At 41.5% G+C, this 234623-nt stretch overlaps 2 protein-coding genes and 1 long non-coding RNA gene across 14 annotated transcripts; all 3 read right to left on the bottom strand.

The window, feature by feature from the left end:
• Positions 1-2914: 2914 nt before the first annotated feature.
• UBE2H (ubiquitin conjugating enzyme E2 H) lies at positions 2915-126901 on the bottom strand. 10 transcript variants are annotated; one of them, XM_036246610.1, is made up of 7 exons: positions 126753-126891; positions 49204-49280; positions 48049-48123; positions 28634-28673; positions 27142-27194; positions 11148-11276; positions 2915-4267 (listed from the first exon to the last, which is right to left on the bottom strand). In XM_036246610.1, exons 1-7 carry the CDS (start codon positions 126803-126805, stop codon positions 4143-4145), a joined length of 552 nt encoding a protein of 183 aa, XP_036102503.1. In that variant the 5' UTR covers positions 126806-126891; the 3' UTR covers positions 2915-4142. The 10 variants fall into 10 exon arrangements, with proteins under 10 accessions (XP_036102503.1, XP_036102500.1, XP_036102496.1 ...); XM_036246607.1 differs by having other exon boundaries at positions 49188-49280; positions 126753-126874; XM_036246603.1 differs by lacking the exon at positions 126753-126891 and adding an exon at positions 103544-103575.
• LOC118619831 lies at positions 104762-115247 on the bottom strand. Of its 2 annotated transcripts, none has more exons than XR_004957329.1 (3): positions 115083-115247; positions 107573-107705; positions 104762-104791 (listed from the first exon to the last, which is right to left on the bottom strand). It is a non-coding gene; the product is annotated as an uncharacterized LOC118619831 (long non-coding RNA). The 2 variants fall into 2 exon arrangements; XR_004957330.1 differs by lacking the exon at positions 104762-104791 and adding an exon at positions 106049-106078.
• Positions 126902-182115: 55214 nt separating the features above from the next.
• Positions 182116-206084, bottom strand: ZC3HC1 (zinc finger C3HC-type containing 1). 2 transcript variants are annotated; one of them, XR_004957333.1, is made up of 11 exons: positions 205937-206082; positions 204070-204181; positions 200369-200519; positions 199750-199833; positions 192958-193085; positions 188913-189070; positions 187896-188139; positions 185986-186198; positions 185447-185653; positions 182711-182979; positions 182116-182279 (listed from the first exon to the last, which is right to left on the bottom strand). XR_004957333.1 is itself a non-coding variant. In XM_036246640.1 (10 exons), exons 1-10 carry the CDS (start codon positions 206080-206082, stop codon positions 182911-182913), a joined length of 1512 nt encoding a protein of 503 aa, XP_036102533.1. In that variant the 5' UTR covers positions 206083-206084; the 3' UTR covers positions 182546-182910. The 2 variants fall into 2 exon arrangements, 1 of the variants encoding a protein (XP_036102533.1); XM_036246640.1 differs by lacking the exon at positions 182116-182279 and having other exon boundaries at positions 182546-182979; positions 205937-206084.
• Between the last annotated feature and the right edge of the window lie 28539 nt (positions 206085-234623).

Consider the following 234623-nt stretch of genomic DNA (forward strand, 5'->3'; position numbering starts at 1 on the left):
AAGAGGTTATAGTCAGAGGAGGCATTTGTCCTGTTGACAGAAGTGCCCACTAGATCATCACAAGGCAAGGAAAAATGTGGGAGGGAGGAGATAGGGCGAGAAAAAATAAGTGATAAAAAGCTCAGATTTCAATTAAGGGCTGGTAAGTCCCTTTTATCTCTTCAAGTATCACACAATATGTACCAAATACAATCAGTAAATAATGGCCATTTCTTCCCAAGGCCACAGCCAAGACGAGTATTTGCTGAATTAAGAGTCCTGGCCCTTCCTCAGGTGAGTGGAGAACCTTCACACCTGAGGAGTTAGCTCCCCCTTCCCCAAGGGGCCTCCACTCCAACCAGTTCCTAATGGAACTGCCAAGGTGTTCAGTGGCCAGAGAAAATATGAACATGGATTCAGAAGTCCAAAGAAACACAGGTCTTTGTGCCCACTCAGAAATTATTTGATTTCAGTCAACAAGGCTGTGAACCCAGTTAGGAAGCTGATGAAATAAAACTTACTAACTTTAGTTAACCGCTTTCACTTTTCTAATCGAGTTCCTAGAACACAGAAGGGTCACATGCTATTTAAAATCAAACACTAGTTCCCAGGAACTAGCCCCATGGAAGCCAGTGGAGGATGTTTCTCATGATTCCCAGCCATCCCAACAGGAGGCTTAATAAAAAGCAAGTGGCAGGCCAAGGCCAAGTCGGGCTTTGGGGACCTTTTGAGGGGAAAAATTCCTTCAAGGGGAGACACTCTCCAGGAGCTTAGATCAGCCAGTTGGCAATTAGAACAGCTTTTGAAGTGGAAGAAAAATGTTGGGTTCAGGGAGGGATATGTAGCAACTTCTGGTAATTATCTCACTAGTATAAAATGCTGGTTAAAACTGCACAGTAAACTCAAGGAGGGCAATGAGATTGAGGACTAAAAGAGCAAAAATGCCACTGTCTAGGTTGGCTACCAACTGCAACCCACAATGCCTCGGGGCTGGGGCTGCGGGGAGCAGTGGATTAAATGCTGCAGCCATCTTTGCTTGTTGGTGTTTGGCAAGAGCTTGTGCTCAGTCATTTGAACAGGTGCAAAGAATGGCCTGTGCTGGTAAACCACAAGGTAGTAGTTCAACAACTACGAGTACTAAGAAAGGAAGGGAAACTGCCAGAAGCAACTCTGACTTACCACCACCACCTTTAAAAGCAATAATGTTCAGCCCTTCTGAGGGCTCCAGACGCTTTCCTGAGTGTTTGACAGGACAATCTGGAAAAGCAGTTGATGTTGAAACACCCCTCACTCAGCCTTACTCTACCATCTATTATTAGGGGCCCAGAGTCCTCAGATTCACAGCCAGGCCTCTTCTAGCTCCCTCTGCACCTGTAAGTATCATCTTCTACTCCCATCTCTTCCAGGTACAGGGGAGAAAAAAACACTTAGCATTAAGAAGGGATTCTGTTCAACTTATCAAAAGTCAATTTTGCAGTGGAAAAGACCCACACAGAGCCAAAAACATGCATGGGACCAAGGTTAGTGCTCCAATGAGACAGACTTTCACAGAATGAGAGTATAGAGTGATTTTAGTAGCAATTCCAGAAGCTTCCAGTACTAACAGAGAAGCCCTAATTACACCTTCATCACACAGACTTGGATGGACACACAGGGACAGACATGGAGGCAACACTCTCTCTCTCTCTCTCTCTCTCACACACACACACACACACACACACACACACACACGCCGCCACACTCAGATCTGCTTCTTAACCCCTGCAACCTCCCTGACAAGTCTTCATTTGGGAATTCTCACCACCAGATTTCTAGTGCCGGAACCCTCGATTGCAGGCAAGCTGGTGTCTTTTGGTTAGAAAAACATGGATTCAGTCAAGGAGCAGAGCTGTGGCACTGCTCACCACACCTTCCCTAAGCTTGGTTCTGCTAGTTTTTTTGGACAAGATTTAAAGCAATTATTACCTGGACATTATTTTTTTTGAAAGGTAATTAGAACACTATTGTTTATACAATATTGAAAAAATACAATTTTTTATTGTTTGAACTCAAATCACCACCCAGCACTTTAAGCCTACCCTAAGTCGCACCTACAATAACGGTTATAGCACAAGCAAACTGCTAATTCAGCAGGTAAGCAAGTTAGACAGTGCCAGCAGAGACCCTCCCTCCCCCAAAGTAATGAGAAGACAACGTGCTAGATACGAGTTAAAGTACACCATTACATGTTAAATAGTTAATACTACCCTTCCAACAAGCCACAAATGCTAGATAGATAACTCAGTACGGTTAACTAACCACAGCCCTACGTAACAGCACTTTTAATTTAAAAAAAAAGAGAGAGAAAACCTTTTGCTTCATGCCCGTAATTAACATAAAATAAGTAAATTCTTTGTCTTTTTTTATTTAGGAAAATAATCATGCTAAAAGCAAGTTGTACTTTATATAGATTTTCAAAGAAAAAATTGATTGTGCTTTTTGAATAAAAAAAGATAGGATATCTTCCAACCTCATTGACTCAAATCTTGTGGAATATAGCACTTCTAAACTAAAAACACACATCAGAAAGAAAAATTAAAGTTTCCCAGTAGGACATTCAAAAATTGTCTTCAGAGGGTTTTAGGATTGGCTGGTTCTGCTCTTGTCCTATTGGTTGCAACACAAAAAGAATACAGAGGTGCTGTCTGGTGTCTCCAAATTCAGCAGGCAACACTCAGATTTGAAAGAAACTGTCGGCAACCTGGACATATGGTTAGCTGAGTAAACATTTCATTAGCAGGCATTTTAAACTATCTGACTTCCTCTTAACATTTACAGGAGAGAAGACCTTCTTCCTTCAAAACCTGTTTTACTACTACATCATATTTCTGAATCCTTTCCTCTATTCAGTCACACTCTGAAAAAAACTGTATTTGTTTTCCCCATGAAGAGTCACTTTGGGTACAAGAACCTTTATTTGTTCCAATTTTTACTCATTTGAAATTTAGAATGTGTGTTGGGTCTAAAATACCCATTTTCCACACCCACAAGCAGATGATGACCAGGCCGCTGCCAAGAGCAGCAGCAGAAGGAAAACCAAAACCAAAACCAAACCAAGAATGAGAGTACCCAGGAGTCACAGCCATCGGAAGGGTCTTCTTCCCAAGTCTAATGGTCCACTGAGCGGCTGTCCAAGGAGGAGGCCATCTCTTGGCAGGTGAAGATTAAATTTGTAACCTAAGCACAATTCACACACACACCAAAAAACCCAAACCCCCAAAACAAAAATAACCCACAGCCACCCTCAATTTAAAGCTTAGTCCAGGATAGTGGTCTCCAAGTGGCCAACAACAGGATGAGGATGTGACTCTGCACGTGTTGGATGAGAGGAAACATCTTCCCAGTCACTTCTCTCTTCCTGTCCTGTCCCCTCAAAAAAGGTCTGGATTACAATAAGCTCTACCCCATGAGAAAGAATCAGGTTCAGAAAACTTCCAAAGGTTCTCCAAAGCAATACACTCGTGGCTGCAGGGCTGAGTAGCCAGAAGGGCAGGAATCTACATATAAAAATGTACTTAAAATCCGAGTCAAAAATTGGTTTAAGTTTCAATACTCCAATTAGCTCCCTGTTTACACTGTTACTCCACAGAAACGAGGCCACCTGGAATCACAGGAGGGAGCGCTCTGATTCTGACGTGGCTGGCTCTAAATGCTCCCACAGCAGGCCTTTTCCTCCCCAATTTTTTCCTTTCCATTTTGAAAAAGCACTATTCTATCTTCACGTCCAAGAGCTGGTTGGTTTGGTTTGTTTCTTTGGAACCATCAATAAAAGAAGCAACTTTTTCCTGTTATTTTTACTCATGTCTATCTATCAGAGCGGCTATTTCTTTTGACAGTTCAGTAGCACACAGGCTGACTTGGCCAAATGGACTTATGAATGCATGCATTCAGATCGCATATTGCTACCAAAATGGAATGTGGGAATATGCTATGCACCTCAGGTTGAGAAATGACCAAGAAATCAAGATCTAAAGGGTGATATATAATATATATATATCAATGCTATTATTCATAAAAACCTTGTTTAGTAATAAAAAAAATTGCTTTGTTTAAATATGAATATTATAGTCTGCTTCTCATGGTTAAGAAATAATAGTCTTTCTGAAAAGCAGGTGCTTTTTCTACTACAACTCCATATCCTGGGCCTCATCTTCCGAAAAGTCAGACATAGAACTCTCCGACGAGCTGTCACCGGTGCCCTCTTCCTGCTCTTTCAGTGCTTCCTCCGTTGCATATTTCTGGATGTACTCTGCACAGGGGATGGGATAAAGAAAACACAAGGGCAGTGAGCAGGCAGGCATGTGCTTCAGCGACCCCAAAGTTGGCAAGTCCCAGGAAAGTTCAAGCTCTCCTTACATGCCAGAGGGTAACAAAGATGACAGTGTGGTCACGAAAGCTAAGGGGAAACCTTAGAGTTTATGCATTTTGCCCCATTAATAAGAGAGGCAAAGCAGGACATGTGACTTGTAGGAGAATAAATACATCGTGTCACCATTCCAGAACTCCCATGGCTCATCACTTCCCAGATGCATATCTAAAGGCAGCCAACCATCCTGGGCCCCGGCTGCAAGGCACAGGAAGGTCAGCAGACGTCCAGGACGATGGCTTGTGGTAAACGGCCCCCAGTCCTCCAGTTCTCTAACTTTCCTTATTGGCTGACCAGGAAGGATGCCCTCCTCCAAACTTGATGGTTTGGGAAAATGTGATCCTGCACTTTCTTTTAATTTTCTCTATTAATAAAAAATTAAATTCCCAGATAGCTGGACTAGTTGTGATTCCACAGTAATTTATAAGGAAATCCTCCATCATTTTTAGATCTGCAGTTATATAATTATAGTCAGCCAAATCTATTATTTTAGGAATAGATTTTAGCTTAAACAGATCCTGCCTGTCAGGTTTCTGAAGCAGCTGGTAAAAACAGTCTCTCAATCTGCTCAGGAATGAGCTGCTACCTAGCGACAGAGCTAGCTTGAGTGACTTTACCATGTATTATTTACCAGAAGATTTATGCTGCTATAACCTAGGCTGAAAAAAGTTTTAAGAACTGCTGAATAAACAATTAAACTTGTTCTTAAAGTCTCTAAGTGCATACTGTTCTCAAGTAAATAGCCTATACACAATATGAAGAGACAAAGCAGTTAGAATCCTATTCAGAATGCCAGCAGGAAAAAAACATATCCTCATATCCTTAAGCTGTTTTTCCTCCCAAGGAATTAAAAGGACTAAATAAAAGAGTAAGATGAAGTAAATGGCCAAACAGGCCTGCCAAATTTGAATAATTTAGTGCAGGAACCTAGATAAGAATATTTTTGTATATTTTTAAGAGGTTGTTTAAAAAAAAGAGAGAAGAATATGTGACAGAGACCATATGTGGCCAAATCTGGCCCTTTACAAAAAAGTTTGCAGATTTCTGACTTAGAGTCCTACAAATTCATAGTGACAAAATTTTATACTGACATGAATTGGGAAAAATAAAAGCCCCCAAGTAGGTAAAAACTGACCTCAGTTTACCCTTTAGAAGAAGAGAAATATCTATTAAAGCCCTAGTAATTTTACTTTTAGTCTCTAATAGGTGGCTACCTTGTTTCTTCCTTTGTAGAAATAACTCCTTTTTGGCTGACCATTATGGCTGCCCTCCTCCAAACTTGATGGTTTGGGAAAATGTGATGATACACCTTCTTTTTACTTTCTATGTTAATAAAAATATTCACTTCCTACTGCACTCTGACACTGTAATTTGATAGTATCAGCCTTCTCAATTAAGTATATTCAAGGAAACACAGACATATTAAGTGCTTACTAGGACAAGGGCTTTCAGGAGAGAGAAAAATGAAGAGCAAGGTCACTACTGAGCAGGAGACAGAAATGAAGAGAAAGGGCAGTAGGTTAGCTGCTAAGTGCCATCAGAGGGAACGGAGGAAGGGACTCCAGCCCGAGAGCCAGGAAGGAGTCACATCTGCACTGACCCCTGAAGGGCCTGTCACTGCGGTGTAGGAGACACCACCCAGGGGAAAGCCAGAGCCTCACCAAAAGCACAGAGGGAGGAGGGAGAAGGAAGTGGCTGTAATGTTAAAACACAACCTTGAGAAAGAACTACATTTGTTTTCTTTCTTTAAAAAAAATTTGAAGCAAATAAGGCCAAGTGTACAGGTTCATCTAGAGTTGAATGGTGGGCACACGGTTAAGTTCTCTGTTTTTCTATAGTGCTGAACCTTTCCTTAACTAAGAAAGATAATATAGTTGGGTATCCGAAACTCACCTAATTTTCCTGTCATATACTGATGCACTTAGACGAATAAAGGCAAGGTGTAGACCACACACAGCGGCAGAGAGCCTGGAATGGCAAGCTAAGGTGCCACTCAGTGAAGGTTGAGCAGGGAAATGACATATCTTCAGATAGTGCCAATGGTGTCCTGTTCTACAGGCAGTCCAATATTTACATGATAAAACAGCATCAACTCGTATGTATGAATGCTGATAATGTTCATGGTAAGAAAGGGCACATACACTGACCTGTGTGTGATGTTAGGTGTGGAAATGTCCACTGAGTAATTTAAGGAGAGAGGTCACACCTAAACACATTTTTTGAAAATCATCTACCTGGCCCAGCCAGTGTGGCTCAGTGTTTGAGTATCGACTCATATACCAAGAGATCACTGGTCTGATTCCTAGTCAGGGCACATGCCCAGGTTGTGGGCCCAATCCCCAGGGGGGCATGCTGGAGATGCCCAATCGATGTTCTCATCTCTCTCTCCCTCTCCCTTCCTCTCTCTCTAAAATCAATAAAGAAAAATATTTAAAAAATAGTAATGGCCGGTATGGCTCAGCAATCAAGAGCGCCGCCCGCGGACCAAAGAGTCTTGAGTTTGATTCCGGCCAAGGGCACATACCTCGGTTGTGGTTTATCCCCAGTCCTGGTTGGGGTTGTGCGGGAGGCAACCAATCAACGTGTCTCCCTCACATCGATGTTTCTCTCTCTCTCCCCCTCCAGTTCTATCTGAAGATTAATGTAAAAATGTCCTCAGGTGAAGATTAAAAAAAAAAAGTAAAAGCCCTGGTCGGTTTTGCTCAGCAGTTAGAATGTCAGCCCGCAAACCAAAGAGTCTTAGGTTCAATTCGGTCAAAGACATATACCTCAGTTGCGGCTTGTGCCTGGCTCTGGTCAGGGCATGTGAAAGGCAACCAATTGTTTTTTTTTTTTGTTCAGGTAGAGTGGGAGGGAGAGAGAGGAACAGAGAGAGAGAGAAACATCGATGTGAAGGGACACATCGAGTGGCCGCCACACGCACGACCAACCAGGGCCGGGGACAAACTGCAACCGAGGTACGCGCCCTTAGCGGTAACCGAACCCGGGTCTCTCAGGACCGCAGGTTGACGCTCTAACCGCTGAGAAAAACCGGCCAGGGCGAAAGGCAACCAATTGATCTGTCCCTCTCACATCGATGTTTCCCTCTCCCTCCCTCCTACCCTGTCTGAAGATAAATAGAAGAAAAAAATCCACAGGTGAGGATTAAAAAATACTACTACTACTACTAAATTAAAAAAAAAAAAAGAAATAAAAAAAATCATCTACCTGGAGAAGATTATTTAAACTTCTGAGGTTTGAATAGGCTTCCCTAAGGGTAGGGGAGGAAGAGGAAGCTAAAGGACAAAATCTTAAAAGAGAATGACCATATTTGGGAATGGAATGAGAAATGTTTTCAGAAAGGTGAGAGGGCCCTGGTCGGTTTGGCTCAGCGGTTGGAGCGTCGGCCTGTGGTACAGAGAGACCCGGGTTCGGTTCCCACTAAGGGCACGTACCTCGGTTGCAGTTTGTCCCCGGCCCTGGTTGGTCGTGCGGGTGGCAGCCACTCGATGTGTCCCTTCACGTCGATGTTTCTCTCTCTCTCTCTTCCTTCTTCCTCTCTCTCCCTCCCGCTCTATCTGAACAAAAAATGGAAAAATGTCCTCGGGTGAGGATAAGAAGAAAAAAAAAAAGAAAGGTGAGAGGTAAAATATCAAAGCTGCAGCCCTGGCCGGTTTTGCACAGTGGTTAGAGTGTCAGCCTGTGGTCCAGAGAGACCCAGGTTCGGTGTCCGCTAAGGGCATGTACCTTGGTTGCAATTTGTCCCTGGCCCTGGTTGGTCGTGCGGGTGGCAGCCACTTGATGTGTCCCTTTCATGTCCATGTTTCTCTCTCTCTCTCTCCCCCCCTCCCACTCTATCTAAACAAAAAATGGGGGGAAAAATATATCAAAGCTGAAGAGAAGACCATGAAAACATGTCTTGAGAAAGGTCCAAAACATTAGGAAGAAATGAGATCAGATTCAGTATAGGAGGGAAAACAAACTAGACCTCAGGAATTTAAGGCAAGGAAGCAAGAAGTTGAAAAATAAAGGAAATAAATAGCAAGACTTCTAGAGGAATCCATAGGAGCAGATTAAAGCTTCTGAAATGGGAAATGTCTGATAGTCTAGGGGGAAGAGGAGCTAGGAGGAAGGGGAAGCATGGGAGAACGAGATCACAGGTTGGTGGGGGGAATCTGAGAAATAAGACAGGATATTTCTTATTTCCTATTAGATGGAACGAAGAAATGATAGGGATGGATATATGTAAAGGTACAGTAGGAAGTCGGAGTGAGCTCAGGTCTGACAGCCATGATTTTCTTAGATTACTAAGGAAGACAAAATGATAGTCAACATCAACATTTCAGAAACCTAGAGCTCCCTAAACTAGAGCTACTATTCTAAGATAAAATGTAGGCTAAGTTTCTCTTGCAATGGGTACTATAGCAGACATGTACCAAAATAGGACTAGTGTTCAACTGCTGCGGCATAAGGAACTTAAGAACTGCAGAAACAGGTTCGGCACCGAGGTATCTGTGGGATGCAGACACTGTTAAGTGATTCCTTTGTCAAAATTTTAATACAGTGTTGTCCTGGCCTGTTTGGCTCAGCCGTTAGAGTGTCGGCCCATGGACCAGAGAATCCTGGATTCATTTCCCACTAAGGGCACATACCTCAGTTGCAGTTTGTTCCCGGCCCCAGTTGGGGTTGTGTGGGTGGCAACCAGTCAGTGTCTCTCTCCCCATTGATCTCTCTCTCTCTCTCTCTCTCTACCCCCTCCACCTCCCTCCCTCCCGCTGTATCTGAAGATGAATGCAAAAATGTCCTCAGGTGAGAATTAAAAAAAAAAAATGAAAGAAAGAAAAGAAAATTTTAATACAGTGTCATTATAGATTTTATCTGGTTGAAACTTTTTCTTGAAATACGTGTTGTTTGGCTATGTAGATATTCTGTTGCATAAATTAATTTGCAAAGCATCTGAGACCTAAGTAAATTAATTAAGAGTAGATTTATCTCGCCCTGGCCGGTTTTGCTCAGCAGTTAGAGCGTCGGCCTGCAGTCCAGAGAGACCCGGGTTCAGTTCCCGTGAAGGGCGCGTACCTCGGTTGTGGTTTGTCCCCGGCCCTGGTTGGTCATGCGGGTGGCAGCCACTAGATGTGTCCCTTTCACCTTGATGTTTCTCTCTCTCTCTCTCTCTCTCTTCCTCTCTCTCCCTCTCACTCTATCTGAACAAAAAATGGAAAAATGTCCTCAGGTGAGGATTAAAAAATAATAATAATAAAAAATAAATAAATAAGAGTAGATTTATTTCTATTTATCTCGATAAAGTATTGAGGGACCAGAGAAGACGAGAAAACAAAGAGAAGGAAACCAACCATGTTCCACCAGTGCCCCAAATGCTCCTGTTGGTCTTACACCTGTACAGTTAAAGTGAAGATCTATGTATTCAAGCTCTCGTTAATTAGGTCTACTGCCATCTCTCACAATGAGCCTCAAAAGGGCATATGCTTTGCAGAAGATAATTTTCTAAACTGCTAGGCAGATGGGGCAGGTGTGCTAAAAATTGGATATTTACCAACACCTTCCATTTGTTTAGAAGAACAGGCCTACAAATTATTTTCCTTTTTGGGAGAGCTTTATGTATCCAGACTTTTCCTTATGAACACTCTCAAGCATATACAGATAAAGAGAACAACACGATGAACACTGGTAAACCCATGTGAAGCTATAATCGTTCTTTTGCCAATTTTATTTCCTTTTTATGAAATTCATGTCCCATTAGCATGTAAACTGTTTAAGAATGGGAAAACAGGATTCTAAATCCTAATGGACGTGGAAACTAGTGCCACCATCGCTAACACATTTATAACTTCAATAGAACATTTCAAGTTTTATTAGAAAAATCCCATAGCACCAGGGCACAGTAGGAGAGAAATATGCGTAGATGAAAACTTCCAAAAGTAAAAGCAAATCAGTATGGGAGCTAGAAAAGAAGCCAGCTGGGTATTTTTAATTCAACAGGTAAAATGATATAATTTTTTAAAAGTCTAATGATGGATTTGGCAATTATTTTTCCAACTCCCAGAGGTAATTGTCCTCCTGAAGGGCCAGGATGATTACCGTCTATAAACAAATGTGAGATTATACCTTTCAATTAATACTTTATTCTCAAGTCCAATTTTCTAATTTTATAAGGAGAAGCAAATCAAGGTAAAGGTTCTTTTTTTGTTTTGTTTTTTATCCTCACCCAAGGACATTCTCCTTCCATTTTTTGTTCAGATAGAGTGGGAGGGAGAAAGAGGAAGAGAGAGAGAGAGAGAAAAACATCAACGTGAAAGGGGCACATCAAGTGGCTGCCACCCACACGACCAACCAGGGCTGGGGACAAACTGCAATCGAGGAATGCACCCTTAGTGGGAACCGAACCCGGGTGTCTCTGGACCACAGGCCGACACTCTACTGCTGAGCCAAACCAGCCAGGGCAAGGTAAAGGTTCTTTTGAACAGGTGCCCACAGGTATTTCTGGCAGGGTTACATCTACTACCACCCAGCAGGTAAGCCTCCCACATTCTCATCTTTCCTTTTGCCCTTTTTCTCTCCTTCCCTCCTTCCATGCTAGTACAGTACTTCCAGCCTTCCAAAGGTTGTCTTTGACCCTCAGAAGTACAGAGGCTAGTGAGCTCTGCTCCAGCCAGCAGCTATGTCTTTTTAGGCCTGAGAAAAATTATTAGTAACTAAGAAGGGTGATCAAAGCCCAATAGACTTAAGTTCTTCTGTCTCCAGGTTAAACTGTTTGCCATCTTACCTTTAATTTTCTGCTTGTATTCTTCTGGTCGGTGAAGATACATGGCTGCAGCATCACCATTGAGAGGATCTATGGGGTTGGGATAGGCCAACAACTGGGGCAGGAAGGACTCAAATATATTGGTAAGATCTGGAAAAAACAAAGAGAAATACATCATGCACGGAACAAACAAGTTCACCTAAAATTCATTTTAAAATTCAGTTTAAAAGTCAAACTGCTTACCTTCCTGGATATTTAACCAGGAAGTGTGCTCCACTATATGTGATCTACGTTACATATTCTTCTCAATACCAATTAAACATTTTTTTAATTTATTTTTAATTTGAAGAACCAGATAAAAGGTATACCCGATATTCACTTTGAAAGGCAATTTTCCCAATTCTAATTCACCCCATTTTCTAAATCGAGAATGTAGAAATACTATATATATTGTTTATTAATTAAAACTTGTGCCCCAATACTCTACTTTCTTACAAAATGAGTACTTTTGGCCAGTGTGGCTCAGGGGCTTGAGCATTGTCCCATGGACTGACAGGTCCTGGTTTGATTCCCCGTCAGGGCACATGCCCGGAGTGTGGGTGGGCTCAATCCCCAGTAGGGGGCGTGCAGAGGGCAGCTGATCAATATTTTTCTCTTACATCAATGTTTCCATCTCTCTCTCTCTCTCTCTCTCTCTCTCAACAAACAAAAAAACAAAAACAAAATCAGTACTTAATCTCTTAACATGGCCCTTTTCTACAGCTTGGAAAATCCCCATTCTGAAAAGTATTCAAGCACCTGATCTTAAAAAAAAATACACAATTTTACAGGTCTTGACATTTAATTCAATTGTCATTAACTTTTAATAAAGTTATTCAATTATTCTGAGTAATGAGAGTAAGTGCTTATATGGACAACTTAAAATAATAAATGAGAGATAAGAACTAATTTGTTGCATTTATCAATACTCATTTAATAAACATTTATTAAGTCCCCTCTTGCGAGATTCAGCACAAGGTGCTGCGTACACATATATTTAACAAAAAACCTGCAGTCACATAGTGTTTCATCAAGCAGACTCTGAAAACCTGTAAAATAAACCACATGTCCCCATTAACTTCATAGATGATGTAACTTTGTTCCCCAGTTACCAGACAGTGAGAACTTCAGTGCTTCCATTTCTCTGCCCTACTCTGGTTATTCTATCATGTTAAAGGAAACATTTCTCTTTAGGAGGGAGTGCTAATACAGCATAAAAACTACTTTTAAAAAATATTTTTTCTTTTTCTTTATTGATTTTTTTAGAGAGAGAGAAAGGGAGAGGGAGAGAGAGATAGAAACACCAATGAGAGAGAGCATGCCCCTTACTGGGGATCAGGCCCACAACCTGGGCATGTGCCCTGACCAGGAATTGGTCTGGTGACCTCCTAGTACATGGGTCAACACTCAACCACTAAGCCACACCAGCCAGGCATAAAAACTACTTTTAATTTATTCTGCTCTTTATATGTATTTTTAAAGAAGTATTATAAATGGATGTTTTATCAAGTTGCATCACTTTAGATTAGTGGTTCTCACAGCCAGGGGTGATGGTGCTTCCCAGAGGATGTCTGGCAATGTCTGAAGAAATTTTTGGTTGTCACATCTGGGTGTGAGAGGGGGCAGTGGTGCTATTACTATCTAGTGGACAGAGGCCAGAGATGCTGCTAAACATCCTACAACACACAGGACATTCCTCACAACAAATAACTATATGGAACAAAATGTCAATAGTGCTGAGGTTGAGAAACTGTGGTCTAGATAAAGGATTAGCAATCTTTTTATAAAGGGAGAGTGAATACTGTAGGCTCATGGGCCACATATGGTTTGTCATAACTACTCCATACTCAGTTCTGCTGTTGTAGCACAAAAGCAGCAATATATAATAGGTAAACAAACAGGTGCAGTTGTGTTCCAAACTTTATGTAAAAACCAGGTAGCCAAAAAAAACAAAAAACAGGTAGCCAAAGTTTGCCGACCTCTGCTCTAGAAAACCTTACAAACAGGAGGTAGCTCTTCCTTGTCACCATAAAGTTAAGGAAGTGAGCAGTTAGAGAATAAGCTAGCACTGCACTATTCAATAGAACTTGCTGCAATGATAACAGTGTAGCTGTACTGTCCAATATGGTAGCCACTAGCCACATGTGGCTATTGAACACATGAAATATGACTAGTTTGACTGTGGGGAACTGGACATTTCATTTTATGTAATTCTCATTAATTGAAATAACTACAAGTGGCTAGTAGATACCGTATTGAACAGCTCAGGTCTAGAAAGCAATGTATGGAGAGTCCCATGACAGCCAGCACAGTCCTGTTCTCATGTAGACATTGACACACAGCAGGTTTACCTTTTACTGCAAGTTACAAACTTGGTATTATTACACAGACTGGGGCTACTTCACCTTCATAAAGCTAACTTTCCAAGGAACCGAAGTATAGTAAGATTCCTATATATCAGGGAAAAAAATGCAAATTCCTAATTAAAAAAAAGAAAAGAAAAAAAAACTTCCTTGCCTTGGCTGGTTTGGCTCAGCAGCTGGAGTGACGGCCCACGGACCAAAGAGTCACAGGTTCGATTCTAGTCAAGGGCACGTACCTTGATTGCGGATTGACCCCTGGCCCTGGTCGGGGTTGTGCAGGAGGCAACCGACTGATGTGTGTCTCTCTCCCCCTCCCTCCCTCCTACTCTATCTGAAGATAAATGGAAAAGCATCCTCTAATAAGGATTAAAAAAAAAAATCTACCAAGATAAGCCCCAACCATCTGCAGATTTTCACTGCCATTTTACTTATAATTTTCTTAAAAAGGAAGCAACATATACAACAAAACAATAATTACCCATTGTATAAACCATTGATAATTGTTCGTCAAGGCTAAGGGACAGAGAAAAATGCTTATGCTCTAATGCTGGGTGGTGAAAAATCCATAAAATGGTATGTTCTCTAGAATTACAACTATGTACAGTATGTATCCACAGAATATTTAAAAAGTTATGTCAAGGCAATAAGCTTGTAATTTCTATTTTCCATGCTTCAAATGACATTTTACTTTTTTAATCTTTAAAAATAGCACTTTCCTATAAATATGTCCTTTCTACTTTTGCATATGTTTGACATATTTAATAAAACATGACAAGTCTGAAACCTTTTTCTTTTCTTCTCTTTATCCTTGGGTGGGTGGGTTATTAAAACAGTAGTAGAAAATGCTGAAAAGTAAGCAAAGTAAGAAGGAAAAACAAGGAGAGTGGAAGTTTTACAAATTAAACATGCTCCCAGAGCAGGGAAGAGTTAATAAGATTAGTTACACTAAAAATATTAACAGTAATGGCAGCAGAAACAGTTTATACTGAGCACTTACTATAAGCCAGGCACTCATCAACAGTTTACAGAGACACTTAATTTCACTGCAACCAATGAAGTAGGTACCATTACTATCTCCATTTTGCATATGGGAAAGAGAGGCAGAAAGAGGTTAAGTAACTTGCCCAAGTTGCTGGATTTCAAACCTGGGCCTATCCAAAATGCTACCTCTGTTAACAGATAAAATGAATACCGACTGTCTTAACTTCATGATGGCACAAGCTCCCCATGCCTCTGCATCAAAACATATACCCTCAGAGATGCCACCTTCTCCTCAAAGCTTTCTTTTTTCACAAGTTTAAGGCCAGCAAGATGGTCTCTAAGTGTTTCTGACGTTTCTGTGGCTGAGCTGCCTGATACTTCACAGAGGCAATATGCTTGTTTTCAAGTAGCTCAACCACAGGAAGTAGCCCCAGGCTGTTCAGATACCCACACATAGTGAACTGGGGGCTTCTCCTACCATGTCCTCACTACACTGTACTCTCAGAAAAATTAGCGGCTAAGTGTTCCTATCACACAACAAAACCTTAAAAAAAAAGAGTACAAGTTTTACTTGCTTTAAGTAATGTTCAGAAGTGCTTCAGGACTTAAATATTGCAGACATGTTTCATAACCAGGTGTTTCATATGTTCCAGGAAGAGATTTTATACCTTTTCTCACTACTTGCAGTTTTTCAAGCTCTCAATAAGTGGCTCTGCCTAGATATTTGTTCCAAACAAATAAAAGAATCCTCAATTATTGGTTCTTCCTTCCTGTGTCTACTGTCTTCTTGCATTAACATACTTTTGATCCATTTTACAGATGTGCTGAGTCACATCTGTAACACAGAAGTGCAGAAAAGGGAAAGTATGCAGCCCAGTTTCGGGTAAAGATAGCAACCTTTGACGGTCAGGATGTTAAAGCATTGACACATTCCTCCTGAAAGGGGCTAACAGAGCGATTACTACCAACAGGGTCCTCCCCAAAGAAATATCTCTCAAACATACAGATGTGCACAAAATCTTATTTCAAGATAAATATGTTGGCAGAAAAGGCCTAAACAAAAAATGAAGATGCTCATCTTTGGAAAAATCTATCATAATAAACATTTCCCCCAGAATTGTTAATAAAAACATCTATCATTTTACAAGCCTTTAAAAAAAAAAAAAATCCTCACCCGAGGATATTTTTTCCATTTATCTCAGATAGAGTGGGAGGGAGGGAGAGGGAGAGAAGGGGAGACGGGGAGAGAGAGAAACGTGGTTGCCTCCCGTAGGACCCTGACCAGGGCCAGTACATGCCCTTGACCAGAATCAAATCCAAGACTATGGTCCACAGACTGATGCTCTAACTGCTGAGCCAAACTGGCCAGGGCTCACAAGTCTTTTTAAGAAAACACACTAACTTTCTACTTTTTGAAAGATAGAGAGCCAGACATGGGTCACCCAAGCTACAGATTACAATCAGCTGGCTCTATTCCGGCTGCCTTCATTTTTAAAGGAAGTCCCAGGATTCCTGAGAAGTATGGTTTATGATAACCAGCTTTTACTTCTGCCTTGGACTAAATAAGCACTTATCAAAATGCAGTCCATTAGGACTGACTCTTCAGCCTGATCTTATCAGTATTCATATTAAAAATATTATAATATTCATTCCTCCATTCAGACACATAAACTAATAATTTCTATTCATATTTAATTTTTAGAAACATTCATATCATAACTGATCTCTCATCTAAAGCAGCAGTAATTTATCCCATTTAGTCAAGGGTAATGGTTTATGGGCAAATCTAGGTCCTGGCTGTTTGTCCATCAGATTTACCTATGGAATCCTTCTCAAAATATGCATGCTGAGGTCTCATACCCACCAACCCAGGGATTCTGATTTTGGATTGGCTGGTGCATGCGTGTGCGCTGCATGTGAGGGTGTGTAGAAATGCACAGCCAGAAAACACTACCTACCCTATGCAACCTTTATTCCCAGAGACCAAATGAGAAGAGGGCTATTTGCTTGTGGGTTCTTTAAGAAAATGCTGTCGTGGCATCTAAGCTGGGGAAGAGGCTCTAGCTGAGTAGCCCTCCCTGACCCTTTCATCATCCTTTTCTGCACACCCTTTAAGCAACCATCACTTCCTCCATGAGGAGGTATTCCAAACCAGGGGCAGGAAAAAGTAGATCCATTTTAGGTACTAAAGGGCTGCTTTAGAGCAGAATAGGTGATGGGTATCACCTAACACACTGTGGATATTGGGCAGAGCAAATTCCATTAAGCGGAACTGTTTCCAGCAAAAGGGGAGCTGGCTCCTTAGAGGTGAACAACAGATGAAAAACCTAGAAGACCACAGGTCTAATCTCAGGTCATCGACTGACTGGTTCTTTGACTTTGGGCAGGTCTCTTCCTCTCTGCATCTCAATTTTTTCATCTGTAAAAAGAATATAATACTATAGTTCCTTACAAGGAAGAATTACATATTACTAAAAATGACTATAAAATAGACTTCAAACTGCATCAAAGAGGACTAGACTAAAATAGTAATACAAATATGCCATCTTCTGGGTAGAAATTTCAGCTACCTGCATCCCTTAAGGAATACATGTTCATTAAAATGAGTCACCCTTGGGGGAAAAAAGGCACCAATTCTTAAAGTAAAGCCACCCTACTCCAGGTGACTCACAATAAGGTGGTGCATTGCTTAAAGAAGAAAACATGGGAGGGGATGAATCACACATCTCATGTTTTATTCTTGGCTGTTTATGAACCAGTGACCATAAGTTATTTATTCTTCCTTTATTTCCTTTGAAAATTAAAATGGAAACTCTTGTAAAGCGTGCTGCTATCTTCAGCTTAAAGCACTGTGGATGCCCAGTTTCACGTGGTCTGCCCCACCAGAAACCACAATTACCAAGCAGGCAGTCATCTTGAACTTACATAATCTTCATTTGTTTTTAAGATTTAACACCTAAAATGCTGTAACTCAGAAAACACCACCATCATACAGTATAGTCATGGTCAGGTGCCTAGAACCATCAAAGCCTTCTCAAATGCCACCTCTCACCCCCTTTTCCAACTCTACTCCTTGTCTCCCAGATGCCCAATGCCCTGGGTTCCTTCTTTTTAAAGCCAAACAAACAACATAGAGAAAAACTTGTTTGGGAAGACATCAGTAGTGTGAATTCTGTAGTATTTGTATTTTAAGAATTAGCTTCATACACTCTCACTCTGGGAAGCTCATCATCTTACAATAAGCCTATGCTAATAACTACCAATTCTTTCTAATCAGCCCATTATATTTCTGGTCTTATCAAACTCAACATGTCTAAAATTATTTCCCTGAAAAGCAATTCTTTTCTCTTAATAGCTAGGTTGACTCCAACACCCCATTCCTTGGCACCAAACCTCTGGAAGGACCATGGTTAGGCTTTCCTCCTGTTTTCCCTGTATGTCAGTTTCCCAGACTTGCTACTTGTCTTAATAAAATGCATCTAGTTCCTATTCTGCTTCCCCTGCCATGGATCAAGTCAACCATCTGTTGGTTGGCCTTCCAGGCTGTCAACTCTTGCCTATGTAATCAGCTTCCTTAAAATAATCACTCGTGTCATTTCTCATTAAGAGCAATTCCCCTTGTTTTCCTTCACAAGTCTTCATATTCCAGAAGCATGCATGCTACCCAAACAAAGTTGTACTTTACTGTCCCCCTCCCCTCCGGAGGAGGGCCTCTGGCTTCTCAAATTGAGAATCAACAAGCTAGCCACCACTCCCGAAGGCATTTAACTGTTCTGTAATTCATCGGGGAGCAGGTCTGAAAGGAAAGGAAGAGAATGCTCAAAATTAGAAAGGAAGAAAGATGGGCAAACATCACAAGGAGGTGATTTGATGATTTGCTCTGTGACTTACACAGATCTCTTTCCCTGGGCTTTTGGCCATTACAGTTTAACCTAATGACTAAGTAGTAAGTTGGGATCACCTGGAATTTCATGTTATGCATATCCTTGATTTACTACAAATTTTCAGCAGCTGACCTTTCAAAATCCCACTGATTGACTTTTGTTTGCTCATCTTTCAAGGAATTGTAATTAATTCATCATGAACTGCTAAGCAAGTCATGAATTGATAATGTATTCAAAATAAAATCATTGCCCTGACCAGTTTGGCTCAGTGGTTGGAGTGTCTGCCCGCAGACCAGAGAGGCCCAGGTTCGGTTCCTGCTAAGGGCACATACCTCGGGTTGCAGTTTGTCCCCAACCCCCAAGTGTGGGTGGCAACCACTTGATATGTCTCTCTCATATCGATGTTTCTCTCTTTCTCTCTCTCTCTCTCCCCCTCCCTCCCTCCCTCCCACTCTCCCTTCCACTCTATCTCAAGATAAATGCAAAAATGCCCTCAGGTAAGAATTTAAAAAAACAAATCAACCATAAAATTCTATTTCATTCATTCAACAAGGTGTTGTTTTTTTTTTTGGTTTGGGGTATTTACTATATGTATAATAAACTTACATCCAAACATAGGACAGCCAATTTTTTTTGGTAAAACTGAAACAGGGCAAATAAATAAAACTTCCATCAGTTATTTAATAATTTGGGTTTAATTAATAGATCTTTACTTTTCTACTCTTTTATCAGCTCCTACGAAGTTATAATCTTAACAATGGATTTGAATGTTTTTTTACTTTAATGTTCTCCTGCTCACAATCTGTGAACACTAAGCAACAGTGAAATTCTACACACACACACACACACACACACACACACACACACCCCAAAAAGAAGAGTAGTCAGAAACCTATATATCTCATCAACTGGAGGATCTGCATTGCATCTGATCAAGCAAGCAGCTGGTATGTATGAAAAAGACATGGTAAGCAGCAGTCTAGAAGCAGATTCCCTTGAGAACTACAATAAAGCCAATCAGGAGGGATGCCCTCAGACAGGAAAGAAATGAAGTAAGAAATGGCTTTGAGATTAAAAATAACATTCTCTAAAATAAATAATTTGAACCCAACTTCAACTAGGAAGAGCTTATTTCCACAGCTATTCTAAGGGCAAACATGGGGAGCTGAAGCAGACCACCACAAAAACCTGTGGAACCATGGCAGAACCAGCTGGCCACAAGGGTAGCCATGCTGTATTTGGTTTACCAAGTACTAATAGAATAATATATGCAGCCACCAATCTGCTAGATGATAAATTCAAGAATGCATCTAGTTACTTAACTGAGAGAGTCTTCTGTGTTGGGTAAAATTTACAAAAAGTCTGAACTCACCAGATTTACATATGTTTTCATGTTAGACATGAGGATTTTTAAAAGATAGAATAAGGTCTCATGAAGAGGGTCATGTAGGCAAAAAACAAAGCACCTCCCCACTCACAACTTTACAAAGAAATAAGAGCAATTAGTAGGAATTAGTAAGAATTAGTAATTAGACATTCAAAGATTTTTGCAATAAATGATATACCTAATTTCATTAGTGGAAGCATTACAGTTTTCAAGTATTGCAAGCTAAAAATAGGTATTTCTGTTCTATTGAGGAAAGGGCAATGTCGCCCTGACCGGTTAGGCTCAGCGGTTGGAGCGTCGGCCTGCGGTACAGAGAGACCCGGGTTCGGTTTCCGCCAGGGGCACGTACCTCGGTTGCAGTTTGTCCCCGGCCCTGGTTGGTCGTGCGGGTGGCAGCCACTCGATGTGTCCCTTCACATCGATGTTTCTCTCTCTCTCTCCCTCCCGCTCTATCTGAACAAAAAAAAAAGAAAGAAAGAAAGAAAGAAAGAAAGAAAGAAAGAAAGAAAGAAAGAAAGAAAGAAAGAAAGAAAGAAAGGGCAATGTCAAAGATGTAGGGCACTAAACCCTGGAGGAATAGTAGATACATTCTGCTAAGTGCCAGATCACCCACCAGAGTTATTGTAGTTACGTAACATGAAGAGTTTAAAGCATTCCACCAATTTAGAAAATCATCTCCCACAATGTATTTTAACTGTAGAGATCCATAAAAGAAAATAAAAACTGTAAATACTCAGATCAAAATGAAGAAAACAGGCTCTTATTCATCAAAACAATTCCCTTGTTGCCTTGTCAATCTCAAAATACTTGCCACATTATTTAGGTGTTCTTTAGAGGTCATCCTTCCTAGTTTAAACCTGGCATGACCCTGCTTACCTTAAGCGATTGCAAGCTAAAACATGGTAATAGAATTTGTTATTAACCTTTCAAAAATGAGGGCAGTTAATGTATAACTAACTACTTGAATATTCTTACAGTCATACTAAAACACATTATTAAAGTTTTTAATTACTAGACAATAACTTGGTTTGTACTTAACGTCAATAAAGAACAAGATAACTTTGTGCAATTACAAGATAAGTGACCATGCAAGGGGAAAGACTTTACCTATCCACAGTGATCACATGCAAGTAAAGGGAAAACAAATCCATATAATCTCAATTGAGCCCTGCAACTCTAACTCCAAAGAAAGTAGAACAAAGTTGTGGCTGTCTTTCATAGCCTGGCTCATGTCCCACAATCCACAAAGCCTGAATCACTCCATGGTTTTAATGTTGATTGACCACCAGTGAATGTGAAGTTTTAATGAATTTCTGCTAAGTTATTCAACCCAAAAGACCCCATTTTCTGTGTATAGCTAATTAAACTCTTGGGCCTCATACCAGTATCACATCTGAATATCTCCAAGCAGACAGATAAAGGAAATGGATGATAGAGCTAAGTACTATTGAAGCCCTCAAATCCCAAACTCAGCATATTTCTTCTTTATCTACTACAGTTGACATTTCTCCCACAGCACTTGAAAAAAACTGCTCTACCTGGTCTGCCTCAGAGACTCACAATGACATCCAGCTGTTCAAAGGCAGGATCATGTTTATGATTCCAACACTGATGGATCAATACTGCATTTCCAAGCCTATTCAAACAGTAGTTGTTAGCCAATTATCCATGTAGACAGAAAGATGTATCTCTTGTCTGTGTAACTACACTAAAAAGTCTATAAACATAGTTAGCAAACACTAATTCAACAGAAAACATTATTTTAAGATACATTCACACCATCAGCCAAAATTTGAATTGTTTGGAAAGATTTACAGGTTATCTAACTGAAAAGAGGGACAAAATTAGTATTTTCAATATGGGAAAGCTTACATTCATTTAGCAGCTTAAATTCATTAGGCCACAGTTTGGTACTATTAAATAAATTCATGGTTTAAAATTTTTCTAAATGCCTAGTAAAAGAAACTTTGTTTCTTTTTGTCTAACTAATCTCAAAGTCCCTGAAACATTCCTTTTGTTGTGGTCAACTTCGTTTGTTATTGACTCATCAGATGACCTAGGGGAAGTTATTTTCCAAAAGTTGATTTTTCTCCGCCACAAAATAAGAAAAGTATCCAGTTCACTGATTAGCAACCGTAAGGGTGAAGATAAAATTATAAACTGCCCGATTTTATAAGAAAATTTTCTTCCACCTTTTATGTCCACAAATTAATCTACAAAATAAGTAATTTACCAAGTTAGTCAAGAAATGAGTAAAAGGAAAGTTGGAAAGATAAACACAATCTGCAGGGGTCAAGTATGCATGGCCCAGAAGGGTGGGAGGGAAATTAGTGCTGTATTCCAGTGAAGGTACATGAGCTTCCAGGAATTTGGGTTGAAAAGACACTATGGATAAACTGTATCTTGAAGTAAAAAAAAAAAACAAAAATAGAAGGGGGGAGCTTAAAAAGCTACCTATGGCTTAATGAGCTTTCCTTCTATCAATCTTTAAAATTACAGTTGTTTTTTAAACTGAAATCCAGAGATTCCATTGGCTGCATTTTAAGTTTTCCAGAGCTTTTATCATTGTTGTCTGGAAGAGCAAGCAGGAAGGAATGTAAAAAAAGATGCTATCATACAGGAAGCCAAAATGAATCAATTTTGTGATGGCATCTGCTACTTTCCTTTTAATGTCACAAGAGCAACAATAGAAGCTTCATACTCAACAGATAACTTCATACTGATGACAAGCATCTTTAGAAAATTAGCCAAATTACCCACTGTAATTAGCTCTCTTGCAAAGTTAAATAATATAAAATTAAAAATTACTGAGCGATTAAACTACAATTATACCAATTCTGAGCTTCTGAATGAACAAACTGCATGTATACTTGGCAAAGAAAACCAGGATGAGAACAGGAGCAACAAGTCAAATGGGCTGCCAAAAATCTATGTTCTTTTTGAGGGGTTGGGGAACAGAGTAGAGGACTAAACTTGCTACAAATATAAACACTGTTTATTACCAAGCTATGATAAGTTGAAATCTGAAATTTCAACTGGGAATTGCTATTATACTATACATACATACACCCACTGCATAGTACATTGCCCCCGGGCAAAGTGAACTGCAGGAAATTTCACAAGTAACTCCCTGCTCCTTACCATATTATATAGCAGAGGTGTTGGGTTGCCCCCAGGTTAAGCCTTTTGCTTTTCAGTTGAGTATTTGTTGCTAATATGCCAACTTTCTCATATTAGCGGTTTCATATTAGATTAGATTTTTGTCCTTTGAATGAAGATTCTCTCAAGAATCACAGCAAAAAATTGAGTGATTCAGAATTCACCAATTAACCTTCAATGCCAGAAGCTTTAGCAGTTTGTAATAAAAATTCGGTTTGGATATCAAGATCAGGTAAGACTAAAAAAAAAAAAACAAGGTAGAAGCATTGAAGATCTTGCTGCCCAGCATGTGCTGTTAGTCTGGCTCAAATAAATCTTATAAAAATTCTCTAATAAAATTTAAAAAAAGAAACTAAGTAGCCCTGGCCAGGTAACTCAGTTAGAGCACCATCCCAATACACTAAGGTTGTGGGTTCTCCAGTCAGGGCACATACAAGAATGAATCAATGAATGCATGAATGGGTACAACAACAAACTGATGCCCCCCCCGCCCCCCATCCTCTCTCTAAAATCAATTTAAATTTTTTTTTTAAGAAACAAGGTAATTTGAACCAACCCTCTCTACCAGTACTTTGATATAAACTACATTTACCTGCTCTTAAAACTTTCCATAAAAGAAAATTTAAGTTTAAACAAAATTCTAAAATTTTCTTGAGGAATAGTTTGGATTTGAGTAAAATATCAAAACAATTCTCCCATGCACAATGTACTTTGGACTATATTCCAAATACTTTTATTCTGTTTTTCTGCACTTACCTGTAATGTTAGTATGTCCATGCTCTAGTACTATGGAACATTTAACAGTAACTCATACACATGTAATACAAAAATAAAAGTTCACTTTGACCAATGAGGTTTAATTCATGTTACTTATTAAATACGTTGCAAGGTAATACAAGAACATGTTCTAACATTTTATAGATGTGATGAAATCTTAGTTATACTGGCTGCCTGCTTTAGTCTGTTCTGAACCTCTCACACCTGACACCTGCTGATGGGAATGTAAAATGGTACAACCATCTTGGAAAAGTCTGCCAGTTCCTTAAATGGTTAAACAGTTACCACAATTTCACCCAGTAATTCTGCGCCTACGTAAAATACCCAAGAGAAATGAAAACATATGTCCACAATGAAACCTGAGCACAGATATTCATAATAGCCCAAAAGTAAAAACAACCTAATGTCCATCATCTGACAAATGGATAAAAATGTGATATCTGTACATGGAATATAACTTGGCCATGAAAAGGAATGAAGTAGTGATACATAGTACAACATGGATAAATCTTAAAAAGATTACATGAAATGGGAAAAAAAAAAAAAAAGCCAGTCACAAAATACCACATAGTGTATAATTCTATTTATAAGGAATGTCCTGGATAGGCAAATCTAAAGACAAAAAGTAGATTAGTTGTTGCCTAGGACTGGGGGTGGAGGGATAGGAAAATAAAGGGGTGATAGCTAAAGGGTACGGTGTTTCTTTTTGAGGTGATAAAAATGTTTTATAATGAAAATGTAGTAATGATTGTACATAACTGTGAATATACTAAAACCTATCAAATTACACACTTTAAATGGGTGAATGTTATGTATGTAAATTATAACTCAATAAAGCTGTTATTTAAAAAAATAATCTGTTCTGAGATGTGAGGTAATTGCGAATCAGCAAACCTCTTCCATAAAGGTTTTCTGGTCAATAGTAAAATAATTAGTTAAACTAACGTCCAATTTACTTTATTGTAATTGGAACCAGCTTGCAGTATTTTGTTATGTACATTTCTAAAATGTGAATGCAGTATAAGACATCATTACATCAGATATTCCAGGCAGCCTGCCATGAAACATTTTTACCAGCCCCCCCCCCCCCAAAAAAAACACCCATCTTAAAGGCATCCATTTAATCAACCTCAGAGTATATGTTCTTGTAACCTCTTCTCCTTATAAGCTGTAATTTCCCTAAAACTCTCATGTTAAACAGTACTGGGCATGATTAATTCACTCATTAATTCAACAAACATGTGAACCCAAACAGAACACCAGGCACTGTTTTAGACGTGTATGTACGCATGTGCACACACAACAAAGTTTCTGCTCTTGTGGAGCTTACAATCTCATAGGACAAGATAAAAAATAAACAAATACTGGTTTTAAGACAGATTTTTTAAACAGGGTGCTGTGCTATGGAGGAGCATTACTTAATTTTATTTTTCAATTTTTTTTCTTTATTGATTTTTAGAGAGAGAGAGATAGAAACATCGATAAGAGAGAACATCAATAGGCCGCCTCCTGCATGACCCCCTGCTTGGGGGTGGGGCCCACAACTCGGGCATGTGCCCAGACTGGGAATCGAACCGGTGACTTCCTGGTGTGTGGGTCAATGCTCAACCACTGAGCCACACCAGCCAGGCTGGAGAGGTATTATTTTAGATGGAGTAATTAGGAAAAAAGGCTTCTCTAGAAGTAATGTTTGAGGTGAGAAACAAAGGTACCAGCCACACAAAAATTAGGGGGAAAAAACTATGCAGAGGAAATAATTCTTAAATGGCACAATCAGGATGAGAAAAAAGGAGGATTAAACTGTATGCTGGTGGTGACCAACTTTCCTCTGTAATTCTCACAGAGAATTCCATTGGCTTACAAGAGTGTCTGATAAGGTGACTCACAGACAGTGGCTGGAATAAGATGTCTTATGTACCTTAAACTTTTTTTTCCTCTTTTTATTGATTTTTAGAGAGAGAGGAAGGGAGAGGGAAAGAGGGACAGAAACATCAACTGGCCGCCCCCTGCATGCCCCCCACCGGGGATCAGGCCTACAACCTGGGCATGGCCCTGACTGGGAATCGAACCGCCAACCTCTTGGTACAGGGGTCAACACTCAACCACTGAGCCACACCAGCCGGGCTGTACCTTAAACTTTTATTTATTTATTTATTTTTTATTTTTTTATCCTCACCCGAGGATAATTTTCCATTTTTTGTTCAGATAGAGTGGGGAGGAAGAGAGAGAGAAAGAAACATCTATGTGAAAGGGACACATCGAGTGGCTGCCACCCGCACGACCCAACCAGGGCCAAGGACAAACTGCAACCAAGGTACATGCCCTTAGCGGGAACCAAACCCGGGTCTCTCTGGACCGCAGGCCGACGCTCTAACCGCTGAGCCAAACCGGTCAGGGCTGTACCTTAAACTTTTAAAGGGTCTCACAACTCTTCAACAACAGGAGGCCCGTGGTTAACCCAACCTAAAGTGATCTTTCCTCCCTCTTCTTGTACCTCTTGGCAACTGTTTGGACCACTCATTCTTCCAAATGCATTTGGTGCAAGGCACAGTGTTAGGAGTGCCAGGACTTAAAGACAAACCAGACATGCACACCTCAGCCAGCAATTCAGGCAAGAAATAGACTAGTAGCACAAAAAACACAGGCATAACGACAAACACAATAAAGTAAATACAGGCTCCACACAAAAAATAGCTATAAAATGTTAGAGTGGCCATAGATTACTTCCAGCTTCAGCATCAGGGGAAGCTTCATGGGGTGGGGGCATGAGAGCAGGGAGAGTCTGTGATGTATGAAGAAGACTCAAGACGTGGGGGTATAATCATATTAATTTGTTGTATCCCTAATTAACTTTAAATATATTTTTTAATGTTTTTAACTCCCCAACCCAGTTACAAGCTTAGGGAGAGAAGGCTTGATACTCCTTATATTTCTCTGTGATAATTAGCATAGTATTTTGCAGAACTAAGCAATTCATTCAGCACTAAATGTAAAGCTAAATTATTTTTTGCTTCATAGCATGGTTTAGACCTTTTAAACAGAGGATCCCAAAAACCTCTTAATACATATTATTTCATAGGGACATTCCTAAAAGTTTTTCTTAAAAAAAAAAAAAAAAAGGTAATGCAATGTGCTTCTGAATACACACAGATATGCAAACATTTTTGTAAACACCTCTGTCTGCATATGTATATATCACTATAACTTAATTTCAGAATCTCCCAAGATTATTTTAAACTTTTGCTAAACCAAAGTTTGAACTTATGATAAAAAATTTTTTTCACTGATCAAACTTTCCCATCCAGGCCTTGAAAATCCCTTCCCATTCCCAATAAAACATCTTAAATCAGAGAAGAAAAGCCAAACAACATTTTTTTAAGGCAGTGTCTCAACATCTCTAAAAAATATTCCATGGCCAAACTCACCATAGAGAGCTGTCCAAGTTTGATTAATTACATCTAGACACACAGTTCCTGACCTGAAACAGATGGAAAGAATGGCATTTTTTAAAAAATTAGAAAGTTAGTTGCATGTAACTGGCAACTAATTTTTATTTATTAAGAAAAATACTTTTAATAAATCATTTTTAAAAATTGTAATTTGGGAAAGAATGAGAAGGTGAGGCAAAAGTGGGTTTATTTACAGTTGTGAGTAAGCGAAACAGTTTACTCTTACATTATTATTTATTGATTATTGTATCATTTTCCATATGAACAACTATAAACCTACTTTGCCCCACCCTGTATATAAAGTCTTAAGTTTCTCCTTATAGACTAAAAGGGAAAAAAGCTATACAATGGAGAAACTTTGCCAGGTGATGAGAATTAACACTGGTAACCAGGGACAGACAAACCTGTGTGCCTCCAAATAAGATACCCTGAGAAGGACACAATCTTACTTTGTGGTTTTCTGGCCTTAGGTGCATACTCTGAATGTAATAGTAAGGAAACATCAAACAAATCCAAATTGAGGGACAGTTGTCTCATAAGATAAATCGTCTATATTCTTTAATAATGTCAATTTTATAAAAAGCAGAGGAACTGTTCCCGGTTAAAATAATTTTTAAAAAACATAACAACTAAATGCAATACATGAGCCTGGACTGGATCCTTGACTGAATGAAAAAAAAAGTGCTAGAAAGTACATTGGGAGAATATGACAGTAGAATAAAAAGTACTACTACATTAATATTCAATTCCTGAGTCTGACAACTATATTGCAGTTACATAAGCGAACATCCTTGTTGTCAGGATGACTGCTACATAGATGTATTAAAAGACAATGGTACATGATGCATGTATACAACCTACTCCGAGTTCAGAATACTCCACATGTATGTATACGTGTGTGTATATGCACAAAATATCAAAATTTAGTGCCATGACAAGGAAAAAAATGCAGAACAAATAATCATGTATTCTAAACAACACTGGAAGTAACAAAACAGGAGGCACTGGTATCACATTTTAAAATATCACTAATTTTAGAAGAAAATAAAGGGATAATTAAGATTCAATAACTGAAATGAAACTCTAGTCATTCATGTTTGCTCTCTCACAAACTGAGAAATAATACTTTAAGGGCTGAAAATAATAAAATCTGTATACTGAATAGATCTCTGAATCATGTCCATACAAAGAGAATGGAGATGTGGAGTATTACAAATGCTAGCAGGCTATCAAGGGAAATGAAGTACCCATTCTGAAAATGGAAAAACTAAATAGTCCAATAGAATTTGAATTAAGTGGTTTAGAATATCATATCCCTGGGACTCTATAATTTAAGTGACCATTCATACAGTGTTATCTGCTGATAAAATCCAAAAAGATAATTGAAGCTTCTGTATAATGAAGAAAGAGATGAACTCTAATCAAGGGCAGTTGCTGCTAAGATTTAAACATTTTTAAAGTTACTTACGCTTCATCAATGTTGGGATGGAAAATTTTATTCATGAATCCTGTAAAAAGAGATGTTAATTAGCAGCAAAAAGTATCCAGAGAACAATTAAAGTATTTCTGTACTGGAAACAATTTCAGTATTGGAAAAAGGTGTTGATACCCATAATTCATGACTTTCAATCTTAGATCTTTGATTACTGATAAAACTATATAGTCTCCTTACAGTAGCATTTATTTAAAATACATTAGAGTTCTATTTAAAAAATGACCAAACCTTGAGAGCAATGCAACTTTTTATACAAAATAATCATTAAAAGAAATTGTTTTCTGAGCTATGAAGGTACTTGCCAAGAAAACTGATAGTATAAATGGTTTATAACTAGTGTCATGATAAAAGTTAAGAAAGCTACTCTCTGACTCCCTTCCCCAAAGTTTTACTGTTCAATCTCTAAATTTGGAGGTTCTGCATTTGAACTTCTCTTTCTGAAGCTCAGTTACCGGTATCATTCTGCTACACTGTGTGTGTAACATGAATGAAACTGTTGAAATGCTAAAGGAGTATGGCTTCCAAACCACAAAGGATTTCATAAGAACGGTGACCAAAATATTTCCTTTAACTTTAGTTTACTCATTCCAGGAAACCCAGTTTTGATTAAAATTGGGGCAACCAAGGAATGAGGCAAGGAGTTAAAGAAAAAAATTCTATAAGATGGCTAGATCTTTCAGGGATCCAAGTTTTTAAATTTATTCCTAGAAAAACAAATATAGACTTTAACAAATATAGTGATATTTCAATTCCAAGAAGAAATTACTTTATTTCTAACTTAAAACTGGTGATTTAATCAGTTTGTGTGCATGCAGATGGCAGTATTCTAAAGCAGGGATCCACTGTCAAAGCTGTCATTTTATCATCCTTATCAACTCATTTCCTTTTAAAACTTCCTATTCCATTCCACACTTTCAATAAATTGAAACTCCTTATTAAAGTGACCATCACTATTTCCCACTCACACTCTCTCTCACCCCCACTTCACACAGTCTCACTTTCCTTTATTCAAAATATATTTGGTCAACGTCTATGTGTCAGATACTGTGCTTGTTTAGGGTACAAAACAAACAATACACTCTTCTTGAGGAGGTCACTGTAGCAGTGGGCAAGAGACATGAAGAATTAACTGCCATGTGTGTCAGAGTTGATACAGTCAGGGAGAGAAAGCTGTCAGGCAAGATGCAGAGAAGTGGCATCAGAGGAGGACCCTCAAAGATGTTGTGACAGAGAGGACATCTCAAAAAACCTAAGAAACTTCTCTAGACTTAGAAAAAGAGGGATAAGAACATCAAACCCCAGGTATGTCAGTCCTTGCTTGCTCTAGCCACTCCAAGTACTAATTATGTTTCTAATTTTTTTAATCCTTTGTGTTGAAATAGCTTAATGTTTTATCTACAACTATCAGAGAAAGCCCATACAATGTTTGAATTACTCTGATGTAAAAAGAAAAGCCTAGTGTTCAATTACAATTTCATATTAATTTTTCATTAAGAAAATGAAAGATATTTCAAAGTCTAGATTTAAGAGGTATGTTTTATGAAGAAATTATACTAAGCCAATGGAAATGCTCATTATCTTAAGGTTCAGAGGAGAAAAAGTAGGATATAAAGCTACATGACCCTAGAAATACACTAATAACAGGGGTTCGAGAAGACCTGTGAGGATTATTTGTTGCAACATTATTTATAAAAGTCAAAAGGGACTGGAGAAACTGTAGTACATCCATATACTGGGAGTCCCATCAGCCAAGGTAATGAACTAGATCAGTAGGTATCAACTTGGAGAGATCCAAACCTGAGGGGGGAATAAAGGTTCCAGAATGATATATTTACAGCTTAACACTGTTTAGAGAAACTAAAACAGAGCAACACAATATATTCTCTATGATAACAAGTATGGAAACTGTACTGTGAGGGTGCAGGGTCAATGATGGAGTGGGGAACAGAATGGAGAATGGTAATTAAAGATGAGTTTATTTATAATACTATACGCCTTTTTAAAAGAATGTGCTTGTATATTATTTGCTCCATTTTTTTAAAAGTGTGCACATAGATGGGAAACTGGAAGCAAATATGTACAACTGTAAACATGCTTAATTCTTTGTGTTGGAAATATTTTCTCCATTACACTTTTCAAAGCACATAACCCCTACTCCAACTCCCATTTCAGAAGTAGGATCACAGCAACATAAAAAGGCTAGAGGGAAATAAACAAGTGTCAACGGTAGTCAACTTGAGAGGTGCCCCCATTATTTCTACTATCACTTTTCTGTCTCGCCAAAATTTCTACAATATGTAATTTTAACAGTTGAAAAAATTTTCAAGTAAAAAATTATGAATAGTGGCAAACATTCTAAAGTAAACCTAATTATTCAAAGGATATCAAGTGCTGAACCCTTTTAAGGAAAAGGGTCACTGAAATCAACTATTAAACACTCTTGTTTAAATAATATGAATTCATTAAATAAACTTAGAAGATCCTCAGGTTGTTAGGCATTTGGTTGGTCCTCAAGATAAATTACATATAGGAATATACTGCTACCACAAATGCCAAGATACTTTCTGATGCATGGGAAACGCTAACATTTAGCCACTATAAGGTTTAATTCAAGTGATTTGTTCTATTATGTGAAAAATATTTTGCTTGAAGCTACAATTAAGAACTTAAAATTCATCTTGATACTTAAAATACTACTTCTGCTAAAATTCTCATAAGTCACACTTAGTGAAGCAACATCTATGATAGAAGTTTCCTGTGCTGCCTACAGGTAAGAATCACTTGGAGAGCTCTTTAAAAACAGAAGTGCTGTTAGAAGGTGGCAAGTGTTATGGTGAACACACAACAAAGAAGGGGACTCGGAATAGAAATGTTGGGTGTGGGCTGCAATTTTAAATAGGATGGTCAGGAAGAGCCTAATGGAGAAGATGACTTGATCTGAAGAAGATGAGGAAGGAATCATTTAGTATCTGGGGGAAGAGTGTTTATACAGCATGAACAGTCAAGTACAAAGTGCACCAGGAGCTTGCCTGATGTGTTTGAAGACAAGCAAAAAAATAAGTAGTGAAAATGAAGTGGAGTGAGTAAAGGACAGAAGTCTAGCAGTGAGGTCAAAGAAGTGATGAACATTTGTGGGCCGTTTTAAGGACGGTGGGTTTCATTGAGTTAGGTGGGAAGCCTGCTGGGGAAAGAATGACGGGGAATGGCAGATCCCAAGCAAAATGGAATGAGCTGTCTCTCCTACAGTAAGAATGAAGCTTCAAAAACTTATGTCACAGGGAACTTCAAACATGTAAGTCAAGAAAACAGATATGGCAAAAGACCTTTACATGTTTATCAAAATTGTCTCTGAAAGGTTAAGGTGCCTCCCTCCTTGTACAAGGCCTGGAGATTACATTTGGAATCAATACAGTTTCCACACTGTTTTCAATTAAATCTAGATTTTTGGCTTAGTTGAGTCTAAGAGTACATAATATAGAGGGCCAAAAAGGACTTAGTAAACATATTCTTAAGTAATATATGGGTTGGAGCCCAGTCCCCAGTGCCCCCGCTAAAGTATAAAACACTATCACAGCTGTGAGACAGAAGGCAAAACCAGTCTGTAAAGAAAAAAAAAGTATTAACAGAGACTTGGGGCTAGTCCCAACTCTGCTTATTAACTGTAGGCCTTAGGCAGGTCACTTCGATTCTGTGGAGCCATTTCTCTACCTGCAAAGAGAAATAGCTAGACTATATAATCTGTAAAATCCTCAGTTTTATTCTGCTTGTAAATGGACTATCAGCTCTAAAAATACAGGATTAATAACAATGGTCAGAGCTCTGAATACAGAAGACTTAAGGGGAAATTTCCAGAGATCAAGTCCTCAATGGAAATTTATTCTGTAAAACACATTTTTAGGAACAGAAGTGTTCTGGAGAATACAAAGCTACCAACATGCTAAAATGCCACCAAGAGACACAAAATCTGTTGACTATTCCAAAGTAGGCAGAAAACAAGGGTTTATAACTTTGCTTCTGAAGAATAAGCACAGCCAGACCAACTCTAACAATTTCCAGACTACAATGCTCTCTTCCTACACTGGGCTTTTACAATTGTTAGAAAAATACCCAAAACAAATGGAATGTTTCTCCTGTACATTTGTTCTTGGACAGGCTGTGGGCAGCATTTTGGCAAAGCCATTTACATTCTGGATAATGATGACAACTATGGAACTTCTAGACGAGGAGGGGAGCAAATGAGAAAGAACAGGCTAGGAATTCAGAAAAGAAATGTTCTCAGGGCTGAGCATGTTTGCCCTGGCATGTTCTCCTTCCTTTTGGCAATGCTAATACCACACTAATGAATACTTCTACAACAAGAGAATTTTCCCAACACTTGTTTCTATTTGACCAGGAACTATTTTAAGAGAACATATTTTGAAAACTGCTTTTATGGAAACATGATAAGTGGAAGCAGCAAGTCATTTTTAATCTACATGATTTAAGATTTTAGTCACTACTAGACATTTTCTAATGATATATTTCAGTGATTTGACCAGATAAAATTCAGAACTCCCTTTGTTTAAATATTTCAGACAATTATTCTCTGGCATGGCTCAAGCACTTGTAAAAAGTGGGGGAGGGAAGCAACAAAACAAATGTTTAGCTAAAAAGCTTACTACCTCTTTTATCTTTTAGCAAAAGAGAATCAGATGATTATTCTGGAGGAAATCACACTGAGTTTATGAAAAACTACATATTTAAAAATATAAAAGCACAGATTAAAAAATAGAAACATAACATGCTTTTGGTTTGTTCCACCCTAACACTCAACTGCTCTAGAATAACAAATCTCTTGACCCATAGGCTAATAGGTAGAGAAAGTAAATAATATAGTGCCGAGTCATGCTGAAAACTGTTTTTTTATTTCAGTCTGTTGCTGTGTCCAGTCCCAAGAGGGGATCTGTACAAAGTTGCACACACTTTCAAGTAACTTCTGATATTGGGGTCAATATGTAAATAAAAGAGGAGAAAACTCACTGTATATTTTACCTTTGATTCCTTTTACTTGAGGATATTTTTAATAATCAAATTTGTGGACAGAATGAAATACCTAGGGCCAGTCATTTATACAGAAATTTCATTTAGAATAATCTTCAAAAAAATAAAAGGTCAAACAAGTGACTCATGAAACAAGGTAAACCAACTCTAAGGTAAATAGGTGAAAGAGAGCCAAAGGCAAAAAATGATAGCTCTCTCCCAGGGATGAAATGAAGATGGATGCAGATGGTTGAGGCAGCTGTGGCTGATGCAATTTAATTATAAGCTTATGCAGTCCCTGTGAGAAAACAGTAAGTGAATACATTAAATTACTCTGATAGTCCATCTTCAGGACAAATGCCCACATAAAAGAGACCATTCAGAATCAAACTGGTTAATTCTATTTTTAAAGTAAGTATAATTATTTAAAATACACTTATTAAAGATTGAATCATATCTCCCCTATCAGTATCTCAGACTATACTGTTTAAGGGCAGTAACTTGGATCTCCATTTTTAGCATGCAGATGGTGATTCGAGTTGGGGACACTGCCAGCTCTGTGCATTAATGCACATTTGATAGATTTTCATCTTACCTCAGACAGCCAGGCCCAGCCATGGCAGCCTCCACCCAGGCAGAAGTCCTTTCAGAGAGCTGAGCTGTCCCTACTCAGGAGAGATGGACTTGGGTGAGGAACCAAGCAAGGAGCTCACTCTCAATGCCCTGTGTCATGGGAACTTCTGAACTGATCCTGTGTGTGTTCAGGAGATCTAAACTCAACAAGGGATCCTCTTTTCTGTTTCTTCCTTTCTCTGATAATATGGAATCTGAGGAATGGGCGGGATGGATAAGAAAAATTCATTTATAACTAAGTGTTATCTTTCAATAGCATAACCCTTCTACCAACCTAGCAGATTACTAAAACATGCAACCTCAAACCTACTCTGCTGTAGTTGCATTGTTGGAAGATTGTAATCACATTCCTATTTCCATAGTTTATCTTTTACTTTCCTGGTCATTAATATAACCATACTATCTGACTCATGCAATATTTTATTTTCATGGTCAGAGGCAGTAAAATAGAGATTTCACTGGACTTCAAATTGCGAGACCCAAATTCAAGTCTCTGCCACTCATATTACACAAAGTCATGGTGGAAAAAAACATAAAGTCATGGTGGTTAAAAAATCAGGCTCCAGTCAGATCGCCTAAGTTCCCCTCTATGAGCTTTGGGCAAGTTATAGTTACTCAATCTCTACCTTTCTGTTTCCTTAATCATAAAGCTAGGTTAAGTAATGGTATCTACACATAACAGGACTGTCATGAAGGTTAAATGAATTAATATATGTATAGCATTTAACCAGTAACTGGTACACAATAAGCACTCAATAATGTTATAATTAGCTTAATGAGCTCAAGCAAGTACAGTCGGCCCTCATTTATCACGGTTAATCAGTTCCAGACTCTACAGCGATAAATGAATTTCTGCGAAGTAGGATTCTTTAGATAGCTGTACCTCGCTACTTCTCGCTTGGACTTTCGCGGCTTCACTCTATCGCCCAGTGAAACCTCAAAAGTCGAAGCATGAAGTGACGAGGAACGACTGTAATTTCATCTCACTTTCCTCATTGTAAAAATGAGAATATCTAGCCCTACATATCAATTTCTTTCTTTCTTTATTTTTTTTAATCCTCACCCGAGGACATTTTTCCATTTTTTGTTCAGATAGAGTGGGAGGGAGAGGGAGAGAGAGAGAAACATTGACATGAAAGGGACACATCGAGTGGCTGCCTCCTGCACGACCCAACCAGGGCCGGGGACAAACTGCAACCAAGGTATGTGCTCTTAGCGGGAACCGAACCCGGGTCTCTCTGGACCACAGGCCGACGCTCCGAGCCAAACCGGCCAGGGCTATGTATCCATTTCTTAATCCTGTAGCAATTGTCAAGAGTATTAAAAGAGCCCTGGGCAGTTTGGCTCGGTGGTTGGAGTGTTAGCCTGCGGACCAGAGAGTCCCACTAGGGGCACGTACCAAAAAAAAAAAAGAGTATTAAAAGATATTTTGATTATGGAACATTGGGTTTCCTGTAACCCCGTCAAACTGAAAATGGAAAATATAGTTGCTTGCCCGGCCAGTGTGGCTCAGTAGAATAAGCATCTTCCCATGGACTGAGAGGTCCCAGTTAGATTCCCAGTCAGGGCACATGCAAGATTGCAGGCTTAATTCCCAGTAGGGGGTGTGCGGGAGGCAGCCGATTCATGTTTGTCTCTAACATCAATGTCTCTATCTCTTTCTCCTTCCCCCTCTTTCTAAAAAATCAATAAAAACATGTTTTTTAAAAAAAGAAAACACGGTTGTTCTAATATTTTTAATTAAGAAGACCATTCTGATTCCATTTGGTTTTGGGGGAGCTTGGAAACCAGAAGGCAAGCTCTGCAACTAGTTAGTAGTGATATATCTCCGCCTTCCTGAGTCTCATTTTTATCATCCTTAAAATTAGGTAACTGGATGATACAGTCTCTGAAGTTCTTTAAAGCAATATGGTTTTCACCAACATCAGGAATATAAATAAATCTTAAACTGTGTGAACAACTTCTCAAAGAGAACTAAGTCATTACTTACTTGTTTTTAAAAGAATTTCACTTTAAAGAAAAAGGAAGCCAAGCATACATGTTTTCATTAAGATACCAATCCTGAAGTGGAAGGAATGGATTTAATGCCAAAAAGCTGTCAGAATTAATAACCAGCTCAAAAGCTAAAGGTCATCATCTACCATAGTTAAAGTAGATGCTAACCTAAACAGCAAGTTAGATAGCAAATGGAGAGTATATAATAATGAATTACAGAATTAAAACTGACATAAGCCAGTTTCAACAAGTGGACACATCTGATAGAAGCAAACATGTGCAAAGGCAAGGCTATCCACCCTTAGAGGTGACCTGAAAGAGGGGGAGGGAAAGCTTACTACTATTTTTACTCTGGCTAATAAGAAGATGAAGCTGAATGAACTGAGATGTTATAGACCCCTAACAGCAGATTTTTCATTAATTGGGCCAATCTGACCACTGTTTTTTTCTGTCACTGAGAACTTTCAGCATCAGGCCCACAAGTCTCTCTTCCCCGCAACTCCTGTCATTTTAAGTGACATTATGACCTATACAGACCACGTCCTGACACCCTGGCCTCTCAGTCAGTTCCTTAAGCTTTTCCTCAATGATCTTTCCTCTATTCTATCTCATTCATACTCCCAGGACACATCTTGAACCTTGTCATCTCTACAAACAGCTTTACCTCCAAAATCACAAATTCAGACATTCTCTTTCCCACCAGTCTCCAATCCTTGTCAAAGAGCTCCCCACTCCATGAACAATTCTTTCATCTGTGAACTCTAATCCATTGACCCTCCCTTTTTCTTCCTACCCACCAGCCTTCCTATCTTCACTCCTTCCTTACTCAACTTAAGATATAAGAGCCATCACCATCATCATTCTCTAGCAATCCTTTGCAAATAATCCCTACCCTCTCCCCTTCAAAATGGAGGGAATCAATCATTCACATCCTCTATAGACTTGAGGGTGCCACTAAGTAAGCATTCATTCATTTACACAACAAATGTAGTTTTCAAACAACGTGGGTTTGAACTGCACAGGTCCACTTACACAGGGAGTTTTTCAATTAACGCATGCAGTTCAAACCTGCTTGTTCAAAGGGCAACTCCTTGGTTGGGGACACACAGATTCAAAGGGCCAACTTTAGTTATACAAGATTTTCACCTGCGTAGGAGGTCAGCATTCCTAACCTCACATTGTTCAAGGGTAAACTGTGTTCTTCTACGGAACAGGCACTGTATCTATCAGGTTCTGAGGCAGGGAGAAGGGTTTGTTAGTAAAAACAGACCCAGAGACTATCTTCATGGAGTTTTTATCTACTGGGCTGGCAAGGAGGAGAGACATAAGTAAACAAATGGACCAACTTTTAAAAAGCATGCTCAGTCCTGAATGGTATAGCTCAGTTGGTTGGAATATTGTCCCCTACACTGAAAGGTCTTGGGTTTGATTCCCAGTAAGGGCACATACCCAGACTGTGGGTTCAATTCCCCAGCTGGGGCACATTATCCCTGGTTAGGGCATTGAAAGAGGCAACCGATTGATGTTTCATTCTCAAATCAATGTGGGTTTTTTTTCCTTTCTCTCCTTCCCTACCCCTTCCTCTTTCTCTAAAATCAATAAACGCAAGTCCTCTGGTGATGATTTAAAAAAAAAAAAGTATGTTCAGTAAGCTTTTGTGGATTTCACACCACCTATAATTTCCCCCTCTCCTTTATTTGGTAGCTTGCTTCCCCACTCTCCAATGGCTTGTATACTTTATCATTATTCTACAAATCTCCCATTTCCTTTGCTCCTCTCCATTTCTCACTGTGACTTAATAGCCCTGCCAAAGAAAATGGGAGCCAATTGGCAGGATCCCTCATTTTCCTCAACAAATACCCTCTGCACACATGCTCATTTCTTCTGCCTCAATAGCTCAGATGTTCATGGTCTTCTCAAACACCATCTCAAAGGCACTGCTACTTCAAACCTCCTACACCATCACCAAGCTTTTCCTTTTTCTTAGACAACTCCCTACAAGGAACATAAAAACATCCTTCATCCTTCAAAATCTCCCATTTAAGAATAAAAACCAAAATCTTCCTTAAAACTTCCTCTAGGTACCATGGATATTTGTATGATTTCCTTAATATAGCCAAATTTCTTCAAAGCAATGTATATCCATACTGCAATTTCTCAGCTTTGGCCTCTGATCTAAACCACTAGTATCACTACTCTTTTCTCACAACAGTAGAGTGATCATTAAAACCTGCTTAAAACCTTTCAATGGCTTTTCCATTTCATTAAAAATAAAACCCAACCCTTTAACCTGGCCTTAAAAGCCCTACAAGCCTCACCCTCTCTCATATCTCACTCTTCATCCAGCCTCCCTGCCTTATTTCTCTTCCATGAGAATACTAAGCACCTGTCTGGCTCCGGGCCTTTGTCTTCACAAATTCTTCTGCCAGGAATGCTCTCATCCCTGACCTTGAAGGATCTGCACTGACTTTTTCCCCTTTCCATTAAACCTCAGCTTGAATTTACTTTGTCAAAGAGGCTTTTTCTGAAAACCTAATCTAAGGTAGCTATTATGTCAATTCTATTATATCCATTCTCTGCATAAAGCAATCAGACATTTAAAATTTTATTTTATCTTCTCCCCTACCCCCAAAGAATAATTTGTAAGGGTCGAGAGAGCAATTTGTTCACTTCTATATCCCTACTACCTAGAATAATGCCCTGCACACAGCTGGTATCCCATAAATTTGTGGAGCTGATTAGAACAAATGATGTAAGACATATCAATTTTTTGAGAAAGCAGGTTCTGCCTCAGCTGCCAGACATAATCTTTTAAAAAAATCCATCCTGAAAAACTTTATTTTCAAAACATCAGTAAAAAGATAACTTTTACCAATTGTTTCTATTCTCATAGTATTATCTAAAAAGTTTTTTACAAAACTTTCCTACTAGAAACCTGTTTCTCTCTACTGAAATTCAAAAACTATAGTTCACTACATGGTAACAATTATTTAACTGTTTGAGACAGGAACTAAATTCAAACCCAAACTCATGTAAGTAAAGAACTATATAGATGACCTTAATGGAATTTTGTTTCCTCAGTCTAAGAATTCATTCTATTTGTGGAAATACAGTGGGTTCAGGTAGGACTTTGTTAAATGACTAACCCAAAACTCTCATGAATGACACACTCCTCTACTCTAAATTCTGGTCCACCCCTGACTAAACACTACTCACTTAGGTTACTCACACTAGTTCCTGAAGGAATACAATGTTTCCATCTAGAAAAACACAAAGAAAAATTAAATATTCTAGTTTAGTTATACTATATTATAAAATTCCATTCTAAAGATATTGTGAGTAGCCCTGGCCAGTTTGGTTTAGTAGTTAGAGAGTCGGCCCGCAGACCAGTGAGTTACAGGTTTGATTCTGGTCAAGGGCACGTACCTCAGTTGCGGTTTGTCCCCAGCTCTGGTTGGGTCATGCAGGAAACACCAGTCAGTGTGTCCCTCTCACATCAATGTTTCTCTCTCTCTCTTCCTCCCTCCCACTCTGTCTGATGATAAATAGAAAAATGTCCTCAGGTAGGATTAAAAAAAAGAACCTATAGCAGATTTAGAAAGGACTCTGACAGGCTATACCTAGTCTAGTTTCCCTTGGAACAGGATGACCTAAGCCATCCTATTTAGATGATTTAGCTGACCTAAATGTGAAGGCCATTAGTACAGCACAATACAGTATTCTAACTATTATTATTGCCCATGCCTTTTTCGCTTTGTCTCCAATTTACTCAGTGGGTTTGGCTAGCTCTTGCTATATGCTATTGACATCAAATTCCACTGCAGAATGAGCCAGAGGTTTTTCCTGACCATTCAATCAACATTCAGCAAACCATTAAGTGGTCCCTCCAGAAAACTGTTCTCAACCAACCATTCCTCTTATACTCTCAGCTTTGGTATCATCCAACTGCAATCCAGACACATAGTACATACAGCTTGCTCCTGGGAAAGGCTGCTCTTCACTGTTAATATAGAGACACACACACAGGCAGTATTTCAAAAGTTAGTTTCTATACCTGTTAGCTGGCTGGATCTTAAAACATAGTTTTCTTTTCTTTTTCTAAGTATAACCCGGCCGGTGTGGCTCAGTGGTTGAGCGTCGACCCATGCACCAAGAGGTCGCTAGTTCAATTCCTGGTCAGGGCACATGCCCAGGTTATGGGCCTGATCCCCAGTGGGGGGCATGTAGGAGGCAGTCAGTTGATGTTCTCTCTCACTGATGTTTCTATGTCCCTCCCTCTCCCTTCCTCTCTCTCTAAAATCAATAAAGAAAAAATATCAAAATAAAATAATTTTTAAAAAGTATAAAGAGTGACAGAGTATGCCCAGGCTGGTCTTAAGGTTATTTACAAGATTCTAAAATACTTTACAGTTCTATCTGAAATAAATAGAATGTAGTTCTAGTACTATATTAGCCAGTAATCATTTAAAAATAAGGTTAGCCCTCGCCAGTTTGGCTCAGCGGTTAGAGCATCAGCCCACGAACCAAAAGGTCGCAGGTTTGATTCCCAGTCAACAGCATGTACCCGGGTTGCATATTCAATCCCCAGCCTCGGTTGGGGTTTTATCGTTCTCTCTCTCTTTCTCTCTTCCCTCCCTTCCTCCCTCCCTCTCACTCTATCTAAAATTCAATGGAAAAATATCTGCAGGTAAGGATTAATAACAACAACAACGAAAAGATTAAATAACAACTTCTTAACTTTCTCTTAAATGCTAGTGTTTAAGACAAGTAGGAGTGATCTCATGAAGACTATTATAGATCTTGGATGGGGCTTCAAGGTACTTTCAAGACCTTTAGATGCTAAAAATCTTAAATCTAATATTTTATTAAAAGACATAATTATTTTCCCTTAGCTTAGCTTTAACAAAAGTAGTACTGTTGTTATTATTAGCTATGAACAGGGGACCTTTTTGGTTCAAATAAAAAGAAAAATTGAGCCCGGCCAGTGCAGCTCAGTGGTTGAGCATCAGTTGACCCATGCACCAAGAGGTCGCCAGTTTTATTCCTGGTCAGGGCACACGCTCAGGTTGTGGGCCCAATCCCGAGTGGGGGGCATGCAGGAGGCCGCCAATCAATGTTCTCTCTCATCGATGTGTGTGTCTCTCTCTCCTTCTTCCTTCTTCTCTCTCTAAAAGAAAATCAATAAAGAAAAAAAAATTTTTTTTAAGAGAAAAATTGAGCAAGGGGGGAACATAAGAGATACAGTCAGACTGAAGACAGAAGTAGATAAGAACTGCTAGAGGGAACAGCCCAAGAGAAGGGAAAAGAGGAGAAGCAAGGAAAGGAGTCAAGAACAGTTGTGTGTGAAGGTGTAAAGACAGTATCCAAGACAGAGTAAGCTAAACTGTCATCAGAAAAACAAAGGAAAACAAACAGTATGTACACTTATGCACACACATAATTAAAACTGAAAAAAGAAAGGAGGCTTGAGAGAAATGGGGGTCAACAGGTCCTTAGCAAGCTACCAGGTAGGAATTTTGGCCAAGGGTAGCTTGATGGCTTTCCAGAAAAGAACACAAGAAAAGTGTAAGGTGCATACAATGATGCAGATAGGATAGTCAAAAGACATACATTTTCCATATGTTTAAAATTATTTACTTTTAAAATAAAATAAAAAATATTTACTTTTAGCCCTGGCCAGTGTGGCTCAATGGCTAGAGTATTAACCCAAGCCCTGAAGAGTCTCAGGTCTGATTCCTGGTCAAGGGCACGTACTTGGGTTGTAGGTTTGATCCCTGGCCATGGTCAGCATGTATGGGAGACAACCAATAAATGTATCTCTCTCACATCAATGTTTTTCTCTCTTTCTCTTCCTCTCTCTCTGTCTCCCCCTCCTCCCTTCCATTTTCTCTAAAAAGCAATGAAAAACATATCCCCAGGTGAGGATTAACAAAAAATAATACTTATTTTTAGAACCAAAGGGAACTTGTGCACTATTTGGAAATTACAGAAAAATACATTTAATTCCCTTAAGCCAATATATACTCAATATTTTGGCATTCATACTTGGAATTTGCATTGGAAAAAAGTTACACTACATAAAAGTACACATTTTCCTGTGTGTACCTTCAAAGATGTGTTAAAACACGAATAAAGGCTGCAAAATGTTTTGTTCATTAGGCTGCATCATAATTTAACTGTTATCAACTGGATCATTTAGGTTGGTTCCAACTCTTTAGGTTTTTAGATTTTTTTTTTCAGAAAGAGAAGAAGAGGGGAGAGGGAGAGAAGGAGGGAGAGAGGGAGGGAGAAAGAGAAACATCAATCAGCTGCCTCCTGAACTCCCCCAACTAGGGATTGAGCCTGCAACCCAGTCATGTGCCCTGACAGGAAATTGAACCAGGACCTCTCAGTCCATGGGATGATGCTCAATCCACTGAGCTACACCAGCCAGGCAAGTTGGTTCCAACTTTTAAGTTTTAAAAACAACACTGCAATTTATATACTCTTGTATATTAATCTTAGAGCACATCTCTGACTACTTCCTTTAGAGAATCTAATTTTTAAGTAAAATCACCCAAAACACACAAAATCTTTAACAATCAATATATCCTGCTAGATTGACTAAATCATAACACCTTTACCAACAATATCTAACCTGTCAATTTGATAAATCATATATGCTTTCATTTTTAAATCTGCATTCCATGAATTAGATAGACATAAAATCCTGTGCTTATTGGTTTTTTTATTTTTATAAATAATTGCTCTATATTACCCTCTTTATGAGATCACTCATCTTCATCCCCACAGCAACTGCAAGTCTGTGTTTTCTTAGGTAAAAACTTTCTCTTAATACATGAGCACATGTTTACACAATGGCTTAAAACTGTGAATCTGAAATATGGAATATGGTAGTCTCTGCAGTAACTTCTTTGCATAGAACAAAATCTTCATGAAATGAAAATTCATGAACTTGGGGTTTTGAAAGAGTATTTCTAAAGACCTTATGTGCACTTTCACATCTCTGAAGCTTTGTAAAGATTATATTTTCAACACATGAAACAATATTTTTCGTAAAAGCCTATCTCCTCCATACACTCTCTCCCCCCCTCAATTGAAGTGCTGACTCACACCTCTCCTACAAAGCAATGACATACTGTAACTAAAGCATATGCAATATTTTATTTATACTGATCTCCTAACTAGTGAAAACCTTATACAAACTTCCTAATTATCCAGTAGAATGCCAAATAACTTGAGTATTTTACACACTGGTCAATATCAAACATGCAGAGTTCACTTAATTACAACATCTCATTTTCTAGAAGAGGAAACAACAGTTCAGATGAGTATCATTCTCATGCTCAAGGAAAACCAGGGCCAGAACCACTCTTTCCTGATTACCAGTCCACTGACCAATCACACCCTCTTAGCAGTGCTGTAGGACATTAAGCATTCTAGGAATGTTTCTGAATGAGAAAGATAAAAGTAAATCTTAACTTTCAAATAAATCAGAACTGAAAGAATCATATATGATTTATTTCAAAGCAGTCACTCAAAAAAACTAAGCAAATATTTCAATGATGTTAAGTTGATTAAAGGAGTTTTATAATTTCTCTTTGAAAACTCCCATAGGACCAGTTTATGAGAAAATCATAATCCTTACACTTAAGTCAATTTCATAATCATAAATCATTTTATACTCCAAGTGACGTTACTCAGTTTTCCCATTCACCTTATTCCCTGGGATTAAATGACCATTAGCCATTTCAAAAATTTATATCCGGCTTCAAAGCATCAAGATTTGCCATCACTTATGATATTCAAAGAGAAAATAATATTCCAAAAGATGAGCTTAAAACAATGATGGCATTGTAAGAGTAAATTTATAACCTCCCAAGGTGTCTATTTATATTCCTTCTCTTTCCAAAGAGGATTTGAGCTTTATTACTATTTTGAAAAAACACTTATTTGAAGATGCAGATTGTTTTTTAAATGACATTTTTAGTTACACCTCATGCAACTGTGTAAATATAAAAACTCTCTCAAACTACTTTTGGGTGACATCCCAAAGACAAGCATGTCACATTATATTGAATATATACTTAAATATGCAGGAAAATGTTTTAAAGTACATACACCAAAAAGTAAATAATGATATCTATTGAGGGCAGGATTATGAGACATTTTAATTTTTGCTCACCTGCACTTTCTTACATTCCTACTATAGATACAGAGCATTTATACAATTAAAAAGTATGTGTGTATATATAGATATGTAAACATAAAACAAAAAAGTATATACATATGTTTTTAAATTCCAAGATCTAAGCATTAAAGATACTCAATCTAAATTTATACACCTTAATATTTAAGAGCTCTAACTTTGGCTCAGGAAAAAGGTATATGCCTATCTAGATTCTATAAAAGGCAGGGTTTACAAAGAACACTGAAGTTGGGTTTTTCTTTTCTCCTTGCCATTCAGTATAATTCTATAACTACCTATACAACTCAAAAAGGAAGCCTTGCTTATTCTAAATGAGCCACTATCCCCTTGAAGTGTTTAAAGCGCATTCCAACAGTAATTACATTGTTGACAACTTGAAAATGGGTCACCCCACACAACTTATTAAATCTCTCTTATGCAATCTTCCTTTGGAGGAAACAAGAACAGCTTGTACAAATATTTCAACTAGATATACTTTTTTAAGAGAAGATGGTATACATTTGTAGGTATTACAAATTCTAAAAGCACACAGAAAGGCAAAGGAAAAATTAAGAAGTTAAATTAGCCTTGTCATTTGTCCCAACCAATTTCATATTACATCATTAATACAAGAAAGTACATAGGCTTCTGTTGTGTCATTAGTTAATAAATAATGTCTAAAGTGTAGATATTTTCACTTTGGAAGTTATGATGAAACAATTGCATTATCTGGAAAAATATGTTAGGACAAGGTCTGAGAAATAACTACATTTCTACAGGATATGTAATTGCATTTCTTTTTTAATTTTTTTTTCCTTTATTGATTTTTAGAGAGAGAGGAAGAGGAGAGAGAGAAAGAGAGAGAGAGAGAGAGAGAGAGAGAGAGAGAGAAAGAGAAACATCGATGAGAGTGAACATCTACTGCCATCTCCTGCATGCCCCCAACCGAGAACTGGGCCCACAACCTGGGTATGTGTCCTGATCTGGAATTGAACCGGTGACCTCTTGGTGCATGGTTGATGCTCAACCAGTGAGCCACACCAGCCAGGCTGTAATTGCATTTCTATAGGGTCACTACTAGTTTCCACAAGCTATACTGTTTCTTCTCTGACAAGGAATCTAGAGTAACGAAACTAGATTTAGCATGCCAATTTTTAGTCTAAGTAAATAGGTATTTATGAAACATCTTAGAATAAACTTTTATGGTTTGGACATTCTTTTGGTAAAAGTTAAAGATCACGCCACTCAACTGCAACACCCTAAAGTCCAGACAGCAAATGGGAAACAGGGAACCACAACATGATGAAAAGCCCTCCCAAACTGAGTGGAACCTACTACCCTAGAATGGCACTGGGACAGGGCTGTTGCCAACTACACAGATAGTAAAGTATATATCCTTGGGGATTGTCCCAAAGACTCAACACCTCACAGCTCCCCTCCTAGTTCACCAGTTGGTAATTCGAAAGCTCAGAGACCCTTGTAGCAATGGGGACAATTCCAATTCAATTATCCACAAAGTTCTTCTCAATTACTGAGTTTAGAAAACTTGCCTAAGAGACCATAAGAGGAATTCAGCAGTTTATTTTATTTTTATCCTCACCCGAGGATATTTTTCCTTTTTTTTTTTTTTTTTGCTCAGATAGAGTGGGAGGGAGAGAGAGGGAGAGAGAAAGAGAAACATCGACGTGAAAGGGACACATCGAGTGGCTGTCATCCACACAACCCAACCAGGGCCAGGGACAAACTGCAACCGAGGTATATGCCCTTAGCGGGAACCGAACCTGGGTCTCTCCGGACCGCAGGTCAACACTCTAACCGCTGAGCCAAACCGACCATGGCAGCAGTTTATTCTTAAAATGAGCACTAACTGTTCCTAGCTTCAGAAGGAATTAAGAGACGCTCTGTAGTATTTTTATAGCATAAAGCTCTAAAGCATATAAAGTAGCTAGATGCTGGCAGACAGGCTGCTGCATTCGACTGGGAATTATTAGTCTGTGACTATCCTAACTTTTCTGTATTACTTATCTTAGGCATAATTGTGGGGCCTTACAATCAAAGCATAAAGCTCACAATGTCTTTGATCTACCTCTTTAAAAAGACCTTTTGGCCCTGGCCGGTTTGGCTCAGCGGTTAGAGCGTTGGCTTGTGGTCCGGAGAGACCCAGGTTTGGTTCCCGCTAAGGGCATGTACCTCGGTTGCAGTTTGCCCTGGCCCTGGTAGGGTCATGTGGGTGGCAAACACTCGATGTGTCCCTTTCACGTTGATGTTTCTCTCTCTCTCTCTCCCTCCCTCCCTCCCACTCTATCTGAACAAAAAAAATGGAAAAAAAATGTCCTCGGGTGAGGATTAAAAAATCAAACAAACACCCTTTTGTTGGGGCAGGGGTGTGCGTCTAATCTTCCAGAGATCGGGCACTAGTTCCAAAGATAAGCCCACAGCAGCAGCAAGATGTTTGAACTCTGGCAATTCTGAACATGAGGCTTTGTGTGACTGCCAGGCAATTTTCAATATATTCCAATTTTCTTTTCTTAAACTTGGTCAGTATTTTATAATATTTTGAAGTCACCTACAAAATGAAAATTTTAAAAGCTGGCTTAAGTTACTACCTGAGCTAAGTTACTATCATTCTATAATCTCAAAATAGTTAAGGTGTTAACCTCCAATCAGACATACCTACCTCTACTGCATCTGACATGAAAATACCTAAACTGTCACAAGGGCCTTAATGGGGGTGACACCTTCAAAATATCACCAGTTAGAGCAGAAGGAAAATGAAGGTGAGGAAAACTTCTTTACACAAGCTCACTGAGGTTTTTACTCTACTTTCTTCAGCTGTTTCAAGGACTAAAGATTGGGAGTGAAGAGAATGAAAAATGTCATTTCATTGCTAGGTACCCAGAGCTGGAATGAATAAAATGAAATGGACACAGAGAGGATTTTTAAATGATAGAATTAGAAAAGATACTATGTAATATTAATTCCAACAATCTGGCAATTAAAGTAAAATTTTATATTTTTTTTATTCAAAAATTTTTTTATTCTTTATTGATTTTAGAGAGAAAGGAAGGGAGAGGGAGAGAGAAATAGAAACATCGATGAGAGAGAACATGGATTGGCGGCCTCCTGCATGCCCCACACTGAAGATTTGGCCCACAACCTGGGCATGTGCCCTGACCAGGAATCGAACCGGCGACCTCTTGGTTCACAGGTCGAAACTCAACCACTGAGCCACACCAGCCGGGCAAGATTTATTTATTATATTATTGCTTACAGACAATGGACAATGTGAGCCTTATAAGTGTTAAATCTGACCCTGAAAGAAAAACCTAGAATTGTAGTCATTACAGTCAGGCAAAGGGTATATTTAAACATTTTCTATCACACCCTAAAAGTCCCCTAAAAAGTCACTGATTAATTTACCCAAAGCCAAAGAAGGAAAAATTCAGTTAACGAACCATATTTGGATTATCTCTTACAAAATGTAGGATTTTTTTTCTTTTCCTCTTTGATTTCCAAACTCTCTAAGGAGAGAAACTGGGTAGTAGTTACCTACCTATAGATGGAGATTTGAAAGGGTATTTATCAGGAAGATCCACTCTAACTTTCCATACTCCGCCTTCATATGGTGCTGAAAGAGAAGTAAAATTGTTACACATTAAAAATATGTATCCAAATTAGAAAACAAACCTGAGTAAATGAAATATTAAATCCTGATCTCTTTTGAAAACTTTGCAAATTAATTCCCTTGAGAGTCAGGAACCTCTTATAACTAACTGTATGTTCAGATTAAAATACTTTTCTTTAAGAATCCAGTTAGGCCCTGGCTGGTTTGGCTCAGTAGTTAGAGCATCAGCCCACACACCAAAGGGTCACGGGTTCAATTCCTGATCAAGGGCACAATCCCCTGTCCCCAGTTGTGGTGCATATGGGAGGCAACCAATTGATGTGTCTCTTGCAAATCAATGTTTCTCTCTCTCTCTCTAAAAATAAATAAATGAATAAATAAATTAATAATCAATGGATAAAAAAAAAATCTACTTGTCTTGACTGGTTTGGCTTAGTGTTTAGAGCATCAGCCTGAGGACCAAAGAGTCACGGGGGTTGATTCCAGTCAAGGGCACATATACCTTGGTTGCAGTTCGGTCCCCAGCCCTAATCAGGGTCGGACAGGAGACAACCAGTTGATGTATCTCTCTCACGTCAATGTTTCTCTCTGCTTCTCCCTCCCCCCTTCCCATACTCTATCTCAAAATAAATGGAAAAATATCCTCCAGTGAGGATTTTTTAAAAATCCAGTTAGAAAATGAGAAAAGGTTCACTTTTTCCTTCATATTACCTGATTCTTTAAAGTATTAAATACCGTCCAAGTTATTTTGGTAATAGCCTCTAATTTCAATCTACCCCATGCCCCACTCCACAAAAACACCAGAAAAATAAATAAAACAAAATTCATTTCCCTAAACTATCAATGTATCCATTCATACAAAACCTAGAATTCACAATTTATATTTAATAATGTCACACAGAGATAAAAGAGAAAAGCATATGAAGTAACTGTGATTAACAGCAAGATTTCCTCACTGATTCTAGAGTTCAAGTAAATTTACTTTTCAAAAACCACACATACACCATGTCTTTGATATTTTCATTGTCTATTAAGAATAAAAAAGACTATAATAGAAGAACACATACCAACACATGTACTTACTTCCTTGTGGTCCATAAAATTTCACTACAAATTCATTGAGTCCTCCCAGGATTGTAACCTCATGCTTACTCTCAATGCTAAGGTGGAAGGTAAAGGAAATTACACAGGCTTTATATTACCTAGAAGAACCAAAGATGACATCTCCAACATATGCCATTTTAAATGTTACCAACATTTATATAAAACCGATAAAGTATTTTAAAACATAATAAATTTGGTATTTTAGAAGTCAATATATACTTGTGTGAAAAGAATATGAATTGGCTTTAGATTCAGAGACTGGTGTTCAAATCCCAGACATCTACTGGGTTTGTGAGCCTAGACAAAATAATGTGAATTCACTCCCTGAGCCTTTGTTTTCTCCTTGCAAATCAGGAAAACACCATTTCACAGGATTTCTGTGAGGATTAAAAGGATTAAATGTGTAAAATGGCTTTTTGTACATACTATATATAAATGAAAACAGGCACTTACATTTTCTCCCCTCTGTACTCTCTCTTTTGTAGTTGATCCCCAATAAGCCTTTAACATAAATCTTGTATTCCCTTTAGTCAAATTCACATACTTGGGAAAACACTGATTCTCCTAAACTGGAAATGCTATGCTATTAAAATTATGGATTTACTAAGGAAAATCCCCGCAATTTTCTCTCTGGCTTTGAAAATAATCAAAATAGAAACACAATGTTGCTACAACTGCTGTGCTACCAAATGCAAAAGACCAGCAAAAAAAAACCAAAAAACAATTTAAATCCTGTCTGAAGTATTTCTTTTCACCTACTCTCCTGAACTTCCTGAGCCTCCATCCCCTTTAGACTGCGGGGCTCTGGGGCTATAAAAACAAAGGAGTAACACTTCTATATTCTCTTTCTCAACAACCTACCTGTCCTTGACACCCTCACACCTTTTAAGGTACTAGGATTCAATTACACAAACCAAACCAATCCATCTCAGCAGAGGACAGGACTACTGGTCGCGGTCTATGACAGCCCTGGCCAGTTAGGCTCAGCGGTTAGAGCATCAGCCCACAGTCCAGAGAGACCCGGGTTCGGTTCCCACTAAAAGCGCGTACCTCGGTTACAGTTTGTCCCCAGCCCTGGTTGGGTCTTATGGGAGGCAGCCACTTGATGTGTCCCTTTCACTTCAGTGTTTCTCTCTCTCTCCCATTCTTTCTGAACAAAAAATGGAAAAATGTTCTCGGGTGAGGATAAAAAATATATATGATAGATTGGTCTTATCTTAATCAGCAGTACAAACTACATGTACTATTATGCAAAAGAGAAAGAATCCAAAGAAATTTTAAATGATCTCTTAAACAGGAAAAAATGGTATTTTTAAAGGTTTGAAATTAAGTATTGAATTCTCCAATCCTTTGTGCTATAAGCCACAGAAAAGAAAGGCCAGGTGTATTTTTGGCAAAGTCCTTTGCTGAAAAGACTTGAACAATATCCACTAGAGATATTAAATAAAATAATTTAGTCTATGCTAATCTGATATAACATTTTAGTAACATACACCCAGAAAGGATTCAGATACTATCGACACTGGAAAACAGACTTCCTTCTCATGGTGAAATGACATATACATGCATACTTTGGTATACTATATTCTTCCTAACCAGTCACCCTCTGACATCCTGCAAAATATTCCAAAACTAATGCTAATGAAATATATAGAAGAGAACAACATGTTTAAATTGTTTTAAAACTTTAAGCTCGGCCAGTGTGGCTCAGTGGATTGAGCATAGTCCCATGGACTGAGAGGTCCCAGTTCGCTTCCTGATTGGGGCACATGCCCGGGTTACGGGCTCGATCCCCGGTGGGAGGCGAGCAGGAGGCAGGCAGCCAATCGATGTTTCTCTCTCACACTGATGTTTCTTTCTTTTTTTTTTTTTTTATCCTCACCCAAGGACATTTTTCCATTTTTTGCTCAGGCAGAGCGGGAGGGAGAGAGAGGAACAGAGAGGGAGAGAGAGGAACAGAGAGAGAGAGAGAAACATCGATGTGAAAGGGACACATCGAGTGGCTGCCACCCGCACGACCAACCACGGCCGGGGACAAACTGCAACCGAGGTACGCGCCCCTAGCGGGAACCGAACCCGGGTCTCTCAGGACTGCAGGCCGATGCTCTAACCGCTGAGCCAAACCGGCCAGGGCTGATGTTTCTTTCTCTCTCTCTCGCTTCCCCTCTCTCTAAAAATATCAATAAAAACATTTTCTTAAAAACTTTATGCCCTGGCCAGTATGGGTCAGCGGTTAGAGCATCGGCCCGTGGACCAATGAGTCACAGGTTAGATTCCGGCCAAGGGCACATTATCTCGGTTGCAGTTCGTCCCTAGCCCTGGTTGGGGTCATGTGGGAAGTAGCCACTCGAGGTGTCCCTTTCACATCAATGTTTCTCCCTCTCTTCCTCTCTCTCCCTCCCACTCCATCTGAACTAAAAATAAAAAAATGTCCTCGGGTGAGGATTAAAAAAAAAAACTTTAAAAAGCACCCTTGATCACACTTCCAGTCAAGATGGCGGGTAGGTAAACGCGGTACCGCATCCTCCCACAACCACATCACAGTTACAACTAAACTACAGAACAACCATCATTCAAAACCGCCTGAAATCAAGCTGAATGGAAGTCCTACAACTACGGAATTAAAGCAGCAGCCGCATCGAGACTAGTAGGAGGGGCGGAGGCAGACGGGCTGGTCCCACACCGCCGTGTGGCGGATAAAAATCAGGAGGCTCCCGCAGCTGGGAAGGTCCTTCCTGAGGACTGAGGGGTCCCCGTCCCACACCAGGTGCCCCGCTCAGGGTTCAAGTGCCAGGAAGAGAATCCCCATAACTTCTGGCTGGAAAAACCAGCAGGGCCCTGGCCGGTTTGGCTCAGCAGTTGGAGCGTCGGCCTGCGGTCCTGAGAGACCCGGGTTCGGGTCCCGCTGAGGGCATGTACCTCGGTTGCAGTTTGTCCCCGGCCCTGGTCGGTTGTGCGGGTGGCAGCCACTCGATGTGTTCCTTTCGCATCGATGTTTCTCTCTCTCTCTCTCTGTTCCTCTCTCTCCCTCCCACTCTACCTGAACAAAAAATGGAAAAATGTCCTCCGGTGAGGATAAAAAATAAAAAAAAAAAAAAAAAAGAAAGAAAAACCAGCAGGAACTGAGGCTCAGGGAAGCTGATGCGGCTGGAGCCCCAGGCAGCACCTTAAAGGGCCCGTGCACGGACTTATCGGACTCCCTCCCTCTAAGCTTGGAGGGGAGGCAGCTCGAGGGGCGCCAGAGACATACAGGGAAGAACTGAGCTGTTTGGCACTGGAGTGAGGGCTGGAGAGGGGGCTTTCTCAGGGACAAACATGCTGTCAGAGGCCTTTGTTCCTTTGGTGAGCCCTCCCCTGGGGCGGCAGAAAGTTGCCATATCTGGGCTTCCAGCAACCTGGCTCACACTGGTAGCCCCGCCCTGGTGACTCCCTGAGGCCCCGCCTCACCCAACTTTCAAGCCCACCCAACTTTCAAGCCCACCCAAGCTGTTGCCACTTGCTTAACCATAGGGTTGGCCTGTCTTGGATCCTGCTTCAGGTTTTTCCTAAATTCTTTCAAACAAGCAGCATTTGGTCCCAGATAGCCCCATACCTCTGGTTAAGTAATACACTGAAACAAACACAGGGAGGCAGCCAAAATGAGGAGACAAAGAACCAGGTCCCAAATGAAAGAACAGAACAAAACCCCAATAAAAGAACCAAGTGAAATGGAGATAAGCAACCTAACAGATGCTGAGTTCAAAATACTGCTTATAAAGATGCTCAATGAACTTAGTGCGAACCTCAGTGAACTTAGTGAGGGCCTCAAGAGCATAAAAAAGGGCCAGTCAGAAATGAAGGATGCACAGTCAGAAATAAAGGAGGCATTAATTGAAATAAAGAATAATTTACACAGATCCAATAGTAGAGTACGTAAATCCAAGAAGCAAACCATCGATTTGGAATATAAGGAAGCAAAAAATGCCCATCAGAACAGCAAAAAGAAAAAAGAATCCAAAAAAATGAGGATAGTGTAAGGAGCCTCTGGGACAACTTCAAGCGGGCCAACTTTCGCATCTTGGGGGTGCCAGAAGGAGAAGAGCAAGAACAAGAAATTGAAAACCTGTTTGAAACAATAATGGCAGAAAACTTTCCTAACTTGGTGAAGGAAACAGACATACAAGTCCAGGAAGCACAGAGAGTCCCAAACAAGATGAACCCCAAGAGGCCCACACCAAGACACATCATCATCAAAATGCAAAAGGTTCAAGACAAAGAGACAATCTTAAAAGCAGCAAGAGAAAGGCAGCTAGTTACCTACAAGGGAGTTCCCATTAGGCTGTCAGCTGATTTCTCAAAAGACACTTTGCAGGCAGAAGGGAGTGGCAAGAAATATTCAGAGTGATGAAAAGCAAGAACCTACAACCAAGATTACTCCATCCTGCAAAGCTGTCATTTAGACTCGATGTCCATAGAAAGAGTTTCCCAGACAAGAAAAAGTTAAAGGAGTTCATCACCACCAAACCGTTATTATATGAAATGATGAAGGGTCTTTTTGAAGAAAAAGATAAAATGTATGAACAAACAAAATGGCAATGAATACATATCTATCAACAATGGAATCTACAAACAAAATGAACAGGTAGAACAGAAACATCCTCATAGATAGAGAACATTTTGTTGGTTGCCAGATGGGAGAGGGTTGGGGGAATGGGTGAAAAAGGTGAAGGGATTAAGAAGTACAAATTCACTGCTAGACTGACAAACCTCAAAGGGAAAGGGGTTGGGGGGGGTGGGAAGAAATAAACCAAAGAACTTATATGCATAACCAATGGACACAGACAATAGTGTGGGAAAAGGCGGGAGGGGGGTTGGGAGGAGGGGGTCAATGGGGGAAAAATGAGGAACATCTGTAATACATTCTACATTCAACAATAAAAATTTAAAAATAAATAAATAAATAAAAAGCACCCTTGTATTAATGAAAGAAAAAGAAGTCAAATCTAGTTACAATAAACAAAATTAAATACAAGCAATAAAGTCATCAAAGAAAACACTTAAAAAAAAAAATCTTGAGGGTAAGAAAGCTTTCCTAACAATGACACCAAAGCCAGAAACCACACTGGGAAAAAACAGCAGATGCAAACACGCACACACATTTAAAACTTCTATATTGTAAAAGACAGGTAAGACAAAGGACGACCTAAGAAGAAAAAAAGTATAGCACATGACCAAAAATTTTATTTAAAAAAGGTAAGGAAGGAGTTATTACAAAGCAATAAGCAAAATTAGAAACACCTCAACAAAGAAAAGGCCAGTACAGCCAAGTTAATAAAAGAAAATTCAAATGGGCAAAATTAAGCTATAAAAAGTTCAACTCAGTTTAGAAAGGAGACATTTTTCACTGTAAGTTGATAAAGATGAAAGCTGGATAAAAAAACCTTGTGTTCAGTAGAGTATGAATTAGTATTCCAGAGGACAAATTTAGCACTATATTCCAAAACTGAAAATGAATTTACTCTTTTATTCAAATTTCACTCCTATGAAGTTATGTTTTAAAAATAACCAGGCACTGCTGGTGGGAGTGTGAAATGGTTTCAATCACTGAAAAACTTGGCGTTGTAAAGCTGCACATATGCACACCCTATGCCCATCAGTGCTACTCCCGACAGATATCTATAGCTCAGTTCACCACAACACATGTCTAAGAATGTTCATAGCACTATCTGTAATATCCAAAAATTAGGTTACAACCCAAAGGTTCATCAACAATATAAAGAATAAATTATGGTACAGTCACCCAACAGAATATTACACACCAATAAAAAATGAATTGCTACACATAAATGTATGAGTCTCACATATATAATAGTGAAAGAAACCAGACACCAATGAGCATATATGGTAAGATTAAGATTCCATTTACTCACATATAAAACAGGCTCAACGAATCAATGATGTTAGAATAGGATTAGCCTAGTAGGGACTATGATAATTGGAAAGGAGCTTTGAGCACACTCAGGGATTTTTTTTTTTTATCCTCACCCGAGAACATTTTTGCATTTATCTTCAGATAGAGTGGGAGGGAGAGAGGGAGGAAGAGAGAGAAACACTGATGTGAGAGAGACACATCGAGTGGTTGCCACCCATAAAACCCCAACCGGGGCCAGGGACAAACCGCAACTGAGGTACATGCAACGCTCTAACCGCTGAGCCAAACCGGCCAGGACCACTCAGGGATTTTTAAAATCCTCACTGGAAGATATTTTTCCATTGATTTTTCTAGATGGGGGTGGGTGGCTGGGATGAGGCATTGATGTGAGAGAAACACATCAGTTGGTTGCTTCCCAACTAAGACCAGGAATCGAACCTGCAACCGAGGTACCAGAGACACCTTGGTCTTTGGGCAAACACTCTAACCACTGAGCCAAAGTGGCCAGAAACCTTAGGGATTTCTGAGGGTGCTAATTACACCTTTATTGTTCCATTTATCATTGAGCTATAAAAACTATTTATGCACTTTTTGTATATATTTTATTATTTAATAAAAGTTCTAAAGTCAGTGTGTCTGATACCATGTTTACTAAAATATTTGAAATTTTAAAATGGCAATAATCTAAATATTTATCAGTAGGAAATTGGTTAAATGAATTATAAACCATTTATATAATAGGCTGCTACTAGTGTGTGCCTCTACCACCCAGAGCAACTAATGTATGTTTCTACCCAATGTGAGATATTCAGAAGTAGTCAACTGGATAGTAGTACAGATAAAGATATCCCAGCCATTAAACAAAACTAAAATTTATAAGGATAATGAAAGAATAGAGTTAAAACAGAAGATTAAATGAGTTTAACAAAAGAAGTTGTAACCTAATTGTATAATATAAAAATCTCTAGAAATAGAATCTATCAACCAGAACGGTACTGATCTCTGGCAATTACTCTTCATTAATCATTTAAAATTAAGAGTTATCCACATGGATGTCTCTTCTAAAAAATTAAAGATACCTTTTCTATTCTTTATATGATGCAATAAATCCAGGTTTCTTCCATTTTGTGGTCTGTTTGGGATCTAGTCCACACTTTTATCCACTTTCCAAAGAAGATTCTCCTTCTCAAACAGTCACCCCAAACCTCCCCTTTCCCATGATTAGAAATCAGTGCTCTAAACCTCCTTTCCCATAATCCTTGGTTTAGTCCTCATGCAAGATACACTGGGTCTGTCTTTACACACTATTCTGTAAATTAAAATAAAGAGTTCTTATAGTCCATTTCTATGAAAAGCTAAAAGAAAACTGAATAAAACTTTTAAAACTTCTACTAAGTTGGTAAAATGAGAAGCTGTGCTAAATTTATGTTGCCTTGGAATGGGGTACAGACACTTCAGATGTAAAAAAGGATTTAAGTTTAGTTGAAGAAAAACATTACATTTAAAAAGAAGCCATTCCATCATCACAAATAAATGACTTGTCCACAAAAAAATTTAAAATTACTTGACTGCTATTACCATGTGTATTTATGATGGAGGCCATGATTTTCTCTTCTCTGCTGCCAAGTCAAGGGCAAGGAAGGCAATGAGAAGGCAGATTACAATGACAAAAATAATGAGCTATTTCTGAGATGTGCTGGTCAGGCTAGCAGACTGGTGGGAAGTCACTAGAAGCTTCCTTCATTACTTTCTCAGTTTCAAAGCTTGAAAATATCCTTCAGATATTATTCTGGTAAATGTATTAAACCCATAAAATCACATTTTACTCACCTCTGATCGAAGTTATTTATGAAACACTGCTTTTTACTTATCTTTTCACTATTAAAAAATAGTACAAGCACTTTCAGTAGACGAATGATTAACATTCCTAGGAAGCCAAGTTCGTTTTACTTTTAAAATGCCAGCCACCCACCACCCTATTTTCCTTGAATGACATTGTGATTACACAATCTAATATTTAAAGGCTAATGCCAATCTGTCAAGCAATAACTGACATTCTTGGCAAAACATGTCTATCAGGATTTTAGAAATGATTTTTGAAATGATTTTTATTTAGTTCTGGAATTTTCCAGGAAGAGAGCCAAGGCGTAAGCCTGTGTCACAGGACTGATGTTAATAGGTCAAGGACCTAGGATTCAGACAGCGTTGTTTCCTAAGTTTACTAATAATGAGTTTATAAAATAAGAGGGTGGCCTCCCTGAGCTGTAGCCATATGAGTGAGAAACTGGGGTGAAGAAATGTGATTCTCTGCAGAAGGTAGAAGCAATTTGTACAGCACTCTATCAGTTCAGACCAGTCTGTTTACAATTTTCCTTGAGATTAATCACACTACAAAAGTTGAAGAAACTCAGAGGCTTGTACTATCTAGTTGTCTTGAAAATAGCATGGCATATTCATCAGTCCATTAATGTGCAAAATATCACAAAAACAACACTTTGGGGTTATATTTAAGGATTCTTTATAGAATCCTTCTCCTGTGGAGATATAAACTGAAATGCTTATTAATATATAGTGTCTATGATTTGCTTCAAAATAAGCCAGTGTGGGTAAAGAGAAAAAGGTATAGAAAAAATGGTATTGGCCCTGAGTTGATCATTACTGAATATGAGTAACGGGTACATAGGGGTTCATTCTATTTTTCTGACTACTTTTGTTTATGTTTAAATTTTTCATAATGCAAGTTCTGAACAAGTTAATGTAGTCAGTATCACTGGAACTTTAATATTTAACCAACACAAACAATTTAGAAGAATTTAGCCACTATAGCTCTCTTAAAAGCTTATGTAACGATCCAACATTTTCCTAAGGTCTAATACTTAGTCTGAGGAAGGAAAAAAAATAGTAAGTATGTAAGAAAACAAAGACTTCATATTCAAAGATAAGACTACTCTGGGGGATAGGCAAAATGGATGAAGAGAGTCAAAAGCACAAACTTCTAGTTCTAAAATAAGTCATGGGATGTAATGTACAGCATGGCTACTATAGTAAATACTGTATTGCATATTTGAAAGTTGCTAAGAGTAGATCTTAAAAGTTCTCATCATGAAAAAATTCTATGTTAAGGTGATATTAAAACTAGACTTATCGTGGTGATCATTTCACAATACAGATAAATATTGAATCATTATGTTGTATACCTGAAACTAATATAATGTTGTACATCAATTATACCTCAATTAAAAAAAAAAAAAAACAATTAATACTCTGCATAGATAGTATATCAATAGCTGACATTCTTTAAAAAAATCAGATTTCATCGGCTTCAAAAGGAAAGATGAAGATGAACATGCTTTTGAACATCCATGACAACCAGCCTCTGGGCAAAATAATAATTATAGGTGTATGTGCCTTTGTTTAAATTATAAGGAAAAACTGTCATGTACAATAAGCAAAGGCTCCTGGTTGAGAGAAATTAAAAAAAAAAAAAAAAAAGGGTTCTTAGCCTTGGCCAGTTTGGCTCAGTAGTTAAAGCATCGTCCATGGACCAAAGGTCTTGGGTTCGATTCCCGGTCAAGGGCATGTACCTGAGTTACAGGTTCAAGCCCCAGCCCTCGGGCCATGTGGGAGGCAACCATTTAATGTTTCTCTCTCACTCACATCGATGTTTCCCTCTCTCGGTCTCTCTCCTCCTCCCTCCCTTCTGCTCTATCTAAAAATCAATGGAACCCTGGCCATTTTGGCTCAGCGGCTGGAGCATTGGTCTGCAGACCATAGAGTCCCAGGTTCAGTACCAAAAAAATAAGTAAATAAAATAAAAATCAATGGAAAATCCTCAGGTGAGGATTAAGAAGGGAAAAAAAAGGTTCTTAAAGGTTAGTGTTTGTCATGTTAGGAGAACAGGTAATTCCATTCAAAGGAGAAATAAAAATAGTAGAAATAAAAATTATTGAGAAAATAAGCATGTGGAAAAGAATAAAAGGCAAAATGAGGGAGGAAAAAGGCTTCTACCAGTGATGAAATACATACATATAAAGAATAAGGGCATATTTTTATTCATTTATCTCAATGGAAAGAGCAATTAACAAAATACACATATCATATTTTCCTAAGCTCAAGCAGTTTTATTACCTACATCCCCCCACAATAATATTTTAAGCTTGCTACATAAATAGAAGTGTGTTACACTCACTGAGTTTGCATCTCTTAAATCCACAAAAGACTTTATTGCCATTAAAAGTTGGTTTATGAAATATTCTCCACACCTCCCACATTAAGTGCCTTAAGGAAAACAAAAACTCCTCTTCAACATAACCTGCCTTCAAGCTTAAAGTTTAGCAAGGGAAGATGAGATCTGTCTATTAAGGAGTAAATGCAAAAGAGTTTGCATCAAGTGCTACTAGAGTTTAGAGTAGGAAGAGATTTCTTCCAGCTTGCAGGCAGACAGACATGGTTTGGCAAAAGCAACGATTTACATAGGACTCAAGAACGGTGTGTGATTTCGACACATAGAGGTGGGGAAAGGCATTTAAAGCAAAGACAGAAAAGCACAGGATAGGTCCAGAGAACAGGAACCACTGCATTTTTATTTTGATGAGTGGATCATGGTAAGTATTAGAAAGTAGGCCACGACCAGATTACAAAGAGCCCTTAAACATAGATTTTATCAGATGAACAGGGAGATAGTTGGTATTTCCATGAGCAGTGCACATAACTGTGCTTCACAGAGATAACCGAGCTGTGGTGTGTAGGTTTTGGCTGAAGGTGTGATAAACAGAATTAAAACAAAAGAGCAGAAGAGAAATGTTCAAGGCCTCAACTAAAGTAACAGCTGTGGGAATGATGGGAGGGATTAAAAGGAGACTTCATAGGCTCTGCAACTGACTAGACATGGGATAGTCTGCGAAAGTTTCAGTGTTGCTAGAATGTCTCATTTTCAGGAGGAACCAAGAAACCAGAGTTCTATGTCAATCTCCTAATTTCTAAATGTAAATAAAGCACATGAGCTCCAATGTCAGTCTCTTGGTGAGGCCTTCTGGGTCCACCCTATTTATAACAGCGTACTGCTACATTCCCACAATCTACTATATAGTCTACTTTTTTTTGGTTAAATGTTTTCATTGATTTTTTTTTGAGAGAGAGGAAGGGAAAGAGAGATAGAAACATCCATGTGAGAAACACTGATCAGCTGCCTCCCGCATACCACCTGCTGGGGATTGAGCCCACGACCTGGGCATATGCCCTGATGAGGAATTGAACAGGGACCTCTCAGTCCATGGGATGATGCTCAATCCTCTGAGCCACACTAGCTGGGCCTATATAGTCTCTACTTTTATTTAGTTGATCACTAGTCTCCAACTACTATATTGCAAGCTCCATAAAGGCAGGATTGCCTAATTTGTGTACTGTTGCATTCCTAGAGCCTAAAAGAATTCTGGCACATTGTAGACACACAAATTAATATTTATAAAATGAACACATGAATGAAGATGCAAGACAGCCATAGCCTGAAGCTGCCACTCTGAGATCTAAGTACAGTTTTAGCCTTGTCAGACAGGTGAAGTGATGCTATTAATAACAACAAAGTGAAACACAAGACAGAAGAATGAGTTTTTTATGCAAGATGCTAAGTTTGGTTTTCAACACATTAAAATTTAAGGTATAAATGTATAAACCAAGCGGCAATAAGCAGCTGGAAAACTCACGATTTAATAATTTAAAAGGTGTCACCTGGTAAAAATCACTAACTCTGAGCCTGTTTCCTAACCTCTAAAAAAAGGGGGATTAGTGTTGAAGATGAAATAAAATATCTACAAAGGTACTGACCTAGCATCTGATACAATAGGAATTCAATTTTTTGTTAAATCCTCACTCAAGGATGTTTTTCCATTTATCTTCAGATAGAGTGGGAGGGGTAGAGAGGGATTGTGAGGGAGAGAAAGGTAAAATGAGAGAAACATCGCCCTGGCCAATTTGGCTCAGCGGTTAGAGCGTCGGCCTGCGGTCCAGAGAGACCCGGGTTCGGTTCCCGCTAAGGGCACGTACCTTGGTTGCAGTTTGTCCCCGGCCCTGGTTGGTCGTGCGGGTGGCAGCCACTCGATGTGTCCCTTCACGTCGACGTTTCTCTCTCTCTATCCCTCCCACTCTATCTGTACAAAAAATGAAAAAATATCCTCGGATGAGGATAAAAAAAAAAAAAAAAAAAAAAAATGCAGAGAGAAACACCGACGTGAGAGGAACACAAAATTTAGTTACACAAAAGAGCTGCCCAGACAAGAAAAAGTTAAAGGAGTTCATCCCCACCAAACCGTTATTATATGAAATGATGAAGGGTCTTTTTGAAGAAAAAGATAAAATGCATGAACAAACAAAATGGCAATGAATACATATCTATCAACAATGGAATCTACAAACAAAATGAACAGGTAGAACAGAAACATTCTCATAGATACAGAGAACATTTTGTTGGTTGCCAGATGGGAGAGGGTTGGGGGAATGGGTGAAAAAGGTGAAGGGATTAAGTACAAATTCACTGCTAGACTGACAAACCTCAAAGGGAAAGGGGGTTGGGGGGGTGGGAAGAAATAAACCAAAGAACTTATATGCATAACCAATGGACACAGACAATAGTGTGGGAAAAGGCGGGAGGGGGGCGGGGGTGGGGAGGAGGGAGTCAATGGGGGAAAAATGAGGAACATCTGTAATACATTTTACATCCAACAATAAAGATTTAAATAAATAAATAAATAAAATAAATTACTTGTTTTTATTTGATTTCCAATACCTATCATTTCTCCCTTTCTTAAAATCAGAAAACTATATGTATCCATCTGACTATACTCTATTTCTATGGAAAAGTGACACTTATTGTCAAAGAAGTATCAGCTAGTCAAATATCTAGTTTAAAATCTACAAACTTGGAATACAAGTTTGAAAAAAGATTCTCAGGACACAAGACACCCCAGAGACATCAAGTCCTCAATGAAAATCCAAACAAATGATCTCGAAAAACTCTTCAATTTTTTTTTTTAATTTTAGAAGGCATTAAGTACCACATTAAAAAATACTGGTACTTAATCACAACTTCCAGTGTTCCTGTTCTTAGTATGGGGGTAGAGGAAACTACTGTCCACATGTCAGAGAAGTGAACAGAAGGAACCCTGTCATTCCAAAGGCAGACGACCTAATCATAGTAGGCTGGAGAAGAAAAACAAACAAATCACAACCTTAAGGATTACAACAGCATCTGAACTTCAAAATTTTGAAGTCATAGGCAATATATAATTTCCCCATAAATGATAGAGAAACATGCAAATAGCCACCTCTACAAAATCCTAATGGAAACATCTGTTTAAAATACATCTGCCCTGGACGGTTTGGTTCAGCAGTTAGAGCATCGGCCCGTGGACCAGAGAGACCCGGATTTGGTTCCCGCTAAGAGTACGTACCTCTGTTGCAGTTTGGCCCTGGTTGGGGTTGTGTGGGTGGCCATCAGTCGATGTGTCTCTCTCACATAGATATTTCTCTCTCCCTCCCACTCTGTCTGAAGATAAATGCAAAAATGTCCTCAGGTGAGGATTTAAAAAAATTAATTAAATTAAATTTAAAAAATAATAAAATACATCTGACCTCCCCTTCTGGGCTGTAGGTCATCCACAAAGGACAAAGCACATCGTGAAGTGGCTTCTCAGTAAATATCACTAAGTGAAATTTAATAGGGTTTTATGGAATACCTATGCAGTGTATTTGGTATTCATGTTTCCAATGTTCTTCTCGCCTCTGAAAATCTTTGAAAACTTGACTTCTTTATTTATTTTAAATACACTAGACAAGTTTATACCTTAACACCTGACATGTCACTCAATGAAAACAGAATTAAGCCAAGTATTTAATAATTCCCACCCACAGATGTTCTAATCAAGGCACATGTGAATCATTCACAGTAATCAGTGACATTTTAAAGGAAATATTTCTTTGATCTTTAAGTGACATATATATTACAACTGCAAAGTGATACATAAAAAAATCAATAAACACCAAGTAGTGGTACCCATTTAGCAGATGAAGATTATGGAAGAATGAAAAACAATGGATCACAGAAACAAGCAGAAGGAGATCTTAGATATGTGGTCATCCTCTTCTTAGTCAACTTATCCCAACATCACAGAAATACTTAGACTCAGGTCCATGACCCAGGCCATGGCTCTTCTTCCTTTCCTTCTCTGTACTAACTATGGGCTTGTATTTCTGGAGATCAGTGATTCCCCATCATAATTTTATGACTTCAATTATCTCAAGAAGAACTTCTTAAAGCAAGCTCTTTAAAAAATATGTTTTTCTTGATTTTGTTAGAGAGAGAGGAAAGGAGAGAGATAGAAACATCAATGTGAGAGAGAAACATCAATTGGCTGCCTCCTGCCTGCCCCACACTGGGGACCGAGCCCGCAACCCAGGCATGTGCCCTGACCAGGGATTGAACCGGGACCTCTCAGTCCATGAGACAATGCTCAACCCACTGAGCCACACTGGCCGGGCTTAAAGCAAGCCCTTTAAAATTCAAATATATTGCCTGTAAACTCAAAGAAAAGGAGAAAAGACAACACACATGCACATACAATTCCTTTACCCTTACAAATCGTTATTCTCAAGCTCTGGTCACAGTGCCTCCTCCCTTCCCTAGTTATTTTCCAGAACATGAATAACGGACACCTGCTGTTCCCTTTACTACTGCACATTCATTAAACATAGAAGGTGTCAAGTATTAATAACTTGATTTCATAAAAATTATAAGGGGAAAGAAGCACAGACTCAGACTTTAAAAGCAATGCATCTGAAAATAAATAAATAATGGTTCAAGATCACTGTCAAGCTTTTATACCAAAAAAAGGAGAACAATGGATGAATACACTGGATAGAATGCTAAATTAAAGTGCTGTCTACCATACAGAAAACTCTGCACTCCAAAACAAATGAATATGACTTCATTCTATTGAGCCTAGCTTCTATTATCCATTTGGAAGACTTATGAGAAGCAGGAGCAATTATCTGTTGGAAGATTAATAAAGGCCTGGATAAACAGTATTAAAAAAAGGATGAGCCCTGGCCGGTTTGGCTCAGCAGTTAGAGCATAGGCCTGTGGTTCAGAGAGACCCGGGTTCGGTTCCCACTAAAGGGCACATACCTCGGTTGCAGTTTGCCCCTGACCCTGGTTGGATTGTGCAGGAGGCAGCCACTCGATGTGTCCCTTTCACATCGATGCTTCTCTCTCTCTTCCTCTCTCTCCCTCCCACTCAATCTGAATAAAAAATGGAAAAATGTCCTTGGATGAGGATTAAAAAAAAAAAGAAAGGACCAAAAAGTAATCTAAAGTGATATGGAAAAGAGCAGTGTCTTCTTGATTGAAATTCTGCTGAAAAGTTATCTAAGCCAACAATACTCTAATAAAAAATAAATAAAATTACGTATTTAAAAACTTATACAAAAAAGATACTTAGCAAGCAAATATCCTATTTGATATGTTCGAGTAGTTATTATAAACTACCTTTATTATCTTTATGAATCATTAGTAAAAGGCAAAAGATTTATGCAATCTGAAGAGAAACCAGAGTCTTTATGAATAATTAGAATGAAAGAACTGGGATGAACACTTTCAACAAAAACCTGAATGTTGCTTTTTTTTTAAATCCTCACTTGAGGATATTTTTCTATTTATCTTCAGATGGAGTGGGAGGGAGAGAGGGAGGGAGAGAAAGGGAGAAAGAGAGAAACATCGACATGAGAGGGATACATCCAACTGGTTGCCTTCCACATGACCCTGACCAGTGCTGAGATAAACCACAACCGAGGTACATGCCCTTGGCCGGAATCGAACCCGTGACTCATTGGTTTGCAGGTGATGCTTTTCCCCTGAGCCAAACAGAGGCCAGGGCTGAAATGTTGCTTTTATTTTTTTATTATTTTTTTTCTTTGATTTTTTAGAGAGAGGAAGGGAGAGGGAGAGAGAGATAGAAACATCAATGAGAGAGAACATCGACTGGCCACCTCCTGCATGCATGTCCCCCACTGGGTATTGGGCCGACAACCTGGGCATGTGCCCTGACCGGGAATCAAACCGGCTACCTCTTGGTGCATGGGTCGACGCTCAACCACTGAGCCACATTGGCCAGGCAAGAATGTTGCTTGTTAAAAGAAAGTCCATAGTGCCCTGGCCAATTTGGCTCAGCAGTTAGAGTGTTGGCCTGCAGACCAAAGAGTCACGGGTTTGATTCTGGTCAAGGGCACGTGTCTCAGTTGTGGTTCGGTTCCCAGACCAGGGCCGTTAAGGGAGGCAAGCAATCACCCCACTCTATCTGAAGATGAAATGGCAAAATATCCTCGGGTGAGGATTTTAAAAAAAAGTCCATAGTGCCCAGCCTGTGTTGCTCAGTGGACTGATCACTGTTTCATGGACTGAGAGGTCCTGGTTCAATTCCTGGTCAGGGCACATGCCCAGGTTGTGGACTCGATCCCCAGTAGGGGGCAGGCAGGAAGCAGGAGGCATGCAGGTGGATGTTTCTCTCTCTCTCCCTTTTCTTCTCTCTCTAAAAAAACCATTAAAAAACATTTTTTAAAAATAGCAATAAAATAAGAAAGTCCATAGTGAAAACAGACCAAAGAAATAAAAATTTTTAATGGAAAAAAAAGCTGCTTTAAAAAAAATATATTCTACTATGAGAAAATATCCCAATATGATTAAATAAGCAAAAAACCCTGGAAAGTCCAGAGATGTGAGGTGAGGGGACTATAAACTAGGTGTGCAATGTGACACAGGATGAAGAGTGGTTGAAGATATTTTAAGCATCATGCAAGTGACAGATGATAGAGCTGAGAGAGGAAGCTTTTCAGCCATGCTAGTAAGACTGCTAGCTCAAGACCAAAAGAAATGATTACCACATAGTAAGAACTGGGTTGTCAGGTACAATTAAGAGATATGAAAGTGATAAATAATATGGAAGCTAGCCTAATAATTTAAACAGAAGTCTGAGATTTAAATATGCATAAACAGCAAGAGAATAAAGATTATATTGTTATGTGGTACAGGAAGGAAATTAAAACTCTAGTTTCTCACAAGGAGCGCTTCCTGAATAATTAAACAATGTGAAAAAAAAATCAAAGTTATTTAGCAAAACAAGAGAAAACAAACCTAGACACATACAACAGTGGGTGTATATATAGTAAGAAAATTTGGCATTGAAAAGGTGACAAAACTATTAGGTTTCCCCCTCTCATGTTTGTACCATGGGGACAAGTAGGACTGAAAGGCTCAGGTGCCACTGAGACAAACAGTTCTCTGGTGCCAAAATCTGAGGGCAGAGTGCAGTTCTGAGAATGTCTTTCAATGCAACTAAATAATCTCATTTATTGAGTTTTAGGCTTTAAAAAAATAAACTGTCGCCCTGGCCAGTTTGGCTCAGCGGTTAGAGCGTCGGCCTGCGGTCCTGAGAGACCCGGGTTCAGTTCCCGCTAAGGGCACGTACCTCGGTTGCAGTTTGTCCCCGGCCCTGGTCGGTTGTGTGGGTGGCAGCCACTCGATGTGTCCCTTTCACATCGATGTTTCTCTCTCTCTCTCTCTCTGTTCCTCTCTCTCCCCACCCCACTCTACCTGAACAAAAAATGGAAAAATGTCCTTGGGTGAGGATAAAAAAAATAAATAAATAAAAATAAAAATAAATTGTCTTTAAACTGTGAATGGGGACAAAGCAGCTTTCCCACCCCCTAACCCTCTAGACTCACTGCCCAGATACTACAATGTTGCCTAAATACTGCCATTGTTTGTATTTTATATAGAAATGTTTATACATAGACACATTCACATCATCTCAGAAACACAGGTGTAAACTGTTCTGTAAACCTTTCTCCATGTAGTATTTGGAGGACATCTTCCTGTATTAATACTTACAGATCTAAGTTATGCACCCCTTTTTAATGCCTGCGTAATATCGATGTATCATAATTTAAGCATCCATTAGTAAAAAAGTAGGTTGTCAGTTTTGTGCCATCACAATGTTATAATGAACAACCCAGTACATGTCTCTTGCTATACTTTTTCAAGTTTTTGTTTGCAATTTCTAAAAGTAGAATTTCAGAGTCAAAGGGATATATACTAAATTTTGATAGGGCCTAAATGTCCTTCCAAAGGTTGTACCCAGTTACTTTCTTTTTTTTTTTTATCCTCACCCGAGGACACTTTTTCATTCCTTGTTCAGATCGAGCAGGAGGGAGAGAGAGAGAGAGAAACATCGATGTGAAAGGGACACATCGAGTGGCTGCCACCCGCACGACCAACCAGGGCCGGGGACAAACTGCAACCGAGGTACATGCCCTTAGCAGGAACCGAACCCGGGTCTCTCCGGACCGCAGGCCGACGCTCTAACCGCTGAGCCAAACCGGCCAGGGCCGTACCCAGTTACTTTCTAACTAGTAACTGGATGAGCCAACTGGTTTTCCTCTCACCAATACTAGCATTATATTAAAGCTTTTAAAATGAAATGAAGTTCATGTTTAAACACTACCCCAATTGTCATCTGCACCTCAAATTGCCCAGGGCTCTTGTTCCCTTATGCTGTTCACCAATTCAACAGCAGCTCTAGCTGGACCATCTAAGCTTGGAAAAGGATCCACTCTGCTAATCCTCTTCCTACATATGCAGCACCTTCCATTAACTATCTCAAAGACAAGACTAGCCAATCAAATTTCAACCCATTAGCTAGGGTAATTCCAAAACCTGAGCAGAAAAAGGCATAAGAGTTTAGTCTGACAATGCATCATTTAATTAAATGACAAGAATAGTAGCTTACCTACTTCTCTAAATACTTAAAGTATTTGTACTCCTATAATCTAAGCCCCAAACAGAATATGAGGTCAATTTCTTATTTCTTGGGTAGATCTGAAATTTTAAATACTCCTTATACCAAATTACTTTTGTTATTACAAAATAATAAATTCCCATAAAAAATTACACAGATTTGAAGAAACATACCATGTTAGTCTCCAATGTACTAAAAGCTAAAAACCACAGTCTGCCCTTGACTACTTAAAACAAGAAGGAAACCTTGCAGAAAATAATTCAAACATATGAAATGGTATTTACCTTTCATAGATCTAAACAACATTTTTATTATTTGATTTTCCAGTTACAAATATTATCAAATAACTTTTCCATTAGGGAATGTTAGGATTTTCACCTTACCCCCACAGTCCCTCTCCCTAACCACCACTGCTAGTCAAATTGATATTCCGAGATTACGTTAATAATGACAATGTAAATATTATTCACTGCTGAGCCATATATTACTGTATGATTAAGTTTTTTCTTTTCAGTATTTTTTCCCAAGGAAATAATCACTAGCTTAAAAAACTAAGCAAAGAAAACAATGTATTTATCATTAATCTGTCCCTAAACTCTGATAGAACTGTCTCAACATGTTTAAACACATCAAGATGAATCTTTGTATTTCTCTCACAAATGTTATCTTTCTCACTGTTGGGCTCGATCAGGTAGCATGCATTCCCTAAGCACATGTTAGCTAGATGGCAAAGGAGTGATTCATGAATATGCTAACTGACAGAAGGAAGCCAAACAGGGATCAATAACTGACTGCAATCTGTACATGAGTAACCCACCATTGTTCTGTTAAAAGGAACCACTAAACATCACTTTGAAATAAACAGAAGATAGTCAAGACATCAGCATTATTTAGATGGTATATCCAAACTGAAAAGTCACATTTTGGAGATGGAGAGAAGACAGCAAGAAGTTTGAATACCCAATTAACCACTCTGCCACTCGTTTTCACAAAATCACCCGGTTTCAGAGCTCCCCTATGCCGAAGAAAAAGGGCTCTTTTTCAAGAATAAAATTTTTTTCACAATAAAAAAATTCAGAATTCTAGTGGTTAGAGAGTGGGCTCCTTCATTAGACTGAATCTCAGCTTCATTTACTTGCCATAAAGGTCTTGGGCAGGTCACTTAACCTCTGTGTGCCTTGGTTTTCCTCAGTGTAAAAAGGGAGTAATAGCAAATATATCACAGGATTAAGGAAAGGCTCAGTATTTGCTATTATTAATACACCAAAAAATAGCATCCTCAGATTTAACAGGGCACACCTGTTAGTTTAATCTACCTTTATTAATTACTAACCCACGAAGTTGAAATTATATCTCTTCAATCTTGAGAAGAGCTAAGTACATGTGACTTTTTTACCTTTAATATGCTTAGTCTTAATTATATCGATGCTATCAATCGCTAATGAGGAGATTATTAACCTATAACTTGTTCCAAAAATAGCATTCAGCCCAACTTCTATACTAATGCAGCCCCTTCCTAATTCTTCAAATTTACTACTTCCCCTTTTTAGTCACAAATATTAGCAACAGCTACTCCTTTTAGAGTTTACAGTGTACTGGGAACTATTCTAAACTTCTTTACTAACTCATAACCCTCACAAGAGCCCAAGGACACAAGTTATTATTACAAAGATAGGTTAAGTAACCCACACAGCCAGTAAGTTGTAGAGCTAGAGTTGGAACACAGGCAGTATAGTTCAAACATGTGCTCTGATTAGCCATGCTACACTTTCTACAGATCACAGAGCTGTTGGAGAGGGGTATAGCATACTCAAACTTATCCAGAGACTAACTCCAGAGAGAATGCAGAAGATGGCAGGGTGACAATGATGGGGAAAAGGCCAGCTGGGATCTGAAGAACAAGGACAGGTGAGCTTAAAGGTAGCAGAGGGCTGGAGAAGAAGCTACATTTCAATGAGATTTCTAAGAACTGAAAGAACTTCATGACTAATTATACATGAGGGAGAGAAAACTCAAGAATATCTGATGTTTCTGACCTGATAGATGACACTATTCCCACAAAAATAAAAGGAAAGGCAGGAAGAGCAGCAAGTTGGGGTGGGGTAGATAAAAAGAATATGGGACATTGAAGTGTAAGGTGATGAAACAACATTAAGTAATATTCTCTCATTTTAATCTAGCCTTTAAAAGGTTCTAGGTAATGCTGAATGAATGAATGAAGTACAACTTCTGATTCTTACTAGTCTAAAGAATTATTAAATAACCAACTTACATGTCCCCCTTGTTCCACTGATGAGAGTTAAGGAGGGTCTACTTCTCCAGGGTGAAAGGCCCTAGAGTACAGCAAACCTGGGTTTGAGGCCCAGTTCCATCACTTCCTAGGTAAGTGGCCTAGGACCTAGCTACTCAAGGTGGTGAACAGAAACTGGGCCCCATTCCAGACTAATAAGATCCCCCGATGACTAACATGCACATTAAAGTTTGAGAAGCACCAAACTACAGCAAGTGAAATGTTCTCTAAATCTTGCTTCTTTCCCCACATTTACAAAAGTAAAGATAATCATTTTTACCCCACAGGGTAGCTGAAGATTAACAAATGCCAAGTATTTACCAAGCCTCTACTAAGAGATGTTAGTGTCTTACGCATGATATGTTATTTCATTTAATCCTGTCAACAACCCTACTATGCAGGTGTTTTCCACGATAAAGGTGATTGGGCCCTGGCCAGTTTGGCTCAGCGGTTAGAGTGTCAGCCCGCAGAACAAAGAGTCGTGGATTCAATTCCAGTCAAGGACAAGTACCTCGGTTGCGGTATGTCCTGGAATCGTGTGGGAGGCAACCAGTTGATGTGTCCCTCTCACATCAATGTCTCTCTCTCTCTCCCCCTCCCTCCCTCCCTCCCTCCCACTCTGTCTGAAGGTAAATGGAAAAATATTTTTGGGTGAGGATTTAAAAAAAGATGGGCTGTGACACTTTCCAAGGTAAGATTGTTGGTGAGTAGCAGAGCTACCACTCATTATCTCTTAATATTCTGCTTCCCATTAAGCCCAAGAATGCATATACACCCTTGCAGTGAAAGACACAAAATGAGTTTGTGAAAAGGGAAGGAGAGAAGCCTTGCACTCACAGAAAACCCAGTTTAAAATAAGTTAACACATCAATCAATATAATTAAAAAACAGTACTAACACAGTTTAAATGACTTTGCTGTGTTTAATGTGAACTGGTTTTCAGAGGATGAGATCACATTAATGCAGAAAATAACTATGGTCAATATGACTAACTGAAAATTCTCAATATGATACAGTTGGCTTATCTATCTATATTATAGGTTCCCCAGGGATAGGAATTCAGGCACAGAAAGAAACTTCCTAAGAGTATCTGGCCAATTGTAAGATATGCTGCACATAAGACTAAAATTTGAGGATTTGTTTTTCCCAGTCATTATCTGTGAAAATTAACTTTCCAGAAAGAAATACGCAAAATAAACATTTAGAACCACAAATTCTAACAGATAACCAAGTACTAGTTTCAAACAAATCTAACCTACATGAATTACTGTTATCGATAGTTGTCTAATCTCATACACACAAGCCCACACAATATGACTGACACAGTATATTCAAGCCACATTCTTTCTCTCCGCCTTCCCAGCCACACTGGTCTTTCATTTCCTGGAACACAACAAGTACTTGCCCTGCTTAGAACCACCTTTGCAATGCTACTTCAGGCTACACCTCACTTCCCTCTTCCTACAGAAAGCTTGCTTCTTATTCTTTATGGTGTGTCTTAAGAGTCACTTCCTCAGAGATCTTTCTAGTCACCCGAAGTACACACCCCTACAGACTCCCCAAATATTCTCTACTTCAGCCCATTGTCCCAGTCCCTTGCTGGTCTAGCCATACGTACTATATTGTTTATTTAGATCCTCTTCACCTCCAACAAAATTCAAGTTCCAAGAGGGCAGGGAACCTTATCTAACTTGTTCTTTGCCCGGCACATAGTGGGTGTTCAACAAACACTGGTTACATGAATAAAGTGACCGGGTGCCAGGCAATATGCTAGACACTGGGATCTGGAAATAAGAATGCCTGCTCTCAGATAGTTCTAGTTCTATTGAAGTAGACAAGCAAGCAATTAGCAAACAGTGAAATAAATGAATGTTATGAAAAGGGTTACTTGGAGAATGTTAAAGAAGCATACTGAGGATGCTCCAAACCCAGGGGGGTGGGGAAGGGAAAGGGTGTTTCCAGGAGATAGTGATGTCAGCTGAACCCAAGGGGACATTAGCCTTTTGTTTTTACATAGCAGCTACAATAAAGTTTTCTCCAAACACATATAATAAGATGGTCCTCAAAGTTCAACTTGAGATCAATGCTTAATGACTGAAAAAGAAAAGGGTGTAAGCCATCTAAAAGAGAAAGCTTGGCTCCCCTTGCAAGCAGAGCCAGAATGAATGTACTCACACTTGAAGAAAAAAAAAAAAAAGAAGGTATATGACAGCAAAGGTCTGACTTGTAAGCAACTAAAGAATTTTTTTAAAGGCTGGCAAGGGCCATGGAAGCAACTGGGCAGGAGGAGCATTTGCTCGTAGACATGAGTTTTCTGGTCAGAAGGAATCTCCCTATTATGAGATGGTGGCATCAACCAATTAAGTCAGGCCATTAAACACTTGATTCAACTCATTGCTTTTGTTCTGATCCCTTATCAGATAACCTAGTTATGGTATAGGCTCCTAGCTACAACCAGGAGATAACACACTGGTACACACTGAAAATTACATGCTGACTTTCCAATTTTACCTTTCAGACTCATGAGCTTGGTTAATCTGAGGCCAGGGAAGTAGACCTGTTGACAGCTAACCAATCAAGTATTTGGGGAGGGGGTGGAGTACCCCTCCTAACAAAGGATGAGGACAGCCTGATTTCAGAGGCAAAGAAAAGGACTTAAAAATATCTGAGGTGGCCATGGTCGGTTTGGCTCAGCAGTTAGAGCATTGGCCTGAAAACTGAAGGGTTGAAGGCTCAATTCCAGTCAAGGGCACATACCTGGGTTGCAGATTCAATCCCCAGCACCGGTCAGAGTTGTTTAGGAGACAACCTACTGATAGCTTTTCTCACATCAATGTTTTTTCTTTCTGTCTTCCCCGCTCCCTCCCTCTTTCCCACTCTCTCTATAAATCAATGGAAAAATATCCTCGAGTGAAGATTAACAAATGTGTGTGTGTGTGTGTGTGTGTGTGTGTGTGTGTGTGTATGAATGAGGTGGAGCCCCAGCTAGGTAGCTCAGTTAGTTAGAGCATCATCCTGATACACCAAGGTTGTGGGTTTGATCCCTGGTCAGGGCACATACAAGGAGCAACCAATGAAGGCATAAAAATAAATAAAACAACAAATCGATATCTTTCAAAAAAATTAATTAAAAAAGAAAATTTGAGGTGGATCTGACAGAAAAGGTGAGGGAACAGGGAGAAGCCAAAGATGATTCCAAGGTTTCAGGTTTAAGTTATTTGGGTATGGCAATATCATTCAGCAAGAGAAAAGTACAATAAGAGAGGTATAGGACTTGTGCAGATGTCCAATTTAGGTCATGTTGAATCTGCAGTCTCTGACGAGCAGCTAGGTGGAGATGTCCAGTATGCATTTGGCCATCCAAGGCCAAAACTCAAGAGATGTGGAATTTTAATTTTTGAGACAACTGCGTCAGGCCATAGATGAAATCAGACGAGAAAAGTATGTGTCAATTAACAAGAAATGAGGACCAACTGTGGAAACTGAGAAGGAGAACCTTGCAAGGTAGGCTATGAAATAGAGATAGGCATCTAGAACTATTCTAACTATTTGTTAGGTTATTGTTTCAAAGATTTCAACAAGTACATGTGCACATTTTTTTTATACAGAGAATTACAAGTTTTAAACGAAAAAGAAAAGCAATTTGATAATAGTAAAGTTACTGAAAAAGACACAAAAATTCTTTCAGAATACCATAATATGGCTTCCTGGGACAGGAAGGAAATCAATGAGGTACACCCTGACTTCTTACCAGTACTTCAAAAAGTGAAATAAAGCTGGTTGAAAGTAACAAAGAATTTTCTTTTGGGACTTACTTTAGATGTTAAATCTTGCCAAGAGTTCAGAGTCCATGATATTAACCATCTTTGGTTGAATTTTCAAGACAGAGATAAAAGCTCCAGTGGATATTTTAATGACTAACACGGGTTTTGAAAGACATTACTAGACTCTGAGACAAACCAAACCTTTGTCCTCTAAGAGGTCTATGCTATAGCACAATACTACTCTCCCCCACACTATCATGAGTTTGTGACTCACTGAGATGGAAGAGCCACTGAAAAGTTTATTGTCATCAAGAACCATTTATTAAGGTTTATTCTGTTGCTTTTAGCAAAGCCAAGCTAAAAACTGAGTTGTACAACATTTCTTACCCTACCATACCATATTTTACAACTTTGCTATGGAAGACCCAACTACTCAATAAAAAACAAATAACCAAAAAAAACCCTGGGATTTTTAATACAAGTTGCAAAATTAAGTGCCAAAATTAAGTGACAATAGGTCATATGAGAAAGACTGGATTGTGTAAGAAGAAAATGAGGTTCGAACCAGACTCTTAAGGAAAAGCCAGACAGACAAAAGAAGAAATATGAGGTAACAGGAGTACTGCAGGCAGGGTACATACATGAGCAAAGATACAACTGGGAGCTGTGCTAGGAACCAGCTGATCAGTTTTTTTTGAAATAAGAGATTTATGGAGGCAGGCGGTAGCTGATAAGGCCAGAGAAGCAGACGAGGCGAAACAGCAGAGGACCAGGCTGCAGAATTCTGTATTTGATCCGATAAAGAGTATTTAGCCGGTGATTTAGCCGGTGGATGGTGGATACAAAGCCAGAGTTTAGAAAAATTAATCTGGTAACTGTGTGTAAAGGAGTAACAGGGTATATCATCATGATTGTGGGGGGCATATATCTGTTAAAATTCATCAAATTATATGCTTAAAATTGTTAAATTTTATTGTATGTAAATTATATACCAGTATGGCCAATTAAAAAAAAAAAGACAGGAATGAGATAAATATTAAATAAATACAGGCTGGCCCCGCTGGTAGGGCTCAGTGGTTGGGCGTCAACCCATGCACCAAATGGTCACCGGTTCAATTCCCAGTCAGGGCACTTGCCCAGGTTGTGGGCCCAATCCCCAGTGTGGGGCATGCAGGAGGTAGCCAATCGATGTTCTCTCTCAACGATGTTTCCATCTCTCTCCCCGTCTCCCATCATCGCTCTCTAAAATCAACAAAGAAAAAAATATTAAAAAAAAAAAAAAGGCTATAAAATTCTGAACATTTTGACAGCTGAGATTAATTCAGCAGTGTGCCAAAAACAGCTGATTACATGTATCTCTTCCCAACTTCAAGCTCAGTAGGATAACATTGGTAGTCTGAAACCAGCCATGGTGGAGTTTTTGCATCTCAGAAATCAGCAAATGCTACAAATCAGGGCTTTATCTCCCCACCCCCTCAGGGCAGCTGTTCAACATTCACCAGCATACCATTATATCATTTCTATTCAAGGGCAAGTATAAATATGGCACTAAATTAAGAGCCCTTTGACATTTTCTTTTTAATTCAAAATAATGACAGTTCTGAAATACATTTTTTAGGGCTGATACTTTATTAGGAGATTTTTGTTTGAAGAGTAGATGAAGAGAAGGGGAGAGGGTGGCAGAAAGTGCATGATTAGGTTGCGTCCAATATCCATGAGTCCCAACTGGACTGTACTCAAATGTAATTTATTGGGGGGATGTTTGTAAACAAAGGTAGTTAAAGAAATATTTTGTGGTGAGAAAAAGCTCTGGCATCAGTATACCTTTATTAAAGTCCTAGTTTCTCTAGTTGGATCATCTTAGCTAACTCATTTAACTGCTTTCAGCTTTGGTTTCCACATTTTATTTAATTTTTGTTGAGTTTATTGGGGTAACACTGGTTAATAAAGTGAAACACCATTTCTTAATCTTACCATCAGATGGTTACTAAAAAAGATTTAATAAGAGCCTAACATTTTATTAAATTCAAGAACTAAAGGATGCATGTGTATGAATAAGACAGAAACCTTTGTGCCTCTCAATCAAGGTTTTCTAGCTATTATGTGGCTCCTCTGGCACTAATACCAATTGATAATGATAAAGCACCAAAAAATTCCAGCATTCACTCCATTATAATAAATGCTAATTGCATGGGCCTATGATTGAAATATGCTTTCCTATTTCAAACTAGTTGTTTTCAATAGAGTAAAGAGCGATTCCTGGTGAAACCCTACTGTGAAAAGATGAACTTTGTGTTAACAATTTAGTTTCAAAAACTATTCATTTATAGATGGCTACTTCACATCTCTGAAGCAAAATGGCTCAGTTGTTATGCAGATTACTAAGCAGTCACTTAAGAATAAAGAAGTTTCTTCTTTAGAGGCTCCAGCTAACTATCTGCATAGGCTCAAAACCAGCAGTGTACTATACATATATGACAGCAAATAATGGTAATTGGATGCAGAGAAATGTGCACCTCCTTGAAATGTGAACCAGAGAAATTATACCATTTTCCAACCCACATTCCAACCAACCTGGGGTTCCTCCTAAGAAAAAATGCCTTTATGGAGTTCCTGGGTCTCTATCTGTAAATGTAAATCAAAGTACAGAAGGGAAATTTGGGAAGAGATATAGAACATTGTTCTCTACAGTGATTCCAGGAGTCCTTAACAGACTTAAGTTTTGTTTCAAAAGTTCTTAACTCCATTACTTAGAACTCAGAATGTAAATTCTCACAAATAAAAGCCAATTTAAGTCATTTGTATCTAAAGTACACTGTTTTACTTTGGAATATTAATCCTCATCTATGCCAATGTTTCTACTAGAAAATGTAAATGAATCTGTAGTTCTAAAACAAGATGCTAACATGTTCATCAGTTGAACTTTGTTACATCTAGAGCCCCTCTCAGTGAAAAAGAAGAAGGTTTAAGAAGAATTTTCATGAATAATTATGAGATATAAGAAGCAGGGAGAGAATGTCAGGTGGGAGAAATAACTGGAAATAGGAAGAAATGTGTTAAGAATTATTATGGTATTAGTGACATCCTCTGCCCCAATGATAACTAGGTGAGGAGAAGGGGGTGGTAGGCATTCATTACACATGTATACTTGGATGAAGCACTCCATGAGTTTCTGATCTACACCCCAAATTAAGAACCACTGCTCTATGGAGTGAGCTGCCAGGCCATGAAGAGCATACAAGGGGTAGTTATAAGCCCCAGGCCATCTTTGTACCATAGACCCTAGCCTAAGAGTCTTTTCTTTTCTTTTTTCCATCCTTCTCCTTTTTTTCAATCCTTCTCATGCTTAGAGAGAAGAGGGAAGAGAGAGAGAGAGAGAGAGAGAGAGAGAGAGAGAAACATCAATCGGCTGCCTTCCATACATGCCCCAAGAGGGAATCGAACTCACAACCCAGGTATGCACCCTGACTGGGAATCTAACTAGCAACCCTTTGGTGCACAGGACAAAACTCAACCAACTGAGCCACACCGGCCGGGCAAGGGTCTTTTCTCTTTTGCCACTTTCCTTAAGTTTTTCATTCCCCTGGAAGGGTAGAAATAAGAAACCCCTCCAACAAAAAAAAATTGTACATGTGGCCCCCCAACTCTTTGTTAATAAATATTTACCATTTTTCAAAACAACCGAGCCCAGATGTACAATGCACAGTTCTAGGAGCTGGGAACAAAGGTATAGAAGATACAGGATTTATCCTCCAAGGAGCGCCTTGAGAGAGGCAGGAGTTGGACCACAAGCACACAGTAGATTACAGAGTGGTAACTAACTGCTTATCTGAGGGAAAACAAAGAGTGCTATTGTTAAAGCATGCAGAAGACAAGAAAAGCAACTAAAGCAAATGTGGAGATGTGGGGAGGGGTAACAAAGAAAGCTTTGAGGCAGATTCAAAGTTGTAGGTGAATATTGAGGAATAAATGTAAGTTATAACACCAGAAAAGGAAAAAGGGACTATGTAGGACAGTTAGAAACTGTCCTCTGAGAAGGCAGGTTTTACTGCAGGAGTGGGTGCAGCACCACAGCTCGGACCTTCACAGTAGGAAGGCACCTCTATCGAAATGACTCTTATACCACGTTAGGCTTTAAACCACAGGCAGTGAAGAACAACTAAGGGTTTTAAGCAGGAAGTGGCATGATCAGATATACAAAAAACAGGATCGCTCTAGCAAAAAAGAGACAGACCAGATACAGGGAGACCTGAGGTTGTGAGATGATTTGCAACAGTCTAGGTATATCATGAGGGCCTGAATAAAGCAGTGATTGTGAGGATGGAAAGAAGAGGGAAGAGTAACAATCTCAAGGGGGCAGAATAAACAGGATGAGGGAGGAGTTAAGGGACACTCAGGTTTCCCACTTAGGTAACAGATGAGCGAACACACACACATACACAGAGATTATATTCTAATTTTGGAGGATACAGTAATGGAATCAGTATCAGACATGTTCAAGTTTTAGGAACCTGTTGAGATATTCTTGGAGAAGAGTTTGGAAGGCAGGGAGCTATATTAATCTAGAGTTGGGAAATAACTGAATATATGTATATAAAAATCATTTTCTAGCAAGGGATGTGCTATATGTGAGAAGAAAACTGAGGATAAAGCCCATGGGAAAACCAACCTTTGATAAATCTACATCAACCTAGAGAGATGCAGGACAAGGTAGGATTTTATGATGAGACAGAATTAAGTATGTTCCTTTAGTCTAAGGGTCCACAAACTATGGCCCATGGTCTGTTTTGTAAATAAAGCTTTACGGTACCATGCCAAGCCCATCCACTTATATACTGTTGATGGCTGCTTCTACACTACAAAAGCAGCACTGAGTAGTTACAAAAAAGACTTAATGACCCACAAAGCCAAAAATGTTACTATTTGGTTCATCCCTACTTCCTACCTCAGCTTCCCATCTGAGAAACAAAAAGTACATTATGTTTAAATGCAACAAGAACTTAAAAGGCTCATAAGGGTTGTTAATTTAATATAAAAGCCACTCATCAAAATTTATGTTCAACCCTTAGAAAATTTTGTTCAATAGCCCTGGCCGGTTTGGCTCAGCGGTTAGAGTGTCGGCCTGCGGTACAAAAAGACCCGGGTTCGGTTCCCGCTAAGGGCATGTACCTCGGTTGCAGTTTGTCCCCGGCCCTGGTTGGTCGTGCGGGTGGCAGCCACTCGATGTGTCCCTTCACAACGATGTTTCTTTCTCTCTCTCTTCCTCTCTCTCCCTCCTGCTCTATCTGAACAAAAAATGGAAAAATGTCCTCAGGTGAGGATAAAAAAAAAAAAAGAAAATTTTGTTCAACAAAACAAGCGTATATGCAGTTAAAGATTTTAAAGTATATAAAAATGTACAGCATATAATTCGAAGACATAGTATTTAAATTACAAGACAATTTGCTGATTTACATATGACTACAAAATAAAGGGAATCCCAAACCCCATACCTTATATCCAATCCAGAATATTATATCAGAGTGTACTCCAGAAACCTCTACAAAAACCTTTGGTAACAGAAGAGATGGACCACAAAACAGAATAAATCACCATCTCCACCACTACTGTCATCATTTCCTGAACACCTACCATGTTCATATAACATGCTGAGAATCTAATGCTTGTTTGTGCCATTCAAGTCCTATAATAACCCATGAGGGCATCCATTCATTTTAGATGAGGAAACTGAGTCTTAGAAAGGTCAACAGCCTCATCTCAGGTCACTTAGTAGACAGTGGGGAGAGAACCAGTAAAACTCGTACAACCACACTCAGAACCAAGTCTAATCTCCGAGGCTCCATACTCACCTTCAACTCCATACTTCATAGTGTGTTAGCCCCATTAAGGGAGATAACATTTGTAAAGGGACAAATGGAATCTGGAAACAACTAGGAACAAATATCTGCTTCACTTCCTCCTTTGGAACTTGAGGCAGGTCTTAGAACCCACGTTGGTATCACAGGCGTAAGAAGGTGAAGCCTACCAAGTGCAGCAATGGGCTCTGGCCTCAGAATCATAACCAGGTACAGAATCCATTGCCAGCAGACAATACATTCTAAGTTCCAACCCACCACCTCACAAATGAACTTTTTAAACCACCCCCTCAATAAACTGATGGCAGCCAACACAAGAAATAAAAAGATCTTAGTAAATCAGATTATACAGTAATGTACTCTAAGAGGTAATATGATACACTCAGTGGAAAGAACACAGGCTTTCACTTCGAACCGACCCAGGTTTGCATTTTGGTTCCAACACTAGCCATATGACAGTAAATTACTTATCCTATCTGAACCCATTCCCTCAGGAAAATAAGACCACTCTCCTTGCCACATGGTCCAGGGAAACATAAGCACTGTAATGTAGAGTTCAGTGGTTTAGAGTCAGGTGTCCTGAGTTTACCACCCAGATCTGCAACTTACCTGGCATGAGACTGGAGCCTAAGCCTCAGGTTTCTCATCTTTAAAAGAGGAAAAATGACAAGACAATCTACTGCTCAGGTTATTTTGAGGATTAAATAAGATATCTAAGGAGCTTTAAAAAAAAAAAAAAAAAAGCACAGTGCCTGCCACAAAATAAGTCCTCAAAAAGGCTTTATCAGTTTAAGCTACAGACCAAATGACAACTCAATTTCCAACCCACCTAGAAATGATCTTTAGGGGAAGCCATACCTTTCCCTGAGGCTATGAAATTAACTTTTATAGCTTTAAAGGTGTGGTAGAAACACATTTCCCAAGAAAAACCAGTGGTTTGGCTCTGTTTTGTTAAATGGCGGGAAGTTTTCTTCATCTGTGGCCTCAAACTGGTGCATTCAGGCAGGCAACATCCTTAACCTCTAAACAGAATGAGACTATTTCCCCCACATAATGGTTTTCAGAACACCAGGAATAAACACTGGAAAGGCATCTGTTTGAAAACAGAACTTCATCTCTGTTAAACAGCCTGTCTGCACCTGTGGCCAAAGCAGAAGCAAACAGGCTTGGTTAAGTGGCCCATGACTCGATTTCGCCTCTTTTAAAAGATACCCACCTCCCTCCCAACACGCAGTCACCTTTAAGCCTCACGCCCATCTCGAAAGCAATGAAGATATTAAGTTCCACATCAAAGACAATGACAATCTTGGAAAACAATATGATGCTTCTTCAAAAAATTAAAAATAGAATTGTCATTTGACCTAGTAATTCCACTTCTAGGAATATATCCCAAGAAGCCTGAAACATCTGTCAGAAAGAATATATACACCTGTGTTCAAACCACCATTATTTATAATAGCTAAAATCAGGAAACAACCCAAGTGTCCATCAGTAGATGAGTGGATAAAAAACTGTGGTACAAATACACAATGGAGTACTATGCAGCTATAAGAAAGAAAGAGCTCTTATCCTTTGAGACAACATGGAGGGACCTGGAGAATATTATCCTAAGTGAAATAAGCCAAGCAGAGAAAGACAAGTATCAAATGATCTCACTTATTTGTGGAATATAATGAACATAACAGTCTGAAGAACAGGCAGACCCAGTGACATGGAAGTAGGGTACAGACTGACAATCCCCAAAAGAGGGGGTACGGGGGGGGAGATAAACCACAGAACTTGCATGCGTGTGCGCATAACCAATGGACATGGACAACAAAGCTGGGGACAGGGTGGGGAAAGGGGGGGAGGAGGGTGTCAGTGGGGTAAAAAGGAGAAACATCTGTAACAACAACAAAAAAAAGCTGTGGTATATTTACACAATGGAATACTATGCAGCTGTGAGAAAGAAACATCTTGCCCTGGCTGGTTTGGCTCAGCAGTCAGAGCATCGGCCTGCAGTCCAGAGACCCAGGTTCAATTCCTGCTAAGGGCACGTACCTCTGTTGCAGTTTGTCCCCGCCCCGGTTGAGGTCGTGTGGGTGGCAACCAGTCGATGTGTCTCTCTCACATCGATGTTTCTCTCTTTCTCTCTTCCTCCCTCTCTCCCTCCTGCTGTACCTGAAGTAAATGCAAAAAAAAAAATCCTTGATTAAAAAAAAAAAAAAAATACATCTCTTACCCTTTGAGACAACATGGAGGGACCTGGAGAATATTATGTTCAGTGAAATAAGCCAGCCAGAGAGAGACAAGTACTACATGATCTCACTTATTTATGGAATATCTTGAACAAAATAAGCTGTCAATCAAAATAAAACCAGAGTCATGGAAGTAGGGAACAGACTGACAAACCTCCAAGGAATGAGGGAGGTGGGGAAAGATAAACCAAAGAACGTATATGCATATATGCACAACCAATGGACACAGACATTAGTTTGGAGAAAGCAAGAGGGGGTTGGGAGCAGAGAGGAGGTCAGTGGGGGGAAAAAAGGTGGGACATCTGTAATACTTTCAACAACAAAAAATGAATTAAACAAATTATGTAGCCTGGCTGATGTGGCTCAGTGGTTGAGCATCAACCCACGTACCAAGAGGTCACCAGTTCGATTCCTGGTCAGGGCACATGCCTAGGTTGTGGGCCCAATCCCCAGCGGGGATCATGCAGGACGCAGCCAATCAATGTTCTCTCTCATTGATGTTTCCATCTCTCTCTCCCTCTCCCTTCCACTCTCTCCAAAATCAATAAAGAAAAAAACAATTTTTTTTTAATTATATAGGTTTCAAGTAAAAAAAAAAAAGATAGTGGGTATGAATTTGCAGTCCAGACCTACATATAATAATGTGTATCTTTGTTTTTCTGTACGTGAACTTGATTATTAACTCAACTTCTCATATTTATCTAATGAAAAATATTTTTTAAAATACATTTTTAGCCCTGGCCAGTTTGGCTCAGTGGTTAGGGAGTCGGCCCACGGACCAGGGAGACCTGGGTTCAGTTCCCGCTGAGGGCATGTGCCTTGGTTGCAGTTTGTCCCCAGCCCCAAATGGGGTCGTGTGGGTGGCAGCCAGTCGATGTGTACCCCTCCACCCCCAGGCTCTGTCTGAAGATAAATGCAAATAAAGTCCTCCAGTAAGGATAAAAAACAAAAACAAAAAAATATATATTTTTTAAGAGAGAAAGGAAGAGAGGAGGAGAGACAGAAACACAGATGTGAGAGAGAACCATAGATAAGCTAGCTGCCTCTTGCACAGCCCCTCCTGGGGACTGAGCCTGCAAACTGGGCATGTACCCTGACCAGGAATCAAACCGGTTACCTCTTAGTGCATGGGTCGACACTCAACCACTGAGCCACAACAGCTGGGCATAAAAAAATATTTTATATAGTAAAAAAAAAAGGACAATGACAATCTAAAATAAAAAATTCTTGTCCTTTAGCAGTCTCATCAATACATCCAGCTAAAATGTGTCTTTCACACCAAGTTCAATTATTAATGACAAGCCAGAAGAAATCCATAAAATTCTATGACTCTCAGAAGCCTTTCTCAGATGCACTTTCTTTTCGAATGGTTCATATAACTGCACCTGTTAATTTTTCTTCAAATAACTTTAGCTTTTGTTATAGGTAGATAATCACATTGATTTAATCCAAGACTTTAATACTTAAAACAAGGTGCTTTTTTAAATTTTTAAAATTTATTGATTGATTTGAGACATAGAAAGGGGGCGGGGAGAGAGAGAGAGAGAACACTGTGGATTTGTTCCACTTTATAGAGTCATTGGTTGATTCTTGTATGTGCCCTAACTGGGGATCAAACCCGAAACCTTAGCATACCAGAACAATACTCTCACCAACTGAACTACCTGGCCAGGAGTAAAACACCAAGTTTTAATGAACACTCTAATTGGCTTAACATAGAAGTCTTCTGTCATTAAACATCTCCACTTCAAAAGGGGAGCTAAGAAAAATAGGAAAACAGTCTTCAGTTACTGCAGTGCCTTTATCCACAACAGAAATCAACATGCTCATCTTATAAAGACTTTTAACAAATTTGCTTTAAATTTCTCAGCCATTTTCTATAGAATATACACAAATGGCTAATATTCTTGTGTTCTCATCTCACTTTTTAAAACCATTTATCTATCCTCAAGTTCTAACAGAATTTTTTTTTTAAATCCTCACCAAAAATCCAACCCAGGACCAGAGGCCATCCTCTCCAGCCCTATGCAACAGTCTACTTCAGATTTACAAACCTTATTATTTTGTTTTGAAAGCTAATGGGAAGAAAAATAGATTTTCTGTTCTAGATTTCATTCCTGGGGAAATGAAAATAGATGCAAGACTTCAAGGTTGTATGGTACAGAGAAAACATCCTGTCCACTTCAAGCATTCTCACAGCTAATGGCCAAACCACCTACAAAAGTCTCATTTGCTCAGTCTCAGATGTTGACCACAAATTCAAGATTGTGCTGTTTCATTTTGTTTATCTGAGAACAGTCACCTTATATCCAAATGATCCAGCCCACTTCTGCTACCAATGTGCTAACATGTTAAACTGTGTGTGTATGTGTGTTGGAAGTTAGGTGGGTCATAGATGACAAGGCTGAGAGAATCAACACTGGGTGCTTCTGAGAGGAAAGGACAAGGTAGGAATGTTAGGTGACACAAACTTCTGTCTAGATCATTTAATCCCAGGTATAGTTCTCTCAGTAAGCACTCTCCTGGATTAAGTCCTAAACTAATAAAAAGTCTTTATTTTAGAGAGATTACGGAGGCAAGAAGTATCAAGTAGCTAGAAAAGACAACTAAAACTTCTAACGGTAAGTTTAGAAAAGTTTTTTTAAAAATCTACTTGCTGCCTGGCCCAATGTGGCTCAGTTGGTTGAGCATGCTCTGAAAGGTTGCCACAGTTTGATTCCTAGTCAGGGCACACACACAGGTAGCAGGTTCCATTCTAGGTTGGGGTGCATATGGAAAATTACTGATCGATGATTCTCTCTCACATCAATATTTCTCCTTTCCTCTCTCTCTCTAAAAATCAATAGTGATATATTAATTTTTTTCAAAGAAGTTTTTCAGCAACTATCTTTTTTTATACATTTGTTTTTGTTTTTATTGATTTATTTATTTTTTTATTGATTTTAGAGAGAGAGGAAGGGAGAGGGAGAGACAGAAACATCGATGAGAGAGAACATCATCGACTGGCTGCCTCCTACTGCCCCCCCCCCCCCGGGGATTGGGCCCACAACCTGGGCATGCGACCTGACTGGGAATCGAATCAGCAACCTCTTAGTGCATGGGTTGATGTTCAACCACTAGGCCACACTGGGCAGGCAACGTATTAATTTTTTTTTTTAATCTCCTTGCCTATGATTTTCCTAAATTAAAAATAACATCTGTGCAGGCCTGGCCAGTGTGGCTCAGTTGGCTGAGCATCATCCTGTACACCAAAAGGATGGTACTTCAATTCCCAGTCAAGGAATATACCCAGGTTGCAAGCCAGATTCCAGGCAGTGGGCATGTAGGAGACAGCAGATAGATGCTTTACTCTCACATCGACATTCCTCTCTCTCTCCCTCTCCCTTCTTCTCTCTCTAAAAATCCATTTTAAAAAATCTTAAAAAGCTCTGGCCCGTTTGGCTCAGCAGTTAGAGCGTCGGCCTGTGGACCAAAGAGTCCCGGGTTCAATTCCAGCCAAGGGCACATACCTCGGTTGTGGTTAGTCCCTGGCCCCAGTTGGGGTTGTGTGGGTGGCAACCAATCGATGTGTCTCTCTCACATCAATGTTTTTTTCTCTCTCTCTCTCCCTCCCACTGTGTCTGAAGATAGATGTAAAAATATCCTCGGGTGAGGATTAAAAAAAAAATCTTAAAAAATAATAACATCTGTACAGTACTCACTATTACCCTGCATCTCAATGAAGGTATGTTTGAATACTCTCCTTAAAACTAACACAAGTGTGAGGTTACCAAAAACAAATACCAACCATGCACACACCAACAAGTATTTACTATTCTGTGCTATACATTTTAACATTTATTCTTTTAAGGCACTGAGAATTTCAAAACAGTACAACTCTCTCCAATGTGGCCTCTAACACTGCTATTTAAATTTGAGGTTGGCAGGCCTCAACATTCATGCAGTAAAGTCAGACAAATACTCCTATTAAAAAGGACTCGAGCCCTGGCCAGTTTGGCTCAGCGGTTAGAGCATCAGCCTGCGGACCAGAGTCCTGGGTTCAGTTCCCGCTAAGGGCACATACCTTGGTTGCAGTTTGTCCCCAGCCCCGGTTGGGGTCATGTGAATGGCAACCACTCAATGTGTCTCTCTCACATCGATGTTTCTCTCTCTCTTCCTCCCTTTCTCCCTCCCGTTCTATCTGAAGATAAATGCCAAAAAAGAAAAAAGAAAAGAAAAAAAGGACTCGAAGCCAAAGAATGCCAAAAGTGACAAGGATCACAAAGAGATATCTTCTATCCTCATCTACACACACACACACACACACACACACACACGCACACACGCACACACGCGCTCCTTTACCTGATTTAACAAGAGGTACTCAGGCTCTCTAAAGGAAGTTCTTTGAACTACCATTCATACTTGTTATGATACAGCAAGAATGAGAGAAAAAGAATGAAAATATCCTCATGAAAGAAACTGTCCCAAAATACAAGTTCTTCTAACTACCAACCCTGTACAAACCTACACCCATTCCTATTTAACAGAAAGAAAATACCATGAAGAGCAACTGTTGCCCCACTTAAAACCACGCGGCATAGATAAGAGCAAATATATCACATGCAAGGCTACAATTAGTTGTATTTCAGAAAGCAATGACCAACTTCAGTTCAAAGGAAAAATATCAATTTCTATTATCACCCTGTTTCAAAAGCACAGAATAAATAATAGGCAAGCTAATGAATGAAACTGAAAACAAAACTTTGATTGACCAGAATCTTTAAAATACCAAAATCTATTTCTAGACTTTAAGAAAAAAAATCTGTTAATACCCTGCTTCAAATTTTCACCAGCCTCTTAGTGCCTTTAGTACAAAACTCCTTCAGCCTACCCACCCGTCTGCAGACTCCCCTCTCTCTTCCTTAGCCTCCCAATCTTAGTCCATGCAGTCATTAACAGTAAGTTCTCTAAATGATGTGGTTTTACAGCTCTATGCCTCTGTCTAGTCCCCTCCTCCCCACCTGGAATGTCCTTCAACTCTGTTTGAAAACACCTACTCGTGTTTCAAAACCAAGGTCAAGCTTCATCTCTCACAATAGCCATGTTTCCAAGTGGGCTGCACATTGCTCTGTCTCTGACACTCACAGGTTTACAAAGTTGACCTCTCACTCCTAGAATAGAAAAGCCATGTCTCAATTCTCTTGGTAGCATCTTTATTGCTTTGCAGAGGGTCTGACAGAAAAAAGGCACTCAAAATACTTAATCAGAGAAGATACTTAGAAAACACTGGGATACCATTTCACATCCATCACATTGGCAGATATTAGAAAGCTAGACAAGTGTTGGTGTTGGTAGGAAAAAAAAGTAAGTCTCAAATGCTGTTAATGAAAATGCCAAGTCTGGTATCACCACTTTGAAGTGTAAGATTTTCATCTCTAGCAAAGCTAATGATGATCACTACAATTAAGACCAGCAATTCTGCTTCAGGTTATACACACTAGCCACTATTTGTCAAATGTGATGACTGATAAGCATTTTTTAAATGAAGGGATATACATACTCATATCTCAAGGGTACATCTCACAAACCATATGGGTAAATATTATCTTTATAAAAGTATAGTGTCCAGTATGCATATATAAAACATATATGTTGGATGTCAACATAAAGTACAATTTTTATTGTATGTAATAAACAAAAAGCCTGGCCCTGGCTAGTGTGGCTCAGTGATTGTGTCGACCCATGCACCAAGAGGTTGCCAGTTTGATTCCTAGTCAAGGCACATGCCCAGGTTGTGGGCCCAATCCCCAGTGGGGGGCATATAGGAGATGGCCAATTGATGTTCTCTCATCGATGTTTCTATCTCTCCCACTCCCTTCCTTTCTCTATAAAATCACTAAAGAAAAATTAATAAAAAAGGGAAAAAAAAAAGGCCCTGGCCAGTTTTGCTCAGTGGTTAGAGCATCGGCCCGAGGAACAAAGAGTCACAGGTTCAATTCCACTCAAGGGTACGTACCTCAGTTGGGATTTGTCCCCAGCCCTGGCTGGGGTCATGCAGGAGGCAACCAACCAATGTGTATCTCTCACATTGATGTTTCTTTCTCTCCCCACCCGGCCTTCCCACTCTATCTGAAGATAAATGGGAAAATATCCTTGGGTGAGGATTTAAAAAAAAAAAAGGTTGCCAGTTTGATTCCCAGTCATGCCCAGGTTGCCAGCTTGATCCCTGGTAAGGGATGTGCAGGAGGCAGCCAATCAATGTTCCACTCTTGCATCTAAATTTCTCTTTCTCTCTTCCTTTCTCTTCCTCTCTCTAAAAATCAATAAAAATATAAAGTTTTAAAAAAGCTCGAAAAACACTGTCATAGAGAAACACACATGTGCTCAAAAAGACACTCAAAGCCCTGGCCAGTTTGACTCAGTGGTTAGAGCATCAGCCTTCAGACCAAAGGGTCACGGCTTCGATTCTGGTCAAGGGAAAGTGCCTGGGTTGCAGGTTCAATCCCTGACCCTGGTTGGAGTCATTAGTGAGGCAACCAATCGATGTGTCTCTCTCGCATGGATATGTTTCTCTCTTTTTCTCTCTCTCCCTCCCACTCTCTCTAAAAATCAATGGAAAAATATCCTTGGGTGAAGATTAACCCCCCCAAAAAAGAGATATTCATAAATGTTCATTATAGCACTATATATAATGGTGAGAAACTGGAAATAACCAAAATGTACAGTAACGATATGGATATGTAAAATAAAGTACATGCATGTAACTTATTATAAATGAGCTAAAAACAAAGCTGAGCTACTTCTATCAACATCAATGAATCCCAAAGGTAATACTGAACTACAATGTATGACACCATTTATACATGCATAACAATGCTATATATTACTTATGGATATGTACATATATAAGAAAGTTAAAAAAATGATTGCAAGATTTTACAAGGGGCTTCGATTTAACTTCAGATCTTATTTGCTTTTAAAAAACAGAATTTTTGAAGCAAATAAGGCAAAATGTTAAGATCTGACAAAACTAGATAATGGGTCCTGTTCTATTACCTTTATCTTATTCCTCAGATTTGTTGTGGTACTCAAGATATTTCAACATTTCTAAAACATTTTTAAATGAACAAATAAGTAGAATACATTTAAAAAGAAAAAACAGAGTAACCTTGAAAATGTCCTTGTGTCCATAGCTCCCAATGTTACTTTTATTTTGTTTTATTTGTATTATTTCTATTTTTTAATCCCTAACCAAGGATATTTTTCTATTTATCTTCAGATAGAGTGGGAGGGAGAGAGACAGAAACATCAATGTGAGAGAGAGAGAGACACACATCGACTGGCTGCTTCCCGCACCACCCAACCAGGGCCAGGGATGAACTGCAACCGAGCTACATGCCCTTGACCGGAATCGAACCCGTGACTCATTGGTCCGCGGGCCGACCCATGAACCAGACCAGCCAGGGCCCAAACGTTACCTTTTTTAAAAAAGCTATTACTTGAATGCTTGCTTATGTGTCACACATTATGCTAAAACCTAGGTACAGAATCTCATTTAACTGGTGCAATCGCCCTTGTGGGCAGGTACTATTATTTTTCTGTCAGGCTGACTACATCACTGTCATCATTTTAAGGATCCAATTGTACTCACCATTCCACATTTTCTAGGGGCAGAAACATGGATTAATCTACTTTTTAAAGATTTTAATATGGCCACAGCATTCAGACAAGAAGAAATAAAAGGCAACCAAACTGAAAAGAAAGTAAGGTAGTAAAATGGTCATTTGCAGATGACTTAATACTGTATATAGAAAACCCTAAAGGTCCCACCATAAAACTACCAGAACCGATAAATGAATTCAGTAAAGTAGCAAGATACAAAATAAATATTCAGCCCTGGTCAGTGAGTCGTGGGATCAATTCTGGCCAAGGGCATGTGCCTTGGTTGCAGTTCGTCCCTGGCCCTGGTTGGGGTGGTACAGGAGGCAACCAGTCGATGTGTCCCTCTCATGTTGATGCTTCCCTCTCTCTCCCTCCCACTCTATCTGAAAATAGAAAATACTCACACACATATATATATATATATCTCCTCAGGTGACAATTAAAAAACAAAACAAAATAAATATTCAAAAATTGGTTGCATTTTTATATACCAATAATGAGCTATCAGAAAGGGAAACTAAGAAAACAATCCCTTTTACACTTGCCACAAAAACAAACAAACAAACAAAAAAAAAACCCTATGAATAAATTTAACCAAGGAGGTAAAAAACCTGTTCTCGGAAAATTATAAGACACTGAAGAAGGTAAAAATAAATGAAAGTACATACAATTCTTATAGATAGGGAGACATACACCATTAAAATGTCCACACTACCCAAAGCAATCTACAGATTCAATATAATTCCTATCAAAATACTAATGGCATTTTTCACAGAACTACAATAATCCAAAAATTTATATGGAACCATAAAAGACTCTAGAACAGACACAGCAATCTTGAGAAAGAACGAAGTTGGATGTATCACACTACCTGGTATCAAACTATATCACAAGGCTAATCAAAACAGTATGGTACTGGCATAAAAAGAGACACAGAGATCAGTGAAACAGCATAAAGGCCCAGAAATAAACCCACACCTGTATGGTCAATTAATATGCAATAAAGGAAGCAAGGACATACTATGGGGTAAAGACAGTCTATTCAATAAATGGTGTTGGGAGGATTGGAGAGATACATGGAAAACAAATTTAAGCTAGATGACCTTCTTACACCACATACAAGAATAAATGTAAAATGGATCAAACAAAAATGTAAGACTCAAAACCATAAAACTCCTAGAAAAAAACAGGCTGAAAAATCTTTGACATTTATCTCAGCAATATTTGTTACTGATATATTTCTTCAGGCAAGGAAAACAAAAGAAAAATAAAATAAAAGAAACGGGACTACAGTCGTCCCTCGTCATTTCACGCTTTGACTTTCATGGCTTTACTCTATTGCGGTTTTCTTTCTTTTTTTTTTTTAGTAGTAGTAGTAATTTTATTTATTTTTTATTTATTTATTTATTTATTTTAGTTACAGATGTTTCTCCTCCCCCCCCCACTGATTCCCCCCTTCCCCGCCCTCCCCGCCCTGTCCCCAGCTTTGTTGTCCATGTCCACTGTTCATGCATACACGCATATAAGTTCTTTGATTTATCTCTCCCCCACCACCCCCTCTTCTGGGGATTGTCAGGCTGTCAAGACAGTGAAAATGATACAGCACGCACTCGGTTGTCTGAGTCAATTATACACCCTTTATTACAATTAAAATTAAAATTACTGTACGTATGGACTGTAGGCTTATGTATTCGAGCACCCCAGGAATCCTTTAATGCCAGGTGCAACCTCTAGAGTCTGGAACTGATTAACCGCGATAAATGAGGGACGAACTGTACGTCAAACTAAGAAGTTTTTTCACAACAACAAAAACCATCAACAAAACGAAAAGAGCCATGGTCAGATAGCTAAGTTGGTTAGGGCATCGTCCCCATTCATGAAGGCTGCAGGTTCGACCCCAGGTCAGGGCACATGTAGGAATCAAACAATGGCCCAGTCAGTGTGGTTCAGTGGTTGAGCATCAACCCATGCACCAAGAGGTCACCAGTTTGATTCCTGGTCAGGGCACATGCCCAGGTTGTGGGCCAAATCCCCAGTGGGGGGCATCTAGGAGGTGGCCAATCGATGTTCTCTCTCATTGATGTTTCTCTCTCTCCCTCCCCCTTCCTCTCTCTCTAAAATCAATAAAGAGAAATAATTTTTTTTAACCCTCACCCGAGCACATCCTTCCATTTTTTGTTCAGACAGAGTGGGAGCGAGAGAGGAAGAGAGAGACAAACATTGACGTGAAAGGGACACATAGAGTGGCTGCCAACCGCACGACCAACCAGGGCTGGGGACAAACTGCAACCAAGGTATGTGCCCTTAGCGGGAACCGAACCCGGGTCTCTCTGGACAACAGGCCGACACTCTAACCACTGAGCCAAACCGGCCAGGGCAGGAAAAATAAAATTTTTTTTTAAAGAATCAACCAATGAATGTATAAATAAGTGGAACAACAAACCAATGTCTCTGTCTTTCCATCTCTCTGTCTCTCTGCCGCCTCCAAATCAATAAATAAAAAAATTTTTTTAAATGAAAAGACAACCTGTTGAATGGGACAAGCCATTCGTCAATGACACATCCAATAAGAGATTAATAGCCAAAATTTATAAAGAACTCATACAACTCAACACCAAAAACAAACAATCCAATTAAAAAACTGGGCAGCCCAGCTGGTGTGATTCAGTGGATTAAGTGTCATCCTATGGACTGAGAGGTCCCAGTTACACAACCTTTGCCCAGGTTTCAGGCTTGATCCCCAGTAGGGGGTGTGCAAGAGGCAGCCGATTGATGTTTCTCTTTCACATGGATGTTTCTCTCTCCCTCTCTCTCTCAAAAAAAATTAACAAAAACATATTTAAAAAAAAATAAAATTAAAAAATGGGCAAGGGGCCCTGGCCGGTTTGGCTCAGCGGTTAGAGCATCGGCCTGCGGTCCCGGGAGACGCGGGTTTGGTTCCCACTAAGGACACGTACCTTGGTTGCAGTTTATCCCTGGCCCTGGTTGGGTCATGTGGTGGCAGCCACTTGATGTGTCCCCTTCATGTTGATGTTTCTCTCTCTCTCTCCTCTCTCCCTCTGAACAAAAAATGCTCAATGTCACTAATCATTAGAGAAATGCAGATTAAATCCACAATGATATATCTCACATCTGTTATAATGGCTATTATCAGTAAGTCAACAAATAACTGTTGGTGAGGATGTGGAGAACAGAAAACCCTCGTGTACTATTGGTGGGAATGCAGACTGCTGCAGCCACTATGGAAAACAGTACGGAGGTTCCTCAAAAAAAGTCAAATGGAACAGACTGAAGACTCAGCAATTCAACTCCTGGGTATATATCCGAAGAAACCCAAAACACTAATTTGAAAGAATATATACACTGCCCTGGCTGGTGTTGCTAAATGGTTAGAGCATCAGCCAGTGCACCGAAGGGGTGCAGGTTCAATTCCCAATCATACCTAGGTTGCAGGTTCAATCCCCACCCAAGTCGGGGAGAGCGTGTGGGAGGCAACCAATCAATGTCTCTCTCTCACACTGATGTTTTTCTCTCTCTCTCTTTTCCTCTCCCTCCCTCCCCTTCCTCCCTTCTACTCTCTCTAAAAATTAATGGAAAGAACATCCATATAAACAGTGGTGGAATAGTATATGGTCATAAAAAAAAAAAATGAGATCTTATCATTTACGACAGCATGGATGGACCTAGCAGGTATTATACACTAAGTGAAATAAGTTAGTCTGAGAAAGACTAATACCGTATGATTTCACTTATATGTGGTATCTAAAGAGCAAAATAAACGAACATGTAAAATTGAAATAGACTCATAGATACAGAGAAGAGTCAAAAAAGGTGAAGGGATTAAGAAGCACAAATTGGTAGGTACAAAATAGTCATGGGAATGCAAAGTATAGCATAAGGAATATAGTCAAAATACTGTAATAATTATGTATGGTGCCAGGTAGGTACTAAAAACATCGAGGGGGGTGCTTTGTAAAGTATATGGTTGTCTAACCACCTGAAACTACTAAAAAATACTGAATGTTGCCCTGGCTCAGTGGTTAGAGCATCAGCCTATGGACCAGAGAGTCCCAGGTTCAGTTCCTGCTAAGGGCACGTACCTCAGTTGCAGTTTGTCTCCACCCTGGTTGGGGTCATGTGGGTGGTAACCACTCGATGTGTCTCTCTCACTTCCATGTTTCTCTCTCTCTCTTTCTTCTTCCCTTTCTCCCTCCCGCTCTATCTGAAGATAAATGCAAAAATATCCTCAGGTGATTAAAAAAAAAAAAATTGAATGTAAATTGTAATTAAAAAACAAAATTTTAGATTTTATTCCTACCCCCCAAAAAAGATTTTAATATGGTTCAGCCCAGCTTGTGTGGCTCAGTGGGATGAGCGTTGTCCCATGGACTAAGAAGTACTGGCTCAATTCCCAATCAGGGCACATGCCCAGGTTGCAGGCTCAATCTTATCGATGTTTCTCTCTCTCTCTCCCTTCCTCTCCAAAAAAAAATCAATAAAAACATATTTTAAAAAAAATATATGGATTCAAATTGAAAGGGTTTCTTCTGCTCAATTCTCAGTTAACCCAAAGAACCTATTCCAAGAATTACACACAACTGTAATTTTACTAAAATACAACCCATCTCTAAAGTTACTGTAAAATAAATACAATGAATGGCACTACTTTGCTTTTAAAACTATCAAGTCAATGAGTCTTCTTCAAGTACATGCTACAAAAATTGCTAAACTTCTAAAAAACATGCAGTTTAATAGCAATTTCAAATCTGAAAGCTGAATTTATAAATTATTAGAATGTATAAAAAAATATTTTCCCTGCTAGATTTTAAAACATTCTTTTGGTACTAATTTTGTCTGATACTGTGTTAAACTATTTAAAGAGTAAGAGTATACACTTACTCTTTCCTTCTCTGTAAATGTATAAACTAACAATCTCATCATTTGGATATCTCCTCTGTGGAAATTACATGACATAAATGGAATCCCTGTTAATATTCTTTGATGTGACTAATTGTACTGTGGTTACACAAAAAGTCCCTACTCTTTGAAGAAGTATGTTTAAAGTGGCTAAAGTGTCAAGATACTTGCAACTTACTCGCAAATGGTACAAATAAAAATAAAGGATTGGCAAAAGTAGGTTTACAGTTGTTTGTATGTAAAAATAATACAATAAATAATAATACAAGAATAAACTGTTTTTTTGTACTCACAACTGTAAACCTACTTTTGCTACACCCTGCATATGAGATAAAGCAATTATGATAAAATATGTATTACTGATTCTACACAGTGGGACAATATACAGGTATTCATTTATTTATATTATTATTTCCTTTTATGGATCTCAGTAAACTATAAAGAAAATTTTCCAGTAAATTCCTGTTGAGCAAAAAATTTAATATTGCCTTCATTATGCAGTTCTATTTGAATCACCTGTATCAACTAATGTCCAGAATAAAATGAAGTTTAACCTGCTTTTATAGTTTTACTCATACAAGTGTGTCAGCTAAAAGAAAAACTACCCTGGCCAGTGTGGCATCAGCCTGTACTCTAGAAAGTGGTGGGTTCCATTCCTGGTCAAGCACATACCCAGACTGTGGGTTCAATCCCTGGTTGGAGCTCACAGGGGAGGCATCCGATCAATGTTTCTCTCTCACATTTCTCTCCCTCCCTTTCTCCCTTCCTGTCTCAAATCAATAAAAATAATTAAAATGTTTAAAAGAAAAAGGATCTACAATAAGGCCAGGGTTAAAGGCCTACCACTATATTTTAACCAGGAAATATTACTGCCAACCTAGAATTGGTTCTGCAATATTAATCATAATTTAAAGCAGCCCTCTCTTGCTATTGAATAAGCCTTGACACTTGTTATATGATCACATTAATTGTTTGAAAGAATTCGAACAAGGGCCTTTGTCCCATCTACTAAACCATACTGCCTTTCTAAATGTACTCTATATGAAAAACTAAAACAAGATATTAGGAAACCACAAGATTCCCTCTCCTGTAAAATAGCGAACAGATACACTCACCCCAAAGAAAGAACAAAATCAAAAGACAATGTCAAGTTGGCTGTTCCTCATTACCACACAAGGTCAATAACATCTCACCTCAATCCCACCATCTGTAATAATGGCAAGAACTGATGCTTTCATACAGTTGGTCAAAGTCTGACTTAATACTGGATAGCATTTTAATAATTCTAATTTCACAATACTTAATTCGAGGGATTCATTTCTAGAAAGGAAAGGACAACTGTCACTAGTATAAGACAGAGGCTTTCCACCCTGGCCTGGTAGTTCAGTTGGTTAGAGCATCATCCCAATATGCCAAGGTTGTAGTTTTGATCCCCAATCAAGGCACATACAAGAATCAACCAATGGCCCTGGCCAGGTCTGCTCAGTGGTTAGAGCATCGACCCGTGGACCAGAGAATCCCAGGTTTGGTTGCCGCTAAGGGCACATACCTCAGTTGCGGTTTGTCCCCGGTCCCAGTTGGGGTCGTGTGGGTGGCAACCACTCAATGTGTCTCTCTCATGTGGATGTTTCTCTCTCTCTCTCTTCCTCCCTCTCTCCCTCCCGCTCTATCTGAAGATAAATGCAAAAATGTCCTTGGGTGAGGATAAAAAAAAAAAAAAAAAAAAATTAACCAATGAACACATAAATAAGGGGAACAATAAATTAATGTCTTTCTCTCTCTCTTTCCCTAAAAATCTATTATATCAATAAATAAATATAGAGGCTTTCCTATTCAAACCTTAACATTAATGCAGGTTGCTAAATATGAAGCAACATTTGACTACCATATTTCAAAGTCAGAAAGGAAGATGTAAAAGTTTTCTATTTCATACTTCTAAAAAGCCCTAGTAAATATTCATATAATATTCATACCCAGAATGTAATAAACTGCAGAACTATTTTAACTATTCATATCTATCTGTAAAGATAAGATTCAAAATAAGATTTTAAATCTGTTATAAAGCTATTTTCAATTCTCTATTCTCTAGAAGGCAATACATATGGCTGTGAAGGTTTTTTACATTTTAATATATAGAGTTATATTCAAAATGTCTACAGATAAAATCAGAATGTTTAAGTTGCAAATACTTAGAATCATCTCAGCCAACGTCTTATTCCATGATAAGGAAACAGATATCCAAGAAGGAAGTGCAAAGCACAAGGTCCTATGGCACTGAGCAGCAGAGCCAAGGGCAATTTCCACACTAGCATGCTGCCTCTCCTCTATCAAACTCCCAAGTTAGGTCCTCTGAGCTAAAATTTGAAGATACTAGCTAAACTATAAATGAAAAGAACCAAGTTAATATTTTTTCTTTTCCCTTAATACCAGAAAGTAAATTAATTCTCATATAACCCCAGTCTCCTAGCAAAACAGAACCTAGAAGACATGGGATAAAAGTAAGAGATAAATTTTATGAGCTGACATTCAAGGCACTGGACATTTCATGGGAAGCCAGACCTAAATGATAATGCTCCCAATATGTAAATAAAAGAAAAAATAAAACTTAACATTCACTGTGGCAGACACTACTGGTGAACCAACCCAATAGCTAGTCTCTCCTTCTTTCTTACTACTAAAACCTGAATTTATTAAAGGCAGTTCAAAAGCAATGTTTCTCAAACTCTCTTCCACCTAGGGGTTGGTTGGCTGACATATCTTGCCCAGAATAAACATGCAATTTGTAGGGAGGGGACACTCAGAAACGCTTCTTAAAAGTTGAAAGGTATAGGCTCTGGGTAGGTGGCTCAGTCGACTGAAGTGTTGTCCTGATACGTCAAGGTTGCGGGATCAATCCCCAGTCAGAACACATGCAAAAGTCAACCAATAGATGAGAGCATGAATGGATGGATCAGCAAATCAAGACTGATCTTTCTTTTCTTTTCTTTCTCTCTCTCTCTCTTTTCAATTAAAATAAAAGTATGGGGGGGGGGAGGGGACAACCTTAGCTAGTTTTTGCCTTCCTCACCCTTTTCTTATTCTTCCTACATGAAACATTAATATTATGGTAGGAGTAACCCCATTAGAAACTAAGCCACACACTAAAGAGGACTGGGTAAAAAGACAGAAGGAATCTGGGTCCCTAATGACATCAACCTTGCCCTTATGTGCCTACCTGCTAACTCCACGTTACAGCTACGTTATTTCATGTGTTACTAGCAGTCAACTACAATTCTTTTTTTTTTATCCTCACCTGAGGACATTTTTCCATTTTTTGTTCAGATAGAGTGGGAGGGAGAGAGAAGAAGAGAAAAACATCGACGTGAAAGGGACACATCAAGTGGCTGCCTGTCGTATGACCCAACCAGGGCCGGGGACAAATCACAACCAAGGTATGCACCCTTAGCGGGAATTGAACCCAGGTCTCTCCGGACTGCAAGCCAATGCTCTAACTGCTGAGCAAAACTGCCAGGGCTCAACTACAATTCTTGAGTTATTCACTAAATACTAAATGCAGTCACATACACTATTTCATATGATTCAAGCAATCTTATATGTGGTATTTTCATGTTTTGGACAAGGAAACAAATGCAGATGCAATTCCAAGTATGTGACTAAAACCTATGGTCAATCCATTCTATTTTACTTTTCAAATATAGTACATATCTGAAAAAGGATATGCATTTCAAAATATTATCTTAATCATTTCTCATAAAATGTGCCACAAAATCATGCATTCCCCTCTATTAAAACCCTGCCAACCCATAATCAGATTTTTAACAACCTCTGTGGGTATATTCTTTACCAAGATTCCTCCTTTGGTTGACAGATGATGAGAGATCATACCTCCAGCAAAGTATCAGATGTAGCCCTGAGTGTCCATTAGATCATAAATAGCAAAAAGCTCAGCCTATTCACCTTACAGCAACCCACATAATCTTGGTCACACACACCGCACTATAGTAGTACATACTTAACAGGGACTAATTTACAACCTCTGAACTTTAAATCAAGCCAAGCCACCAGACACCTCCCATCCCCATCATGGGTACCCTCATGCATATTTTACTCCTGCCTCTATGACATTTGGCTTCCTTCAGGAAGCATTCTCCAGGCCTGACAGAATCAACTCCATACTCTTCCAAGGTCCTACCCTCTTTTTCTTCTCTCATCCTCACCTGAGGATATTTTTCCATTTATCTTTAGACTGAGTGGGAGGGAGGTAGAGAGAAAACCATCAACATGAGAGAGAAATATCAATGGGTTGCCTGCCGCACAACCCCAATCGGGGCCAAGGGCAAACCGCAACCGAGGTACGTGCCCTTGACCAGAACCAAACCCATGACTCGTTGGTTCACGGGCTGACACTCCAATTGCTGAGCCAAACCGGCCAGGGTGGTCCTACTCTCTTTTTAAACCTACATTTTAAGTGCCTACAGTTATTTATTTGTGTAGTATCTTCATACATATGACCCTTAAACAACGCAGGAGTTAGGGATGGTGATCCCCTGAACAGTCAAAACCCTGTATAGCACTGGCTGGTGAGGGCTCAGTGGTTAGAGTGTCAACCCATGCACCAAAGGGTCTAAGGTTTGAGTCCCAGTCAAATGCATGTACCTGCACTGCAGGTTCCATCCATGGCCCCAGTCAGGATGCATGTAGGAGGCAACCAATTGATGTATCTCTCTCACATTGATTTCTCTCCCACTTCCCCCCTCCCTTCCACTCTCTCTAAAAAACTAGAAGAGAAAAAAAAAAAAATCAATGGAAAAAATATCCTTGGATGAGAATTAACAAAAACAAAACAAAAAACCCATGTATAACTTTTGACTCCCCTAAACTTAACTCTAATAGCCTACTGTTGACTGAAAGCCTTAGCAATAATGTAAATGGTTAACACATTTTGTATGTTACGTGTATTATACAATACAGCTAGAGAAAAGAAAATGTTAAAATCACAAGAGAAATTACATTTACGGTACTGCATGTAGTTACTGAAAAAAAATCCACATATAAGTAGACCCATGCAGTCCAAACCCATTCATTATTCAAGGATCAACTGTATCTCATATTATGGTCCTATTTGTTTTTATATAAAATTAAACAGAAGCACAGGATAATAATAGAATTTAATAACTTATCTTTAAACTTATTCAAGAGAACAAAAAAAAAGCTCTAAAGACAAAGAAATGAGCCCTGACAGTTTTGCTCAGCGGTTAGAGTATCAACCCTCCAAAAGAAGGGTCTCAGGTTCAATTCCTGCTTAAGGGCACATACCTGGGTTGCAGGTTCGATTTCCAACCCTGGTCAAGACCATGCGGGAGACAACCAACCAATGTGTCTCTCTTTCATTGATGTTTCTCTCTCTACCTCTCCCTCCCTTCCACTTTCTCTTAAAAAAAAAAAAAAAATCCTCTGGTTAGGATTAACAAAAAAAGATAAAGAAATGAGCAGCTGCGCCTTCTAGGTCCTCATAAAATCATACAGAATAAATATTAAGAATACTTGGATTCACAACATCAGAAGCCAAAAGTAAACTTGTGATTTAATTCCTCAAGCTTCAGTGAAGTATTAATAACTAAAATTTTTTTAATTAAAATAAATTTTCAAAAATTTATTCTGCTACACAGTAATTCTCCTTTTCTAAGAGCTACACAGTAAAACCTCCCAAGGCCTGCTTTACACAGAAACGGAATAATTCAATACTTAACCATTATTATGTTCCCATCAACAATATGATTAAATAGGACTTCCGGTCAAGATGGCGGCGTAGGTAAACGCGGTATCGCGTCCTCCCACAACCACATCAAAGTTACAACTAAACTACAGAACAACCATCATTCAAAACCGCCTGAAATCAAGCTGAATGGAAGTCCTACAACTAAGAAATTAAAGAAGCAGCCACATCCAGACTGGTAGGAGGGGTGGAGGTGGAGGGGCTGGTCCTACACCCAAGCGTGGCGGATAAAAATCAGGAGGATCCCTCGGCTGGGAAGGTCCTTCCTGAGGACTGAGGGGTCCCCGTCCCACACCAGGTGCCCCACTCAGGGTTCCAGTGCCAGGAAGAGAAGTTCCCATAACTTCTGGCTGGAAAAACCAGCAGGAACTGAGGCTCAGGGAAGCTGACGCAGCTGGAGCCCCAGGCAGCTCCTTTAAGGGCCCGCACACGGACTTATCAGACTCTCTCCCTCTAAGCTTGGAGGGGAGGCAGCTCGAGGGGCACCAGAGACATACAGGGAAGAACTGAGCTGTTTGGCACTGGAGTGAGGGCTGGAGAGGGGGCTTTCTCCTGGACAGACTGCTGTCAGAGGCCTTTGTTCCTTTGGTGAGCCCTTCCCTGAGGCAGCAGGCAGCCACCATATCTGGGCTTCCAGCAACCTGGCTCACACTGGTAGCCCCGCCCTGGTGACTCCCTGAGGCCCCGCCCCACCCAACTTTCAGGCCCACCCAAGCTGTTGCCACTTGCTTAACCATAGGGTTGGCCTGTCTTGGATCCTGCTTCAGGTTTTTCCTAAATTCTTTCAAACAAGCAGCATTTGGTCTCAGATAGCCCCATACCTCTGGTTAAGTAATACACTGAAACAAACACAGGGAAGCAGCCAAAATGAGGAGACAAAGAACCAGGTCCCAAATGAAAGAACAGAACAAAATCCCAATAAAAGAACTAAGCGAAATGGAGATAAGCAACCTAACAGATGCTGAATTCAAAATACTGCTTATAAGGATGCTCAATGAACTTAGTGCGAACCTCAGTGAACTTAGTGAGGGCCTCAAGAACTTAAAAAAGGACCAGTCAGAAATGATGGATGCACAGTCAGAAATGAAGGAGGCACTAACTAAAATAAAGAATAATTTACACAGACTCAATAGTAGAGTACGTAAATCCAAGAAGCAAACCATCGATTTGGAATATAAGGAAGCAAAAAACTCCCAATCAGAACAGCAAAAAGAATCCAAAAAAATGAGGATAGTGTAAGGAGCCTCTGGGACAACTTCAAGCGGGCCAACTTTCGCATCTTGGGGGTGCCAGAAGAAGAGCGAGAACAAGAAATTGAAAACCTGTTTGAAACAGTAATGGCAGAAAATTTCCCTAATTTGGTGAAGGAAACAGACATACAAGTCCAGGAAGCACAGAGAGTCCCAAAAAGATGAACCCCAAGAGGCCCACACCAAGACACATCATCATCAAAAGGCAAAAAGTTCAAGACAAAGAATCTTAAAAGCAGCAAGAGAAAGGCAGCTAGTTACCTACAAGGGAGTTCCCATTAGGCTGTCAGCTGATTTCTCAAAAGAAACTTTGCAGGCCAGAAGGGAGTGGCAAGAAATATTCAGAGTGATGAAAAGCAAGAACCTACAACCAAGATTACTCCATCTTGCAAAGCTGTCATTTAGAATCGATGGACATAGAAAGAGCTGCCCAGACAAGAAAAAGTTAAAGGAGTTCACCACCACCAAACCGTTATTATATGAAATGATGAAGGGTCTTTTTGAAGAAAAAGATAAAATGTATGAACAAACAAGATGGCAATGAATACATATCTATCAACAATGGAATCTACAAACAAAATGAACAGGTAGAACAGAAACATTCTCATAGATACAGAGAACATTTTATTAGTTGCCAGATGGGAGGGGGGTAGGGGGAATGGGTGAAAAAGGTGAAGGGATTAAGAAGTACAAATTCATTGCTAGACTGACAAACCTCAGAGAGAAGGGGATTGGGGCTTGGGAGGAAATAAATCAAAGAACTTATATGCATAACCAATGGACACAGACAATAGTGTGGGAAAAGGTGGGAGGGGGGCGGGAGGGGGGAGAAGGGGGTCAATGGGGAAAAAATGAGGAACATCTGTAATACATTCTACATCCAACAATAAAGATTTTTTCTTTTTTTTTTAATCCTCACCCGAGGACATTTTTCCATTTTTTGTTCAGGTAGAGTGGGAGGGAGAGAGAGGAACAGAGAGAGAGAGAGAAACATCGATGTGAAAGGAACACATCGAGTGGCTGCCACCCGCACAACCGACCAGGGCTGGGGACAAACTGCAACCGAGGTACGTGCCCTTAGCGGAAACCGAACCCGGGTCTCTCAGGACCTCAGGCCGACGCTCTAACCACTGAACCAAACCGGCCAGGGCAACAATAAAGATTAAAAAAAAACCAAAACAATATGATTACATAGAAAAACAAAAAACTTTACATATAAAAAAAAAACAATATTTATATCAGTTTTACATTTTAAAAGCCAGAATTTTGGCATTGAAGTCTAACTAGTCTTCTAGCTTGGAATAAAGATAACTAGATAACTGCTTTATGAGTGAAATATCTAACATGGGTCCCCACTGTCAGCTGCTCAGCATCAACTCAGGGCCTGATAAAAATAACATATAATGCAGCATATCCTGTAGCCCAATAAGTAAACTGCTACCCAATGTGTTCCCTCCTTGCCTCCACACAAAAAGAGGGACTAGCCCTGGCCGATTTGGTTCAGCAGTTAGAGCGTCGGCCTGCGGTCCTGAGAGACCCGGGTTCGGTTCCCACTAGGGGCGCGTGCCTCAGTTGCAGTTTGTCCCCAGCCCTGGTCGGTTGTGCGGGTGGCAGCCACTCGATGTGTTCCTTTCACATCGATGTTTCTCTCTCTCTCTGTTCCTCTCTCTCCCTCCCACTCTACCTGAACAAAAAAAGGAAAAATGTTCTCGGGTGAGGATAAAAAAAAAAAAAAAAAAGAGGGACTACCTTATTTCATCACATCAATGATAAAACACTGTTTTTATGACACACCATGAAAGAAAAAAAGTGGATAATCAAAATGTGACTCACCACCAATTGTAAGACATCTCAATTTCAAAATGTTAAGCTGCAGGAAAAAATGTCTTTAGAATCTATAACACATAGTACAAATCTGACATTCTTTTTATTTTTTATTTTTATTTATTTATTTATTTTATCTTCACCCAAAGACATTTTTCCATTTCTTATTCAGATAGAGTGGGAGGGAGGGAGAGAGAGAGAGAGAAACATCGACGTGAAAGGGACACATCAAGTGGCTGCCACCCGCACGACCCGGCCAGGGACAAACTGTAACCAAGGTACGTGCCCTTAGCAGGAACCGAACCCAAGTCTCTCTGGACCGCAGGCCGACGCTCTAACCGCTGAACCAAATCGGCCAGGGCTTTAAAATTTTTTATTTATTGATTGATTTTAGAGAGAGAGAGAGGGAGGGAGAGAGAGATAGAAACACTGGCCGCCTCCTGCATGCCCCTCACCAGGGATTTGGCCCACAAACTGGGCATGTGCCCTGACCGGAATCAAACTGGCAACCAGTTTGGTGCATGGGTCGACGCTCAACCACTGAACCACCCCGGCCGGGCCAAATCTGACATTCTTTACGACCATAAAAACACTTGTCATCTTCACACAATACCAATTTTCCTTCTTGGCTAAATGTGTATTTATGTAATTTATAGTATAATTCAATTCAATTTGATTCATATATTTTACCAAAGACTGTACTATTACACCAACAGTATGCTAGGTACAAATGAAGCACATCCTAGTCTTATAACATGACAACAACTCTTCCAACATACAGTAGTCCCCCTTATCTGCAGGGGATATGTTTCAAGACCCTCCAGTGGATGCCCAAGACCACAGAGATTAGAACCCTATCTATACTGTTTTTCCTATATGTACATACCTTTTCACTTAATGGAAGCACTTTACAGCTTCTCTTTGGCATATCCAAATTGCCAGCATCACTAATCTTGTATTTTGGGGCCATCATCATGTAAAATACGGGTTCCTTGTATGTTATATGGGACAAAAGCATGAGAGAGCATAGTTGGCTCCAGACCCATCACTGGAAAAACTTCCTCTATGATTTCAGCACTTTCTACCAATCTGTGTAGTCCAGGTTTTTATCCAGAAAAATGGGCCATAACATCTCAAATCAAGATGCTACAAGAATAAATGTTAGAATGAGAAGTACCACATTATAGAACAAGTATCAGAGAACAAGGTGGAACCGAGGATAGAAAGGGCCAGCAGGACAGAGTTTAGCTACTGCTACTAAAAGATTTTTTTGAAAAAAAAAAAAAAAAAAGTACAAAAGTGAATCTGAAAAATATTAGAAACCATTAAGAGTATTAACTATACTTACTAAAAGTGGCCCACTAAAGTGAATGAATAAATAAACTGGTACATTCACACAATGGAATTTTACTCGGTGCTAAAAAGAAATGTGTTATCAAGCCACGAAGAGACATGAAGGAAATTCAAATGCACATTACTAAGTGAAATAGGCCAATCTGAAAAGGCTATACTGTATGATTCCAACTATATGACATCTGGAAAAGGCAAAACTATGGAGACAGTAAAAAAAAAAAATCAGTGGCTGCCAGAGGGTGGGGGTAGGGTGAAACAGGTAGAGCACAGAGGATTTTAGGGCAGTGAAAATACTGTTTGATACCATAATGGTGGATGTAAAGTCATCATACATCTGTCCAAACCCATAGGTTGTACAACACCAAGAGATATGTAAACTATTTTGAATAATAACGATGTGTTAATGTAAGTTCATCAATTATAACAAATGCATCACTCTGGTGGGGGATATTGATAGTGGGGCAGGCTGTTCATGAATGGGGGCGGAGAGATATGGGAAATCTCTGTACCTTCCCTTCAATTTTGCTATGATCCTAAAACTACTCTATAAAAACAGTTTTGATTTTTTAAAAAAGGCTATTGGGGCACACAAACTTAAGAAAGTGAGCAAATGCCAGGCCAGTGTGGCTCGGTGGTTGAGCAATGACCCATGCACCAAGAGGTCACTGGTTCGATTCCAGGTCAGGGCACATGCCCAGGTTGTGGGCCCAATCCCCAGTGAGGGGGCATGCAGGAGGCGGCCAATCGATGTTCTCACTCCATTCCTCTCTCTCTAAAATTAATAAAGAAAAAAATTAGGGGGGAAAAAAGTGAGAAAAGAATAAGAGGTTACAAAAAAAAAAAAAGTTAAACACTTGCCCAGGGTCATCAAGCCACTAGATTGACCCTAACTGTCACACTATTAACTCTTAGCACCTGCATGACATCCAGATGCTGGCAAAGGCCAAAGGTCTGAAAATGCACCACCAGGGTAACCAAATCAGTAAACAGCTGGTTATAGCCCTGGCCAGTTTTGCTCAGTGGTTAGAGCATTGGCCTGCGGTCCAGAGAGACCAGGGTTCAGTTCCCGCTAAGGGCGTGTACCTCGGTTGCAGTTTGTCCCCGGCCCTGGTTGGGTCGTGCAGGTGGTAGCCACTCGATGTGTCCCTTTTGCGTCAATGTTTCTCTCTCTCTCTCTCCCTCCCACTCTATCTGAACAAAAAAATGGAAAAATGTCCTCGGGTGAAGATAAAATAATATAAACAAACAAACAGCTGGTTATAAAACACTTCTGACTTATATACCACACAAAAATCCAGGTGTCCCCTTGAGTTGATACATAAATTCTAAACTGTCCTCTACAATCTCAAAATAAAGCATTACTACTATATTTATAACTAATGAGATAGTTCCCATTAATATTCAAATTCTACCTTTCTTCCTCACTATTTTCAAAAAACCCCCGAGAGATAAATACTTTGGCTTAACTTTTTAGCCTAGATCAAATGGGTTAGGCCAAATTTTAATATTACTGTTGCTTTTCCAGAGCTTACACTATACAATAGCCTCAGCTATAAATATACTGTGCTCAAGAAAACAATGTATTGTATATACTTTTATTTATTTATTTTAATCCTCACCCGAGGACTTTTTTTTTTTTTTTTTTGCATTTATCTTCAGACAGAGCAGGAGGGAGAGGGGGGGAAGAGAGAAAGAGAAACATGGATGTGAGAGAGACACATGGACTGGTTGCCACCCACACGACCCCAACTGGAACCAGGGACAAACTGCAACTGAGATACATGCCCCTAGTGGGCAATGAACCCCAGACTCTCTGGTCCGCAGGCCGACGGTCTAACCGCTGAGCCAAACCAGCCAGGGCCACTTTTAGACTTTCATCATATGAAAATCACTTAGTGTTATTCATAGGGAGAAAGGTGAAAATGGTAAAAACATCAGACAAAATAAAAATATACCAAAACGATTAAACAAGTTTTCTCATTCAAAGAAGATTCAATTGCTTAGAAAATTCTGAAATCAAGAAAAAGTGACAGCCAACTACATTTATATCAAGATTTTTGTTGAAATTACAAATAGAATCACTAAAGAGAAAAAAGTTATCAAAATAATGCAAAATATACTCAAGATAGAATATATTTCTATGAGCCAAAATACTGGCCTTCTGTCAGAATTAGCAGCTGATAAAAACATATTCTTCTCTCTTACTGAGTTAATTACATAACCATAGTTAAGTCCTCACTTAATCTAGCAGATAGGTTCTGAAACTTTGAGCAAAATGACATATAAAGAAACCCGTTTTGGCCCTGGCCGGTTTGGCTCAGCGGTTAGAGCATTGGCCTGAGGTCTGGATAGACCCGGGTTTGATTCCCGCTAAGGGCACATACCTCGGTTGCAGTTTGTCCCCTGGTTGGGGTCGTGTGGGTGGCAACCAGTCGATGTCTCTCTCTCACACTGACACTCTCTCTCTTCCTCCCTCTCTCCTTTCCATTCTATCTGAAGGTAAATGCAGAAATGTCCTCTGGTGAGGATAAAAAAAAAAAAGAAAAGAAACCCATTTTACCATAGGCTAAATAATATAAGAGTTAGTTTCTACAGCATCTCAACATTGCATCAAAATGACATTCGAGAATCTGCCATAGTTAATAACAAAAAGATACAATGAATGTAATAGCATTTCATCATTACCTTATCCTCAAGTTCTCTTTCTGATCTAAAACTCTTTAAGATTATACAATTTCTTTAGTTATGAGGCTCTTCACTAATAGCTTTGCAACTCAAACTAAGTTTATCTTCATTTTCACATATAAATGTTATAGATCTAAAAAAAACCAAATGCAGAAAGTTAAATTTGCCATGCAAATAGCTAAACAAATCCACCAAATGTATGTGCTTCCAGACCACATCCTCATACATTTATAGTCCATCTTATTTTCAAAGAGGCAGTACCAATTTACACTTCATTCAAAATCAAATGTAACTTCTATACAAAAGCCACTAATAACTCAGATAAACGCACTGATACGTTAATATCAAAAGTTAAAAACAATTACTCCCTCCAGGATGTGGTGCTTAATACCTCTAGCCCCCTTGAATGTTAGCTTAGTGACTAGCTTCCAAAAGAATAGAATACAGAGGGAAAAACAGTAACTTTACAATGGAGAAACCTGGCAAACACCACCTTAGTCACGTGGATCAAGGTTAACAGTTTAACCTGTGCAGTCATGAGGGGGCACTTCCCCTCTGTGGTATTCTTTCCAAACATCCACAATGAATTTGGCCAAATTTTTTTTTTTTTTTTTTTTATCCTCACCCGAGAACATTTTTCCATTTTTTGTTCAGATAGAGCGGGAGGGAGAGGGAGGAAGAGAGAGAGAGAGAGAAACATCGATGTGAAGGGACACATCGAGTGGCTGCCACTCGCACGACCAACCAGGGCCGGGGACAAACTGCAACCGAGGTACGTGCCCTTAGCGGGAACCGAACCTGGGTCTCTCTGTACCGCAGGTCGACACTCCAACCGCTGAGCCAACCCGGCCAGGGCGTGGCCAAATTTAATACCTCATTATTATTAGGTCTAATCATGAGGGGAGAAAAATCACATAAACAGAAATTGAGGAGCACTCAAATGAATACCTGACCAATACTCCAAAGCAGTCAAGGTCATGTAAAACAATGAAGGAATGAGAAACTGTCAGACTAGGAAATATTAAGAAGACATAACCACTATACGTAATATGGTATCCTGGATTGAATCCGGAGCAGAAAAGAACATTCAAGAAAAAAACTGGTGAAATCTGAATAAAGCCTAGAGTTTAGTGTACCAACGATGGTTTCTTAGTTTTGACACATGTGCCATTGTAATATAAAATGGTAACATAGAGTTAATCTCTGTATTATCTTCACAACTTTTCTGTAAATCTAAAATAAGAAGTCAAAAAATAACAAACATTAAGGCAAAAACCATAAAATTATTAGAAGGGCTGCTTACATCCCAATCTTTCTTTCATAAAATCATTCCAGCTTTAAAAAAATTAAACATCTAAAGTTCTTCTATATGCTTAGCTGTGTTGAGACTAGTAATTAAAAATACTAAAACATGACGTAAAACTGATCCACTATAACCACTCAAAACTTAAATATCCATAAAAATGTTGGCCCCAGGCCGGTTTGGCTCAGAGGTTGGAGCATCAGCCTGCGGACCAGAGAGTCCCGGGTTTGGTTCCCACTAGGGGCACATACCAAAAAAATAAAAAATGAAAAATAAAAATAATAATAAATAAAAATGTTGGCACCTAAATTTTCTGCAAAAGATATATTTAAGATATCTGGAAAGTCTTAAAAGGCATAAAGGTAAAATATTTAAATGGTTAACATAGCCCTGGCTGGTTAGGTTCTGCAGTTAGAGCATCAGCTCTCGAACCAAAGGGTCAAGGGTTCAATTCCCAGTCAAGGGCACCTGCCTGGCTGGGTTGCAGGTTCAATCCCCAGCCCCAGTTAGGGTCCTCTGAGAGGCAACCAATGTGTCTCTCTCACATCAATGTTTCTTTTTTTCTCTCCCTCCTCCTTCCCCCACCTCCCTTCCACTCTACCTAAAATTCAATGGAAAAGTATCGTCAGGTGAGAATTAACAAAAAACAAAAAATTCTATAAATCAGGCACTCTTATGGGCCTTATTGTATTTTTTATGTTTTTTTTACTCTTTATAAAAAAATTTTTTTTAATCCTCACCTGAGGACATTTTTCCTTTATCTTCAGATAGAGAGGGAGGGAGGGAGGGAGGGAGGGAGGGAGGGAGGGAGGGAGAGAAAAAGAGAGAGAGAGAAAGAGAAACATCAAAGTGAGAGAGCTACATCAACTGGTTGCCTCCCGCATGACCCCGACCAGGGCTGGGGATGAACCACAACCGAGGTACATGCCCTTGGCTAGAATCAAACCTGCGACTCTTTGGTCTGTGGGCCGACGCTCTAACCACTGAACAAAACCGGCCAGGGCAGGGCCTTATTTTATTTTTAAATTGACAGGGCACATACAATTCGAAGTACAAAACACAACGTCATCTAATCTACTGCTGTAAAGAGATAGCAGAACATTTACATTAAATCCTACAAGCCCAGCCAGTGTGGCTCAGTGGATTGAGCATTGATCCATGGACTGAGAGGTCCCCGTTCGATTCCTGGTCAGGGCACAAGTCCAGGTTGCAGTTCATCCCTGGCCCTGGTCAGAGTCAAGAGGGAGGCAACCAGTTGATGTGTCCCTCTCACGTTGATGTTTCTCTCTCTCCCTTTCTCTCCCACCCACTCTATCTGAAGATAAATAGAAAAATATCCTCAGGTGAGGATTTTAAAAAAACCCTACAAAGCCCTAGCCAGTGTCTTCAGTGGTTAGAGCATCTGCCTTCAGATCAGTCTTGGGTTCTATCCCCAGCCCCAGTCAGGGTCATGCGGGAGGCAAAAATCAATGTGATGCTCTCACATCGATGTTTCTCTCTCTCCATCCCCTTCCTCCCTTCCACTCTATGTAAAAATTAATGGAAAAAATATCCTTGAATGAGGATTTAAAACAAAAACAGCCCTGGCCGGTTTGGCTCAGCGGTTAGAGCATCGGCCTGCGGTCCAGAGAGACCGGGGTTCGGTTCCCGCTAAGGGCACGTACCTCAGTTGCAGTTTGTCCCCAGCCCTGGTTGGTGGTGTGGGTGGCAGCCACTCGATGTGTCCCTTTCACGACGATGTTTCTCTCTCTCCCTCTCTTCCTCTCTCTCCCTCTCTTCCTCTCTCTCCCTCCCACTCTATATGAACAAAAAATAGAAAAATGTCCTCGGGTGAGGACAAAAAATAAAAATAAAAATAAATAAAATAAATAAAAAATAAAACAAAAACAAAAAAAGCCCTACTAAGTCATTTTGTTTTTATTTATGACTCTTATATTCATAAACAAGATTAACTGAGGCATTAGACTATACTATTTTAGTTCTATTTTTCACATAACAAATATGCCTAAGCAGAGAAACTAATTTTATAAGTCACAGATAAAAAAGCAGACTCCTAATTTCAACTCTTTTATTTTTTTCTATCAATAATAAAAACAGTTACCAGAATTTACAGCCAAGCATCAGTATTTCTCAAACTATTACTTAAGGCCACAAATGATATTGCACAGAAAGAATAGAATTACAAATTTCATCTAGAAGATTCCTTATATTCAGAAAGCAACCATTGCTTTGTAATACTATTATTTGCATTGCATGTTTTCTCCACATAGAAAAACATGCTAAAAAAAAAAAATCTTCGTAAGATTCTCAAATTTCACTTTAAATAATAAAATGTCATCAGAATATCATCAGAGCTGACTAAACATTGTAAGAATGACATTTAAGAACTAAAACAACCAGAACAGACTAAAATTACTACATTTTATCAAATTCATTCAAATGTGTAATAAGTCCCAACTTAAAAGCACCCAAGTCACACACTATTTCTTGATTCTATTAAAAAATAGTATTTCTGCCCTGGCCAGTATGGCTCAGTTGGTTGAGCTTCATCACCCCAGCACCAAAGGTTGTCAGTTCGATTCCCAGTCAGGGCATGTGCCCAGGTTGCAGGTTCAATCCCCAGTCAGGGTGTGTGCAGGAGACTGTTGATGTTTTTCTCTCACATCAATATTTATTTCTTTCTCTCTCCTCCCTTCCATTCTAAAATCAACAAAATATATATATATTTTAAATAGAATTTCAAATTGTTTCCCATCAAAGCAAATAAAAGACATGTATCTCTGTCAATTAAGATAATCCAGGTCAAAGATTGAATATATATACACATATATCAGGTCACCCCCCCAAAATATAAAATAAACACAACTGCTTGTGGTATTTTGTTAGTCATTCTCTGAATTATAAGATGCCAAGGGGTCAAAAGTAAATCCTGGGAATAAGCTCCCATAGGAACAGGGGACTACTCCTATTTACCTTGTCTAAAGAGCACAGGAGGATACTGGGTGATAAAGACCTCTGGACTTCCTACCTTGAGGATTTAAAGAAAATAGCTAGTTAGCCCTGGCCGGTTTGGTTCAACGGCTGGAGCGCCGGCCTACGGACCAGAGAGTCCTGGGTTCGGTTTCCGTTAGGGGCACGTACCCCAAAAAAAGAAACAAAGAAAATAGCTAGTTAGTAGCTTCTAAACCTCAGAAACACTGACCAAATTGTATAATACTAGCTTAGGAAAAAACAAAAGAGAGACCAGTAACTTGGAAGTATAAGAACACGAAATTCAGGTGCCAAGTTCCCTGTGCCTGACTTCACTGAAAGTTAAAGCAAATCTAAGGCATAGCCTACTTTTACACTCAGAAGATAAATAGCAAAGTTGTAAACTACTATACATTTTTAGCATAAGTAAGTTTGAGTTTGATAATTGCCAAGCTGCACCAAGTGAAAATAGGCCAAGTATGCTCCGATTTTCAAACGCCTAAAAAAAAAAAAGGACCTGGCTTCACTACTACTTTTAATTAACCTTAAATGTAAGATACTGTAAAGGATCTGGAAATACCTTCTCCCTAAAGATTTACTTATGTACTTTCCTGCCGGTCAATTGCTCGATTTCTACAAATTAAGTCAAAATATAAACTAGGAACACTAATAGAAAACAGACATATTCATTGAAATACTATATGAAATGATATAATAGTCTTTTATGAGCCACCAACAGTCTTCCAGATGTATCATGGTTTACACGTTATAAAATTCTTAGCTAAATCTCAAAAGAAAAGCCACATTAATTAAAGACAGAAAAAATATGGCACCTAACTATTCTAACCCAACAGCCTGTAGAAAAAAAGATAAAAGCAAATGTGTTCACAAAAGCATGAATGAGTCAACACAGGTATACTTAAATATATGTCATCTGATAATCAAAGACAGCATTCAAGAGCTGCCATTCTTTACTGCCAGGAGAAATGGGCAGCAATCCAGATAATTAGACTAAAGAACACACTCAAAAGTCCACTTCCTCTCCTCCATCTACCCATAAAACAAATCTGACTTAAAAAGTTTTTGTTGCCCTGGCCGGTTTGGCTTAGCGGTTAGAGCATCGACCTGCGGTCCTGAGAGACCCGGGTTTGGTTCCTGCTAAGGGCGCGTACGTCGGTTGCAGTTTGTCCCCGGCCCTGGTCGGTTGTGCGGGTGGCAGCCACTCAATGTGTTCCTTTCACGTCGATGTTTCTCTCTCTCTCTCTCTGTTCCTCTCTCTCCCTCCCACTCTACCTGAACGAAAAAATGGGAAAATGTCCTCCGGTGAGGATTTAAAAAAAAAAAAGTTTTTGTTGCCTGGCCGGTGTGGCTCAGTGGTTGAGCGTCAACCCATGCACCAAGAGGTCACCAATTAGATTCCCGGTCAGAGCACACGCCCAGGTTGTAGGCCAAATCCCCAGTGGGGAACATGCAGGAGGTGGCCAATGTTCTCTCTCATTGATGTTTCTAGCTCTTTCTCCCTCTCCCTATCTCTCCCTCTAAAATCAATAAAGAAAACAAAAAACAAATACCCGAGTTGCAGGTCCAATCCTCGGCCTAATAAGGGCACATTCAGGAGGCAACCAATCAATATGCCTCTCTCACTATCATTCTTGCTCCCACCCCTTCCCTCTTCCTGAAAAAAAAAAAAAAAATCAATGGAAAAAATATCCTCAGATGAGGATTGGAAAAAAAATTAAGAAAAAAAGTTTTTGTTTTTGTTTGTAATCCCTAAGGACACAAATGAAAAGAGACGCAAAATACAGGGGTTTATTTATTTTTCCCTCTATCTCAAAATGGTAACTATGGTGAATTGAATGAATTAGCAGTAAAAGTAATAGATGTTAATAACTGCAAACTGTGTTGCAAAGATCGATGATTCTATTATCAAACATGTGTTATGCTCTCCATTTTAATATACTTAACATATTCTAAAGCAACACTTGAGATCAGCCAAGTTAAGATAAAGAGCTAAAACTCTTTTTGTCAGAAAATGCCACAGCATTTAAAATGCATTTCCCTCCTATGCTCTCATCCATTTGAATGTAAATATAATTTGTAGTAAAATTCCAAAATATCCAAGATCTACATCATGGCATGATTTTACTGTAGGAGCCTTAGTTTGGATTAGTAATGTGACCCAGTACAGTAGTTCCCCCCTTATGTGCACTTTCCCCTTCCATGGTTTCAGTTATTCATGGTCAAAATAATAAATGAAAATGTTTAGAAATAAATAATTCATAAGTTTAAAATTGCATGCCTTTTTGAATAGTATGAAAAAAATGTCACAGTCCTGACCATTTTTGCTCAGTTGTTAGGGCGTTGGCCTGTGGACCCAAGAGTTGCGGGTTTGATTCCAGCCAAGGGCACGTACTTCAGTTGTGGATTGTCCCCAGCCCTGCTGAAGTCGCGGGACGCAACCAATCAATGTGTCTCTCTAACACCAATGTTTCTCTCTCTCTCTTCCTTCCTCCCTCCCTCCCATTCTATCTGAAGATAAATGGGAAAATACAGGGTATCCTCAGGTGACGATTAAAAAAAAAAGAAAAATCTCACAAAGTTATATCCCACCCCGCTTGTAAACTGTATAAACTACCTACCCATTAGTCATTTAGTAGCCATCTTGGTTATCAGATCTACAGTCAACATACTGCAGTGCTTGGGTTAAATAACTCTTATTTTACTTGATAATAAATGGCCCCACGCTGGCCTGTTTTGCTCAGTGGTTAGCACATCAGGCCTCGAACCAAAGGGTTCAATTCCCTGTCAAGGGCATGTACCTGGGCTGCAGGTTCAATCCCCAGCCCTGATCAGGGTTGTGCAGGAGGCAACCAACTAATGTATCTCTCTCAAACATAGTTATTTGTAGGATTAAGTACTATTTGCCATTTCAGGCATCCAGTGGGGGTCTGAGAACATATACCCTGCTGATAATGGGGGGGGGGGGGGCTACTGTATCAATTAACAGTTGTGGGACCCCAAAGGCCATATAAGTTACCATTTGTTAATAATAAAATATATTTGTTGTTGTTGTTTGTTTGTTTGTTAAATCCTCACCCGAGGATATTTATCCATTGATATTTAGAATGGAAAGGGAAGGATTGGGGAGGAGAGAGGGAGAAAGAGAGAGAAACATCAATGTGAGAGACATCGACTGACTGCTTCCTGCATGACCCTGACCAGGGCTGGGAATCGAACCTGTAATCCAGGTCTGTGACTTTGACCACAATTCAAACCTGTGACCCTTTGATCCACAGACTGATGCTGTAACTGCTCAGCCAAACCAGCCAAGGCAATAATAATTTTTTTAAATCCAGTTTCTTTTCCTGTAGAGTGAAACAAAAAGGGGTATGTAGTTTCAAGCTCTGTTGCCAAAGAGATCTACTAATTTATTCAGAGATTTACATAAATAATTAGCAAAAGAGTAAAGATGCAGTAGTCTATAAGACCATAAAACTATATATCCAACCATGTAACACCTGGTGATCTTTTATGGACATGATTTCTACCAAATCAATCATCTACAGATAGACACTACAATGAAAATGTTTACCTGAATGTTTTAAATTAATCAATCTTTCATAAACAGTCTGTGCAATATAAAGTCAACTGATGGAAAGCACAGATAACCAAAGTTATACTGGCACCATTTAAACAAAACAACTAAATTTATTTTCACTAATCTGAGTAGTAACCCAATTGCTTCTAAGGCAATATGAACCAGGCACATGCTGTATCTAATTCTTCTATTTATATTACCTAGACTAAGATTTTTAGCTTGTTTTGTTCTTTTTATCCTCACCCAAGGACTTTTTTCCATTTTTGTTCAGTTAGAGTGAGAGGGAGAGAGAGAGAGAGAGAAACATCAACGTGAAAGGGACACATCGAGTGGCTGCCTCCCACACAACCCCAACCAGGGCTGGGGACAAACTACAACCAAGTTACATGCCCTTAGTGGGAACTGAACCCGTGTCTCTCTGTACCTCGGGCTGATGCTCTCACCGCTGAGCCAAACCGGCCAGGACTCAACTAAAATTTTTATAAACCAAGAAACTCTGAGCCCTGGCCAGGTAGCTCAGTTGGTTAGAGCATGGTCCCGATGCACAAGGTTATAGGTCTGATCTCCAGTCAGGGCATATACAAGAATCAACTAATGAATACATCAATAAATGAAACAACAAATTGATGTTTCCTTTTTCTTTTTTTTTAAATCCTCACCGAGAATATTTTTCCACTGATTTTTTCAGAGTGGAAGAGGGGAAGAGAGAGACAGACAGACAGACAGACAGAGAGACACCAATATGAGAGCGACACATCAATTGATTGCCTCCCACATAACCCCTACCAGAGCCGGGGACCGAACCACAACTGAGGTTCATACCCTTGAACCCACGACTCTTTGGTCTGCAGGTCGATGCTTTAACCACAGAGCCAAACTGGTCAGGGCCAACAAATCGATGTTTCTCTCTCTCTCTGTCCCTTCTTCTCTCTCTAAAATCAATAAATAAAAATTTTTCAAAAAAAGAAACCTTGAGCCCTGGCCGGTTTGGCTCAGCGGTTAGAGCGTCGGCCTGCGGTCTAGAGAGACCCGGGTTCCGTTCCCGCTAAGGGCACGTACCTCAGTTGCAGTTTGGCCCTGGTTGGTCATGTGGATGGCAGCCACTCGATGTGTCTCTTTCACGTCGATGTTTCTCTCTCTCTCTCTCTTCCTCTTTCTCCCTCCCACTCTATCTGTACAAAAAAATGGAAAAATGTCCTCGGGTGAGGATAAAAAAAAAAAGAAACCTTGAAAAGTGTACATAATAAAAACATGATACATAGAAATGAAACATTTTGCCTAACACTAAAAAGAAAGTGCATAATTTGCAGTATTAATAACAATTTCACATGTAGGGAATACCTCCTACTTTTATACATAATGCCTCCCTGAAAGTGGTTTAAAGTTAGAAACTATGAAGTTGAACAAACACATAAAAGATTCCATTCCCGCCCTAGCAGAGCAGCACCTCTGGTTGGAGCGTTGTCCCAATATGCCACGGTTTCGGGTTCAATCTCTGGTAAGAGCACACACAAGAATCAACCAATGAACCCATAAAGAAGTGGAACAACAGCCCTGGCCGGTTTGGCTCAGCGGTTAGAGCGTCGGCCTGCGGTCCCGAGAAACCCGGGTTCGGTTCCCGCTAAGGGCATGTACCTCGGTTGCAGTTTGTCCCCGGCCCTGGTTGGTCGTGCGGGTGGCAGCCACTCGATGTGTCCCTTTCACATCGATGTTCCTCTCTCTCTTCCTCTCTCCCCCTCCCCTCTACCTGAACAAAAAATGGAAAAATGTCCTCAGGTGAGGATAAAAAAAAAAAAAAAGAAAGAAAAAAAAGAAGTGGAACAACAAATCAATGTTTCTCTTTCCCTCCCTCTCTCTAAAAAAAATCAGTAAACAAAAATTTTAAAAAAGATTCAGCATTAACCCATGCACCAAGAGGTCACTGGTTCAGTTCCCGGTCAGGACACATGCCCAGGATGTGGGCCCAATCCCCTGTGGGGGTCACGCAGGAGGCAGCCAGTTGATGTTTTCTCTCATCAATGTTTCTACCTCTCTCACTAAACTCAATAAAGAAAAAATATTAAAAAAAATAAAAAAGATTCCATTCCCAATCAAATAATATTCTAAATCCCTAAATAGGATTCTAACAACTGCTAGAGCCTAGGCACTTTTTGTGAGCTCAAGGTCAGACCCACCTCCCATGCCTTTCTTCCTAAGGACAACAACATCTAGCCAAGCCTCTCTCCTTCACATGGGTTTCCTACTCCTCTCCCTGATTTCTTTGCAGGGCAAGGTCAAAAGATCAGTAGCACCTATTCAAACCACTACCTAATGCCCTAGATACCTAAGAATCAGGAGAAGACTAAAGAATCCTTCATCCCTCATGAGCATGTAGCTGCCCTGTTACAGGGATTTCTATCACCTGGCTCTTGAAGGCTTGGGTTCTTCCAGGCATGGCAGTTACCTCTACAAGCATCAGGCTGCAAACAACCAGCCAACCACCTTTCCCAAACATCTGGTGAGGTACAAAGAAGCAACTACTATAACCATAGTACCTGCCCATAAAAATGTAACAACAATCTCTCAAAAGTACACACTGACTTTTCTGTATTTTCAAAGGTTTCTACATTGCACATAAATTACATTTTGGCAATCTGAATATAACACACCCTGATACATGTGCTCAGAGCATCATCCTTGTGTCTGACAACTGAACCAAAGTCTCCCACTGAATAAATTGTCATTGCCTCCAACCTGAAATAGGCATAAACCAGACTGTCTTTTTTCTTATTAGCAAAGCTAAAAATTCCAGCGGTCAGTTAATTTTTAAGCAACATTTATGTAAACACCTATATATAAATTCTAATGTTTGTAATTTATCAGAAAGAATGATAGCAACAACTACTACAAAGTAATGTCTAATTTTTTATTACAGCAATGTCTATTAATTAGTTATCAAATAACTAACATAGAATGCCAAAAAATAACACAAACCCCCCATCATTTTGTTAAAAATTAACTTTGAAAAAAGCATAAATGGTGATGGGACAAAGACCTGACTTGAGTAGTGAACACACAAGACAGTGTACTGTATTGTGAAATTGTGCACCTGAAACCTGTATAATTTTGTTAACCAGTGTCACCCCATAAATTCAATAGAAAAGAAAAAAAAATTACAGAAAAACATATTAAAGGATATTCTAACTCTGAAAATCTGTTTCCAGTTCTGCACTGAGTTACTACTGGTTCCTTTCCTGTTTAGTCCATATGAAAATTGAAGATAATATTCAGACCTCAACAGTCCTATGTAAATATCTGTAAACTGCTGTAAAGATAACTGGAGGTGCTAAGTAAAACAAATGTTATTAAAATGTTTTTAATCAGCCCTGGCCGGTTCGGCTCAGCAGTTAGAGCGTCGGTCTGCGGTCCGAGAGACCCGGGTTCGGTTCCCGCTAAGGGCATGTACCTCGGTTGCAGTTTGTCCCCGGCTCTGCTTGGGTCGTGCGGGTGGTGGCCACTCGATGTGTCCCTTTCACATCGATGTTTCTCTCTCTCTCCCTCCCTCCCACTCTATCTGAAAAAAGAATGGAAAAATGTCCTCGGATGAGGATTTAAAAAAAAAAATGTTTTTAATCAGTATTTTATAAAAGCAAAAGGGTACCATCAACAAAAAGTGTGCTCACCTTTTCAAAAAGTTTACAAAGTCTTACTAGCAAATGCAAAAATATGTTATTTGTGACCATAACTGTTGGAGTACCATTTAAAAAGGACTACCAAACAAAAATATTTCACAATGAATCTTTAATTCACTAACTTTGAATGGGAGAGAGGGAAAACCAGCTACAAACTAACTCGGACAGAGTTAAGGTAGAAATCAGTGTTTAGGATCATGCTATTTAATGTGATTCCTTTAAAATACACAACTGAAACAATAGTTTAATGTCACAATCTACCTGTGCAGACTATTACCAGTATAACTTAAATTCAAGCTACCTGTTAAAAAGTTAAACCTATGCCAACCAAAAGTGGACTCATCTATGACACTCCTACATATTTACCCATATTTGTAGTAGCCCCAAACTGGAAATAACCCAACTGTTCATAAAAAGGTAAATGCATAAACAAACTGTGGTGTAGCCATACAAGGAAATACTACCCAGCAGTAAAAAGGAAAGAACTACATAGTAACAGCAAGAAGGAATCCCAAAATATGGTGAAAGAATCCACACACAAAAAGTACATATTGTTTGATTCTATTTATAGAAAATTCTAGAAAATACAAAATAATAATAGTGACAAGAAAGATGAAGGACAGAAAGACTACCTAGAGGCACAAGAAACTTTTAGGGACGATGACTATGTTCATTACCATGATTGTGGTGATGAGCTTCATGGGTGATACTTATGTCAAAACTTATCAATTTTGCCCTAGCTGGTGCAGCTTGGTTGGTTGGGCGTTGTCCAGTGCACCGAGAGGCCACCTGTTTGATTCCTGGTCAGGGCACATACCCAGGGTTTCGGGTTCAATCCATGGGTTGGGGTGCGTGCAGGAGGCAATGTTTCTCTCTCACATCTATGTTTCTCTCTCTCTTGCTCTAAAAAAAAAAAAAATCAATACAAACTTTTTATTTTAAAAAACTTATCAATTTAAATATAAAGTTATTTTATATCAATTATACTTCAATAAACAATTGGGAAAAAATTCAAGATACCAAAACTAATTCTACAGCTCCTGCCAGTCATATCTATCTGCTCCTGAATGTTATATATGTAACCCACCAACTCACAGTATAGGTACTTTTAGAAGTACAAAAGTATCCCTAATTTGAAGACCACCATATCATAAAAAAATATGAAAGTTTCAATGAAGAGATCAGAATTCATCTTTCATCATTTTGCCAGGCTGACTGCTTCAGTGCTGAAATAACACCAACAAAAACACAACAGAACAAAATGAAAGCCCACTGAGTGTGGGCCCCAAGACTTTCAGTTAAATATTTTCATTCAAATGTTTACCTTCTTTGGTCTAAAATCCCATTTCTGGAAAACAGAAGTAATCCAAGAATACAGGAAAAGCCTTAAGCACAAAAGGTTAATTTCAATCTTATTTATCACAGAAAAATGACAAAGAATTAAACCAATAAATGGCATATTACATCAGTTATTCATTATGTCTAAAATTTTTAACTGTGAAAAACAATTACAAAAATATTAAGCAGAAACAGGGTGTACACAGTATAATCAACAGGTTGAAATATATATCGGGGGAGGGGCTGATGAAAAAAACATCATTTGAGGACAAAGATTATTAAATTGTCCCTAGACCAACAGCATTATCATCTGGGAACTTGTTAGAAATGCAAGTTCTCAGGCCACACTCTACACCTCCTGGTGTAGACAATTCCAGGGGTAGGACCCAGCAACCTTTTTTAACAAACCTCCAGATAATAGAAAACCACTGTCTAGGATATGATTATGGATAACTATTTTCTTTCTCTTTTTATAACCTGCATTTTCCTACAATTATCTTAGTACTTGTGTAACCCAACTAAGTTTTTTCCATTAAAGTATTTTACTAAAATTTACACTGTGATCCATAGTTGAAAAGCCATTGCACTATAAGCCCTTTTGCAGGTCTGTATTGTATGCCTAAAAATCAAACGATTCTTGGAACCATTAAGTCTGTTAACACAGAACAAGATACTAAATTATATACACTTTATCTAAATGCAAGTCAAGGTGCTAGGGAAACAGCACACCACCAGAAAACCAACAAATCCATAGTTTTCTAACACATGCACACAAACAAGGTAAGGGACTTTTATGGGTCACATATGCAAAAGATTTCCCCCCCAAAAGCTGAATTTTTAGACTTGCATGTAATTTACTAGAACTGCACTATAGGAATCAGATGTCCTAAAGCTGCGAATGCTTACTCATATAGGTTCCTGCCTACCCAAAATAAGTATTAGTATGTTATATTTGTCACCAAAATCAAGGCAGAGAAGACAAATTCAGAACACTGGGAGTTGCCAAAGCTTTAACTTTGAGTTTGAAGACCATTAAACTGTTCTACCTCCCATCTCATCATCTCACTAAAACAGAGGCCAAAGGAAATAACAGGCAAAACACAGGTTCTCAACTGATACTGGAGCTAGTTTAAACATTACATAATTGTCTACACTTTGAGCACAAATCAAAGAGTAACAAAGATTACTAACTTAGGGATAGACTAACTACTGATTAATAGCAAAATACTAAAGTTATGTCAAAGACAAATGGCTACACATTTTAATTTTCTTGTTTCCATTTTTTAACATCTATATTTTGTTTTGTTAATCCTCACCTGAGGATATTTTTTCCCCATTGATTTTAAATAGAGTGGAAGAGAGGGAGGGACAGACAGAGAGAGAGAGAAACATCAATGTGGGAGAGACCAGGGCCAGGAATCGAACCTGCAATCCAGGTACATGCCCTTGATTGAAATTGAACCCTTGACCCTTCAGTCCATGGACCAATGCTCTAACTGCTAAGCCAAACCGGCCAGGAAAACATCTATGTTTTAAATAAGTGGAACACAGCCTGGCCAGTGTGGCTCAGTGGTTGAGCGTTGACCCATGCACCAAGAGGTCACCAGTTCAATTCCTGGTCAGGGAACATGCCCAGGTGTGGGCCCAATTCCCAGTGGGGGGCATGCAGGAGGCAGCCAATCGATGTTCTCTCTCAACATTGTTTCTCTCTCCCTCTCCCTTCCTCTCTCTCTAAAATCAATAAAGAAAAAAAAATTTTTTTTAATAAATAAGTGGTACACAGATTCCCATACATCTCATCACATAAAACATTTTAACCTTTCTATTCCTTGGAAAGTCAATTCTGAAAATAAATAGAAATTATTCATAAAGGTAATACATACAGTGCTAACCTTTTTTTAAAAGAAATTTGGCCTTGGCCAGTTTGACTCAGCAGTTAGAGTGTCGGCCCTTGGACCAATGATTCTCAAGTTAAATTCTGTTCAAGGGCACGTACCTTGGTTGCGGTTCATCTGGTTGGGGGTCGTACGGGAGGCAGCCAGTCAATGTGTCTCTCTCACACTGATGTTTCTCCCCCCGCCCCCCCCCCCATCTGAAGATAAATAGTATACTCAGGTGAGGATTTTAAAAAAATATTTGACTAGTTATAGAAGCATCATAACCACCCACACTGAAATTTTTCATTACTAAATTCCCAGCATTTAACACCAAACCTGGCACAAAGGGGGTACTCAAACATTTGAGGGGATGAACTGTTATTGAAAGCTTCTGAACCCTTAAGCAGATAACCAGAATTCTGTAAGATTCACTAACATTGTAAATGAATTTAGAATAAGTCACTGTCCCTTTCTAGAACTCTTACAGCTTTTGCAGGTAGAAGCTTACATTTCTAACCATACTTTTGAATCTTTGCATGAGTCAGTTAAAGTACACTTAAAGTAACAACATATCCTGTTTTAATTTTCTGACCTCCCTCTGAAAAAGGGAATCTTTGAAAATTCTTGGTATTATAAAGTTCCAAAATCTCACACCAATAACAAATATAGTGTATGCCAAGTTCCCATTATTATCAGATCTACTTTTCTGATTTAACCTTGAACATTTCTTTTACTCCAAGAGGTCATATTTTATTCTCCTCCTTTTACCCCTTGAAAATGCACTTGGATCCTGTAACACCACAAACAAGGCCTCCCCAGCCCATACTTCTTTTGTATATAAACACACTCTGGCCACACACTCCATCAGCTGTTTGGTAGCTCCACCCCTCCTCCTTTTCCGGGTAGTAACAGAGCAGCCAATGAGCTGTGAGGAGCTGTGCCTGCGGCCTTTTGCCTGCATACGCTTTTCCAAAACAAGCAGCTCCAGCCTTCAGCAGGGGCCACTGGTTCACAGATAAAAGGATCACCAGGCTGTGCAACAGGGTGAGACTAACCCCACCAACAAGGAAACCCGTGTAATCTGAGCTGTTTGTTTCTCCACCAGGGAGAACTTAAACCCATATTCCTTTAGGGCAAATCACGCTTTAAGGTCACCAGAGTCCCAGTTCTCAAACAATCTAAATAATCAGCAGGGTTTGAGATGGAAACCTCCAGGGTTGCCAAGCTGGAAACAGCACAGTATTACTAATCTACCTGACTGCAGACAAATGGCCACACTATTCACAACCATTCCACCAGATTTGGGCTAACTGCAAGTTTCTTGATTGGGTCACATTCTTCATAGGGCCCAAAAATCATGTACATCAGTTTCTAGGCTCCTGAAGAGGTTTGCACAACACTCAACAAAGGATCAGAAGAGAAACAATGAATGAGTCAGAGTTTCAGAACATAATCGCCCAGCAGATTATTAAGTGAATCGGTGCAAAACACTCACTCCCTGTATAACTTGGGAGTCAGTTCTCCTCCTACCAACCCGTCACAAAAGAAATATCACCGACTCCAAACAGAGTCGGTGACTCCTAAAGAGGTGGTGGAAGGCAGTGGCCAATTAGTTACACATCCTCTTCCCTCCCTACCCCCACACCGCTACTTTCCTACTATACAGGTTCCCTACCAGGCTGTAAATCGCGGTGGCATAATTACACTCAGGAGACATTCAAAAATGGGCTGAAACAGGAGATTGCAATGAAACCAGTTATCAGCCTCCACACCAAAGAAATCATCAAGGGACACTGAGGGGGCAAAAAGCAAGTACATTCCTTCAGACCTTTTCTACTTCCTCTCCACCGTCTTTCATTTTCAACCCCCAGCCCTTTTATGCAATTGTACTCATTTTCATAGTGGGTTGGGGAAATTTTTCCTTAAATGTTTTGTTGAATATACCTTACTCAAAAACTGTTGGCTCCATCTGGGCCTACTAATGTGAATTCAACAGAGAAAGGAGGCCACAAAATCTCTCAACCCCACAAGGCACACACAAAAGGAAATACGAAAATTTTAACTTCCAAACTACGTTAGCCCAGAAAATAACAAACATGAAACAAAGATAACCTCTGCCTTCTAAATCCCGAGACTGTTGTCCTATCTCAGAGATCTATGATTTTAAAGCACCTCAGCTTTCTTTTGTCAGAAAGGAAGGTGGGGAAAGAACAGAAGGCCAATGCATCTTAGCCTTTTTTCATCTTCTACTAAAAATAAGCTATGAAATAAGCCACTTAGGGGAAGAAAAAAAGAAAGACACCCTGCTGTTCTTTGTCTGTTTTCCTCTCCCTCTCCGCCCCCCACACCCCGACTCCTAAATGCGGTAATCATTCTAGATGCCACAACTACTAAATGAACAAAAGGCACTGTATGGAAAAGGCATCAGGTCAAGTTAGGCCTCACCCTTTATCCTCAATCTTCTAAAAATATATATGTATATCATTTGAGAATCTGACATTGATCAAAAACAGCTGGCATTCTCTCACCCACCCCCCATCCCAATTAAACATTAGGTAGAAATTTGCATTAGGTGTGACAGTAACTCTCAATTCAAGATAAAAATAACTCAGATTCTGCCACCATGTCATTTCCTAGTTTCTAAACAAAAAACCTGAAACTGCTTTGTGTAACATGTACCCACAGCCACAGTTACAAGTTTTCCTGAAACCTTATGAAAAGCCAACATTTCTGGTATCATTCACATATTTACAAAACTCAATCAGAGCCACAAACAGCTCATAAAGAGTCTCACTTATGCCTGGGCATACGTTTGGTACATAATATATACTTTATTACTTGCTCCTCTCTCTAATCTCCACTCCCACCTCCCCAAAATTCTGAACTTCAAACCCTAAAACTTAGAAGTCTATCTGTTCCTAATTTCTAGGCAAGTTTTCCTAAGTGAGAAGAAAAACACCTTTTTATTCCTGAAAAGATTATGAAAAGAAAATCTCTTGCCCAGGCAACCTCCCTCCCATCCCCCGCTTCCAAACCAAATGCAAAAACTACTTGTTTAAAACTTCAGCGAATTCCATAACTGAGTATTTGACAACAATCATCCATCTCTACATAGAGGTAAAACGTCCAATCAAAAATAGTAACAAATAAAAGGAAAGAAGGAATTCACCTGAAGAATCTAGCAAACAACTTGAGTTATATAAACAAAACCCTGCAACAGGGGGAAATGGTGGGGGGATGGGGGTGAGAGAGAAAGAGAAGCAGGAGACAGGACTTTTTAACTGTTTCACACACTACCACTTCCCACCCTAGTTTCCCCCTCTCCCCAGTGCTTAGTAGTTCAGAACACTGGGCTCATTTGCTCTCCCCCCCACGCTCTAAATTATCCCTCAAAAAATTTCTCAATTTGTCACAGGAACCTTCGCGAATTTCTCTAGTTGGTCATAAAATAATTAGTCTGGACTCCAACCAAAACCACTGCCTGAAGGACTCTTATCAGTTACAGCTTTCCCACTGCTGCTACCACCAGAGTACATAAAGTTGGGGGGGGGGATGGAATAAAGGGTGTCATTTGGCAATTATTTCCCAAGAACCTTATCTTCATAGAGGGAATTGGCTTAAGTGGCTAGTACAGGGGCTATTTTGTCAAGGAGATCCTCTTTCTTTCCCTCCCCCCAGCTGTCATATCCACAATATGGAGGTGGCCACTTGCTGGAGGGCCTGGGGTCCTCACCACATACAACTATGGGTGGGATAGGCTGTGTCGGTGGAGAGAAAAACAGTGGGATTCTTCTAGGGACCAGAAAGCTTAACAGGGGTCTCTGATTTAAAACATTTAGAGCTCTTTACCACTTACAAGAGGGGGCAATGAGCAGACTACTCTCTTCCTAATATAGAAAGGAATTAGGGATAAAGGAGGTCACTTGAGTTACCCCAGTTCAAGAAGCACTGTGAGTGGAGGGAATGGTGGCATCTCAAGAAAGGGAAAGGGGCTTCACTCTCGGGAATTTCTATCTCGAGTTCCTAAATCAGGAGCAAGCAAACAGGAAAGAGAGACCCTGAAGGTGGGCTTGGTGGTAAGGTGGCTGTCTTGCAAAAAAAGGAGAAAAAAAAAAAAAGGCCGTCTTGGGAGTCCAAACGTCGTGGAGGAAAGTCACGGGCACTGGGGGGGAGGGGGGTGCTGCAAGAGCGAGGAAAAACGCACATTTAGGGGTTCTGCAGATAAAGGGGGAGCTGAAAAGGCTCTCGGTTCCTGGGAGGTGCCAAGGAGCCGCCGTAGGCACCGGGGGGAGGGAAGGGAGGATAGAGCCTCGGACAGTGGCCTGGAGTGCCCCAGGGCCCTTGCTTGGGTTTCAGGGGGTGCTCTGAGCATCCCCACACCGCCCCCTACATTCAGCCCGAACCCCCCCTCCACGAAGGATACAGCTTGACCACGTCCGTGTCCATCCGCCTCTTGCCCGGACTGGGGGATGACATGGTGTCGCCGCTGCCTCCCCGTCTCCTGCGCCGCCGCCGCCGCCTCTCTTCCTTCCTCCGCCGTCTGTCACGGGCCCCGGGCCCCGGCTCTGAGGAGCCCGCGGCCGCGCCGGCTCCTCGGTGGAGGTGGCAACACCCCCGCGATCCTGTCGGGTCCAGTCAGCCGCCGCCGCCGCCCCCGCACGGGGGAACACCGGGCACTGTCCGGCCGAGTGGGGGTGGGGACCCTGCGGCGCCCGGCTCGGGCTGCCCCTCTCCGGCTGTGGGTTCCGGCGCGGCACGGCCCCGGCGCTACTCTGCGCCGCGCGACGTTCCCTCCTGCCTACTCTAGCTCTCTAGTCTACTCGCCCGCTCACCCTCTCGCCGGCTCCCTAGCAGCCTCCACGACCAGCGGACGACTCCTGCTCAGTCGGCCTCTCTACCCCAGCCTCGCTCTGGGCGCCGTGACGTCAGCTCTGTGACGTCATCTGCGGGGCGGGTCCAGGGACGAAAGGGGTGGGGCGCCGCTGCCGCGGCGTGAGCTTTCCCGGGGGGTTCTGGGAGATGTAGTTCCTCTTTCTCCTGCCTTCACAGCCCACTGCCCCCTCCCCCTACACCCTCACACACTTAATCGCTCAACTGCCGGTGTCGTTATCGTCTTTGTAAACGATAACAGTAAATAATAGTAATATTATTACATTGATGTGTTTTAGGGTAATGAACCTCTTTCTCACATACACTATTAAAAACGCTGTTTATTTGATTTAAGGAGGACCAGGTGGCGATTACTCAGGCACCAAAATCTGGAAAATTCCCACAGCGGCAGGTTCCCTACACTCTGCTCCCTCCTTGGATGGAGAGAATTTGTTTGCTGCGGTTGTAGAGTATAGGAAGGCTTCCTTGGAGCTTGCAAACCAGGGTTCACTACCCTCCATGTGTATAGGGCCACTATCTCAAAGATTAGAGTTGAAGCACCAAGGTGACAAAGCCAAAAGTAATTTAGCACTCACATCCTTAATCTGCAGAATATGGGGTAATTTCACAAAGTGAATGACTGTTAGAAGCAGGAACATCTTAAATATTCCGTAGTTCAGGACAAAGATCATATGCTCTCCAAATTTTTATACCAACCCTAGTACTCTCTCATTCATTCAATAGATATTTATTGAGCACCTACTGTACTGATCACTCTGTTGGACATAAGGATAGCATGGTAAAATAAAAAAATCCGTTTACACAACCCTCCCAATATGGTCTGTGTAGCCAGAGTGTCGGCATCACCTGGGAACTCATTAGAAATGCAGGCTAGAGGCCCAGGCCAGGTAGCTCAGTTGGTTAGAACACCATCCCCATATGTCAAGGTTGTAGGGTTGAGGCACATACAGTAGGCAACCAAACTATCTCTCTCTCTCAAGTATGTCTCCTAGTCAGAATTTTTTTTTAAAGCAACCAATGAACCAATAAATAAGTGGGACAATAAATCAATTTTTCTCTCAAATCAATAAATGAAAATAAAAAATAAAAATAAAGGCAGATTAGCCCCACCTGTGTGGCTCATGGTTGAGTGTCGACCCATGCACCAGAGGTCGCCGGTTCGATTCCTGGTCAGGGCATATGCCCAGGTTGTGGGCCTGATCCCCATGGGGGGACATGCAGGAGGTGGCCAATCAATGTTCTCTCTCATCAATGTTTCTTTCTCTCTCTCCCTCCCTCCCTTTCTAAAAATCAACAAAGAAAATACATAAAATTAAATAAATAAACAAATAAATGCAGTTTAGAGCTTCAGCTCAGACCTATTGAATTAGAATGTGCAGTTTTAACAAGGTCCCCAGGTGCTTTCTATGCTCAGTGAAGTTAGAGAGACACTACTCAACAAGGCACTCAAAAAAAAGTGAGAAGTGATATGAAACCCAGGAGTCAACCTAGCAAAGAGGGCAGGAAAGAGTGCTCAAGGCATCTCTCTCTATATATATATATATCACTTTTTACTACCATCAGTTTTCAAAATGTTCATCTATGAATCCACTTGTATGTTTCAGTCCCCTTACTATTCACACACACACACACACACACACAAGGCACCAGCAATCAGCTAAAGTTGAATGTTATTTGCTCCTATGATTACATCCCTCAAAAAGATAGGTAATTTATGTGTGTGTATGTGCTAAATATACATAACATAAAATTTGCCATTTTAACAATTTTTTAATGTTAATTTTAATTTTTTTATTTATTGATATTAGAGAGAGAGGGAGAGAAAGATAGAAACATCGATAAGAGAGAACATCGATTGGCCACCTCATGCATGTCCCCACTGGGGATCAGGTCCACAACCTAGGCATAGGCCCTGACCGGGAATCGAACCGGTGACCTCTTGGTGCGTGGGTTGATGCTCAACCACTGAGCAAAACCACACCAACTGGGCACCATTTTAACCATTTAGGAGAGTACAGTTTAGTGGTATTAAACACATTCACTATGTTGTGCAACTGTCACTACCATCCATTTCCAGAACTTTTTTATCATCCCAAACAGAAACTCTGTCCTCATTCATTCCTCATTCCTCCCAGCCCCTAGTAACCTCTATTCTACTTTCTGAAAAAGAAGGGCTATTTTAACAGCTTCTAAAAGGGGTGCATTATTCATTCCTACTGCACATAGTAATTCTGTCAGAAAGACATACCTGAATGAAGAGATTTCTGACCCTTTATATGACCTCTTTGTTAAAGGAAGATAAAGATGGAGCAGAAATTTTTTCCTGACTGGGTTTCCTCTGGGTTCTTCACGCTTCTGTTGCTGCTACCTCCTCTCCTAGCTTGACTACCCACCCTCCTTCACCGGTAACTCCCACTCCCATGCTGAGACAGTGCTTCTCAAGCTTTGGTGTACTTCAGAATCACCTGGGGGAGCTTGTTAGTGTCCAGGTCCCACCCCTGGGGATTCTGATTCAGAAGATCTACGTGTGGCTTGGACACCCATGTCTTTAACAAGCTCCCCAGATGATTCTGATGCAGGCCAAAGTTTGAGAACCACTGCTTGAAGATTCCAGTAGGCATCAGCACTTTCTTTTCTTTCTTTCTTTCTTTCTTTCTTTCTTTCTTTCTTTCTTTCTTTCTTTCTTTCTTCCTTTCTTCCTTTCTTCCTTTCTTCCTTTCTTCCTTTCTTCCTTTCTTCCTTTCTTCCTTTCTTCCTTTCTTCCTTTCTTTCTTTCTTTCTTTTTCTTTTCTTTTTCTTTTTTTTTGGTTCAGATAGAGCAGGAGGGAGAGAGAGGAAGAGAGAGAGAGAGCAAAACATCGACGTGAAAGGGACACATCGAATGGCTGCCACCCGCACAACCCAACCAGGGCTGGGGACAAACTGCAACCGAGATACCTGCCCTTAGTGGGAACCGAACCCAAGTCTCTCCGAACCACAGGCCGACGCTCTAACCGCTGAGCCAAATCAGCTAGGGTTCTTTTTTTTTAAATAATATATTTTTAATTGATTTTTTTAGAGAGAGAGAAAGGGAGAGAGAGAGAGAGATAGAAACATCGATGAGAGAGACACATCGATCGACTGCGTCCTGCACACCCCCCACCGGGGATCCAGCTGGAAACCCGGGCATATGCCTTGACCAGGAGTTGAACTAGGGACCTCTTGGTCCATGGGTCGATGCTGAGCCACTGAGTCATACCTTCTGGGCAGGCATTAGTACTTTCAAAACACCCGCCTGACCCGTCCAGGTGGGTCCTGTGCTTCCATAATGTCCTGTGCAAATAAGAATGTTTCCTCCCCACCTGAGAGCAAGATCGCAAGCTCAGAGGACCCAAAGGTGGTGTTTCCAGAACAGAAAGAACTGGTCAAGATGGGACACTGAGAAAGAAGGCATGAATGGGTCCTGAAATTTTGCCTGGGGCTTTAATCTTCACAGATGCTATGCTGCTGTGATCTAAGCACCAAGCAAAGCTAAACAAAGGAGTGTTTACTTGGGGAAACTTGTTCTGGACAGCACTGGAGAAGGTAGGGCTGCTGTACCTAGAAATGCGGTGGAGATTTAGCCCTCTGAGCAGCCACTGCAAAATGAATCACCCTTCCTAGTGTGTCTAGTAAGTATCGTAGCTCTGGGTTACTTTGGACAAACCTGCCCCTCTCCAGCTCTTAATTATGCCTCAGTTAATTGCATATATCCTCCTGGAGCCTCAATTTTCTCATCTGTAAAATGTGGCTCATAACTTGAGTGGGCTGATGGAGGAAATGGAAAAGATGAATGGGAAAGCCCCTTGTAAACTATAAATTGCTTTTCATAAAGTTACATGAAGTGTTCTTTACAAGGTGTAATATTATATTGGTGGCAGTATTATTGTATTATTAATATCAACCCCCCCGTTTGCCCCACTCCTTATGCACTGTATATCATTTGAGGAAAAGGGCATTCACTTTTGAGGGTTTTTTTTAAATTATTTTTTAAATATGTTTTTATTCATTTTTTTAGAGAGAGAAACATCAATGTAAGAGAGATACATCAATCTGTCGCCTCCTGCACGCCCCCCACTGGGCATCCAGCCCAAAACCCCAGCACATTCCCTGACATGGAATGAAACAGGGACTTCTTGGTCCCTGGACCACGCTCAATCCACTGAGCCACACAGCCCGGGCTTTTGGGGGTATTTTTATTTTATTTATTTTTATTGATTTTAGAGAGAGATGAAGGGAGAGGGAGAGAGATGGAAACATCGATGAGAGAGAATATCGATTGGCCGTCTCCTGCATGCCCCTCACTGGGGATTTGGCCTACAACCTGGACATGTGTCCTGACCGGGAATCGAACCAGCGACCTCTTGGTGCATGGGTCAACGCTCAACCACTGAGCCACACCGGCCAAGCACTTGGGGGTATTTTTAAAGATATTATAGCAGCCTAGCTGGTGTGGCTCAGTGGATTGAGTGTCAGTCTCATAGACTGAGGCCCTGGTTCGATTCCCAGCCCAGGCACATGCCCGTGTTGTGGAGCTGATAGATGTTTCTGTATCTCCCTTCCCCTCTCTCTTAAAAATCAATCAAAAAATATTTTAAAGAGTAAATAAAGATGGCCCTGGTCGATTTGGCTCAGCTGTTGGAGCCTCGGCCCTCAGACCAATGAGTTGCGGGTTGGAGGCAACCAATCAATGTGTCCCTCTCAGGTTAATGTTTCTCTCTCTCTCTCCCTCCCTCCCACTTTATCTGAGGCTAAATAGAAAAATGTCCTCAGGCGAGGATTAAAATAATAATAATAATAATAAATTTAAAAAAATAAAGATGTCATAGCATTGCCCTAGCTGGTGTTGCTAAGTGATTAGAGTGTTGGCCCAAGCACCAAAGGGTCGAGGGTTTGATTCCCAGTCAAGGGCATGTACCTGTTGCAAGTTCAATCCTGGCCTGGTCTGGGTGCATGCAGGAGGCAACCAATCAATGTGTCTCTTTCCCCCACTTCCACTCTCTCTAAAAATCAATGGAAAAAAATATCCTCAAGTGAGGATTTAAAAAATAATAAAATAAAGATGTCATAACATCAATTTCTTCTCTTTTTGGTGAAAATATGTTCACATTTTTATGATATGGCTTTTTCTCTCTGGGCCTTCTACCGTTTGTTCCTTCATAAATCTATCTTCCCTCTTCTGACTTCCTCCTCCCCTCCTCTTTCCTGAGTGTGAGGACTCCTAAAACCTGCCCTTGACCAGGTAGGTTCAAGAGGTGACTCCAAATGGTACCAAATGACAGCCCTGGTTTTACTTCTTTTTGGCTTATGAAATCTGGAGCTTATCTTGAGCAGAGCAAGTTTTCGTTCACTTTTTCCCCCAGTGCTCAGCCCTTCAGAATGTCAATAATTTACTCTAAGACAACGCTGGGCCTGGGAGTGTCTGTTTACATGTGTGCACACACTCGGCAGCATGCTGGCATGAGCCATGTTCTTCCTTATCAGGAACAACCAGGGGCACAGTGAGGGAACAGCTGTCCGACCCTGCCTGACTCACCAGTGTTGCAATCTGGGAAACATATTCGGCCTGTTTATCTCTCCCCAGGGCAGGGCCAAGCTTGACCAGTGGAGCCTCCGATCTCAGGAACAGTTTCTTAAAGGCAAGAAAGTACGTTTGGAGAGAATGTAATGCTTAGAGCAAGCCATTAAGAGGGAGTAAGATGAAACCACTCATTTGGTGGAGTAAGTAGAAGAGCCCAGCCCAGCCCAGAAGCTGCCCTATCACTGAAGGTACCTGTCAACCAACCCAACAGCACTAAAACCAAAGTAAATGTATCACTGTCCTCACCCAATGTGAAAGTCCCCCAAATAAGGCCTTATGGTTCCATTTGATCATTTCTAGTGGGAAATAGGTTCATCTGAACTGGCGTTCTTGGCATCTGAGATCACGGGTCCAGAATCCTCTATGGAAAATAGTATCAGCAGTTTTCTTGCTGCAATGGAAATAAAAGCTTAAAACTCATTTCAAGTTATCTTCATGTAACCATGTTACAATCTGTTCCCACAGAAGCAGTCATTGGGAGCACAGGAACAGGCAGGCCACACAGCAGCAAGGATGCCAAGATTTCATCTCCTGCTTTGCTATCATTTCCACAGTGTCTTTGTTTGCTACCTCTGCAACAGGCTCCTCAGGCTGACACCAACCTGCAAAGCAGCATGATTCAGTGAGAGCTTCAAACCTAGAGACAGATGACTCCTTTTAGTCCCAGGCCAGCTACCTATTATTGATGTACAGGCAAACCTCGGAGATATTGTAAATTTGATTCTAGGCCACTGCAATAAAGCGAGTTGTATTCTTTTTGCCGGTGGAGGGTCTTGCCTTTAATTTGTAAAAATGCAACATCTGCCCTGGCTGGTTTGATCAGTGGCTAGAGCGTCAGCCCGAAGACCAAAGGATCTCAGGTTTGATTCCCGGTCAGAGGCATGTACCTGGTTGCAGGTTCAATCCTTGATCAGGGTCATGCAGGAGGCAATCAATCAATGCATCTCTCTCACATCAATGTTTATCTCTCTCTCCCTCCCTCCCTTCTACTCTATCTAAAAAAAAAATCAATGGAAAAATATCTTTGGGTGAGGATTAACAACAACAACAAAAAGGCAACATTTGTGTGGCACAATAAAGGGAAACGCAATAAAATGAGATATGCCTGTAATGTGGGCAAGTAACCTAACCTTTGGGCCTCTGTTTAGTCATCTGTAAGATGGAATGATAGCACCTATACTACCCTTGCCTAGATCAAATAAAAGAGATGCTACAACCTCCAAAGTGCCAGTCATATGTAAGATACCATCACAGTCCTTCTACACACACACACACACACACACACACACACACACACACACCTTACTTTCTAATGCCAAGGCTCAAGGAAGGTGCAGGGTTGGAAATTATTCACACCTACATCCAGGAGCCCTCACCTGGACCAACCTCCCTATCTGGAGCTCTTGTTTTGCCAGTCGTGGCCACCTGTGTCTTTTGCTGCTTCCTCATCTCCCTGATCTGCAAATGCTAGAAGCCCCAGGCTCAGTTCTCAGGCCACTGTTCTTCATCTACATTCAAATCCTGGGTGACCTCATCCAGTCTCAGAGCATAAACAGCCATCTATACTCTGACTCCCTAATGTACATTTCTGACTGGGGCCTTGCCCCTGAACTCCAGATACATACATATCGCTGCCTATTAGACATTTTCTCATGTCCAAAAATAAACTTCTAATACCCTCTCCACCTCTTCTTCACACAGTTTTATCCATCTCAGTAAAGGGCATCTATTAAGTTAAAATATATGAAATTACCATTTTTAAAGTCAAGAATAGTAAAATATATCAACTTCAGAACATCCTTCTAGCTGTTCAGGCCAAATACTGTTGGCTCTACTATCAAATATATCCAGAATCTTTATCCCATTACTTCTATCAAGCCATCATCATTACTACAGTTGCTTTCCAACTGGCCTCTCTTTAATCCTTGCATTCACTCAGCTAGAAGCTAGTGATCCTTTTAAACCATATATCTGATCTTGTCTCCCTACTGTTCAAAACCCTCCAAGGACTTCACATTTCACTCTATGTTAAAGCCAAAGTCATCACAGGTTTTCCAGGCCCTACAGGAGCTGACCCTCCCCCCCTTTTCTCTCACTGCTTTCTAGCTACACTGGCCTTCTTACTGTTTCTCATATACACCAAGCATGTTCCTGCCACGGGGCCTTTGCACTTGCCACTCTCTCAGTCTAAAAAAGAAATAGCACCTTCTCCACAGAGCCTTACCAGCACCTCCTCTTCTCCTTTCTTGTTTAGCTTTTCTCCCTAGAACGTACCACCATCTCCGATATTACTTACTGTATTTTATTTAACTATTTGTTTGTATTCTCTCTTCACCAGAATGTAAACTCTATGAAGATAGGAATTTAGTCTGTTTCATTTACTGCTATACAGCCACCAATGCCTAGAACAGTATGTGGAGCACAGTAAATGCTCAAATATTGAATGACTAAAAGGAAGAAAGTAAAACTCTAGCAGAAAAGGCAACAAAAGATTAACAGCTTATAGCAGTCCCCAAGGGTCTCTATAGAGTGGCAGGAAACCTTATATACTGAACACCTACTCTATGCCAGGCATTGTACCAATTACTTACGACCTAACAACCTGGCAGGATAGATGTTATTTTGCCCTTTATGGATGAAGAACCTCAAGCTCAAAGAAGTTAAGTAATTTGCCCAAAGTCACATAGCCAGTAAATAGCAGCATCAGGGTTCATATCCAGGTCCCTGACTTCAAAGCCCATGCCACCCACATTCTGCTGTGCAACCCTGTTTTGTTTTGTTTTTTATCCTTACCTGAGGATATTTTTGCATTTATCTTCAGATAGAGCGAGAGGGAGAGAAGGGAGGAAGAGAGAGAAAGAAACATCGATGTGAGAGAGACTGGTTGCCACCCACACTGGGGACCCCGACCGGGGCCGGGGACAAACTGCAACCGAGGTACGTGCCCTTGGTGGGAACTGAACCCAGGTCTCTCTGGTCCATGGGCCGATGCTCTTACCACTGAGCCAAACCGACCAAGGTTGTGCCGCCCTGTTTAACACAAACAAAAAAAAACTTAGTTTGTTGGATTGATCAAATAATCTAGTTTGACATTGATGAACTCATTATTTGGAAGGTCCAACCAAAATCTCACCTCCTTCGTGACCATGACCATGATTGTGAAGACTTCCAGGCTATTCTAAACCAAATTAATGTTGCTGTGAAAAGGAAAAGTCTGTGCCTCCTCTCCAGTGTTTGCCACCTCAGCAAATGGTACCACCATTTGGCCAGTTGCTCTGACTTTTTTTATTTTCACCCTCATATCCAGTCCATCAGCAAACTATGAGAACACCCTTCAGCATATTTACCAAAACTGAGCCCTTCTCCTCATGTCCACCTAATCTGAGACACCACCCCCTCTACAATAAATCCATTTATTAACCTCTCTGCTTCCACTCTTGCCCACCATGACCCCACCCTCACCTCACAGTCTATTCTTCACCCAGGAGCCAGAGAGATGTCTTAAAATATGATCAGCCCTGGCTGGGCTGGTGTGGCTCAGTGGATTGAGCGTCATCCATGGACTGAGAGGTCCCACTTCGATTCCTCGTCGGGACACATGCCTAGGTTTTGGTCTCCATCCCTGGTGCAGGGTGGGGGTGGGGGGGATGTACAAGAGGCAGCGGATAGATGTTTCTCTCTCACATTGATGTTTCTCTCTTTCCCTTCCTCTCTACCTAAAAAAATCAATAAAAACATTATATATATAATCAGCCCAAGTCACTCCACATTCACAGTTCTTCGCTGGGTCATCGTTAAACTGAGACTAAAATCTCCATTCTATAGCTTCTGTGAGGCTGTATAATTTGGATTTAGGCTATGATTTCAACTTCATTCTCTGCCTCCCTCACATCCCCTCAGCCACTCTAGATGCTTGTATCCCTGGACACCCCAACCTCTTTTCCACTTCTGGGCCTGTAAGCTGGCTGTTCCCTCTGTCTGGAATGCACTTTCCTTTGATCCCATGGCCAACTCTCTGCTTTCTGTACTCAGATCTTTATTCAAATGTCTTATCTTCAGAGAGGCCTTTCCTGACCATTCTAGCTGGTGTAGCTCAGTTGGAGCATCATCCTATTCACCAAAAAGTCGCCAGTTCCATTCCGGTCAGGGCATATACACAGGCTGCAGTGCGATCCCCAGTCGGGGTGAGTACAGGAAGCAGCTGATCGATGGATGTTTCTCTTTCTCCCTCACCCACCCCCTCCTTATCTCTAAAGTCAATAAAAACATATTTAAATAAATAAAATAAAATAAAAGGTACATCCCTTCTATCTCCTTGCCTTGCTGTAGTTGTTTTGGTGACTTCTTTTAGATTTTTATTTTATTATTGAAAATGTTTCAATGTGCTAAAAAATTGAGGGCATAGTGCCCTGGCTGGTTTGGCTCAGCAGTTAGAGCGTCAGCCCGCGGACCAAAGAGTCCCAGGTTCAGTTCTGGCCAAGGGCATGTCCTCGGTTACAGTTTGTCCCTGGCCCCGGGTGGGGTTGTATGGATGGCAACCTATCAATGCGACTCTCTCATATCGATGTTTCTCTCTCTCTCTCTCTCTCTCTCTCTCTCTCTCTCTCTCTCCCTCTCTCTCTCCCTCCCTCCTGCTCTATCTGAAGATAAATGGAAAAATATCCTCAGGTGAGGATTAAAAAAAAAATTGAGGGCATAGTACAGTGACCACCCAAACACCTACCATTCTGATTTAACAACTGTTAACATTTTGCCATCTCTGCTTTACCTGCATGTAGGCATGGGTGTGTGTGTCTTTGAAATTTTATTTATTTATTTATTTTTAATCCTCACCCGAGGATATTTTTTCATTTATCTTCAGACAGAGTGGGAGGGGGGGAGAGAGAGAGAAGGAGAGAGAAATATCAACACGAGCGGGACACATCGACTGGTTGCCTCCTGCACGACCCCAGCCAGGGCTGGAATCAAACCCATGATTCATTGGTCTGCAGGCTGATGCTCTACCGCTGTGCCAAACCAGGGCTATTTATTTATTTATTTTAAAGAGAGAGGAAGGGAGAGAGAGAGATAGAAACATCGATGAGAGAGAAACATAAATTGGCCGCCTCCTGCATGCCCCCTACTGGGGATCAAGCTCGCAACCTGGGTATGTGTCCTGAACGGGAATCGAACCAGCGACCTCTTGATGCATGGGTTGACACTCAACCACTGAGCCACACCAACCGGGCTTTATTTAATCCTCACCCGAAGGTATTTTTCCATTGATTTTTAGATAGAGTGGGATAGAGAGAGAGAGAGAAACATTGATGTGAGAGAGACACATTGATTGGTTGCCTCCCTCATGACCCCAGGCCTGGGGACCTGCAACCAAGATATGTGCCCTTGACCAGGAATCGAACCCACGACTCTTTGGTCTTCAGGCCAACACTCTAACCACTGAGCGAAACTGGCCAAGGCATGCCTTGAAATGTTATACAAGGAGAAATAGGCCAGTCACAAAAGAAGCACATGTATGATTTGTTTGATCTATAGATGTAGTGTCCCCCAGCTAGGGGGGAAGAAGAAGAAGGAGGGAGTGCACTAAGGGATACAGGGTTTCTTTTTCAGGTGATAAAAAATGTCTAAAAATGATTGTGGTGATGGTTGCACAACTCTGTGAATATACTAAAACCACTAAATTGTACACTTTGAGTGAATCATATATGTGAATTATAGCTCAGTAAAGGCATTTTTTGAAGTCCTAATGTTCCTTGTTGCTCCAGATCACAACAAATGTTTATCAAATATCCTCTTCCCTCCTCTCCCATCTTCTCCTCTCCTCTGTCTTCTCCCTTTTGGACACAGTAGAGGTGCTGAGGAGTGGAGAGAAGGAAGCTTCACCTGCTTTAGAGAAAAGCTCTTTATCTTCCAGTCTGCTGACCGGGAAGAACCACAACTTTTCTTTCCACTGAATGTACCACTTTGCCCTCTCAGGGATGGAGTCCCCTTTTGTCCCACCAAATGCAAGGCTAGTCCTTTCTGCCAGCCTGTGAGGCTGTTGCAGGTCAAGGCCCCCATCCAAGGCAAGCACAGAGATGCCTGTCTCACACTATCCACTGGAGTCCAGGACAGCCTTGCCAGGTTCCGTGTGTTCAGAACACTTCTAGTCTGTGGGTGTTGTGCGGTTATAGTGGCTACTTGTTTCCCATCTAACCTCCCTAATGCATGGTGAGTGGGAATTGTCTTATTCAGCTTTGCATTTTCTTTGTCTAAAACAGACAGCTGCACTTAAAAGGTAGAATGTGTGGGCTCAGCTCTCCGGGAAGGAATGGGGAGGCTCCAGCCCTGTAGGAGATAACCTCAAAACCTGGGGTCCCGAATTCCCAGCTGTCACAGGGGACTGGGGAATTCATCCACTCACCTCTGACAGATTGTGGGGTAAACTGGCTAATATCAGGAAGGTTACACTTAGAATGGTTGACATTGAATCAGGGAACGTTAAAAAATTTTTATTAAGTATGAGAAGACTTAATTTTTTCTTATTCCTCTCAATGCCAGCCAGGTTTTTTCTGCTGATTTTGCTGGAGGAGAAATGGAGTTAGTTGCATTAGGGGAAAGCGAGATGTATGAATTTACTTAGTTGACCAAAGAAAAAGAAAGCTAAAGGGAGAAACTGGGACTCCTGGTTCCTTTTCCTGCCTACATTTCTCTGCTCTGACTTTCTCCCAATGTTTCAAGAGGCAGTTTGGTTTTACTCAGGGCACACTGGCTGCCTTGGCCTTACTCCAGTGGTCACATGGCAAAGTGTCCAGGAAATGTGCCCTCAGGACTGGCCTGTGATAGTGGCTGGGGGAGGGGAGAGGATTGTTACCAAACTGCAATTATTGGTTTGATCTTCTTGGTTAAAAATGATCATTTTGTAAAATATACATATATTGAACCATGTTATACATCTGAAACCAATATAATGTTATATGCCAATTATATCTCAGTAAAGGTACACATTGATATATGCATTCATAAAGTAATAAAAAGATATACATCAATACTTATTTTTTATTTAAACTTAAATTTTTTTAAAAAGTTTCTTATAGAGAGAGGAAGGGAGAGAGGGGGGAGAGAGAGAAAGAGAAAGAGAGAGAGAGAGACATCAATTTGTTGTTCCACTTATTTATGCATTCATTGGTTGGTTTTTGTATGTGCCCTGACCGGGATTGAACCTGCAACCTTGGTGCATCTTGACAACACTCCAACCAGGTGAGCTACCCGGCCAGGGCTAACATATGTATATATATATTGTTTATCCTCATCCAAGGACATTCTTGCATTTATCTTCAGATAGAGCAGGAGGGAGAAAGGGAGGAATAAAGAGAGAGAGAAACATCGATGTGAGAGAGACACATCTACTGGTCACCACCCGCACCACCCCAACCAGGGCCGGGAACAAACTGCAACCGAGGTACATGCCCTTAGTGGAAACCGAACCCGGGTCCCTCTGGTCCATGGGCCGACACTCTAACCGCTGAGCCAAAATGGCCAGAGCTAACATATATTTTTTTAAATTAAAACTTTGTTCCTCAAAGGACACATCAACAAAGTAAAAACCCACAGTGGATACAGTATTTGCAAACATATATTTGAAAAGGTTCTAGTCTCCAGAATATATAAAAAATTCTTACAATTCAACAATTAAGAGACAAATAACCCAGTTAAAAATGGGCAATGGCCCTGGCCGGTTTGGCTCAGCGGTTAGAGCGTCGGCCTGCGGTCCGGAGAGACCCGGGTTCGGTTCCCGCTAAGGGCACGTACTTCGGTTGCAGTTTGTCCCCGGCCCTGGTTGGTCGTGCGGGTGGCAGCCACTCAATGTGTTCCTTTCACGTCGATGTTTCTCTCTCTCTCTCTTCCTCTTTCTCCCTCCCACTCTATCTGTACAAAAAATGGAAAAATGTCCTCAGACGAGGATTAAAAAAAAAAAAAAAAAAATGGGCAATGATGCCCTTGCCAGTGTGGCCAGTTCATTGGATACCATCTCACGCACCGAAGCCTTGCCAGTTCGATTCTGGTCAGACCACATGTTCATGTTGTGGATTTGAGCCCTGGTCGGGCATGTGTGGGAGGTAGCCAAACAATGTTTCTCTCTCACACTGATGTTTCTCTCTCCTTCCCCTTCCTCTCTCTCTCTAAAAATCAATAAAAATATTTTTTAATGGGCAATGGATTTTATTAGAAATATCTTTATGGCCAATAAGCACATGAAAAGGTGTTCAAGCCCTGGCCGGTTTGGCTCAGCGGTTAGAGTGCTGGCCTGTGGTCCAGAGAGACCCAGGTTCAGTTCCCGCTAAGGGCACATACTTCAGTTGCAGTTTGTCCCCAGCTTGGTTGGTCGTGCAGCCAGATCACTCTATGTGTCCCTTTCACATAGATGTTTCTCTCTCTCTCTCCCCCTCCCACTCTATCTGAACAAAATATGGAAAAATGTCCTCGGGTGAGGATAAAAAAAAGGAAAAGGTGTTCAACATCATTTGTCATTAGGGAAAGTCACAATGAGATACCACTTTTCACCCACCAGAATGGCTATAATAAGAAAGACAGACAAGCCCGGCCAGTGTGGCTCACTAGTTGAGCGTTGACCCATGCACCAGGAGGGTCGCCTGTCTGATTCCTGGTCAGGGCACATGCCCACCCAGATTGTGGGCCTGATCCCCAGGGGGCATGCAGGAGGCAGCCAGTCGATGTTCTCTATCATCAATGTTTCTATCTCTCTCCCTCTCCCTCTCCCTTTCTCTCTCTAAAATCATTAAAGAAAAAAATATTAAAAAAAAAAAAAAGGCAATCGTGTTGGTGAGGATGTGGAGAAATGAGAATCCTCCTAGATTGCTGGTAGGAATGTAAAATAGTGCAGCTACTTTGGAAACAGTGTGGCAGTTCCTCAAAAAGTTAAACATAGTTAACATATGACCCAGCAATTCTGTTCCTAGCTATGTACCCAAGAGAAATGAAAACACAAAACTTGTACACATCCATAGGAGCGTTATTCATAATAGACAAAAGTAGAAACAACCCAAATGTCCATTAATTAATGGAAAAATAAATGTGGTATATCCATCAATGGAATATTAATCAGCAATAAAAAGAAATGAAGTTCTAATATATGCTACAACATGGATGAATCTTGAAAACAGTCTAAGTGAGAGAAGCCAATCACTACAGGCCACCTGTTGTATGATATTACTTACATGAAATGTCCAGAGTAGGCAAATTCATAGAGACAAAAAATAGGTTAGTGGTTTCCTGGCGGGGGTGTAGAAAATGGGAAATAACTGCTAACTGGTATGGGATTTCTTTTGGGGGTAATGATAACCTAAAATTAATTGTGCTGCTGGTTGTACAACCTTGAGAATATAGTAAAACCACTGAATTGTACAGCTTAAAAGATTGATTTATTTTTTTATCCTCACCCGAGGACATTTTTCCATTTTTTGTTGTTGTTGTTCAGATAGAGTGGAAGGGAGACAGAGGAAGAGAGAAAGAGAAACATCGACGTGAAAAGGACACATCGAGTAGCTGCCTCCTGCATGACCCAACCAGAGCTGGGGACAAACTGCAACGGAGGTACATGCCCTTAGTGGGAACCGAACCCGGGTCTCCTTGGACCGCAGGCTGATGCTCTAACTGCTGAGCCAAACCAGCCAGGGCTAAAAGATTGAATTTTAAGGAGGGGGTCAATGGGGAAAAAGGGGGGACATCTGTATACTTTCAACAATAAAAAAAATAAAAGATTGAATTTTAGAGTATGTGAATTATATCTCAATAAAAAATAATAATGATACCAAGTAGAGCTTGAAAACAAATTTACAATAAATAAAAATGATGCTGTTCCAATGCCATGTTTTTGGCTAATGGCCAATGATCCAGGCCTTTTGCACAGATGCAGGCCCAGCTCAAACTTGTAAGGCCTCTGGGCCCTTGCAGACAGTTGCATCATTTTATCATGAGGCAAGAACACAAGAACATTCTCAATTCACATCCTTTTTTTTTTTAAACCAGTGCTTACCAAAGTTGCAGTCATCTGACCGCCTAGATCATCAGGGTCCTGAGCAAGTTCAGAGTCAAAACAGTAAGTTAGTGTTCTGGACCCAGTACAGACACCTTCGTGGATTGGCCAAGCCCCACCCCTCCCCGAGCAATCTTGCCAGGTCTTGCCCTGCAGTACCGGCTTCTTTCTGTGACCCTATAGTCATAGCTGCTGCTGTTGCTCTAACTTGCTCAGACATTGTCTCAACCTCCCCTGGGGAGCTCCAGCACCCAAGTCCAACCCACTGAACTCCAGGAACCTCTGCCCAGCAGCTGCTCAGAGGGGCTGGCTCATATAAGCCAGACATTAGAGGAACACTCAAGGGGTAAACTTTGACCAAAAGGCAGGGGGTACGGGGAGAAGCTGCCAATTGCTCGCCCTACTTCTCTCGCCAACTGACTCTTCCAATCCTTGGAGACATTTCAAGTGAGTGAGTGGCAACCATGTGGATTTTCTTGTGAGGCTTAAATTTGCTTTCCTTCCTTCTCTCTTGCACTTTACCTCCCTCTTATAACCCTGGATCTGCAACCTCTCCAGTGAAACATTAACCCTTCGTCTGTGCCTCAAGCTCCGTTTTATAGGAAGCCAAGGCAGACAAAACTGCATTTACTTGAGGATAAAGGGTTTATAAACTCTCAGATGCTGTTTGGGCTATTTTCATCATCCTGCATTCCTACCTTGCCCCATTAAATAGAAACTTCTGCTTTTCTGGGAGGGAATAGTACTGGAAAAAATAGTTTAAATCTTTCTCCTGACCTCCTGTACTCCATGGGGTGAGCCCCAAATCCTTGGCAGGAAGGATGGGAGTGTTTGCCCTACAGTTATCCAACTGCTTTGCTAAAGACTGTTTAATTCTGGGAAGAAAAAATAGGAAGCCTGTTTGGATGTAGGTACCAGCTACATTTTTTCCAATCCAGTTTCATCAGTAATAAAGCTAGATTTTCATCTCAATGTATCTGATTCTCAAGCCCTGTTATCATTCAGTTCAGAACCTGTGGTAGTTGAAGTGGATATTGTTATGAATGTTATAATAATGATAATGAGCCCTCATACTTCCCACAGGCTAGAGTCGTATCTAGAGACCACTGAATCTTCTTTGACCCACAGCAGGCTGCCTCTAGCTAATGGCTCTCTGAGTGCAGTCCAGGCATCGCAAGCCGGTTGCGACTTCATAGGAATAAGGATGTCAGCATCATATTAACATGTCCATATTTTGTTTGGGGCATAAATGTAAAATGTGTTCACAATATTTAAGACATATAGTTTAGGTCATCATTGTGTTATTGACAGGCATGCTTTTTAAAATTTATTTTATTTTTATTTTTAATCCTCACCCAAGGATATTTTTTCATTGGTTTTCAGATTGAGCGAGAGAGAGGAGGAAGGAAGGGGGTGGGGGGAGAAACATCAATGTGAAAGAGACACATTGATTAGTTGCCTCCTGCAAGACCCCAACCCCTGCAGTTAGGGATCTAACTGCAACTGAGGTACGTGCCCTTGACTGAAATCAGACCTGCAACTCTTTGGTCTGCAGGTCGACACTCTAACCGCTGAGCTAAACCAGCCAGGGCAAATGTATTTTATTTTTTAAAATATGTTTTTTTGTTTTGTTTTGTTTTGTTTTTTGGTATGTGCCCCTAGTGGGAATTGAACCTGGGACTCTCTGATCCATAGGCCAATGCTCCAACCGCTGAGCCAAACCGGCCAAGGCAAGTGTAGTTATTTATTTATTATTATTATTTTATTATTATTATTATTTTTAATCCTCATCCGAGGACATTTTTCCATTTTTTGTACAGACAGAGTGGGAGGGAGAGAGAGGAAGAGAGAGAGAGGGACACATCGATGTGAAAGGGACACATCGAGTGGCTGCCACCCGCACGACCAACCAGGGTCGGGGACAAACTGCAACCGAGGTACATGCCCTTAGCGGGAACCGAACCCGGACCTCTCCGGACCGCAGGCGGACGCTCTAACGGCTGAGCCAAACCGGCCAAGGCAAGTGTATTTTATTTTTTAAAATATGTTTTTATTTGTTTTAGAGAGAGAAGGAGGGAGAGAGAGAGAGAGAAAGAGAGAGAGAGAGAGAAATCGATTTAAGAAACATTGATTAAATGCATTGGTTAATGGACATAGACAACAATGCTGGGGTTGGGTTAGGGATTAGGATTAGGGTTAGGGTTAGGGTTAGGGAAGGGGGGTGTCTAGGGGGTAAAAGGAGAAACACCTGTAAAGAAAATAAATTAATAACAATTGGAAATTAAAAAAAAAAAAGAAACATTGATTGGTTGCCTCTTGTACACACCCTGACTGGGGACCCCACCTGAAACCCAGGCATGTGCCCTGACTGGGAATGGAATTGGCCACTTCTTGGTTCATGGGATGATGGTCAATGAACTGAGCCACATGAGCCAGGGCAACAGGCATGCTTTCTAAAATTAACTCTTTTATTAAAAGATGATATTTAGTCCGGCTGGTGTGGCTCAGTTGTTGAGCGTCGACCCATGCACCAAGAGGTTGCCGGTTTGATTTCTGGTCAGGGCACATGCCCAGGCTGTGGGCCTGATCCCCAGTCGGGGGTGTTCAGGGGGTCGCCAGTCAATGTTCTCTCTCATCAATGTTTCTTTCTCTCTCCCTCTCACTTCCTCTCTCTCTAAAATCAATAAAGGAAAAAAAAATTTTTTTTAAAGATAATATTTATTCTAGGGATTTTTTTCCAGTGGCTGCACTCCAAGTGTCAGATTGGAAATTCCCAGTGGTGTGCCAAAATGTGGGTTACAGGTGTGGAGGAGGGGGACCCCATGGCCCTGGAGCAGCTGGCGCCTAGTGACTGCTTCCAGCCTCACGCAAGCAGTTCATCCTTCGTGTCACACGAATATTTTGCTTTACCTTGACGTGTGCCATGACATGAAAAAGTCTGGGCAGCACTGAGGGAAGTCACACCTTCCCTGTAGTGGCCTGCTAACTGAAAATGTTTCGGAATTACTGATGTAAAAAGAAGGTCAGAGGAATATTTGTTGAATGAATCAGTGAATCCATGAAACAAAATGAAGACAGCCTGTGTCCTCCTCTGGTCCCTGATGGGAAATAGGTGGAAAATAAACCATGTTTATCTGAGTAGAGAGATCATTTGGAACAGGATCACAGGGAGAATGAGAGGACATGCTTAAGGAAGGACAACAGAGTGTCCCGAGTTTTCCCCTCAGGCCTTTCCACTCCAGCCCCTAAGAGATCTTTTCTCCTTTTTCACTATTTGTATCTTTTACCTGGAAGTAACATATAGGCTCTGCCTCCCTTGAAGTTAATGGTAGACTTTCTGATCCCCCGAGGCCGGTTCTCTTCTCTTCCCACCTCTAAATAGACTATCCCTGGTACCTCCAGAGGCCTTCAGTCCCCCGTCCCCTCTGCTGTGGGCTGTGCCAGGCACACAGGTGACAGTGCCCTTTTTTTTTTTTTTTTTTTAGCTCTGTTTCCCCCAGGCTGCAAAAATTTGGAACTGCTGGAAAGCAAACTCTGGTATTCACTGGCACCGAATAGACAGAAACCATTTCATCCAAGCACACGCTCCATTGTCTAAACTACTTCCTTGCCCAAGAGTTTCGAGCTGTGCACAGCAGGGGCTAAACCTCGTCCTTCTTTCCCCGGGAGATTCTGAAACACACAGAGGGTCTCAGCACCACAGGCCTGGCCTCTTCCTGCCAACAAGGCTGCTTACTGGCTACCAGTGATTACCTGTTGGGTACCACACTTGGCCCAGCCCTGAGCTTGGCCGAAGTTTGTGTATCATCCCTGATATTTTCCTTGTTACACTTCTGACTTCTGGGTTACCCCAAATTTTCAAATATCCCTCTCCAACCTTGAGAGAGAGGAAAGGGGATGCAGAAGCTGTTGGGAATGCCTGTCTTCAGCACAAGGAGGGTGCTAGGCAAAGCCCCCAGAGGACCCAGCTTGCTGCCACCCACAGAAGATTCTTCACTCGTCCTCCTCTGCTACCCTCCCCCGAGCTGTTTGCTTCCTCTTGAGGCCCAAAGCCTCCTGCCAGGCCTCTGCTGTGGCTGCTGGTGGTGGTGGTGGTGGTGGTGGCAGCGGCGTGTGTGTGTGTGTGTGTGTGTGTGTGTGTGAGAAGTTCACCTGTGTGCCTGCCACTCCCTCAGTGGGGGCAGCCAAGGCAGAGGGAGTGCTATATATATTTTTTTAATCCTCACCCGAGGATATTTTTCCATTTTTTGTTCAGATAGAGTGGCGGGGGTGGGGGGGGGGGGAGGAGAGAAACATCCACGTGAAAGGGACACAGCAAGTGGCTGCCACCCACACAACCCAACCAGGGGGGCCGGGGACAAACTGCAACCGAGGTACGTGCCCTTAGCGGGAACCGAATCCGGGTCTCTCTGGACCACAGGCCGACACTCTAACCACTGAGCAAACCAACCAGGGTGGGAGTGCTATTTTTGAGGGGTGCCAGGAGGCCCCTCAAAGCTTACTGAACCAAATGCTCACCCCAACTGGAAATAAAGAAGGATCCAGGCAGGAAAACAGAAGAAAAATTTAGAATTCAAAACTCGACCGCAGTAGCTTATAGGCCTGAAATTATTTTTCATTCGTAATAACTCTTTTCTGATTTTGAAAGTAGTACCTTCCCAGTGGGGACCATTTAGAACATATAAAGAAAATAAGTCATCTGTAATCCCACGTCTCAGAGAAAAATTCCTTAATATTTGGCATGTTTTTATTTTTATGGCCACATATTTTTACATACTTGTATATGAGTTTGTATCAACTTTTTTCATTTACTAAATCATGCGCACCTGCTCCTAACATTGTTTTTAGCTGTCATGAACTATTTCATCATATGGAGGTACCACGATGTGTTTAAAGTTGATAGATTCATGGACACTTGCTAATGCCTCTTTTTCTTGTTATCATTAACACTGCATGCTTGTATGTAATATTCCAATTTTTAAAACTTTCTTAGGATAGCCCTGGTCAGTTTGGCTGAGCGGTTAGAGTATCGGCCTGCAGACCAAAGAGTCTTGGTTCAGTTCTGGTCAAGGGCACGTACCTTGGTTGTAGCTCGGTTCCTGGCCCTGGTCAGGGTCATGCAGGAGGCAGTTAGTTGATGTTTCTCTCTCTCTCTTTCTCTCTCTTTCTCTCTTCCTCCCTCCCTCCCTCCCTCTCTTCCACTCTATCAAAACTCAGTGGAAAAATATCCTTGGGTGAGGATTTAAAAATTTTTTTTTCTTAGGATATATTTAAAGTGGAACTTCTAGGCAAAGGGTATGAATATTTTAAGATTTTTAAATTGATTTTTAGATAGAGAGGAAAGGAGAGGGAGAGAAACATTGATGAGAGGAAACATTAATCAGCTGCCTTCTGCATGCCCCCTATTGGGGACTGAACCCACAACTCAGGCATGTGCCCTGACCAGGAATCAAACTGGGACCTCTCAATCCATGGGACAACGCTCAATCCACTGAGCCACACTGGCCGGGCAATGATTTGTTGATCAATACTTAGATGGAGTTCATTACCTCCTCTTACATTTCACTTTCTAGAGTTCTGTCTCAGGTGGCATGGCCCGGCTTCTGAGAATCTTTCTCCCGGCCTTCCTTGCCACCTAAGGAAGCCCCGGAAAGTCCTGTGCCACAGGAGCACCAGTCCACCAATATTAGTTCCCACCCGCTTTTCATTTCCTCTTTCTGCTTTGTTCCCGCCCCACTGGAGTCTGTCTGGGCCAGAAACACAGTGTTCCTGAAACTGGACAAATGTGTCCGGGCTGCCCGTCACTACTTGAGCCAATTAAGCGGAGTCAAGGTTGAATCATGTGTAAGCATTTATTCCAGTATTGCCAGCAGTATGGGAGGGCAGCAGGGTCATCCTGCAAAAATCTGCTCTGCGTCCTTCCAAAGCCAGTAGCTATATTGGGTATTACAAGGGGAAGTAGGCAAAGGGAACATTGATGGGTAAGATGGTTGGGGAAGTAGGCAAAGGGAATAACAATGGGTGAAATGGTTACTGATTGCAGTCATGGGGAAGTAATGGGAACTGGGGATGAGGGCCGTCTCCAGAGTACTGCCTCCATGACTCCAAGACTGTGAGTCTTTCCTTGAGGCGGGGTGGGTAAGGAGAATGGCCAGCATTCCCGAGGTAAACTCCCAGGGCGTATAGCTCCCAGCAGGGTCAGAATGTGCTTTCTTTAATCAGAACAAAGCAATCATGATGAACAAAGTAAGAATGTTCAACATTTCTTATAACTATGGCTAGCAGCCCATTATGATTAGTTCTCCATTATTCTCTCCCATCCCTTTCATCCCCACCATGAGCTGACCTCTCACATGGCCCCGTCTGTGGAGAAGCATCTGCCCCCGGCCCTGCTGGTGCTCATTCCTCCCCCGAGTCACCCAGGTAGGACACGCTCATATCCAACCTGAGCGTGGCTGTATTGGTGTCAGTGGGAGCGTATTTCTGATTATAATACAAGGTTTGATTCTACTTCATTCCAACCATCTACCAGATCAGTAATTAAGTCAGGGAGAGGAAAAAAAACAACAACCAAAAAACCTATAAATGTGTTTTGGAGAAATAAGTATTTGTTGGTTATTAGATATTTTCCCTCAAACCCTGCTGGGTTTTGATTGGTGTCCCTTGAGCTCCCACACACAGATCACTGGAATTAAATGTCTCTCACCGAGGGATAGCCGTGTGTCTGCTGTTGAGATAAGTGTGTTTTGAGGCCCTCCTCTGTTTCTAGGGAGGGGAAGGAGATCTTGAGTCAGAAGTGCTGAGGAGACTGTATCAAGGAGCCCTCCTCTGGCTGCCTGACTCCGGAATGGAACAACCCTTCTTGCAGTGGTCAGTCGTGCTAATAATGTTTATTTCCAGGTGGAAACATTTCATTTGGTCCGTTGTATTAACAACTTAAAGCCAAGGTTTTTATGGAGCAAACATAAAATAAAACAAAACAACCCCCCATACACACGCACACACTTAAACAAACAAGCAAACCAACCCTGCCCATTCACACAAGTAGTCTTCCAATGTTTTCCTCGGGTGAAAATGTTCTCAAATAGGTCTGTGTTGGCTACATTATTGACACTTTAACTATTAACTGCCTAGAATCAGGAAAGTCAAGTCTACTGACTGACTAGGGTACGGATCTTCACAAGCTGGCAAAGAATTGGCCAAATATGATAGAAAATTACAGTGAAAAACACTCCACCTTAAACAAACTTGTCCCTGTTCTGGGAGGACAAGCTGCTATCATGCTCTGAAAATCTGAAGCTCTCTGTTGGTAAAAGAGAACACCAAACAGAGGCCTTGGTATTTAAACCTTGTAACATGGCCAGTAAGTACAATATTGTGCTGAGAGTTCTGAATTCCACAGACAATTCATTCATTCATCCAATATTTATTCCACACCCATCTTGGGGATACAAGATTTGTAATATGGGGGAATCTGTCCTCAAGATACCTTTAAGGCTATTAGAGAGACCGAGGCATACATAATTACCGGGCCGGTGAATCTAGCCTCTTTTTTTTGGTTAGGTTGAGATATAAATGCATGATCTATGTAGCATGATACATGAAGACATGTAGATTATAACCAAGAATCGGCTGTTTGTTTTTGTGGTTCTGGATGCCTGAGGAGGGAATGAAAGGCATCTCCCCTCCCTGTATAGTAAACAGAACTCTTAGATTTCTGGGAAATCTGTATCTCCAGAAGATGAGAGTAGGGGGTAGTGAGGATCATTTGTAAATCTCCTATTAGGAAGATTAGATGTTATTGTCTACGGAAGGGGTGCCCCTTGGGTTGAAAGGGGTAGCAGTCAGACCCCAGGAGAGTCCAAGGAGGGGGAACTAGGTTGGTGGAGTCCTTGGGCCCTGGGGGAAGGGTGGAAAAGCTCGAGCTCTGAGCAGGAACTGGACCAGGAGACTCAGGGTCGCCAGTTCAATTCCCCGTGGGACAGCAATGTTAGAGACAGGGTCGGGAACCGGCCTGAAGCAGCAGTTCTGGCTCAAAGAGCAGAAACAGCGGAGTCAGCCATGGCCTCTTTCTGCAGGACCTCTTCAATTTTTTTAAATTGATTTGAGAAAAAGAGAGAAAGAGTGAGTGAGAGAGAAACAAACCATCAATGTGTTGTTCCACTTATTTATGCCTTATTGATTACTTCTTGTATGTGCCTTGACCAGAGATCAAACCCACAACCTTGGCATATCAGGACAATGCTGTAACCAAACGAGCTACCCGGCCAGGGCTTCATCTCTTCTTCTTCTTTTTTTTAATCCTCACCCAAGGATATTTTTCTATTTATCTTCAGATAGAGTGGGAGTGGGAGAGAGAGAGAGAGAGAGAGAGAGAGAGAGAAATATCAACATGAGAGGGACACATTGACTGTTTGCCTCCTGAATGACCCTGACCAGGGCTGGGATGAACCACAACCAAGCTATGTGCCTTTGACCGGAATTGAACCTGCGACTCTTTGGTCTGCAGGTTGATATTCCAACGCTGAGCCAAACTGGCTAGGGCTCTTCTTTTTTTTAAATTTATTATTATTTTTTTTTAATCCTCACCCGAGGATATGTTCTTATTGATTTGAGAGAGAGAGAGAGAGAGGGAGAGAAACATTGAAGTGAGAGACACATTGATTGGTTGCCTCTCATATGCACCCCAACCAGGCATCAAACCCACATCCTGGATATGTGCCCTGAATAGGAATCGCACCCATTACTTTTCAATGTATGGGACAACTCTCCAACCAACTGAGCCACACCAGCCAAGGCTCATCTCTTCTTCTTTTTTTTATTTTTTTTATCCTCACTCAAGGATATTGTCCATTGATTTTTAGATAGAGTGGAAGGGAGGGAGGAAGAGAGAGAGAGACAGAAGAGAGAAACATGGATGTGAGAGAGACACATTGATTGGTTGTCTCCCGCACGACCCCAAACAGGGTCAGGATTGAATCTGCAACCCAGGAATCCAACCCATGATCCTTTGGTTGGGGGGCCATTGCTCTAACCACTGAACCAAACTGGCCAGGGCTCATCTCTTCTAATAAAGTCACCAATCATATTGGATCAGGGCCCACCCTCATGACCTTATTTTAACTTAATCACCTCTTTAAAGGCCCTGTATCCAAATACAGTCACATTCTGAGGTGGGGGTTAGGACTTCAAAGTGAATTTCAGGGGGGTGGAGGGTGGACAATTCAGTATTTAGTCCATAACAGTGGGGTAGAAAATGCCCTTTTCATTTAATCAGTTCCATTAGGCTCTTGTTACTTGTGTTTGAGAACATCCTGATTCAATTACTATCTGAAGTGATTTTATTTACTTATTTTCTCATTTATTGACTGTCTTTCTCACCAGAATGTCAGCTTCATGAGGGCTGGGACCCACTCTGGCCGGTTTAGTAAAGTCTCCCTGGTGCCTAGAATCTTGTCTGCCTTAGACTAGCTGCTCAAGCAATATTTCTTGCCTAAATTAACTATACCAGGCTCCCTCTCCTGACCCTGTTATTCTTACTCATAATCTTCACATTTAAAATGTATGTTGTTGCCCGGCCAGTGTGGCTCAGTGGTTGAGCATCAACCTATGCACCTAGAGGTCACCAGTTCGATTCCTGGTCAGGGCACATGCCCAGGTTGTGGGCCAGATCCCCAGTGGGGAGCATGCAGGAGGCGGCCGATTGATGTTTCTATCTCTTTCTCCCTCTCCTTTCCTCTCTCTAAAATCAATAAAGAAAAATAAATAAATAAATAAAATGTATTTTGTTGTTGTTAATCATCACCCAAGAATATTTTTTTCCATTGACTTTTTTAGAGAGACTGAAAGAAAGAGAGGAAGAGAGGGAGGGAAGGAGGAAAAAAGAGAGAGAGAAACATCGATGGGAGGATACAAATCTGCAACCCAGGTACATGTCCTTGACTGGGAATCCAACCCAGGACCTTTGTTCGCTTTGGCTCTGACCACTGGCTAGGACACATTTTACATTAAAAAAGCAGTCTGATAGGCAAGAAAGGGCCAATCCACAGAATGGAGTACTATGCAGAGGTAAGAAAGAAAGATCTCTTATCCTTTGAGACAACATGGAGGGACCTGGAAAGTATTATCCTAAGTGAAATAAGCCAAGCAGAAAAAGACAAATACCACGTGATCTCACTTATATACGGAATATAATGAACATAACAGCCTGAGGAATACGGTAGACCCAGAAACATGGAAGTAGAGCACAGACTGACATCCCTCAGAAGAGGGGGTGGGGGTGGGAGGAGCTAAACCACAGAATTTATATGCATGTACGTATGACCAATGGACATGGACAACAAAGCCGGGGACGGGGTGGGGGTGGGGTGGGGAGGGGGGGTGTCAATGGGGTAAAAAAGGAGAAACATCTGAAACAAAAAAACAAATTAATTAATTAAAAAAAGAAAGAAAGGGCCAATCCTAGGCAAATAAGAAGTTCTTCATTTTGGAGGTCTGGTGTCTGCATAATTTCAACAGATAGTTTACTTTTTAGAGAGTCAGAAATGATGTCTAGCACCCCTCTGAGCCCCAGGGGCTTCCTGTTTCAATCAAACAAGGAGGTGAAGATCAAAGAGAACCCGACTGAGAAGGGCGCTGACTCTGAGTTTGGTGTGAATCAGAATCACCTGGATTCGTATGTCACCTTGTTGACATACTCCTGACAGCAGGGTTCACCACACAGACTCGGATTTAATGAGTTTCAAGCAGGGCCCAGGCATCTGTGTTTTTAACAAGCCATCAGGTGATTTTAACAAGCCACCTGTGTTTTGAGACTTGCGTGACTAGGGCCTGCTGGAGGAGGAGTCTAATCTGAGGAAGGCTGGGGCTCTCAGTGTCCCCAGGGCTGTGATAAGGACTTCAGCCAGGCCTGGCCTGCGAGGGGCAGGAGGCCTGGAGACTGAGCACCTCCCTGTCTCGGTACAGTTGGGCCTGGAACTCTGTGTACCATATCAAGCATGAGGAGCAGGCAGACACCCGAGGCCAAGACCTACCCCCTCCAAGAGGCAGCTGGACTTTTGGCCTTCCACCCTTTACTGTGCCCTGCATGTTTTCTGCTTTTTGGTCAGTTCTGGGGAAAGGCATGGCCTGAGCTGCTGAAAATGCTGCTTGGAATCATCCAACCCACCGCAGGTGTCTAAAAAAACACAGCCAACCCATCGAGATGCCAGCTGGTTAGGGATCCTGAAGCCCGCCTGGGTGACGGAGAGGCCTCTGAGGCGTTGCAACCCTCTGGGATCCACAGCTTCATTCCAGCACTGCCCTGAGCAGCTCCCACCAAGTCAGGTTGCTCCCACTTGACCCCCAAACAAAGCCAGCCGGGCTGGCAGGCTGCAGGGTTCAGCCTCACTGCCACGCTGGGTCAGTTGGGACCCAGCAGGCCTAGCTAGCCTGCCCTGGCCTCCAGGAGGGCACTATCTTATTTATGTATGTATGTATGTATTTTTCTTTATTGATTTTTTAGAAAGAGAGGAAGGGAGAGGGAGAGAGAGAAACATCAATGAGAGAGAACATCGACTAGCTGCCTCCTGCATGCCCCCTACTGGGGATCGGGCTCACAACCTGGGCATATGCTGTGACCAGGAATCGAACCAGCGGCCTCTTGGTGCGTGGGTAGATGCTCCACCATTGAGCCACACCGGCCGGGCATAGGAGGGCTCTATTTTAAATTGTGATAGGATAGTCTTCATGGAACTGCTGAGGCAAGTGCTTAAAATACAGGGCCCTCTGTTTTCTGCTTACACCCCACTCCTGATGCACCCTGCTTCCCGGACCCCACTGCTTCCTGCCTGCCAAAGAGCAGAGAACTGCCTCTTAGTCTTCAGACCCCCGGGAACCAAGGCAGGGGGGAAGACATTGTCGCAGTGCAAGGACCCAGGAGCAAGGGGGTGGGCAAGGGGCTGGTGTCTGTTTAGGCAGATGTGTATGTGTGTCAGGACACCGAGTGCTTGGAGGGGTGTGTGTGTGTGTGCTTGATTCTGGAATAAGTTTTCACCGAGCGTGCACCTTGTTGATAGCTCCGTTCTAGGAATCAATGAAAAACAAAAGCGCATGCCTGCTCCCTGCTCCCGAAGAACTACAGTATCATTGGGAATTACTCATTCACTGACTGAGCCTGACCTCGTGCCAGGCACTGTTCCCAAAGCCTGACGATGTCCTAACTCATTTCATTTTCACAGCTACCCTATGCAGTGGGTACAAGTTAGTAGTAATAATAGTAATTTTAATTGTTATTCTAAAGATGAGGACACTGAGGCAGCGGGGTGAAAGAGTCTGCCCTCAGTCACAGCTGGGGAGGGACAGACCGGAGGGAACTGAGGTGCAGCCCCTGAGGCAAGGCTGCCACCTTGGCACGAAACTGCCCTCAGGGTGGCTGGCCACAGAGGGCGCTGGGCAGATGCTGCCTAAAGCGTCTTCCTCCTCCTGGGATTTCATAAGTATGAAGTAATGAGATTGTTTTTGATACAAAAATAGAACTGTAAGTTCTCAAGTCGAGAAGGAACTCAAAGGTTGAGGAGCGAACAACGCAGCCGTTCTCTGGAGCCTCACATCCAAATCGCTGTTGCCCTTTGCACCTCTGGGAGGCTCAACAGTGATGCTGTCGCTCCGAACATTCCGGGCTCTCCTCTCGAAGCTGCTTCCAGAGGTCGTGTTTGAGACCGACGACAATCAGTCTCCAGAGAGCCACAGTTTTTATTTTCTACCCACAGTGTTATTGCCTTGCTTGATCACGCTAATTATTTGCCAGACCTAACTCTGGATGCCTTTCAACTATTTCTGAAAGTCAGATCTGCTGCAACCTAGGACAGCTTTGCCACCACTGAGGTTATTCCAAAGAAGATGCCAGAGGCCCTTAAAAACTATTTCAAGAGAAAAGCTAAAAAACAAAACAAAATAAACAAGAACATACAAAGCCTGCCCTTAGCCGATGTGGCTCAGTTGGTTGGAGCATTGTCCCATGCACCAGAAGGTCATGGGTTCGAGTGTAGGTCAGGACACATACCAGGTTTCAAGTTTGGTCCCCAGTCAGGGCAAGTATAATTTCTCTCTCATCTCTCTCTCTCTCTCTTCCTCCCTCTCTGGAATCAATCAACTTAAACTAAATTAAAAAAAATAAAACATACAGCCCTGGTCAGTTTGGCTCAGCAGTTGGAGCATCAGTCCACAGACTGAAGAGTTGAGGGTTCGATTCTGGTCAAGGGCATGTACCTCGGTTGTGGTTCACTCCCCAGCTCTAGTCAGGGTCATGCAGGAGGCCACCAGTCGATGTGTCTCTCTTACATTGGTGTTTCTCTCTCTCTCCCTCCCACTCTATCTGAAGGTAAGTGGGGAAAAAAATATCCTCAGGTGAGAATTAAAAAAAAACATTCAAAACTTTCTGAGCAGTAGCAACTTTGTTAGAGGCGGGATGGGAGGGGATCATCTCCTGTTGTGACTTTTGGAGGAAAGGACTCATTTATTTGGATGTCTTAATTCTGCATGTTTGTAAGAAAACCAATGTCACTACTTTACGATCATCATTGGTCCACTAGGTTGTACACTCCGGAGGGCAGATGTCCACTTTGGCCACTGTTGTATTCACAGCACCTAGTACAATGCCTAACCCACAGTAGGTGCTCAATAAATGCTTGTTGAATGAATGAATGAAATAATATACCAAGCACTAACAGAAGCTATAGTCAGTAAAGAAAGACTGACTGGAGGTGGTGTATGCTCCTGAGGCATCCTGAGAACTCAGAGACAGTTGCCTTCGCAGAGAAGTAGAAATGAACAAGTCAGCCAGACGCACACACATTTCCCCTTGAAGCAGGTGTGTACACGTGCTGCTGCTGAGAACTGTGGACACCCTCAAGACCACTCAAAGATGTACAGTCAGTTCTAGAACTAAAAGGGCTTAGAAGTGAATGAATGGTTTGTAATTTGTCCAAAGACAGAATGTCCTGTCAGGGTGTGGGTATGGAGAAATCTACCTGCGATTTCGAAAAAGGGAAGTTGAAAAGCAAAAACTAGTTGGTGTGGCCCTGGCTGGTTTGGTTCAGGGGTAGAGCGTCGGCCTGCCCCGATCAATGAGTCATGGATTCGATTCTGGCCAAGAGCATGTACCTCAGTTGAGGTTCATCCCCAGCCCTGGTCAGGGTCGTGCAGGAGGCAACCAGTCAATGTGTCCCTGTCACGTCAATATTTCTCTCTCTGCCTTTCTCTCCCTCTCTCTCCCTCCCACTCGTTCTGAAGATAAATAGAAAAATATCCTTGACTGAAGATTTAAAAAATAACAAAACTAGTTGGTGTGATCTCCAGCGAAAGCTCCCAGGGAGAAGGTGCCCTGAGTAGTATACCAACCAGCAAAAGCCTTCCCTGCAGAGGGTGACGGCACCCAAGGGACCAGTCCCCAGTGACACCAGTGGTGAAAATCCCCTGATCCCTGGCCTCTGATTCCACACTCTAAGGAACCTTTAGACAACAGCTCGTTTTTTCAAGGAGTTCTGAGAATGTGCATTTGGAGATCTGGTTGATCAGTTTCCAGGGAATTTAACTTATACTGATTCTCCTGAGCCCGGTCAACTTCAGATGCACTGACATCATACTTCTGGATCTGCGTGGTCCAGCCTTGGACCACAGTGATGCCAAATCACTGCCACCTTCTCCCTTTGACATCTATCAAGCTTTAACAAAGACAGTGATAAGAAAGATGATAGTAATAGCTAATAACTATGGAATACTTACTATATGCCATGTTGTTCTAAGCATTTTGGGGAGGTGAATTATGGTAAAATAATACATAACATAAAATTTACCATCTGTGCCCTGGCCAGTGTGGCTCAGCAGTTAGAGCGCTGACCTGAGGACCAAAGGGTCAGGGGTTTGATTCCTGGTCAAGGGCATGTACCTGGGTTGCAGGTTTGATCCCCAGCCCCAGTCAGGGTTGTGCGGGAGGCAACCAATGTCTCTCTCTCACATTGATGTCTCTCTCTCTCTCTCTCTCTCTCTTTCTCTCTTCCTCTCTCCCTTCCACTCTATCTTAAAAAAAAAAAAAAATCAATGGAAAAATATCCTGAGGTGAGGACTAACAAATTTTTTTTTACCATTTTAACAATTTTTTTGAATTTTTATGAATTTATTTGAGCCAAACTGACAACATGTTGGGAAGCAAGCTCTCAGATGCTCCCTAAACCATTTTTGTTGGTGGTGGTAATCCTCACCTGAGGAAATATTTTCCATTGATTTTTAGAGAGTGGAGGGAGGGAAGGAAAGAGAGAGGGAAACATCGATGTCAGAGAGACAGCAATTGAATGCCTTCTGCACGCGCCCCAACTGGGGCCAGGAATTGAACTTGTAACTCTTTGGGGCACAGGCCAATGCTCCAGCCACTGGGCCACACTGGCTGGGGTCTGAACCATTTGCAAGTGTATAATTTTGTAAGTGGCATTAAGTACATTTACAATGTTGTGTAACTATTGCCACCACTGCTCACTTCCAGAAGTTTATCCTCATTCCAAATAAAAGCTCCATATCTGTTAATCAGTAACTCCCTATTTCTCCTCTCAGCCCCTGGTAACCTTCACCTACTTTATGTCTCTGTGAATTTGCCTATTGTGGGTACCTCATATAAGAGGAGTCATACAACAGTTGTGCTTTTGTGTCTGGCTTCTTTCACTTAGTAGAAGTTTTCAAGGTTCCTACGTGTTATAGCATGTTACAGTGCACATGTTCATACATCAGAATTTGATGGCTTCTTAAGGCTGAACAGTATTCCATTGCAGGGATAATACCACATTCTGTTTATCCATTCATCTGTTGATGGACATTTGGGTTGTTCCCCTCTTCTGATCATTGGGGATGGCGCTGCTGTGGACATCGAGGTGCAAGTATCTGTTGAGTTCTTGCTTTTAACTCTTTTGGGTATATACCTAGAAATAGAATTGCTGGGTTAGATGGTAATTCTATGTTTACAAGTACTTTTTGTATATCATGTCATTTAATCATCACATCAAACCCTATAAAGTAAAGAGTATTAGCATCTTCATCTTAGGGATGAGGCACAGAGAGTGAGATAATTTACTCAAAATCATACCACTAATAAAGGGCAAAATCAGAATTTCAACTCAGAGAATCTCACTCTAGAACACGTATTCTTTTTTTGTTCCCCAGAGCCCACATTCTTAATCGTTATGGTAGAGCAAAGATGTTGCATAATAAGTGCGCAAGAAATAAATGTGCGCCCAGCCAGTGTGACTGAGTGGATTGAGCATTGTCCCATGGACTGAGCAGTCCCAGTTTGATTCCCAGTCAGGGCACATGCCTGGGCTGCGGGGTCGATCTCCAGTAGGGGGCGCGCAGGAGACAGCTGATCTATGTTTCTCTGTCACATGATGTTTCTCTCTCTCTCCCTAAAAAATCAGTAAAAACATTAGAAAGAAAGAAAGAGCCCTGGCCGGTTTGGCTCAGCAGTTAGAGCATCGGCCTGCAGTCCAGAGAGACCCGGGTTCAGTTCCCGCTAAGGGCATGTACGTCGGTTGCAGTTTGTCCCTGGCCCTAGTTGGTCGTGCGGGTGGCAGCCACTCGATGTGTCCCTTTCACATTGATGTTTCTTTCTCTCTCTCCCTCCCACTCTATCTGAACAAGAAAAATGGAAAAATATCCTCGGGTGAGGATAGAAAGAAAGAATGAGAAAGAGAAAGAGAGAGAGAGAGATGGAAAGAAAGAAAGAAATGCGTGTGTTACAGTCAATGAATACAGTAGGGTTCACAGCAATGAATCACGTGAGCTGGCGTGAAATTGGGATTAAAGCTGAGAGTTAAAGGGTGGGTGCAGGCTAGACAAGGAGAGAGACACAGGGAAGGGCATTCCACTCCTGGGAGAAAAGAAGGCATGGGCACAAGGAGACGAGGCTGAGTATGGTTTGTTCAGGAGTTTATCCAAAGGCCAGCATGGCTAGAACAGAATTTTAATTCTATGGAATTAAAATTTACAAAGGTGCCTGGCTGGTGTGACTCAGTGGTTGAGCGTTGTCGACCCATGCACCAAGTGGTCACCGGTTTGATTCCTGGTCAGGGCACATGCCCCGGTTATGGGCCTGATCCCCAGTGTGGGGCATGCAGGAGGCGGCCAATTGATATTCTCTGTCATCAATGTTTCTGTCTCTCTCTCTCTCTCTTTCTCCCTCTCCCTTCCTCTCTCTCTAATAGCAATAAAGAAAAAAAATTTTTTAAAAATAAATGTTACAAAGGTTGTTGAGCCCAGCCCATGTGGCTCAGTGGATTGAGTGTCCTCCCATGGACTGAGAGGTCCCAGTTTAATTCCCGGTCAGGGCACATGCCTGGGTTTCAGGCTTAATCCCCAGTAGGGGGTGTGCAGGAGGCAACCAATGGATATTTGTTGACATAAGACTGGGAAAGCCCCAGTTCCGTAGGTAATGGGGAGTGGTTGAAAAATTTTGAGAATGACAGTGGCTTGGTCAAAGCAGCATTTTGGACTAATTCATCTGTCAGGAGGTGTGCATGACAGGTTAGATATTTAATGGAAACATAAGGCTTTATGTTTTACAAGGTGTTTTCAGACTGCCTTTTCCTTTAATTCCTTGTTGTAGTATTGTAATACAATTGATAAAAAGTAAAATGTAGTAGAAAGAGTACAGGGCCCTGAGTTGGAGAGATAGGGTTAGTCTTTACTCCATTTAATGACTCTGCAAAAGGAAATTGAGACTAAGGTTTTTGTGAATGATAAAGCTCCTTACGCCTGAGTCAGTGTTGTTCAGTGGTTAGAGCGTCGGCAGGAGCACTGAAGGGTCTCGGGTTCAATTCCTGGTCAAGGTCACATGCTTGGGTTGCAGATTCGATCCCTGATCCCAGGCAGGGCACATGCAGGACGTAACCAGTGTATGTGCCTCTCTCACATTGATGTTTCTCTCACTCTCTCTCTCCCTTCTTCCCTTCCACTCTCTCTGAAAGTCAATGGAAAAAACATCCTCAGGTGAGGATTAACAACAACAACAACAAAAAAGCTCCTTACAAGGTTAGTTACCTTTATTTTAATACAAATAAATAAACTCAAGAGCTTACATACAAGTTCTCTCATTTACCTGTCCCATGTTGAGAATATCAAATGAGATGGAGAGGAGCTATAGGGTGTATATTATGTCAACATTTTCCTAATGCTTATCAGTCGCGTTGATAGGGGGATGGGCACATCATAGGAACAGGACCCTAGAAGGATTATTCACCTTACTAACTATAGATAAGAGGTTTCTTTTTTCTTTTCTTTTTTTTTTAAATCTTTATTGTTGGATGTAAAATGTATTACAGATGTTCCACATTTTCCCCCCATTGACTCCCTCTCCCCTACCCGCCTTTTCCCATACTATTGTCTGTGTCCATTGGTTATGCATATAAGTTCTTTGGTTTATTTCTTCTTACCCCCCCCCCCAACCCCTTTCCCTTTGAGGTTTGTCAGTCTAGCAATGAATTTGTACTTCTTAATCTCTTCACCTTTTTCACCCATTCCCCCAACCCACCTCCCAACTGGCAACCAATACAATGTTCTCTGTATCTATGAGAATGTTTCTGTTCTACCTGTTCATTTTGTTTGTAGATTCCATTGTTGATAGATATGTATTCATTGCCATTTTTGTTTGTTCATATATTTTATCTTTTTCTTCAAAAAGACCCTCCATCATTTCATATAATAACGGTTTGGTGGTGATGAACTCCTTTAACTTTTTCTTGTCTGGGCAACTCTTTCTATGGCCATCGATTCTAAATGACAGCTTTGCAGGATAGATTAATCTTGGTTGTAGGTTCTTGCTTTCCATCACTCTGAATATTTCTTGCCACTCCCTTCTGGCCTGCAAAGTTTCTTTTGAGAAATCAGCTGACAGCCTAATGGGAACTCCCTTGTAGGTAACTAGCTGCCTTTCTCTTGCTGCTTTTAAGATTGTCTCTTTGTCTTGAACCTTTTGCATTTTGATGATGATGTGTCTTGATGTGGGCCTCTTGGGGTTCATCTTGTTTGGGACTCTCTGTGCTTCCTGGACTTGTATGTCTGTTTCCTTCACCAAGTTAGGAAAGTTTTCTGCCATTACTGTTTCAAACAGGTTTGCAATTTCTTGTTCTCACTCTTCTCCTTCTGGCACTCCCAAGATGCGAAAGTTGGCACGCTTGAAGTTGTCCCAGAGGCTCCTTACACTATCCTCATTTTTTTGGATTCTTTTTTCTTCTTGCTGTTGTGATTGGGCATTTTTTGCTTCCTTATATTCCAAATCGATGGTTTGCTCCTTGGATTTACATCCTCTATTATTGAAGCTGTGTAAATTATTCTTTATTTCAGTTAATGTCTCCTTCAATTCTAACTGTGCATCCATGATTTCTGACTGGTCCTTTTTTATGCTCTTGAGGCCCTCCCTAAGTTCACTGAGGTTCTCACTAAGTTCATTGAGCATCCTTATAAGCAGTATTTTGAACTCAGCATCTGTTAGGTTGCTTATCTCCATTTCGCTTAGTTCTTTTTGGGGGGTTTTGTTCTGTTCTTTCATTTGGGACCTGTTTCTTTGTCTCCTCATTTTGGCTGCCTCCCTGTGTTTGTTTCAGTGTATTACTTAACGAGAGGTATGGGGCTATCTGAGACCAGATGCTGCTTGTTTGAAAGAATTTAGGAAAACCTGAAGCAGGATCCAAGACAGGCCAATCTTATGGTTAAGCAAGTGGCAACAGCTTGGGTGGGCCTGAAAGTTGGGTGGGGCGGGGCCTCAGGGAATCACCAGGGCGGGGCTACCAGTGTGAGCCAGGTTGCTGGAAGCCCAGATATGGCAACTTTCTGCCGCCCCAGGGGAGGGCTCACCAAAGGAACAAAGGCCTCTGACTGCACGTTTGTCCCGGAGAAAGCCCCCTCTCCAGCCCTCGCTCCAGTGCCAAACAGCTCAGTTCTTCCCTGTATGTCTCTGGTGCCCCTCGAGCTGCCTCCCCTCCAAGCTTAGAGGGAGAGAGTCCAATAAGTCCGTGCGCGGGCCCTTTAAGGAGCTGCCCGGGGCTCCAGCCGCGTCAGCCTCCCTGAGCCTCAGTTCCCGCTGGTTTTTCCAGCCAGAAGTGATGGGGACTTCTCTTCCTGGCACTGGAACCCTGAGTGGGGCACCTGGTGTGGGACGGGGACCCCTCAGTCCTCAGGAAGGACCTTCCCAGCCGAGGTGTCCTCCTGATTTTTATCCGCCACACGTGGGTGTGGGACCAGCCCGTCCCTGCCGCCCTCCTACCAGTCTGGATGTGGCTGCTGCTTTAATTCCGTAGTTGTAGGACTTCCATTCAGCTTGATTTCAGGCGGTTTTGAATGATGGTTGTTCTGTAGTTTAGTTGTAACTTGGATGTGGTTGTGGGAGGACCGATACCGCGTTTACCTACCCGCCATCTTGACCGGAAGTGGATAAGAGGTTTCTTACAGATCCTGGGAACCTGGAGGATGTGCTGCAAGAAGACACACAGGGCTGTCAGTCGTCCCTCGCCACTTCGCGCTTGGGCATTTGCGGCTTCGCTCGAAGCACGAGGTGGCGGGGGACGACTGACTGTGTATAAATAAAGAATCCTGCTTTGCGGAAATTCGTTTATCACGGTAGAGTCTGGAACTGATTAACCACAACAAAGGAGGGCCAACTGCAAAGAAGATGAGAGGCCTTAGAGCCTGGAGGGTCCATTACTCAGAAAAGAAAATACATTTGGAGAACAAACAAAGGACAGGACACACTTTGACTTGGTTGCTGCGCCTGGGCCCTGACCCCTCCAGGAGTTTGCTCCAGGAGTGCTGACCATTCTCCTGTCTCAGGAGTGGGCAGAGCTGTTCGTAACATCATAGAAAATTAACCACCTTGTTACCTATATAACATCTAATATGTATGTGTGTGTATGTCTAAATATAAATAAATGCATTGGCCCTGGCCAGTTTGGCTCAGCGGTTAGAGCATCAGCCCGTGGACTAGAGAGACCCGGGTTCAGTTCCCGCTAAGGGCACGAACCTCGGTTGCAGTTTGTCCCCGGCCCTAGTTAGGGTTGTGTGGGTGGCAGCCACTCATTGTGTCTCTCTCACATCGATGTTTCTCTCTCTCTCTTCCCCCATCTCTCCCTCCTGCTCTATCTAAAGATAAATGCAAAAATGTCCTCAGGTGAGGATAAAAAAAAATGCAGTTATAAGAGAGTGGTTTATGTAGCCCTCATTAATCCCTCTTCTCATACTAAAGATATTTTACTAAGAAAAAAAGAGCCTGACCGGTGTGGCTCAGTGGTTGAGCATCGACCCATGTACCAGGAGGTCGCCGGTTCGATTCCCGGTCAGGACACATGCCCAGGTGGTGGGCCCAATCCCCAGTGGAAGGCATGCAGGAGGCGGCCAATCGATGTTCTCTCTCATTGATGTTTCTATCTCTTTTTTCCTCTCCCTTCCTCTCTCTCTAAAAAAAAGAGATCCTGGTAACAAAAATAAATTAATAAAAATTGGGAAAAAAACATCCTGGAAAGAGACACGCAAACCACAGACCCTGGAGCCCTAACCTTGCCCTGCCCTTACGCCCCTTGTATGCAGCCCCTTCTTACTTATCTCTTTATAACCAACTGACTACTAGGAAGAGTTAGAGCAGAATTCACAGGACAACCTGCTGCTCTCTCCACACTGCAGGCGTTATTGGAATAAACGCCCGTATATGATTCAACCCCGTCTCTGCTTAATTTGGCTCAAGTGGTCAGAGGCAGCCTCAGACCCATTGTGTCTGGTTTCATGATCACATACTTGCTGGGCCATGTGGTCCCCCTCTTCACTTGTCAGACTAAATGCAGCCCCAAATTCCCCTTTTACTTCCTACCCTCGTCTGCCTTCTCGTCAAGAGAGAGTAAATAAGACAGACCCCTATCAAAGGAGGTTCTCGGAGAGATAGGAACAGACCCCCTGTGGCCACACTATGGTTGCAAATCAAAGTGAGCTCTGCCTCCAAATTCCTACACCAGCTATCAATATCTATTTGTTCATGTATGCAACACGTATTTCCCGAGCACTGTCTCTGTGCCAGGCACTGTGCTGACTACTGGGGATACAGTCCTGGGGAAGACCCAGGAGGCAGAGTGCACATGAAGCAGTTAAGAAGTTCTGAGCATGCCCGCCAGTGCGGCTCAGTGACTGAGCGTAGACCCATGCACCAAGAGGTTGCTGGTTCGATTCCCAGTCAGGGCACATGCCCAGGTTGTGGGCCCAATCCCCAGTGGGGGCATGCAGGGGGGGGTACCAATTGATGTTCTCTCTCATTGATGTTTTTATCTCTCTCTCCTTCTCCCTTCCTCTCTCCCTAAGATAAAAGAGAAAGATAATAAAGAAAAAAGAAAAATAAAAAAATGAAAGAAAACAAAAAAGAAGTTCTGAGCACAGGTATTTGACAAGATTTCACATTTTCCAGTGCTTGGCTGCATACGGTACTTCCTCTGATTTAGTCCTCACGCCCTCATGAACATGTCCTGATGAACATGTCCTAATGTTTGCAGAGTCCAAGGGAACCATCAAAGCCAGCTTCTGCTTGGAAAGCTCGCCCTGTATAAAGCTTCAGTATAGCTGAGAGCTCCCAGTTCCCTTGTTTCAGGAGAAAGCACTGAACTTGACATTGTGGATGTGGAAATGTAAAGGAACACCTTCTGAAATGGAGATGTTAGATGTGTCCTGGCTCCAAGAAACTACAATGGCCTGAGGGTGCCAATGAAAAAGGGCAGAGGGAGCCCTGGCCCGTTTGGCACAGCGGTAAGAGTGTCAGCCCGCAGACCAGTGAGTCCTGGGTTTGGTTCCGGTCAAGGGCATGTAATTCGGTTGCAGTTCAATCCCTGGCCCTGGTTGGGGTCATGCGGGAGGCAACCAGTTGATGTGTTCTCTTACATAGATCTCGATCTTTCTTTCTCTCTCTCTCTCTCTCTCTCTCCCTCCCTCCCTCCCTCCAACTCTATCTGAAGATAAATGGAAAAATATCCTCGGGTGAGGATGAAAAACAAAGAGCAGAGGGAGAATTTTGGTGGAGAGGAGGATTGACCTGACCAAAAGGTGGCCCCTCTTCCTCAGATCCTTGGTCTACTTTCAGGCCCCTGTGGCTTGAGGGTTGAGGATGAGGGTCAGAAGCTAACCAAACCATTCACAAATTACTTTGGGAGACTTTGGTCACGCACTGCAACTTTGGGATGCGCTGAATTGGGGAGGTGGTTTTCACTCCCACATAGGCAGGGAACGCAGCTTCTCAGGGTACCCCAAAACATGGCAGCTTTGGCTTCCTCAAGTGGCTTAGGGGTGTGTGAGGTTGGCCAGTGGGAGCTGAAACCAGAGACGAAGAACCTGACGTAAGATGCCCTGTGACAGACTGGTTTGTGGACTCCCCAAAAGATCTGGGGACTCTGGACAACGCTAATTTCCCCCTTGGGCAGTTGAAGGGGCAAAAATCACAATTCTCAAAAACTTGCCTCGAATGGGCCAAAAACCTTGCTGTGGTGACCTGTTCCACAGTTGGTGGCAGTCCTGGCAACGTGACAGTCTGTAGGCTTCTGCTGCTTGCTCTGTCTCAGTGGGCAGCAGCTCAGAGACAGGACACAAACCCAGAGCCCAAACATCCTGCTTCTCAGTTGGCGGGCTGGGCACTGACTGGACGCCTGCAGCCATCCCAGAAGGGGAAACGTGGGCCGTGGGCCGTTAAGAATACCTGTGCCTTCCCCACCCCATGGCAGCACCTCTGCTCCCCAAATCAAGTCCTCATGGAACATGTCAGCCTCATGTGGCGTGTGCCTACGATAGGCTTTCAAGCCGTTTCCAAAGGCTCCTTGGCATCAGCAGTAAGTTGATAGGTATCACTGCCCCGACTGGACAGACACAGAACGCAGCGGAGACCGACTTGCCCAAAGTCACCAGAGTGACAGCAGAGCTGGGACACTGGGACAGCCAGCCTCCCTATCCCAGCTCAGGCGTCCTGATGCCTCCTGAGTGCCGAGCACTGGGCACCTGGGACTGTGTCCTGAGTTTTCTAACACAGTCCTGTTTCTATTTTGTTTTATTTTATTTATCATTATTATTATTATATATATATTTTTTATCCTCAATTTTTTGTTCAGATAGAGTGGGAGGGAGGGAGGGAGGGAGAGAGAGAGAAAGAGAGAGAGAGAGAAACATCGATGTGAAAGGGACACATCAAGTGGCCGCCACCCACACGACCAACCAGGGCTGGGGACAAACTGCAACCGAGGTACATGCCCTTAGCGGGAACCGAACCCGGGTCTCTCGGGACCACAGGCCAATGCTCTAACCGCTGAGCCAAACTGGCCAGGGCAACACAACACTTGTTTGAAGATTATTATTTTTTAAAATCTTCACCCAAGGATATGTTTTTCTTTATTTTTAGAGAGAGTGGAAGGGAGAGAAAGAGAGAGAGAGAAACATCAATCGGTTGCTTCCCATACACACCCCGACCAGGGATCAGACCTGTAACCTGTGCTCTGACTGGGAATCAAACCCGCAACCTATTTGGTGTACAGGATGACACTCCACCAATGTAGCCACCCAACAAGGGCCATAGTCCTAGTTTTTTTATAAGTTATTGTCACAGATGCTTTATTTTTTTATTTTTATTTTTTGGTACGTGTCCCTAGGGGGAACCGAACCCCGGACTCTCTGGTCCGCAGGCCAACGCTCCAATCGCTGAGCCAAACCGACCAGAGCCACAGTCCTGGTTTCTTAAATGGTCTGGTCACTTTCATGAGTTCAGTGGTACTCGTTAGCCCGCACGTCCCAGTTTCCCCCAGAATATGTGGTGATGAAGAAGAGTCTTCTGGAGCCACTGGGTCCAGAGTCCGTCCTGCGCCTCAAGCCACGAGGCCTTGTGTAGTGGATTAAGAACTGCGTGGGGACCACCCCTGGCTGACCTCCGCTACATGAAGCCCATGATTGCTCCTTGCCCACTAGGACCCACAGTGTCCTTCATAAGGTTGTCATAAAGGTCAGGGTTGGGAGTCACCCCAGGTTGGCAGGTCAACCAGAAAGCCAGTCATTATGACACTGAGGTCATATTCTCGTCAGCAAGGCCAGAACTAGGTCTTCCTCCACCCTCCTGCCTCTCCCTTCCCTCAGGGGCTAGGCTGTGTCAACCTCACTTCCTGCCCAACTAGAAAGCACAGGGGCGATGGGCGGCTACAATAACGCTGGGGCTTTAATGGGGCACAGAGTGCATGGCAGGGGTGCCACCCCACGCCTCCAATTACTGGGGGAGCTGCAGGGGATAGGGAGCCAAGTTACAGTCACAGCTGTGGCGAGGCAGGGCCCAGCCCCCGGGAAGTGGCTTCTTGGCCAGTACTTTGTTTTATGGGGCTCTTAGCTCTGTCGTGAAGGAGGAGAGAGCCACTCCTAGGCCTACGGGCTTACTGCCTTAACACACTGCTTCCTGTGTCTCCGGGCCCAACCACAGGCGTCCCATTTGGCCTTCTCAGATTCCCCTTTACCAGCTGTGCCACAGATGGGCCCTACTGTGGAAATCACCCCAATACTGTAAACTTCTTCCTCCGTCCCTCGGAGGGGGCCACGTCTTTTCTCCTCGGTCGCATCCTTCTCCTTCCCCTCACAGTGAGTCGGAGAGGAAGTTGGGGACTTGCTCATTTTCATACCTTTCAAAAAAGTGTTTTCTAATTCTATGTTAGTTTTTATTTATTGACTGATTTTAGAGAGGAGAGAGAAACATCGATTTGTTGTTTCACTTATTTATGCATTCATTGGTTGATTTTTTTTTCTTTATTGATTTTTAGAGAGAGAGGAAGGGGGAGGGAGAGAGAGAAACATCAATGAGAGAGAACATCGATTGGCCGCCTCTTGCATGTCCTCCACTGGGGATCAGGCCCACAACCTGGGCATGTGCCCTGACCTGGAATTAAACCAGCGACCTCTTGGTGCATGGGTCGATGCTCAATCACTGAGCCACACCGGCCGGGCCATTGGTTGATTCTTATATGTGCCCTGAGTGGGGATCAAACCCTGAACCTTGCCATATCGGGATGATGCTCTAACCAACTGAGCAACCTGGCCTGGGCTAATTCTATTATAATTTAAAAACTCTTTTTTTGTGAAATATAGCATCAATTTTCTTCCTCATTTTACTTCGGAAAAATCCCAGGTTGAACGAGTGGGAGTTGAGCCCAGATTACTGGTGACTTGCAGGCGTGGCTTGGGGAGTGCTGTGACCTCGAGAGGGGCACAGGGAGTGGCTTAGTGGTATGTTGGGGTGCAAGGAGGCAGGGACGAAGCTGCAGCCCTGTCCCTTCTCTACCTCTTGGTTTCATCTCTGATCCGTGGAAGTGACTTTCCGAAGGCTCAGAGGTCTCAGCTCTGGTTCTGCTCACCCAGAAAGGGCCCTGGAGCTTCGGCTTGTCGAGCCCTGGCCAGGCCTTGCTCAGTTGGGAGCTCTGCCTCCAGAACCAAACTGCCTGGACTTGCTTTCTGAGGGGAGGACAAGCAGGAAGTGCCGGCACTCACCAGGCTCGGTGTGCAGGTGTTCCAGACTCCGGGCAGCCTGCTGGTCGAACTCCAGGCCCAGGTGGCTGCAGGCTACAGGATGCATGACTCAGGTGAGCTGTGATGGACAAACAAGCTGGTATTCTCAGCCCAGCAGGGTGACGACTGTAATTAGCTGTCCTGTCATCACTGTGCCACCACCTTCTGAGGGTGGGCTTGCAGGCTCAGAGCCAGGGCCGGAGGGACTGGCAGGAATGTGGTTATCTTGGCCTGTGTCTTGTTGCCCAAGCTGCTTCTAGAGTTGGGCTTGGAGTTGAGCCCGTGGCGCCTGCATTGTCTGATGATGTCATTAAGGCTGTTGGGCTACAAGAGCCCAACTCGGAGCAAGGACACGTGGTAAAGAAACTCTGCTATGTCTCCCCTGAGCCCACAGCTTTCAGTGCTCCCTTGCCTGGGAGACCCAGACGACCAGGCAAATCGGAGAAACTTGACGAGGGAGATGATTGGGCTAAAGCTAATAGGGAAGCTGAGAGGCCAGGTGTGCGGCTAAGGATGGTCTTACCTGCCTTGTTTAAATAATACCAAAAAAAAGCTATTGTTGTCTGGACGGTTTGGGTCAGTGGTTGAGCATCAACCCACTCACCAAGGGGTTGCCGGTTCGATTCCTGGTCAGGGCACATGCCCAGGTTGTGGGCCCGATCCCCAGTGGGGGGCATGCAGGAGGCGGCCAATCGATGTTCTCTCTTATTGATGTTTCTATCTCTCTTCCCTCTCATTTCCTCTCTCTGAAATCAATAAAGGAAAAAAAGAAATTAGAAAAGAAAATGCTACTGTTGCCCTGGCCGGTTTGGCTCAGCGGTTAGAATGTCAGCCTGAGATCCGGAGAGACCCGGTTCGGTTCCCGCTGGGGGCGCGTGCCTCGGTTGCAGTTTGTCCACTCCATGTGTCACTTTCGCGTTGATGTTTCTCTCTCTCTCTCCCCCCTCCCACTCTATCTGAACAAAATATCAAAAAATGTCCTTGGGTGAGGATTAAAAAAAAAATTGTGGCAATTTAATTTAAAAAATAATTTTAAAAAAATGCTATTGTTTACTGAGCATTTATTATGTGCCAGCCACTGTTCTAAACACTTCATATGTTTCATTTACTTCTCAAAGCATCCCTAGGACACAGCTAGTAGCATTCTCCTCATTTTACAGATGGAGAAACCAAGGCATGGAGTAGCTGGCTCAGAAGCACACAGCTGGTGACCAGTGAGTCCAGGATTTGGACCCAGGCTACCAGAACTCTCACACAGTACAGCCTCTCTTCTGTTGTCATCGGGGCTGTAGAACAAGAAGACCGAGCATGATGGCACCTCAGGCTTCTACATCTGGCCCAGCCACACGGCCACCTGTGTGACCTTGGCTGTCACGGCTGACTCTTCAGTAGAAGCAGGAAGGGGTTGGGGGTTGTTATACCAAGTAGTCTTTGCAACTGGGAGTTTCTATTCCATGCCGCTACCCCAGCATGCAAACAGCCCTGAGGAAAGGTCGCCCTCCTCCTCCTCCTCCTCCTCTGGGCAGCCCTGTTGGAAATGTTTACTCCTGATTTGCAAGGGCAGTTTCACGGGCATTTGAGTAGGACAGTGATAAACTCGTGGCCTGGTGCCACTGACTAATAGAGCAAAGCTGCTTCCCCACTCCACGCCTCAGTTTCCCCAATTGATTCAGTGGAGACACTGACCTCTTTGTGTTTAGTACTAATTACTCAGGATTAATTAGCATTAGTCACAGACTTTGGAATCCTCACAAGAAAAGGGTCATCTGCTGGGTCTCGGCTGTGCTGTGGCCATGATGACATACCACTCTGGCATGTGGTCCTGTGACCACGTCTTCAGAGCTTCCCGAGTGGCTTGCTAACTTTGTGGTTGGTGCTGTGACAGCATGAAGAAGACAGCTCAGGAGGGCTGCCACGTGTGTGCCCATGTGGCTGCCAGTGGCATTCTGTGGCCCGGGTTTCCTCTGGCAGCTGAGTTCCCATGTAATCTGCTCCTTGTCCTTGCTACCCTTGCTTTTAATCCTGGGCACGGGGTCCTAATCCTGACCATTTTTTTTCCTTCCCTGTCTCAACAAACATCCCTTCTTTCCATTTCAGTAAGGGCTTTCGGTCTCTCTCTCTGAGCCTACAGTAGGAACCAGGCAGCTTCAGCCTTCAAGGAATGTGAGTTTGGTTAGGAGAGAAGACCTAAAACAAAATGACAAAGTAAAGGTGATGCTGAAAACAAGAATAATTGATTTGAAAAAGCAAGAGCTGTACCGGCCACCAGTGTCGGTCTGCTAGTGATTAGTGTAAACAGGTGAGGTTTGTCTGGTCTCTGCCATGCCAGCTGGTGAGAAAGTCAGATGTGGAGCACGGGGACCATCTAGTGGCCCTAGAAGGTACTGCTGCAGTATGGCCCTAATGCCATACACCTGGTCTCGACTTTGGAGCAGGTCACAGCGACTTCAGCTCTTTGGGACCTGCCATGATGGTTAAGGAGGGGAGATTTTCTAGTCACTTAATATCTAAAAAGTTGCTCTTCACCTGACATCTAATTTCTTTGGATCTATAGAAGAAAGATCTTGCTTCTGGTTTCACATCCATTTTCTTCCCGTATTAGAGAAGCAACTGAAGCTCATGGAAGACAAGACCATGGCACTGCTGGAGGGCCTCAAGGCCGTGACCTGCCCAGACGTGTCAACAGAGGAAGAGTAGTGATGACTGTGGCTGTCTAAAACCTAATGGCAAGGATTAAGGGGACAGAAATCAAGACTGGTCTTGTTCTGTATATATAAAACGCTGGTGGCAGTAAAAATAGCCATTTCTATTCTTTTTAATGTGGTAAAAAACAAAAACAAAAAAACCCACCACCAACAGATAACATAAAATTTACCACCTTCATCATTTTGGAGAGTACAGTCAGTAGTGTTAACAGATCTGCAGAACCTTTTCATCTTGCAAAACTAAAACTCTGTACCCACTCAATGCCAATTCCCCATGTCCCCCGCTGTCTCCCCCAGCACCTGGTAACACACCATATTTTCTTTCTTTTTTAAATGTTTTGATTTTTTTAGAGAGAGGAGAGAGAGATAGAAACATCAATATGAGAAAGAAATATCAATCGGCTGCTTCCTGCTCCCTACTGGGGAGTGAGCCCAAAACCCGGGCCTGTGCCCTGACCGGGAATTGAACTGGGACCTCTCAGTCCATGGGATGATGCTCAATCCACTGAGCCACACTGGCCAGGCCATATCACATTTTATTTAAAAAAATTTTTTCCTTTATTTATTTATTTTTTTAGAGAGAGAGGAAGAGAGAGATAGAAACATCGAGAGAGAACATCAATTGACTGCCTCCTGCATGCCCCTCACTAGGGATTTGGCCCACAACCTGGGCATGTGCCCTGACCGGGAATCGAACCAGTGACCTCTTGGTGCATGGGTCAATGCTCAACTACTGAGCCACCCCAGCTGGGCATATCACATTTTCTTTATCTATTCATCTGCCCATGGGCATTCAGGTTGCTTTCACCTCATGATTATTGTGACTAATGCTGCTATGAACATGGATGTGCGACCACTTTTTTTTTTTTATCCTCACCCAAGGACATTTTTGCATTTATCTTCAGATAGAGCAGGAGGGAGAGAGAGAGAGAAAGAAACATCGATGCGAGAGAGACGCATTGAGTGGTTGCCACCCACATGACCCCAACCAACTGCAACCGAGGTATGTGCCCCTAGCGGGAACTGAACCCAGGTCTTTCAGGTTCGCAAGCTGATGCTCTAACCACTGAGCAAAACTGGCCAGGGCACAACCATTTCTTTTTAGTTTTTGTTGTTGTTAATCTTCACCAAAGAATATTTTTCCACTGATTTTTTAGAGAGAGTGGAAAGGAAGGAAAGGGGGGAGAGAGAGAGAGAGAGAAACACTAATGTGAGAGAGACACATCTATTGGTTGCTTCATGCCTGACTCTGACCGGGGCCAGGAATTGAACCTGCAACCCAGGTAGGTGCCCTTAATCAGAATTGAACCCTCAACCCTTTAGTCCATGGGCCGACATTCTAACCTCTGAGCCAAACCGACCAGAGCTGCAGCCATTTTTTTTCTTTAAATCCTCACCCGAGGATATTTTTCTATTTATCTTCAGATAGAGTGGGAAAAAAGGAGAGAGAGAGAGATATCAACGCGAGGACACATCAACTGGTTGTCTCCCACAGGACCCCGCCAGAGCAGGGAACGAACCGTAACCGAGGATTCCTTGGCTGGAATGCTACCTGTGACTCATTTGGTCTACACATGATGCTCTACCGCTCAGCCAATATATTATTTGGCAACTTTCAAGATAAAACTTTACTATTATTCTATCTTAAGGTTGTCACATTTCGGTATTACTTAGATGGTTTCTCACCTACCTTATATCAAGGCATACAAAAAGAATTGGAGAAACAAGAAAGTACAAAATCTTGTAGATACCGAGGATGGAGGGAATGTAAAGTTACCAGAAAGCTTTGCTAGGCCACAGATTACTAGCTATAGAATTATAAAGATTAAGTAGATTTTAGCCCTGGCCAGTTTGGCTCAGCGGTTAGAGCGTCAGCCTGCGGTCCAGAGAGACCCGGGTTCCGTTCCCGCTAAGGGCACGTACCTCGGTTGCAGTTTGTCCCCAGCCCTGGTTGGTCATGCGGGTGGCAGCCACTTGATGTGTCCCTTTCTTTTTTTTTATTTTTTTATCCTCACCTGAGGACATTTTTCCATTTTTTGTACAGATAGAGTGGGAGGGAGAGAGAGGAAGAGAGAGAGAGGGAAATATCGATGTGAAAGGGACACATCGAGTGGCTGCCACCCGCACAACCAACTGGGGCCGGGGACAAACTGCAACCAAGGTACATGCCCTTAGCGGGAACCGAACCCGGGTCTCTCCGGACCGCAGGTGGACGCTCTAACCGCTGAGCCAAACAGGCCAGGGCTGATGTGTCCCTTTCATGTTGATGTTTCTCTCTCTCTTTTTTCCTCTCTCTCTCTTTTCCTCTCTCTCCCTCCCACTCTATCTGAACAAAGAATGGGAAAAAATGTCTTCAGGTGAGGATAAAATAATAATAATAATAAAAATAAATAAATAATAAAAATAAAATAAAAAAGATTAAGTAGACTTTAAAAATTGTATTGCACAAACAAAAGTGTGACAATAAAAAATTTAAAGAAAATTATGTATTTTCATTTTAAAACATCGACGTTTCACTTTCTTCTAGTCCTGGTTATATGAATTCCAGTGGATGTATGCTTTTACATTGTTATTTTTTCACTTTTTTTTTGTCATACACATATGTCACAAACAACCTTCCACACTGCAACAGAATAATTTCAATTATGATTTTTTTTTTTATTTTATCCTCACCCGAGGACATTTTTCCATTTTTTGTTCAGGTAGAGTGGGAGGGAGAGAGAGTAACAGAGAGAGAGAGAGAAACATCGATGTGAAAGGAACACATCGAGTGGTTGCCACCCGCACAACCGACCAGGGCCGGGGACAAACTGCAACCGAGGTATGCGCCACTAGCGGGAACCGAACCCGGGTCTCTCAGGACCGCAGGCTGACGCTCCAACCGCTGAGGCAAACCGGCCAGGGCTCAATTATGATTTTAATAGTTTGAATCAGCCCAGCTGGTGTGTCTCAGCAGATTGAGCGTCACCCTATGGACTGAGAGGTCACGGTTCAATTTTCAGTCAGGGCACATGCCCGGGTGTTGAGCTCAATTCCCAGTAGGGGGCGTGCAGGAGGCAGCTGATTGATGTTCCCCTCTCACATCAATGTTTCTCTCTCTTCCTTTCTCTCTCTCTCTCTCTAAAAAAAAATAGTTTGAATATATTCCACTAAAATATACTTTATGTAGTTAATCATTCTTCAATTGTTAAGTGTTTTGGTTATTTTCAACTGTATTTTTTAAAGGATTTTTTCCATTTTTAGAGAGAGAACATTGATATGAGACATCGATCAGCTATGTGCCTCCTACACCACCCCCTATTGGGGATCGAGCCTGAATCTCAGGCATGTGCCCCGTCTGGGAATCAAACCAGCAACCTTTGGTGCATGGGACAACATCCAACTGAGCCACACCGGCCAGGGCTATTTTCAACTTATTATAGGTTACTTTCAACTTATTGTAAGTAACCATGTACTGAAAATCTTCATATACATAACTTTCCCTCTTTTGAACTATATTTTTGGTTAGGAGACAGACAGTACAGTGACAAGCACAGATGGCCCTCTTACTTAGCAGCTGCGTGCCTTGAACAAAACATTTGACTTAGGCTTTAGCTTCCTTTTTTGTAAAAGAGTAAGTGCATCTACCTCACAGGATTGCTATGAAGCTTGTGAGGTAAACTGTGGAGTGTTAGAATATGTAGAATTGCAGTGGTAGCTATTTGTAGTGATAAAATAGATTTCTGCGGTTCTCCTGTTCAAGGCTCTGCCTCTCCTGTCTCACGTCCCACTAAGAAGCTGACTCCAGCTGGTCTTTGCTTCACTGTCTCTTCAAAATGGCTTGAAACCCACCGGCCACCCAGGTACTCTCACGGGTTCCTTCTTCCCCTGTGGTTCTAGTTAGGGCTGGACAAGACTGGCTAGGAAATGAACACGAGGGTAAAAATGATTCTCTCTGTGACCTTAGTTTCCTCATGAGAACAGTGAGGGAGGGCCTTGTTGGAATTCCTTCCAGGTCTGACATTTCACGTACCTACTTCCTACCCTTGTGAGAGCTGTTACTGACCTACTGTGGGAAAGTCCATTTTGTTCTGAGTCTGCCTGCTGGGAGAATGATAGGCAGCTGACATAAGTGAGGACAGAAAGCTCAACGGTATGTTATTAAAATGGCCTGACTCTTTGGGTAATGTCTGGGTAAACTACTAGTCCTCCCCAAAGACCTTCCACAAACTTTGTTCCCTTTTCCTTCTTCCTCACTGGCTTCAGCTGCACGATGTTGATTGGACTGGAGAGGCACGGTGGAAAGAAAAACAACCCCACCACCACGTTAGCCAAGGAGCAATGAGAATAGAGAGCAGGGATAAAGATAGCATGAATGCCTCTAATTAAAGGGCTCAGCGGCAGCCTTCGCTTCTGAGGGCATGGGTCAACTGACCCAGATAACAGCTATAGAAAGCCAAAGAAAACCCAGAATAGGAATGAAACTAAAAATAGCACAGAAAACTGAGGAGGAGGAAGTGTTCGTAACTTTTGCTGTTGGTCAAGCTGTACACGTGCTGTTTGTGTGCTAAAATGGAAGCCGGTGGAAGGCTTTAAAAGCCAGCTGGCTCTGAGGGCGGCCACAACTGGTCTGACTTTGATGAGTACCTGAGGAAAGCCGTCGAAGAGAATGTGCCAGCTGCCAAGTTTATTCAAGTCGGCTAGAGTTAAAGGGCCAGTCAAAAAGCTCATTTCTGGATAGTGGGATCCCATGAGCAGATGCAGTGTTCCCTGCTGCTGCGAGAGGCAGATTTCGACTCTGTACTCGGGAAGGAAGATCATGGGATCGTGGCGCTGCCGGGGATCACAGACGTATTATAATGAAAAGAGCAGGCTGGGAAGCATGGATGCAGTGCGGCTCAGCCACATTCTAGCTGTATGACAGAGCTTGTTACTAAATGTCTTTGAGCTTCAGTCTTCCCCTTGGTGAAAACAAAATCTACTGGGATGGGAAACACAACCGTTGTTACAAAACAGAATCCTGGAGGCCTCAGGAGAAAAACAGTAAAAGGACAATCTGAAGGCTGGGAAGACAGGCCGCACTACGGAGTCTGACTGGCCTTGAATTGCAGGGTGTCTTCAAGATACCACCACCTGCCCTGACGCTGGGACCAAGACGGCAAAAGAAGGCTCTGACACGGGAGGCAAAGAGGAAGCTGCTGCAAGTTGTGTTAACAGCAGGAGACATCAGCACAGACACTGTATAGCAACCCCATAAGGTCTCTGGTGTGGCCAATGTGAGCGAGAAAATTCCTTAGAATGATGATATATAATGAAAGTAGCAACATATTTTAGGCAATTATCTTCTTTAAAAGGATCTGCCAAAAGGAAAAAAAAAATTTTTTTCTTCAAATAAAGAATCAAATCAGGAAAAGTGGCTTCCTAGAAATAACAAATCAAAAACTTTGGAACAACCCACAGAAAGGATGAATGGCCTGGGGTTGAGGTGGTGTCCTTGTGTGTGGAAGACAAGATGTTCTGGAAACAAAGTTCATGAGCTCAATCCCATCTGTATTAGTAAGGATTCTCCAGAGAAACAGAACTAATAGGATGTGTAGAAAGAGATTTATTATGGGAATTGGCTCACATGGTTGTAGAGGCCAAGAAGTTCCATTATCTGCCTCGTGCAAGCTGGAGGCCCAGGAAAGCTGGTGGTGCGGTTCCAGTCCAAGCCTGAAGGCCAGAAAACCAGGACGGCCAATGGTGTGAGTCCTGGTCAGGTCCGAAGGCCTGAGGACCAGGAGCTCTGATGTCCGAGGGCAGGAAAAGATGGATGTGCCATCTCAAGCAAAGGGCACATTTGTTCCTCCTGTCTTTTTGTTCTATTTAGGCTATCAATGGGTTGGATGATGCCCACTGGCACTGGTGAGTGCCACCTTCTTCACTCAGCTCACCAATTCAAATGCTAATCTCCTCTTGAAACATCCTCACAGACACATCCAGAAATAATGTTTGACCAGCTATCTGGGCATCCCTTAGTCTAGTTAAATTGACAGGTAAAATGAACCATCATCCCATCTGAGAACACCCATTACTGTTTGGAAGTATACCCAGTCCAGCCTAGTAACATATTCACCAGAAACTGACAGGTAGCCTCGAGCCCTCAGGTACACGTTCAACAGGCTGGCATTAAGATCCTGTGAGCAGCCCTGGCCAGTTTGGCTCAGCGGTTAGAGCGTCGGCCTGCAGTCTGGAGAGACCCGGGTTCGGTTCCCGCTAAGGGCACGTACCTCGGTTGCAGTTTGTCCCCGGCCCTGGTTGGTCGTGCGGGTGGCAGCCACCTGATGTGTCCCCTTCACGTCGATGTTTCTCTCTCTCTCTCCCTTCCTCTCTCTCCCTCCCACTCTGTCTGTACAAAAAAATGGAAAAATATCCTCAGGTGAGGATAAAAAAAAAAAAAAAGATCCTGTGAGCAGATGATAAGGTTGATGGGTTCACTTTATGTGGTTCTACAGATTCTGAGCATCTGAAACAGTGATCCTCAATTTCAACACACTGAATCCTCCTCTCCTGACACATTTCCAGACAGATACTAAACTCAAAATGTTAAAAACATACCTATTCTGTCTTCCCTCTCTACCTGAGTTGCCTATCTTAAAAACAATTTTTTTTTCTTTATTGATTTTTAGAGAGAGAAAGGGAGAAGGAAAGAGACAGAAACATCAATGAGAGAGAAGATTGATTGGCCGCCTCCTACATGCTCTCCTCTGGGGATTGAGCCCACAACCTGGGCATGTGCCCTGACCGGGAATCGAACCAGCAACCTCTTGGTGCATGGGTCAACACTCAACCAGTGAGCCACACTGGCTGGACAGAGTTCCCTATCTTAATTGTTGCGCCACAAACCTCGGCATAATCCTTGATCCCTCCCCTCTTCCTTACACTCAAATGATTATGTTGAAGTCATCACTGACATTTCTATCAATCACCCATCTTGTCTGCCATGACACTTCTTAGTGCCTTCTTGTCTCCCCAATGCATGCTATACAGACACCAGAATTATCTTCCCAAGCACAAATGTTATTTCCCTGCTCAAAAATTTAAGTTTCTCTTTTCCCACAGAATCAAGACCAAACTCCCCCTCATTATAAGATACAAGATTCCAGTCTGGCCCGATTTCTATTTTCTTTCTTTAAAACAAAAATTTTTCCCCCCTTTATTTTTAGAGAGAGAAAGAGAGAGGGATAGAAACATTGATGAGAACCCTGGCCGGTTTGGCTCAGCAGTTAGCGCATTGGCCTGTGGACCGGAGAGTCCCGGGTTCGGTTCCTATTAAGGGCACGTACCTCGGTTGCAGTTTGTCCCCGGCCCTGGTTGGGGTCGTGTGGGTGGCAACCACTTGATGTGTCTCTCTCACATCAATGTTTCTCTCTCTCTCTCTTTCCCTCTTGCTCTATCTGAGGAGGAATGCAAAAATGTCCTCAGGTGAGGATAAAAAAAAAAAAGAAACATTGATGAGAGAGAACATCAATTGGCCGCCTCCAGCATGCCCCCAACCGGGGATTGGGCCCACAACCTGGGCATGTGCCCTGACTGGGAATCGAATTGGCGATTTCTTGGTGCATGGGTCAACGCTCAACCACTGAGTGTCTTGTGCAACATTTGTATATAAATGTGTCTTCTAGCCTGGACTAGAAACTTCTTGAGGGTAGAAACCAGGTAGTCATTTATTTTTGCACTATATAAAGTGTTACCCTGGCTGGTTTGGTTCAGCAGTTGTAGCATTGGCCTGTGGACCACAGTCCCGGGTTTGGTTCCCACTAGGGGCATGTACAAAAAAAAAAATTATTGTGGGCCCAGCCAGTGTGGCTCAGTGGTTGAGCATCGACACGTGCACCAAGAGGTCACTATAATCAGGTTGTTGCAGGCTCCGTGTAGGAGGCAGTGGATCGATGTTTCTATCTCTCTCCATCTCCCTTCCTCTTTCTCTAAACATCAATAAAAACATTAAGAAAAAAATTATTGTGCAAAATCTTAAAAAAAAACAAACACCCCATTATTATAATCTAAAACTTAGGCTTATAGTCCATTTGAATATGTTGTGTTACTACTCCTACACCACTCCTTAACAAACTGTGACTGAGAGGCCAGGAGCTTCTAGAGGGCAGACTTCAAACTCAGTCACCAGATGGCTTCCCACTTGGAACAAAGGTCTCATTTCTGTAAACATTAGCACTGCCATTTGTCAACCTCTCAAGGAACCATGGAGACCAATGATGAAGAGTCAAGACAATTAGCCCTGGCCTGGGTGGTTCAGCAGTTAGGGCACTGGCCAGAGCACGAAAGGGTCTTGGCTTTGAGTCACGATCAAGTGCACATACCTGGGTTGCAGGTTCGATCCCCAAGCCCAGCTGGGGCACATGTTGGAGGCAACCAATCGATGTGTCTCCCTCACTGCGATGTTTCTCTCTCCCCCTCCCTCCCTCCTTTCCACTTTCTCTAAAAATCAATGGAAAAAATATCCTTGGGTGAGGATTGAAAAAAAGAAAAAAATCAAGCCAATTATCACCGCTAAAGGCAAAAGAGCACGTCTAGAAAAACAACCCGAAAGCAGCCTCTATTGGCCTCATCCACTGATAGAGATAGCAACACTATTCACCCTTTAAATTTTTTTTTCAATCCTCACCCAAGGATGTTTTTCCATTTAGCTTCAGCTAGAGTGGGAGGGAGAGAGAGAGAGAGAAACATTGACGTGAGAGAGACACATAGATTGGCTGCCTCCTGCACGACCCCGACCAGGGCCAGGGACCCAACCGCAACTGAGGTATGTGCCCGTGACTGGAATTGAACCTGAAACTTTGGTCTGTGGGCCGATGCTCTAACTGCTGAGCCAAACCGGCCAGGGCTATTCAACCTTTTATTTTATTTATTTATTTTTTAAAATATGTTTTTATTTATTTTTTTAAAGAAAAAGGGAGAGATACATCGATGAGAGAGAGAAACGTGGATGGGCTGCCTCCTGCACGCCCCCTACCGGGGATCAAACCCACAAACCCAGCATGTGTCCTGACCAGGAATCAAACTGGGACCTCCCAGTCCATGGGATGATACTCAATCTACTGAGCCACACCAGCTGGGCAGGCTATTCACCCTTTCAAAAGTCAGGATTAGAACTGACAGATTTAAAATCTGATATGTGGCTCAGTCAGTTGGAGCATTGTCCCAATATTCCAGGAATGTGGGTTCGATCCCTGGTCAAGGCACATACAAAAATCAACCAATGAATGCATAAATAAGTGGAACAACAATTCACTGTCTCTTTCTCTCCCTTAAAAAAAAAAAATCAGATATGCATGGAAATAAAAAAATCTCTTTAGACTAAAGACATTTATGTAAACTATGACCTTGAACTGAATCCTGGTTTGGACAAATCAAATGTAAAGAACATTTTGGGAACAATTAGGAATTTTGAATATGGACTGGATATTAGATGATGTTAAGGGATTATTAATTTTCATTGGATATATTATATAGAAAAATGTTCTATTTTTTTAGCATGGGTGGAATATTATGTTATTTTCTTTTCTTTTTCTTTTTTATCCTCACCCGAGGACATTTTTTGATATTTTGTTCAGATAGAGTGGGAGGGAGGGAGGGAGGGAGAGAGAGGGAGAGAGAGGGAGAGAGGGGGAGAGAGGGAGGAGAGGGAGGGAGGGAAAGGGGGAGGGAGGGAGGGAGGGAGGGAGAGAGAGAGAGAAAAATTGATGTGAAAGGGACCCATCGAGTGGTTGCCACCCACACGACCCAACCAGGGCCGGGGACAAACTGCAACCGTGGTATGTGCTCTTAGCAGGAACCAAACCCGGGTCTCTCTGGACCACAGGCCGACACTCTCACCGGTGAGCAAAACCGGCCAGGGCTGTCTGTTATTTTCTTTACAATACTTCAGTATAAATGGAGTGGATTCTAAAACCAGTTACTGTAATAAGAATTTCAGAGAATAACTACTTTTTAGTCTTCATGGTTCCCTTACCAGTGGGCAGTCTTATTCAGATGGGGCAGGTCAGTCTTCACTGTGGTGACGGATACTCCTCACCAACAGTGAGAGCCTTGGGAGCCCCACTCTGGGAGCTACGCATTAGAGGGCACATGAAGAAGGGTCTCTTCTGAAGGGCCTTCCTCCCCTTGTTACTGTCTCTTATTCTGTTATTATCAAAGTGAAGAAAGAAAATGATCAGCTTACTACTCATTTAACATACCATGAAATTTTCCTGATGACATAACGATCATCATCTTGGCTCTGGATTAGGAATAACTTCTTTGACTAGAATCACAAATAAATTTTAGGCTTTACAGCCAATCTGAAAACTAGAATTTTGACTTTGTTTGCTGCTCCCCTGCAGTTTTCTCAGTCTTTGCTTTCTTTTTATCAGCCCAGAAGGCAAGGAGGAAAACAGTTCTCCAGCATAAAAACTTTAACAAAAATTTTATTAACACATAGTCATATTCCTGGGATATAAGAGTCCTTAAAACACTGCCCCACACTAGACACTAAAAGTGCTCAAGTACTTGGTCCTCTGCCTAGTTTCATAACCCCATGCTCCTTTAACAGAACCAGGCATGCTGTGCCTCACCAGGTCCACCTCCTTGCATGGAAACGGGCTGCCCCTCAGTCAGATACAGACGGTGACACTCAGTGCCTTTGAAAGGGCAGGAGCTCCTTTTGGTTAAACCAGAACGAGAAAAACTTAGCATCAGCTGATCAAAAGGAGACTCTGACTTTATTTTGCAGAGCCACTCATTGTACTTCTCTCCAGGAAGGGCTGGAATATCTTCAGGATGAGCATAAAGATTCCCACTGCCGGAATATTCGGAATACCTTCCTTGATTTCTCAGACAGACTCTGTAGGTAGAAAAACTCATTATTAGAAGTTAAATTCTTTCATAGAGACGAAGGATACATAACAGCTTTAAGGTTTGGTCTGTACATTTCTCCCACAACAATCTAGATATGTCCAGGATGGAGTAAAGCAAGTTAACTTTATATAGTGCTATACATAACACACACCTAAAGCCAGACTAAAAATCAAGAAGCTTGTGTTCTGTTAGGGTCTTGCTAACACACCGTAAGCCTCTATTTATTTATTTATTTATTTATTTATTTTTATTAATTTATTTTTGTTATAGATGTTTCTCCTTTTCCCCCCCAACACACTGTAAGCCTCCAAAAGACAGCTCATGTCTTCCCACCAAGTGTCTGTATTTGTCCTAATCTTTCTGTGAGGATGACGCTCTGACCCACCCATGCAGCACACATTTTGCACTGGGTTTCTCATCCGTAATGCTGAACTGGTCTAGTTCATTATTTCCTGTGAACAAGGGTTCACATTTACATGATACCTAGCTGGGGTTAATAGTATAATCCAAGGCCAAGGAATACAACAAAGTTAAATTACCCTGAAGAGTTTAAACTATGACCTTGGCCTTCTCAGCTTCATATTTTAGCCAGCAGAGCTAATAATAGGAAGAATCTCATTGCCACTTGATCATCATGCCTATGAAGTGATCTGAGATTCTGCGAATGGTGTTACAGGGAGACAAAACAATTCTCTAAAAGATAAAAAGTTCTCAGTGATTTGAAACACTTGGTTCTCTCTGCCTTTGAGAGTCACAAACAATATCTAGCAAGATAATTCACAAAGTTACCTCTGGTTTCTGATATAATGACATTTTCACTGTTTTCTTATCCTCTTTGTGGAAGAGTGTCTCAATAAAATAAAGTCCCAGGAGAGAAAACTTTGAGTTCTTACTAGAACTTTGAGTCCTTACCAGGGCAATTTAGTTAATAAAGTGACAAAGTTGAAATAAACTTAAGTTGACAAATAGTATAAACTTTTTTCTAACATCAAGTTGCCTACCACAGCCTCATTAAGCTTTGTATTTCCCAGTCATAGCAGCTGTGGGGAGAATAAAAGACAAGCTGCCAAGGAGGATTTCAAAAGTCCTGGAACCCAGGGCCAATTATGAGGCCAACTTTTCCCACTACCAAAAAAAAGTCCTGTGGGATTTCTTGTTAGTATGACAGAGAGAGGAAGTTACAAACTCTGTCAAAACACTATTTCATGAAGCTCTAGGAAGACAGAATTTATGTGCAAAGATAGATCTAATTTCTCCAATTTGAGAGGTAGGTCAAACATCTGTCTTCAGAGAGCTTCATATATTTTCAAGTTTTTAAATTAGAAAAATGCAGATTTTTTTTTCTGCAAAAAACTTGGAAAACCTTCACTTGTATATTTACTAAGGGTATGAATGTACATTTTTGGGCTTTTGGCATCACTATAGTATTCAGTGGACTCCTGTGATCCTACAAAATCATGAATCTGGGAATGCTTCTTGTAAACATCTGCTGTAAAGTATTATTTTGTCTTTGGAAGGAATAGAGGTCAGAAATTATTTTTATATATATATATTTTAATCCTCACCCGAGGACATTTTTTCATATTTTGTTCAGATAAAGTAGGAGGGAGAGAGAGAGAGACATCGACCTGAAAGGGATACATCGAGTGGTTGCCACCCGCACGACCCAACCAGTGCCAGAGACAAACCGCAACCGAGGTGCCCTTAGTGGGAACTGAACCCGGGTCTCTCTGGACCGCAGGCCGACGCTCTAACCGCTGAGCAAAACTGGCCAGGGTAGAAATGATTATATTTATATCAGGCAGGCTACAAGGCAATTCAGGGAATGAGCCAGCAAAGGAAAGAGAAACCAGTTTTCATGGTTCCTTTATGCCCACCTCTTATCACTTCCAGCCCTTACACAGAGCAAACACTTGACCTGTGTTTTCAGCTGTCATGATGGACTGGCACCTCCCCACACTTGTGACCAGCAGCCTGTGACGGCTAGCTGAGGTTCAGTGCACAAGTCTGGGGCCGTGTCACAGAGCAAAGCAACCTGCCCTCTGTGAGGGATGAAACCATAGTCTTGGTGTCAGAGCACAGTGCTCCAGGCAGCTAAGTTAACTGGCCAGACTCCAAATGCAAGTGACAGCAACTAATGGAAAAGGCAGCTGTTCTGCAACATGAGGCCAGAGCAGCTGCCTCTTCATCTATTTCTATTTTTCTGCTCCTTTTCACCTTTGAGACATTTTCCTTGAGAAGACAAAAATTTCTCAGAATCTGATGGAATGCCATACACTAAACTGCAGAAAGATGGAACCAGTTCCATGTCTGTTCTCCAGGATGACACCAGACTGCATCTAACTTGACTTATGAAAGCTGAGGGCAGGCAGAGCTAATTATAGAACTGGGCTCTGCTTCTTATCCCATAAACAGCAAGTGCCTCACACAATCAGGGCAACGACTCATCTCACCAAGGAGTCAGCTTCAGCTGGCTGGTTAGACTGTTTGTGGGCCAAGAGGATGTTCAGCACTGCCTTCCAGCCTGGTTCTGCCAGGGTGCTGGCATCTACCTCAGTTCCACCATTCTCCCTGGCTTCTTTGCCAAGTGTGATCTTTACCCAAGGGCACCAGTCTCTGTGCTGAGAGGTGGGATCAAAGAGGCTTCGTGAGGACGTGTCCTGTGGAGGAGGAGAGAAACTGTTAATGAAGAGTAGACGCTGTAAATTCAGAGGCACTGCTGTTAGTTGTTAGGTCTGTTCCCCATCTGATTGCTGTCCTGTGCCTGACATATTTATTACCTCTCCAGAATCCATCCCAAAGACGCAAATGACAAACCCTTACATTTTTTCCCCCTTTGGTCACCTAATTGTTCCATCTTTAAACTTATTCACATGGTCTACCTGTAGCTACAGGACCAGGGACAGGCTCACACCTGCTTCTTCGTGCTGTGTGGTGAGGGCGTGGCACGCTCCTCGTGCTCTGTGACTTCTGCAAGTGCAGGTGGACTCACCGAGCTGCTGGACGAGCAGAGGCGAGCTCGTTTGGCTCTCCGGAGTGGACTAGAGGGCACTTCCAGGCCAGAGGTGTCTCCTGTTCCCATGCTCCGGGTCACCGGGCGGGTTCTAGTGGTGGGGCTAGCGGCCTCTGGCTCAGGATGGTCAACAGGACTGGAAGAGTCCCAGCTCCGAGTTCGGGAGAAGATGGGACCTGGGCTCTTTTCAGTCTGAAGGAAGGGGAGATGAAAATGGAAGTACATAAATGTTATTGACTATGGTCAGGAGAAATAGTTCTAGAAGCATGTAAAAGTTAGCATTTAAACTGTAAGAATTTAGTTTCTGAACTGTCCACATAATTAAACCCTCAAAGAATATTAGATTTCTATACAAAATAATGAATTTAGCTTTTCCACTGCAACTGGTGAATAAAACCACTATGTGGTATCCAGATCAATATGGTTAGAAGTGTCTCTTAAGTTAACACCATTTAAAAAAAATTTTTTTTCTTTATTGATTTCTAGAGAGAATGGAATGGAGGGGGAGAGATAGAAACATTGATGAGAGAGAACATCGACTGGCCGCTTCCTGCATGCTCCCCACTGGGGATTCGGTCCACAATCTGCGCATGTGCCCTGACCAGGAATCGAACTGGTGACCTCTTGGTGCTTGGGTCAGTGCTCAACCATGGAGCCACACAGGCCAGGCTAACACCCAACTTTTTGACAACAACACTTATGGCAAGAATGCTGTTTTAATTTTTAAAATTTTAGTTATTGATTTTAGAGAGAAGAGAGAGAGACAGAGAAAAATCGATTTATTGTTTTTTACTGATGCACTGGTTGATTCTTGTATGTGCTGTGACCAGGGATTGAACCCACAACCTTGGTGAATTGGAATGAAGTTCTAACCAGTTGAGCTACCTGGCCAGGACAAAGAATGCCGTTTTTAAAAAGTCTACCCCGCCCTAGCTGGTTTGGCTTGGCGGTTGGAGCATTGACCTGCGGTCCAGAGAGACCCAGGTTTGATTCCCACTAAGGGCACGCTCCTCAGTTGAGGTTTGTCCCTGGCCCTGGTTGAGTCATGTGTGTGGCAACCACTCAATGTGTCCCTTTCATGTTGATGTTTCTCTCTCTCTCTCTCTCTCCCCCTCCCACTCTATCTGAAAAAAAAAAAATGGGAAAGTGTCCTTGGGTGAGGATAAAAAATATATAAATAAATAAAAAATAAAAAGCCTACCCCAGCCCTGGCCGGTTTTGCTCAGTGGTTAGAGCATCGGCCCGGGGAACAGAGAGTCCCAGGTTCGGTTCCCGCTAAGGGCATGTACCTCGGTTGCAGTTTGTCCCTGGTCCCGGATGAGGTCGTGTGGGTGGCAGTCAGTCACTGTGTCTCTCTCACATAGATATTTCTCTCTCTCTCTCGTCCTCCCTCTCTCCCTCTCGCTCTATCTGAAGATAAATGCAAAAATGTCCTTGGGTGAGGATTAAAAAAAAAGTCTATCGCAGCCCTGGCTGGCATTGCTCAGTGGTTAGAGAATCGGCCCAGGCACTGAAGGGTTGTGGGTTCAATTCCTGGTCAAGGGCATGTACCTGGGTTACAGGTTCAATCCTGGCCCTGGTTGGGAAGCGTATAGGAGTCAGCCAATCAATATGTCTCTCTCACACTGATGTTTCTTTCTCTCTCTGTCTCTCTCTCTCCCCTGCCCCCTCCCTTCCTTCCAATCTCTAACAATTGGAAAAAGATTCTTGGGTGATAATTAAAATAATAATAATAATAATGATAATATATCCACCCCAAACAAGCCAATTAAGTCTATACCTGCTCTGATGCCCTGGCCGGTTTGGCTCAGCAGCTGGAGCGTCGGCCTGCAGATCAGAGTCCCGGGTTCAGTTCCCGCTAGGGGCACGTACAAAAAAAAAGTCTATACCTGCTCTGAGCTTGGAGAATACGTGGCATCCTGGCTCCGAGTCATCATCCTCCGAGGAGACTCAGGCACCAAAAGGAAGCGCTCTGGCCGCCCTTCAGGGCCTGAGATGGGGGAACTGGTCAGGACAAAGGATGTATCCAGGTCGGTCATGGACGACTCAATCTGCTGGAAGCCCCAGAGCCCCACCTTCCTCATACAATGTGAACATGTTATCAGGGAGAGTTGCATGGGTTCCAAGGAAGAACTAGGTAAGAACAGAAGAGAGAATGAGTTTTCTCAAAGGGTAATATTTCCAAGGGACTAAGTGTTATGATTTTTGAGTATGCTTTATCTCATCAAACAAATCTCTGGAACAGTCCAGTGACAGAACCATGTCCTCTCAGGGACCCAGTCCTCTGATCTCAGGACCGCAACTTCATCATCTCTCACTTATTTCCCACAGAGATATCTAGGGCTCTTGGTGTGCTCTCCTATGGCAAGTCTTTTAAAAGTCATGTTTTATAAATTTCCCAGTCCCTCTTAAAACCTTTTCCTTTTAAATGAAAATTATTCCTTCATCTATCAAACAAAGCATATTAAAGTAAATCAAGATTGGTTCTGAGAGTCTCCTATCTCCAAGGGAGTCTATGCCAAATTGAGCAGCTGGAATGGAAACACCAAAATGGGGGCCTAGAAGACTCCAGCTGGTGCTTCCTATGGTAGTTTTTATCAACTGAACTGAATTTTCTTCCTTTCTGAAAGTAGAGAGGAGCTTCACTGTTTCTAGGAACTCAAATCGCCATCTGGGAAGTGACAGTGAAAGAAACATAGCTGAGGTATGTTCAGAAATTTCTGAGTTCTAATTCTGGTTTCATTACTGATTCTTCCTGTCCCTCCCTCCCTCCACCCCTTTGGTTTCTCTCTGTCTGTTTTCCTTACAGGAAACACCATGTGATCTCCAAATACTATTAGTGACTAGTGTATATGGGTGTATAACATCATCACAGTTCATGTCCCCAGCCAGATTCGCAGACTAACCTACATGCTGCCCAGCCACACACAGAGAGAATACAGGCAGTGACGTGGACTTGAATGTCTGAGCCTAATTTGGTGGCAGTTTTTCTCTCATCAGTTCGGTGGTCAAGTTCATCTTCAAGCAGGTGCAGGAGAAGACTGATCTTGTCTTCTGTAAAGCACTACAAAGGAACCAAGGTAAAAAGCTTCAAGTTCCAACCACCACGAAAAGAAAATTATACAAAGTGATTTGCCAAGATGACTCAAGGCAAAATCATGACAGAAATGACAAACACAAAGACAGTTCTCTTTATTAGAGAAGATGTCCTTCTATGAGAGGGATACAGTAGCACACAGAAGCTGTCTGAATTGCCCTCTATCTGCTGATGGAGAAAGGTGGAAATTTTCCTGGAACAACCAACTTTTTTCTTAGTATCAATTTGTTTTCAATTTACCAACCGCAGATTTTCTCTGAAACCTGTAAACTTCAAACCCAAATAATAAAAAAAGGTTACTATTTATATCTTGGCCAAGCACTGAATTTACCTTTTGACAGAATAGTCTTTAAAGAACTATGATATGACTGGGTGAAAAAAAATTGCCTTAGGCCCTGACGAGGTGGCTCAGTTGGTTAGAACACTGTGCCATACAACAAAAGGTCATGGGTTCAATTTCCAGTCAGGGCACATACCTAGATTGCAGGTTTGATCCCCAGTTGGGGTGTATACGGGAGGCAACCAATTGATGTTTCTTTCTCAAAGTACAAAAACTAAAAACCACATATCCTTAGGTGAGGATTAAAAATAAAACTGCCTTGGCTAGGGATGGGGTGAAATTTATAATAGGCACCAGAGGTTAATAATTTGATGCTAAAATCCATAACTGCCTCACCCTGGCTGGTTTGACTCAGCAGTAAGAATGTCAGCCCTCGGACTAAAGGGTAAGGGGTTCAATTCCCAGTCAAGGGCACATACCTGGGTTGCAGGTTCGATCCCCAGCCCCAGTCAGGGTCATGTGACAGGCAACCAATGAATGTGTCTCTCTCACTTCGATGTTCCCCCATCCCCGCTTCTCTCTCCCTCCCTGCCACTCTCTCTAAAAAAAGTCAATAAATATCCTCTAGTGAGGATTAACAGTGAGAAATAAAACATAAATAAATAAAATCTGTAACTGCCTCTCAACTAGAAGAAGCAAAATAATAGCTTCTATTTGCTACAGTAAAGCTTGTCTTCAAAATACCCACCAGGTGATGATATGAAACAATAAACACAGTCTGGCCAGAACATTTCAAAATTTCTATTCACAAGAGAGAAGGGAGTTTATAACTTCTCTAGCACTTTCATTGGGAAATGGTATTCAATAAACCATATTAAGTAACATTTCAGTATCTTCTGTTAAACGGTTTAAGTAACAAATCAAGATAAAATTGAATTTATGCCATTTAAAAAATCATACCTAAAAGTTTAAATGGAACCCATTTATTTAAACTCTCAATAATCACCTTTCTGATGGAAACTGAAAAAGGTCAGTTGAGAGACAAACCAGTGGGTCTCTTCATAACAATCTGCATACTCTTATCATTAAAAGAAATGCTTCAGGGACTTCCGGTCGGGATGGCGGCGTAGGTAAACGCAGTATCGCGTCCTCCCACAACCACATCCAAGTTACAACAAAACTACAGAACAACCACCATTCAAAACCGCCTGAAATCAAGCTGAATGGAAGTCCTACAACTACGGAATTAACGAAGCTGCATCGAGACTGGTAGGAGGGGTGGAGGGGTGGCGGCGCGACGGGCTGGTCCCACACCCACGTGTGGCGGATAAAAATCAGGAGGACACCTAGGCTGGGAAGGTCCTTCCTGAAGACTGAGGGGTCCCCGTCCCACACCAGGTGCCCCGCTCAGGGTTCCAGTGCCAGGAAGAGAATCCCCATAACTTCTGGCTGGAAAAACCAGCGGGAACTGAGGCTCAGGGAGGCTGATGCGGCTGGAGCCCCAGGCAGCTCCTTAAAGGGCCCGCGCACGGACTTATTGGACTCTCTCCCTCTAAGCTCGGAGGGGAGGCAGCTCGAGGGGCACCAGAGACATACAGGGAAGAACTGAGCTGTTTGGCACTGGAGCGAGGGCTGGAGAGGGGTCTTTCTCCGGGACAAACGTGCAGTCAGAGGCCTTTGTTCCTTTGGTGAGCCCTTCCCGGGGGCGGCAGACAGCCGCCATATCTGGGACTCCAGCAACTTGGCTCACACTGGTAGCCCCGCCCTGCTGACTCCTTGAGGCCCCGCCCTGCCCCACCCAACTTTCAGGCCCACCCAAGCTGTTGCCACTTGCTTAACCATAGGATTGGCCTGACTTGGACCCTGCTTCAGGTTTTCCTAAATTTTTTCAAACGAGCAGCATCTGGTCTCAGCTAGCCCCATACCGCTCGTTAAGTAATACACAGAAACAAACATAGGGAGGCAGCCAAAATGAGGAGACAAAGAACCAGGTCCCAAATTAAAGAACAGAACAAAACCCCAAGAAAAGAACTAAGCGAAATGGAGATAAGCAACCTAACAGATGCTGAGTTCAAAATACTGCTTATAAGGATGCTCAATGAACTCAGTGAGGGCCTCAAGAGCATAAAAAAGTACCAGTCAGAAATGATCGATGCACAGTTAGAAACGAAGGAGGCTTTAACTGAAATAAAGAATAATTTACACAGCTTCAATAATAGAGTACGTAAATCCAAGGAGCAAACCATCGATAAGGAAGCAAAAAACGCCCAATCAGAACAGCAAAAAGAAAAAAGAATCCAAAAAAATGAGGATAGTGTAAGGAGCCTCTGGGACAACCTCGAGCGTGCCAACATTCGCATCTTGGGGGTGCCAGAAGGAGAAGAGTGAGAACAAGAAATCGAAAACCTGTTTGAAACAATAATGGCAGAAAACTTTCCTAACTTGGTGAAGGAAACAGACATACAAGTCCAGGAAGCACAGAGAGTCCCAAACAAGATGAACCCCAAGAGGTCCCAAACAAGATGAACCCTAAGAACATCATCATCAAAATGCAAAAGGTTCAAGACAAAGAGACAATCTTAAAAGCAGCAAGAGAAAGGCAGCTAGTTACCTACAAGGGAGTTCCCATTAGGCTGTCAGCTGATTTCTCAAAAGAAACTTTGCAGGCCAGAAGGGAGTGGCAAGAAATATTCAGAGTGATGGAAAGCAAGAACCTACAACCAAGATTACTCTATCCTGCAAAGCTGTCATTTAGAATCGATGGCCATATAAAGACTTTCCCAGACAAGAAAAAGTTAAAGGAGTTCATCACCACCAAACCGTTATTATATGAAATGATGGAGGGTCTTTTTGAAGAAAAAGATAAAATATATGAACAAACAAAATGGCAATGAATACATATCTATCAACAATGGAATCTAGAAACAAAATGAACAGATAGAACAGAAACATTCTCATAGATACAGAGAACATTTTGTTGGTTGCCAGATGGGAGGGGGTTTGGGGAAATGGGTGAAAAAGGTGAAGGGATTAAGAAGTACAAATTGGTTGCTAAACTGACAAACCTCAAAGGGAAAGGGGCTGGGGGGGTGGGAAAAAATAAACCAAAGAACTTATATGCATAACCAATGGACACAGACAATAGTGTGGGAAAAGGCGGGAGGGAGGCGGGAGTGGGGAGGAGGGAGTCAATGGGGGAAAAAATGTGGAACATCTGTAATACAGTCTACATTCAACAATAAAGATTTAAAAAAATAGAAATAAAAATAATAATAATAATAATAATAAAAAAGAAATCCTTCAGCCTGGCTGGTGTTGCTCAATGGATTGAACATCGTCCCATGGACTGAGTGGTCCCAGTTCAATTCCGGGTCAAGGCACATGCCCAGGTTTTGGGCTCAATTCCCAGTAGGGAGGCAGCTGATTGATGTATCTCTCTCACATTGAGGTTTTCTCTCTCTCTCTCTCTCTAAAAAATCGATAAAAACCTATTTAAAACAAAAAAAAGAAATGCTTCACATACAAATGCTGGAGACAACTGGAGGCCACTGAAGGCTAGCCAAGAAAAACTCACCATAGTTTTTAAGTCCTCTGGCCTCAGGGAAGGAAGCTGGAGGTCCAAGTGACAAAGGCTTTGAAAACGATCTAGGAATTCATTAACAAGAACAGCAGGCTCATCCAATGGTAACATCCCAAATCGATCTGTGAAAAAAGTAGACTGAAGAATCATATAGGTGCAAATTGTAAAAAAACAGTATAAAACAATGGGAGGCCCAACAGGGTGGCTCAACTGGTTAGAGCATTGCCCCATACACCAAAAAAATTGTGGGTTTGATTCCTGGTCAAGGCACATACCAGGTTTCAGATTCGATCCCCAGTCAGGCGTGTACAGGAGGCAATTAGTCGATGTTTCTCTTTCTCTCTCTCAAATCAATAAAAACATATCTTCAGGTAAGGATTAAAAAATAAACAAAAAAAACCACAATGGGATATGTAAAATTGATAAGATAGTTGATGATATTAACAATTATTCATTTTTTAAAACATATTTTTATTGATTTTAGAGAGAAAGAGAGAGAGAAACAGATTGGCTGCCTTCTGCATGCCCTCTACTGAGGATCAAGCCCGCAACCCAGGCATGTGTCCTGACTAGGAATCTAATGGGTGACCTTTTGGTGCAAGGGAGGCTGCACCAAACTGGCCAGGGTGATTTAAAGTAATAATTCCTACAAGATACCAGTGACATAAGGATGGAGAAAAGAGCATCAGTACTGTAAAACTCTTAATATTAAATCAATGAAAGCTCATTAAAAAAAAATAGGGTACAATAATATACATCATTAAATTAGAAAAATGAATATAAACTCATGATGTTAAGTAGAATTCTAGTAGTGGCAGTTTCAAGAGTGTACAAACATGTCAAAACTTATCAAAGTGTATACCTAAACATGGGCAGTTTTATGTTCATTATACCTCAACAAGACTGTTTAAAAAAATGTATCTTTTTCAGTTTTTTTATTAAAAGGGACCCAAAAGTAGTAATGGTAGCACTTTTGTCCACCACTTAGTATATCAATAGCAACCAGATCCATTTTGATCTCTAATATTATAAAATATTAAATTATTTAAAGTTGTTGCAAGTAAGCAAATATGTCAAAACATGTCATCAATTTAAAATGATGCATCATCAGTTTATCAGAAAAGTAATCAATGAAAAAGGTATGGGTTTTTAAAAACCAAGTGAAGTTTAAAAATAAAAAGGAAACATGTTTTAATGACCAGTGGCTTAAGTTTGATGTAACTTGAAAGAAGAAACCATGTCCCAACATCTTTCTGATCATCCTCTTCTAATTCTGAGTCTGGTCTGATTGCTAGAAACCTAAGAAAGTACTAATAAAAACTTATGAGCCCTGCGCGGTTTTGCTCAGTGGTTAGAGCGTTGGCCCTCGGACCAAAGAGTCTCGGGTTTGATTCCAGTCAAGGTACCTCATGTTGTGGTTCGTCCTCGGCCCTCGTCGGGGTTGTGTGGGAGGCAATCATTCGATGTGCCCCTCTCACATCAATGTTTCTCTCTCTCTCTCTCCCCACCTCTATCCCTCCCTCCCACTCTATCTGAAGATAAATAGAAAAATATTCTTGGGTGAGGATTAAAAAAAAAAAACTTACAAAGGTGAAAGAAGAATTTAAACTCATCATGCAAATGCTTTAACATCAGTTTAAATACACATTTTACAATTAATCTGTATGAATATTTGTCTAATTTAGCTTTTAATATGTTCAAAACAATCAGTCCTAGTAAACCAGTAACTGTGATTTAAAAACAATTTTTTTAATTGAATTTTTTTTTTTTTTTGAGAGTGGAAGGGAGAGAAAGAGAGAGACAGAAACATCGATGAAAGAGAACATCGACTGGTTGCCTCCTGCATGACCCCCACTGGGGATTTGGCCCACAACTTGGGTATGTGCCCTGACTGGGAATCGAACCAGTGACCTCTTGGTGCATGGGTTGACGCTCAACCACTGAGCCACACCCGCTGGCCTGATTTAAAAATTTTTAAAGGAATTTAATTTAGTAATTGTGGATAAATGTTAGAAAAATATTACCTTCAAAATTGTATTTATTAGATATAATTAATAAATTTAAGCATTAAAGTAAAAATACTTGTGGGTGTTCCTTTCTCCACACAAAAGTCTCTTGAATGTTAAAGAACCAAACCCAGGGATAGTATAATTGGAAGGTCCTATTTGAGATCTACTTAGGAGGGAGAATGGATGGGACTAGGTGGTGATAATAGGGAAAGGCATCTAAGGTGACTTCCAGGTTTCTGGCTAAGACAACTGGAGGAGGAGGTCAGTACCATTTACCAAGATGGAGAAAAGATAAGAGAAGCAAGTGTTAAGTATCAGATGAAGAATTCAGTTTAGAAGGCAGTTGAAAATACAAGCCAAGCTCAAAAGAGGAACTGGATAGGAGTTGGAGGTTTGTAAGTAGGTGGTAGCTAAAGTTATGAACAGAATCAAGAAAGTGAAGGGAGCCCTGGCCAGTTTGGCTCAGTGGTTGGAGTGTTGGCTCGCGGTCTGGAGAGACAAGGGTTCGATTTCCGCTAAGAGCATATACCTTGGTTGCAGTTTGTCCCTGGCCCCAGTTGGGGTTGTGTGGGAGGCGACCACTCGATGTGTCTCTCACATCAACGTTTCTCTCTCTTCCTCGCTCTCTCCCTCTCACTCTATGAATGCAAAAAGTGTTCTCAGGTGAGGATTAAAAAAAAAAGTGAAGGAAATAGTAATCAGAGATGGGAACCACCAACAGAGCTCTAGGCAGACCCTTAAAAATTTGGCCTGAGTGCACTGGCCCCACATGAATTCATCATATCCACGTAGGATTGAGTTATGCTGGGCCAATGGCAGAAAATCCTTCTTTTACAGTCATCTTCTTTTTTTGCAGTGAGGCACTTGAAGCTTTTATCATTCAAGAGCATTTCCCCAAATCACACTAATTAGGAAACTTTAAGTACAATTTAACCCAATAATATGATCTTTTCATGTAGCATATTTCATAAAGATACCATTAAAATAAAACCATGGGCCCTGGCCAGTTTGGGTCAGTGGTAGAGCGTCGGCCTGCAGACCAATGAGTTGTGGGTTCGATTCCGGCCAAGGGCACGTATCTCAGTTGCAGTTTGTCCCCAGCCTTGGTCAGGTTGTACAGGAGGCAACCAGTCAATGTGGCTCTATCACATCAATGTTTCTCTCTGTCTCTCTCTCTCCCTCCCTCCCTCCCTCCCGCTCTATCTGATGATAAACAGAAAAGTATCCTCGGGTGAGGAATAAAAAAATAAAAAATAGCCCTGGCCGGTGGCTCAGTGGTTGGAGCGTCGGTCTGTGGTCTAGAGAGACCCAGGTTTGGTTCCTGCTAAGGGCACGTACCTCGGTTGCAGTTTGTCCCCGGCCCTGGTTGGTTGTGCGGGTGGCAACCACTCGATGTGTCCCTTTCACGTCGATGTTTCTCTCTCTTCCACTCTTTCCCTCCCACTCTACCTGAACAAAAAATGGAAAAAATGTCCTTGGGTGAGGATAAAAATAAATAAATAAAAAAAAATAAAATAAATTCATGGTTATATTGTATCAATTTCCAAGGGGCAAAATTCTTTTAGATATTTATTTAATACAAATAACCAGCCCTGGCCAGTTTGGCTCAGCGGTTGGAGCATCGGCCTGCGGTACAGAGAGACCCAGGTTCGGTTCCCGCTAAGGACGCATACCTTGGTTGCAGTTTGTCCCCGGCCCTGGTTGGTCGTGCGGGTGGCAGCCACTCGATGTGTCCCTTCACATCGATGTTTCTCTCTCTCTCTCCCTCCCGCTCTATCTGAACAAAAAATGGAAAAATGTCCTCGGGTGAGGATAAAGAAAAAAACAAACAAACAAACAAATAACCATCTGTGCTCCTAAATCTACTATAGACAAAATGAATGTTTAGAGTCCAAAGCCAGCTAGGGGAAGCCTACACTATCCACTTGGTATGCTTCAGTGACTTCCTTCTGTTAACCTTCCTCCCATGATGCAGTAGTCAGAACAGCCTGAGGGACTTTCCCTGTGTAGAGTATCACTTATTTACTAATTTCAGAGGCATCTTCCAAGATTGTCTTCTCCATAACTTAAAGTTTGGATCTCAGCCGCTGGTGTGGCTCAGTGGATTGAATGTCTCCCATGGACTGAGAGGTCCTGGTTTGATTCCCTGTCAGGGCATGAGCCCGGGTTTCAGGCTCAATCCCCGGTGCGGGGCATGCAGGAGACAGCTGATCGATGTTTCTCTCAGATCAATATTTCTATTTCTCTCTCCCTTCCTCTCTAAAAGAAATCAATTTAAAAAAATTAAAAGCCCTGGCCAGTTTGACTCAGCAGTTAGAGTGTCAGCCTGTGGACCAGAGAGGTCTGGGTTTGGTTCCCACTAAGGGCACGTACCTTGGTTGCAGTTTGTCCGCAGCCCCGGTTGGAGTTGTGTGGGTGGCAACCACTCGATGTGTCTCTCTCACATCGATGTTTCTCTCTCTTTCTCTCTCCCTCTTGCTCAATCTGAAGATAAATGCAAAAATGTCCTTGGGTGAGGATAAAAAAAAATTGAAAGACATTCCAATCTCAGAATTTCAATGTTATTTATTTTACAGTGCTACCTCGGTTCTCAAACGCCTCGGTTTTCGACCAAATGGAGATTCGAGAAACTTTTGTCTCGGAATCCGAACAAATATTTGGAACTCGAACTTCCGAGATGAGCCGAATGGCGTTCATTCAGCCCAGCGCGCCTTGCTTGCGTCATCAGTGTGAGTGCAGAGAGAGAGTCACGCTTTGTGGAGTCACGCTTTCCTATTGGTTTCATTGCTTCGGTTCTCGAACAATTCGGTTCTCGACCGTCCTCCTGGAACGAATTATGTTCGAGAACCGAGGTATCACTGTAATCCTCACCCAAGGATATTCTTCCATTAATTTTTTTTGATATAGAGAGGCAGGGAGGAAGGAAGCGGGGGGGGGGGGAATAGATACCAATATGAGAGAGACACATCAATTGGTTGCCTCCCACATGAACCTGACTGGGGCCAGAGATCGAACCCACAACTGAAGTACATACCCTTGACCAGGAATCAAACCCGTGACTCTTTGGTCTGAAGGCCAAGGCTCTAACCACTGAGAAAAACCAGGCAGTGCTCAGAATTTCAATGTTTTTTAATTTAAATTTAAATTTTCAATTACAGTTTACATTCCATATTATTTTGTATTAGTTTCATGTGTATAGCATAGTGGTGAGACAATCATATACTTTACAAAGTGTTGTCATTTTCACTTTTAAAATATTATTTAATTCCTTTCCTATCACCTCTTCATTTATTGGTAGATGGCACTCTATAGGCACCTTCAATCCATTTTCTCTTAGTGGTCATTCGTGGAATATTCCTGGGCATCAGTGACCCTGGAATGATCCTGAGCTGTGCTACTGAAATAAAACATATACCTACATGGCACTAATTTCTGGCTAAGGATGAAACATATGGATTGTTAGTGTTGTTTTGTAACCATGGGTCCAAAGAGGTTTGCACCTGGTTGTTGTGAGCCCCCCAGAGGGCTCTGCATCTAAGCCTGGTTACATGACCAGCAAAATACATATTTTAAAAATTCCACTTGAGTCCAGCTGGTGTGGCTGAGTGGTTGAGCACTGACCCATACACCAAGAGGTCACCAGTTCAATTCCCAGTCAGGACACATGCCCAGGTTGTGGGCCTGATCCCCAGTGGGGGGCATGCAGGAGGCAGCAAGTTGATGTTCTCTCTCATCAATGTTTCTTTCTCTCCCTTTCCCTTCCTCTCTCTCTAAAATCAAAAAGAAAAAAAAATTTAAAAAAAAATCCCACTTAAGACTACATTTTGGCCCTGGTCAGTTTGGCTCAGCGGTTAGAGCGTTGGCCTGCGGTCCAAAGAGACCCGGGTTCAGTTCCCACTAAGGGCACGTACCTCGGTTGCAGTTTGTCCCCGCCCCAACCAGGGCCATGCAGGAGGCAGCTACTTGATGTATCCCTTTCATGTCGATGTTTCTCTCTCTCTGTCTCTTCCTCTCTCTCCCTCCCACTCTATCTGAACAAAAAATGGAAAAATGTCCTCCGGTGAGGATAAAAAAACCCAAAAAACTACATTTTGGGCTCTTGTTCTAGTGTTTTGCACACACATCAGTGGTTCCTGATTTGAGAGTGTATCCTGCCACGGCCATTATACAGGAAGAACAGGTGCTTACACCTGGTTGACCCAGACCACTGTAGGGCAGTCTCTGGGTCTGTATCCTTACTTCAATGCTGTAGTCAGAATGTGCTGTTTTACTGTTATAAACTGTAGATTTGTCATCACTCTTATTTGGAGTTCTGTGAGTCTTCTTTAGCAACCAAACCCTGTTTAACTGTTATCATTAGTGCTGCTAGTACATCAAAGGAAGCCAAGGTAGAACATGGGGCTGCTTGCTATCGCAGGAAAAGCAGAAGGTTTGAAAGTAGATCAAACTCTAGTATGGCTCTTCACTAGCTGATTTTAAGACTTCCGACTCAGTTTCCTCACCTAGAAAAAGTGGGTTAATAATATTTACATCCCAGGGCCCCTGTGAGGATTACCTGGGATAATGTATGCATGGGGAAGTCTTTGGCATGTCAAATCCATTTAATAAAGTTAAGCAGTAACAATAAATGAATGAATGTAAGTCACTCAGTTCTTGAAAAGCACAAATATAAAGAAAGACCAATAACTTCAAACACTTAGATTTTCACAGATAAATAGACATTAGAAATGCAATGACCAAGAAGAGATGGTAAATGGGAAATCTTGGAAATAAGTACCTGGAGAGGGGCTATCTGGCCAGAAACAGAACTTCTCATGGGCAGTACACAAGGCTTTCTTCAGCTCGGCACATCGTTCCTTATCTGAAACCCACATAGGTAACCAAGCCTTAAAAACACTCTAAAGATTCCAAATCCAATGGCCAAGCCTTAAGAGTATAGACTCAACTAAACATAAAAATAACTAAGAAAAATTTTTAAATACATGAAATATTAGCAACTGCATCATCTTACTATTTTCTACAAAACAAGTTCTAAATCAAGATCCTAAGATCAACAACAAAGAGGTTATCATGTATCTTATAAGGCAGGGTATTCCAAAGAGTGAACCTTCACAAAAGTCCTGTGTCTCTATGCCTAAGTAAAATTTTGGAACCATAAAGTAAACATACTACTGTAAGTATCTCAGAATACAGAAAGTCAAGTTCACTCTAAAGCAGTTTAGTTTTTTTTTTAAGTAATCACTGAAGCTCATAATTAGAGTGAAGAATAACACAAATTCACCTTGTTATATATAGTAGTGCACATTCTTTGATCACACAAGTGACTGGTCTTTTCAGAAAAAGCAGTAGTCTACCTCTGAATATGGAGAAAAATGTAGTTTGTACTTTATACTTACATCTGTCAAAATCAAAAGCTGGTTGTAAACTGGCACAGAGAAAAGCTTGACAGCTGGAGCACTTGAGCATATCACATTCAACTGTGACCCAGCCGTATTTGGCACAGACAAGTGGAGACAGCTCGGGGGGCTTACCTGCCCACTTCAAAGAGTATTCATGTTAAGAAAAACAACACTGCAAGTACATTAAAATGAGTAAGTCAGAAATTACAGCTTTCATGCATTTTTATGTATATAGAAATGAACACATTGAGGGAAAAAGCAGTAAAAAACTGTTATAACAATTATTAATTTTAAAAATGTTTTTTATCTTTATTGTGTAACATTTTTATTGACTTGAGAGAGGAAGGGGAAAAGAGAGGGGGAAGGGAGGAGGACGATGGGAGGGGGAGAGAGGGAGAGAGAGGAGAGAGAGAAAGAGGAGGGAAGGAGGGAGGGAGGGACAGGGAGGGGGAGGGAGGGAGAGAGAGATACACTGATTTATTGTTCCATTTATTTATGTATTCATTGGTTGATTCTTGTATGTGCCCTGACTGGGGATTGAATCTGCAACCTTGGGAGGATCAGGATGAGGCTCTAACCAACTGAGCTACCTGGCCAGGGCTTACTGTATTTTTTTTAAATTATTTATTTATTTTTATTTATTTTGCATTTATCCTCAGACAGAACGGGAGGGAGGGAGGACGAGAGAGAGAAAAACATCGATGTGAGAGAGACACATCGAGTGGTTGCCACCCACACGACCCCAACTGGTGCCAGGGACAAACTGCAACTGAGGTATGTACCCTTAGGGGGAACCAAACCCGGGCCTCTCCGGTCCGCGGGCTGACGCTCTAACCACTGAACAAACTGGCAAGGGTTTAAAACTATTTTAAAAGAATAGGTACATACTTCACATAATGATGAAAGTCATTTAAGTAATAAGCAGAGGGAAAAAGTTATTAACTTTTTCTCCAGGAAGCACTATGTATTTCATTTGTTTAAAACATCTATATTGCCCTGGCTGGTTTGCTCAGTGATTAGAGTGTCAACCTGTGGACCGAAGGGTCTTGGGTTGATTCTGGTCAAGGGCACGTACCTGGGTTGCAGGTTAGATCTCAAGCCCCAGTCAGTCATGCAGGAGGCAACAAATCAATGTGTCTCTCTCACATCGATGTTTCTCTCTCTCTCTTTCCCTCCCTCCCACTCTCAGTGCATGGCATGATACTCCAACCAATGGAGCCACAACAGCCAGGGTCCCCTTGCCCCAGATTTGATTGTTATGTACTAATGTGTGTATGTGCTTGGAAAAATGTCCTAAAACACTTATTGATCTTTAATATTCAACACTCAGCTTTTTATATTTTACCTAAAGAGTCCTTATTTTACAGAGCACAGGGGGAAAAACAGATAAAACATGAAAGATGTAGAAAAGTTCTATATTTTTATAAGGAATACGAGAATTTTTTCTTTAATCCTCACCTGAGGATATTTTCTATTTTATCTTCAGATAGAGTAGGGGGTGAGGGAGAGAGAGAGAAAAACATTGATGTGAGACAGACACATAAACTGGCTGCCTCCCGCAAGACCCCAACCAGGGCCAGGATTGAACTACAACAGAGGTACGTGCCCTTGACCAGAATCACACCTGCACCTCTTTGGTCAAAGGGCCAATGCTCTAACTGCTGAGCTAAACCGGCCAGGGTAAGAATATGAGAATTTGAAAACATTCCAGTATCAGCAAAAAGAGGACCAAAGGCTAGAAAACAGAATTTAGATGTAAATGTTAAAGAGCTGGGATTATCTAGAATAAAAGTAATAGAATCACTTAACTAGCTTAAGTTAAATAAATAATTATCATATCCAAAGTAGTGATCAATTTATATCCAATGAGAACAAAAGAGAATAAAAGGAAATGGTTCCAAACACTATATTAAAATCAGGCTATAGCCCTGGCTGGGTTGGCTCAAAGATTAGAGCGTTGCATGGAGACGGAAGGGTCTCGGGTTCCATTCCGGTCAAGGGCACATACCTGGGTTGCATGTTCGATCCCCAGCCCCAGTCGGGGTCATGGGGGAGACAACGAATTGATGTGTCTCTCTCACATTGATGTTTATTTCTCTCTCTCTTCCTCCCTCCCTCCACTCTCTCTAAAAATCAATGGAAAAATATTCTTGGGTGAGGATCAAGAAACAAACCAAAACAAAAATCAGGCCCTAGCCAAGTAGGCTCAGTCAGCTGCAGCATCGTCCTGATGTGCTAAGGTTGCACGTTCCATCTCGGGTCAGGGCACATACAAGAATCAACCAATGAATATATAAACAAGTGGAACAACAAATTGATGTTTCTCTCGCTCTCTCTCAATCCATTCCTCTCTAAAATAAAAAAATAAAATTTTAATTTTTATTAAAAAAATTTTTTTTTCTTTATTGATTTTAGAGAGGAAGGGGGAGGAGAGATAGAAACATTGATGAGAGAGAACATCAATTGGCCACCTCCTGCATGCCCCCCACTGGGGATTGGGCCCACAACCTGGGCATGTGCCCTGATTGGCAATCGAACCAGCGACCTCTTGGTGCATGGGTCAATGCTCAACCACTGAGCCACACCGGCCAGGCTCACTTCTGAGATTAGGTTACAAAAAGTCACACTCTCTTTCTCTCTCTCTCTGATGGAAGCCAGCTGCCATGCTGTGAACTGTCCATGGAAAGGCCCATGTAGCAAGAAACACAGGGAAGCCCAGCCAGTGTGGCTCAGTGGTTGAGTGTCGACCCACGCATCAAGAGGTCGCTGGTTCATTTCCCGGTCAGGGCACATGCCCAGGTTGTGGGCCTGATCCCCTGTGAGGGGCATGTAGGAGGCGGCCAATCGATGTTCTCTCTCATCGATGTTTCTGTCTCTCTCTCCCTCTCCCTTCCCCTCTTTCTAGAAATAAACAAAAAACAGGGAAATCTCCAGCCAACAGCAACAAGGAAATGAATCCTGTCAATAACCACATTAGATCTGAAATGGATCCTTTCCTAGTCGAGCCCTAAGATGACTGCAGCCCCAGCCTATACCTTCACTGCAGTCTGTGAGAGACCCTGAGTCAGAGGACTCGGCTAAGCCATGCCTGGATTCCTGATCCATAGAAACTGTAAGACAGTAAGTGTTTGTTGTTCTAAGCCACTGAGTTTTAGGGTAATTTGTTATGTAACAATAGATAACTAATATACAGAGGAAAATCTAGAACGAGACAAAAAGTATAATAGTCTCAAAAAACAAAACAAAACAAACACATTAGGTTTGATCGCCAAGAGCCTTATGCTATAATCCTGCCTCTGCCACTTGCTAGCAGGTTGACCTTTCGCAAGTCCTATAACCTACCTGAACTGCTTCCTCTTCTGTAAAACGAATATAGTAATAATAATAATACCTATTTTCATAGGTTGAAGGTGAAGATCAGATGTGAAAATATATGTGAAAACACATTATATACAAAATTAATTATTGTTCCTTTTCCTCTCAGCCTCTTAGTTTTTTCTTCCGTAGAAGGAAAAGGTTTTATCTTCTAAAATGTTCCTTTTAGGGATAATATTTTATGATGCTAATTTTCCTATACAGTTTCTTACCAAGTATAATTCTTACATTTAAAACATCAGAGTAAGTAGTGTTATTCCTGAGGTAATAACAATTCCAGCAGCAAGCAGAAAGTGCTACTCACATGAACTAAAAAAGGATATGGAAAATGTTTCCACTCTGCTAAAGAAGGCTTCTTTGCTTGTAGATTCCAATGGAGGTTGTTCTGTTTGAGGTGATCCATTAACTGACTGGAATGTGGCAGATGTCTCCTTCCTAAAATAAAATGGCAGAACTGTTGGTAATCCTCTCATGTCATCACAGCATCATTTTGCTTAAACATTTTTTATCTAGCTTCTCTGCACTTCACATCATCAATCATACCACCCTGGATTTTAACCTTCCTAAAAATAATTTCAGTCATGTAATTCCTCTGCTTAACATTTCAATGGTTTCACAATATAGTCGGCCCTCTATATCTGCAGGTTCCACATCTTTAGATCAATCAACTACAGACAGAAAATATGGGGAGGAGGGAGTTATGTTTTTGCTGACGTGAACTATGTAGTTAGACCTATAATGGTTGCATCTATACTGAACAAGTACAGGCTTTTTTGTTATTGCCTAAATAACTCAGTATAACAACTATTTACATTGTATTAGGTATTATAGTAATCTAGAAATGATTTAAAGTATAAAGGAGGATGTGCATAAGTTATATGCAAACATTATGTCATTTTACATAAAGAACTTGGGTACCTGAGGATTTTGGTATCCAAAGAGGATCCTGGACGATGGTACTGTACTTACTAAATAGAATCCAAATTCTTCGGTCTCTACCATTTGGTCATACCTAGGTTTCAAGCAATTTCTACCTCCACAGTGCTCCACTAACCCTACACTGGTAAACTGTTCCTCTAGCTCACTCACTGTTCCCCAGTAATATTTTGCATACCTTTAGTAAACACAAAATAAGATTCTGGGCTTCTGCACATTATACAATTTGAACCACCTTAAAATTTAATTATTTTAACAGTAGAAAAAAACAATCTTGACATTCCTACCTGGATCAACCCTTGAAACTCACTTCTCCCAAAACCGTACTAATTTGAAAAGTCAAATCAAAGTAAAGATCTGTAGGCAATTTCATGAAAAATTCAGGGAGTAAAAAACAATTATCTTATTTTCAGTGAAAGGTATTTCAACAGTGCAACAGTGCCTAGGAAGGGGTAGAGGGAGTAGTTGCTAAAGCAAAATATATATTTTTTAATCCTCACGCGAGGATATTTTTCCATTTATCTTCAGATAGAGTGGGAGGGAGGAGGGGAAGGAGAGAGAGGAAGAGGGAGGGAGAAGGGGGGAGAAGGAGGGAGAGAGAGGGAGAGAGAGGGAGAGAGAAAGAAACATCGATGTGAGAGGGAGAGATACATCGACTGGTTGTCAGCGGCATGACCCGAACCAGGGCCTGGGAGGAACCTCAACCAAGGTATGCGCCCTTGACCAGAATGGAACCCCGGACTCTTTAGTCCGCAGGCTGACGCTGTAACCACCGAGCCACACCGGCCGGGCACTATGGCTAGATATTATTTAACACTTTAATAACGAAGCATGTTACTGCATCACTTTTTCCTACTACTTTGATAACTGTATTCCAACGTAATTGGTTTTCTTCTTAATCCTATGTGATTTACTTGATACGTTTAAAAACATTCTGAGAAGGGTTTTATAAGTTTTACCAGCCTGCCAAAAGTGTCTACAGCACCAAAAAGGTTAAGAAGCCCAATTAAGAGAAGTCAGGTGCGCAGAGTCAGCGGTCTTCTTTTATCCTCCCCCAAACCTGACTTATAGCAAAATTCCGCCGGTTGGTGCGGAATTCAGTACACCCCGAGGAGATAAAGCCGATTGAGCTTATCCCGGAACGAAGCCCTCCTCACCGCCGGAGTCGCCCAGCCAGGGGATCCCCCCAGGCCTGAGTCTCCCAAACCCTTTCCAATCAGCTGGCACTGGACCAGGGTGGACTCGCGAACTCACGCTTCAGTGCCTCCTTCTTCCGGGGCAATCCCCTCATCTATAAGCTGTCGGATTTTCTGGGGAGTCCCTTCTGGGGATCGAACAACCGCACCCCAATTCTTTTCAATCCCCGAAGCAAACGCTTTTCCCTCGCTGGGCGCCGCCATCTTGGTCCGTTGCCGAGTTACTTCCCCGCGGCTTTGAAGGCTCAGGAACTTCCGTTCTGGTGCTGTTAAGATCCCCTTCTGCAGGTATCCTCCTGCGCATGCCCACGGGACCCGCTCGTAGCGGGTGTTCGCGGGGCCCACCCCTTTTTGGCCATTTTAGGACGTGGTAAACTACCACCGGAGGGCTCTGGTGTTTAGGATTGAACTTTAATTAATCGTTTCCTTTATGCAAGAGCCTTTGGGGGCTGATAAGGGAGATTTTAGGGTGCTGTCTCTCCAAATGAAGCAGGGATGAAAAGCTCAATTTAGTCTTCAAGTAATTAACTTAAATGACCTTCCTAAATTATATCTTTTTAGAAGGGATGAATTGGCGACCCTCACCTGAGAGTAAATAATTTAGAATACTATTTAGAAACCGTATTACAGGTGGCTTTAGAAGTCTGGCATTTGGCATTATTGAATACTTTCTTCCTCCTTTGTTATTGAGTGTGTCGTACTGCCTCAGCCCTAAGGGCTTGCAATGACAGTAGTGAACAAAGGAGACGTAGTTCTTAGTGGACTTAGACATCAAATAAACACTTTTTTTCTATTGTTCTGAAATCATAAGTGCTCCAAAGGAGAAAGGTATAAAAGGAGGTCCTAATTTAGTTTGCAGAGTCTCCTGAGAGTGGCAGGTGCTGGAGCTAAAGTGGATGAGATTGTGGAAAAGAGATCTCCCAGAATCTTATAACATCCTAGATTGGAAGGATTTTGTCTCATATAACAAACTGAAAAAGAAGACTGTTGTGACTGAGCAATGGGCAGATGAAAGAGGAACAACCCCTGTCCCCTTTCAGCTAACTCCCTATGGGCTCCTAACTTCAGTTATTTTCCCACTCTGTTGATCTAACTACCTTTCCATTGTCCATAACCCACCACTTTTCTTATTTCTTCTCTCCTTAGCCAGCTTAAATTCATTGCTAAATATTATCATCATTCCTTTGCGAAATTTGAATATGGACTGAGAATTAGTTAATATTAAATAATTAGTTTTGTAACATGTGACAATGGCATTGTGATTATGGTTTTTTAAAAAGTCCTTTTTTAAATTTTAATTAATTAATTAATTTTTTTGTTACAGATATTTCACCTTTTTTACCCCATTGGCACCCCCCTCCCCACCCCACCCCCGCCTCATCCCTGGCTTAGTTGTCCATGTCCATTGGTCATGCATACATGCATATCAGTTCTGTGGTTTATCTCTTCCCACCCCCTCTTCTGAGAGATGTCAGTCTGTGCCCTACTTCCATGTTTCTGGGTCTACCGTATTCCTCAGACTATTATGTTCATTATATTCCGTATATAAGTGAGATCATGTGGTATTTGTCTTTTTCTGCTTGGCTTATTTCACTTAGGATAATACTTTCCAGGTCCCTCCATGTCGTCTCAAAGGATAAGAGATCTTTCTTTCTTACCGCTGCATAGTACTCCATTGTGTATATGTACCACTGCTTTTTTATCCATTCGTCTACTGATGGACACTTGGGCTGTTTCCAGATCTTAGCTATTGTAAATAGTGCTGCTACGAACATGGGGGTACATATATTCTTCCTGATTGGTGTTTCAGGCTTCTTAGGGTATATTCCTAGAAGTGGGATTACTGGGTCAAATGGAAGTTCAATTTTTAATTTTTTGAGGTAACACCATATTGTTTTCCATAGTGTCTGCACCAGTCTGCATTCCCACCAGCAGTGTATTAGAGTCCCCTTTTCTCCACACCGTCGCCAACACTTGTTGTTTGATGATTTGTTGATGGCGGCCATTCTGACAGGTGTGAGGTGATACCTCATTGTTGTTTTAATTTGCATCTCTCTGATGATTAGTGATGTTGAGCATTTCTTCATATGTCTCTTGGCCATTTGTATGTCCTGTTTGGAGAGGTGTTTATTTAGTTCCTCTGCCCATTTTTTAATTGGGTTCTTTGTCTTCCTTTTGTTGAGTTGTAGGAGCACTCTATATATATTGGAAATTAACCCCTTATCTGATACATCATTGGCAATGATGTTCTCCCATACAGTGGGTTGCCTTTCCGTTTTGATGATTGTTTCTTTTGCTGTGCAGAAGCTTTTTAGTTTGATGTAGTCCCATGTGTTCATTTTCTCCTTTGTTTCTGTTGCCTTAGGTAATGTATCAGTGAAAATTCTGCTCCGTATGATGTCCAAAATTTTGTTGCCTACATTTTCTTCTAGAATTTTTATGGATTCACGGGTCACATTTAAGTCTTTTATCCATTTTGAGTTTATTTTTGTGTATGGTGTAAGTTGATGGTCTAGTTTCATTTTTTTGCATGTAGCTGTCCAATTTTCCCAACACCATTTATTAAAGAGGCTGTCTTTACTCCACTGTATGCTCTTGCCACCTTTGTCAAATATTAGTTGAGCGTATTGCCTTGGGTCCATTTCTGGGTTTTCAGTTCTGTTCCACTGGTCTATATGCCTGCTTTTGTGCCAGTACCAGGTTGTTTTGGTTACCGTCGCTTTGTAGTATAATCTGATATCTGGTATTGTGATCCCACCTACTTTGTCCTTCTTTTTCAAGATTGCTGTGGCTATTTGGGGTCTTTTTTGGTTCCATATGAACTTTTGAAGTATTTGTTCTAGTTCTATGAAATATGTCGTTGGTATTTTGATGGGGATTGCATTGAATCTATAGATTGCTTTGGGTAGTATGGACATTTTAATGATGTTAATTCTTCCAATCCATGAACAGGGTATGTGCTTCCACTTTTTTATATCTTCCTCTATTTCCTTTTTCAATGACCTGTAGTTTTCTGCAAATAGGTCCTTTACTTCTTTGGTTAAGTTTATTCCTAAGTATCTTAATTTTTTTGGTAAAAAGTCCTTACTTAGCCCTGGCTAGTTTGGCTCAGCGGTCAGAGCATGGCCCTGTGGACCAGAGAGTCCTGGGTTCGGTTCCCCCTAGGGGCACCAGCCTCGGTTGCAGTTTGTCCCTGCCCCAATTATGGTCGTGTGGGTGGCAACCAGTCGATGTGTCTCTCTTACATTGATGTTTCTCTCTCTCCCCCCTCTCTCCCTCCTGCTCTGTCTGAAGATAAATGCAAGAATGTCCTCGAGTGAGGATAAAAAAAGCCCTTACATAGATACCTCTTGAGGTATTTATGGGTGAACCATTAAGGGATTTGCTTTTAAATTCCTGAGGAAAAGAACAGTGTGTATAAAAGACACTAAAATGAGGCCTAGAATACCTAAAACAATCTTTAAAAAGAAGAGCCTTGGCTGGTTTGGCTCAGGGGTTGGAGCATCGGCCTGTGGACCAGAGAGTCCCGGGTTCAGTTCCTGCTGGGGCACATACAAAAAAAGAAGAAGAAGAAGAAAGTGTGAGGAATCACTTTTCTCAGTTAGGGCCCTCTATATAGCTATAGTAATAAAAACGGTGTAGTATTAATAGAGGAAAAGATGGACAGATCAACCGAAGGAATAGAGAACCCAGAAATAGACCTATCAATGTCAAGGTCCTGGTTGTTATATTATACTGTGGTTTTGCAAGATGTTACCACTGGGAGGAACTGGAAAAGGATACAGTGGATTTCTCTGTGTTATTTCTTATATGTGCATGTCAATTATCTCAAAATAAAAGTTTAACTTAAGAAGACTCTGAGCCCTGGCCGGTTTGGCTCAGCAGTTGGAGCATCGGCCCACGGATCAGAGAGACTTGGGTTCAGTTCCTGCTAAGGGCCTGTACCTCGGTTGCAGTTTGTCCCTGGCCCCGGTTGGGGTCCCCGGTATGGGTGGCAACCAGTCGATGTGTCTCTCTCACATTGATGTTTCTTTCTCTCTCTCTTCCTCCTTCTCTCCCACCTGCTCTATCTGAAGATAAATCCAAAATGTCCTCCTGTGAGGATTAAAAAAATAAATAAATACATAAAATAAAAAATAAAAAGACTGAAATAGTAGCAAATAAAATATAATTTCTTCGATTTATTTTTAAATGAAATATAACATTTTATATTTCCTGGTTTTTTGTTTTTGTATTTTAAATAAAGATGAATTTTCAAATTAAAAAACGTGTGGCTGCCCTGGCTGGTTTGGCTCAGCGGTTAGAGCATCAGCCTGCGGTCCCGAGAGACCCGGGTTCGGTTCCCGCTAAGGGCATGTACCTTGGTTGCAGTTTGTCCCCGGCCCTGGTCAGTCGTGCGGGTGGCAGCCACTCGATGTGTCCCTTTCACATCGATGTTTCTCTCTCTCTCTCTCTCTTCCTCTCTCTCCCTCCCACTCTACCTGAACAAAAAATGTCCTCGGGTGAGGATAAAAAAAAACAAACAAAAATAAAACGTGTGGCAGAATAAATGAAAGAAGATTGCAAAATGTTTTCATTTGTTGGACTTGGGTGATAGACTCATTATGTTATTCTTTCTACTAGTGAGGTATTTGACAACATCACAATAAAAAGCAAAATAAGTAAGCTAAAAATAATATATTTTCTTTTATCCTCATCCAAGGACTTTTTTTTTTTTGCATTCATCTTCAGATAGAGCGGGAGGGAGAGAGGGAGGAAGAAAGAGAAAGAAACATCGATGCGAGAGAGATACAATGAGTGGCTGCCACCTACACAACCCCAACCTGGGCCCGGGACAAACTGCAGCCGAGGTACATGCCCTTAGCGGGAACTGAACCCAGGCCTCTCTGGTCCATGGGCCGATGTTCTAACCGCTGAGCAAAACAGGCCAGGGCATCGTTGAACATTTCTTGCTTGGAAAAACCTAAATTACAGTTCAAGTCTCCGGCATCCAATCAGCTGATTATGAAAGAGAAATGCATGACATGCTGATTTGTCTCAGTATTCTTGACCTCAGTGTGCCCTTAATTCTACCCAGTAATCATATTATATCTCCCTAGTCCACTTTCTCTCCCACTTTCATTCATGACTATTTTATATCTCTTTTCTTTCTTTTTTAAATCCTTACCCGAGGATATTTTTTCATTTGTCTCAGATAGAGTATGTGTGGGGGGGGAACATCAGCTGGTTGCCTCCTGCACGACCCCAACCAGGGACATAGCACAACTGAGGTATGTGCCCTTGACCAGAATCAAATCCGCGACTCTTTGGTCCACGGGCTGAGGCTGCAACCGCTGAGCCAAACCAGGGCTATATCTCTTTTCTTAAACCTTCAACACCTACACCTAGCCAATCTCCCTGTCTTGTCTGGTGAGGACCTTACTTCATATTTCACTTTAAAAAATTAAAGCAGTAATAATAATAAAAAAAATTAAAGCAATCAGCCCTGGTTAGTGTGTCTCAATGGTAAGAGAATCAGCCCTTGCACCGAAGTGTCCTGGGTTTGATTCCTGGTCAAGGGCACATACCTGGGTTGCAGTTTCAATCCCTGGCCCTGGCTGGGGCATGTGCAGGAGGCAACTGATCGATGGTGTCTCTCTCACATTGATGTTTCTCTCTCTCTTGCTCCTTTCTTCCTCCTTCCTCCTTTCCACTCTCTCTAAAAACCAATGGAAAAAATATCCTTGGGTAAAGATTTTTTTAAAAAGTAAAGCAATCAGAAGAGAATTTCCACCACCACATCTATCCATTAGCATATAGAGTACTGAGAATTTAAGTTCCCACATTCCCATGGTAACAAACAGAAATCAGAGCCAGTTTTAAGTTCAATTGATCAATAACTTACCCGCATGAACATGCTTTGCAAGCCCAATCAATGACAACCCGTTGATTCTGAAAATAAGCCAATCACAAAGAGATTCACTTCAGTAAACATGTCTGAGTGCCAACAAATCAATAGTTTCACCCAAGTTATCACTTCTACAGATGACATCGGCACACTTAGACCTCTGAAAGTTCACCAAACTCTGAATTACTCATATTCTTGAAATCCAATAGAAGATTAGCAGTCTGGTGTCCTTGAAGCCATGCCTGATCTGCATGGCTCTGTCTCTAGTACAAGCAGTAAATTTAATTTTGTCTTTTTATTTCATGTATCGAGTGGTTGTCTTATCATTCTCTAATAGTACTTTACCTTCCCTCCTGTTGCTATAGATCAGTAGTTCTCAAGTGGGCACAATTTTGCCTACCAGAGGATATTGGCAATCTCTGGAGACATTCTTGGTTGTTACAACTGGGCTGGTAGTAGAGGTTGGGGATGCTGCAAAACATCTTAATGCACAGGATACCCTCCCACACACAACAAAGAATTACTACGCCCAAAATGTCAAAAGTGCAGAAATTGAGAAACACTGCTATAGTCTGTGCCAACCTTATACACTGACCTAATAATCCCCTCCTGCCTGCTCAGGCACATTGCCCAACAGTTCTCTCCTCTACTGAACGTTCCCATTAGCATCAAGATATTTCTCCCACCTTAAAAACAAAACAAAAACCTTCTCTGATTTCAGTTCCTTCTTCAGCTGCCACTCCATGTCCACCACTCCATTTATCTGCTCTTTACAGCAAAACTCCTTGAAAAAATGACCTATCCTCCCTGGTTCTAATAGCTTCTGTCTCCCCCCCACCAACCCATCTCATTGTTTTTGCTCCAGCTACACTGATCTCCTTACTAGTTTTTGTTGTTGTTAATCCTCACCTGAGGATATTTTGCCATAGATTTTTAAAAAAATATGTTGTTATTGATTTTTTAGAGAGAGAGAGCAAGGGAGAAAGAGAGACAGAAACATCAATTGGCTGCCTCCCCCAGAAGGGATCAAGCTCGACTGGCATGTGCCAGGATTGGAATAGAGACCTCTAAGTCCACTGAACTATGCTGAGCTACACCAGACAGACTCCATTGATTTTTTTTTATTTTTTTTATCAGAGAGAGAGGAAGGAAGAGGGAGAGAGAAATAGAAACATCGACTGGCTGCCTCCTGCATGCCCTCCACTGGGGATCAGGCCCACAACCTGGGCATGTGCCCTGACTGGAAATTGAACTGGTGACCTCTTGGTGCATGGGTCAACGCTCAACCGCTGAGCCACATTTGTCGGGTTCCATTGATTTTTTTTTTTAGATAGAGTGGAAGGGAGGGAGAGAGAGAAACATCGATGTGAGAGAGACACACTGATTGGTTGTCTCCTGCAGGTCCTGGGGCCAGGGATCAAACCTGCACCCGTGTAAATGCCCTTGACTAGGAATCAAACCCACAATGCTTCAGTCCACAGGCTGAAACTCTAACTGCTGAGCTAAAGCAGTCAGGACTCCTGATTAGTTCTTTTTTTTTTTTTTTTTAATTTTTTTTTTTAATCCTCACCTGAGGATATTTTTCTATTTTTGTTCAGTTAGAGTGGGAAGAGAAGAGAGAGAGAGTAACATCAACGTGAGAGGGACACATCGAGTGGTTGCCCCCACATGACCCCACGACCCCATTGAGGGCCGGGGCCGAATCGCAACCGAGGTACGTGCCCTTGACTGGAATCGAACCTGTGACTTATTGGTCCGCGGGCCTATGCTCTAACCGCTTAGCCAAACAGTCCAGGGCTCCTTATTAGTTCTTGAATGTGACATATGTAGTCTTGCTTGGGACACTTGCACTGCTGCCCTCTACCTGGAAGTCTCTTCCAGATACCCACATGGCTCACTCCCCACATCCTTCAATTCCTTGTTCTGGTGTCACCTTCTCAATGAAACCTAGCCTGACCGCTCTATCAACTGGCAACTTGCCCTCTTCCCAAACAGACACGTGGGATTCCTCTTCCACATAATGTGCTTTGTTGTCCTCTATAGTGCTTATCTTCTTATATCGTACTTCTTATATAATTCTTTTATGTTAATTTCTGTCTCTCCCTGTCCTCATAGAATATAATCTTTATAATCTTCACAAGAGCAGGAGTTTCATCTTTTTTGTTCAGTGCTGTGACCCAGTGTTTATAACAGAGCAGATACTCAATAAATAGTTTTTAAATGAATGTATGCAAACCTTCTAAAGGATTTAGACTTTATCCTAAAGGCAGAAACAGCCATTGAAAGATGTTAAGCAGGCCGGCCGGTGTGGCTCAGTGGTCGAGCGTCGACCCATACACCAAGAGGTCGCCTTCTATTCCCAGTCAGGGCATATGCCCAGGTTTAGGGTCAGATCCCCAGTGGGGGGCCCGTGGGAGGCGGCCAATCGATGTTCTCTCTCATCGATGTTTCTATCTCTCCCTCTCCCTTCCTCTCTCTCTAAAATCAATAAAGAAAAAAAATTTTTTTTAAATATTAAGCAGCACAGTAGCATAAGTAGTGCATTTTGGAAAAGATCACTCAGAGAACTATGTGAAGAATGGATTGGAGCCAAGAGAGGATATAGAGTGACCATTATGAGCTTAATGATGAGTCAAGACTAGGGTGGAAATGGTTGGAAGTGGGAAGGTTCAAGATATATTTTGGAGCCAAAAACAATAGGACTTGGTGATGGGTTATACATAGCAGGTGAGAGAATCTATTTCAAGGAGAACTGAACAACCATGTATATATATATCTATGTATGTGTACATACATTATATATTTACATACATATATGTGTATATTTGTTTTTTTTCTCTTTTTTTTTCTTTTGCCTTATTCTTCATATAGAGCGGGAGGGAGAAAGAGAGAGAGAGAGAAATATTGATGTGAGAAAGACACAGTGGTCACCACTCACACGACCCCAACCAGGGTCCGGAAACTGCAACCCAGGTATGTGCCCTTAGCGGGAACCAAACCTGGGACTCTCTGGTCCGCGGTCCAATGCTCCAACCGCTGAGCCAAACCGGCCAGAGCTCCTTTTTAAAAAATTTTTAAATTTAATTTAATTTAATTAATTTACTTTTTTATCCTCACCCGAGGACATTCTTCCATATTTTGTTCAGATAGAGTGGGAGGAAGAGAGAGAGAGAGAGAGAAACATAGACATGAAAGGGACACATAGAGTGGTTGCCACCTGCACAACCCAACCTGGGCTGGGGACAAACTGCAACCGAGGTACATGTCCTTAGCAGGAACAGAACCCGGGACTCTCTGGTCCACAGTCCATTGCTCCGAACGCTGAGCCAAACCGACCAGAGCTCCTATTTTTTAAAAGGGTTTCTATGGAAAGTAATTTCAAGGAGTGATCTCATTATAAATTCCTAACTGGGCAAGTCATAGTGGTTAGTCATGCCCCAGGCATATAATCTTTTTAAATTTAAAAATAATTTTTTAATTGTTTTATTGATTTTTAGAGGGAGAGGAAGGTAGAGGGAGAAAGAGAGAGACACATCTATGTGAGAGTACATCGATCAGCTGCCTCCTGCACTCCCCCTACTGGGGATCCAGCCTGCGACTGGGCATGCGCCCTGACTGGGAATGGAACTGGCAACATTTCAGTGCGTGGGATGATGCCCAACCAACTGAGCCGCACTGGCCAGGACTATATGTATATTTGTGTGCATGTTTGTGTGTGTCGGACATTTTATCTCTTTTTTTATAATCTCCGAGTGCCTGGCACATAGGTGTTCAGAGATATCAGTTTTAAAACAATAAATACCTTTAAATGATCAACTTTCAAAGAGCCAGTTGGCAAATGTGATGGGGAGGAAAGAGATGGCCACTCCTCCCACTTCTATCACTATCCATGTGGTCTTGGGGTCAAGTAACCTCTGATTATGAGAGTAAATGGGACAATGTCTTTGAAAGTGGTTGACACATAGTGGGTTTTGGTGGGTGCGTTTTTTCCCTGAGCGCAGTGGAATCAGTGATGCACCACTCAGTCCCCCTCAGCAGTGAAGACCTAATTCCCACAGCTGCTGGGAATACCATCAGCAGGATGCCCTTAGCTGTCAATTCCTTTAGAAGTTTCCTTTTTTTAAAAAAAAATCCTCATTCAAGGGTATTTTTCTATTGATTTTTAGATAGAGTGGGAGGGAGGAAAGGGGAGAGAGAGAAAGAAACATCGATGTGAGATGTGGTTGCCTCCTGAACGACCCTGGCAGGGGCTGGGGAATCAAACCCGACACCTGGTTCTTGGGCCGATGCTCTAACTACTGAGCAAACTGGCCAGGGCCCTTTAGGAGTTTCTTGACTAAAGAGAGCCATTTGCCTTCTCCAGGGCGTCCTGTAGCTAGAGAATAATCAAGATGAAAATATAAAAGGCCCAGACCCCTTGCCCCAACTCAGGACAATGCTGAAGAGTGAGCCATCTAGCTTTAGTTTCCTATAGGGACTCAAGGGGCCAACCTTGAGACTTCACCACAGTCCAGTGCCTCCCAACCCCCCACTTCCTTCCCTCCTTTCCCAAGTGCCCTCCTCCCCTACCCTGGCATGCTAATCTCCCTTTCAGGGTTAGTTTATCCATTTTGTTTATCCCACGGAAGCAGACAGCTCTGCTGATAGCCCCAACTGTCAGACTATCTTTTTTTTTTTTATTAATTAATTTTTGTTACAGATGTTTCTTTTTCCCCCACTGATTCCCCCCTCTCCCTCCCTCCCTGCCCTGTCCCCAGTTTGTTGTTCATGTCCACTGTTCATGCATACATGCATATAAGTTCTGTGGTTTATCTCTCCCCCACCACCCCCTCTTCTGGGGATTGTCAGTCTGTACCCCACTTTCACGTCTCTGGGACTACCCCATTCCTCAGACTGTTATGTTCATTATATTCCACAAATAAGTGAGATCATATGATACTTGTCTTTCTCTGTTTGGCTTGTTTCACTTAGGATGATACTTTCCAGGTCCCTCCATGTCATCTCAAAGGATAGATCTTTCTTTCTTTTTTTTTTTTTATCCTCACCTGAGGACATTTTTCTATTTTTTGTTCAGGTAGAGTGGGAGGGGGAGAGAGGAAGAGAGAGAGAAACATCGATGTGAAAGGGACACATCGAGTGGCTGCCACCCGCACGACCAACCAGGGCCAGGGACAAACTGCAACCGAGGTACATGCCCTTAGCGGGAACCGAACCCGGGTCTCTCTGGACCGTAGGCCGACGCTCTAACCGCTGAGCCAAACAGGCTAGGGCAGATCTTTCTTTCTTACAGCTGCGTAGTACTCCATTGTGTATATGTACCACTGCTTTTTTATCCATTCGTCTACTGATGGACACTTGGGCTGTTTCCAGATCTTAGCTATTGTAAATAGTGCTGCTACAAACATGGGGGTACATATATTCTTTCGGATTGGTGTTTCAGGCTTCTTAGGGTATATTCCTAGAAGTGGGATCACTGGGTCAAATGGAAGTTCAATTTTTAGTTTTTTGAGGTAACACCATATTGTTTTCCATAGTGGCTACACCAGTCTGCATTCCCACCAGCAGTGTACTAGAGTCCCCTTTTCTCCACACCCTCGCCAACACTTGTTGTTTGATGATTTGTTGATGGTGGCCATTCTGTCAGACGATCTTTATTATGTGTGTGTTTTTTATGTGAGAATTTACAAAAATTCATCTATAAAAACTTTTTATGCTATGTAGGACCTTTCCTCTTAAGAATGAGTCAACATCCTGGCCGCTGTGGCTCAGTGGATTGATCACTGTCCCAGGGACTGAGAGGTCCCGGTTCGATTTCTGGTCAGGGCACATGCCCAGGTTGCAGGCTTGATCCCCAGTAGGGGACATGCAGGAGGCAACCAATTGATGTTTCTCTCTCACATCGATGTTTCTATCTCTCTCTCTCTTTTTCTCTCTCTAAAAAAAATCAATAAAAATATGTATTTTTAAAAAGAATGAATCAACATACTATGTTTGCTAGTACAATTCTTTTGTGAAGTAGAAAAATGTGTCAAACAGCAAAATTTATATTTTTATTGAAAATTTAATGTCTATAAAACTTGAAATTTAATAGAATTTTAAGTGGGTACACATTTATGAAACATTTTAATTCCTTTTTTAAGAAATTTATCTTTATTGTTGGAAGTATTGCAGATGTCCCCTCTTAAACATTTTATTTTATTTTATTTTATTTTTGTTACAGATGTTTCTCCTTTTTTTACTTCATTAACACCCTCTTCCCCATCCCCCCACCCTGTCCCCAGCTTTGTTGTCCATGTCCATTGGTTATGCGCACATGCATATAAGTTCTGTGGTTTATCTCTTCTTTCTCCCCCACCCCCTCTTCTGAGACATTTTTATTTCGTATGGGCTATTTTTTATTGATATCTAACTTACATAACGTAAAATTCACCATTAAATGAAGTGGTTTTTATTACATTTACAGAGTTGTATAACCATCACCATCATCTAATCTCAGGACACTTCATCACTCCATTAAAAAAAAACCCATAGCCATTAGCAGTTGTTCCTCATCCCCTGGCAACCACTAATCTACTTTTGGTCACAACGGATTTGCATGTTCTAGACATTTCATATAAATGGAGTCATACAATATGTGGCTTTTTGCATCTGGCTTATTTTACTCAGCATAATGTTTTCGAGGTTCATTGATGTTATAGCACATATTAGCACTTCATTTTTTTTTTTATCCTCACCCGAGGACTTTTTTGTTCAGATAGAGTGGGAGGGAGAGAGAGGAAGAGAGAGAGAGAGAGAGAGAAACATCGACGTGAAAGGGACACATTGAGTGGCTGCCACCTGCACAACTGACCAGGGCTGCGGACAAACTGCAACCGAGGTACGTGCCCTTAGCGGGAACCGAACCCGGGTCTTTCTGGACCGCAGGCCAACGCTCTAACTGCTGAGCCAAACCAGTCAGGGCAGCACTTAATTTTTTATGGCTGAATAATATTACATTGTATGGATGTACCATATTTTGTTTTTCAATTTATCTGTTGATGGACATTTGGGTTATTTACACTTTTGGACTATTATGAATAATGCTGCTATAAATATCTTTGTCAAAGTTTTTTTTGTGTGGACATATGTTTTCAGTGCTCTTGGGTATATATCAAGGAATAAAATTTCTGAGTCATCTGGTAACTCTGTGTTTAACATTTTGAGAAATTCTCAAATATTAGCTCCTATTCTGTAAGGTATGTTTTCACTTTCACAATAATATCCTTAGATGCATAAAAGTTTTAAATTTTGATGAAATTAAATGTATCTGTTTTCTTCTGTTGTTGCTTATGCGTTTGGTGCCATATCTAAGAAACTATTGCCAAATCCAAAATCATGAAGATTTACCTCTATGTTTTCATCTAATGGTTTTATGGTTTTAGCATTTATATTTAGGTCATTGATCCCTTTGGGGTTAAGTTTTATATATGGTGTGAGGTAGGGCTCTAACTTGATTCTTTTGCACGTGGAAATCCTGTTGTGCCAGCACCATTTGTGGAAGAGACTATTATTTCCCCATTAAATGTACTTGACACACTTGTAAAAAAAATTAGCCATAAATCTATGGGTCTCTACCTCTTTTTTTTTCCTCACCCGAGGACATTTTTCCATTTTTTGTACAGATAGAGTGGGAGGGAGAAAGAGGAAGAGACAGAGAGAGAGAAATATCGATGTGAAAGGGACACATCGAGTGGCTGCCACCGCACGACCAACCAGGGCCGGGGACAAACTGCAACCGAAGTACGTGCCCTTAGCGGAAACCGAACCTGGGTCTCTCCGGACCGCAGGCCGATGCTCTAACCGCTGAGCCAAACCGGCTAGGGCAGGGTCTCTACCTCCTTTTAACGAGGAATGCTGATGACTGTTTTTTAATTTTATTGTTATATGGCATGTGTGGTTTGCATTTATCTAAGGATGCCTTAAGTCGATGAGAATTTTATCATGTTCCTCTGATACTAAAAAAATTAAACATGATTCTATTTTACCTTGAGAGAGATTTTTCAGATTAATCTGCAACTTTACAGATGTATAAAACCAGGATCCTGAGCTGTTTACCTGCCCAGGTTCCTTTGCCTTTATCTGAGGCCAAATTAAAAGAAAATTATATCTAAAAAGTTTCCAGTGACTAAAATTAATAGCATATAATCATCTCTTTATTAATATATACATATATATTTTATCTTCACACAAGGATATTGTTTTGCATTTATCTTCAGATAGAGCAAGAAGGAGAGAGGGAGGAAGAGAGCGAGAGAAACATTAATGTTAGAGAGACACATCGAGTGGCTGCCACCCACACGACCCCAAATAGGGCCGAGGACAAACTGCAACTGAGGTATGTGCCCTTAATGGGAACCAAACCCGGGACTCTGGTCTGCGGACCAACGCTCTAATGGCTGAGCTAAACTGGCCAGGACTCTTTATTAATATTTTTACTTTAAAAGTAATATATCAGCCCTGGCTGTTTTTGCTCAGTGGTTAGAGTGTCGGGCCATGGATGAGTCAAGGGTTCAATTCCCAGTCAAGAGCATGCACCTGGGTTGCGAGTTTGATCCCTAGCCCTGGTCAGGGTCAGGTGGGAGGCAACCAATCAATGTCTCTCTCTCACATGGATGTTTCTCTCTCTCCCTCCTTTCCACTCTCTCTTAAAAAATCAATTGGAGGCATTTCTGGTCAAGATGGCAGCGTAGGTAACCACGGTATCACATCCTCCCACAACCACATAAAAGTTACAACTAAACTACAGAACAACCATCATTCAAAGCCGCCTGAAATCGAGCTGAATGGAAGTCCTACAACTACGGAATTAAAGCAGCAGCCACGTCGAGACTGGTAGGAGGGGCGGAGGCAGATGGGCTGGTCCCACACCCACGTGTGGCGGATAAAAATCAGGAGGACACGTCGGCTGGGAAGGTCTTCCCTGAGGACTAAGGGTCCCCATCCCACACCAGATGCCCTGCTCAGGGTTTCAGTGCCAAGAAGAGAAGTCCCCATAACTTCTGGCTGCAAAAACCAGCGGGAACTGAGGCTCAGGGAGGCCTGGCTGCCCCAGGCAGCTCCTCTTAAAGGGCCCACACACAGACCTATCAGACTTGCTCCCTCTAAGCTCAGAAGGGAAGCAGCTAGAGGGGCGCCAGAGACATACAGGAAAGAACTGAGCTGTTTGACATTGGAGTGAGGGCTGGAGAGGGGGCTTTCTCCGGGACAGAACTTGCTATCAGAGGCCTTTGTTCCTTTGGTGAGCCCTTCCCTGGTGCGGCAGACAGAAGCCATATCTGAGACTCCCAACAACTTGGCTCACACTGTTTGCCCCACCCTGGTGATTCCCTGAGGCCTTGCCTCACAAAACTTTCAGGCCCACCCAAGATTGGCCTGTCTTGGACCCTGCTTCAGGTTTTCCTAAATTCTTTCAAACAAGCAGCATCTGGTCTCGGCTAGCCCCATACCTCTCGTTAAGTAAAACATAGAAACAAACACAGGGAGGCAGCCAAAATGAGGAGACAAAGAAACAGGTCCCAAATGAAAGAACAGAACAAAACTCCAGGAAAAGAGCTAAGCGAAATGAAGATAAGCAACCTAACAGATGCTGAGTTCAAAACACTGCTTATAAGGATGCTCAATGAACTTAGTGAGAACCTCAGTGAACTTAGTGAGGGCCTTAAGAGCTTAAAAAAGGACCAGTCAGAAATGAAGGATTCACAGTCAGAAATGAAGGAGGCACTAACAAATAAAGAATAATTTACACAGATTCAATAGTAGAGTAGGTAAAGCCAAGAAGCAAACCATCGATTTGGAATACAAGGAAGCAAAAGAACACCCAATCAGAACAGCAAAACGAAAAAAGAATACAAAAAAATGAGGCTAGTATATGGAGCCTCTGGGGCAACTTCAAGCTTGCCAACATTCGCATCATGGGGGTGTCAGAAGGAGAAGAGAGAGAGCAAGAAATTGAAAACCTATTTGAGAAAGTAATGACAGAAAACTTCCCTAACTTGGTGAAGTAAACAGACATACAAGTCCAGGAAGCACAGAGTCCCATACAAGATGAACCCAAAAAAGTCTACACCAAGACACATTATCATCAAAATGCCAAAGGTTAAAGACAAAGAAGGAATCTTAAAAGCAGCAAGAGAAAAGCAGTTAGTTACTTACAAAGGAGCTCCCATAAGATTGTCAGATGACTTCTCTAAAGAAACTTTGCAGGCCAGAAAGGAGTGGCAAGAAATATTCAAGGTGATGAAAAGCAAGAACCTACAACCAAGATTACTCAATTCTGCAAAGCTATTGTTTAGAATTGATGGCTATATCAAGAGTTTCCCAGATAAGAAAAAGCTAAAGCAGTTCATCATCACCAAACCAGTATTATATGAAATGTTGAAGGGTCTTCTTGAAGGAGAAGAACAAAAATATGAACAATAAAATGGCAATTAATACATATCTATCAACAATTGAATCCACAAACAAAATGAGCAAGCTGAACAGAAACAGACTCATAGATACAGAGAACTTTCTGATGCTTGCCAGGTGGGCGGGGGCTGGGAGGATGGGTGAAAAAGATGAAGGAATTAAGAAGTACAAATTGGTTGTTAGACTGATGAACCTCAAAGGGAAGGGGGAAGGGAGGGCAGGGTGAGATAAATCGAAGAATTTCTATGCATATATGCATAACCGCTGGACACAGACAATAGAGTGGGGAAGGCAGGGGGGCGGGATTGGGGAGGAGGGGGTCAATGGGGAAAAAAAGGGGGGACATCTGTAATACATTCAACAATAAAGATAAGTTAAAAAAAAAAGTTAAAAAAGCAAACTTCTCTTTTGCCACTGCCTAGGTCAGCCAAGATTCCAATCACTTTGATTTTCCCATGCTGTTCGAAATAATCTCTTAGGTGATGTTCTTCAGCGTTTTCAATGCCACTAACAAAAATCTTTTTTATAGTTAAGTGGACACCAGGTCTTTGAGAATCTTCTCTTGAGACAGGCCTCTCTGGTTCCAAAGCTCATGTGGCCTTGCATTCATGGCTGTATCCATGTCCTCCACAGTGGCATCAGGATAGACCCAAAGACTCTGGAACACTTGGCATTTGGATCTCTCATCACCACGCAGTCTGCAAGTGTCCCCGTTGCTCAATGTGGCTCCTCAGACTCATTGGTTTTTTCAAAGCTCAAACCTCCGATAAAGAGCTTCCGCAGCTGTTTGGGCTCTTTGGGAGACTCTTAGACATGATGACAGCAGGAGGGGAGTCTTCAACCATGCTTACTCGGCAGAGTCCACTGGCAGAAAGGCAGAGCTAAGAGGTCTTAATTTTTTTAATAATACATTTTTACTGATTTATTATTTATTTTAAAACTATTTTTCTTTATTGATTTTAGAGAGAGAGGAAGGGAGAGGGAGAGAGATAAAGACATCGATGAGAGAGAACATCGATTGGCCACCTCCTGCATGTCCCCCACCGGGGATTGGGCCCACAACCTAGGCATGTGCCCTGACTGGGAGTTGAACTGGGACCTCTCAGTCCATGGGGCGATGCTCAGTCCACTGAGCCACACCAGCCAGGCAGAGGTCTTCATTCTTAATGTTTCCACCAAAGGTGACAGAGAATGGCTACAGGTTAAAAAAGAATAACGAAGTCTTGTTAAAAAAGAACAACAATATATCCAAGACATTGCATAAAAGAACAAAAGCCATCTGCAGAATACATTCTGAATAATCCCATTTATTTAACAAACTAAAATAGTACAGCTGCATAGGTCCACATATGTATATGTAAATACATAGATAAAGATCTGGAAGGATAGACACCAAACCGTCAACAGTCTTTTGTTGTTTTTTAATGTATTTATTTTTGTTACAGATGTTTCTCTTTTTTCCTCCATTGACACCCTTCTCCCAATCCGCCCCCCCCAGCATTATTGTCTATGTTCTTGTTTACACATACATGCATATAAGTTCTGTGGTTTATCGCTTCCCTCCTCCCACATCCACCTCTTCTGAGGTTTGTCAGTTTCCACCTCAACAGTCTTTTGGAGTGGGGAGTAGGACCAGGTAGAGAGTGAAGGGCAGATTTTTCACTTTTTTTAATCTCTTCTTTTATTTATGGACAATTACATAATACAGTCATATTCATCGTTTTAAAAAAATTAAAATTAAATGTAAAGACATAATAGTGTAGTTACCCATATGGTTATTGGACCAATCTTGGGACTATTACAACTTTATATATTATTATCTTATTTTATGTCTCCTAGATGAGTAATTATAAAGCATTTCTTAAGAATCTACTTTGTGGAATAAATATCTCACATTGGAATTGTACTTTACAGTTTGTATCTATTTCGTACAACCCTACAGGTAGTATATTAATTAGAATGTTATTGGCTTCACATAACAAAACTAATCTAACTTGCCCTGGCTGGTTTGGTTCAGTGGTTAGAGTGTTGGCCCGTGGACCAAAGAGCCGCGGGTCTGATTCCAGCCAAGGCCATGTAACTCTGTTGTGGTTTGGTTCCTGGCCCTGGTCAGGGTCATGTTGGAGGCAACCAATCAATGTGTCTCTCTCACATCAATGTTTCTCTCTCTCTCTCTCTCTCTCTCTCTCTCTCTCTCTCTCTCTCTCCCTCCCTCCCTCCCTCCCTCCCATTCTATCTGAAGATAAATGAAAAAAAAAAATTCTCAGGTGAGGATTAAAAACAAAACAAAACTGATATAACTTAAGCAAGAAGGAGGATTTGGTAGAACAGTATATCTTAAAATTGAGTAATGTTCATTTCACCTTTTAATTTTATTCCTGTTTTAAATAGAAAAAAGCCTCCTCAATGTTGACAAGTTATTTTTATTAAAATGTTACTTAAACACATGATTTATAAGCTTTTTACGATTATAGTTCTTATAAAACATAAAATCAGAATAAACTTATAAATTAACTAACCATAAACTCAAAGCATCACATTAGTGACATTAATTTCCTCTGATGAATGATGTTGCTTTGCTGAACTACAATCACCAATGTTGGAGAGGAGTAGAAAAAAATGTGTCCCAGTTTAGTTTTTCTATTTAATCTGCTTGTGCAATTTAGTTTTAATAATACTAACACATGCAGAGAGTGCCTCTTCATTTAAGCTTGTTACACCAAGAATGTAAAATGATATTAATAATTTCAAGGTTTTGTTTACTTATTTGGGATAATTGGATGTTATACTTCACAAATGTTTGCCAGAGAGCATTCCTCTAATGTCAGTTTAATGAGATGTCACTTTATATCTTCATAAAACTGTCTTGTTCCCTTGTAGTTAAGTTAGTGTTACATAAATCTGCATCAAATGAGTATATTAAGCCAATTAATGCTGGAATTGGGAACAGAAAATAATATCTGGACTTCAAGTTCAATATTGCAGATGTTGTCTAGCTTAGCTCAAACTTTCTATTAGATTATAGAAGGAAATAAATAAACAACTCATTCACATAACTTTCAAAATGTTTGATCATTATTGTTTTTTATTATTTATATATTTTTATTTTTTGTTAATCCTCACCAGAGGATATTTTTTCACTGATTTTTAGTTAGAGTGGAAGGGAGGGAGGGAGAGAGAGAAAGAGAGAGAGAGAGAGAGAGAGAGAGAGAGAGAGAGACAGACAGACAGACATTGATGTGAGAGAGACACTTTGATGGGATGGATGCCTTCTGTATGACCCTGACTGGGGCCAGGGATGGAACCTGCAACCCAGGTACATGCTATTGATTAGGAATCAAACCTGAGACCCTTCAGTCCTCAGGCCAATGCTCCAACTGCTAAACCAAACCAGCCAGGGCAATTAATTCAGTTTTAAAAAATAAACTTCCACTTTTTTTTTTCTTTTATTCTTACCTGAGGACATTTTTGCATTTATCTTCAGATAAAGCAGGAGGGAGAGAAGGGGGAAGAGAGAGAAGAGAAACATCGACGTGAGAGAGACACAATGACTGGTTGCCACCTGCACGACCCCATCCAGGGCCGGGGACAAACTGCAACCAAGGTACGGGCCCTTAGCGGGAACCAAACCCGGGACTCTCTGGTCCATGGGCTAATGCTCTAACTGCTGAGCCCAACTGGCCAGGGCTAAACTTCCACTTTTTATTGAACTTGGAACATCAGGATCACTATGAAACTTGACTTGGATTTTCTGCTGTGACATCATGCAGCCTTCACTCGGCATGAGTGCATGTTTCCATGTTATATGGCAGCCTTTGTCCTCTTCTCATTAGCCTGCAACAACGAACATAATATATGACTGTGTTACATTATGTCATTTTCCTGATGTCAAGTATAAATTAAACTTATTAAATAACAATAAACTAATGCTGACTTCTGTTTTAATCTTTCAGTTATAAAACACTACTATAAGAGCATTGTTATTATAATTGATGGTTGCAAGACTGTGTGGCTTCGTGCTGGAACAGTACTACATTTAAATCATAGCCTAAACAAGAATATCAATCTTTCGTTATATTGCTCTTAAACATGCATAATGTGACATGATGGATCTTTAGTGGGGCAGGTAGAAGATACTTGAGAGCAGAGGTCTTTTCCCTGAGGCTGCTGCTTATAGCAGATTCACCCATGGGAGTGGGCAGGCTCCAGTACAAATCCTCACTGTGATCTTTGAAAACATAAATCTGATCATGTCACCTCTCTGCTTCAATGGCTCCTCGCTCCATTAGGCTTCAATCTAAGCTCCTTGATGAGGCTTACCTTCCCAATGTCATCTCAGGCAGAATTGTTTAATTCCTTCCCTACTCTAGAATGAAATCTTGGTTTAACCTTTGCAAAGCCCAAGGTCTTTTTTCAAAATATCGAAGGCAAATTCAGACCTTATGCCCAGAGTTACACAAATAAACATGGAAGCTTTGAAATTAGTTTATTTTTTTAAGTGGGGGTGGGGAAAAGAATTGGCATCAAAATTGCCATATCCAGCTCAGCTGGTGTGGCTCAGTGATTGTACATCGACCCATGCACCAGGAGGTCGCCGGTTCGATTCCTAGTCAGGGCACATGCCGGTTCTCTCTCATCGATGTTTCTATCTATCTCTCTTCTCCCTTTTTCTCTCTCTCTAATATCAAAAAAATTTTTTTTCACGTCAATGTTTCTCTCTCTCTCTCTCTCTTTCCCACTCTATCTGAACAAAAAATGGAAAAATATCCTCAAATGAGGATTAAAAAACAACAACAAAAAAAAAAACCAAAAACAAAACACCTTGCTTGTAAGTGTTCAAGTTAAAACGTCCTGTTCTGGAGGACTGGTTGAATTACAGAGCATTTAAACTCTACTCTCATGATTCTCAGGCAGGTGTTTGATCAACATTAGAGCAGGCAACTAATGTGTTTAGCAAAGTGTTAGGCTCCCAGAAATCTGGCACCTTGAACCCTGTCTAAGAAATGGATATGGAATTTTTTTTTCTTTATGGGTATTTAGAGAGAGAGGAAGGGAGAGGGAGAGAGAGATAAAAACATCGATGAGAAAGAACATCAATTGCATGCCCCCCACTGAGGACTGGGCCCACAACCTGGGCATGTGCACTGACTGGGAATCAAACCAGTGAACTCTTGGTGCATGGGTCAATGCTCAACCACTGAGCCACACCGGCTGGGCAAAAGTAAACATTTTTAAAGGACTACTATACATTGATTGCTAATGGAAATATGGCCTTACATTTACATAAAACATTATACTTTTCCATGTATTTTCACACATTCTATTTCATTGATCTCTCACAATAACTCTCAGATGCAGCTAAAACAGAAGCCATTTTGCACATGATCAAACGGGTCCAAAGGACTGAACTTGTGTTCTCAACTCTGGCTAGAGATTAGAATACCTTGGGGAACTTTGAAAATATGGCCAATGCCTGTGTTCCAGAGATTCTGATTCAAATGGTCTGGATGGAGCTGAACATTAGTATTTTCTAAAATGGCCTTAGGTTGGTCCAATGTGCAGTCAGAGTTGAGAGCCACTGGGTTACACATGCTGAGTTTAGGATGCCAATTTGACAAATAAAACTAGATTTCATAATATAGTGAATAATTTTTACCCCCACCCCCTCAATCCTCTATTTCCCCACTACATTAAAAGTTGTGATTATATTGCCCTGCCAGCGTGGCTCAGTGGATTGAGCCTCGTCCCATGGACTGAGAAGTCCTGGTTTGATTCCCGGTCAGGACATATGCCTGGGTTGCGGGTTTGATCCCTAGTGGGGGTGTGCAGGAGGCAGCCAATCAATGTTTCTATCTCTCTCTCCCTTCCTCTCGCTAAAAAAATAAAAAGTATTTTTTAAGAAGTTGTAATTATAGAATCTCTGTGGGAAAACAATTCTGGAAATTCATTTGAATCACTGTATGTATTCAACATTTATAAAATATAATTTCCTGGAAAATATTCTGAATGCAGACTTCTTGCTAATTCTGACTTTTTTTCTGAGTTAGTGTGAATTGAGAGTTCTTACTGCTTGTCATGCTATCTTCCTGGGTACATCTCAGGAGGGTAGAGATGGTCCTGCTGTCTTAAGGCATTATGATAGTCCATTCTTTTTTATTTTTTAAATATGTTTTTAATGATTTTAAAGAGAGAGAGAAAGGGAGAGGGAGAGACATGGATGAAAGAGAAACACAAATGGGTCGCCTCCTGCACACCCCCTACTGGGATCCAGCCCGCAACCAGGCATGTGCCCTGACCAGGAATGGAACCAGTGACCTGACCAGGGTGCACAGGACAGTGCTCAACCAACTGAACCACATTGGCCAAGGCATGATAGTCCATACTTAAATATTTTGTTAGAGAATAAAGAGTTGTTCTTATCTATCCTTGATATCATTATCACACCTAATAAATATTCCCAATATTCTCTAATAACCTTTCCAAATTCAAATTTTCCGAATTGTCCTGAAGTTGTCTTATATGTTTATTTGTTCAAGAAGACTACATACATTTTGTTGTAAATTCCCTTTAATCTGGAATTGTTTTTTTTTTTTTTAACTATTTTTAAAAACGTTTTTCAGCCCTGGCCGGTTTGGCTCAGCGGTTAGAGCGTCGGCCTGCGGTCCTGAGAGACCCGGGTTCGGTTCCCGCTAAGGGCGCGTACCTCGGTTGCAGTTTGTCCCCAGCCCTGGTTGGTTGTGCGGGTGGCAGCCACTCGATGTGTTCCTTTCACATCGATGTTCCTCTCTCTCTCTCTGTTCCTCTCTCTCCCTCCCACTCTACCTGAGCAAAAAATGAAAAAATGTCCTCGGGTGAGGATAAAAAAAATAAAAATAAAATAAATAAATAAAAACGTTTTTCAGTATGCTATTTTATTTTTTTAACTTTTTAAAAATTAATTTATTTTTTGCTACAGATGTTTCTCCTTCCACCCACCCCCGTTGATACCTTCCTCCCAATCTCCACCCCCAAAAACTTTTTATGAAGACAAAATTTAAATATACACAAAAGAGAGAAAATGGTACAATGAACTCCAAGTGCCCATTACCCAGCTACACTGAGCACCAACTCTTGGCCATCCTTGTTTAATCTACACTCTCATTAAAATATTTTTAATTGATTACAGAGAAAGGAAGGGAGAGAGAGAGAGAGAGAGAGAGAGAGAGAGAGACAGACAAACACATCAACTGGTTGCCTCTCTCCTGAACTCGCCCCAACCAGATCGAACCCACAACCTGAGTACGTGTCCTAACCAGGAATCAAATCCACCACCTTTTGGTGTATGGGATGATGCTCCAACCAACTGAGCCATATTAGCCTGGGAAACCTACATTCTCATTTTGTCTCCCATGCCCCTCTTCCTGGATTATTTTGAAGCAAATCCTAGACATAGCATTTTACCTGTAAATATTTCAGTATGCTTCTCTAGAAAAAAAAGAGAGAGTTCTTTTTAATTAATTTTTTACTGAACTGATTCCATTAAAATTGGTTTTATATTAAACGAGCTTTAAAAAACATATCCACAATACCTACAAAATTTTAATAATAATTCCTGAATATAATATACAATAAAATTTTTCCCATTAAAAGAGTACTTGGCTCATTCCAATCAAAAGGCAAACAAGACCCAAACACTACATTTGGTTAATATATCTCTTGAAACTCTATTAATTTGTAGATTCCCCTTTCCTTTTTCTTTTCCTTGAAATATAGTGTTGAAGAAAATAAGCTCTTTGTTTTATAGTTTTCCACATTATATATTTTGGAGATTACATCCTCAAGATATCATTTAACATATTTTCTGTTCCTTTTATTTCCTGTAAACTGAAAGTGGTAGTTAATGCTAACAGTATGTATTCAGATTTTTTTTTTTTTTGCTAAGACTCTTTCTTGGATGATTATGTGTACTTCTGTCAGCAGACACATAATATGTGGTTGTTTGTTTTTGTTATGCTAGGAGCAGCTGATTATCATTGCCTAGATCTATTATTTAATTAGGGTTACAACCCTCCCATTTTGATTTTGTGTTATTTCATTTTGTTTTTCATGACACTGACTTACATTGATGAGACCAGGCTAGATATTGTGGAGACTGTCCCCCTGGATTTGATTGTTTCACATGTCATTTAACTTGTTCCTTTTTCTCCTGAAAGTTCCTATAACTGGACACTATAGGTTAAGTCTTTTATTTTATTTTTTTCCTTTATTGATTGTAGAGAGAGAGATAGTGAGAGGGAGAGAGAGAGAGAACATCAATTGGCCGCCTCCTGCATGCCCCACACTGGGAATCAAGCCCACAACCTGGGCATGTGTCCTGACTGGGAATTGAACTGGCGACCTCTTGGTGCCTGGGTCAACGCTCAACCACTGAGCCACACCGGCCGGACTAGTCTTCTTTTTTTTAAAATGTTTCTGTAAAATTCACAGATTTTCACTTTAAAAAAAAATTTTTTTTTAATTTTATTTAATCCTCACCTGAGGACATTTTTCCATTTTTTGGTCAGATAGAGAGGGAGGGAGAGAGAGCAAGAGAGAGAGAGAAAGAGAAACACTGACGTGAAAGGGACACATCGAGTGGCTGCCACCTGCATGACCCAACCAGGGCCGGGGACAAACCGCAACCAAGGCACTCGCCCGCAGCGGGAACCGAACCCCGGTCTCTCTGAACCGCAGGCCAATGCTCTAACCGCTGAGCCAAACCGGCCAGGGCAGATTTTCACTTAAAAAAAATTTTTTTTTTAATTATTTTTTTAATCCTCATTCTAGGATATTTTTCCATTTATCTCAGGTAGAGTGGGAGGGAGAGAGGGAGGGAGGGGGAGAGAGAGAGAGAGATCAATGTGAGAGAGACACATTGACTGGTTGCCTCCCACATGACCCCAACCAGGGCTGGGGACCAAACCACAACTGAGATACGTGCCCTTGCCTGGAATTGAACCCATGACTCTTTGGTCTGTGTGCCAACGCTCTCACTACTGAGCTAAACCAGCCAGGGCTACAGCTTAAACCTTGATTAGATGCAAGTGAATGTTGTGGGCAATATTACTTCATAGATGATATTGTGCACTGTTTTGAAGGTCCCTCTCAAAATCATGTCAATACCCATCAAAGTGTACTGACATTCCATGTTTAAAGAATTTGGCTTTAACCTTTTATTTATTTATTTATTCAATCCTCATTCCATTTTTTGTTCAGACAGAGTGGGAGGGAGAGAGAGAGAGAAACATCGATGTGAAAGGGACACATTGAGTGGTTGCCACCAGCACGACCCAACGGGGGCCAGGGACAAACTGCAACCGAGGTACATGCCCTTAGTGGGAACCTAACCGGGGTCTCTCTGGACTGCAGGCCGCAGCTCTAACCGTTGAGCCAAACCGGCCAGGGCTGGCTTTAACCTTTTAAAAAAGCTTTTAAGATAATGTAATACTTTATCCCTGGCCATTTGGCTCAGCGGTTAGAGTGTTGGCCCACGGACCAGAGAGACCCGGGTTTGGTTCCCACTAAGGGCACGTACCTCAGTTGCAGTTTGTCCCCAGGCCCCCGTTGGGTTTGTGTGGGTGGCAACCATTCGATGTATCTCTCTCACATCAATGTTTCTCTCTCTCTCTTCCACCTTCTCTCTCTCCTGCTCTATCTGAAGATGAATGCAAAAATGTCCTCGAGCCTTGGCCGGTTTGGCTCAGAGGTTGCAGCGTTGGCCTACAGACCAGAGAGTCCTGGGTTCGGTTCCTGCTAGTGGCATGTACCCCCCCCCAAAAAAAAGTCATTGAGTGAGGATAAAGAAAACATAATATAATACTTTAAATTTAGTTAAGAATAAATCTTTCACTTAGGCTGGTTTGGCTCAGTGGTTAGAGTGTTGGCCCGTGGACCAATGAGTCTTGGGTTCGATTCTTGCCAAGGGCACATACTTCGGTTGCGGTAGGTCCCTGGGTTGTGTGGGAGGCAACTGGTTGATGTGTCCCTCTCACGTCGATGTTTCTCTCTCTCTCCCTCCCTCCTACTCTATCTGGAGATAAATAGAAAAATGTCCTCTGGTGAAGACTGAAAAAAAAGAATAAATCTTTCATTTTTTTTTCTAAAATTTAAAATTGATTATATATATATATAAAACTGAGATATTTTTCAGTTGATTGGTTAATATAATCTTATTTTTCTAGACTCCTTTTTATTAAGAACTAATACATACAAAGGTAAGCAGAACAATATAATGACAGTTTTATTTTATTTTATTTTTTTAATCTTCACCTGAGGAGATTTTTGCATTTATTTTCAGACAGAGTGGGAGGGAAAGAGGGAGGATGAGAGAGAGAGAAACATCGATGTGAGAGAGACACATAGACTGGTTGCCACCCTCATGATCCCAACGGGGGCTGGGGACAAACCGCAACGGAGGTACATGCCCCTAGTGGGAACCGAACTAGGGACTCTCTGGTCCGAGGGCCAATGCTCTAACCGCTGAGCCAAACTGGCCAGGGGATGACAGTTCTTATGTAATGACTCATGACTCAGCTCCAGCTAATGGTTAATGTTCTTTCATCTAGCTCCCCATTCACTTCTCCCTTTCTATATTACTAAAATTTTAAAAATGAGATATATTTCACATACCATAAAATTCACTCTTTCAAGAATACGTTTCAGTGGTTTAAATATATGAACAAAATTGTGGAACCATTTACTATTCAATGATTTTTAGTGCATTCACAGTCATACAACCTTCACAAGTCTCTTTTTAACCTATAAATCTTTCCCTCCAAATCTCTCTTTTTTCTTTGCAATTTACTTGTAGAAGAAACTTGCTTGTTTATGCAGAATTTCCATATTCTGGATTTTGCTGTTTGCATCTCTGTAGCATTTAAAATTTTTTCCTCTGTAATATTTTTTCCTCCATTCTCTGTATTTTCTATAAATTGGTAGTTAGATATAGATGTACGATGAGATTCAGGTTCAGTTTTTTTTTCTACAAGACTATTTCATTGTCATCTTTATGTTCTAGAGACACACACATCTCATCTTTCATTTTGTGATGCTAGCATAGTTAGTTAATGGTTTGATTTCTGAATTTATGAGGGGTTGCAAAATGGTGATATTCTATAATGTACTCTTTTTAAATTTTTTTTTGTTAATTCTCATCCCAGAATATTTTCCCATTGATTTTTAGATAGAATGGAAGTGTGTGTGTGTGTGGGGGGGGGGGGGGGGCAGAGAGAAACACCGATGTGAGAGAGACACATCTATTGGTTGCCTCCCCCACAACCCCAGGCAGGGACCTGCAACCCAGGTACCTGCCCTTGACCGGTAATCAAACCTGAGACCCTTGGGTCCGCAGGTCAACTCTCTAACCGCTGAACCAAACGGCTAGGGCTATCCATTCTTTATTTATTACTTGGACTATGTGTTTGTATAAAAAGAAAATTTACTTTATCTGCTATTTGGTTATACTCATAAACTTTTTTTTCCAGGTCTCCAATATTTTAGAAAGCAGTGCGTACTGTGCTTAATGGGTAAAATACCTGGCCACAGGGGCTGAAGTAGAAAAATAAGGTGGGATTAGTGGCGACATGAAATTTGCACCAAGAGGTATGCATTCTCAGCTCCAGCAGATTTTCTCTTTTTTTTCTCATCACACGAGGTTCTCCCGTATGAAGCATCACACACGAGCACACACACACACAAGCCACCAGATCTAAAATCTTGAAAAGTTTTGTTTCCCTTGCGGAATTTATATGCTTTCCCCTTATCATTGATAGACATGAGTGAACAACCTGTATTTTCCCACTTCGCACCGCGCCCAGTAAATTTAAAGCCAAAATTTCTGTTTAATTTTGGAACAGTAGGAATTTCTGATCTGTACATCTACAATTTTCTTCCATCTCCATCTTCGGTTAAGTGTTCCTGTCTTTAAGGTGATCAACATTTTCTACGAGCTAAAGGGGTTTGAGTGAACAAAAAACACTCACATATCCATCAGTCACCTATGAAAGTACCTTTTTCTCGGCACCCTGTGCTCTGCTGGGAGTTGTTTAAAAAAAATCTTTACTAACGTAATGAGTCAGAAATGGTTTCTCATTGGCGGGGTGTGTGTTACTATAATTACTGGTGAGCGTGAACATTTTTCCGTGTTTGTTAACCAGGTTTAAAATTGTTTGCTTGGGACGTGCCTTACATTGATTTAGGGAGTTCAGTCAATCCCCTGAAAGACCAGAGAAATGAAACCCGGGAATACCTCCTTACACTGGAGCTCTGACTCCGCCCCTGGATTTTTTTCCACCTGAAAGAGAGCCCTTTGTGTGTGTCCGCGGGCAGTGAAAGGGATCTCCATCTGTAGCTGGAGGAGCACTGAGGGTCTCCACCGTGGTATCAGGTGCACATC

Source organism: Molossus molossus, unplaced genomic scaffold, assembly GCF_014108415.1.
Source record: "Molossus molossus isolate mMolMol1 unplaced genomic scaffold, mMolMol1.p scaffold_m16_p_7, whole genome shotgun sequence".
NCBI classification, from domain to species: Eukaryota; Metazoa; Chordata; class Mammalia; order Chiroptera; family Molossidae; genus Molossus; species Molossus molossus.

What these genes read in the sequence shown, in the direction of transcription:
- ZC3HC1 (XM_036246640.1), bottom strand. Translation starts at nt 206,082, where the DNA reads ATGGCGGCGCCCAGCGAGGGAAAAGCGTTTGCTTCGGGGATTGAAAAG. An exon ending in GCAGAGTGGAAACATTTTCC is followed by an intron (nt 200,520 to 204,069) that starts ATATCCTTTTTT and finishes TAACATGAATAC; the next exon opens with TCTTTGAAGTGGGCAGGTAA. An exon ending in GCCAGATAGCCCCTCTCCAG is followed by an intron (nt 193,086 to 199,749) that starts GTACTTATTTCC and finishes CTTTTTTCACAG; the next exon opens with ATCGATTTGGGATGTTACCA.
- UBE2H (XM_036246600.1), bottom strand. Translation starts at nt 57,060, where the DNA reads ATGTTAATCATTCGTCTACTGAAAGTGCTTGTACTATTTTTTAATAGT. An exon ending in AACTTGGACAGCTCTCTATG is followed by an intron (nt 11,277 to 27,141) that starts GTGAGTTTGGCC and finishes TGTTTTTTCCAG; the next exon opens with ATCTTACCAATATATTTGAG. An exon ending in ATACAAGCAGAAAATTAAAG is followed by an intron (nt 4,268 to 11,147) that starts GTAAGATGGCAA and finishes TCCCCTGTGCAG; the next exon opens with AGTACATCCAGAAATATGCA.